The following is a 240,670-nucleotide window of genomic DNA, read 5'->3' on the forward strand; positions in this document are numbered from 1 at the left end:
AGTACAATATATACCTCTAGAAGTCTGTCGAACAAGCTGCGTACAGTGTAATATGTGTATGTTTGTGCTTTGTTATCCTTTAGTGACGTTGCAAGTGTCAAGATTCGGATTCAGACTTTCTTGGTTGAAGCACTCAAAACAGGCTTTACCATTGTAATTTTCTTAAAGCGCAAAAGTGTAAATGATGTATATTTGAACATAATTATAGTATAGTTTAATAAAATATAATCATAGTATTATGAAATAGGTGACATGGGCTTTAAAGAGACATAGTACTTAATTTTTTGTTAGGTATACAAATGGCAAAGTTTTTATCCTTGGAAATGTCCTTTAGAATCAGCCTAGAATGAGCCAGCCAAAAATAATACTTGTGGCTTTTAGTAGTACAGCTGCAAATTGGCTGCTGCCTGAGGAAATGGTACGTTTGGCGTCTGCTAAACACTGTGGTTTTGGCAGAAAGCCAGGCTCCGGGTCAGGTTATTATGAATGGAGCTTGCATGTGGTTGAGGAGGAGTTAAAATGATTCATGACTTGGTTCACATAGAGAGCAAAGTGGTTGGGATTGGTAGGTTTTTTTTGTCGTGGTATTACACTAAATACAAAATTCCCTGCCAAAACGTGGGTTTTTTTTTAGTTATTTTAAATCAACATTAAGAACATTCAAACTGTGCTTGTTCTTGCACTGAGTAAATGTGGGTTTAAATAGCAATGACAGATGACTCTTTTTAGAAACCTAACCTGTGAATGTTTCTTTTACAGATGGAGTCTGGGGAAGAGGTGGAAGTCGAGGAATTTTACGTCAAATTTAAACATTTGTGAGTAAAGCACAGGCTTCGTGAGCAATGTCATTTTTCAACATGGGAATGAAGGATTAGATAAGGGAATTATGTTGGATTATAATTAAATGTAAAAGTTACTACAGAAAGACTCTGTTCTATGAACACTAGGATTTGTGAATTACATAATTAGGAATTGATATTTGGGGCCTGATTATTAAGACATGGTAATGTTAATACTGCGACCAGTTACGAGAATGTGAATTCTTGTTTCATTGTATTTATTTTTTCAGAATGGCATCTTTTGTTACAGGTCAGCATTCTTGTCAAGTTGAAATAACTGTGTTAACTTTAACTGGATTACTTTAATAGTATTTAAAGAATGACCATGTTGTATAAAACTGACCACCTTGTAATTTTAGCTCCTACCTTCATTGTCGATGGGCTGATTTGGAAGAGCTGGAGAAAGACAAAAGAATCCATCAGAAGATCAAAAGATTCAGAGCTAAGCAGACCCTCAAGTTCCTCAGTGAGGTTGGCACACTATTTAAATATATATACTTTTTTGCACTGCCTTTAATTACGGATGTCTGCTTTGTTCATAATGTTTCTTTTCTTTTGAATGTCATACTGAAAGGGGCAAATACAGTCATGGTGACAAGTACCATATTACTTTGCGTTAACGCCATGGCGTTTATTTTAAATTGCTAAACAGCTGAGGCGCTTATTCAAGGGTGGCAGTATTTGGAAGTACTATGGTTTTCGAAAAAGCATAATTTTTTTATTGCATTTTATGGTATTTGAGCGAGGCGTTTGTTTCTGCGGATACAACTTGATCAGGATGGCGAAGAAGTCCTACAATTTTAAACTGAAAGCTGTTGAGCTTGCAGATCAGATCAGTGTTTGACTAGGTGATGTCACATACCAGTGTAGTGTAGAGAGGGAAATAATGAGAGAATTGCCAATTCAACACTGAGGAGGTAGGTTTATTTTCCCTTTCTTTTCTTGCAGCAGTTTCTAAGAGTTGCAGGGCTGAACTCTTTAATATACAGTGCATTTCTTTCTCTTCAACCAGCAAGACAACTAAACACTCTAATCTCAGTCTCCTGATCCAGGCAGGGCTTCGGTGAGGAAGATAAGTTGATCCCATGGCTACACTTGCTTTTGCTCCCCATTGACCCCCCCCCCCTCCGAACTTCCTGTCTGGATCAGGATTCTGCAGCATCTCATTAGCCAAAATACTGTGCATACAACCAAAACAGAAATGCATTTAAGAAAGTTAAATAATCATACAGCTCATGCATTACAACTAAGATTATTGTTTTCTTGCCAGTTTATATATTACACACACATTTATATATGTAATTTATTTATTTTAGTGCTGCTGTATTTACTCTCCTACATCAGTATCAGCACATGGTGCTGTGTACCTACAGTACTCTTTTTTTTTGTTTGTTTTGGTTCCATAAAAATAACAGTATGCTCCAGTGTGTAATTGTACTCTTTTAAATAGATTGTATTGAAGTTTATTCATTTCATTTTGTTTCTATTTGTAATGTTTTGCCATACTGTGTTTTAAGTGCTTCATTTATTTGAGCTGGGGTAGGGAAAAAGTGTACATGTTTCATTATTGAGAGTTTATTCGAGGATGGCATCTATTACAAATCTGATATCTTAGGGTGGTGGTAATTCAAAGTAATATGGTATATGTTGTCACACTTAAATTTACCAACTGTCATACAACACATTTAGTTCCTATTTGTGACCTACTTTTCTTCTACTAACACATGATTTAAACAAGCTATTAAAGGTTTTATCTTGAACTGCCTGTTTCAAATGGGAAGTGGTTATATTTAAATTCAGCTGGTGGGGGGAGAATGTATTCATCTAACAGGCTTACTTTGTCCGTGTGCCTGATCAAGCTGCTTCCAGTCTGTTGTAACATAGTACCAAACTAATTTAATTGTATTGTAAGGCTGTGCTTTTCTTGGATCAGAAGTCCAGTGGTCATGGACTTGCCTACTGAAGAAAAATTGTTTATTTTCGGTTTTACCTTTTTATAGCTTTTAAGTATACTTGCATTCTGAAAGGCTGTGTTTAACATAAGTGCTTGGGGTATGAGCAATAGTGCGGTTTAAAATAGTTACACGCTGTCATTTTCTAGAAATAAGATTTATTGCTTGGCTCATGTAAACCACTGCTGACTTGTATGTAGGCAGATCACCTTAACATTCCATTAGATCTGATTGTCCAAAATTCTACATGCAATCCTTGCTAATTTACAGTGCACATTGTACTTTGAGAAATACCAAGCAGCTGAAGTGGATTGTGTTTTGGAAAGCCCTTTTTAGTGCTCGTTAGTGGATTGTAATTTCACGCTTCATTTAAAATATTCTTAAACATTCTCTCACTGTATAAGGCTTTACACAGTAATTGAGGTCCAGTTCATGAAGCCTGAAGAATCCTTCCTCATGGGGACTAATTCTTCAGAATTGTAGCACTTTAATCTGGGTTTTACTGTCATAAATTGACTCTTTGACATTTTGGTTTTCTTTATTTTCAGATGGAAGATGAGCATTTCAATCCGGACTATGTAGAAGTGGATAGAATACTGGATGTATCTCAAAGCACTGATGATAATGAAGAGGTAGCTCCTCAAACTTACGTTTATTACTAGACGCATGTCAAGTTGTCTCTTTTTTCTTGAGTGGAGTGTTCATGTAATTTGACTATCCCTTCCCAGGGAGTTGAAACCTGCTGTAAATCACAAGCGCCCCAGTCTAACACAAGATGACTAATTGCGAGTAAAGCATTACTACATCTGGCGGTGAGATGGTGTAACCTTTGTTTCCTGTTTTCTCCCTCCCCCACAGACTGTCTCTCACTATTTGGTGAAGTGGTGTTCACTTCCTTATGAAGACAGCACTTGGGAACTGAAGCAAGACATTGACCAGGCTAAGATTGAGGAATTTGAGAAACGGATGGCCACAGAACCTAAACAGACACGTGTGGTAAGAATTGGCACTGCACAGAGCTTTTTTTAAAATATGTAAAAGGCCATGTTGCGGTCACTGGAATACCACTAATGGGAATTGTTTAATTTAAAACAGGAGCGACCTCCTGCTAATGACTGGCAGAAATCCGAGAGTTCCAGGGAATATAAAAATGGTAACGTACTCAGGGAATACCAGCTGGAAGGAGTCAACTGGCTGCTCTTCAATTGGTACAACACGTATGTATACTTTTTTTTTTTTTTTTTTTTTTTTTTTTTTTTTTTTTAACTACTACTCAACATTTTTCTATTTTAGATAAACTGCTACTAACTTTTTGTATAAATTTCTTCATTTAAAGATATTCAATATATGTGTTTACCTACATTAAAAATGTGTCTAAATGAATAGCAATATAATCGTTTGTAAAGTAGCCCTGTTGTCTTGGATATTTCTTTTTCTATTTCTTGAATTCTTATCCTTGTTTACGTTTTTTAGACGTAACTGCATTTTGGCAGATGAAATGGGTTTGGGAAAAACAATCCAGTCCATCACATTTCTACATGAGATATTTCTGAAGGGAATTCACAGCCCTTTCCTGATTATTGCACCGCTGTCCACCATTCCTAACTGGGAGAGGGAATTTCATACGTGGACAGAATTGAATGTGATAGTCTACCATGGCAGCCAAGCTAGCAGACAGATGATACAAACTTATGAAATGAACTTCAGGGATTCACAGGTAATGAGCGATGTTCAGTGCTACTTAGTTTGGCACCCCAGGAGTGGTTACTGAAACTGGGCTGCATTGCAGACAATCTGATAATGTTTAGCTGTGAATATTTATTTACCTAATGTGCAAATTTTGGTCCCCTATGAACTCTGTCTCTTGTATAGTAATTTTAAAGTATACTCTTCAAAGGCAGATATCAATTAGGAACAAATTGATCTTCCTGTAAGCTGTGCTAGATTTCTTTATTTAAAAATGTTCTCTTCAGGGTCGTGTGATAAAGGGAGCCTACAAATTCCATGCTGTCATCACCACTTTTGAAATGATACTGACTGACTGCCCAGAACTGCGGAACATTCAGTGGCGCTGTGTCGTCATTGATGAGGCTCACAGATTAAAGAACAGGAATTGCAAGCTGCTAGAGGGGCTGAAAATGATGGACATGGTTTGTATTTACACTTAGGAAACTGTTCACCCAGTTGCTTCCCTTCTAGCTGCTGAAATACTCACTCATATTTTCTCTTGTTTTATGTAGGAGCACAAGGTTTTGCTGACTGGGACTCCTTTACAGAACACTGTGGAAGAGCTCTTCAGCCTGCTGAATTTCTTAGAGCCTGAACGATTCCCTTCAGAAACCACTTTCATGCAAGAGTTTGGAGATTTGAAAACTGAGGAGCAGGTACTTGAAGTTTTGCTTCATCCTGCCTGCTTCAGTGTGTTTAAGTGGAAAGTTTTTAATGAAGAGCTGGTGTGTAGTATTCCTTTGTAGGACGAGAGAGGAATCCAACATAGCAGTAACATTAGATGTAAGAAGTGAAGATTAGAACATGAGATGCTTTTGATATCAAGTGTTCAATGCACTTTCAAATGGAGATTCAGCTCTCAAGGAGTGAGTTGTCTGTCACGTGACGTCAATAAGTTTAATACAGTTGTGAGCCAAGTTATACTGCATGTATAATATGCAGACTGATGTGCTCAGTTGGTAATCCAGGGCTAATCACCAATGTTATGGAAGCATTGGTAGTGAAACTTGTTCAATCACCATTTTTCAAAATATGCTATTATATTTTTATTTAATTTACAAAATTTTACACTTGAATTTCATCAGTGTGTTTTAATTTGTGCAAGAGAGAGGAAGAGTGTATGTATGTATGTATGTATGTGTGTGTGTATATATATATATATATATATATATATATATATATATATATATATATATATATATATACACAGGAGGTGGTAGGAATTTCTACGCAGCCAATCATAAAGGTATATGTAGTTGTACACTAAGCAGTTCATAAGCATTTAGTGAAGGATGAAGTCAAAGCAATGTTAAAAGGACAGCACAGTTATTAAAGAATAATATAATGACTTCTGTTTAGATGTAGGAGATAATGTGTGTAAACTCTGTCCTTTCTGGTAGTTTTGGTTACTGTCTTTTGGTGATGTACTAGATTAGAGACCAGTGAATGACTTTTTTTTTTTTTTTTTTTTTTTTTTAGGTGCAAAAACTCCAGGCTATTTTAAAACCAATGATGTTGAGACGCCTAAAGGAGGACGTGGAGAAGAACTTGGCACCAAAGGAAGAAACAATCATAGAGGTGGAGCTGACTAACATTCAGAAGAAATACTACCGTGCCATTCTGGAGAAGAATTTTGCCTTCCTTTCAAAAGGGGGACCTGGTGGTGGTGGTAGCGGTGGTAGTGGGAATGCTAACATACCTAACCTTTTAAACACTATGATGGAACTTAGGAAGTGCTGTAACCACCCTTACCTTATTAAAGGTATGTGTCTATTTTTGTTTTGTTTTTAATCTTGTGAGTCTTAAGACTGCTGCAGTTTTTTGTCAGTTTTTGTTTATTTGTTATATTGTGTAATGCTATAAACTTTAGTTTACCAGTTTAACTATCAGTGGTTGGTTTTAATATGTGCCAGTAATTGAGATGGGTTCTCGTAGTGCTTTTAAAGGTAGAAGATAATAGACGGCATAAGAACAAAACTTCTCATTTAAATGTCACTTTTAAAAATGGGGGTAATTTTTGTATTTAGAAATACTGAAAAGATACAATTTAGTGTCAATACTGGATGATTTGTCAATCTGAATGACTTCATATTTATGAATGGTATAGGTGTGTGTCGCACATTTTCTGTCAAGTTATAACTAAATTATGCCTAAGATTTTTTTGGTTGTTGTGGACTTACTAGCACTGTTGTAGCCTTTATGATTACATCTTGATGTGAAATCGTAGTAAGAGCTACCGAGGAGATGTTGTTCAGTTTTGTGCCTGTTTAATGTATGGGTGAAGCCACAAGGCCTATTTTTGGTTGTACTGTTAATGGGCATGTATTTTGAAGGTGGATGAAAAATGGTTTATCTAAAAAAATCTGCAAACATTGCTATTGCAGGTGCTGAAGAGAAAATTCTGGATGAGTTCAGGGAGACTCATCATTTCGACTATCCAGATTTTCACCTGCAGGCAATGGTCCAGGCTGCTGGAAAGCTAGTATTGATTGACAAACTGTTGCCAAAATTGAAGGCCGGTGGCCACAGGGTGCTTGTCTTCTCCCAGATGGTGCGCTGCCTGGACATTTTGGAGGACTACCTCATTCAGAGAAGGTATGACTTAGCAGCATGCAGCCACTCCACACATGCACAAGAAAGCACGATGCTTTGGTTGACTTGGCACATCTGCCATTGAGCATATACCGACTTGGAATATTAATTATGTTCCGTACAGACAAACAGTCTTTCAGTTCAGCTTCATTTTGCATCATGGGATTTGGTGCATTCTAATGCCAAGGAACATTTTATTTGAATAACCTTAGAGAAGCTGATAATTCCAGTACAGCCATTTATTTTTCTCCTACCAACTGGACACGCTTTGAAATTATATATTGCAAGTTAATTGTAGTTTACAGTAGGTAAGGTTTCTTGGCTTTTATGATTAATGCCACAGTTTTATATAGTTTGTTCTATTAAACTGTATTGAATGTAGTTTTTGTCTTTGTCTTCATTTTTAATCTGTCATTTATTTTTAGGTACCCGTATGAGCGCATTGACGGTCGGGTGAGGGGTAACCTTCGACAGGCAGCTATAGACAGGTTTTCCAAACCAGATTCTGACAGATTTGTCTTCCTGTTGTGTACAAGAGCAGGAGGTTTGGGTATTAACTTAACTGCTGCAGATACCTGCATTATCTTTGATTCAGACTGGAATCCTCAAAACGACTTGCAGGTATGATTTTTGCACTTTGTTCAGTACAGTTGGTTAAGAAATGTAATTTGTTTGTTTTATTTGGTGTAACAAAACTATGCCTAACCCCCACCTCCCTTTGCCTCCAGGCTCAGGCACGATGCCACAGAATCGGACAGAGGAAAGCTGTAAAGATATATCGTTTGATAACCAGGAATTCCTATGAAAGGGAAATGTTTGACAAGGCCAGTTTAAAACTGGGTCTGGATAAAGCTGTACTCCAGTCCATGAGTGGGAGAGAGAATTCTGCTAATGGGGTATGTACACTTAGTTTTAAAAAGACTATTACTTTTAAAAATAAACACAATCTTGTTGGTCATCTGTGGATGTACATTTCACATTCATGTCATCTTAACCTTGCGCCTCCTGGTTTTAAAAAGATAACTGTCTGATGCCCTTGCACATTCAGCATCCTCTCTGCAAAGTGTGGAATCAGTAGCTGTTTGACATTAATGCAATTGGGAAAAGCCTTGCATTCATACTCCTTTCTTTAAAGGAAATGAAATGGCATCTTCAACAGATTGTTCTAGATGTGATGTAGATCAGAGGCTGCACATTGACCCATTTGTTGGCAGGATTGAGTGGGACCCTTTTTATAAACAAAAAAAATGCACATACATTTTCAGATGCAACAGCTTTCGAAAAAGGAGATAGAAGATCTTCTTCGCAAAGGAGCCTATGGTGCCTTGATGGATGAGGAGGATGAAGGATCCAAATTCTGTGAAGAAGACATTGATCAGATCCTGAAGAGGCGAACACAGACCATTACTATAGAGTCTGAGGGAAAAGGATCCACTTTTGCAAAGGTAAATCATTATGAAGCATAAGAAATGGCATGACTGTTAGTGATCAATACATTGAATGCGACTTCATGTCCCTAATTGGCTGTGATCAACAGCGGGCGGCAGTTACAGAAGAAGTCTTCTGTAAATATGTTGTTAGGTAGCTATCATTAACTAAAGCATTTGTAATGCTTGTACTAATTGTATACATTCCCTCAAATCCCTTAGGCCAGCTTTGTAGCAGCTGGAAACCGAACAGATATTTCTTTAGAAGATCCTGACTTCTGGCAAAAATGGGCCAAAAAGGCAGAGTTGGATATGGAAGCAATACATGGAAGGGTAAGTGTTAAATCCCTAAAAATAAATGCACTTGGGAACTTTAAGCATCATCTCAAGTCCCAATATAGGTGTTTTCCTATACTAATATATATATAATTTAAATACTGGTATAAGAAATATTGCTCCATTCTGTATTCCCTTTAACTTCACATGATGCAGGCGGACTACATACTGTACATTCCCCCTTGGGTTTCCTCGTTCTTATAACAAGTTCTTATAACGGCGTGAGAAGTAAAACAAGTACTTTTTGATAAAGCATGTTTTTAATCTCACATTTTTGGCTTCAGAACAACCTGGTGATAGATACACCCAGAATCAGAAAACAAACCAGACACTTTAGTTCGATCAAGGAGGAGGATATGATGGAATTTTCAGAACTGGAGAGCGACTCTGAGGAAAAGCCCAGTTTGAAACCACGTCGACCTCAGGACAAATCCCAGGGTTACCCGAGGAGTGAGTGTTTCAGGGTAGAGAAGAACCTGCTTGTATATGGGTGAGTGTGGTCATGTTTTTTGGTTCAGTTGTAATATGGTACAAAAACATATTTTGCTAAACTGATTATTCAGAAAGAATAATGCCTGTGCCTTTTTAATTGTATACTTATTTTTTTCTGCCTAGTGGGTTAAGTAGAAATGTTGATGGACCATTTTCATTTTAGGTAAATGCAGAATTTAAATTCTTGTATATTCTAATTTTAAGCAAGGTAAATTAGATAGTAAAACCAATTTTTTGTAGCATTAGAAACCAAAATGGTTAAGCTATCTAGATTAGCCTTTGGAACTTCCTTTTTAAAAGCTGAAACGTAAGTCCTTCATTTTCTCCCCTTCTAGCTGGGGAAGATGGATTGACATCCTGTCTCATGGGCGGTTTAAACGGCAGTTGACTGAGCAAGATGTAGAAACCATCTGCCGTGCTGTCCTTGTGTACTGCCTTAATCATTACAAGGGAGATGAAAACATCAAAAGCTTCATTTGGGACCTGATCACCCCTACTGAAGATGGGCAGACCAGAGCACTCCAGAACCACTCAGGTACGCCTGAACACAATTAGCATTGTGCCGCACATGCCAGAACACAGAAAATTAGCATTGCGCAGGCATCATGCTGCACACGGCATACAATGTCTCAAAGATGTTTCTTGAGCTCTCTGCAATAATTTAAGAGTTCTTATGTACTTCGAATAGTCACAGTTGTGTATTTTCAGTGTAATATTTGCAGATGCACCACCTGTTTTCATAAGGTTAGAGATTTGATCTCACTTTGATCGTAATAGTGCAAATAAAGGGTGTAGATGGTAGCAATTTAATGTTGTGTACACTTGATCCACTGCATAATGTAATTGTATTTTATTGCACATAAACCAGAGTCTTACTTTTTTCATTACATAAACTATAACTAGCCATTGCACTTGTGTGTTGCCTCAAGTCGTAAGAGGAACCAAGGTACCAACAGTAGCTCTTAAATCATAAGCCACATTTGATGCAGAAAAATAAATTATGGCTGTCGCGCAATAAAAAAAACAGCTTGATTGGCTAATTTATGGGCATTAGATTAATCTGTGCACATTTTTAATAAAGGTAACGATTTTTTGCTGACTTTGCTAGACATCCTATATTGCTGTAGCCAGTGCTGTTCCATATCGCCTTTTCTGTACAGAACAAATAGTTCAAGAAATATACTTTAATTGACAGCTACTGGTAAGCTACAGATACCTTTAATTGGAGTTTTGGAAGTGGCAAGTATATCCCTTCCCTTCCTGTGTCAGTTTGGGTATTTGTGGTGTATTTTTTGAAAATTCGGTTCGTAACCAAATCGGCTGATGTCTCCATTGTCTTATTATTAATATTATTATTATTATTGTAATTTAATTTGTAAAAAGCAAGTCAAATATTACTTGAAGCTTAGCAATCAATACCCCTAACCCTAGCATTTATGCCCCGTCTCTGCTCACTAATGATTGGAGATTTGCAAAACCAGGGCAGATCTTTGACTCTACCATTGGTTAAACCTACTAAAGACTTTCAACTGTGTGTCCTGTATCTGCTCACTTATGATTGGACTGCCGTAGGGAAAGATCTGTTTTATTTTATATAAAAAAAAAAAATTCTGCACAGTTTATTTTGTAAACAAAAAATGCCATCTTTTTAGATTAATCTGTGCTATTTAATTTTAATAGGAGCAGCCCTAATATAGATAAGAGATAGAGAGGTTGTAGGTATGTTTTCATTAACTCCTGTAGCAGTGGTAGTTTGTGGGGTGTGATTGGGACACTATTTCACAAGGTGAATGTTTTAATGTCTGATACTTTCAAATTCACTCTCCGTAAATTACTCGACTTACAGGACTGTCTGCTCCAGTGCCCAGAGGCCGCAAAGGAAAGAAGGTTAAAACCCAATCCGCTCAACCTGTCCTACAGAAGGCAGGTTGGCTGGCAAACTGTAATCCTGACTCGCTCTTCCAGGAGGATAGTTACAAGAAGCACCTGAAACACCACTGTAACAAGTATGTTTTTTTATCTTTTTGTTTTTTTCCCCAGACTTTTTAAACTGGAAGATCAGTGCTTTGCTGTGCTGAGAATGTCTTGATACTTGTTCTTAGCACAACTTAAAATGTATGGCTTTGGCTAATATAGTAATATTTTAAAAGGTATTCCCTAGTTCAGTATTAGTTTCATTACACATGAAGATCCCAGAGGAGTGTCTGAAAGTAAATATTCTCTTGTATGAGTGGGCGATAGTTCACGCTACATAAGAAACTTTTGCTTTTGACACTATTTACAGAGACAACCATTTAATTGTTTTTGTTTGTATGTTTAGTGTGTTTAGAGCTCATAGTAGAATTAGTGCTTATGAAAAGGACTTGTGGCTCTTCCTATCCATGCATGTTATAGGGGGATGTAATAGGAGTTTCCTCAAATGATGTAAAATTCTTTCCACAAATCTCACCTTGAAGGACCACCCCAGCTATTCAGTTGTTCGATGATTATTTTTTAGCAGACACTTTTATCCAAATAGACTAATGAGGTGAGTTATGCATCAATAACTGCTGCTGCAGAGTGACTTACAATAGGAACACCGAAGGACAGAGCACAAGGGTTAAGTTACTTGCTCAGGGTCGCACACAGTGAGCCAGTAACTGAGGTGGGATTTGAACAGAGAACCTCCTGGTATTTTATGTTTGCTAATATTTTCCAAAACATCTTGTCTTTAGACATTGTTGGGTAAATGTGGGGTTAAAAAGATTAACATATATATATATATATATATATATATATATATATATATCTATATATATATATAAATTTCGTTAGAGAGGCTATCCGATAAAAAATAATAGATCTGACGTATAGTTTTTTTTTTTTTTTTTTTTTTTTTTTTTTTTTTTTTTTTTCTGATGTGTTTCCAAAAATGGAATTGGGCAACAGCTGAGGAAATGTTACGAGATAATGAAGTAGAACACTTGCTGCCAGCCATCTGTTTGCTTGTTTACAAACTTGCCTCTGTACTTTAGAGGTGCTGGCAGGACGTGTCCAAACTTCACAAACTGCATTAGGTGGAAATAAATTAAATGCGCTTGGGCTCTGCTCGCTTCCGCTCTGTGCAGTGCAAACTGGTTGCCAGGCAGACCTGTTGGAAGCCAGCACAAAGCACCACACAGAGGTGATTATGTGCCACCATCTGTCATGCTTCAAGCCTACCATACAGCATGGCTAATCAGTCTTGGCAGGATGATGGATGAACTGCAGCAGATGCCAAAAGCTACTGTTGGCAAACAGACCCAAAGTTAAGAACTTTCTCTCCCCCCACCCCTTCCCCAGAGTCCTGCTGCGAGTCCGCATGCTGTACTATCTCATGCAAGAAGTTATCGGTGACCAAGCAGACAGTATCTTAGAGGGCACAGATTCAAGGTTGGTGGATTCATTGTGTTTCCCCCCCTCCTCTCTAAACTTATGAATATAAAACAAAAAAGCATGGCTTTGTTTCATTAGATGACTGGACATTTTCATTTTGTACACAAATTTATAATTTTATAATCCTGTGTAAAAAATAAAAAAAACTTAAGCTTTATATACGCATACATACACACAGTTGCAGACAAAAGTAATGGCACCCTATGCTTATTATACCATTATTCAAGATAACAGACTAACATTTAGTAACCACTTTTTAATAAAACAAAGCAAAATATTTAAAAGTAATTAACAAATCTCTTTATTAAAAAAATATTTCATTAAGTATTTGTTCATGACAAAAGTATTTGCACCGCTGCTTTAGTATTTCATGAGTCCTCCTTTTTGCTTTTATTGCAGCTTTCAGACATTTTGTAATTAACCAGAATGTTACATCTTGGTGAAATCTGTCAGGTTGTAGTTTGCTTTGATACATGGCTGCATTCATTTAATCTTTAATCACATTGTCCCCAGTCCCTGAACTGCTAAAACACCCCCATATCATGATCAAACCACCTCTGTGTTCAACTGTAGGTACAAGGTTTTCTTAGTTTGAAGGCTTTTCTTTTAAACAGTGTGGTCCATATTTGGGGGGACCATTAATCTCACTGGACCAGAGAATTTAGTTGAATGCTTCAGATTCCTGTCTCCATATTTCTTTGTGAATACTTTAAAATTGGTTTGCAGCAAGGTCTATGTACATGCAACTCTTCTGTGTTCAGGTGTCTTTCTACAGTTTAGTGCACTGTCATACCTGATGTTTTTTAAATCTTTCTTTTCACTCCCTTGGCTATTGATCTGTTGTTATTATTATTATTTTTTTAAGCTGTTCGATTCTCCTACCTGCTGTACTCGTAATTTGATAGTCTACTTTTTCTAGCATTTTCAGTTGAATTTGTTCTGTGGTGGTACTTGATAAATTTGCACTGATAGAAGATTTGGGTATTCCATATTTCTTCTGATACTGCACTGTAGCCATTTCCTATGCTGCGGTTTGTTATAGATACTTGACCGTGAATCGGTATCCTTTGTCTTGACCATCATCTGCTCTTATTTTCTTATTTATTTACTAATTCAGCTTAATTACTGTGTAATGGTTTTTCAATCCTATGAATATATTTAATTGGTTATATTACATTTTTACAGACTTGATGTAAATGTGCCAATACTTTGTCCATTCATTATCTGCAACTGCTTAATCCTATAGAGGGTCGTGATAAGCTGGAGCCTAACCCAGCAGACATAGGGTGCAAGGCGGGACTACACCCTGGATGGGATGCCAGTCCATTACAGGGCCCAGTACTTTGTCAAGAATACATTTTTAAATTGCTTTTTTGTTTATTAGGTTGTTTTGTAAACTTAGAAATTGGGTATTTTGATCTGTCATATTGGTGGCTAAATGTTCACTAAGTACTTGTATTTTAAATGCTTTCTTGAATTCTTCTTGTGTAGGGTGCCAATACTTTTGTCTGCAACCTGTGTTATGTATAATAAAGGCATTGCTAGTTTGTTTTATAATCGAGACACTAGAGATATGGGCAGCAAATGAAGTGATCTGTCTTTTTGATTGTTGTTATTGATTTTGGCTTCAGTGAAATAGACATTTGGATTCCTCAGCCGTTCCATGCTGAACTGCCTGCTGATTGGTGGGATAAAGAAGCGGATAAATCTCTCCTCATTGGAGTCTTTAAGCATGGTAAGTGAAAACTATTTTATATTCAAGGTATATGTTTTGTTTAGAATAATATATATATATTATATATATATATATATATATATATAATATATATATATATATATATATACCTTATTATATATATATCACACCTGTGGATTTTTAGTGTAAGATTTTCAGTTAAACTAGATATGCAATAGTCAATGATCCAAAATATTGTGTTCACCAAAGGTTTTTACCAAAAAAAAGTGTTTTGGTCGCATATTTGTCAGAAGTCTTTGCTCATGCTCTCCTGCTTCTAGCCTTTGTGCACTTGCTACCTTTCTTGCCAACTTGTGTTGGAGTGGATAGTAGTTTTAACCTCTGCTATTAATCTGTACAAGTGCCTCGTGGGCTTTCTTCCAAGCACTATTTCACAAAATGTCAGCACTGAGACCTCCCCATTCCCCGGAGTGGGAAGCTGCCTTGTTAACTTTGAAGGGCTGCGATGTGTAGCAGCCATGATATATACAGCAAGCCGCTCCTAATCATAATCCCATTTCACTGGAGGTCATGGAGGAATTCTCAGCGGCACGGCCCGACTACAGGAAAGAGTGATAGCTTATAAACCCTTTCATGATTACAGTTTGGCTTCAGGCTCAACAGCGGTTATAAACAATGTGTCACAGTATAAATCCTAATTGAAATGTGATGTTCTGGGGGGGAGAGGGGGGAATTGAGGGCCTGACTGCTCATGGGCGCAGCTGAAGTGGGTCCAGTCTGGCAATCATTTTCCTGCAGTGCGCTGTTGCGATCTGCCATTTTAAATCTGTTCTACTTGGCCAGTTCAGAATTTTTATTTATTTTTTTTAAAAAGAATGTCGACTGTATTGATCAGTGTTGGAGGGGTTACAAATCATGCAGTAAAATGTGTTATATTTTGAATAAAAACATTGGTCTTGGCTTTTGAAAGGAATGTTTGTTTTGAGAATATTTATAGGCTAAACTGATTTTGGAATACAGTACCATCATATAAGTAATTTAAGAAATCTTTGCAGTCCCATGGATGACCTTTTAAAATCTCCTATACTTCACAGCTCATCTATTTTAAGCTCTGTTTACACTTTTCGTCCCTTCAAGTGAGCAGTCAAGGTTGTGCTCTCAGCTATTGAGGTTTATGGAACAGCCAATGGCTGACCTGAATGACAGCATCTGGTTTAATTGTAAATGTTGCTACGATTGTAAGATGTCAGAGTAAATGTAAAGTGATGTAGACATAATCCCCTAAGGCTTTTTGTCCAAAAATACGTTTGTCACCAATCATATGCAACATATAAGTTAACAACAAAGGGGTGAAAAAAAGAAGTTTCTTTCCATAATCACAACCTTCAATCATTTATATCATTGCAGGTAGAGGATTTGTAGTATACAAATATTTACATGTGCTTTTATTTATTTGTTACAATATACAATGATTTACAAAGTGCAGTCAGTGATTTTCTCCTTTTTGCTCTTTGCCAGGGTATGAAAAGTACAACTCTATGCGGGCCGACCCAGCGCTCTCTTTTTTGGAGAGAGTTGGGATGCCTGATGCCAAGGCAATCGCTGCAGAACAGAGAGGAGCCGACATGATGGCCGATGGTGCTGATGGGTAAGCAAGTGCCACAATGCACTCATTCATTGAATTCTGTTTGCAAGCTTTGTCTGTTCAGTGTGTAATTTTGTGGTTTTAAAAATGATTAGGGGAGACTTTGACCGAGAAGACGAGGATCCAGAGTACAAGCCAGCCAGAATGCCCTTTAAGGATGAACTGGATGTAAGTGTAGCAAATTCTGAAACTACATATGAAAAACTCGTCGTCCCTGTCCCCCCCCCCCCCCCCCCCCCGTCTGTCCGTCTCCGTCACCCCAAGCACCATATGGGAGCTTCTATTCATCCATGTTTCTTTGTTTTTGTTTTTTTGTAGGAGTTTGCAAATTCTCCTTTGGATGATAAAGAGGAAAGCATGGATGCTGAAAATGCAGGTGAGTGTGGGGGAAATAACATTGATGTGTGTCATGGTGAGCAATTATTCAAAGCCTGTTGACAGCTGAATAATCCAGGAAGTTTCGGAGGAAGTTCATTTCTATCTTGAACTATCAATCTCAAAGTAAGTCAAGTAAATGCAGGTTTGGCTGATTTTTAAATACTTTATTTAAATTGGTGGTTTTAATTTATTTTTATTACCTATTTTGTAGTTTCTCAAGGAAGATGAGGGTGTTTTTTAAAAGCCTTTTTTATTAACACACAAACATATTAAACTCTTACTTCTGTGAACTAGTGTGCACTTAAGTTTATATTAAGGCCAAATTTAAATTTAAGGACTTATAGTTCTTAAGTTAAAGTGAACACACGTTGTCTAGTTTTGTAGGTTACGGCAGTCTACTAAGGATCATCCAGTAACCTATTTACTTAAACAGAAAATAAATTCATTTTAGAAATTATTTTAACAAATATAATGCTTCATGATAGTGCACCTGAGATTTATTTAATGAAATGCTTTCAATTGATCTTTTATCATTATATTTGTATTATGTCTGAAATTGGTTGTACCTGTCAGAGATGTTAGTAAAAAGGACTTATAAATATCTATATTGGGCATCGGTTAGTAGATACTAATTTTCTCTGCGAGTAACAGCCTCTCTGATAATGTACCATAGTTACTTTAAAATTATGCACTACATTCCAACTTATTTTTGTGTTCTAAAATTAATATAATTACAAGTTTTAATTGGTACCTCCCAGTTTCAGGTGATATCTGACTGACTAAAATGTTTTTTTTAAAGGGGAGAATATTTGGAAATCCCCTTAAACTGCTGGCAGCCTCAACCACACCAACCACCTCAGATTTAACAAACCATATATATTACAAGTAATAAATTGGTGAATAACATTGAAAACTTAACAGACTGGTAAAGGATGTATCGTTCGGGGTGTAAAAAGCAAGACTCCGCTATAGGGAATTTTCACTCTTGCACACATTAAAATGTGGTTAACATGATGCAAGAATGATGTAATAATGGCTGCGATGAAACTCCAGAAAGGCAAACATAGTTCACATTTAGAGGATGCCACAATGATAAATTTAATAAGCTCTATGTGTTAATCTAAGGCTTTATTGGTCATTTTGGTTTGGTAAGTAACTGTTCGCAAACCCCACTTGCAACATCTTCCGAATATTACACTTGCAGTATTTGGCGTTAGAGCTAAGACACAATATCTTCCATAATTTGAAAAATCTAAAAATATATATTAAATAAAAAATCTGATTATTTAAGTAAAAGAAACTGTTAATCCTGAGAACTGTATTTTGCTAATTGTGAGCAACAGAAAATCGTAATTATTTTTCATCCAGGAAACTTACTTGCCAAGTACAGCAGTACAGTGTAGTTCACAAAATACAAAGTCTATTGAGAGAGAGAGAGAGAGAGAGAGAGAGAAAAAATACTAACCAGGATGCCATGAGGTCAGTACATAAACTGCATATCTTTTACAGATTAAACAAGCACTTAGAACAGTCTAATGGCAGCATTAAGTAAACAACTGGTGTTCCTGTATTTAACTTGGTTGGTTGTTTGGGAGTATTCATTTTAATGTTCTGTGTGGTGGTTCCTAACAAACCCAAAGATTGCTTACCCGATTTCTATTGTATCCCCAGGCAATTCAGTGAGGCAATTGTCAACTTTGGGGGATTTGTAATAAATGCTAGGGTGGTACTTCCCTTGGATAATATCTGTCAATACTATTAAGTCAGCAGTTCCAATGTGCATTGAACAAAGGGTACCTCTTACTGAGGTGATAATACTATAGCTTTACTGGTAGCATTGTTTTAAATTAATATGAAAAGATTAAACTAATGGTCTGCAAGGACAATGATACAGGGGACCTTATTGGGGAGTCTCTTACTAATTTTTGGAAATGTATTTTGAATAGGAAAATCAGGTGAAAATGCTGAATTTGGTAAATTGTACTGGCCCAGTGCTTCAGCCCTGACAACTAGACTGAGACGCCTCATCACAGCTTATCAGCGGAGCTACAAGAGGGAGCAGATGAGACAGGAAGCCATGACTAAGACTGACCGGCGGAGACGTCGCCCCAGGGAGGAAGTGAGAGCCTTGGAAGCGGAGAGAGAAGCCATTATAACAGAGAGGCGTCAAAAGTAAGAAACCCTCCATTGTGGGAGAAAGTCTGTAAGTTCAGTCCTGAAATTCTGTGGGAGTGTGTTTCATTATTTAACATTCTGTTGCAAAGTACTAGGGCATAGTTAAGAGGACAACCCCCCCCCCCCCCCCCCAGTATTACAATGTTGACTTTTTTTACATTTGTTTACTAAGCTTGTGTTTGATAAATTATGCAAAAACTACATGTGGCTAGATGTTGACTGTTTCCAGTGAGCACCATTTGTAACTCCTTTTATTTCTTTATTTCAGGTGGACCAGGAGAGAGGAAGCGGATTTCTATCGTGTGGTGTCAACATTTGGTGTTATGTATGATGCCAACAAGCAGCAGTTTGACTGGAACCAGTTCCGAGCCTTTGCTCGACTGGATAAGAAGACCGATGACAGTTTGGAGAAGTACTTCTACTCCTTTGTGGCTATGTGCAGAAGGGTGTGTCGTATGGCCCTGAAATCGGATGAAGGCAAGTTTCGTGGACTGTAAATGTTACACATCACCCCCACTGCTTTTTCTTTTTAAATATTTGCCATTAAACAAAGTTACATTTTTAGAATTGATCTGCATTCTTTGTTAAATGTAAACAACTGAAGATGCATTATGAAAAAAATTGAAAGGAGACTGTATCAACTGATTAATTTAACTAGGTGAATTATTACATTAGTCTGTTTTCATAAAGCTTATGCAGGTGGGTGGGGGGTTAATATGTCAATTTCTGAAAAACTAATGCTGACCAGTGAAATATTAAAGTATTTAAAGTATGCTTTTTGTCTTTCGCCTCATTTTGTAGAGCCACCAGATCCCACAATTATCATTGAGCCTATCACAGAGGAGCGTGCCTCCAGGACTCTGTACCGCATTGAGCTCATGAGAAAGATCCGAGAGCAGGTCCTTCCCCACCCGGAGCTGGAAGAGCGTCTCAAGTTGTGCCAGGTCAGCCTCGACCTTCCCGAGTGGTGGGAGAGTGGCCGCCACGACAAGGACTTGCTGATTGGTGCCTGCAAGCATGGAGTAAGCAGAACAGACTACCATATCCTGAATGACCCTGAGCTTTCCTTCCTGGAGGCCCACAAAAACTTTGCTCAGAACAAAAGCAGTAGCCAGTTTAGCGGCACTCCCCTACTCAGCCAGACCCCTTTGCTGGCTCCATCTACACCAGTTTCCCAGAGCAAAAAAGATGACCAGACCATAAAGCCAGAGGGGGCTGAGGTGCTGGAACTGGATGAGAACAAAACTGAAGTAGGATTTCCAAAGGCAAAGGAGGAAGAGGAGAAGGGAGGTGAAGAAAAAGCAAGTAATAGTGAGGGTGTGTTTGCTGAAGATTCAAAATCTGCTCCAGAGAGAATGACTTTTGAAACAGAGACCACCCCGGAGGGCCCAGAAGTACTTGCAGAGTTGGGGCCAAAATCGATCTCTGAGAAGGGCTCTGAGGAAGATGAGGATAAGATGGATGATGATAAATCTGAGGAATCCTCCCAAGCTGAAGGTATTTCAAATGACTTGGTTTCAATATTGGATGAAACAAAAGCCCTGTCCCTTTTTCCTGCCAAAATAGTGGGTTATGGGAATTGTACTGGTTTTGATATTTAAGTTATGGTTTCTTTTGCAGCTGGTGTGGCTTCCCAGGGTAAGAACTTTGATGAAGAGAGCAATGCATCCCTTAGCACAGCTCGCGATGAGACTCGAGATGGTTTCTACGCAGAGGATGGGGAAACTTCAATGGCTCAAATTCAAGAAAGATCTTACTCCTTTTCCTTCTGGCCTAAGGTTAGTACTGTATTCACTGTTTTGGACCCACAAACTGGAAAGCAACCGTATCACCTATGAAATAGAATCTTAAACTTGCACATATTTGTGTAATGTAACTTTACCTGGAATGGGTTTCCCCATTAAATAATGCAAATTTTTGTAGAACATGCTATACACACATTTTATCTTGATTTGCTTGTAATTTATTTTTCTTTTGAGTACAGACTAAACAACTAAAGGAGTTGCAAATAGAACATTTATCTTGGGATTTGAAAATGCATGAGTGTACTATTGTTGCACTACTGGGTGTGTGAGGAAATTGTTCATTAGGGATCCCCTTGGTGGAGGCCATTTTTAGACTGTTAGACAATGCAGGAAGTCAGCAGTGCAGCTACAGTAAGTGCAATGACCAAGTTAAGTTTCAGCAGCAAGTGTAACTGAATATATTGTCCAAAATATTTTTCAAATACTAGTGCAAAATTGATTACTCTAGTGCTTTTGGACAAAGTAGCCTTAAAGGCCATGTACATAAATACTTCTAATTTACTCACTGGCTGTAATCTGAAGGCTTTAGACGGAAGTGTTTTAACCTAGTTATGTTATAATGCTCAGTAGTCTGTGCAGTGACGCAAGACTGGAAACCAAGAGCACCATGTTTTTTGTTTTTTTTAAATGCCCCAGTACAGTCATTGACCTGGGGGTAAGTCACATTACCTCTTACTAAGCCATAACATTGGGTTTAGTGGGACCCCCTTGTGAAAGATGGTTTCCCAGTTGTGCTTTCCAGAGGAAATGATATCTTGGAACAAGACAGATTTGCATTTTGGTGAAATATTCCCGGCACTCATTTATCAACCATCGGGAGATGTTCCACTGCTCATTACTGAAAATGATTTCTAATTTTTCCTCCTCTGCTGTACAGGACCGGGTAATGATCAATCGGTTGGATAATGTCTGTGAGACAGTGGTGAAGGGGAAGTGGCCTGTTAACAGGCGTCAGCTGTTTGACTTCCCAGGCCTGCTCCCTGGCTACACTCCCTTGGCTGTGGACAGCCCTTTGCAGAGGAGGAGCTTTGCTGAGCTCTCCATGGTGGGCCAGGCCAGTTACAGTGGCAGTGAGGACATTGCACAGTCTCCACAGATTTCAAAGGCAAGACTGAAATGCCCTGCTGTACAAAAATGTTACCAAACAAGGTTTTGAGCCGAGTATAGCAATGTTAATACTTGGTTTAATTTATTTTCAGAGTAATAATAGGAATACATTTACTTGCTTAATATTACGTTGTTGTTTAAATGAAATGATGCATTGTATAGTCAGGATTTGAATGATTTGTTGTTTTTATTAATTTAGCAGGAAGATGCACTGAGCATGCCAGTTCCCCGGCAGCGCAGGCGGCGAAGGAGGAAGATTGAAATCGAGGCCGAGCGGGCTGTCAAAAGGAGGAATCTGATGGAGATGGTGGCCCAGCTACGAGAGTCCCACGTGGCCTCAGACAGCCATGACAAAGCTGTGGACTTATCACAGGCATTCCGTGAGGCAACTGGTTCTACCTCAAATCTGTCTGCTGTTGCTTCCAAGTTTCTGTTGCCCAATGCCTCCACCCCTACTCCTGATGCCTTTAAAACTCAATTGGAGTTGCTGCAAGCCGGCTTTTCAGGCACACCCACCAGACACCTGATGAATGGCTCCATGCGGGACGGGGACCTACCAATGAAGAGGAGGAGAGGCCGGAGAAAAAATGTTGAGGGTCTTGATCTACTTTTCCTGGCCAACAAGAGGGCATCATTAAGTGCTGTAAGTATAGTAAACAAGGGCAAATGTATTGAATCCACACACATAGACGACAGAGCATTCCTGTGGAATGTGATGAGGCTAAATACGTGTGTGTGTGTTGGTATATATATATACATACATACACCCACACACACACACAATATAAAACCAAGTTTCCTATCTGTCAAAGACAGAAGTATTGGCACACTATGCTTATTATACCACAATTTAAGGTAACAGGTTAAGGACAAACATTTGGTAAACTTTAACCAGTTCCCTTTCAAGTACTAAATGTATTCCATTACACATGGGTTAACCTATTACACCCGATTCCACTGAACACTTCTACCAAAGCTGTGTCTACACCCGTGAAGTCAGCACGCCTGTCTCCACCCCCACAAGACGAGCTTTTTCAGCCTTTTCCACAACAGAGCTCAGCATGAGAGTGAAACATCGCTATCTCTGGCCAGCAGCAGTCAGGATAAGCCTGTTTTTATTTTTATTTCTGCTTGTTTTGTCCCTCTGGGATAAGTCGCTGAAGCAAAAAAATTGTTTTGTGTGTTTTTTACCGCAAGTCTCTTCGCAGCCTTCTGCCTTGCAGCAGCAGTGGACTTGCCTGCCCTGCATTCGCAGATCGGTAACATGGTATTATTTACATTAATATCTCTTCTACCTTAACTCCCGTTTTGGAGTTTTATTAGTGTTTTTTTTTTTTTTTACCAAGCATATTGTAATTTTCAACTACATTGTTAAATATATTGCAGTTAATTGTTGTATTTGTGTTTTTCCCCTTTTATTCCAGGTACTGTGCGCACAGCTTACTGCTTATTGCTTACAAGCCTGTGCTCCTGGACAGGCACTGTTAGCTCTCAGGCTGCACAGACTAACTTGCGGGCTGTAGCCCAACAGTTAGTTTTGCTCTACTGTCCATGCCACATAGCGGGCAGCTTTGGCACAGTTTTGTGAAGGCTTGTCAATGGGAGAAAAACTGTAAGCAAGTGCTCTCAGGGTCTTGTCTTGCATTGCATCCCTGTGTTGCTGCCTTGGTCACATGCAGTATGCTTTTAGTCCTGCCAGTACCAGCCATGCATCTGTGTACCATACCGTGCTCCTTCACCAGGTTGGTCTGTGCTTTTTAGTGTACCGCACTACACTGTGCACTGTAGCATTGTACTGTGTTTTTTTCACCATGCTTGTTAGTATCCATGCGCATTACTACAGTCTTGCTGTATCAATGCCTGGCTTCCATGCTTGCACAACTTGCAAGAAGCCTATCCCGTCAGAGGATAAGCATAAGGAATGTGTGCGGTGTCTTGGTGCTGAGCATGTCCAGCAGGCTTTACAGAATCACTCCACGTGCGAGTTCTGTATACTGCTTTCCAGACAATCGGTCGAGCGCCGGAGCAAATGTTTTGCAGAACCTGCTCCCCCGATCTCCTCCGAGATGTTTTCCTCACCGTGGTGGCAGCAGGGAAACGACCGCACAGAAGCAGAAGCCCCCCATAAGAAGGCTAGCCGCTGCCATTCCCCCCTGAGTGATCCAGCTATTAGGCCCAAATGGATTGCATGTGGGAAGCCATCTGGCTCTGGGCTGAGATGTTAAAAGCACTGACGGAGGTGCGCCCGGGCCTGCCCGCCCCTGCTCCCCCTATGGTGCAAGCAGCTGTTGCAGCGCTAGAGTGTGGGCAGGATGACTTTTTTGTTCCTTGCTGTCTCGGACTCCCGAGGAGCTTGAGGAGGATGAGCCGCTAGCACCTCTCCCCTTCTCTGCAGAGCTCACAGCCTTATTGAAAAGAACCACCACAGCACTAGGTGTGCCGTGGCCTGAGGAGTCTGAACCCAAGCACTTCATTTTTGACAGCCCCTCTGCTGACCCCGCCCCCCAAAAGGAGCTCTGCCTCCTGTCCACCCGCAGTTTCTGCATGAGGTCCAAACAACTTGGACATCTGCAACAGCTCCGGCTGTCCCCAGGGCTGCTGACCTGTTATCGGTTACACGACACAGAAGGGTTGGGGCTTGGCCATTTTCTTCCTGTTGCAGCATCCTTTGCCTACCTGGTACAGGGCACACATCTGGTGGTTCCTTCCAAGGATGAGTCTTGCCCAAACAAGCAGTGCAAAGTCAGAGACAATGTTAAAAAGGTCTATGCAGCACAAGCTCTAGCTACCTGGCTGGGTAACTACACAAGGATCCTGGTGGCTAACGAGTCAACGCTAGTACGGAACTTGTCAGCGAATCACAGGGCTCCCCCGAGTTAAACCTGGTCACTGACCATCTGCTACAGCTTTGGCTCTCCCAGACACGAGTGCCTGATGGGGACAAGGCCTTTCTTTTGGATGCCCCTGTCACGCCGGGCCATACGTTTGGTCCAGCAGTGGATGACTTTTTGTTGAGCTCCCAAAAGGCGTGCAAATCCACCAAAGAGCTAGTTCGCTTGCTGCCCAGGAAGGCTCCTCAAGCCAGGAAGCAGGGCTCAGCTGCCCCAGACTCGGAGGGTTACAGTGCCTGCAGGTCGGGGGGCTCCCCACCAAAAGGGCGTGCACACATACAGGGGGCACCGCCGCCACCAACACCGCAGACCACCTTTTGTACAAGGAGCAACGGCGAACTCACGGGCGGCTCAACAGCAGCCCTAGGAGGTTGCTGCCACAGGTCCAGGGCCCTTTTATTCAAGGAGCCACCTGGATTACTGGTGATCAAGCACCACAGACAGCTGGGTGCTCAATACAATCCCGTCTCCATCTGTTAGCCAACAGAATCTTGTTGTGGGCTTACGAGCACCTGCTCTCCCTGCCAGGAGCAGAAAACCATGCCGCAGACCTCCTATCAAGGGGAGTTCCCTGCGGCTCATAGTGGAGGCTTCACCCATAGATGATGAGCCCGATTTGGAACCGGCTTCGGGAGAGAAGAGGTTGATCTCTGTGCCTCCCTGGAATCCACCTATTGTCCCTTCTGGTTCTCCGTTCTGGGGATCGGAGATCTGTTAAGAGTCGACGCTCTCATACACAAGTTTTTGCAGGACCGCTTTGAGGGTAAGACCCCCTCAACTCACTAAGGTTTACTTGGCAGCCATCTCTGCTTGCCATGTTAAAATTGGCTCTGCTTTCCCAGGGGCTCATTTTCTGGCTGGTCAGTTTCTAAAAGGAGCAGGGCAGCTTCAGCCTCCTTTGCAGAACAAAGTGTCTCATTGGCTGTTAAATGTGGTGCTGCATGCACTCGCGAAACCACCCTTTGAACCTCTGCATTCTGCAGGGCTTAAATACCTGTCTTTTGAAGGCAGCATTTTTACTCGCTATTACATCTGCTAGACATGTTGGTGAGATGCAAGCTTTTTCAGTGGCAGGACTAAGGTCACGCTCCGTACAAATGCAGCTCTTCTTCCTAAATGTTTAGCTAAGAACCAAGGTCAAGCAATATCAAAACAGAGGCTGCCCAATTGGATAGTTGAGACAGTTAAGATTGCTTATGAGCAAGCTAACTTGCCTCCTCCAGAGAAGGTAACTGGTCATTCCACCAGGGGTCTTGCTACCTCCTGGGCATTTTTTCAGGGTGCATCGGTCTCTGACATCTGCCATGCACTGGTGTGGGCCACTCCTCACACCTTCACAAGGTTCTACAGGCTTAATGTCCTGGATCCTTATAACCCTGCTTTTGGAGTGCTGACAGCGGCGTCTCAGCTGCATTAAGAAGCACATTCATGAGGTGATTATGCATTCTGTAGACATTACTGTGTCTTATCAGTATGGCAAGCCATCGGTCTTGCAAAATTGCCTGTTCTGCAGATCATGTCCTTGCGATGGCCTTAGGTATACGTGCCCATATGTAAAGGAAAACATTTCATACTTGAAAGGGAACATAAGGCTATTATCATAACCCTGGTTCCCTGAAATAAATGTATCCATTACAATTCTTTGGTCGCTGCGTACATTCTATGTAGTAGGCTGAAGAAAGTTTTATCTGGAAAAGGCTGAAAAAGAAATGGCGCTGGGCGCCGTTTTGCACATAGCTTGTCTCCTGTGGGGGTGAAGACAGGCATGCTGACGTCGCGGGTGTAGACCTGTTCTGTCTTGCGTATTTATTTCCTTCAGCTCAGATTGGATACAGTTTTTTTTTTTTTTTTTTTTTTTTTTTCAGATCATTCCAGAACAGAATTCCATTATCTTTGTTTTCTTTAAGAATTCTGTTAGTCCTGTACCTTTTCAGAGGAATGCCTTTCTCCCCTACACGCACAAGAAGTGAAACTGGCTGAACACAGATTCTGTGAATTAACATAATTACAAAACGTACTACAAAAGAAAGATGCTCCAAACGTTAAAATGGTGATTTAAAATGTCACTGTTTCCTAGTAAATGTCTTTTAGAACTTTATAAGAGTCAGCCATAAATGGATAAAAAGATCTATAAAGTTCATGGATTGATTGGTTGGAAAATGCTTGTGTAACATTTTGTCTCCTTTCAATGATCTCGTTACTACGGAACCCCTAAAGGGACATGGTGTAAGTTAAAATGGGAGGCTACTCTTACTATCTGGGATTACTGTGCTGCACATACATCAGATGTATTTTCCAGCATATCAAACACCTGCTTGTTTCCTTCAGGAACAAAACCGAAATAAAAAAAACAAATGCTGAAATGGTTATATATCACCTAAAAAGGGGAGGTATTGATTTTTAAAAACTTGTATTTACAAGATGAGAGACTCAGCTTTTACATTAATCTTCAATGTGTGTTTTCAGTACCAGTTCTTGATAATGGGAAAAGCGTCTTCTAATAATCCTGAAATATGATTTCTCTTAGTTTTAAGGACACTAATTGCTGTAGGGCAGAATTTAAGTGGTGCATTATCAGTCTACTAACCTAAGCCTAGTATGGATCATCTCTTTAGACAGGTACAACCAATTTCAGACAATAAGTGTAAGACTAATTGAAAGCATTTTCTTAATATATGCAAAGCTACATGAATAAATCTCACATTGACCTGTGGCATTTTTTTATAAAATAATTTGTAAAACTAAATATCAGACTTTATTTTTTGTATAAATAAATATACAGCAGACGGGGGGGTAACATACAAAACTGGACAACGTGTATTCACTTTTTAATTACTTGATAAGAGAACTAAGTGTTTAATTTAAATTAGGCCTTTATAAACGTCGGTGCACATTTTAGTTTATGGACAGTAAGAGTAAGGTGGGTGTGTTTTAATAAGGTTTTTTAAAACATGCTTTTCATGTCTTCCTTGAGCAAATACATAAAAGGTAGTGGAAGAAAATTATTTAAATCAGTGATTGTAAAGAAAAAAAAATTAACTGCCAAAAATCTGCCAAACCTGTACTTGACACCTAGTTATTAAAGCAGTACAAATACATGAATATAATAAGGCTTAAAAGCATTTGTTGGGAAATTAGGAAGTACTTGTAGGAGGAGCAATAAGGGGTTGGGCAAGAATGTATCACAAATTAAGGAAATGTGTCTCGGTCATCTCCTCCTGGATGCACTTGGATCATCTTAAATTCAACCTCTCCAGACCAGACCCTCCTAATCTCTTCCTCCTTGAATCCACCCTCTCTCCCTCTTCACCCGTCAAAAACCTCGGTGTCACCCTCAACCCCTCCTGCACATCTAGTGGCACACTCCTGTCGCTGCTTCCTCGGCAACATATGCAGAATTTGCTCCTTTCTCACCAACTACACGCAGCTCTTAGTTCAGGCCCTGGTTCTGTCCTGCCTTGACGACTACTGCAACTGCCTCCTGGCCAGCCTCTGCTATCCATCTGCTCGAGCTAATCCAAAACTCCTCTGCCTTCTCTTCCCTTCCTCATTTCTCCCATGCTGTTCGCATCCAAGTCAAAACTCTTGTACTTGCCAATCACTGCCTCGACCTTTCTGCTCCCTCCTGTCTTCAGACTATTTTCTCCCTACACCCCCTCTCGCCTCCTCCACTACCGGCGGATTAGCTGTACCTCCCCTCCGCTTCCAGAGCCTGCTGCTTCTCCACCCTTGCCCCTCAGTGGTGGAACAACCTTCCCACGGATATCAGGACTGTTCAGTCCGACTACCTTCCAAGCACCTCCTCAAGACCTGTTCAGAGAACATCTATAAACCTCAACTGTCAACTATAATGGACCGTCACCCAATTGTACCAGTACTTGCATCATCTTGTACATGCACTAAACTGCTCCATATTTTGCCATATTGTACTATTGATCTGTAATGCGATACTTTGCAATGTTGTATTTTGTAACAACTGCAAGTCACTCTGGATAAGGGCGTCTGCTAAGAAATAAATAGATAAGAGGATTTAGGGGGAGTAAGGACCGGACAAAATGAGATTAGAAGAGTGCAGCAAGAGGGGCTTGATACAAAGAGGTCTTGAATGGTAGCACAAGGAGACGGGGCATTAGAGGGAGGTAAAGTAATACAAATAAACCAAGCAATTTTATTTCCTGTTTTGTAGGAGGATGTAGTAGTGACCAAAGCTTTTGAGGAAAGAGTGCAGACCCCACCACAACCACTGAGAAACATTCCATCCCCTGGCCAATTGGACCCAAATACTCATATACCAGTCATTAACTTGGAAGATGGGACCAGGCTGGTGGGAGAAGATGCTCCCCAAAACAAGGACTTGGTAGAATGGCTAAAGCAGCATCCCACTTACACTGTTGACATGCCGAGTTATTTACCAGTAAGTAAACTAAAAAGCATCTGCATTTCTAATGTTTAATTAAAACTGTTTGGATGGTGAACATCTGACCAAAAATCTATTCTGCTGCAGTTTAAAACTTTCCACTTGTGGTTTTTAAAGCCAACTTTATTTTAAACCTTTTGCCTATTCCAGAAGAATGAAGATCTACTTCTGTCTCCGTTTCAAAAGCCGAAGCAGAAGAGACATCGGTGTCGAAACCCCAATAAGATAGATATTAACACCCTGACTGGAGAGGAGAGGGTGCCTGTAGTAAACCGCAGGAATGGAAAAAAGGTATGTAGTGACTGGTCACCTGAAGTTTGGCTGTAGTTTAGAATTGTTGCCCTAAAAAGCCATGAACTACATATACCCTTACTCAGGGTAAATGAGTGATTTAATTTGAGATGCTGGGAGACTAACATTTTTGTTTGCTGCTTTTTTTTTTGTAGATGGGTGGAGCCATGGCACCTCCAATGAAGGACCTGCCAAGATGGCTTGAAGAAAATCCAGAATTTGTAATTGCTCCTGACTGGACAGATATCGTAAAGCAGTCGGTGTGTATACATAGGAGTAGATTCACAGATCCTTAACACTAATCTTGAGCTATCTTTCCTAAAGTGGTGTTAGGTAATCCAAGATAAGTGTTAATTGGGTTCAGTGAAACTAACAGTGTGCTGATGTTACCATGTTTGAATGTGCCAGTTACTCTTGTATGCTTTATTTTATGTTGTATTTGAAGTTCTCAAACATTTCCAATAATGTGGTGGCTTTTTTTGTTTGTTTGTTTTTTAAACAGATGCTTGTCTATAGAGTTATTCTTGAAAAGGAAGGTTCAGGATGATTTATCCACTATTGGCTGTACATTTTAAATGTGTTTTCTCCTTTTCACAGGGCTTCCTTCCAGAGTCCATGTTTGACCGCCTCCTTACTGGACCTGTGATGCGAGAGGAAGGAACAGGTCGCCGAGGAAGGCGGCCAAAGAGTGAAATTGCCAAGGCAGCAGCACATGCTGCTGCGGCTGCAGCTGCCACAGCCTCCTCTTCTGGCATCAACCCCCTGCTGATGAACAGTCTGTTTGCAGGGATGGACCTCACCAGTTTTCAGAACCTTCAAAACCTGCAGAACCTGCAGCTGGCTGGTCTCATGGGATTCCCACCTGGCCTGGCCACAGCCTCTGTGGGAGGGGCAGGTGATGCTAAGCATGCAGCTGCCATGCTCCCATTGATGCTACCTGGCATGGCAGGGCTACCCAACATGTTTGGACTGGGTGGTCTCTTCAACAACAACCTGGCTGCTGCAGCAGTAGCTGCTTCCAGCACTGCCTCCACTGCAGGGCAGGGGGAGACCGAGGACGGGACATCTAAGATTGAAGAGAAGAAGGATGAAGACCGTGAAGAATCTGAAAAATCACGTCAGGTCTCTAGTGAAACAAACAGCGACAGCTCTGCTAATGCAGCTAGTGTTGCTGCGGCAGCAGCCACCGCTGCAGCTGCTGCGATGTCCACCAACCCTCTAGCCTTTAACCCATTCCTGCTGTCCACCATGGCCCCTGGTCTCTTCTACCCCTCAATGTTTCTTCCCCCCAGCTTGGGAGGGCTCTCCCTCCATGGGTTCTCACAGGCCACACTGGCTGGACTGCAGAATGCTATGGGCGGCAGTGGTAGAAGCGAGGATAAAGAAACAGACACAGATGTCAATCATGGTACCAAGGAGGAAGATGGGGTAAATGCCCTGGAAGACAGTGACACTGATGAGAGCCAGAACAAAACTGTGGATTCCTCGGTGCTGGAGGATGAGCTGGGCCCCGGCGAGGAGCTGGATTCGTTTGACGGTGCAGAGGAGGTGGAAGAGGATGTAAACGATTAATAAAAAAAAAAAAAAAAAGCACCTGAGCTTCTCACTCCTGCTTCACTGTTTAAAGAAGTGTTTTAAACTTTGACAATTGGTTAGTCCTACTGTTTACATGCCAATTAAATGGCCAAACTTTTATATTTTGGCTTTTATTGGCATTTTTTTTTTAAAGCAAAAAACAAACAGAAAAGCTGTCTAACATGTGTAGCAAAACAAGAAGTCATGCTGCATAGATGTTAAAGTTGTTTTGTGGTCCTTAAGTATTGTGCAGTGCATTATTTGTCATCCTAGGAGAGTAATGAAATTTAAAATCTTTTAGGAAATGAAATGTCATAATGCTCTGTTTTTTTCCCCTTACCATTGGTATTATGTTGATGAGCAGCAATTTAATCCTGTGGTGTACAGTTTAACGGCATTATAGTAACTGCTGCTGAAAAGGAAAATGAAGATGTATATTTAACTTTTTTTTTTTTAACAATTTCTTTAAGATCAGGATGAAATTCATACATATCATGCCTGCAGACTCTGACATTGAGTTTCACACACTGACAATCTAAACAGTAGTGTGAAGGTCTCGACCTGGAGACGCAGCAGTAACCAAGGCAGCTGTTGAATGTTAGATTGTTCTCCAAATAACACACCTGAAGGGTGACCACAAGATAAAAACTACAGTCAATTTATCTCATGGTTAATGCACTGGTTTAAAAAAAAAAAAAAATAATCAGGTACATTTCTCCTAATGAAAGGACTTTGTTACTTTAGCCACAAAGCTAAACAGCATTACCTCAATTCTAACTAGCCTTGAAGTTTACAGACATGACTTAGTAAATGTTTTTTCTTTTTCTTTGTTGTGATGTTTTTTTGTTGCTATCATGTATGATAAGATGTAAATTGCTGTAAACTGTAGTAATGATGCTTTTAATAAAAGTGACTTGATATTCGTCTAGGAAACCAAATCAGAATGTATGGTCTTTATATAGGTTTCTTTTCTTAGAAACTCATTCAGCGATCTAGCCTCTTGTAGTGTTTTGTTAAAAGCATCTCCTGATCCCTCCCATGTATGTACGAGACGTGAAGAAAATAAAGGTTTCACACCACAGGCAGGGGAATAATCATTTTCATAAGAGCAATATATTACTGGTTATTCATATTGCTTTGAGCATCAGGCTAGTAAATGTTTTTTTTTTTTCTTTTCCTGTGTAATACTAAATACCTTAAGGAAATAGATTTCTTTTGTACTATAATGTTACTGAAAAAATAGTTTTTGAAATAGTTTTTTTTTGTTTTGTTTTTTTCTTCAGATATCCCAAAGTCTTGAACCATGCCATATGCTTGTAGTGTAAGCTTTTGGATTTCTTTAACAGAAGTGAAGTTTCTGCACTGAAGCCACTATTGATGCAATCTCTGTATGTAAAGATAATAAAGGGAAGTTTTGCATAACTCCCTGCCCACAAACGTTTTGCAGTACTTGAGTCTAGGAGCATTGGACACTCCTGCAGGTTTGTGAATCAGTATGTGGCTGCATGTGTGATGTAAATATGTAAAACAGGCTTACCTGCACACAGAATAAAGTGCTTGGAGAATAAACTTTTTTGGCTTTCATTTTTACTGTTCTTGTCCTGAACCTGTTTTTAAATGGATTTTGGAGACATCTTGTTTTGCAAAACTGTTTTGGGGTGTGTAATTCTAAAACTTTCCTTACTACAGTCCTAGGTATTTGAAATTGAACATCTTCTTTGTGCTATTTTAATTAGTTTGAATAATTTGTTTTGTAAAGCCTTGTTTTCTGCTGACCTAATTTTCTAATTACCACGTTTACTTAATATATGGCTAAGAGGTTTTCCTGAAGCAGACTTGCCAGCAAGATTTTGGTGATGACCAGTGGTGTCCGTACCTCTATGCTCCATACATCTCCAACAAAGCAAGGCATGGAAGTCACTTGAGTAAACAAAAACTTCCAAGGATTGTAGAAAACCTTCAATCCAAGAAAGGCAACGTGTACTTCATGTCTACTGTATAGTTCTTCATTTAAGCTTTCTTTGAAACAAAGGTTTCATGCCAAAATACTCTTGTCAAACCTATATATATATATTTTTTTTTTTTCTTCAGATATCCTGAAGTCTTGAACCATGCCATATGCTTGTAGTGTAAGCTTTTGGATTTCATTAATAGAAAGGACTTCTTGCCATATAAAATAACGCTTTAGGAGCATTGCCTGTGCTCCCCTTCCTGGGAATGCTTATTTTTCTTTGGCAATGGGAGCCTTTTAAAGTTGCCTTGATTAATTGTCTTTAAAGAATTGTACATGACTGCAAGAAAGGTCACCTTTTTAATGCATTTTGTGGCACTTTGCTCTGCTTGTGTGTCTGAACCTTGCTACTTTCAGACAGCAGTAATAAACGGCTTTTAACCTTGTAAGTCATGATAGACCAGCGGGCATAAGTGATGAGCACCAGCCCTTTTCAAGCAAAAGGAAGGATTTTGTTTTTTGGCTGGAATCTGTCAAGTGCTGTCAAGACTTGGAACTGATGTTCACCATGATTCTTTCTTGACACACCTCTGTCACTAACTGTCAATAACCCAGTCATGCATTATTGCACAACATTTCAAACTTGCAATTTTCCATTACAAATTTAACAACAAATCAGATTAGTATTGGCACTCTACACACCACAATTAAATAATAAATGCAATGTTTGTTGTGTGTAACATCAGTGTCCCAGAACAATTTAGCTTAAAATGTTGTCATGTTGAACCTGTAATGGAAAGGGGTTTCCATCCTTATTTTTTATTTATCTACCCCCAAAATACCAGCAGGACATTTTACATTTCTTTTCTGTAGAACTAAAATGGAAATACCAGAATAAATCCAGATATATCTATTTTTTGCAGTAAATTATATTGCTTACATTATTTTCTGGCTTTTAAAGAAAACAATCATTGGTGTCCTTTTTTTAAATTTGGAATCTTCAGTTTGGAAAGAGGCAAAGTTGAACATGCATGTCCTCAAACATCAGCCATTCACTTTTCACTCTGCAGGCCTGCCATGCAGCCACCTGAGAGCTACAGCGTTGGAGGATCACGCAGCTTGCAGGCAGGCCTGCAGGTGCCCTGCTAGTCTACAAGGGTTGCTGGGGCATGGTGAGCAGAGGTCCCCCTGGCCGATCTAGGGAATTAATTGTGGGAAACATCCATCCACGGTTGGTAGTGGAATAGCCTGGATTCGAACGGCGACCTCCAGGCCATAGGGCGCATCCTGTACTTTAGCGAAAGTGCCACACAGGAGCCCCCCCCCCCTCCTCCTGGAAAAGCTGGGTGAAAAAATCCTATTAATAGTTGGGTTAGAGATGTGATGATACTCATTATGTAATGGGAGGGATGGCCTTATGTCTTCATGCTGCTGTGGCATTGGCCTTTAACCTTATAATTCAGTTTCTTAATGATGTTTTAATTGCAGGTACCTCAGCTTCAAAAATTGTATTAAAACCAAATGTTGACAAATGCAGAGACTGATCCGGCCAAACTTACATTTTGCAAGCTCCAGTAAAAAGTTAAGGGTGTCTGTGGGATCAGTGAATGATTTTTTTTTTTTTTTTTTCCCCTCCCCCAGTCATAATTTTTCATTCATCATCTGTCAGGCCTCACCCAGGAACTGGTCTGGTTTCTATTACTTAATTATTCGGTTTCAAATTGCATATTCAGCGTTGGGGCCATTAGTCTTATTGTGCTATCAGCAGTGAACCCAGACATGAGAGGTTTGGATTTCAATAGCTTGACCTTACATAAAAAAAAAAAGAGATTGACAGAAGTCAGGCCCTTTACATCACAGGCGGGATGCAACACCAGGGGCTCAATAATTGATCATGCTTTCGCTTTGATTTACAGCACTGTGGCTTCTATTTGTAGAAACCGCCTAGATTTCTCTTTCCTTTATTCCCACATGGGCAAATAAATGTTATTCCAGGGATACATCTATTGAACAGCGTTGTGACCCAAGTGATCTAAAAAGTTTTGAAATATTCAGGAAGGTTGTGGATTTATTCCTGAAAATATCATTTCATCTACAATATGTGTCTATGTAAAATGTTTTCAATATAACAAAACAATCCCCTGTAACGTTTGTTTAGCTTCCTAGGCAGATTTCAGTGATGTAAGAAACATTGTTTCCCTGCTGCTAAAACCTTTGGAAAATGCTCTGCTTACAAAGTGGTTGTTCTGAAGGATACGATTATATGTTAAAGAAGCATCAAGGTGTTATATTTTGATGTACTAAAGCAGTTGGCTTTCAACCCCAGTCCTGGGGACCCACTGTCTGCTGGATTTCATTCCAACAGCTCTGTTACTTACCTAGACCCTTAATTGAAATAATAATTTGCTTATTAGACCTTTTTTTAATTGTTTTCAGCTCTTAAACCGTTGCAGAGTTAGTTACTTATAAAATATTACTTATAGCTGCAAATGTTTTAATAGCTGAAAACAGGGAGGATTTCATAGTACTCCAAATGTGGATTTTGGTTCAGAAAGCTTTCCTGTTGGTTGATCTGCTGGATGGAGGAATGTCATCCTCTGTGTGCCGCTATTGCTCATACTGCCAGTGAGCTGTTGATCTTATTACACCGTTCTTCATGATAATGCCGAGCATCGTATGTGGAGCTGATTAGGAAGCTGATTCTCCATTTCCATTGTCCACAGGTCTCACCAGCCAGTCTTGGCCTTTCCTCTCCTGCTTTTGCACTTCAGTGACTACCAACTTTCTCCTTTCAGCTGGAGCTGCTTTGTGCCTTCTCAGGGGTGCCGAACTGAGACCAAGGCCGCCTTTTCCCTAATGTACTTGCCCCATGATATCATTGTCCTTCGCTGCCCACTTTCTCCCAGTCCTCACTACGGGTGCTAACTCCCTCACACGCTCGTCACGCGATTCCACCAGTGTTATTTACAACCAAATCTTTGCACACTTTAATTTCTCAGTTAAAGCTGAGACTTGCAGCTGGTTTCCCTTTACCATAGAGTGCTACCCTGCTGAGGCATTGTGAAGCTCCAAGACATTTCCTAATGTATGAACTAATCCAGGATTCCAGTCTCTCTACTATTGACAGGGAAATCGCATACATGGTAAGCGACCACAGCAACCCGCAGACTTTAAGCTTGTCTGGCAGTGTACTACTGTTGATATTCTTCAACCCTTGCCCTGCCTGCTGTCTCCACTCTTACCACCGTCCAAGACTCTACGGGCTTTTCCAGCACTGTTGGAATGACTTTGCCATCAATACATAAAACCTTATCCACTACTTTGCTTTTGATGATGGAAGATGCTTCTCGACTTGGCATGTTTGAACTGAATGCGTGCCTATCTGATGTTAACATCAGTTGCCAAGTAACCAGTTGGTGCAGTCTACTGTAAGCCCGAGGTTTCACTAACCAGTGTTATGGTACTGGATATGCTGAAGAACTTCTACTTTGACCAAATGTGCTTATGTAGCACAGAGCCATATGCATCAGTTAAATCCAGGAATGTGACATGGCAGTTTTCTGAATCTGTTGCCAGATCATACAGACATGCTCCAAACATCTCAAAGCCTGGGATACCAGTTTTCTGCATGGAGGTGTCGATCATGCTCTTCTTCAGTAGATAACTTTACAACCTTTGTGCCACAATGCTGAAGAATATCTTCACCCTCCACATTTAACAGGGACGTTGGATGGAATTGGCAGATGCTGGTAGATTCTCTTTCTCTGGGGATATAGACCCCTCCTGCTCTGCTCAATACCCTTGGGACAACCTATTTTTCTCACGCTGCTTTTATCAATCTCCACAAGGTTTTTAGAATCCCAGGTGCACTCTTGTAAACTCGCTATGATGCAGCATAGGGCCCAGTCAAAGTACTTGCCTTGTTCATGGCTATCTCCACCTCATTCCACATAGGAGCAGAGTCCTCCATTTGGTATTGTGATGGAATATCAGAGGGAATCAATATAGATTCCCCTCTTCTTGGATCAGTGTGTGTCTCTTCAAGATACCTCCGGCTTAGTAAGTATGCCATTCTTTTTAATGGTGAAGAAGTTCTTAACAAATTTGAAGGGGTCTTTCTAAAAGCTGGTCCTTGCTTTTTATAGTGATTTCAGACTTCCTTCAGCCCTTCTCCACTGCTAACCAGGCATTCAATCTCCAGCAGCCAAATAGACTTTCCCGGAATCGTAGTTATTCATAGGCAATTCTTTCCAACATCTGTTGAACTTTTGGCAATGCCGCAGATGATGGTCAAGACAAAGGAGTTGGATTCATGTTTGAGGCACTTGTAGCAAACTACAACAAAGGACATGGCTACAGAACACTCTCAAAGAAATGTAGAATACCAAAATCCACAATCAGAGCAATAATCAAGAAGTACCACAGAACAAATTCAACTACAACACTTGAAAGTGGAAGTCCAAAGAGAATTATGGGTTACCAGATCTTAATCCAATACTAAATGCTTGTGCTTAGTCTCTTACCTTGAATTTTGGCATAATAAACATAGGGTGCTAATACTTTTGTCTGTGCCTGTATATTGGACATTTCTAGAAACTAGTTTCTAAGTTGGGGTTGGGAATTCTGGGCCTTGAGTGCCATTCTATTTTAAGTTTAACATATAATTTAAATGACTAAGTGGTCAGTCAGGTCAAGGGTGTAATAGGTTAATTAAATAATTAAGGGCACAGAATAAAGAGCATTGAGTTAAACATGATTCTGAGCATATAGATGCTTGCATTTAAATATTGCAGTATTTCATTAACTAGCACAGTACTAAGCAGAAACATAGCTATATGTAACGTTAGTTAGGTGTGTGGATAGTCATTGGAAAATATTGACTGACACTGGCACTGGTGCTGATACGCTGCCCAGGCATGCAGATTTAATTTCAACATAAAGCTGACACTAGGGTACCAACAATGGTAACCCCAGTATCACATTTAACCACTTCACCACCATGACGTACTCGCCTACGTCAAATGAAAACCAATGTGTGTGTCAAGTTTCCCATTCTATTCTGTGATCGGTTTCTCAATCTACCATTTCAGGTTCATTCTCCAAGGCAGTGCTAGTACAGTGGAATGGGCAATGAAAGTCGGGGGAGGGTCAGGTGACATTTGTATCCAATCGCATGTCATGTAGCGATTCTACCTGTGGGCGTTTAGAAGACATATTGCAGGAAGCCATTCAACTTTTACGAGTGTGTGTGTGTGTGTGAGTATATATTTTAAATTATTTTTTTGTTTGTTTTATTATTAGTTTTACTTGTTTAGTTGTAGTTTATATCATTTCTAGGTTTTTATTAGTGATCCCTACCATGATGCCAGTCCTAATCACTTATCTTTGTGACTGTAGAAACAAAAGGGCATACAGCTACAAGTAAGGCAGCTGCAAACAGGAAGCTGTTTGGTTTGAAAGGGCAGAACTGTGACGAAATACTATCAAAACAAGACAATAAAGCAGGCATCTGCAGCAGCCAGATCCATCACAATGCCTGTGCAAAGTAGCCCTGTACATGCATTTGTGACTATCCCTCCAACACAAGGGAAGCAGAGACTGCAAAAAAGGTGCAGGGTCTGCTCCGAAAATGAAAACAAAAGAAAGGACACAGGAAAAATGTGCAGTGGTTGCGAAGGCAATCCCGGGTTCTGTTGTATTGAACATTTCAATAAATGGTACAGAGCAAGTTGATAATGGCACACATTTTGATGATGTTTGACTTATTTGATAATTACTGTTTACTCATTATTAGCAATGTATACAAATATACAAGATTAGGGTGTGTGAACTATGAGTCACTTACAACGTCTCACCCGAAAGATTGAGCATAAGGAGAGTAAGTTGCTAAGGGTCACACAATGAGTCAGTGGCTGAGCTGGAATTTGAACCGGGGCTCATCTGGTTACAAGCCTGCTTGTAGAGACAGTGGACAACCATCACAAAGTGCTTTACAAGATGCAGTAACAACAAGAAAATCCATAATACTTCAAATATAGCCAAATGCAAGAATACATTATACAGTGGAAAGTGTATATTACATGATAGCAACATCATACATGAAATAGTACATTAAATACAGTGGAAAGTGCATAATATGTGAAATAGTAGCAGCAACTAACAGCAGATATCAGGCATAAAGAGCATGAAAATCGAGAGAACAGGTGGGTCTTGACAGTTGATTTAAAGTGAGCGACGGTGGGAGCATCACGCACCAAAGCTGGAAGAGAGTTCCAAAGAGTCAGAGCCATGAAGTTAAATGAGCGTTGTCCAAGTGTGGTGCTCTTTTGCTTGGGGATAACAAGCAAAACGGAGGACCTCAATATGAATTTCAGAATTATTTTAAAATCAGTGCTTATCAATTTAACTTGCCATATCATTCATTTATATCCTGTCTCATTTATGTTACTGTAAAATTTCTGTTCTGTTGGTATAAAACACGTCATTGTTCAATGCAGGCAAATCGGAGCTTTAATTAATTTTAGTCTTTCTTAACATGTTCTTATTTCAGGATATCTTTATTGTTTTCTTAATTCCTATGGTCTTTCGTTACTTATTTTGTTTGAAATCTTAGAATTTTCCTAACTATATTTTCCCATTACTTTTGTCTTACCAGACCCCACGGGACCCGAGTGGCCAGCGAGTCTGGACCACTATCAGGTTGGCCCTCCTTTGAAGTAAAGATGTTAAGTCTTACTGCTTGTTTAGTTCCTGAATAAATTATCTTGCTTATGGAACCTTTGTTAGGAAACTAGCCAGAGTGTCTCTGAATTTGTAGTCTTAAAGTAATTTCATAGATTGCGTATCTGTATTGTTAAAATAAGGTAACATGGCCTACATGAATGATTATACAATTTTTTTATATTTCAGGCTGCTACACAAACGCAATGTAATTTTTCACTGGGCGACAAGATACTTTCGCAGCGACATGACCACACACCAGCAGCGACACACAGGCGATGAGACAAGTTTCAAAACTGCCATATCTATAAAACTATAATCAAGGCTGGTAAGTATTCATCAACATCTATGGTAATGAATCATAAACAGTGCCTTCAAACTGGATTTCCCATATATTACTTTCAAATCAGTCTCTTTATAATTGCAATGCTCTTTGTCCTAAAACTCTGGGTATTTTTTCCACAGCAAGTATTACTTTTTCCTCAGTTATTTTGGATACTGCTTTACCCTGCTGCGTCACATCCATTGAAGCTGTACATGATTGCTCAATTCCCTAATTGTCGCACAACAAATCGCAAAAAATAGGATTCAATCCTATTTATGTCATTCCAGTATCACCCCCGCCTCCCCTGTCGTGCAAAAGATATAGGTTCTATCCATTTTGTGGCATCGCTTGTCGCATTGCATCTGCTGGGTAGCAACCTTTATTCCCACATTTCTATATTTTTAGTTTTCAAAGCCCTAGCATTTCTATTATAACCTGTTAACTGCTTCCCAAGGGTTTGATGTCTGCAGGTATGAAACACAGTGATACTGCTCACCACTAGTCTACAGCAGTTTAGCAGATGCTCCTCTAATGGTCACCAGTAGCCTATTACCTGCCTTTTTAAAATAGCTAACACTCAAATTACTCTGTTCATCCCACTAGGGCTTAGTTCTGTTTAGGTCATGCTGCCAATATTGAACTGTGCTTATTGAGTAGGTCAGCTGCTTTTAAGGTCAGGCTGCAGTTGTGGTTTACAGCCGTCCAAGCGAGGCAGAAACTACAGAGGGAGTGTTAAATCTGTCACTGTGGTAATTGTAGGCTGTGGTTACTCACTTTGTGAAAGAGCAGTTTTGCAGGAACAGCAAGTGCATTGAGTTAGGGACAGTAGGAAGAATTCGCTCAAGGCTTTAATATCTGATCCAGAACATAAGTAATAATTAGTCTTCTGGAGTGGTCTTGTATAGCTCCTTATTCTGAACCTACCCAAGCTCCTTGGTCAGCCTGGGAAAATAAATCTCAAGGACCGAGATAAGGTATCTAAATAAAAGATACTTGTTTTATTAGTGCTCTTGTTTTTGACAGTCCTCAACCATGAAAGGTGAATAATATATATGAAGTTAATATATCAATGTTTTCATTGACAATACTTATACGATTGTAAGTTGCCCTGGCTAAGGGCGACTGCTAAGAAATAAATAATAAATTAGAAGAAAAGAACTTTTAGGAACAAGGAGTCCATTCGACCTACCATATCTCAAACCTTTGTCAAGTTGGGTCTTGAACATGACTCATTCTATACCTTCACCACTCTCTGTAAGAAGTAGTGTCTACTTCCCTCCAGTCTTAAGTTTATCTACACCTAATTTTCAGCTGTGTCCTCTGGTCCTGGTTTCTGTGTTGCACTTAAAGTATGGTTAGGGTTAACCTTGTCAAGTACTCCCCCAGTGAAACGGTTAAAGATTGGAGGTGGTCTTTTCACCTTTCCCAACTTCTCTGTAGCTGGTGGCCCCATCTTCTTGTCCTCCGACCACAGATTTTCCAGCAGCAAAATTACTGCCTGTAGTAATAATAAATCCCTGAGCCGTGACAGTCACACTGGGTGTCAGCTCCTCCTTCACGACCATTAGGGACACTACTTCCAGTATTAGGAGCTCCACCTGTCCTCTGTCCGACTCACACTGTCCACACCATCTTGTTGAACTGTCATCCAGACAGTCCTTCCAATGGTGACTGGGATCACCACAATGCTTGCAGTAGAGCCAGCAAGTTGGTGCTGAGAGCAGGTCAGGGTGGTGAGACAGGCTGTCAAGCTTGCCATCAAGCCCCAATTGTTTGGTTGCCTGATCTTGGCCTGCTTGTGGAGTGGCAGATGGTAAACTCCAACATGCACTCCAGCGCCTCAGCAGCAGGTAGTCCACAATGGCACCAGTCAGTTTCTTTTTCTTTTTCTTGGAAATTATTATTATTTTTTTTAACTACAGTCCCCTCTGAGTCTCTCTGCGGTGTTTGAATCCCATTGTGACACCACATGTACAAACCAGGGTGTGCTTGACACATGCAGGACCGTCTTCACTTGTCTTTGTGTTAAAGGAGCAGGTAGGTTTTTAAACAGGGCAGGCCTGTATGTTTATTTTAAACACAAAACAAAACCAAAAACCTAACTCCTTCCAGGAGTGCTAACTAAACTTTTTCGTTCTAAACTATTCCGGACAGCTAAGCTGTTTACAAGTAGCTCAAAACACTGTAATGACTAAATGTAAATATATAGGTGCCATCTAATCAACAGGGATTAAAAAAATATACTGTAGCAAGGTAGCATTGGCGGACTTTCACTCAAAACACAAATCTGCAAATCAGAGCCAACAGATGCAGAGTGAGCGCTCTGGATAGGTCAGTGTTAAGGTCATGTGATTGCTTTGCTGGCAGATGTGACACTAAACAACGGATGGTAAAAATGCAGTATTTAAAAAAAGTCATGCTGTGGGGATATTCATTTGTTCAATGTGTTCACATTGAATGCATTGCACTGTGGGCTAATTTTTCAGATGCAGATGTGTTTTTTTATAGAAATGTTTTTATACTAACTTTTGTACTTGATAACATAAATTTAAAAATTCAGTTGATGCCTATGATTAATACGTTTTGTGACTAATTTGAAGCTACTAATATGTTTCAATATTAACTAAGTCAAGTTATTAATCAACTTGATTCATCTTATTGCATAATTGATTTATTAAAATGTGTGGATCTGTCAAGGTTTCCTCATACTGTTAATTCCAGGCAAGTATAATCATCTTCATAATCTTTTACCCACAGGTTGTTTTGGACTTCAAACTGACCACCCAGACCTTGCCAATGCGTTTACAGAAAGCACACAAAACAAAATTAGGATTTCTTTAGTGCAGGAAATAAAATAAAACATTTGATAAGAATTTGCAAACTCCCCCCTTTCTAAACCACCTAGCACATTGTTTCGATACAAAATATATTCTAAAATAAACACCTAAAGCTGTGCACTAATAAAACCTTCCATAAAATATTTTAACAAGCTACTTCAGGGGGCTATTAGTATTACAATTATTCCACTCCACACAATATCTTATCACAACACAGTCCTGAACAATATAATCAGTAGTTTGGTGAAACAATAGTTCCAGTGTATTCACCTGGGCCTCAAAAGGCCTAGAAAAGTCAGGTCCTGTACTTAATCCCAGTAGAAACAGCAACAAGGAAAGGTAAAGTTGAAAGTGACCGATCAAAGAATCCCCTAATCCATTGGTTTGTCTCGGTGTAAAGCTTGTATTTAGCTCCCTTCAGGCTCAGCCCACCCCCCACCCCCCTTGACAGCACAATGACACAGGATCCTGCAACGGAAGAACGAACAGCATTTGATCGTCGCACTCCCTCTGTGTCCCTGGTCATTCGTCATGTACATCCCGATCTCGGCCCCCCTACTCTGGTTCGGTACTCTGACCCGGCCCCTGTTATTTTACTTAGGTAGGGTAGGACCTTACGTCTCGGGTGTGTACAGGGAGCTGGCCATTCATCCATTGGCTGGTGCCTGTTTGCTCTTCTGGGGCGTTGGTCATGGAGGGGGGTACTTTGAAAGGAAGCAATACAACACCTTGTTAAACCACCATTAATACTGGCAATCTAAAGATTTCAGCCAAGTGTCTTTACTTCTGAAGCATTTGTCAAAGACCACACGGTCCTCTGTGTAATATTAACAGTCCTCTTTTAATCCAAAATTCAAGGACAAATACTTAGCCTTGCTATCAGTTTCTGACCGGTCCTTCCTTCCACTGGGCTGCCATGTCTTTATCTTTCTGTATTTTCTTTAAAGGTCCAAACAATCATTATTGTTACCATCCAGGTCTGTCTGTCAAAACCAACTTCCTGTTTTCTCCATTCATTTCCCCCTGGAACCACATCCTCTCCTTCCTGTACTTTTGGTTCCTTTTTTATAATGGACTGTCAATGATAGTTAATTGGTGCAAATGGAAAACACCTGGCCCCATTCTGAACTGGGGAGTGGGACTCATTTCTCTTTCCATTCACCTGTGTTGTTGTACAAATAATGTCACACACATAACAAATACATAATACAAAAATACAAAGTAAGCAACAAAGGTACATACCACTAGCATCAGGCATTGGAGGAAAAGTCGATAGTTGGCTGCGATGGAGGGGTGTTAGGATCCCATGCAGTAAGTCCCATAAATGAAGACTGATTATTAGCACAGGTCATTGGGAAAATATATATAATTCAATTTAAATTTGATATAAAATTAACTTGAGGTAATAATGTATTACAACTTGCAATCACTGGGGACAGGAGATCTGCTCTTATATCGGGAGTCTCCTGACGAAATTGATAAACATTCGAGAGGAAAACCTGTATTGTTAAACAGTTCAGGGAGAATGAAGTTTGAACCGTTTTGAATTATTTAAAGTTCTGAACTTTCTAAGTATTCAAAGAAGAATATGCATGGTAAAGTAAATGGGAGAGTAAAGTGAAGTGGCATTAAGTTGGCTGAGAAGCACTGTAAAATTAAAGAGTCAAATAATGCAGCCTTTTCAAGTAACCCACACTTTTTAGCTGAAATATTGCTGCCTTATGCTATATAATTCTGAGACTGCAGCTGTCGTCTTCTGATTCGTCCTGTGCGGCTCATCCAGTGTAAAGCATTACTGCATGAGGAAAATCAGATGGGCTTAGTTCACCTCAGCACTTCACCAACCATACTGGTTGGGCAATAGAAATGTGCATTTCTTAGGTTATGTACTACTATTATGACTTCCGCTAGCCTTTTGCAATATCATTACATGATGTTAAAATATATAAATTATGTTCATTTTATATATATATATATATATATATATATATATATATATATATATATATATATATATATATATATATATATATATATATTTTATCTATTTATTTATTTTAATTATGTCTGAATCCTACAATTCTAGGGTTTAGTCATAGCTGTAGATCCAGCGAACTGAACAAATAGTAATCAAACACAATAAAAATGAGGCAAGTAAGATTGCTGTATTCATACTGGACCAAATGACATGCTGATTAGCAGGGTGGTTGTCATGGTGCTTTTGCTTTAAGGCCAAGTCTTTTAATCATCTATCTTTTTTTTTTTTTTTTTTTTTTTTCAAAAGCCCTTCAAACTAATTTCCTATGCGGCTCTTATACGATCATTACATCTTGGGTCACAGTAAAATTTTAACCTATAGGCTTTCTGATTTATTACCTTGCATAATAGGAACTGCAGTTCCTTGGGCGTTAACTTTTCATTTTTTGATGATAGGTCTTGCATCAATATCCAGCTTGTTGAATGTAATGTTATACTGTACTTATCTATGTAAGGTGCAATATATATTATCTACCTGTATATTGTATTGCATTAATGAAGAACTGAGACCACTTTCTCTTGGTACATGTATATTGCTGCCAGAATTTTCACTGGCCATTCAGAATCTGTACTTGATAAGATTTTAATCTTTTTAAACATTTTTATTTTCTCCAAAAACTCACCCAAAAAAAAAAATTATATATTTTCACTAATGTGTTCTGATGACCTTACTGTACATGGCCTATGGCAGGATGTGCTTGTAATTCATTTGTCATGTAGCATCCTTCACAATCTTTTAAAACTCAGTGTTAATCTAAATAAATGCACTGTGTTTGTTTATGTATTTGTTTATTTATTTATGTATTTACTTATTTGAATGTAAATTGTGATTACTTAAATTGAAAATGTGATTGCATTGCAGAATTGTTTTGACTTATATTCATAAATCCATGTGACATGCCATAGCAGGCAGCTGCAAATATATGCACCACTTCATTGAAAGGCTTCTTGACGTAACCCCGCTCCACTTTGCCTCACAACTATTTTAATTAACTAGCTGCTTAATTCTAACTTGTACCTTGGTAAGACATGCAGAATGCTAAGCTACCGGGGTAGAGTTTATTGACAGCAGCACGTAAGCAATGCTAATGAGATTTACAGCAAATATTGCACAGCATTCTGGACAGGGTTAGATGATCAGGGGCAACAGCAAAGCAGAGTCATTCAGACAAACAAACTCTGTCGCATTGTTCATTTGTTAAATATAACAAGTTTAGCATTTTATATATTGCTATTGTCATCTTATATGTACGGTGTTCTTACCGAGGTAGGGAAAAGAATATTCATATGGATTAAGGAAAAACTGCATCATAAGATAAGGGTGCGCTCTCTGCTGATTTACTGTCATTTTAAAGGACAGGAAGTTTAACCCAATAACCTCAGCCTGGAAATTTAATTTGCAGGGTGTACCAGCCCTGCCCTCTGTCTCCATCATTTTTATGCAGCTCATGAATCTTTGGGAATACACTATTTTGATCTCAATAAAACATATGCATCATAATCTTTAAAACATGTTGCACTTGTGCAAAAAACCAGAGCAAGCAAGACACGTTACCCTTAGGACACAACCAAACTTAAATGTGTGTGTTTTCACTGCACTGAGAAAAGGTTGCTAAGGTAACTGCGTCTCATCACATTGCCTTCATTTAGGCTCCAGGTGGAGCTGCTGTTGGTGAGGTTAATGGCACTGCTGTTTGTAGTAGTTTTTGAACAAGCCTCCCAAAGAAGCTGCTGTAACAGAGAGAGGCACTCAAAATGAATTTACAGCTGTTTACTATTTATTAACAGCAATTTTGTTGACCTATCAGAAGGATAATTGGGGTTAAATGGTAGCTAATTCATAGGTGGTCTTCATTATAAATGCTATCGCTAAAAATTTAGGGGCTAAAATAGTAAGCGCCATGTGTTTCAATCGTGAGGCAGTGGCTTATTTTGCTGCTTTATTAATCTAATCTCGAACATGAAGTATACTCTGTATGCCAAGAGCTAAAGAATTGTTTCACTTGTTGAGTATGTCATTTGTCAGACTCGCGCTAAGCTTTTTTGGAAAACCAGTTTCCTCCTTAAGAGGAAGGACTCGCACAGAGTGTGCATTCTTATAATCTCTGCTCTATTTTTATCGCTGGGATTCAAATGTCTTGATCCCCCAGTAATATTGCTATTAAAACAAACAGCAAGGGCCAAATCAGTGCAATGTTTTGTTGTAACAAAGTGAAGGAATATGGAGAAATACTTACCATATTTTTTATCAATTAAGGCATGGATTCATATTTTTGGCTTGCTAAAATAATAAATGAATTTGGCCCTTGTAGAGAACACAGGAATGATTTCTTAGCTGGCAACAATTTCCAGTTATTACTGTTAATAATTATTAGATTAAGATTAGGATTGAAAATAAAGGCTAATTATAGTAAAATTCAATAATATTAAATTACACAGCAATATCCTATAATCAGGGCAATTACTGCTAATTGTTGCCTGGATAATAAAAAGCGTTCCAATTTATTAATTAAAATTGTCCCCAGATAGATACATGATAGTGGATGAACCATGTTACAACTGGATGAAATGATCTAACCAAATCTGTGACGATAAGTTTTTATTTCTACCACAATCTGAAAAAAACACATTTCTCTTTGGGGAACTTGTTTTTAATAATGATAGGCTTGTTCAGTGATAAGGGACGAGTCCTGGTGAGACCGCTTATGGGGAGCTGCCTGGGTGCATGATGTAACATTGAAAGCAGCTGGCTATGTGGCTGTTTTGTTTCACCAGTTGGCTGTGTGCGCTCTGCCTACCGAATGTAGCTACTGCGGAAGTTGTTAAATTATAATTCCAGTAACACATCCAGCACAATTCCAGCACATTTTTAGGCCACCTTCCTCAAGACAGATCAAGTTTGGTTTGGGAATAACAAGGGGGGTGTGACAAACCAGGGTGCGCTTGCCACATGCAGGACCGTCTTCACTTGTCTTTTTATGTAAAAGGAACAGCACTCCAACAGCACAGGTAGGTCTTTAAACAGGGCAGGCCTGTATGTTTATTTTAAACACATAACAAAATAAACAAAACCAGCTCCCTGGTAGTCTCTCGCTAATGAAGCGTAGGGGAATCCTTGTATAGGATGTGGCTGCCCCCAATTATCACCAATTATTCCATTTGGGAGCAGCCATATTCTCACATGTTTTTGGCAGGGACAGGAATTAACCCCATCCCTGCCAACCACCATTAAAACACATACAAAACACCCAGAGTATTTACAGGCAGGGCTCTTACTCAGCCACAGAGGGTCTAGAAGCTTATAAGCTCCAGCAATATTTGTCACTTCTTTGGTTATTTGATTGTATTTTATACATCAATATGTGCAATAGCTCAGTTTCTTTCCAGTGGTCTACAATCTGGCACACCATGGAAGAAATAATTAGATTTGTTATCTACAATGTTGTACAATTTGCTTCCCTGTTTAGAGCTTTGTATATCTTTATACAGTAGATGTGGTTTTCATTGTCTTACCATTCACTATATTCTAAGGTATGGTACAAAAGTATAATAAGTTAAGTAAATATACATTTTTTTAATGTTGGGTCTCTGAATATCTAGTTAAGCTTGATGTTTTGAAACCCATTTTTTGTTTCACTGTTTGGATGTAGTTAAGTGAAACCCAACTGCTTTTGAGCATTCACAGGGAGACTAGACATTTGTATGATATTGTTTTTCTGTGGTTTACTATGCTGAACCATGACTAATCATGGATACCTTTGACAAAGAGAAAAGCCTTTCAGACATCAGCAGTCGCAGGCATGATCTCCTTTCCTACCTGCAGGAATGTAAAACTGTCAGATGTTACCTTGCCTCATATTTCCCAAGAGACTGATGTGCTGTGTGTGACATTGAGGGCGAAAGATGCAGCATAAATTCAGAGCCTGTCTGAAGAATGCTAGGAATTCCAACCTGCTTCTACAGGAAATCTGAAATAATGAATAACAGTTGTCTTGTAAAGAAGCTCATATTCTTGAAACACAATCGAGTTAACATGTAAGCAATATGTGGTTTAACTAAACCTTCCTGTTTTTTTGTGTTACACATGTTTTGGTTTAGCTTTTAGAAGTTGTTTTTATAAAACAAGTACAGATGATAATAACAATAATGTGTTTTTTTGCACGTGATGTTAAATTGACAAGGTCTGTACAGAAACTTCTGAAAACCTGTTCCGTTCCAAGTATGAAATGTAACCATTGCCGAATGGGATATATCTCTGATAGCCCGGATTACCTGAGCACTTATATCAAAGCTGCTCCTTTAAGAGCCCCGTATGAGTCAAGCGTCGTCTCCACCCCCAGGAGATAAATACGAGTCATATAAAGCCTAGGACACACATGAGCAGTGAGGGGCGATACCGCAAAATTGGTGGACACACAACAGTGTATGCGACGGCTGGTTTCCAAAGTAAATCATGCCCCTACCAATACAAGCAAAATGGCCACAAATGATGGACACACAATCCTCCCTGACCTATGAACCTCGACCTTGTGGAATTGTATATTGTTTGCAGGCATGTGCTTAAATGGCAATAAAACCTGTGCTGTTTAAATTTTATTTCTAAAATGAGGCCTGCATTAATAAATCATGTAATGTAAGTGATAAATACCTGACATTACTACAGCCGGTGATACTGCAGCCCAGCTGTTGTTTTTCCTCTCAGTGTCAAGTACCTGTTCTTTGGATCAAACAAAGTATCTGTGTGATGCGAAACTTCAATTACAAGTGGTTCATCCATGCTGATGGATATTCTGCAGTTTTCATCCAGATTGACGTATCATGCAATCCCAAACCTCCCATCTGATTGGTTAGAGCTAGACCTGCCGCTGCAGTAAAATGTCTCAGCTGCAAAATATTGCTGCTGTAGCGATATTTTGCCATTCTGAAATTCTGCTACTGCAATACTTTTACGCTACGGTATTTTTTCGTCAATGCGAGTTCAGTCTCGTCAAAATAAATGGTGAGCGATATGTGCGGCAAAATGCTGCTTTTTCCGCGCCACATCACTCAAGTGTGCACCAGGCTTGAAATTCCCTCCGCGGCCGTGTGCCCTGTGTGAAGCCACCAGCGCTCCCCGCCTATCAGGACCTTGTTGCGGCTAAGTTAATGCTCTCTCCCTTGCTGCTCAGCTCTTCATGAGTCAATATTAAAATTCTTGCTAGCGCCTTTTCTATATATATATATATATATATATATATATATATATATATATATATATATATATATATATATATATATATATATATATACAGTCACCTCCAAAATTATTGGCACCCTTCAAAAAGATCAGCAAAAAAGCCTGTATAAAATAAACAACACAGGTAATGAGCTATATTTTATGCTCAAAAATATGGGAAAACTATATTTTTTTATACTAATATAATTGCTCAGAGAAAACGTTTATTTTTAACAAGTAACAATTTATTTTCGCAAAAAGATATATTTAGCAAGTGTCTTATTCATTTTTAGAAGGTGTCTAATTATTTCCTGTTTTTCTTTCAGAAACCCGGCGTGCGAGTAGGCTGTCTCTCTGTACTAGAGTCCGCCTCTGTACACAGACAGTATGCTTCACTAGCCTCCCTTTTTCCAGTCAGCTTTTCGCGCTACAGAGCCACTGCCAGTGTTAACAGCGTTTTAGCTACGCTGTGCTGTCGAATTGGTAGGTGCCTTTTCGACCGAAGAATATTCCATTTACCTCTATCTATGCCATTGCTGTATTTGCTTTGCTGCCCTGCCAACAAAGGCTACTAGATTTTTTCCAGTTTGCAGGCCCCTGTCTGTTTTACAGTGCATGCTTGCAGTTTGCCAGTGGCTTTTACAAGTCTTTACCTGCACGTTACTTGTCCTGGTACATCTCTTTGCGACCCAGGAGTCCACCTGTTGTCCCCACTGGTATTCCCTAATGAGAGTGGTCACCCTCTCTGCATAGATGCACTGGCCCAGAGATGGATCAAGACTCTGATCTATGTTTTTCCAATGTTGCTACTACTTCCACTGTGCATGGAGAAGATCAGGCAAGACCAGGCTCAGGTGCTCTTAGTAGTCCTGAAGTGGCCCAGGAGGACCTGGTTTTGGTACTGGCCCAGGTCCTATACGGTCAGCTGTGGGAGTTGCCGGCCCACCCGACCTGCTGAGTCAGGAGCAGGGCACTCTGTGGCATCCAGACCCAACAGTTCTGCAACTCTGGGTCTGGCCCCTGAGCGGAGACATTTCAGTCACTTCGGTTATCTGACAGAGTCATTGTCACCCTGCCAGGGCAGTGTCTACCCACTCTCAATATGGCAAATGGTGTGTCTTCCAGACGTGGTGTCAGTCACATGTACTGGACCCCACGACTTGCCCCATAACAGATATACTGCAATTTTGCAGGAGCTGTTTGATGAAGGGAAATCTTCCTCCACACTTAAGGTCTACCTGGCAGCTATTTTGGCTTTCTATATTTAAATTGACTCAGTCTCCCGAGGAGTACACTTTTGACAGATACTCGGAGGTTAAGACCCCCCCTACACAAGACCTTGTCCCTCGCTGGCGGTTCAGTGTAGTGCTGGACGCATTAACAAGACCGCCATTCAAGCCCCTTCAATCAGCAGAGCTGAAATTCCTGTCCTTACAGACAGCTTTACTGCTTCCTATTACCTCCGCCAAGCTGGCAGGTGAAATACAAGCATTCTCTATGCACTAATCCTGCTTTTCTCCCTAAAGCATTTCTGCTTTCCATATCAACTAGTCACTGGAATTGGAGGCCTTCCATCCACCTCCTTTCCAGTCTGACATGGAGAGAAAGTTCCATACACTCTGTCCGGTTAGAGCATTGGAGTATTATGTTGACCGCACCCAGAGTTGGCGGCAACCCAAACAAAAGCTCCATGGACAAGCCCTGTCTAAACAGTAGCTGTCGAGGTGGATTGCAGACACGATCAGGATTGCATATGATCTACTCATCCTGCACCCACTAGAAAAGGCCACTGGTCACTCCACAAGAGGCCTTGCAACCTCCTGGGCATTATTCCAAGGCACTGTTGCAGTATGAACCACACCTTGTATTTTTACCAGAACCCTGAGTGTTAAGAGCAGCCACTCATTCTGTTTTTTAACACATTGTTCCACTTTAAGTCCTGAGGTAGTTAGCCATGCACCCTTTTTTGGGCTTCTGGGTTTAAAGGCTGAAGTTACTCAGTGTAACCTTGCAGCATATACAATGCATGAGAGTTCTTCCTCACTGTACTGGGGACTATATGCCATGGACCCTTATCAGTCCTCAGCCAGAATGTCAAAGGCAGTTTGTCTTCCTTTTGAGCACATCTGCCAATGCTGCAATCCTTCACTTGCGACGGCTTAGGTATTGCATTCCATTCGGTAACGGTTACATTTCGTACTTGAAAGGGAACGTTAGGTTATTATCATAACCCTGGTTCCCTGAAATAGAAATGTAAGCATCAACCTTCAAGGTCGCTGCGTTCACTCCAATGCAACAGGCCTGAAGAAAGAATGGCGCTGAGCCTTATCATCACTCGTGTTTATCTCCTGGGGGTGGAGACGACATCTGACGCATACAGGGCTCTTAAAGGAGCAGCTTTGATATAAGTGCTCAGGTAATTCAGACTAGAAGAGATATATCCCATTCAGTAATGGTTACATTTCTATTGCAGGGAACCAGGGTTATGATAATAACCTAACGTTTTATTAACAGTCACAGCAATGCCTGAGGTTTGGTCCTCTTTATATTACAGTCTCTGTGATTTTCTCTAACAAGCCTGCTACGCTGTCTAGATAACATCATACACATGTTTTACCTTTGCAAATGTCTTTAGAAAAAGAGACATTTTTTTTAAATGGAGTACAGCAAAATTTGGATCTATAACCTATTCTCAAAATAAAAAATATTTTTTCACAAGTAAATTCAACAATTCTAATTAAGTAAAGGTAATACATGTCTGATTGTACATACGTTTTTATTTCCACATATACAATTTGAAGAAGCATGGCTTGTTAACCCTGCACCAATATATTATCAAATATATAAAATGAAATACAGGTTAGCAACTGATACTAAATGTTCATTAGACATTAAAGAGTGGGTGGGCATTTTAGCTTTTGAGATAAGCTTTCTTCCTGCCCAACATGCAGCCAGATAACCATTGAAAACAGTAACAAAGCCTTTCTTACTTTTTCGCTACAGTTGTGTTTCACAAATTAATAGAATTCCTACAATATCATTAAATATTATACTGCTGAGGCTCTTTTAGGCAATTAGAGATCGCATGTTCTGACTGTTGCAGTGCTGAGTGCTACTCTCAATATTGGTACAGCTGACATAATTGGCTTTACAAAACCTGAAGCACCTCTCAGAATTTCATTCAAGTGCAAAGTCAGTTGAAAATGGTGACATAGCACTTGGTCACTCAGCCACTTAACAGTATTCTCTTCATCAACCTTTTACCATGAAAATGGTCTAAAAAGGTTAATCATGAAAATGAAACAAATAATGTTGTTTGTAATAATAAAGCAGTAGCAGTGTTGAATTTAAATCAAGGGAAGTAATGTTAAAACTGTACAATGCATTAGTAAGACCTCATCTTGAATATTGTGTGCAGTTCTGGTCACCTTGCTGCAAAAAGGATATTGCTGCTCTAGAAAGAGTGCAAAGAAGAGCGACCAGAATTATTCTGGGTTTAAAAGGCATGTCATATGCAGACAGGCTAAAATAATTTCATCTATTCAGTCTTGAACAAAGAAGATTACGTGGCTACCTGATTCAAGCATTCAAAATTCTAACAGGTATTGACAATGTTGACCCAAGGGACTGTTTTGACCTGAAAAATGAAACAAGGACCAGGGGTCACAAATGGAGTTTAGACAAAGGGGCATTCAGAACAGAAAATAGGAGACACTTTTTTTTACCAAGAGAATAGTGAGGGTCTGGAATCAACTCCCCAGTAATGTTGTTGAAGCTGACACCCTGGGATCGTACAAGAAGCTGCTTGATGAGATTCGGGGATCAATAAGCTACTAACAACCAAACAAGCAAGATGGGCCAAATGTAAATGTAAACTTTCTTATGTGTTATAGGACTGTGAGTGTCTGTATGTTGACACTTATAGTGCGTAAAGACACCTCTGTTTTCAGCCTTGGTTTGTTCACTTCCACTTGTAGAGATATTTTCTCATACACTAACATTGGCTGTCCCATAACCCTATATTATACCATTTGGAACCTTGCATTCATATCCCTAGTCCCCAAGCTTGCAACCTTGCAATATTTAAGGGTTCATATAAATCTTGGTCATATTTTCTGTGCTGTATAGCACCACGGACAGATTCAAACCCCTTTTGCTATCTTTGTTCATAATTAGCCAATTGTTAGATTACCTTTTCTGTCATTTTGTACTTTCTCGCTATTCTACCTGCAATTGCTGTGCTAATCTTATTGTGAAAAAAAATCTATTGAACTACACTGTCCAACTAGCAGAGCCTTAAACCCTATAGAGCTGCAATTCCAGTGCCTCTCTTACATGTACCATTGTATTATGATTTCACTGAGCTGCAATTTCAATGTACAACGCTGACCACTAATAACAATTTGTTTAAAATAAATGAAATAAAAATACAACGCTGACCACCTTGATAAGGGGTTTAAAAACTTGATCTAAAAGATGTGGCTGTGATCCCCACTGGATTGGGTTTTAGTGGAGGTTTTCCTAAAAATGGAAAAGGAACAAATGCTGTACAGTACTTATTGGATATATGAGAACATTTGTGTTGCTCATATTATAGCAGTGGCTGTATTGAAGAGGGCAGATGCTTTCCCTAAAATATTTTATTGATTTATACTTGGAATATGCAGATGGTCAATTGCTGGGCTCCTGAAAGATACTTTCATTGCAACAAAGAAAAAAAAATATGCAGAAAAAGTTGGAGAACAATTCTGTAGGGGCTTCCCATTGTGGGCCCATTTCCTGTGATGTACATGAAAAAGCATTAGGCTCCATACGGCAACATCTTCCTTTCAGTATCCAGCATAACAGATGTAGAGGATGTTGATGGCAGAGGCCTTATCTGAAAGAGATTGTGTCTGTTTTATATATTTGAAATATTTGTGACTGTTTGCCTTTCCAGGAGCATTATCTAGCCCCAGTGATTACAAGGTGTCAGAATTTGGAGCATGGTTTATTTTTGTAGAGACTGGATATTATTGCAGATATAAAAATCTATTTTCTGTCAATAGATTCAGGTAAAACTGAACCCTAGACAGTGATCATTTTTGGAATTTAGAATTTTTGTCAATGAATCTTACGTGTTGTATTCTGCACCTTTGTACTGTATTTTTATCCTCGATGGATGACTTTACTTAGGCACATAACTTGTTATTAATACCACCTGGAATCCAGAAGGCCATTGAACATCCATTCAATCAAAACTATGTCACAAAGCACTGTAAAATATAGATAAATACTCAAGTTATATTTTTGTGGTAGTAATTTTTTTTTTTTTGTAATCTATTAGTTGCACTAGATTGCCTGAGTTCCATTATCACTTGTTGATTTTGTCTTGATTATTATGTAATTTCCCCAGTAAATTAATGTATTTTTGTTCAGATTTTCTCCATTGGTCTAATTGACCTACATCACAATGTAGTGATTAGGTACCAGGGTGGAATCTATTGCGCTGTTTAGCACAACAAATGGTCATTTTTGCTAATTGTATTAAGACAAATCAATAAACACCAAAGTACAATTTCCACATAATAACAGTACAGCTACTCAATTACATACTGCACCCCAGAGCCAGACTGCCATTCTCACAAAATGGAGATGTGGCCTCATGTGAGTCGAATCACTGAATAATTCATTGAAATGGCAACATGAGCTGACCAGAATGATGCAACAATTTCCAGTATGTTATTTAGCATCAGGAACTGTACTGCAAAAAATGTAAACATTTTGTGAGATGTGGCTGTTGGGCCCTGAATGCAATACAGCATTGATGGTAGTGAACAGCAAATCACAAACTAGAAACTGCAAACTGCAACAAGACAGCAGCGCACACACACACACACACACACACACACAGCTGCTGCCTGTGGATAACTGTTCTCCTTGTCCTTCCAGGAACTCATTATGTCTTGCACACCCATCCCCCACTCCAGGCTGTGACGGGTGGGATAGGGTGTCTATGAGCTGTGCTGCTGGTAATCCCTGTAAATTAACAAGCAGGGTTACTCCTGAACAGTCTTTGCAATTCTCCCATTTCCCATAAACACACACGCACACTCACACGCATGCACGCACGCACCTATTATCATGCCTGACATCTAGAAACGCATTGTATCACTGCTTGCATGTACGCATTTTATAGCCTGCTGGGACTGGGACTCAGGAAGGTCAGGTGACTGACATTCGGATCACACAGTAAACCAATGGCTGGAATGAAATTCGACCCTGATATCTCCATGTACCCAGCCCTCACCTTCTATCTAGTATGTCTTAAAGTATTTTAAAGGTATTATTTACCAACACCTACAAACTATTGAACTATTGAAAACTGTAATATGTTCCTTGGGGGGGAAAATGGGAATAAAGCACTGCCTTTAGTAGCTTGCTAGATAGCTATGAAAAGATCCAACAGATATTTTATTCTCTAATGTTCTTTTACATTAGTACTGACTTGTGGTTATTCCGGTATTTTTCAGTTGGAACAATAAACAGGTTTATAATGTTGGATGAGCTGGTGTTTTTAAGTCTGTTTTTATTTGTATTCTCATGCTTATCTTCAATGGATGTGAAGGCGCTGTCAAACCTGTATTTCCTCAATGCTGGATTTCATTTGATTATACTCTGTTCAGGCTTGTCCTCAGGAGAATGATATAAATATTTCAGTGGGCTACACTTTGTCTTAAATACTGCATATTATACTAACATATCAGAAGTGAAACTTCACATGCAAATTGTCAGGAAGTATTATAAAGCAGGGCAATAGTGCCTTACTCCTCTCCAGTTAGCTTTAAAGTTAATGATGCGTTAAAAGGGGTCATGAAGGTGTAAAAATATGCTATTAAACTGTTATCCAGTATAAAAAAGGGTCAAATCTAAGTTACTAATGTTGAATAGTAAACATGTATTGGTTGTCTGGAGGCAATTGTGGGTATTTTGTAAATAGTTGAGCTAAGCTTGGAGACTTGAGTCCCTTGTAAAGCAATGGCTTTTCATGGGTTTCATTGTTCAATGCCTGCTAAGCCATAGACAACAGCAGGGTATTGTGAGTATGCTTGTTAAGAGCTACAATCTAATGTTAGTCTGTTTTCTATCACAAAGTTGGATCACCCTGTGGAGAAGACAGGAACTGCTAACTGGATCTTAATATTTATTCATATATATATATATATATATATATATATATATATATATATATATATATATATATATATATATATATATACACACACACACACACACACAGTGCCTTGCAAAAGTATTCAGACCCCTGACCAATTCTTTCATATTACCGAATTACAAATGGTACATAAAATGAATATGTCTTCTTTCTATAGTAATTTCAGACAGTCAATAAATCTCTACAGATGGTGTTTTTCAGAAAGGCTCTGCTAAATGATGAGTAGAGAGGGAGAGGGGGGAGCAACCTCTCATCTCCCTGTAGGAATAGAAGCAGGTAAAGGGATGGGAAGTCAGGGTCTGTACCACATAGCTATTGCCCCTGCAGTCAATATAAATATACTAATATCAGGAGAATTTGGAATATTTTGCATTCTATAGCATTTTAGTCACATTAGGCCCTATTCACAAGTATTTGTCAAATGGATGTTTTCATTTAATAATAAACATATCTAGATTTTGAAACTACTCTAAACTGCTGTTGGGTCTCATTTGTAAAACTGATAGTAAGGGCTTCTCTGTTCTTACCATATTCAACTCTCTTTTCAGATTTGAAGTAGATTTAACTGAGGTTTGCAATGATTATAATAAAACCGTGGCATAACAAACAAAAATAATAAAACCGTGGCATAATAGTGTCAATAAGGCATTACACCTCCCCAGGCAGCCAGGGTCACACTGGTTTGACTTAAAATGTCATCTTCAAGGTGTTTAAATTGTTACAATGTGATGCATGGCCACTTCTAAATTATTACTATCACTAAATCTTAAATCTGGGTCTCTGTCATGTCAAGTCCTGCACACCGGAACTGTTAATTACAGAGTTACTCCATTGTTATACAGTATATAGTCTTAGTCATATGAAGGCCCAACTCATTTACACCATAGTGTGTGTGTTACAGAATTGTTTTTCCATTTTATTTGCAGCCCTGTTCAGCAAAAAATCTTTCTATTGTACTGTTTCATTTTAACCCTTTCATCCTAGGTGGTGAGAATACCCCCTTGATAATTAGCTACAATAACTAAAAAAAAAAACAAAACAATTGGATATGTGATTCACATTCTTAGCAACTTCATCTTCATCATCTACATCATCAACAAGCTCTTCTTAATAATGGTCGTATAATCAGGGCATTATTTACCAATCCCAGGGGAAGATTTTAGTAGTATTTATCATTGGTTTTGATGCTATACCTACAGTATGTTCTAGTAATCAATTTCATTAATTACAAACACATGAGATATGAAGTCAGTTTCTTATACAGTAGTGACTGGAGATTTGTGTTGAATATCCACAAGTGACTGGATCACAAAGTAAATGCAAAGATGGAGATTTACAAAAAATGTACTTAGGTGTCAAAGGGATACTTTTTTTACTCTAAATGTATTCTATACATTTTTGCCCCCAACAGAAATAAAAATACATACAATATAGTGCAAAGGCCTGTATTAAATAGACCACACAGCCATGTATTCATAGGAAAGTAATGGAGTTTACCATAAAGTAACCAGTGGGTGATACAACATGGACTCCCCTATGAGGGTTAATAGACTGGCCCTTGCAGTGAGAGCTTAGTTGATGTGTAAGTGGCAGATCAAAGCTAAAGAACATACAGCTATATGGGGCCTAGCAGCATTTTATCAAACTGTTGAAAAACCAACTCTCCCCTTCTCCGGTCCCCCAGAGTCAAACTGACATAGTCTTCCAGGACTTGTGCCTTAATTGATTACAGTTTGGTTGCAATTAACACCTGTCTCAGGGAACCATGTGACAGATAGCACCATTGCCATCACTGGGGCCTGGTGCTTTATCCACCTCGGTGATCCCCCCCGAGGCCATCACCGCTTTAACCAGACTGTAAGTAAGGTGACACTGGTGCGTAGATAATGATCATTTAATAGCAGTCACTAATTTAAGTATATTATCCTCATATGCCGAAAACGATTGGTTGTATTTTTGCCAGCAAAGGCTGTAGTGTGTTAAGAGTGTATGCCTCTCTCTGCATGTCTGTGACTGTGCCAGCAAGTCTGTACCATGTCTGTCATTACTGAAGACGGTTCCCAACTCACCAAGAACCTGGCTTGCAATACAAAAAGGACAGTGTTGTTTGAACAACTGTGGCCCTCAGCTAATCAATAATGACTCCAACAATCCCCTTACACACAAACAGACATGTGCGCTTTATATATATATATAAATTTGGATTCACTTTTAAACTTTTGCTTTGCTAACACACGTCTATAAAGACAAAAATCAAATCTGATTAGAAACACTGATGAAACAGCCCACATTTTCATATTAAGAGTGCGTGTTACGTGTGTTAAAAGCTTGTCAACAGTGTGCAAACTCTGATACATATTTAAACAGCAGGATCAGCTTGATCCAATATGTCTTGTATAATTTATTGTTTCACTGTTTTATTTGGCTTTCTGAATGTGTGAACTAAGTATCTTGGAATGTGTGCTGCACGCTTACAGAACCTCTTGCTTTCCAAACAGAAGCATTTTACTACATGTGGTTTTCATTTAGGGTCACATGATATGCTTGGTACTATGAGCCAACACTTCAGCCTCAAAGTGGAAACATTTAGAACAATAAGTTCTGAACTGCAGCAGTTTGCCAAGTCTGAGCTACCTTAAATACACAGAAGCGCAAGGGCGCGCTTAAGCAATAAGCATGTGGCATCTAGGCAGCCGCAGTGAGGAACTTTGGCTACATAAGCCTTTTTTTTTTAGCGTAGTGTCCCAGAATCTTCAATTTTACAGAAATATATATTATTCCTACATTCTTCCATAGTCTTTTGTACATTTTCTGTAGTTTATCAGAAAAACTTGTTTGTTTACATTCAGTGATGTAGTTCCACTGGGATTGTTGCGCTAGTATCGTCTAGATTCAAGTCTCATGAGACAGACTTTGGCCACCGTCCTGGCTCAGCTCAATCCCCAGATCTAAATCTGTGGAATAGATTTACATGTTTTCCCAATTTAAAAATAAAAGGTTTATATATATATATATATATATATATATATATATATATATATATATATATATATATATATATATATATATATATATATATAATATTAGACATTTAATTTAGACATTTAATTTTTCCTAAATATCGGGTACAATTAAAATTAATTTAAAATGTTTGCATTTAAGATTGTGACACAAGAAACTGTGTAATTGAATGGTGCCACCTAGTGGCCTCTTAGGGAACACATTGCAATGTCCAGCAGATAATAGCAGTCAATGAGGACAGGTTCCTGATAATATCTCTTTGGTTATTGTCACACTCCGGTTAATATTAATCACTTTTTTAAGTCAAATTCTTCACTGAATATCACTTTGGAAAGTTTGTATATAAGTTTCTGACATTAAAGAATACAGAACAACCTTCATATATTTATAATTCTTCTAATGTGCTGTACATGTACAACAGACTGTACTTACTGATATTTTTTATTAATGAACACTACTGTAAGTATGTTGTACTATATTTGAAGTTCCAATGAAAAATAAGCACATTTGCTGTATGATCACCAACGTCTTCTGTGTTTTACTGCTCATGTTGCCAGATTAAATGTAAAATGCTCTCTAAAAATCCAGCTGTGGTTAAACCCAGCAGAGTAAAGGCTGATCAAATCAAATCGGCCCATTTCCCTTGGATAAGCAGCCACCTGCCTTAGGCATCGAGAAATGTTCAGTCCCTTTGGGAACCAGTTTTTATGTACTGCGTAGGGTTTGTATTCTGAAGAAAAGGATTGAACAATGTGGACCTGAGCAATACAAGCTTTTATGATACAAACCACCAGATGCACATGGTGTTAACATTACTAGCATTACGTTAAAAATAATGAAGTAAAGCTATAGGGCCCAGACTACTGATTACAGCTATTAGAGCGCCTCGTTGTGAAGGTATTACAATAAATCTTTTAATGAATTCCAAAGCTGCCAGTGCCCATCATCTCACTGCCATTATTCTTCCACTGCAATGGGAATCAACAGTAAAGAATGCATTGCTTGCCACCACAGTAATCATGGACTCACTTACATTATAAACAGTGTATCTAATATGATTTTTTTAAATTAGTTGATAATCAGTTTTTTTTTTTTTTTCTGTGCGGCATTTGTGTTTTCTAGCACATGCTTTACTTTAGAGAGTACTCTATAGACAGTACAACATATATTTGTAGTATTGGCTAAAACATGTATTTGTTCTGTTGAATTACATGACCTATGACAATATATTGTGTGAATCATCTATAAACATACAGTATATATACCAATAAAATATATGGTTGTTCAATATGAGGCAGCAAAATGATTATTGCTGTTAGCTTCTTAATATCATCCTCGCCTTTTCATTTCAATAACTAATAGGCATAAATCTGGTCCTACCAACATGGACAATATCAGATATGAAGCTATGCAGAGTTGGGTCAGGTTAAATATCGCGGGCTGTAGGATTTTTTTTTTTGTTTTGTTTTTGTCTTAGCTCAATTTGTTTTTATTTGTTTATAAATGGCATAGAATTTACATGCACATCTGGACCATGGCCATGGATTAAACAATCCATTCAATTATACTTATGCCTTACTAACAAGGTCTGTCCTTACAGATAAATCACGTTCTTTTCACCTTGATAAGCATTTCGAAGCAGACGTCATCTCGGCAGTTTGTACATGTGATGACAGGCTGCTAGGCCCCTCCCTCAGCTGGGAGCCCTCTGCTTCCAGGTTTATTTAGCATAATGTGTCGATCTGACAATAAATACATTTGCTTTTCAGATGTATTATGAAGACTCTTCCAAATGGAAAGGAGATGTAACTAATTGAGAAATACAGATGGAGATATTTTCCATTGCAGTCTTGGTGTATCAAATACAGACTGACAAGCAAGCTATCATTGAGAGGTGGGCTTGTGATGAAGACCACCAGTCAATAGGAACAAAACGAGTATTCCGTCTGACATCACCAGAATGGGTTATCCCGGCCTTCATAGACTCAAACACTCATAACTGATCACCCACGTTTAATCCTGTAAATCATACCACACACAGCCAAACGAAATGACGTGGTCACTAAAAAACACTTACCTCCAGTAATCTGACAAACTAAAAGTGAGCTGGCAGAGCTGTAATGCTCCTCTGTTTAATATCCTGATGTGTGTGTTCTCTGTCCAACTCTAGTATTGTTTCTGAATAGGGCTGCAGAGGGAGCAGAAACTACAGTTGCACACCTCACTTCCCCTGTAAAACTTTACCACAGCAAAGGTGCATAATACACGTGCACAAAACGTAGATGGGTACAGCGGTCACAAATAATGTTTTTATTATTGTTTGTTCTAGTATCACTGACTTCTTACCAAAGTAAAAATTTACTTTTCTATAACATTTGTTTCCTTCAAAAGCACCCATACAAAACCTATATGGTGAACAAAGGTGCATGACAGATAAGATTCATGAAATTATTTTCTTAGCTACAACTACTTTAAATTTTGGATTGCTGTGGGGTAATACCGAGATAGGATATGATTTCAGTTGGAATATCATTTAATAAAAACATACAGCCATTAAAATAGCAAAGTACAACTTGAAAATGGCACTGTAGCAGGGTACTGTTGCAGTGAAGGCTGGTCAACAACCGGAGAGCAAGCCCAGAGTCAGGAAGCTGCAGTTTTAAGTGCAATGCACACTTTTGTAAACAAAACAGAATAAACAAAGAACCGAAGCACATGGGCCAAAAAAGAAAGGTTCAAACAAAACAAGTCAAGCAACAGAAACGCAAACTCTGCCACCAGACTGGGCCAATCCCCCATTCACTGATGGCTTTCTCCTTAAACTCTGCCACCAAACAAAAGAGTTTTCCTCCCTTTTATGCCATGTGCCTGGACTTGATTGATGATCAATTATTCAATCAAGACCCAGACACATTGTACAAGTGTATTCAACAGGGATGAAATTAACCCAATCCCTGCCAAACTCCCCAGAATATTTACACTGGCATAGCTTTCACCTGCCATAGGCACCTTTTTTTAAAATGTTTGTGCTCTTAACAGATAATTTTCTCAAATAAATATTGCATTTGGTCCTCTTGCCATAATGAATTCATGTCTTACTCAGTCAGTCATAATTTCTTTGCTATGCTTTGTAACTTAATTGGTAACTTGAGATCCCAACATGTTTCCATCCATGTTTCTAGGGTTTAAGCTCTGGGCATGCTCTAAAAGCACACATTTTAAATACAGTTTGGTCTAATTGGCAAGGACACCACTTATGACTCACTTTTCTATTTGTCTCAGTTCTCCATGTGTGCTTATTTGCTTTGCACTTTTTTCAAAGAAGCATGCTCCATGAACAGCAAATAAAAGCACAACTGAAGCCAGTGCTTTGATGACTCATTAACAGCTACCATGGAGAGTAATCACTGAAGATGCTCTGGGAGTGAACTTCAATGTGAGATCGCATCAATAAAAGATCTTGGTCCCTCACGGTGTATCTATGAATTTGTTCTAAACGAAGAGGTTACCGCCCATGAATATTAAACTCACCATGGAGTGCATGTTTGCAAAAGATCTAAAGGGTAGCTGGGGGGCTTGATGTTGTCATGATTCATTTATTGATAAAGCAGGATTTTTAATAAGTCTTTTGCCTAATGAGAAGCCAGAAAAAAGGGGGACAGAACTAGAGGGATGCATTTGTATTTTCTGGTCGTACTAGGCAGTGATTAAACAGCCTTGCTGAAACATTTCTCCCTGCTTATAGGATTCAAAGAGTTGAGTCTGAAACACATTCATTACAGTAATTTATATCAGATGAAAAATATATCTATATGTATGTAACACTCTCATTACCTAACAAGGATATAAATCAAAAATGTCAGTACAGTGAAAATGTAGGCCACTGTGGTCTACCTCTACAGCATGTTTTTAGCAATATCTTATGAGAAATATCCATGCAAAGTTTCAGTAGATTTGGATGAGATTTTTTTAATGGCTTACACTGTTTTCAAACCACACAATTCACTTCTGCCTCCTAAGTTGTAATTCAATATTATAGACTAGGCAATGTACAAGTTCTCCTTGTTCTCTTGACTACTGTTTGTAGCTGCTGTATTTGAGTTACACACTAAATTAATTAGCTTTGTGCATTTGCCTGAATATATCTGTACGAGAGGCTACTCCTGGCCTGGTTAGAGTTACAAGTCATATCTAAATGAGCGGTTGTCATAGATGCAGCCTAGAAGTATTGTGTAGAAGGCCTGGGGCGTAGCCATGGTCTGTGATGGTGCAACAATCTGTGCATTACATAGACAGTATGACATGTTTGGCTCATTTTGCATGTGTGGGAAACGAATGGAGCAAAAATGCCTTTCCATGGCTGCTTGTGAGTCAGCTCCCAGGCCTTCTCTTTCGACAGTGTAAAACTGAAAGGCTCCAGAATGTCCGTGCCCCTGGGAAGCAGCCAGTCACCCATCACTAAGTTAAATGCCATTCCTTTCCACCCCGCTGTGCGTGATCTAGATCTGAAAATACTAAGCAATGCCACAGTGATCTCAGCTTGGGTGCAAGCGTGTGATTAACTATTGATGAAGCTGATCAGCACAATACCAGCAGATTGTGTGAGGGATATGTATATTACATAAAGTATCCAATTAACATTATCTTTTTCTTTTAGAAAAATTTGGATTCAACAGACTATATCTTACAGGTTCGGTCAGGTGCAACACCAGGGATTTCAGGGTGATGACAAGGGAAGATCTTGACTAAAAATGTACAAATTCCCATATCAATACTGAGACCCATACAAATCTATATATCCGTCTGTATACGATAGACAGAAAAATATGTTTATATTCATGGGCAACATTTAGTTAGTTACATTAAATTCATAATCACATCAAAAGACACCTCACTCTGAATCTTCATTGTTTACTCTTCTTGGTAACTGTAATGAGACATCAAAACGCTGAAATGAATTGTTTATTTAATCATGTTCACAGATTGTGCTGTAAAATGGGTTTGTGTGATTGTATTTGTTGCCTTTGACTTTTATATATATATATATATATATATATATATATATATATATATATATATATATATATATATATATATCATATATATATATATACAATAATTTCTAAACACACGTTAAAACACAGACCCGTTTACATCCCATGTACCAATGCCTATACACAACATTTAACACACCACACGCAACATATAACAGACAATATACATAGGGGCTGGCACTTTGTCACAGTTATATTATTAGAAGGGTTTGTTATGTATTTCAGTTGCCTAAAGTATTTAGGTCTATGTTTATTGTTTTTATTGAAGCATTTGCTGTGAACCAAGTAGTGTTTTAGGTTTTTGTTCCTCCTGTAGGCTCTGGCTGGAGAGCTGGAATACAAAAAGAGAACGCCCATCTACAGACACAGTAAAAGAAAGGCTGCCTGTGCACGGTAAAGCAGCAGGTGGTCATAGAGAATAAGTAAAGGCAGTGAAGATAGCTGAAGAAGAAAGCCACTCAATTTGGTTTTGTTTACCTACCCATACTGGAAGAGTAGAGTCCCTGGCACATGAATTGTGTTAGCTCAGTGGGAATCTGGACAAACCCTTTAAAGTGGTGAGGGAATAGGAGACTCACTAAAACCTTGTGCCTCGCAGATTAGCGGAAGTAGTGAGACCCTGCTTATAGCAGCACTTTTATTTGGAGTGTTTTATTTCGCCTTTTGTTATTGACTATTATTTTGTAGCACCAGTGCATGCGTTAAGAACTGTGAAACCCCAAATACCATTGTTGGTAAAACCCCTTTGAACAGTGAACAGAAGCATATTTACCAGTCGGTATTGCAGCCATGGCCCAAGGGTTCCCCCTTGTGGAGAAATAAAGCCTGTGTGCCTGTGTGCCTGTGCAGCGTTTTCAAAGAAATCATCTGACTCCTGTGCCTCTCAGTGAAACTACCCACACACATGACAATAGCAGGCCAATGGCCCCAGACACAGTGGGCTAGCTACCTCCTGTCGCAGTTAACATGGGAGGCACAGGCTGCAACAAGAACCCTGTCCCCCACAGCCATGATGGACTACCCCACTCTCAAGGTGGCCATCCTAAATAAAGTGGGGGCCATGACAAGGGGCTACCAAAAAAAGTTTCAGGAGGAAGTCTTCTCGGACATGAAACATCTCCAGGTAATTGTGCATAGACTCCAGGACTACGTGGTGGGTTGGCTAAACCTGGACGCAATGACCAAGGACAGGATGGTGGCGGTCATCATGGAGCGGTTCCTGGAATGCTTGGCTCCAGGACCTCATCTGTGGGTTCAGCACTAGGAACCCGAAACTCTGGACCGAGTGATATAGTTGGCTGAGCAATACTGGACAACCTGGTACTCCAGCATCAACCCCGTGAGCTGATGGCGAAGGGACTGGGGGGAAAGGGAAACCAGGAATTTGCATGGAGCATGGCAGAGGGAGCTCCTGGCCTGAGTACCAGGGCAGGGTGGGGCTACCCACAGGCTGCTGCAGTGTCAGACCAATGTCTTGCATGGCCACCCTACTGTCGAGCTCCGCCGATGGCTCTGGTGTTCAAACCTCCATTGGAAGCTTCATGGCGAAAACCAGGTCCACTGAAGCCAGGAGGTGGGCCACATTGATCGGGATTGCACCACTATGAAATGTGACCTCATCCGTCCAAATAAGAATGTTCAATTACCTCAGTCACTCCAGCAGACAAGTTTTTTCCTTCCTGTGACAGTTGATGGCACCCAAACCCAGGATCTCTTGCATACAGGATGTGGTCAGTCCCTAATACAAGAAGGGTTAATCTCACCGAGGCATAAACAATTAACTGGACGGGTTAGCTTCACTGTTAATTCTACCAGTTGAATAAGGGGTGCTGATCCAGACCACAAGAGAATATCAGGTTGAAGGTTAGTAGTGGCAATCTCAGGTGGGAAAATAAGTCGTTGTCCAACATCTGCCAGCATCTCCCAGTCTCTAGCAGCTTCCAGTTGTCCTAGACAAGTTTTGGTTTTAATACCTTTTCTTGGTGGCTGCTTCCCTGGATGGAGGAATGTTGTTCTTCGTGCATCATATATTTCTGGAATTGGTGGCAACCTGTTTGTCATGCTACACTTGTCTTCCAATGCTAATGTCAAACATTGCAGCACCTGGTCATGACGCCAAATAAACCGTCCTTGGCTGAGACCTGCCTTACATCCTGTCAAAATTTGTCTTAATGTTGCTGGTGATGAACATAAAGGACACCACAGATCCTCTCCTACCCATAGATTAAGGTTCTTTGGTGATGGGAGAATCATCATATGTTGACCTGATGAGGAAACTGATTCCGCTCTGTGCCATTGTCCATTGATCTTGACAACCGATTTTGCATTGTTCCACTCGCTACCATCTCGTCCATCCACCCTGCTTGGCCTGGGAAACTGCCTTCATGCACCTCATCCTCTCCTCCTGCTTTTGCCTCTGTTTTGTCATTTTGTGTTTACTTTTTTCTAAATAATAAAATCTGCACGGAAATACCATTCTTGTCTCTGGTGTCAGAATTCGCACAAACTCTTTTTATTGATATATATGCTCTGAGCACACTCTTAAACCCAGGGGAGACTTACTCCTGTAAGTGGTTTTGTTTGTGAACTGGATGTGCTATATGTCCAGACAACTTTTTAATATTCAAGAAAATCACACAGACTCATTTAATTTGAAATATTAATGAATCAGAGCAGTAGTAGTGCTCTTTCGGTTTATTAAATGCTTTAAAATTGGATTGGTTGGTTGCGCAGACCATCATAAATCCCAAGTAATAAGCAGTCGAGGCAATCTGGTGCCTTTACAGGTTTAACAACATTAGTATTTCAATACAGTAATACAGGTATGGTTATCATATGCTTAGCTTTCAGGCTATAAAATGCAAAAAGCTAAAGCACCCACCGCTACGTTCTAAAACGTTAAATATATCACTCTCTACAGCTAAAATAAAAATCCTATACCTTATAGCAATGCATCCCAATATAAAAGAGATATTAAATTAAAATGTATGCTTCCCTTCCAGTATATGGAAGAGTAGTGTAGGATATATGAAAAATAAGAACTGTCTTCAAAAGGCAAAGACTTCTGAACAGCAGTCAGTTTTTCGGAGGCCCTCAGAGCATGCATCACATCAGCTTGCAAGATCAGGAGTAATGGTATTGAATGGGGTCTTGCTCTAGGGTTATATAGGATTTTCCCTCCATTGAATACATCAGGAGTCCCTATTAAATCTGATCATCAATCTGCCTTGATAGTACCTATGTTTGAGTTAGTGATATATTCTAGAAGGATCCGGTCAACTCCTTTTAAAACTAATTGGAGACTTCTTTCCAAAATATTGGAAACTGATTTGTCTCTCTTTTTCCTAACTCCTCCTTTCTCTAAAAAGGCAGGTGAAACAAAGTTCACAGGATCCCAAAGATCCCAAAAGAGATGCTGTTTTTATATATTTAACATCAACTTTCTGTATGATTATATTAACCTGGGCCTATTATATTCCTTCTGAGTAACATATATCATCACCTTTTCAGTTTGGTTTACTTTCATATACAGATATATAAACAAAATGTGGAATGAAAAGACTGTAGGGGTTTATGACAAGCCTTTGAACAAGCATATAGTGGCTAGTTCAATTATTTCCATTTAAATATAAGCTATAAAAAACCTGTTAAATAAAATAGCTTTATATTAACTTGTACCATGCTTGGACTAAAACTGACCTCTTTGTTTCTAAAAGTTGCCTACAAAAGCAGATTTCCACACACCTTGTTTACTTGCCAAGCCTAGTGTTTTAATTAAATGAAAACACTATTCCACTGAAATTCCACTGTAAGCACCTTTCCAAATTCCTTGTATGAAGTAATTTTTGATAAAATCACTACCTATCTGATAAGCACTGATAGTGTAGATGACATTTCTGTTTTAATCAAATGCTCATTCGGCTGCCAAGTGCTCGCTAATTTCTATGATATCACAAAGAGAATTAATTTGGGAAAGACCTTCAATCAAAACTGCTGACGACCAGTGAATCTTGCTTTTAACCGAGCCAACACAGAATCCTGCTTTGAGGTGCCAAAGACCAAGCCTTATCATTTGAAGATCTAATGCCCTTCCAGAATTATACTGTGTGTCTGAGACAAACATTTACAGAAAAACTGCAGACCATTTATTTCACTTTCAAGCTCTACAGCTTTCTTTGCAAATAAGTACCTCTGTTTATTACTGCAGTAAAATCTTTATATAAACTTAACAGGTGTATTCTTTGATAATGTTCAACCAAACAAAAAGTCTTTTAGACATTCCAGTATTTCAAATGTTGGTTTAATTGATATTCTAATATCCAAAAGACCACACATTACAGTTTAAACAAACCTGCACTTGCAAACCAGATACAGTATTATCTATACAACTCCTTTAAACAAATAATACACAGTCCAAAAAATATGAGTGCATTTTGAAAAGTAAGCATTCATCTTGGTTTACAGCTTTTGAGTCATTGAGACCCCCTCCCCCTAAAATAAACAGCCAAACCCTCCAGTACAGATTGGTCTGATTGTAGTGCAAGTTTCATAAACCCTGGGTTGGCATTTAAGAAAAATAAAGCAATAATAATTCCGTTAAATCTTACATCCAAACCAAATTAACTACAACATTACCAAACGCATTACCTTAACACAATGCCATTCATTCAAAAGCACAGTAGTAACATTTGTTAACAGAAACCCTCCTTGTACACAGTTTTGGTCTCCCATGTTTTAACATTGAACATTCAATAGGAACATGGATTTAAGCTCAAAGATTCTACTCGGGTCAAGACAAAACCATTTGTTTTGTTCTCTTAGGGAGTGAAAATGCAGCTACTATGAAATTCAAACTGCTCCACTGATGGAGCATCTGTTAAAAATGCCATATAGTGCCTAGCTAGATATAAAATTGCCAAAGTAACTGGCTGTAGATTGGCAACCATGTGTGGCAAAGTGGCTGCTGATTGTGAACAGGTGCAGAGGTGAGGCAGTGCAGGAATAATCAAAAACGTTTGTAATCCGGTTTGGAAAGGTTTATTTTCTCTTTTTAATCCGGGTCTGGTGACCAAAAGAATAACCCCTGGCAATACACACCAATGTGTAATGCGCAGAGCAGTAACAACGGGTTTACAGTCCAAATAATAATGCTTATCCTCCCCACAATACTAAACACGGTCACCAGTCCGGGGTGTGTGTATTAGTGCTCGTGATGGGTGATAACAGGTATATTCTGTGACTGTGGTGTAGTGCTGTTCCAGCTTTTTGCTGGCCCAAAGCGATAGTGCCAGATACGTGTTAGCTGTCTGGTGATTAACAAACAAGACAATTACTAACATGTGGAAGGGCCCGTAGATTGTTTGCCCGGATACTGATGATGTCAGGGCAGAAAGAAATCAGATTGGCTATTCCTGAGAGGGTAACGCCTGTGCTGTCCAGGTTCACCTGATTCAGCTTCATTGGGCAGAGGTATTTCAGACCTGAAAACATTATAAAGAAAAACTTATAGCTATGAACCGCTATGTTCATTCATTCTTATCACCCACAGCCCCCCTCAATCCCGGTACCTCATCTTTGCCAGTGATGCGGGTGTGGCTCAGGTTGATCTTCAGCAGCTGTTTACAGTGGACCAGCCCCAGCGTAACCACATTATCTCCCACCTGTGTACTGTCCAGGCCCAGCACCTAACAAACACAAACACGGTCAGTCAGACTCTTACAAACATAAGCAGTGTTGAGAATTAGGAGAGACTGATTAGTCCCACACCTCCATGTACTGCCTGTCTGTCTCTGTTAACTGATTGCAATTTGTAGGGTTTTTGTTTGTGCATGCATCAACTACATAGCCATTCACAAAAATACAAATATAAACAAAAAGCGGTGTGACTAATGTCAGACTGGGCAGTTGTTGCCTTCACTGATCCTTTCTCTTTTGTTTTAGTTTAGTTTTCCTCTCTCGCTGCCGTTCTGTCCTCTAGAACACCCACCAGAGTGCAGAGTGCAGTGAGCTGCAGGTTTTTATGCAGGTGACCATGTTCATGTTCTTTAGCATCTAGTTGAATAGACACAGATTATGTATTGTGACAATATCAATAGCATGGCTTCAGTTCGCTTACTTGTAAACACACAATATAAGTTTGATACTTATTCTGTTGGTGCAATGTTTAAAACAAAGTCTTCTTAACCCGGTTGTCCTCTCTGCAGAAGATAGCTTTGCAGCAGCGCAGTATCTTCTTGAAGTCTGTAGGCAAAAGCTTTTGTCATTCCGGAGGGAGCCCATCTTCTCCGGGACAGCTTTGAAGATTACATCATTGCGTCTTCGTTGAAGAACTTCGGAGTTTGATAAGTTGAGAGCGATGAGATTGAAGATCGAATCCAGAGATATGAAAATCCTGGTTTTTAGTTTAAATAACACGATGTATAGGGATTCCCTTGTACTGTAAACAAGTCCTTGGCAGTCCTTCCATTGGTTCACAATATTTGATAGACAGTTGCATGTCACACAACAATGGTATGTTAGAAATGGAATGTATCCAACTATTTCATTATCAAAGGATTTTACATTTATCATTTAAACCTCCTATTCAATATAACTTTAGTTACATTCATTAGAGAAGCATATAAATTTTAGTTTCATTCACTATACAAAATTATGATTACAAGCATATAAAACACATCATAATACAGTCAAAGGATAATATTCATAAATAGTTACTATTTTATAATATTCATTTGAAACACAATAAACCATTCAGGTTTATTGGGAAACTTACTTAGAATAACTATTACACTTGTGTCTACAAGTTACGTAATTAAAAATGATTCTTAAAGCATTTTAACTAACTTTTAACAAAAAAAAAAATGGTACAACTGCATAGTCACTATAGCTTGGCTTGGTAAGTTTTATGACACCTTAGGAGACTAGACAATCAGACAGCATTTTGGAAGGTGAGCTTCAAAGAGTTAACACAGTTCGGCCTGTGCCTTGGTCAAATCAACAAGCTTTGAAGTAGATCTGGTTAAGAATGTTCTGGAATCAGTGTTGACAACCCAATCACCACAGCATGTCACACAGACAATAGTTTGAATTAAATATCTGAGAAATGCTTATTATATAATTTCCTTGACAGTTCCCCTCTTCATCTTCAGAGTTTCTGCTCCTAATTGGTACACAAACATACATGAAACAAAGAATTAATTTTGTTGTGCAGCACTTCCAGTAGTAGTAGTAGAAGAGGTCTTCATGCTTACCCCAGCAGTGAGACTGCACTGACAGCAGATGCCAGCCACTGTGTATTCCAGCATTCACTAAGGCCACCTCCAGAAGGGGGAATGGCAGAGGAGGGGACTGGGGTGGTGAAGGTGGTGGCTCCTCTGCCTACTCCTAATTAGTACCTTCTTCTGGCTCGCTCCCTGCCCCAGTGCCGATCAGCAACTCCACTCACCCCCAACTGTGGCTTATGGCACGGGGACAAGAGGGTCCGGGGGGGGGAGTCTTCAGGCTCGTCTGGGCTGCTGACTGCGGGTGTGACTGTGGGGGTCTCTGCTGGTTCCAGGGGAGTGTCCTGGATGCACAGGGCCACATTGGGGGTCAGCCCCAGGGCCCGAAGGGAACAAGCCAGCTCAGCCTCTCCGAACCACTTCCTTAGGAAGCCCTGCACCATGGAGAAGCTGGACAGTGAGGGGTAGTGCGTCACAATCCTCAGTGAGGCTTCAGCTGGGAAGTTTTCCCTCATTGACTCTCCTGACAGCAGGTGGAGCCGAGAGGAAGGAAGTAACATTCAGAACCATTAAAATGCTTCATTCACTAAGATTCTAGATTAATCCCATGAAATACCAGATAATTTTTGGGCACTTTTTTTCTGGCAACCTATGAAGCCAGGGGGTGACATTTTTAACCATCCCCTTTAAATATACATATACACCCACAGCGAGAGATAATAAGACCTTCAACATTAGAAATACCAAACTAAACCATCTGGGGTTTTTACAGTGTCTGAAACCAACCTCCATTGTAGTTTTATCCAGCTTCAGTGTGTGGAGCTAGGCATCACAGGGCCCTGTGTATCAATCTGTCCTATGAGGCTCACCATGAAGGTGCAGTGGTTGTCTATGGAAATATGGACCTTGCCACCTAACCTCTGCTAACCAGAAGTATCAGAATGCCTGCTGGGCTGAGATTTCACCTGCAAGCTTTTACGATCATTTAAAAGCTCGTACTCCTGGAAGAAACAACAGAACAAAGCAATCCAGAACACAGTTGTGCAACCCAGGGGTAAGCTAGCAGTAGGATGTACAGCTCTTTGTTTCAGAAGGGGTACTAGAGCTGCAGATTAGTTCACAGCTTTTAATTGACCTCAACACCAATCTGCTGCTTCCTGTGCCTGTGGTGAGATCACTCAAGTGAGTTTGTGCTACAGGCGTCTAAGGTGGGTAAATGGAGCATAAAATGACATGCCCCCATGCATTCTGTATTGGTTATAACTGGCTACACTTTGGGGTTCTGCTACTCGTGGGGTACGGCTTGCTCATTAAAATCTTTAGTGTTTTTTTCAAAGAAGGTGTGATATCCTATCTAGGGATACCTCGATATTTAGTGAGCAAGGTGTATAATGGGGGTAAATTGGGCTTCAAAAGATGTGCCCCCATGCGTTCTGTATTGGTTATAATGGGCTATATTTTGGGGTGCTGCTGTTCATGGGGACGGTTTGCTCACTAAAATCTTTAGTGTTTTAACAAAGGGGGTAAATGGGGCAAACAAGCAGGTAATATAACGTACCACTATGCTATAACGTACCACTAACGTACACTATTTTACTAATATTTTCTTTTTTCTTTTAAAGAAGGAGCGATTATTTTTTAAATAGTAGCAATATATTAATTGAGCAAGAGGTGTAGTGAGTTAAAACACACAAAAAAGGACACGCTGCTTTGTCAACTACACCTCACCCATTTGAGGGAAGTGTAGCAATGAGATCTTCTGCGTTTTGGCGTCCAAATTAAATGTTCATTCTTCATTAGTTTGTAATCCACAAGGGAAAGATAGGCATGGCAATGCAGGTACACAGCGGCAGTGTAGTGAATCATAAAAACATGTTTAGTGAAACAGAGCGAATCCGTTCTCTGTGAACTAAGTTAACCTGATCTTAACCAAACTTTCTTTCTTTTCATGCACTAATACAAACAAACAAACAAGCAGCAGTCCCTCCCAGCAGACCTGCAGGTGCCAGGCGAAGTACTGTATGTGAACTTGCCTCACTCACTGAATGCATGCCTGCACACGTCTCCCCTGGGTCCTAAATCCTGGTCGGTACAGACAAGAAGTAGTACATAGTAACCCCCCCCCCCCTTCATTATTGTGTTTTGGGTTTAAATGTATTGATTTATACTCAAGCAAATATGTGTATGCATATACAATTGTTCCCTCAGCTGGTCATAAAGGCCTTTCTTATTCTGCTTGATCCTGGAACCCAACGGTGGAGGCTTTGAGGAGGAAGAGGGCTGATCGGTGCCTAGAAACAACACAGCGAGGGGTTACATACAACGGACTCTCAGAGACTTCCTGGATCACGCCTCAAAACAAATAACGTCAGTCAATCGCAATAAGAGCCCCGCCCCCTATCTTAAAGGTATAATGTGTCATTTTTAGTTACATGGGACTTTGTATGAAGTCTAGCTGCACAACATAATATTCATAAGAAAACAGTAAAAATTGCCAAATTAGAAACCAAGTGCTCCAGTTGCTTAGGGTTTTAAATTAGGAGTATGCTGCTACTCACACTGATACTTGTAACTGCGATTAAGAAGTATTTATCAGCAAGTATTAGTAAATCCATTCATTAATTGACTTTAAAAGAAGAGAAGCTTTACAACTTAATAGCAATCAGTGGCAATTAAGCTGATTGGAAGTGTATTGACATGTTTACTGCTGTATATACTGAGGCTGTAAACTGACCATGAAAATATTTTGCAGAAGTTAATTGCCACTGATTGGTACTGAGTTGTAAAGGTAAGGAAAGAACAGATTTTCTTGTTTTGAAATCAACACGTTAATGAATTGATTTATTTAATACCTACCGATAAATACTATGCTAAATTAAAGGCAACTGGGTAGTAGCACACCTCTATTTTAAATTCTTGTTATGTGATATTGGTACACTAACTTCCTCATATGCCCGAGACCTATTTTACACTAATAATTATTCTTGCAACATAATAATTTATTATTTTACACATATACAGTAAAATACAATTTTGTGTACCATACAATATTAAAAATAAATATCTTAAAATATATAATTTTTCTATTCAGGGGTTGTGACCATATTTTCCCTGCATAATTGTGGCTCTTGGTTGGACATTATATTTTATAAACAAGCAGCAGTCCCTCCCAGCAGACCTGCAGGTGCGAGGTGAAGTACGGTATGTGAACTTGCCTCGCTCATATTTGAGCTAATATATCGATTTGTTATTATATATATTATATATATCTATATATATATATATATATATATATATATATATATATATATATATAGTCAAACACACACAATGTAATATTAGCTTTATTTGGAAGATGTAAATATTATTTTTCATGGTCTCTCTCTTTTTTTTTAATTTTAGTGTGTCCAATTATTATTTTCTCCCTATTTGGAATGCTCAATCTCTTTCCTCCTCATCGCAGCAGCAATTCCCCGCACAGCTCAGGAGATCCAAAGGTTCAGTGGCCGTCCTCCGGTCCCACGACCAAGCCAGCTTCCTTTTTTAGCCAGGAACTTGAGAGTGGATGTCAGCGAGCTACCGACCTCTGGAGGACAAAGGCCAGCCCTGCAGGACACTGAGCACACTGGGCGTCTGGCTAGCCTGGTTTTACCTCCCTAACTCACAGGAGTGCCTGAGCCAATGTGACACTCCCTTCGGAGCCACCAGCAAAGATTGGACTACTTTGCACAGCCAGGACGCAAACCTGCACTGTATGACACCCTGCACACCAAGCGGCCTCGCTTCTACCAAAAACACAAGACAAGTTTCAAGAAATCATTAGGACAACCTTGCCCAGCACAAAGCAAATAGACACAACTGTAAAACTGATGGGGGCCAATATTGCCCCAATTGTTTCTTTTAACTTGCATCAAAAACACAAGCTAAGTTAAAAGAAACAATTGGGACAAAGGGGTGGGGGTCAAGGTTGTCCCAATCGTTTTTATTAACGGCATGTTTTTTTAATGCAAGTTCAATCCACTTTAATTGTGATGGAAAACACAAACCACACATTACGGGAATAGCAAAATTGTTCAAGCCATATTGAGGCAATGTATTGCCGTTTGAATAGGGTAAACGTAAATAATAGCCTAGTGTTGAAAGGGTTCAGATGTGAATTTGTGTAGCATAGCGGTTATGTAGTTGAAGTGAAAGTATGACTAGTTAGGGTTCAAATCCTGCCTATATATATATATATATATATATATATATATATATATATATATATATATATATATATATATATATATATATATCCTGGATTTGGCTAATGCATATGGTTCAGTGCCACATGAACTTCTTTGGGCAGCATTTGATTTTTCAGCATACCGATGACAATAACATATTTTGTGAAAGATTACTTTGGATATTTGTAATTTAGTTTTTCAACTTCAGAATATAGCATTACATGGCAATGCCTAGAAGTTGGATTAATGGCAGGATGTAGCATTTCTCCACTGGCTTTTACCATGGCAATGGAAGTAATTATAAGGGCATCAAAATGGGTAGTCAGAGGAGAGCGCTTGGCTTCTGGAATACAACTACCACCAATTCAAGCATACATGGATGACATGACAACAATGACTACAACCGGAGCCTGCACTAATTGGTTATTGGGCAAATTAACCAATAACATTGAATGGGCACGAATACAATTCAAGCCCACTAAATCAAGTAGCATCTCTATAATTAAAGGTAAAGTAGTAGATAAAAGGTTCTACATTAATGGTGAGGCAATACCAACAGTGTCCGAGAAGCCAGTGAAAAGTCTTGGGAGATGGTACGATGGGGATCTAAAGGACACAGTTTGTGTGAGAGAAGTTAGACAACAAGCAGTGGAAGGGTTGAAGAGCATAGACAGCAGCGCTTTACCAGGCAAACTGAAACTCTGGTGCTTTCAGTTTGGTCTACTGCTGTGGCCAATGACTGTGTACAAGGTTTCCTTGGCAACAGTTGAGAAGCTGGAAACTTTAATCAGTTCATAAGTCAGGAAAGGGTTGGGAGTTCCATGCTGCCTCAGCAGAGTGGGACTTTATGGTAAAGGAATACTGCAGCTACCAATCTCTGCTCTAACCGAGAAGTTTAATTGCGCCAAAGTCCGACTGGAAATGACATTAGTAGATTCACGTGACAAATGCATAAGGGAGGCAGCACCTGTGTTGAAAACTGAAAGAAAATGGACGGCAAAGAAAGCTGTGGAAGATAAGAACATAAGAACATAAGAAAGTTTACAAACGAGAGGAGGCCATTCGGCCCATCTTGCTCGTTTGGTTGTTAGTAGCTTATTGATCCCAAAATCTCATCAAGCAGCTTCTTGAAGGATCCCAGGGTGTCAGCTTCAACAACATTACTGGGGAGTTGATTCCAGACCCTCACAATTCTCTGTGTAAAAAAGTGTCTCCTATTTTCTGTTCTGAATGCCCCTTTTTCTAAACTCCATTTGTGACCCCTGGTCCTTGTTTCTTTTTTCAGGCTGAAAAAGTCCCTTGGGTCGACACTGTCAATACCTTTTAGAATTTTGAATGCTTGAATTAGGTCGCCACGTAGTCTTCTTTGTTCAAGACTGAACAGATTCAATTCTTTTAGCCTGTCTGCATATGACATGCCTTTTAAGCCCGGAATAATTCTGGTCGCTCTTCTTTGCACTCTTTCTAGAGCAGCAATATCTTTTTTATAGCGAGGTGACCAGAACTGCACACAATATTCAAGATGAGGTCTTACAAGTGCATTGTACAGTTTTAACATTACTTCCCTTGATTTAAATTCAACACTTTTCACAATGTATCCGAGCATCTTGTTAGCCTTTTTTATAGCTTCCCCACATTGCCTAGATGAAGACATTTCTGAGTCAACAAAAACTCCTAGGTCTTTTTCATAGATTCCTTCTCCAATTTCAATATCTCCCATATGATATTTATAATGTACATTTTTATTTCCTGCGTGCAGTACCTTACACTTTTCTCTATTAAATGTCATTTGCCATGTGTCTGCCCAGTTCTGAATCTTGTCTAGATCATTTTGAATGACCTTTGCTGCTGCAACAGTGTTTGCCACTCCTCCTACTTTTGTGTCGTCTGCAAATTTAACAAGTTTGCTTACTATACCAGAATCTAAATCATTAATGTAGATTAGGAATAGCAGAGGACCTAATACTGATCCCTGTGGTACACCGCTGGTTACCACACTCCATTCTGAGGTTTTTCCTCTAATCAGTACTTTCTGTTTTCTACATGTTAACCACTCCCTAATCCATGTACATGTGTTTCCTTGAATCCCAACTGCGTTCAGTTTGAGAATTAATCTTTTGTGCGGGACTTTGTCAAAAGCTTTCTGGAAATCTAAATAAACCATGTCATATGCTTTGCAATTATCCATTATGGATGTTGCATCCTCAAAAAAATCAAGCAAGTTAGTTAGGCACGATCTCCCTTTCCTAAAACCATGTTGACTGTCTCCCAGTACCCTGTTACCATATAGGTAATTTTCCATTTTGGATCTTATTATAGTTTCCATAAGTTTGCATATAATAGAAGTCAGGCTTACTGGTCTGTAGTTACCTGGTTCAGTTTTGTTTCCCTTTTTGTGGATCGGTATTACGTTTGCAATTTTCCAGTCTGTCGGTACCACCCCTGTGTCAAGAGACTGCTGCATGATCTTGGTTAGCGGTTTGTAAATTACTTCTTTCATTTCTTTGAGTACTACTGGGAGGATCTCGTCCGGCCCAGGGGATTTGTTTATTTTATGAGTTCCTAGTCCCTTTAACATTTCTGCCTCAGTTATGCTAAAGTTATTTAAAACTGGATAGGAACTGGATGACATGTGGGGCATGTTGTCAGTATCTTCCTTTGTAAAAACTTGTGAAAAGTAATCATTTAACATATTTGCTATTTTTTTTTCTTCCTCTACGATTTTGCCATTTGTATCTCTTAAACATTTAATCTCCTCTTTGAATGTTCTCTTGCTGTTGTAATATTGGAAAAACATTTTGGAATTGGTTTTAGCTCCCTTAGCAATGTTCATTTCTATTTCTCTCTTGGCCTTTCTAACTTCCTTTTTGACTTGCGTTTGCAGTTCCGTGTACTCTTTCTGCGTACTTTCTTTTCGGTCCTTTTTTAATGCTCTGTAAAGTGCCTTTTTTCGCTTTTTTCGCTAAGGCTGCCCTTCGAATTTGAGATATTATGGGGCGAGTTCAGCATGGAAAAGGAGGTTTTGGTCTCTGTTCAGCTCCTCCTACGTGGCACAAGGCAACCCCAGCTCAAAAGAGGAAGCTGGTAGTCAATGAGATGCAAAAGCAGGAGGAGAGGATCAGGTGTGTAAAGGCCGTTTCCCAGGCCAAGCAGGGAGAATGGATGAGATGGGAGAGAGTGGAACAAAGCAAGATCGGCTGGCAAGACCTATGGACAATAGAACAGAGCAGGATCAGTTTCCTTATCAGATCAACATATCATGTTCTCCCATCACCACAGAACCTAAACCTCTAGGTGGGTGAGGATCCCTCATGTCCTTTGTGTTCATTGCCTGCAACATTAAGGCACATTTTGACAGGATGTAAGGTGGGTCTTAGTCAGGGACGGCTTACTTGGTGCCATGACCAGGTGCTGCGATGTTTGGCCTTAGCATTGGAAGACAAGCGTAACCTGACCAATAAGTTGCCACCAGTTCCATCAAAGCATTGCACACAAAAGACAATATTCCTCCATCCAGGAGAGCAACCACCAAGAAAAGGTGTTAAAACCAAGCCTCACTCAGGACAACTGGAAGCTGCTAGAGACTGGAAGATGGTGGGAGATGTTGGTCAATGGCTTATTTTTCCACCTGAGATTGCTACCACTAACTTTCGACGAGACATTGTCTTGTGGTCTGGAGCAGCACGTCTTGTTCATCTGGTAGAGTTAACAGTGCCGTGGGAAGATGCTGTGGATGAGGCGTATGAGAGGAAGAAACTTCAGTATGCTCAACTAGCTGCTGAAGCGGAACAGCGAGGATGGAGAGACCGAGTTTACCCAGTGGAGGTGGGTTGTCAAGGATTTGTGGCACACTCTACAACTCGGTTTCTCAGAGACATCGGGTTCACTGGCCAAGAGTTGTGTCGCACAGTGAAAAACTTATCTGAAGTAGCAGAAAGGAGCAGCAACTGGCTGTGGTTGAGACGGAAAGATTCTGGATGGGGATCTCAAGCACAATAGAAAGCAAACAACGCTGATGTACAGGTAAGTAAGCTGGGCTAAGCTGAGTGGGGGATGGAGGGAGGTGATGCTGGAATGCCAGAATCACTGTTGAGCCCTCTTGAGGTGTTGTGGGCTAGTCAACGAAACACAGAGGATGGAAGGTGCCCACTTGAAGACTTAGCGCAATCCAGATGGTTGTCATGCTGATGAGCTGGGGAGACCGAACTGTGGTTGATCCCCGGAGCCAGCATCGCAGCCGTTGTGTGTGCTGTTGCGCTGGGGAGGCAAAATGAGCTGATCCCTGGAGCCAGCATTACACTTCAGCAGTCAACACAAGACAGAAGGATATCTACATCATCAGATGGAAAACAACGCAAATGGATGGAGATGCAGATGGATCACATTAGTTTACTACAAAGCTTCATCTTAGTTGGTGCTTATCTTGGCGAGAGCCGAGTTCAAATCAGCATGAAGTTCAACATCTACTCTCATGTAATGGAAATCAAATCTTATATATATATATATTGTGACAAGGCAGAGAGGGGGTTAATATCCTCCCTGCCAGAAATGTATATTTGTTTGTTTGTTCAATTATTGTGTCTGTGTGATTACGTCATCCACTAGCCCTGTTGCTCCCATGCACGCTACAGTATTTTTCAATGAAAGTGTCAACTACATAAAATACATATGCGTGGATAAAAGTGCCTGGGGTCTGCAAAAAAATACTGGGAGAAAAAGGAGAAGGACATTTTTACATTACTTTGGTGACTTATTTCTCTTACTGTATGACAGGTATTGACTTTTTAAAAAACATTTCACCTAAGAGTGTTGAGAAGTACAAATTAAAAGTGAAGTGGTGCTTTCGGCTGATTTACTTTTGCTGCGCCAATACCCTGAAAACATATAAACTATCCTTGCTGTATAGAGAGTCTGGCAGTTCTCGCTGATAACTACTGTTCCTCTCAATTTAGACCTGCCAAAGTTAAGGACTTTATAATGGTCCCCTATAATGCTAATATGTTATTACTTAAAACATACTGTACTCATTTGTTTATGTAATGGCATATTATACTGAATTAACCAAAAAAGTTGAGACAGTTGGAGAAAACCACAGCTGGGAAAGCACAACTCACAAGCGAGGTAAGACTAAATGAGAGCACATGTTTAATGTACTGTGACAAACAACAGATGTGTGACAGTGGCCCAAAATCACAAAAAACATCAACACTGGACAAGAGGCACCTGTTTGTGCACCGGGAGCTACTCATTGTGTGATATTAAATTATATGCATATTTTTGAGCTGTCAGTATATTTTTGAAAGAAAAAAAAATACATTATTATTATTTTTTAATTGCAGCAGATAAGTAGACAAATATGTTAGTTCAGTCTTGGTACTTTACATAAGCCCCCAGGCAATACAGTCAATACAGTGTGACACTGGTAAATATTGTACCAGTATGTCAAACTTAGTGGCATGTTCCAAACTATTCCAGAAAAAAACAGTATATTACACGACATTCCAGAACAATTCTTACTGAAGGCAAAATCACTTTCTCATTGACATCTAGTGTTAAACATTGTTATTGCAGGTATGTTGCATTCAATAGCTCCTACAGCGTACAGAAAAAAAAGTGCATTAACACTAACACCAGCAATAGCTCCAAACGTTTAAAACGAAATCCTACACTTACAGTCTTTCGCAACCCCTAATGTTAACATTGCAGGTATTTGGTGAGTTCATCAGCTCTGTACTTGCACTATGTTATTAGGAGCTGGTAGAAAAATCCCAAGAGATTAAAGTGTTAGTACCTAACTATATTAATATTATTTATTTATTAACAAATACATATTTATTGGGAGTACATCGCACCCCCTGTTGTTGTTTAAAATTCTTTAACGATTTCAATGGGGGGGGGTTTAAACATTTTTGTTACTGTTAATTGAAACAAATGCTCTGTGTGGTCTCAATACGAACACACACATTATTATCCCTGATTATTCTCATAGTAGGGGAAACCACATGGACAGTCCCAACTTGTTTGCCTGTACATTTGAGCTCAGCTGAGCTAATCCTGCAATGACACTGAAGTACTCCACATTTATTAAAGGCTCTAGTATGATTCAAGTCACTCTATAATATTCTTTTGCACAAGACATGTTCACAGCAGGGTCATTAGACATTTGAAGGCTTTATTTGAGCCGTGCATCACCTGTGCAACGGCTAGCTGTCTTAAAATGTATAACATTTATAAACCTGATTTTTCCTCGTTTCATTGTTTCAAATAATTGCTTGAAAATCTCTCTTGAAGTGTAACATCTACTTTAAAGAGTAGTTGCTCAACTGCTTGACCTTCTTGTTCTGTGTTTTTCTATGTCATGCAGAGCCCTCAATTTAGCCCCAGTCACTTATTACAGGATTTCTGAAATTAAAAAATATGATATGGGCACAGAGAAGAAGTGCTGGCAAGCTGAAGAAATTATATTTTATAAAGTGTTCTTAGAAATGTCTGGGATTGGAAGTAAATTAGTGTTTTGCTATTTGATGTGTTCTAGTACACGAATCTCAAACCAAAGATCTAATTAGGAGAAAATGTTTTATTACAGTATATAAAAAAGAAAGTTTTACGCTGGCAGTTGATAAAATCTGAACTTGAAGCAGGACTGTGACAGGATGGGGTGTGTGGTGACGTCAGGCCAGATTCAGGAAACAAAACATACACAGGTACTGCAGTTCAAAAGGATGCATGGTGCGCCGTTTATTTGAATACAAAAATAAATCAAATATTTAAACAGAAAAAACACTTGCTCACAGAGCACAAAAGAAAAGGTGTAAAATAAAACAAATCACGAACACAAAATGTAACAGGTCAGGCTGGGCAGATTGCTGTCACTGTTCCTATTCTTTTGCTCCGTTTAAATTCAATTTCTCTCTCCTCTCACTCTCCTCTCACTCTCCCGTTCCTCCTCTGAACACCCGTCCAGAGTGCAGAGAGCTGCAGGTATTTATGCAGGTGACCATCTCCCGATTAGCAACAAATTAATCACTTAATTAATTCGGGAGATGGCCACCTTCTGCACAAGGTTTTTTAAATTACACTGGCAGAGGACGAGCTGCCAAAACACACTCAAGGCTCTCGCCATCATTTAAATAAATAATAAATAATAATAAATAAATACAAAATAACACAGGGGTGGAGGGGTAGACTCTGTTCTAAAAATAAACAAATAATACATTTGTTTTTAAATAACAAAACTTAACTAAACAAATACATTTATGGCAGGGCTTTGCCCTGCCCCCTTCTCATGTGAAGGGCTCCTCACCCTGTCACAAGGACCAAAAAAGTTAAATAACAACAGAAACAGAAGGGAATAAACACTCCAGAAAAGTATATGAAACAGACACAAGTTTTTACAGGTTTTCAATTTCTTTATTATGGGGGAAGTGCACGTATTTTGCACAAATATGGTGAGTAGAGTTTGGACAGGCTTCATGCCAGTCTGTACCATCACTACACATAATAGGAGCCACTCGCCTTGCTGCAGGCCTTCACTTATTCAGTTTTCAGTTTTTTTTAACGTGTCACATAAAGAGAGAGAGAAGTATCTTTAATTCTGTCAACAGGATTTAAAAAAATAAATAATAATTAAATAAATATTTTATTTATAGGGACAGATTCTCAAAACTTTTACTAAGTACTGTAGTTTCAAATTTCATGGTTAACACATGATTGAGTTTTACATTTTTTGGCCCTATTCACAAAGCTTCAGCTCATTAGCATCTTTTTATATTTTTCAGTATCTGTTTTTTTTTATAAATGAAATACAGTTTGGTATTTTTTAAATTGTTCTAGACTGCCATTGCCTCTCGAATTAGGCCTAATGTTTGTGACGTATGAAGTAGCCTAGTGTCTCCTTGCAACACACAACCTGCTGCCAGTGACCTGGACCTGTTCAAAGATAAACATTTCTCTCAGTTTTTTTGCTTATTATATTTCCTATATAAAACTACAACCCTGTGGTGTGCATGGTGAGCCTGGGAGCACGATTTTATGCCCTGGCTGTGCAAATTCGCCGATCTTCACTGGAAGATCCCACAGGGAGAGTTATATTGGCTCTGACACTCCTGCAGGTTAGAGAGACAAAATTGTGATGGGCTGAATCACATCCTCAAGGGCATGCTTACAGGGATCCACAACCTCTCTTGAGCACTTGGGTGTGAAGAGGTCGAAAGTCTGAGTTGATTAAAACAAAGGATTAAAACAAAGGATTAAACAAAGGAGACAAAGGATTAAAACAGCTCCCATAATTATATTTAATTATATATCATCTATATTTTCCTAATACAGTAGTTAATTTCTCACATGTTTAATATTCTATTATGAATGACGATCTATAGTTGCTTAGATTGTGTTTATTAAATACTTCAGCAAAATTAAATGATTATAAAAAGACGGCCGATGAAGGCTGATGTGAGGTGAAAAAAGCACTCAGTGAACAACACTGCTTCCCAACCGGGATTATTTATGGATACCAGGAACTGGAACTGAGTAGCACTAACTCTCCTCAAAGGTCTCATCTCTCTGTTTTTAAACTGATTTCCGGTCTTTGTATTTCCCTCACATAATCCCCTTTCCTGTCTTTTGACATGGATGTTGTGCGATACAACGTCCAGCAGGTGGGGGTATAGAGAAATGTGAGATGGGCCTGTCTTCAGGGGTGTAGCGGGGAAGAGTACCCTTGATGTATGTAAATATCTAACCTAATATAATTCACATGCACAAAAACAGTCAGACTATAATCTAGAGACCAGCTATATGTGATATGTACGCAAGGAGCTAAGTTATAAAAACTAGCTTGCATCCCCAAAGGTCTGGGAAACAAAACTATTAACATTAAAAACTGGTGTGAGAATGCTTGTATGCTAATGAGAGGTGAGAAAGGATTTGAAAAGCTGCTTTATAATTACAGTGATACCTGTACAATTACGTTTAATAGTGTACAGTGTCCGCTATGCCATAGATAAAGGTGTAGTGGGGATTCCGTCTCAATTTGTTACTTAAGCAGGAAGGAATATTCCTAAACATTTTATCCAAAGCACTAGTAAAGCGTGAGTAATTTACAAAGGCATATTCTAGTCATTCTTAGACAAAGACTATCAAAACATTTTACAATTTATTTACTTTTTTGTAATCCTACATGCGTTTTAGTTCACTTGTTCTTAATAAGTAGTCCAAACCTTGTACTGTTTGAAAAGGGTACATATTATCCCATGTACTTTAATAATAAACCTTGCAAACAATTTCTGGAAATTTGGTTTGACAATCCTTGACTGCAGCAGAGCGCGAATCCGCCCTTCCTACGCGGGACCGCGCCTTGCGGGAGAGCTCTGAGCTCACAGGCTGTACCTCGCAACACGTGGTAAGGTACGCGCACGTAGTTGGGTTTTTTTTTGGGGGGGGAGGGGGGGGTTGGTTTGTCTGAACCATTTCCAAAGAGCGGGAGAGAGAAGATTTTTAAACGTAAGGTGAGAAACATTAAATGTATTTACTGTAATTATTTAAAAGAATGAATTTAGTAGGGAGGTCTGACAGGGTGACAGCGTCCAACTTGTCTGATGACGTTATGGTTGTGATGTAAAATTTCGGATTGAGCATCTGCGGTACCGCCAGTGTGTAGGAAATCAGAAAGTGACTAACAAAAGTAAAGGGATGAGCCAAGAAAAAAAGGAACTGGACGTATGTGCGGTAACTGAACTTTATATAGAAATTATATCTACAGTTTTAGCTTTCCGTATTTTCATTTGCTAATACCACTGTAGAGCTGTTGTGGGATATGACTTGTTTCCAGTTGTCTAATTTTAAGTACAGGAAACAGCAAACCAGTTATATAAGCTATGTTTTAAAACACGTCCCCACGTCTTCCTTGTTTTTTTTTTTTTTTTTTTTTTCCTGGTCAAACTACCACATATTTGCGAGATTAATGTTACTTCTAGTTATTGTACGTTTTCTCGGGGGGGGGGGGGGTAGTTGATTCATAATACTGGTAAAATTAATTATGATTCGTCGTTACGTAAGTTCTATATTTAGTACATTTCTATCCAGCCCAGGGTGACAGAATTGCCACTTATGATAATAAAACAACTTCAGACCAATGGGAAGCATGTGCTCAACTGCAGGTCTTGGAAGTGACGTCAGTTCGTAGTTCGACAGTTTTCGGCATATGTGAGGAACCACTTTCCAATTGTGATGAAACTTCTAAGGACATTTTTTGTAGACCTGACATCAGAATTTGGGGAAACCGGGAGGTAGATGGAGACCTGTCTTTATGTCCACTATATCTAGAGCAGTGGTCTTCACTGTTTTTAACTGGGGGCCACTTAAAAATAAATACATTAAAAAAAAAAAAAAAAAGTCATTTGAGGGCTGTACACATTCTTTAGCACATTATCATTATAACCTTTTAAAGATAAAATTGTAAATCTACGTTTACCTTAACATCTGGACTAGGGGACTGTGCCAGTTGCTCCTTGACCATCTGCCTGTTGTATTTATAATCAGGCACTGCAGTCCTTGTAAGACTGTCCAAATGTTCATGTGCCATTTTGTTTCTCTGTTTTGATTTCACAGTGTTCATTGTGGAAAAAGTTGACTCGCATGTGTATGTGCTAACAAAACATGATAGTACTTTTGAACACATTGTCTCAAAACTGGATAGCGCAAATTAGAAGCAGTGTTCCAGAAATGTTGAACTCCCTGTTTTGAGTTTAGCTTTCAAAGTGTCATCTGACTGTGAAGTTCAACTATTTCATGTTCCACCTTTGCTTGGTCTGCTCCCAGGACTGTGAAAGCAGGCGACGCTGATGAAACACTTGAGTGGAAAGAGTTCTCAATGAAATTGAAAAGTTCCTTCAGGTCCATGGCATCTTCAAGTCTTGATTGAAATTCCATCTGTAGTTCTTCCAAGAGAATTGCCAAAAAATCTGAATTATAATGTTTCAGTAGGTCTGTGTTTTTCTGACGTGAGTAGCTTGAGAGGTGAGAATGCACAATGGAAGCATGTCTTAAGTCAGAAATGAATGATGTTTTTATCTTGCACTTAAATGCGGTTTATTGCACGGAGCATGTCACTTGGAATTTTTTGTCTGCCTTGTAACTGAAGGTTCAAAACATTGACGGAGCTTGTAATGTCAGCCAAAAATGACAGTTTTATTAGCCAGTCTGGATTCTCCAGTACTTTCTCCTCTTTTCTTTTACTTTTTAAGGAAGTCACGAATCACAAGGAGCAGGCTTAGAAAGTGATCCAACACTCTTACCCGAGACAGTCACCTGACTTCACTGTGTATAACCAGATCGCCATATTCTGTCTTGTAATCGTCAACGAATTCCCTAAACTGCCAATGGTGTAATGCTTTTGCAACACTGAAATTCACAGTCTTGGTGACAATTTGCTTAACTTTTAGCATTTCGTCATTTTTTAGAGCTGAGCTTGAAGTGGAGGCTGAAATGTGTTCTGGGAGTTGTATTTTACCCACTCCTCGCATATGTTTGAAACTACGACAGTACTTTCAATATGTTTTTTTTATCGCCAGTTTAAAGATACAGTACTTTAAAAAACTAAGCATTAATAGAAGTGCCAAACTTAGGGGCTTGGAAGACCACTGATCTAAAGAATAAGATATCTGCTCATCTAATTGGAGTAAAACTTCTTTGCTAAAATAAATATGGGATTTTGCTCGTTGTCACTCAATTTATGAGTTGCAGATTTTAATAACATGATCTGAATGACTATAATTACTGCTTGTGGTTAGTCTCTTGGTTTATGTTGTCGCTGGACATTCTCCACACAGGCTGGTTTATTTTGCTTTATATTTTGCCATCAAGAAATAAATGGTTAGCACCCATATTCCAAAATAAATACCATAAACAGAGATCTGGATTACCATTCAAAAGCCCTTTTCTACTCAAGCAGTTATTAACGTACCATAGATACTGTACTAGTGGTGTTAAAATCAGAACTGTCAAGTCAGCTGACATTTTTTATGAGTGAAACTCCCTGTTTTGCGTTTCAGAGGTGATTTATTGATTCTTATTAATATAACTAAATGTTTTATCCAGAAAAATAACTAGTTTTAGAGCAGCATTCTTATGATTACAGTGTTATTTATTTCAATAAAAATGCATGATAAGTGTTAGTTTATTTGTAAAGACAGTATTCAAATCAGACTAATAACTCCCTCAGAATCAATTCAAATAAAGTATCTTGTTCAACACCTTCCATTTAGTAATTTGTCTGTTCAGAAATTGTCAAAGGACATTTTTTTCAGAGCTTGACTTTTTATATTTTAACCTAATCTCTTACCTTAACTATAAAGATAAGACCGGATCAGGCCTGTGACAGCTGGTATGATAAGTAATGCAGTAAAATGGCATGGATTGTACAACTGAGGGCCCTATTTTCAACAGTGCTGTGTGATAAGACACAACCTATTTAAATTAGTAAGGTTAAAATGTGGACCTATAACATCACTATCTGTAATTACATTTATATTTTATATTTTTCTTTTGCTCTTTTAAAATAATGTGTTTTTCATATTGCACACCCCTTAAACTGGCATAAATAACTTAAAATGAAGAGGCATATACAACACAACTTAATAAAGGGTCTCTTGAGCGTATTCGAACAACTGAACACTTAATAATTTGAGTCCTTTACTAACAATTAGACAAGTGATAACAAGGCTTTAAATCTGTTTTTTTCTTACATCTTACAGTATGTACAGTGCATTACTAGCAGATAGCCTCTGGTGTTGAAGGTTGTGCAATTCATTATGTAAACTTTCACCAGTGACTGAATCTCTTTATTGAAAATGTTGTCACAAGTTTAGTGTCAAGACTCAAAATCTGCAATCCACTGGCTTGCAAAGCTGCTACCCAGGTTGATATATCGGTCAGTATGTCAAATCAGTCACTTCAGGAAGGTTTCTGACCTGACCTCTTACCATTTTGATGCTGTTTGGCAAGGATATTGGTGCCATAGAGACATAAGATTTCCCATGTTTCATGTTTTTATGTGAGAGGTCACCAAATGTTTAACTCGAAGTGGCTCCCAGAACAGACCAATGACATAATGGTACCAATAACTTGTATTTGTAATGGAACAGTAAAAAGTAAAAACTATTGCTGGAAAGCTCTCTTTGTGCTTTATCCAAATATGCCATTTTTCTATTTAACGTCAAACAGTTTGTACCAAAAATCAGCCTGGGATCTTGATGGGATCAGAAGGTATTTTCTCATCAAATTGTGTCATTGTAGTTTCATGGGGGATAAATTTAAGAATCACTTGAAAGTGACTGGCTGTCCATTTATTAGTGAAGAGACTCCTTGCATATCTGAAAACAAAGATTGAAGTGAAATGTCATCTGTTTTATTTCTTGGATGGTGCTACTTCACAGTACAAGAACCAAAACAAAGTCATCAGCATTGCAAGTCACCAGCAAGACTTTGGAATGCCAGCAGAATAGCACTTTTTTGCAGCGAGCCATGGGAAGGGGCCCTGTGTTGGCATTGGTGGAACTGCCAAGCGGCTCGCAGCAAAAGCAAGCCTTCAAAAGCCGAATGATCCAGTCCTTGCTCCAAGAGCCCTTTTTGAATGGGCTAGAGATGCTCTCCCTGGCACTGTGGAGAAAATCTTGCAAGTTCAGCTCAATGAATCAGTGATGATAACAGGAACATACCAGTTCCATTCCTTCTGACCTGATGCTGGAACCCTCTCAAAATTGACTGTGAGGGATTACTCTGCCCAAGATGTGGGCATTAACAGTAAAAAAAAAAGTTATTGGTCTGATCTGGGAGCCATTTCAAATAAAATATTTGGTGACCTTTCACATAAAAACCCTTTGACCTAGAGACGTGAAACTTGGGTAATCTTTTATCTCTGTGTGGTACCAACATCCCTGCCAAACCGCATCAAAACACATGAACCTTTGGTTTCAAGGGTGATTGACCTGAAATGGACTGACTCTAATAACTCTGAATGTGTTGGTTTTGATTTGGTTGCTGTCAATTTCTGTATCAAGTTGATACTCTGAGTGATCCAAAGAAATTACTGTAACTTGATTACAGCGGATGACTGTGTTATGAAGTTGCATCCCGAGGGAGATTGCATGCAGACAGGGGAGTTTATTTGGTGCACTGATACGTTATCAGGATTGAAAAAAAAAGGAAAAGTACATAAGCATGCTTCTGATAAGCATCTTGGAATGCAGTAAACAATGTGACTAGTCAGTCAGAAAATATGAAAATATCATCATTTGAGTAGAAAGTTGAAGTTCACAATTTTGAGAAGCATTTAAAAATTATAAAAGATTTATTACTTCATCTGTTTACCTACTCATGTCCAATACATTTAGTCTGTTTGCATTTTTTTAAGCTTTCAGCAGTATGTAGATGACTACTTTTTGACTTCCATTTAAGATTTTTTGAAACCTGTTATTCACTGCTTCTGTGAGCCAGATAGGAAAGGAATGCTCTTAATTTAATCAGTAGAATGCTGTAAAGGACGCCTTCAAAATTGGTACAACAAAACAGCTGCCAGTCACAGGGTTGAACTGTAATTCTAACCTTGATGTTTTTTGCAGTAAAAAAAAGAAAACGTTCCTGAGTGGCTCAGCTGGTTATGTTTTTGTTTTTTTTTCCAAAATGGCTCAGGATGCAAAATAGCGTGTGTGTGTGTGTGTGTGTGTGTGTATATATATATATATATATATATATATATATATAGAAAATGTGTAGACAGCTCAAAAACTACTGGACAGAATAACACAAAATGGTAGGCAGATTGATTGATATGGACTGGATTGCAGATACGCTATATATAATTTTATGGCAGGATGCTCCAAAAGTGGGTTTAAGTTCATTCAATCTGCCTGCCATTTTGTGTTATTCTGTCCACTTTTAAAGAACGGGTTAAGTTTGATGTCGGGAGAGTGTTTGTTTTTTATTATTCTCCTGTAGGTAAAAAAAACTATTGGACAGTTACTACTGCCATTTGGCAAGTTACTGCATCGAAGTAGTCTTTAGTGCCTTTTGTGGGTGGGGAGGTTTAGAAATGTGTATTTTAATATAAAAAAGTACTTTTAACAACTAATGCTATACATGCGCAGTTGTACAATTTGGTAACCGTTTTTGTGTAGTTCTGACTGGACCTGCAACAATACAATCACTTAGGAATGCTCTCCAGTTTGACCTACAGCTCCCAGAATGCACACCGAACGACTGATCGTAGCTAACATTTCAAGCTTTTCAGATGCGTAACAAAGCATCATATTGTACTGTACAGAGTAAGTAAATAAATAATAATAAAAACTGTGCAAGAGCAGCTATAAGTAATGGCGAAACTTTTCAAGTAGGCCTAAAACGATTATTACATTATATTAGGCTTACAAAAATCAAACACTCGCCCATATAACCAGAAAAGCCATAACTTCCAAAGAAATAATTTTTGTTTATTTCTAACGTAAAACAAATAGCTATGCACTTTGATGCTCTAGTGTAAATAACATGGAATGTATAGAATTAAAAAGAATATCTTGATTAGCTGTCATAAAACAAAACATGGAAATGCTAAATATACAAAACCATTTGAAACACTGTACTGTACAGTCATGATCGTTTAATGCAAATACAGTAGTCAGGACTTCCTCATTAAAAAATACTTAGGACTTAGACATTTTCAGAGATCGAGAATCAGTCAAATTGTTCTTGCAGTTTAACAGTACATTTATACAATCACTTCAATTTAGTAAATAATATAGCAAACTAGGCTACCCTGTGGTTTCATTCACAAGTTGTAAAAATAAAATAAGCAATCGCCAGCAACAGAAAACATTTTGAATAAACTTTATGAACACAAAAAACAGCATAATTATCAAAAACATTAAAAAAAAGTAGCCCAACGTACTGAAATTTAGCTGGCTGCACAAATATGCACTCAAACCCTATTTAAAAAAAAAAGAAAAAAGTTACCGATAACAAACCCTTCACCAAACAGGGTATGAACAGCTGCATGTCAATAGAATATTTAAGTTAAATACGGTACTGTATGAAGTTGCTATTTATGCCACAACTGTAAGTAGACTACATGGTGCACTTGGATTAAACCAGAAGAACCTGAACAGACCATGGATGTTTTCTGAGAAAACCGCATTACCCATGGAACACTGAGGTAAACGCTTAGCAACAAAAACTAGTTTTTGTTTTTGCCGTTAGAACATTTTGCATACAAAAACAAAGCTGGTCTCATTACTGGATTGCTGTAGTGTATGATGAAGTCATTGGCATAGGGTCAGATTTTTTCATAAAGACTAATAAGAAAGTTGACACATTGCAGTAGCTGATCTCACATTTTTACAGTGTTATAGAAAGTCTACAACCCCTTTCAAATTTTTCACCTTTTGTTTCCTTATACCCTGGAATTAAAATGCATTATTTTTTTTTTTTTTCATTTATCTACACATCCTACCCCACAACTTCCATGTGAAAAAAAAAAAAATTATAGAAATTTGTAGAAAATTAATTAAAAATAATAACTCAAATAGCTTGGCTGGATAAGTGTCCAAACCTCTTGTAGCAATCCTAAGTTAGCTCAGGTGTAACCAATCGCCTTTAAAATCACAGCAGTTCCTGTAGATTCCCTCTGCTGGGTAGTGCATTTCAAAGCAAAGACTCAACCATGAGCACCAAGGTGCTTTCAAAAGAACTCCAGGACAAAGTTGTTGAAAGGCACAGATCGGGATGGGTATAAAAAAATATTAAAGGCTTTGAATATCCCTTGGAGCACGGTCAAGATGATTATTAAGAAGTGGAAGGTGTATGGCACCACCAAGACCCAGCCTAGATTAGGCCGTCCATCCAAACTGGATGACCGAGCAAGAAGACTGATCAGAGAGGCTACCAAAAGACCAATGGCAACTTTGGAAGAGCTACAGGCTTTTATGGCAAAGACTGGTCAAAGTGTGCATATGAGAACAATATCCCAAGCACTCCACAAATGTGACCTTTATGGTAGGGTGGCAAGAAGGAAGCTTAGATATGCCAGCATTCATGTCTTTGCTGATGTCATTACTGATGTCATATATGACATAATATCTGATGTGACGCGTGGGCATAATAGCGAGTTACGGTTGCGTGCCTTAACGTCACATTTCCTGACTTTTGTGATTTTGAACTGTAACCTTAACATTTATTTATATTTTTTTTTTCTCAGAGATACGACTATCAGCTTTATGTTTTTTTTTTGTTTTTTTTTTAAACATTCTCATTTTGTTGATCATTAATGAACATTTCTGTACTGTGGTTGTTGTCGAGTGATTGAGAACAAGACATTTTGTGTTTTGAATTGAAAGTGATGGTCTCGAATGGGTCAAAGTTCAGGTATATTTTCCTCTAGCGGAATTATCACTTTTTGACGCCACTACTGTGGTATTATGCCCTTGTTTTCGAATGGCTCAGGATGCAAATATAGCTAGTGGTGGAACAACATGTTTTTTTTTTTTTGTTCGGATATTTGTCCGAGAAATATATTTGGAAATTTTTAGAAAAAGCCATTAAATGAAAAGCATTATTTTAAGTGGAGAGATACTCAGGGAGTATATTTATTATGTATGACGTTTAAACAAAAAAGTCTGAAAAACAACAAAAACACAGCACCAGCATATGCTATTGACAGTATGGCAGTACTGCAGGCCTTTGCATAACTAACAAATACCAACCAATAAAGAAATTTAAAGGTATTAAATTTTGTTTGCAATATTTGTTCAAGTGCCTTTATAGAATTTAAATAAATTCACCCTTGCGTTGTTCACGTTACAGTCCAACAGAAAACAATTAAAAAACAAAATCAGATGGTGTTGTAATGGTGTTACCGCTGCTGAAAGAACCCTCTCTGACAGAGTCGATGTTGCTGGTATGCAGAACATTTCCCTTGCAAATTGGGACGTTGTTGGAAAACGGCAAGGCATGTTGCTTCCACCAAAAGAGCGGGCTTCTGTAACAGTTTGGGTTCTTGCAAAAAAAAATTTTGTACTCAGATCGGTCGTCCACGGTGTCCGGTTCCTAGTCTACATCCCCAAATAAACTGCTGTAGTCGTGTTGCTTTTTGTGTTGGCCACGGCGGGTGTTTTCTGTGGTAATTGCATCAATACGCATTTCTGACAAACAAATATTTTATTTTCATGTATGTGTATATGTACAAGTTCCAGTGTATTCAAAGGTCATTGCAGCTGACCTATAAAATTCCATTAAAACTGGTAAGAAGGCGCAACATTTAGGGTAAAAGACACCATTTTCTTTATTTCTTACATATAAAAAGAGAACTCTGGCGTTTCGGCCAGCTTCAAATACTCCACTTACAAGGAATCTCTTAATTCTTATATATAACAAAATAAAACAGAAATACTTTCCTTGAAGCACTTTTTATAACTAGGCCATATGTTTTACATACAGGGGTATCTTAGAAGTGCCCTAAAAATGTGAGCAAGGAATAAGTTGTGGAAGCTGATTTACACAGTTACTTCAAGAAATGGCTTTAGGAGGTTCTTGCTTGGATCAATAAACAACCAAATCAGCAAAATGAGCCAAATGGATCTCCTCTGGTTTGTAACATTTTTTTATATTCTTAGTCACATACAACATAAAACATGTAACCACAGATTATAATGCTAAACTAGACCATCCTGATTAAACAGTGATGTGTTACATTAGGGAGTACACACAAACGTTGAATACCTTCATTTCAAACACGCAGTGTTCATTTTACAATTTTATAGTGTTAGATATTTTGAAAATCACCACTTCCAAATAATGTAGTACAGTTAGATCAGCAGATAAATAAAAGTATTTCCGGCAAAGAACTGCTTTACTAAAAACTGCAAACATACACGATTCAATAGTGAAAAATTCAAAGTTAAGCATTACAGGTAATGCTACATTTCTAAAACAAACGAGACACTAATGTGGGTGCCTTCCTCTTACATGCTATTAGAACAGAATTCTGTTTAAGTGTAGTCAAGCCAAATATCTCTGTCAAAACAACGCCCCAGTGCACCTTAAATAAGAACAAAAGACCTTTTACTAGCAAGAGGAGGGCATTCGGCCCATCATGCTCGTTTGGTTGTTAAAAATCTTGCAAAGAAAGTAAATTAGACAAAAGACAACAGCTCTGGCTACTAAGTACTTTTTATTGCTTTCATGCTGAACCTGTAGCCGTCTGGTCCTGTGCTTTCTGCTGCAGGTGAAGCGTCACATTGATCCTGTTCGTGAAACTGATATGCTGGCAATGAAGTCTGTATTCATTCTGGTCTTTCCACCACTCATGCATGCTATTCAAAGCACAGGATTTTCACAGCTATCACTTTACATGCAGATAAAATACGGATTAACACAAAATCCAAAGAATATAAAAACATCGCTAACATTTTTGACATGCGGTAGAGTTTTAATAATGTCGGCAAATTTATATAATTTTTGCAGCTTCTAGCAAATGCACTGTAATGACCAAATAAACAAGCATCAATGAACTCCCTTTTGATCAGCTTCTAACACATTCCTGTTTTATGTGTTATCTTTGCTGATACTTTTTTGTAAGTAATATGTACTGGGATTCACTTGAACTAAAATAACGGAATAAACTACAGTAAAAGTAAACTTCGGCAAAAAGATTGTGGTGGCGATCTGAATGATGTTTGGATAAATCAATGGTATTTCCTCGTTTTGTTTTTCACTTATTTAAAACACTCGACATTTTGACTGTCTGCCTTCAACCAGATTGCTGTTGTCATCTGGCAGAAATCCAAAATAGCTCCACAGCAAGCTTCTCTCTCTGGCTTTTGCCTTTATTGCTGGGATACTTAGATATTTTTTATTTTATTGCTTTAAATTCTCATTATCTAACCGTAATATAGCTTTAAATCCCACGAACAAGCCTTCTACTGTAATTGTAGTATCTTTAAGTCTCACAACCAGTCTTCATTAGAAGTGTAGAATTTGCTGCCACTCAGTAGTTGGGGAGAGTTTAAATTATTTAGAATAAATCAATGATATACTACGTTCCCGCTAGCCGCTCACCACCTAGCAACAAGCGAAATGTTTTCACTTGTGGCTCAACTATTTTTCACCAAGTTTGCCACGGTGGCGAAGGCTTTGAAAAATGTAGTTGTGTAAGAGTGCCAGCACGATTACTTTCAATGTGTGCTGGTAGATGAATCAATACAGACTGTTTGTTTAGTTTGATTTTATTTTGCCCAATGAAAGCCTGTTAGCTTGTTCACGTAAAATGTATGCAACAAACGTTGTGTTTGGTGGGAGGACAGAGGTTCTAATTAGAAACAGTCAGTGGACAGCTCTTGTAAAAAAAAAAATAAAAAATTAAAAACATGGCATCCAAACTGAAAAATTCTTGACAAATTATCTGAATCATGTTCCAAAACATGTAGCCCAAGGAATAGCAACCATATACACACAACACAAATATGACAGTGATAGTCACAGGGCGGTGAAGCAGTCACGGTTTCAAAGATACCCTCTGGTCCTAAAAGAACATTCACAGACAGCAAGCCAAAAACACGCAGCTTCAAAAGATTACAGCTAAGTGTGTGTGTGTGTGTGTTTTTTTTTTTTCATTGTTTGCTCTTTAAAATGTGTTGAAATATATTTTGGAAATAGTAACAGAGTGGATTCGACAGAGGAACAATTTAATAAAAAATAAACACATTTATTATTTTAAAAAGGATTTGTTTCACTATGATATATGGAGTTCTATTGTCAGAATCTGTGCAATATTACTGTCAGTAGTCCCAGGTCAAAGAACACTGTAAAAAAAAAAAAAAAAAACACTTTTTTTAAACACAGTAGTGGCTGCTGTACAATTCTACTAATATTATTGATCACATTAGTACAAGCTTGTTTAACTAGAGCTGCGATCGGTCAGGTAAGCATTAATATTAACATACGCTAATAGCACTGTCCTACAGTGGAAAGAAAACCCAAGTCACAGTCAAAATAATGTAAAGCATTATGCAGTACATGAATGAATATCTCTGCAAACCTATTCAGAATTTAGGTAATCTGTAATGACGTTTTTTCATGTGGGACTAAGTTTGGCATTTATTAAATGAGAATCAGAGTTATAGTGCACTTTAAATACTGTTTATGTGTATTGTAAAGGGTAGGTTGTAAAAATACATGTCTTTTTGCCTTGTGAAACAGTATGTTTGACTTACAGTTTACAGTATTGTTAAGTGGCTTAAGTTTTTCCAGTATGGCTACAAAATGTTAAGTTGCTTTAGCCACAGTGGCTGACTAAATGAAAGTCTTGGAGAGAATGTAAACGGGTAAGAACAAGAATGAGTTGGCTTTTTTTAACAGACAATCCAATAACTAAAAACACCATTGTGCATAATAGTTAAACAGAAAGGCACAACTTACGTTCAAATTAGAACACTTCCGATTATAAAAAAAGAATACAAAGGACTTGAGTTATAGCTAAAAAGAATGTGTGCTTCCGCATCAAATATCCCTTTAATATTGTAATAATAATAAGAAATACTATATTTTAACAAGTAATTTCTATCTGAACCTATGTTGTTCATTACTGTGAACGTTGTATTTCTAAAAGCAAAACTTTTGAATTAATCTCACAAATCCTGACAAATTTAACTATTGTACTAATTTCAGCGTATTTCTATACAATATTGCCGTATAATCCAAACACAACATGCTTTGAAACAAAATAAGGTAATCGGTAGATTTAATAGATTTAAAACAAATTAAGCCTTCATTTTTAAATCAAGGAAACGTGACTACAATAGGCCTACTTCTGACTTGGCTTGTCCAGCGCAAAAGTAGTGTGGTCAACATCATCTAAAACAGAACGGCAATTTTTTTTTTTTCAATTTCCAGAAAATAAAATAATCATTTTCTGTTGTTGTATGTGCTGTAGTGGAAGCTATTTAATGTTTTGGTGTAGCATGTGGAGGAACCTGTTATCTTGATCTACTTTTTCATGAAAATTACAGTACACCTCCTAACCAGTTTCCCTTGTGGAGAGGATTTATGCTTTTTTGTTTTTGTGTGAATGGTTTCTTGAACAGGTTCCCAGCCTCTCCTTGGTCATGATCAGGCCACCCACATTAGTCTCCTGTTTGTTCGTCTGTATAAATTGTATGCAACTCTCACAGAGCTATTGTCATCATAACATCTAGACTAGCCTCACTAAATGCTAGAAAGTGGAAAATGAGTGTCTGGTAATACAGTGTTGATTGTTTATTTATGTATTTGTTTGTTTTGACATGAAATATCCAGTGGGATACAATGGCAACATCTACTGTGCAGTTTTGTTCAGCTTAATGCAAGTCTACATGTCTATACAAAACAGTGATTCCACAGCTCACCTACCACTTGAGGTTGGGATGCACCAGTCTATAGCACTCCCATACCCTGAGCCATCTCCTCTAGGTTTCAACTCCAAGTCACCCATCTGGTGCCTGCAGGCTTTGAGGATTATGATGACCTTCAGAATTAACATGATCAAGATTTTGAGTAGTATATCATGGGGAAAATAGATGGTAAAATTAGGGCCACCCTTTTTCTTGTGATTTGAAATGACCATCCACTTGATCGATCTTCTAATAGGCAATATTGCCCCATTTTATGATAGCTTTTTGATTAGCTTCTGTACACTACTTGATATTTTGATTACATTTCATCACATACATTATAAGACCAAGTGTCGTTTGATGTACTTACTCACTAGGCTCCTGTATCTGTCAAAAAAAGAAAGTTTGTTTAACGGTCTATTTGACCTGTGTTATTGAGTGAAAACACAATGTACTCTAATCAGAGTCTTTTTGATTCTGAACTACATCTAATCCAACAATGATAACAAATAAAGTCTATTGCACTGTAAATCAACTACTTAAATACAAGCAGAATTATTCTTGAAATTACTTTGAGTTCTAATCTTCTCAAGCTTTGGGTTGGGAGACTTTTTGTTTATAGTGGTTAATGTTCACTAAATGCTTGTATTTATCATATATTAAGTGTAGGGTGCCAGGACTATAGGTGCTATACTGGATTCAACAACTGGTATACAATATGATGAAGAGTTGATGGCTGCCTATTTTGATCTCATTTTTTTAGTGTGCAGTTCATAACAGCAACCACACAAGAACATCAGCACGTAGGCTGCCCCTCTTTTTACCCCACAACCCTTACCTTTGCACCAGTCAGTGCTCCCTGTCTGTCCCATTCTCCTCAATCCCTTGAATCCCCTGCTGCACTTGGTTGCACCCAATATTCAGCATAGTCATGTAATTCATTTATTTTCACCGGTTGTGGAATTAAATATTTATAACATGTAATATTAGAGTAACATTGTCACAATCAATATTGTGCACGTTTAAAGAAATTACTTTAAACGATGTACTTTTCTTTTATTAAACTAAAAGCCAGTCAAATGAAATGAAACTTATTCTATTGCCTTCATTTATAATACAAGCTTTAAACTGAGTTTCAGATGAGTAGGTTATGTTGCAGTTCTGTATGTTGCAATTGCTGTGCTGGTGACGTTTGTAATTAAAACTAAAGATTGACTTGTGTCAAGCTCTGTACTGGAGAATGTGGACTTCATGGGACTGGGGAATCAACCTGTAATTTTGGCTAGAAAAAGGGCCCTGTCACCCCCCTGTCTTTAACTTATCATTATCGGTAATCAAAACAGTGATTTCCCTTTATCCTGGTGCTATTGAGGGTGCATTATGACGTCAAAAAGTTTCCCATGTTAGCAAAACTTGGGACTATTTCTAGCCCTCTCTTCTTACAACAGACTCACACATAGTGTGAAGGAGTTTACTTCTCACTAACCTTCAAGACTGCCTCAACGTATGCACAGATGGCACCAAGTTGCTAAAGTTGTGTGTTCCTAATGTATTGTGGTACATTAAATGTCTTTAGGGGGAGAAAACAAAATCATCTTGAAAATGGAATTTCAGGTAAGAAAGTGGCATTGCGAATGTTTGACTTTCTTTTTTATTGTCGTCACTTCATGTGGTTTTAGAGATGCGGTATTGAATTGAATTGAATTGGTTTATTGCAAAGTTTGTTTTGTTACGGAACAATTATTGTTCAGTTGAATGAATTGTATTTCGTATTGTACCTGTCCTTTGTACTGTTACACATTTGATATTTTGAATAACATCCTGGTATTCTGTGTGCACATGTTCCTTTACGAAAGAGATTACGAGGTGATAAACTGGTGGGTTGCAGGTAATAAACCTTTATTGTTCACGTGTTTAGTTTTCATAAAACTATGGCATACTGAAATAGCAGAACAAAAAAACCTTTTTCTGCTTTAGATTATGTGTGGTTGTTTTGCAGTAAAAGAAGAACTGGAAGATTAATGCTGTGTGTAAGAAGGACATTATTTATTAAATGGAAACTAACATGTATGGGCAATACACTGTATACTCTGACTGGTTTAATTAAATTTTGCTCCCTGGTAGTAATCCGCGTACCTGCATTAAGTGCTTATCTTTTGTTCCAGGTGATGGCTACTGTATTAGGATGGTACAGTAGATCATGTTTTATATTTTATTAGCGTTCAGTCTTGTGTGAATTGGTGGTAAATTAACATAATTTAAGATTAGGCATCACAATGTTATTGATAAGATTCAAATGTTTAAATTTAGATCCTTTTAAAGGAAGGTCCAGGGATGTACACTAAACTACAGCATGCACATGCAGCTATAGAAACCTCCTGACATTTCCTAGAAGTTAATACCAAGTAAATAGTGTGTGGTGTCTTAATTTTCTATTGTTGAATGCTATTCCAATGAATGGAAGGTAGGGGTGTCATGATATGAACATTTTCTCATATGACTGTTGTGTGTGTTATTATCACGATAATTGCGATTAAACACGATAATTTGCAAAGAACTACAAAAATACAAATTTATAAGGTTTACTATTTATAAAGCTATAATAGGTATGAAATCAATATAGCCTAAACTTTAACAAAACAAATATAGTGCTTGCTTATAATACAATAGATATGTATACAATACTCAATATTTCAAATGCAGAACTCTGTGAAATAAAAAAATAATTTGGAGCATTTCCAAAGTAAATAAAATAAGCCTTACAGAAAGAACTATTTATTTATTTATTTATTTTAACTAAAAAAAATAATTTTCCAGGCTTTTTCAGTGTTTTTCTTGTATTTTCATTTTTTTTCTTTTCTCATTTAAATTGTTCTGTTTTGGTGTCAACATAGTCCAATATATGGGGGGGGTACAACTGACTATAAACCTAAAAACAAAATAGTGGTTAATGACAATACAATAATTGTCAGAATTATCAGAATTATCTTTTTATCATCATATCGCAACACTGGCTGGGTTTACATGCACATATAAATCAACTCTACAGTCATGACTGTGTGATGTAGTCATGCGAATACATCGTGAAATAGTAAAAGGACATCCTTTTGGCAGCGTGACTTTAAGGGCAGGGTCAATCACTTTCTCACAATAAAAACAGCTGTAAAAACCCATGTAAAACTTTCAGCAAGAATCATGCTTCTGGCTCACGAGATTTTAGCAGTCAAGATCCAGTTCTTAACTTAATCTCACGTAATCTCCAGCAGAAAGGCCGTACAAAACACACAGACACACAAAATGTACATTTGTGGACTACTTTATAGGGCTGTGTCTGAAGGTTCGAAGGTTCGTTCGCTAGCCAGGGATTCGAAGATTATTTTAAACCTTCGAAGGTTCGTCAGGCGGGTTCACACACTGTGTTGTTTTTTTTTTTCTTCCTGTTAACAGAAACCGTTTGACAATGTGTGAATACTATCAGTCACATATTAAATGTCACTCACATGCAAAATTCGATCTTTTTGATTTGTATAATGCATATTACGTAAACAAATGTTGTTATTAAAATCTGCTACCCTGTATGGATCAGGATATAGTATCCAAAACAGTGGGCAGTACTTGTTTTTTAATTTCTTTCAGGAAGCTTTTGTTATTCAGCCACTTCCTTTGAGACAGACAGCGATTTTCACTTATTTTAAGTGTTGTTTTTTAAAGTCTTAACTGTTATTTTGTTAACTTTCATTTATTAATATTCTTAAAAACATCTTCCTCTGCTTTTAGATTAATTACTTTAATGTATTTGATCTTTATTTTAAATGCATAATGCTGCATGTAGATTATGCCTAAATGAATACTGTATTATATTCTGTTGCCATGGAAACGGAAGGTTATGCTTTCTACCTTTTCCACCTTTTGTGGAAGATAATTAGAGTTCCGCACAGGTTGCTGACAATTTAAGTTGGGCCGGTAATACATATGAAGGTACATGAAAAAAATATATTCCTGTTCCTACGTCATTTACATGACTCTCCCTGGTCAGCAGCTTCATTTAAAAACAAACTGCCACCATTCAGTGTAGCACAGTACACCAGAGAAGAGCTAATGGTCAAAATGAAGACATGAATATCCAACCAAACAGTGACGAGAACTTGGAAACCATGAGGTTCAGATCAGTAACAAAAGAATATATCGACTTTCATTGAATGTATTAAAGAGGACATATTTATCGAAGGTTAAATGAACTTTCGAAGATCCCCCTTGGTTGTTATTATTATGGTTATTATTATTATTATTATTATTTAGCAGACACTTTTATCTAAGGCGATTTACAGAGACTAGGGTGTGTGAATTATGCATCAGCTGCAGAGTCATTTACAATGTCTCAACCGAAAGACGACGCACAAGGAGGTTAAGCAGCTTGCACAGGGTCACAAAGTGAGTCGGTGAGTGAGCTGGGATTTGAACTGGGCAACTCCTAGTTACAAGCCCTATTCAAGGTGCTGTTTAAATGTAGTAAGAAAGACTGCTGTGGTGGTGGAAGATTTCGTTTTCACCTAAAAGGTGGTGATTTCTATCAGTGAAAAAAGAGATGATTTGAAAAACAAGCTTACTGTATTGATATGTGATGCTTATACAGTAGCAGTATTTGTTAACTAATAGCTGTAGGCAGTATGGTCAGGTATATAAAATATGTTGACCTGAAAGTTTCAATCTAAAAAAAACCATGTGAGCTGCCTAGCAAAAGCATTTCATTAAAGAAAACGTTATTTGTTCAGTAGCTGTTTCAGGTGAAGATTGCTTTAAAAGTGATAGTATCTTATTTAGCATCAATAGTGTTGTTGTTCTCACAGTGAAGGTGCCAGGTTGCTTGAAAGGATGATTGTTTTGTTCAAAATGCAAAGTTGTGAAGTATCGGTTTATTAAAGACACCCCTTCAGAAAATCCCTCCCCAGCTCTCAGAAGTGACAATCACAACACAACAGTAACTCCTTTTAACTTGTGGAAACATACTGTACGGTCTATAGTCCAGTTAGAATGGCTGTAATTACAAACTCTTTTCTGTATTATGAACGTGTCTGTTGTTCTGAGTTGTGTTGCCCTAGAAACAAAGGTTTAAGGACAAATAGTGTTTCATTGTCTTATTACAGTAAAATTAAATTGATCTTTTTTTCTGCAAATGTGATATAGCTGTAGTACCCTAGGTGGAGTGTGAGTCATGTAGTTCATTCAGATGTAAGCGTATGTAATCGCTGGGGAACAAATGAGTTCTGACTTGAATATTTGATTCTTGATGTCATTCTTTTTCTCACAACTTTGATAATCTATTCACTCTAATTCACTACAGCACAGCAATTGCAGTATGACATGATCACACTGTCACAAAACCCTGCTGTCCGCATGGAATTGCCTACTCTATAAACATTATTTTTAAAAGCTCCTTTCTCTTAAAGGTCTTCCTTGTAAAATAGATTTTCGTCAATCCAAATAGGAAAGAGAATAGATTTTTAAAGCTGTATTGCTCATCTTTAAGGGTCCCAGGCCTAAAAAACAAAAAAAAACAAATGAGAAGGGTACCAGACACAGCTACTATACAACTCTTACCACAGGCTTTTAAGGGATTGTTAGCTGTCCCCTGTTCCCTGCTGTATCCAGCATCTGTTGCCTTGAACCCCAGGTGATCAGACCGTTTGTACAGTACAGTAACACTGGCGTGGCTCAAGCATGTGTGTGGTATATTCCAGGCTGTTTTATTTGTATTTCATTATTTTAATTAAAGGGTAGGTTGTTGCTGCCACTGGAGTGTATGTTTCATGTTACAGAAAGGTGTGTTTTCAGTCCAGGCTTTTACTGAAAGTATATTCAGTACAGTACAGTAATTATAATTTTCAGCACTACTTTAGCTACCTTTTGTTACTAATTAGCCAACCTGTTTTTTTTTTTTAAATTGAAAACAACGTTTGCTTTACTTTTTGTAATAAAATCTTAAACTAGTACATCATACAGAATACAGAATACCTCAGATACTGTAGTGACCAGTTTAATTACATTTGTGTAGACTACATATTAGGGAAGAGTTTAAGAAATACAGACATTTAAGTACTTTGATAAATATTTGCTAATCTTGAAATACGTTTCTTACAGTAGCAGCACTTCTTTATGAAATGTATGTGTAAAGCAATTTTCATAGGTCTCACATTTTCCTATATGAAAAATTAAAGTTTTTGAGTACTTGTTTCTATTCAAATTTCCTGTGAGCTCCAAAGCAGACACCTGCAAGGCTGGTCATTGTCCTCCCAGAGGTTCGTAGCTCACTGGCATCCACTGTCGGGTTCCTGGGTGTACAGAGAAAGCTGGCTCAGTCGTGGGATTGGAGGAAGCCCACTGAACCTTCAGGTCTCCTGAAAAAATGATTGGACATTCCAAATTGGAGAGAAAATCGGGGGTAAAATAATTGGGCACACTGAATTAAAAAACAAAAAACAAAGGATTAATGGAGGTTTTGGAGGATGTCATGTGTAGGTATCCGGTAGGGTCACTGTTCAAGTAGCTAACCCCCAAGGAGAACTGTAGGTTATTTACAGACTTCTTCATGAATAATAAAAGCAGCACTCGGACAAAATGAAGATACAGTCTGAAAAACGAAACTACAGGAAGCTGGTACGTTGGTAAGGGATTATTTTGCTATCCTTCTATCGGTTTCATCTCCAGTCTACAATCCAATCTGTTACCAGTCATTTAAATATTGCCTTAATTTCAAAACACAATCTGTAAAACAGAATGTAGGCCTAAGCAGTTTGTACTGGTGATTTGAATGCAAGGTTATGATTGACAATCCCCCTGTCAGTGAAGAGATGCTTGTACATTACATTACAGTACAGTATAGTAAAGCTGAGGACGAGCAGAGACTGTGACAGGAACAGTGTAATCCACTTTAATCCACAAAGCTACAGGTAATGGTTGTGGTTTAAGATTGCAGATTCCTAACATGTTTCTGCAGGTCTTTAGAACAAATATCTTTTTTTTTATTTAATTGAACCTTAAATTAATTCAAACTGATTGTTTTCACTTTGACGGTAATTCCCGTTAGAAGACAAGGCACCCTGTCTTAGAACAGCCTGACAAGATTGTTTGTTTGTTTGTTTATTTATTTATTTTTTTTTTTTTTTGCTGTTGTAAAGTACAAATGTATCCCCCTCAATTTGTTGTGCTGACCAAGTCAGTCTGTGTGTGTGTATGAGTGCGCATCATTGCTGCTGCGCCTTGTCTAGGGAGATGAGGGCTCAGACAGGAAGAGTAATCCTCCTAAGCACCACAGGGAGAATGTTTGAATCAGTAAATGCATCCTTCCTACAGTCCTGTCACTACAAGAGAGTTTCTTCCATGGATGGGTAATGTCCAGTTGACTGGGAAACTCTATTTGATGTACTGTAGTTCTGACCCCTCTTGCTTTGGTTCTAGCTCCGGCCATGCTCAAACTTTCTTCCTGCATTGAATAAATAACCCCTGCCCTGAAGGTACATGATTTCATATTGTACAGTATCACTGTAATTTTCTTCTTTTCCATACTAATAACTTAATATTGATTAGGTTTGTTTTGGGGTTACAGTTCAAAAGCAGGTGCAAAAAAAAAAAAAATATATACACACATACATACATACATACATACATACATACATACACACACACACACACACACACACACACACACACACAGAGATGTACTGTTTGGCCACCAGCCATGAATTTCAAACATAAATTAAGAAATAAAAAGTCTAGCCCTACAGCATGCAGTACAGTATAACTCATCTTCTGTTGCAGGGCTGGTTATTGTCAGGAACCTGATACATCATCTTTAACCACAATAATACTACTAATACTACAGTTCATTACAGGAATCATATGCCAGCTATATTATTTATTTTAAATAACAGTAAAAACATCCCAGTTTTTGATGGCTGCTTAAATTCATTGTGCCTTGAATTAGCACAGACCATCCCTGTTGTGCAGCTGCTGCAGTACCAGTGTGTCTGCTGGGTGAACTCTGAACCCAGCTGGCTAGTATGGTGCCAAATTGTGGTCATTTGATACTGTAAGTTTGGTGAATCAGACACCATGGAACAGACTGATCAAGGTCTTTAGTTCAAAATGCAATTTGCACCATTAAAATACAATCCTAATGATACAGAACGTGTAAGAAAAAAAACACCTAAGGCACACTTGTAACTAACTAATTTTAGCAGTTTCATTTTTAGTTTATAAAACAAAACAAAAAAACATTGTTAAGGAATGTCTTAGTGATGCATAATAAGAAATAAATCAAAGATCTTTCATTAGTTTATATTATAGTTTTATCTCAGTACTTACAATCTCCCACCTGTGCTAGTTTCAAAATACAGTAGACGCTGTTAGTAAAGTTAGATGTAGTATTTCTGGATGACAGTTATCTAGTGATTTTTAGACCAGCTGTTAGAGTTTATCACATGCTGTGAGATTGTTCCAATTAACAGCACACAGCCGACAGGGCATTCAGCTTTGACATCTTGTCTAGAAATATGACGCCTCTGCTATTCAAGCCTTCATACACACACTGTGAGGTGGGGGCGGGGGGGATTTTTTGTGTTGTATCTGGTTGTAGCTGTTGTATTTTTTTTTGAAGTCCAAGGTGCCTCTCCAAAGAATCTCTAAACCTGTTAATCGGGTTTGACCTGCAGTTTTATTAAAACGGGTGAAACTGTCATAATAGCAGAATATTTTTAGATAATTTCCATTTTTGTTATTGTGGTCCTTGATTTTTCTGTGTAGCGATTTTACTTTTTAAAATTGTTTTCCCTGCATTGGAGTGCATTCCTACTCACACCCATAGGAAGTAGAACTTGATTTATATTTTGAAACACTTTTTGATTTCGAAAAGATCCTTGAAGCTGACTTTGAATGACCAAATCTCCCCAAACAGTAATCAGTGATAACATTTCATTATGATTCCACGTTGCATAATGTGCGGTCATGTTAAATATTTTTTTGTTTTTGTTTTTTTACAGAGTTAAATTATGAGGCATAAAGCGTAGCTCATTTAGGGCTACTGATTCTCCATTCTGGGGAATGGCAAATTCCTTTTTTCAAAAATGACAAATTCCGTTTTTTCAGTTTTTCCCACTTTTTGTCAATTTATTGATAATTAAATATGGCATTTGAACATAAATATAATGTTGATCATTAAAATAGATTAGTTAATAAATATTACTACCATTCTCTTTCATAATTTTTATTAAAGCCAAGATTTTCAATCATACTCTTGTTGCTGTAATAGTAGGTAAAGCACCTGAAGACCCTTGCATGTCATAATGTTTATAAACATCGCTTTGCTCATTGCTGGTTTTAGAATAAGCAGGAAAACTTTATATTACAACAGTTCAAAAAACAAATGTCATACTGACATTACAATCATCAGAATAAAATATCAACCACTTTGAGAGAAAAAAAGGTGTGTTGACTGACTCGTAGCTACACAGTTTCAGTGCTGTGTATTACCTGATTGAATCCTCCCAATTGTTTCTTTGCTAATTCTGCCTTGTTTGCAAAATTTAACGAGGTGTGTCTCCAGACAGAATGTCTTTGTGTAGTGTAGTGACTTTATAAAGTGATCAATTTCCTTTAAGGAATGTGTAGCTAGAAAAATAGCTTTGAGCTTGTTTCTTCATTGTCAGATAATATAATTTAATTAATGGTCATGGTTTAACTTTGCTAATTATAGCTTTATTAACTGCAGTTAGAGTGGAAAGTAATAAACTGAACAATAATTAAATCCGCAATTAATTTAGCTAGCTTTCTTTAGGAATGACCTGTCTTGAGCGCAGTACCTTGTGTCCGTCTTAGTTTTTTAGCGTAGAAGAATGCAGTGCTTTGCCATTTTTTTTTGCTGTCTTCTTAAATTTCTTGTTCTCTACGTGTTTACGACTGGAAATATGATTGTTTATGGTATTGACTCGTAATTGATCAATCGATTGTTGCCTATTTGAGAGAGATGATTTAAGCGAAGACAATAGAGTACCTGACAATCTCACAAGATGCTCGAGATGGTCAATCCAGGTGGCTTGGTCAGTTGTGTCAAAAGCTGCACTTAGATCTAAGAGAACAAGGACTGTAGCAAACCCATGTCCACAGACATAAGGACATCGTTCACCACTCTTACTAGAGCAGTTTCAGTGTTGTGTCCCGGGCGGAAACCCGACAGTAATCTCTCACATATGCCATGGGCTGCTAAAAAGGAATTTAATTGGCTACCTACCACTCTCTCTAAGACTTTAGATAGATAGGGGAGATTTGAAATAGGCCTAAAATTGTTCAGTGGGTAGGTTTTTTAAGCAGTGGTCATATTACAGCAACCTTGAAAGACTCGGGAACAGCGCCAGATGAGAGAGAGCTATTAATTATATTTAAGATGGTGTAATTTATTTTAGAAACATCTTTGAGCAATTTAGTAGGAATGGGGTCCAAATCACATGATGTGGTTTTAGTCTTACCAGTTAGGTCAATAAGATCTGGTTGATTTCATTAAAATGAAAGAATCAAAGGTGTGGTCTGATAAAGCAGGACCCAGGCAAGCCATTGTGTCTATTGCTGTTTAAGTTGTCAGTAGTATTAAAAATCTGATTTCTTATATCATTATTGAAATGGTTAATAAAATCATCGCTGCTAGCTGAAGATTGTGCACCCAGAGAGAGTGCTTTCGGTTGATTAGTTAGTTTGGCTATTGTTTTGAATAGAAAACAGGGATTTTCTTTGTTTGTTTCTATTAGGTTTGAGTAATAAGCTGATCTTGCTGAAGACAAGGCTGCCTTGTATTTTAGATTATTATCTTTCCAAGTGAGAAGAAAGACTTGCAGCTTGGTGTCTTTCCATTTACGTTCTGGTTTTCTGCATGTAGGTTTAAGAGCAGTGTAATTTCATTGAACCATGGAGAACATCTTGTAACAATAACTCTTATTTTTAATAGGGGCTATAGTATCAAAAGTAGTGCTCAAAGTGGTATTCAGTAATCCACCAGCATATCCAATGATTACAGAAGCAGTAAGTAGTTTGAAAGATTTATAACCATCAGCATTCTCTAGGTAAAAATCGACTTCCTCACCAGAAATGGTAGCAATGCCACCACCCCAGCCTTGGTTACGTGCCTTCTGGTAGAAGGAGAAGCCGGATGGACATGCCTCTGTTAATTGGACAGTCTCGTCTTGTTTTAGCCATGTCTCAACCAGAGCCAGGATGTCTATTTCCAGAATAAAATCATTAATTTGGATAGATTTATTACCCAGTATTCAGTAATGCCACACAAAAGAGGTTGCTGTTGAATTAATAGCATTTTTACTAGCTGTCAGTTTAATTGTTATTACATTTTTGGAACCCAATCCCTGTAAAGAAGCTGGAGATAAACAACAAGGAAGTGATATTACAGTGACAGGGCAGCCTGTTTGTGGGGTTTGTATGCATGGCTGGGATGTCTCCTGGAAGTGGGTTAAAGGTTTTTAAACAGTTTTGGATATTTTCTGATTGAGCTTCTCTTGGTGCGATGCAGTCCATCTGTCTTAAACACAGGTCTTTCCCAGAAGCTTTCCCAATTATTAACAAGCCCTAGATTCTCAGACGAACACCACCAATCTGCTAGCTTAAAGAGAATAGTCTGCTAAAAGTTTCGTTGCCTCTTCTAATAACAGGTAGGGGGCCAGAAAATATAATATTCTTTCCTATCTCTCTTGCTTCATGACAGAGTTTCAAAATGTTTTTGAAGGGTCTCAGATTCTCTATATCTGACTTCATTTGTACCCACATAAATAATTATAGTTGTAACCTTGCTCTGTTTTTTTTTTTCTTGTTTTTTTTTTTTTTAATTTAGTCGTCGCCAATTTTTTTACCCTGGTTTTTCTCCCTAATTTAGTGTGCCCAATTATTATCTGTATCCTTGGCCCACTGCTAACAACCCCCCCGCCGACTCGGGGAACGGAGGCTGAAGCACACGTCCTCCGAAACGCGCTCCTGCCAATCCATCATTTTACACGCTGCGGATCCACAGCAAGGCCACCAGACCTATAGTGCCGGAGGACAACACAGATCTGGAGGCTCCACTGCAGAATCACAGGCGCCCTATCGGCCACAGAGGTCGCTGCTGCGCGGTGAGCTGTGAATTCCCCTGCCGACCTAAGCGCTCTCTACCCGGGCAGCGCTCGGCCAATTGGCGCTGCCCCCTAGAAACTCCCGGTCACGGTCGGCTGTGACATAGCCTGGACTCGAACCTGCGATCCCCACGCTATAGGGCACATCTGCGTGGAGTACCTTTGCTGGATGCGCCACTTGGGAGCCCCCTTGCTATGTTTTTTGACCAAGTTTTTTTAGTTTGGCTGAAATGCCAAGAACTCTCACACCTGAGATGCTCTCATCAGACACCTTCTTGCTAGTCACAGACAACATGTTCGTATTTCTAACAATAGAGTCTCCAGGTGGGATCACAATTATCTTCTGTGGTGAGGGGGCTAAATCTAATGCAAATATTGATTTTTTTTGAAGACTTAGCTGTGGACGTCACAGCTCTCGACAACTTTTTTTCTTCGATAGACCCATTTGTCTTGAACTTAGAAGTGTGGTGGTAAATGTGCGGGAAGGGAATGAACACCTGTATCCGACATGAAGTCTGCTGGGACATGCTCCACCTCCACTTTTTTGTTTGTAATATTGACAGTCTCATTCTGGGTAGTGTTGGTAAATGAATTATCAATAAACTGTTTAAGTTGAGCAATGTGTTTGAGGCTGAAAATTTGTTCTTCTAGATTTGTTATTTTACCGATGAATTCCTGAATTATATTGCAGTTTGAACATACATAGGTATCCATTACAGCTAACAACAGTAAACAAAGAACATGAAGTACATTACATAGCTTTGTCATTAGGGTTTAAATAAGTCATAGCTCCACACAGTGTTTGCACTCACTCAGATCAGTAAAAACTGCATCTTTTATTGAGGGCAATGCAGTCAGTCAGCGACTGAGGAAAACTTCCTTTCTCCAGTAGAATGGTGCAGTCCTCTGTTGACAAACTGCAGGCTTCTGACAGCTTTCCTGCTGCCTGGAGCCAGGCACCAGGGTGGTGCAGCTCCCTGCTGCTGCTGAATTGGGGTAGAGCCTCAGGAATAGTGCAGGTCTCTGCTGCTGAATTGGGGCAGGGCCTCAGGAATAGTGCAGGTCTCTGCCATTCCCAATGCCTAATTCCACGATTGCGCGATTGCGGAAAATCGGTAGCCCTACTCATTTAAAAGAGTATGGTATACTCCTATTTTAGGATCCACTACCTTGTCCGCATGACTCTGTTCCTGTGGTATCCCCTTCTTTTACAAAGGTTTAGTGCAATTATAAGTACAGCTCCACTCGGTGCAATAAGGCTTTCGACTATCTGGAGTGTGCAGCAGGAATGATCACGTACCGCTTGAAAAACATGTTTCCATGTGTATGCTGGACTTTAGACTGGAGAACAGCAATCCTCACAAACCCAAGCAGCTGTTTCTTCACTTGTTGCACTTGGGATGATAAATTAGCCCAATCAACACCAATGAACCTCACTTATGGAGAGCTTATCTAAATAATCGAATAATCGGTTTGTGCAGCTCTAGTTTAAAAGGCCTTCATCCCTGGAAGGAAGATTGTGGCCAGGCTGTCGCATTTAGGTCTGGAACCATACCATCCAGAGTAAGACTTTGTAGTCAATCCTTGTTGCCAGTGAAGATTATTCAAAACCAGTTACTTTGATTCTATTAAATAGAATTAGAAAATGCCCCAGATATTGTAATTGTCGCCTAAACAGAACCCCTAAAGTGAAATCATAATGTATCCTGAGGGAAAAATGATGACATCCCAGATTATTTCAGTACTCCCGGCATCTCCCAGCATTCCTTGTCTGCTGTGAAGTGATTTATGATAATCCTTGGGAACTGCTTCATTTGATGTGCACTTCAGCTATGCACTGTCCTTCAGCAGCACAATGAAATGTCCTGGAAGTTAAAAAATGCATATTCTCTCTCTCTGTCTCTCAATTTTTATTTGATCTCTAGGTCAGTGGTACTCAACTCTGGCCCTCGAAATGCAATCCAGTCTAGGTTTTTACTTTTAGTTACTTGAAGCTGCTAAGAGGCAATTAACTAATTTAGCACCTCATTGGAATAAAGACCAGAACTGGAATGCATCACGAGAGCCAGAGTTGAGTACCACTAATCTGGGTCAAGACTGAATTTTGGTACTGGATGCCTGCCATATTGAGGTCATGTTTTTCTGGAATAGAGACCAGACCCTTTTAAGTAATTGTCTTAATTGTGTACATATCTGTATTCTGTAATGTTATCAATTAAGTTCCATATAAGCAGTGGAGTAGAAGAGTGGTTAAATCTGTTGTCCCAAATTCACTAGCAACAAAAATTGTTTACGTCCCACCCCTATCACTTCTGATTGGCTAGCTGTGGGGGGAAAAAGCGGATCTCTTATTGGTTACAAAAGAAACCCAGAAATGGCTGCCCTTAGCGCCTCTGACAATGCACAGGCTAATCTTTAAGCTTAAGCTTAATGTTTTTTGTAAATTAAATAAGTGATTGCTGCTTTCTCAATACATGAACCTGCCATATAAATGCAGCAATCTAGTTAAGACAAAAAGGCGTGTTCTTTCTGGGATGTTTAAAAAAAAAATTGTGAATTTTACTGTTTTTTAAGCATTTCAACACAAACTTTCCACCAGCAAAAAAGAAAAAAAAAAAAAAAAATCGGTACACTTTTTATTTTTTTCGATTTGTATTGTTGCTAATCTAGTTTGCCTTTTATCATATTTACATATTTTTTAGATTTAAACGCTATATTAAAAGCCGGTTTTTTTTTAAAACTAGATTTAAACCGAAGCGATATTAGTTTTATTTGTTTGAGTACTCGAGTAATAAATTAGTGGTCGAGTAATTATAATTATTTAAATACTATCTCTAACCCAGTGGTTCCCAACCTTTTTGGGCTGGAGTCCCCATTATTAGTCTCCCCCCCAAGTAGCCTAGGCTATACTGTAAATAGGCTACTGCATGTGTATATACAATGCAGGGGGTGGGGGGGGCGCAGGTTGTACACAGTGTGTATAATTATAATTACTCTAGAACTAATTTATTACTCGTGTTTTCGAAAAAATGTCAATAATATCTCTTCATGAATGCACGCAAGGGCTAACGTATGTTAGTTTCGTTTTAAATAAAAAACTACTTTCATTTTAACAGAATGTATACCTTTTAACACACTAGTTTCTTTTAAAATGTTTTTTTTTTCTATTGTGTATTTAATTTTTTGAAGTAGTGCTTTATATGTGGTTAGTTAGAAGATAAAACCGTTTTATGTTTAATTGTTCATTTAAATACTGCACTGAAAGGAATATTTCCTTAAAGTATGTTATGCATTTGTTGAGGTGAGGTGGGGTCACAGGGAACCTTTTGTGTATCCTTGAAGAACTTAGTGAACCAGTCAAGCTAGATCCACCCCTGTTAATCACTAATTGATTGATTGTGTTCACTGTTAATTAAAACCCAAATCCTTCAGTTTATATTCTACTTTTTTTTGTGTATTTTGTGTGACGGGGAGGGCACAAGTAAACATTTAAGAACAACCAGTAGATTTTTCTAGCATTTTGTCAGTTGGACAGGAAATTTTTTTTTTTTTTTTTTTTTTTTTTTAATCTAGTTCTTACAAGTTCACCACATTTAATATTTGCTGGTATTGAGATGTTCAACTCTGAAATGAGCTCTACATCTTTATTGTTTCCCAATGTGGATGTAAGTCCTCTTACCTTAAATCAATGGGTGCACACATTCCTAAGGCATGTGATTTTCCTGCCCCTGCCTGTCTAACTCCCCCTGCCTTCCCCTCTAACAAATTATTTGGAATCAGCTAGCTAATAGCCAGTGTCTTGTGGGAGCGCTGTAGTGAGAAAGTTAGTCTTGATCAGCAGGCAGACCTGGAGCTGCAATAATCATTCTGCACCCTACCTCCCTGTTCATTATCCAGACTGCTGATTAAATGCGTGCTGCCAGTCTGGTGCAGCATCTCTCTGCGTGCTTGTTGCCTGTGTGTACAGGCAGCTCTTGCTGAGGGATTTCATTTAAGCGTGCGCTTTTTTGCTTGTAAATATTGAGAAACCAATCCAGGGCAGGGTGCAGAAGGACTGGTAGCTGCAGTACTGTATAGTCTTATTGTCAGTATATACTGTAAACTAGTCGTCTTCATTACATGCTGGGCTAGTGGATGTTTTCTCCTGTAAGACATCCAGCAAGGTGTCTTTTTTTTTTTCTGAGACAAACTTGTGGAGTTGGCCCCCCAACATTATGATTCTTCAAGAAAGGTGAGTTACTGCTGTAGTGCACTATTCCATATTATATTATTCTACCGTAGTTGTTTAATTCTCTTATTTAAATAATGTTTAAGGTTCATTACTTTTTTTAGTACTCAAACTCCACATAATATTTTAATGCATCCTTGCAAAATGTTATTGCAGTATACTTAGTGTTCCGCATTTTCGGGTTTTTATCTTTTAAAAAAATTTCTGTGAATTTCAGAATTTATTGTACATATATTAAAATAGGGATATAAAGTAGTTTTTAATTGAAACATTGGTAAAAATCGGGGGGGGGGGGCTATTTGTAGAAGGTTATAGCTGTTTTTCATTCAATTGAAAAAAGAAAGGTTATAGTTTGCCTTTTGAAAACAAGTTTTTGCATGCTCCATAATGATGAATACAGTGTGTTCTCAGTCATAGATTATTAATGGAATCTGTGGGAGCTATTTCCACTTGTTCAGTGATACATTATCACATGTAATTAACAGAAGGGTTCCAAAGTAGGTGATATGTGCATGTGCATAACTCATGTGACATACTGTTTGAAGAGGGTAAAAGGATCATTTTGATGACCTACGTTTTTGTCCATGCGGAGCGTGACTTGGACAGATAATATTAGTATTATTAATCATGTTTTAAATCCAGTGACCTTTACGCATTGGAAGGATCTTTTGAATTCCTTGTACAGTGTCAAAAAATACAAAGGTGGGAGACAAAAAAATGAATCAGTGTTGATTTTAAAAGGCCAGTACTGTTGTACTGAGAAGAAAACAAAACATCATTCTAGACCTTGCTGTGATTGCTTTGCTGCATCAGTGTAGTAATAAAGCATGCCTTTTGATAGTTAGGCTGCGTTCATTCGGGGGATTGGTTCCACACTCAGTACGGTTCACTTGGCAAATTAACCAAACTGAGTCCACCTGAACAAGTAATCTTGGTCCATTTGGCAAATTAACTGAGTTTGGTTCACTTCCTAAACTTCAGTGTGAACAATCGGTTCATTTGCACACAGGGCAATGTATAAAGTTTGGTCAAAAAATGTCAAGGGGAACCATTTTTATTTATTTGATTTATTTATTGCATTTATATTGCGCTGTTTATACAAAGGTATCGCAAAGCACTGTACAGTACATTGCAGAAAAAAAAAGAACAAACCACAATACATTTGTATAGGATGTCACACATACAACTGCCATAATCAGACCATTTAAATAACAGTATACACAATACAAAGCAGCAATTTTAAAGTTACATTAAAACCCACTAAGATGATAAAGCCATTTTATAAAAGTGCATTTTTAGTCTTGAGTTGGAAACTGTAACGGTCCCAGCTTCCCTGACAAACAAAGGCAGAGCGTTCTATAATTTAGGAGCTCTACAAGAAAAAGCCCTCCCTCCTGTTGCTTTTGTTGACCCCAGGAATAACCAGCAGCCCCGCATCCTGTGATCTCAGAGTGCAGTTTGGAAGATATAGGGTCAGTAGCTCCTGCAAATAACTAGCACTAATTCAGGGCCTTGTAAATTAACAGCAAAATCTTAAAATCAATTCTATATTGCACAGGGAGCCAGTGTAAAGAGGCCAAAACAAGGGTAATATGTTCTCTTTTCCTGGTTTTAGTCAGAATTCTAGCGGTGGTATTCTGAACAAGCTGCAAGCAGGATACCACATGTTTTGGGACACCAGAAAAAAGTGCATTAAAATAATCAATTCTAAATTAAACAAAGGCATGCATTAGTCTCTTGGGTATCAGATACAGAAATAATTGTTCTAACTTTGGCTATATTTCTCAAATCGTAAAAAGATATTTTAGTAACTTCCCTCATTTGAGTCTCAAGTGATAGATCAGGGTCAAAGATGACCCCCAAACTCTTAATTTGTAGTTTAAATTTTGATGAGACTGCAAGGGTCGAGCTCCTCTAATCCTACAGTTCCTCTTAGTTGGTTCTGTGATACCACAAATTTTGACATCCGATGCTTGATGCCTGTAATAACACCCAGGCAGAAGAAATTCCTGGTTTTAGGGATAAGTAGAACTGGGTATCATCAGCATAGCAATGGAAGTTCACTCTGTGTCTGCGGATAATGTCACCTAACGGTAGCATATATAATGAAAACAGCAAGGGACCTAGAATGGAGCCCTGTGGAACACCACAGACAACTTCTGATAATGCCAATTTTACCTCCCTGTGGCAAAGTGGTTGGTAAGGGGAACAGGTGTAGCGGTGATGCGGTGTAGGAGTGATGAACAGACAACAGTGATTCAGTGAACAAGGTGTTTTAATTCGTAATCCAGGTCTGGTGACCGATAAATAATAACTCCCCGGCTATACACACCAATGTGTATAGCGCGGAGATAACAAAAACTGGGCACAGTCCCGAACAAAACACAAGACGCGGTCACCAGTCCTGGGTGCGTGCAGACGTGCAGGTGCTCGGTGTAGACACAGGTTTGTGCTGTGTGCAGTGGTGCTCCGTATAGTGCTTTCCTTTCAACAGCTCCGGAGGTGTGCGTTAACTGTCTAATAGTGACAAAAAGACAGACAGTGACTCAGACAAAAATAAACACACAACACGTAAATCCTTTACACTGAGAGCTCCTCTTTCAATCCTTCTCTCTCCCACTGTTTAACCCAAACGAAGGAAAAGATCAGCGTTACCCTGGCCCCTATATGTTATCCTGCATGATATCTAGGTAAACGTTTGCAGCTGCCTTATTACTTGCAGCTGCCTCTCGTTTACCTTTCAAATCAATACGGTCTTACAACAGAGTCTCGCTTCTTTCCAGGCTGACCCACTTCCCTGATCCGGAAACGAACTTTCAGGCCAGCCCTTCCAGATACTTCTCCTCTCGTTCTTTAGCGCCCTCACAGGTCGGGAGGAAGATTCATCACCAGAACTCATATTTCTGTCACGCTCCCCAATAGAGATGATCAGAAAGATAAGATTTGAACCAGGATAGGACCAGGCCAGACAGTCCTACTGTGCTTTCAAGGCGATTCAGTATAATGGAATGGTCTGCAGTATCAAAGGCAGCACTTGGATCAAGAAGAATTAATACTGATGGAAAGCCCGAGTTAGAGCTTATCAGCAGATCATTCACAACTCTGACAAGGGCCATCTCGGTGCTATGTACAGCACGAAACAAGTCTGAAACTTCTCAAATATACTGTTAAGAGTTAGAAATGTTTGTAATTGAATTACAACAACTCTTTCTAGAACCTTATCTAAGAATGTTAGGTTGGAGATTGGCCTATAGTTATTGAGGACTTTAGGATCTAAATTGTGTTTCTTAAGCATAGGCTTTACCACAGCTACCTTAAGAGCTGAGGAAACTATACCACTTATAATTTTTTAAATGTGGATATTAATAACACAAGAACATATTTTAGTTGTTGTGTAGGAATAGGATCAAGAGAGAATGTATTAGCGCTCATATTTCAAACTAGCTCTGTCAGTTCCTGTAAGGTAATCAAAGAAAAAGCCCCCATGGTAGCTTTAATAGGTGTAGTTGGTAAAATTCTGCTGTAGACCTTGAAAGACACTCTTGAGTTTTGATTGGTACTACAATATCTTAAGATACCAGTCAAGGTGGTGTTGTCGGTATTAACCAGCTCATCTACTGGGAAGGACTCAGAGAGTGGTAATGAGCTCAATACATCAGAAAGCTTAACAGCAGTTGAAGAATGAATGACCCGGGATTTAAGTGTACAGTCCACAGTCTTTGTAGATAATGGCAGATTCTCCTCAAAAAGAGTTACAAGATGATCAGAAACAGTAAGATCTAGGGTGATGATATTCTTAACAGCAAAACCACGAGAAATTACCAGATCAAGTATGGCCACGATTATGCATAGGACCTTTGACATGCAGGATATAATCTAAGGAATCCAGTAACCTCAAAAATTCCAAGCAATTAGCATCAGAATCATTGTCAACATGAAGGTTAAAATCACCCATTAAAAGAATCCTATCATATTTGATTGTCAATATAGATAGAAGATCCCCAAATTCAAACAGAAATAGCTGGTTTGACTTAGATCGTTGATAAATAATTACAATATGAACAGGTAATGGACTGTTTAATGCCAAGGTTAAAACTTCAAAAGATGAATAACCTTCAACGATGTCCTGTTTTGATTCTAAGTTCACTGTGGAAAACAGTAGCAAGTCCACCTCCCTGCCCAGTAGAGCGAGCTTTCTGGAAAAAGAATAGTTAGGTGGAGAAGCCTTAATCAGGGAAACATTGTCTTTCGGCCCAAGCCATATTTCAGCTAAAGTGTGAATATCAATATTGTAATCCTGAATAAAACCACTAATTAACGGAGCGTTATTAGACAAAGACCCGTCATTAAATAAAACTAGGCGTGAATTGGTCCAATCAAGAGCATGTGATTGAGAAGGGGTAATAGGAATTTGACTAAGGTTATTGTAGCACACACCTCTGTGTTTACTCAGCGGGTAGCGGTAATGGAAGGATACTTTAATCTGAATTTTACATGTCTCTTTAGAGTCCCTCCCCTCCCCAGTTCCTAGTTTAAATACCTTGTTAGCTGGTGTTCGATGTTGTCACCGAGCCTGCTTGCCCCTGACCTATTTATTTTTCTAAAGCAATCCCAGTTGTTTATAAATCCCAGCCCTTCTTGCACACACCAACCGGCCAGCCAAGTATTTAAGGCCCAGAACATGATTAAGGCCCTATATGATCAGTGAAAGAAATGCAGATTCTTTTAGAAACTAGTTTGGACACTAAAATCTAGAGCAAACCCAACAAAGAGCATGTTCTCCCTCCAGCTCTAGTACAGTAAAGTGTAAATAATTAAAACACATGCTGACAGCAGGCAGAATAATTCCTCAGTCTTTGCCATCACATTCTAAGATGCACTGCAAACAGTGTGTAACAACTTTTTTTTTTTTTTTTTTTGTTCCTGGGTAGTAAGTGTTATTTCCTAATTGCTTATGCCTCAAAAGTATAGAACATGGCTATTATTCCCCACAAACTTTGCTTTTGTGACCAGGACAGTGATATTTCAAAATATCACTATTTCCAATGGGAAAATGAGCAAATGTGTGTCTTCGTTCACATAAAGTCAGAAAAAAACAACATATGAATCAAAATTAACATGTATTTATACTAAAGTAATACAAAGATGACTACAAAAGATTTAGAAGTGAGTAGTTTTTCGAGATTTACAATTATACTGTCCTGGTCACAAAAGCAAAGTTTGTGGGGAATAATAGCCATTTTCTATACTTCCGAGGCATAAGCAATTAGGAAATAACACTTACTACCTAGGAACAAAAATTGTGTTACATAGTGTAATCATAAAAAAAAACAAATAGAGTTCACTTGCAAATTGAATTGTGAACACAAATTAACTCAGTCCTGAAAGAATATGCAAATTAATCACAGACACACACACACAAAATCAATTTCACACCCAAACAAACTCAGTACAGTTGCTTTCAGGTAACTAAACCACAATCAAATTGATTAATTGTTTTAACCAAAGGCACTGAACTGAGTCTGTTTATTGAACCCAATGTGACCAAAGGCACTGAACTGAACTTACATCTTGTAGATTGTTTTTGTAATTGGATAGTCATATCCCATCTCTCTCTCTCTCTCTCTCTCACGCGCTGACTGCAGAATAAGATGGACATGTCATTTCACAAGACTCTTAGTAGATTTGACAAGTTTGTGATGAAATGTTATGGTAGTTTTTATGATGTTGAAATTAGAAAATGACGGGGAAAAAAAAAAGCTTTTTTCAAACAACTTGTCAACAAGTTGGCTTAACTTGTATACTGTTTGTACTGTACAGTACTGTGTTCATAGCACATTGTGAATCTTTTTTCAAAAGGGTCCTGGTATCCAGTAGTTTTCCGTATTTAAAAAAAATTTAGGCATACTGTGAGTTACTCACAAGAGCTGAGTATTTATGAAGAAATGTACTGAGTCGTAATCATAGAAATGATTTGGTTTTCGTACCTTGTATAAAACAGTTCTGAGCTACTGTAGTAAAACAGAAAAGACTCCAGGGGAGATTAAAAAGAGAAAACTATTTACAGGGACCACTCATTCTCTGAGAGAATGGTTTATCCTGTAGCAATTGGCAGCTTTTGTCATGGCTGTGTAGGAAAAAGAAAAAGAACACGGTTCCAGGCACGCCGCTTTAGCAGATGATGATGTCTGTTGTAAAACAGTATGTTTAGACTTGTACTGGTAACATCAGAGTATTGTTGTTCTCCAGTGGAAAGTTACGGTAGAAATAGTTTGTAGGTCACACTGGCGTTAAAGGTGCTCCACCCTTTTTTGAGACTTTAACTTTAGGAAAACCCCTTTTTTGCGTTTTAAAATACTTATTTACAAATGTTTTTTCCTACATGCTCAACACCGATACATAAAGAAAGATACACAATTTTACTTACGCACCAGCGACCCCTGTAGACTGACCGGGCACCTGCAGGCCTGCCTTTAAGCTACCCAGAGCTGCATGGTCCTCCGTCACTGTAGCTCCGAGGTGGTTGCATGCAGAGTGAAAAAAGTGGTCGGCTGACGGCACACGTTTCGGAGAACAGCGTGTGTTCGTGTTCGTGTTCGTCTTCGCCGCTCCCGAGTCAGCGTGGGAGTGGTAGCGGTGAGCTGTTTGCTACGGGTCCCAGGGGCAGGTACAGTCTGAATGTTGACAAATCAATGGCTCGGGAGGGTGGGAGTAAGGAAATTCAGAGACCGACAGCTATTGTATTATCTGTGAAGTAGTATAGCAGTGACGTTTTCGAGAGGAGGGCAATCAAGCATCTGAAAGCTTGCATTTAACATTAAAAATGACTAAGGGTATTGAGAGTAAGAAATTAAAACGTTTAATTAGAATAGTGGTTTTGTGTTTCTACCTAGCAACGTGACCTGAATACCGTAGATCCTTAAAAAATAATTGGGTTGTTGACAGTTAACTTTGTGTGAGCCATAATAACCGTGGCTGTAGTAACCCCATTGTGGTGCAAAGTACAGTAGTTTTAACATTGGACACACCGCCGCATATGTCGCACCGGTGTATTGGTTGCTTCTCGTTTAAGGGCCCCACAAAAATGCCTAGAAAATCGAATTATACATTTTTTATGGTAATTTTTCCAAAGTACACTAAATTGAATTCACGTACATTGTTTTTAATTATAAGGTGCCCTCTTGGCATTACAGTACCAGGTACAGTGCACTTACTGTAGACCTCCTATGTTACATGGTGCTATGTATCCACTGTGTACCAGAGTACAGAGCTGACAGAAGCTGCCCATTCAGTCTGATTCATGGAGTAATACAACTGTTTTATTGTAGGTTGTTTCACAGTTTGGATCTAGGTCAGGAAATTCAGTTTTAAGTTACTGCGCATATGCTGTACTGTATTTAAGAATATAACAGTTCCTTGTTTATTGATTTAGAAAACAGCTATTTTTAAATAGTTCCCACAGTGGAAACAATTTTTAATTTACATTGTGATGAAGTCTGGGAGTCAGTTTTGATTTCCACACACCCCATGACTTGCATAGTCATTGGAGCTTGCTGCCACTTCCAGCATTTCCCTTTAACACTAGCCTTCCGTCAGCTGAGTAGGCTGTAGACTTAGTGACGTGAATAACTGGGTTGGGAATGGAACCTTGGTGGTGGATCATTGTAATTCTGTACCTCTGCTGAGGAAGGAATGAAAACCTGAGACTCTCCGAATCTTTAGTTGTTTCAACAGAGGTGGTAAATAGAAACCTTTGTCAATACTCTTCACAGATATTCCTGACCTACCCCATTTGTAACCTATTACCCTGTTTTTGGTGACATAATGAGTATGTCTTCACTAAATCTTTTTAAACCTGATATTCTGTATGTCCTTTAAAAGCTGTCTGGCACCTTGCTGGCAAACAGTTCTGTCTTATGCTGCACTGTTTGTGTACCAAAGTACATTTTAAAGTGCTGCTAGTTTTAAAACTAGGTTATTAATATAATTAGACCTGTTTTTAATGGATTAGGAGAATCAATCTCAAGCCATCTGTGATTTTGTCCAGCCTTTATTTATTTATTTATTTGTTTATTTATGGGAGGGGCAACTGGGGATTTCACGCAAGGTATAAATGTGTTTACTAATGCCATTGTTCAGTCTGTGTGAGACACTGTTTAAATGTATTGCTGTTGAGTCATATCTCGGGTCACATTGAGGCTTGAGAGAGAGGAAGACATATAATCCAGAAAGGAGGACTTGAGTGATCAATTATTACCGTGAGGGTGGATATGTGTGCAGTACAGTACAGCTCACACTGTATAAACCTGCTCTGTCGTCTTCTTTTTGTTTGCAGTGGATCTTGGCTTTGCACTACGATGCCTGAAGTGGATCTCCTGCAGTAAATAAAAAGGTAAGCAGTGTCTCTTTTTTCTTTTTTTCTAGCACAGCTTTTTTTGTGTGTATTCTCGTCTGTTCAGGTCACCTTTTCCTTCTGAGTCATGCAAGCATACTCAAGCCTTTGCATACTTTGTTATATTTTAAGATTTTTGGTACGTATCACTTTGGTGTACATGAGATACCACACAGTAGTCCCCAAACTGGGGGTTTACAAGGGCATGACAGAGAAGTGCTCTGGTTGCTAGTTTATTGAATGTATGGGCTAAGCTTTGACAGTGTTTTCCGGAATTGTATAATTTCAAACTTTCCTTTGCTGTACATTGTTTTGTTCCAACCAAGTCTTCAATGCACGTTTTTATATCTGTACTGCTTTCCAGTACTGGTTAAGAGCCAACAGACTCTCTTCACTGCATGACCTTGGGAGAAGGGGGATCTTAACCTGTGTTCCCTATTCCCCTATATAATATATATATATATATATCATATAATATATATAGATATATATATATATCTATATATATTGATCTTTGATATCACATATATCATATATTTGCAAACATAATACCTTCTTTTTATAGGTACTGTAAGACTATGGTCAACTGTCAAACAATTTATAACAGTGGGCCAATTATATATTCATTTGAATTTAAGACGCACTTTTTTTAACCATTTTTTGCTTCTCAAAAAATGGCTGCAAAAAAATGTCTTTGTCTTTAATTAGAGCACAGTGTAGTGATGCGTGTATTAAAATCAACAACAGAAGACGCGACTACCCGAGTATACAAACAGCAACGTGACTGACTGCTGAGAAAAGAGGAACCAAAACGTTACTACCCGATCACGAATCATTCATGACGTACAGGCAGCCATCTTCAAAGAAGCTTCATGGGAATTCAAAGAGCTTTTACAATTTCAGCATTTATAACAAACAGTACCAGCTTGGACAGATCGGAAATGCTGATCAGAGCCCCATATTTTTCGACATGCCAAGCAATCAATACCACGGTTCACAAATTGGGAGAAAAACAGGTGTGAGTAATCATGACTGGAAATGAGAAGCAGCACATAACTGTAAAGCCTGGGACATGAGCGGCATTTTGCCTCGCATGTCGCTCATCATTTATTTCTATGAGACTGAACTCACATTGACAAAAAAATAGCATAGTGGAAAAGTACAATTCCTCACGTTTTTGTTTCCTGGTCCGTAAATAACAACAATATTTTCTAATATAATAAAAAGATAAAAAGACTAAAGATTAAAAAACAGCACCAGTTTCCAGAATTAACAGAATCCAAAGTCAGTATTCAAAATTGCAGAATATAGTGCCAGATAAGGCCCTAATGTCACAGTGCAAATGAAAATGCACATAGCAACTATAAAGATCACAGATTTATTTTTTTTTTTTTTAAATGCATTACAATATCTAAACCTAATTAACTTTTACATTACTGTAGCTTGTGTTGTTCGCTTTGTTTTTGCTGCATTTTGTTCATGTGAAATTGGAGGAAGCGCTGTGTAACTGCACAGTAAGGGCAGACTGATTTGGCATGGGAAGAAAAACAAACCTGGGCTGTGACGGATAAACAAGTGCATTGTAACAGTAAAGACATGGGCTTTGTATCACAAAACTGGTGACAGATTCGGAAATCACGTGATGCGTAAGTGCATTAATTTGTTTCATAAGTATAATGGGGATTGATTTTATTCTTAATACAAGGGCCGTAAAACACAACTATAGATACACAGCCTAACTTCACTATAACGAACCATTCTTATAAGGAACACCCGTTTTTAACGATCCCAACAGCAAGAACTGATTTTTCAATGCAAATTAGCCCTATTAGAAGGATCGCGTACAGGATCAACCCGGATACAGCGATCTCGGTACTGACTGACACTGAACTTTCTCCAGTGTGAAGTGTGTTTTTCTCTCGGTGAAAACAAAGACCATGGTTGACTAATTCAAAGGTTACCTATTATAGTACGAATCATGCATGACGAATGCAATCGTGGGCCTGTCAGTCATCTTCACACAAACTGCAACCAGCAACGGGGGCATGCAGAGTAATCTATGCTGGATAGTTTTTTCAAGAGAAAGGACATGTAATTACTGTATTCAGCATGTAACTGTACCTTCTGTCCTTGTTCATTACTTTACTGTTTTCTTTTAAACATACCACAAGTGGGAATTAGTGTTGGTGTAATTTATATGTGGACACAGGTTTGTTTTGTGTGCTTTTTGGAGTTATGTTTGATCAAATGATTGTTTACAGACGGGCACTCGTTTGAAACTTGCTCACTGCCTGTCTTGTATGTGTCCTCTGTGCGTTACCATCATTGGTAGCGTCACATGACCCATTTGTTTACTTTCTGTTTTGTGTTTAATAAATCCTGCGTGACAGTAGTCCTGCCATAGTTAAGGTTGCAGTGTTTTTTCCATTATAAGCCCCTCTTTTGTGTGGGGTTAACCCCAAAGTGGGGTTAAGTTCAATCAATCTGTCTGCCTTTTTGGATTTCAGGTTGGTAGGCTAAATTTTTTTCTGCAACCCTTGTGTTATTCTGGCGAGTAGTTTTTGAGCTACAGCACTTTAAAAACGGGTGGTTCTTCATGTAAGTTTGGTACCGGGAGAGCGTTTTTTTTTTTATTATTCTCCTGTAGGTAAAAAAAACTATTGGACAGTTACTACTGCCATTTGGCAAGTTACTGCATCGAAGTAGTCTTTAGTGCCTTTTGTGGGTGGGGAGGTTTAGAAATTTGTATTTCTACACATGCGCAATTGTACAATTTGGTAACTATTTTTGTATAGTTCTGACTGGACCTGTAACAAAACAATCACTTAGGAACACTCTCCAATTTGAACGAGAGCTCCCAGGATGCACACAAACGGCTGATCGTAGCTAACATTTCAAGCTTTTTAGAAGCATAACAAAGCATCATACCATACTGTACAGAGTAAGTAAATAAATAATAAAAACGTGTCAGTCAGTGGTAGAAGGTGAACAAGTATTTAAAACCTACATGTACACTTAGGCTAAGAGTCTGCGCCAGAGCAGCTATAAATAATGGCAAAACATTTCAAGTAGGTCTGAAATGATTATTACATTATTATACATTATTATTCTTATAAAAATCGAAAACACTCACCCATGTAACCACAAAAACTAGAAGAACTTCCAAAGAAATCATTTTAGTTTATTTCTAACATAAAACAAATAGCTATACACATTGATGCTCTACTAGTGTAAATAACATGGAATGTATAGAATAAAAAAAATATCTCGATTAACCATCATAAAACAGACTTCTGGGGCAGGTTTTATTGTAAGAGAAGTGACTTTTCTTGGCCAATTGGAGATAGCCACTTGGGCATCAGTGGATATAAATATGCTGAAGGTGTCACGAGTGACCCTAAAACCCGTCTTCCCTTGTACAAGGTGCGAGCACCTTTTTTGAATGAAAGGTATAAGCGGCCAAGATGGATGACTCTTTTTGATAGAAACAGCTTAATTTAGTTGAAGTCTTCCCACTAATGATGGGAATGAGAATGTAGAGATCTGAGCCCAGCTAACAAGATTTAAGTTTTTTGCAGGTATCGGGCTTTTAAACCTTGTCACAGCTACAGGAAGCAGGCTGATCTTTGGGGTACAAATTGAACATTTGTGAAACTGCATGCATGTTAAAATGTCGAAACAACTGTACTGTGTTTTAAAGAATGTAAAGTCAGCGGAAATAATAAACAAATTGTTAAAACACACTTCAGAAATAATGTTATAATGTACTCTGTATTAGGGTATGAAAATATTGTAGGAGTCTATATTCCTGTTTATTCTAGTATAACAGTAGAAACATATTATTAGTGAACGTGTAAGGTCTGAAAAGAGAACTCCTTGTATCAAAAGGTCAGGCTGGCCCGCTGAAAGTTCCAAACGTCCCTTATCAGACAAGAGCATCTTTTTAAATTAAACTCAGAGCCTCAAAAATTCAGATCTTCTATGGTGCACAGTTAATATGCCAGAATCAGTTGAACTAAGATAGGTTTGTGGTTCTACTATAGTAAGGAGAAACAAAAGTATTTAAATAAATAAGAAAACTGTAAGATCTTAAAAATAAGAAACTTAATCAAATAACTTTAGTACATGCATGAGGATATTGGTCTGTGTCAAAGTATAGCAGTCCTAAGTTTTAATATTCAAGGTTGCATTTACTACCAGGCAGGTACCTAATTAAAAAATAAAAAGAGAGACAGCTATGTAGATAATCTCATAACTTGTAAAGCGTTTTTTGATGGTGGTCCACTATGAAAGGCGCTATGTAAAAATAAAGATTATTATTGTTACTATTATATTGAAGTATGTGAATTAGAAATACATGTTGTAGAATCATTTAACGTTAAACTGTTAAATAAAATTATTGTTGAAATAACATTACTGTTAAAACTGAGAGTACTAATTGATAATGTCATAATATTGTAATAACTGTACTATGTTTTAAATATTAAACAATCAGTAAAAATACTATTGTAGCAAGTTATGAGCAGAAAACTGAACAAATTTAATTTAACAACATTTAGTTCTTGAAAAACTAGGACTTCATCTTAAATTAAATTAAACAGTATAGCAAAAGAAAAAAGCAACCCTTTTGACATGATTATATTTGAAACTAAAAAATAAACTATTTTAGTTTTATTGTAGCAATTAAAAAGTATAAAGAAAGAAACCCAAGTATCTACTTTGCTTGAGAGTGTTTTCATACTCAAGTTTCTTATTTAGAAAAGCTTGATGAAAGTAGCCTCTAAGCTAAGTACATGTATTAATCTAATATATGTGTAAATGTTTTATTATAACAGGAACTGTTAAGTTTGAATATAAGACAATAGTGTAAACTGGATTTAATAACAGTAGTATACAGTGGACCTAATAAAGAAATATACTTAAATTGGTGTCCTGGCCTTTATCTATTTGTAGCAGAGCGGTCTTGGGCATGGAAAGTGCTTCAGTTTAAATTCAAGGTCTTTCTATAATGAGTGATCTTTTTTAAAATTTAACTGACAAAATACATTTTGGTAACAGAATGAGAGAGTGTATTATGGTTAAGGCCCTGTGAAAATCGCGGAAATTTTCTTTAGAATTCTCGGCAGTGTCACGGGTAAAGTGTTGTATTTCACGGAATGTGCACAGAACTATTTTATAAATTTATGTGTACAGGTTGTTATTTTTTTAAAACATCAATTAGAGATAAATGCACTGACATCAAAATCAACGTCAAAGTTATTCAAGCGCTTTACAATGAAACAGTGTTATAATTAACAGCCTGTAGGCAAAGTGTATCCGCAAGGACAGCTTTCAGTTCTGGTACATCAGATGCACGTTCACCATTTAGGTCTTGCAAAACAAACACAATGTGTGACCCATACTGATCTTGGGTATCGGTCGACTTGTCAGTGACCACTCACAAGCAACCAGACTGTTTTACTAATTCCACCATCTCCTGCTTGTGATACTCAGCAACTTTAGGTAAGTATTCAAGTGTCAGCTGGGCTGATGAAGGAATCGCTCCACGATTGGCTACACTCAGTCTGAAGAATTTATGTAACTTTTGGTTGTCCAGTTTGTTGAGGGATATTTGCGCAAACAAACGCCTCTGTCAGGTCAAAATGTAATGTGTTTCGTGCTTCACTGTTTTCAGTGGACTTTTGGAACATGGAAGTCACCGTTTTGTGTTTCTTTGCAAGTAAAGCAGTCTCAGTACTGCTCTGGATTTCCATCTTTCAACAGCGGCTTCTCGATAGTGATCTACATTAACGTTGCAGGACGTACAGAAGAGCTTATCCTCATCGCTGTGTAAATCTCCTGCTGGACACTGCTTTACGTGATCTACAGGCACATTTTATAGCCTTTTTAGAGACATCCATTTTCTTGTTTACAGTGTGTAGTATTTTAATTTACCACCATGATTCATACAGTCACATGACATAATCACTGCACAGCACTATGTGCATGACTAATAATAGGTACACGCAGACACACAGCAGAGCGGTACAGTTTCCTTAATGTGATTTATTTATTTATTTATTTTTATTTCTTAAGAATATTGTAGAAATCGCGGTATTGGGCCAATTTCATGATTTCTTTGCAGCCCGTGAAATAGTGATTTACAGAGGGCCTTAATTATGGTGTAGTTTCCATTCTCTTTATTATATTATAGAAATTAATGAAAACTTGGCAGCCAAAGTGAGCATTTCATTTAAATTAGAAAGGTTGTCTACAGTATAAGTTCTTATCAGGAAGTTAGCAACTTTAATGGGATGATGTTTGTGAGCCAAAAATACGGCAGCTTTTATATTACAAAAGAAAAATTAACTGTTGGACAGAATTACATTTAAAACTAAAAAAGTTGCACAATGTTGCATTTATTTTTACTGCAGTAATAACAGATGTATTTATTTACAGTTTCCAAGTGAAAGAATTAAGACTGTCTCAGACACACAGTAGAATACTAGAAGGGCATTAGACCTTCAGAGATAAGAATTTGTTTTTGGCACTTCAAATCAGGTTTTTACTGTTGGCTGGATTTGTATTTGCTGTGTATCAACCTTGAATGATAACCAATGGAAGGTACTTTAAGAAAAACAGGAGTATGTACCTCATTATATTAAGAAAAGAATGAGAGCTCAGTTATAAAAATTAGGATGTAAGCTTTTTTCTTACCCGAAAAGATACCCGTCCGGGCGTCTCTTGAATCTGGCCAAAGCATGACTTCATGTGGTGAATTTGGAAAAGCGCTTATAGTAGAGTTTCATATTAATTTAAAAAACTTGGCAGGTAAACATGGTATCTGAAACCTGCTTGCGCAGTGGATTTTTTTTAGAAATAGAGAGAGGTCAGGCTTAGTCTTCAGCTTGGTACACTTAATATGAGACCTGTTTTATATTTAACATGTTCATTATAGCCTGAATTTAAATGAAAATAATAGGATCAAGAATTGCAGACTCTGAGGTTTGTCATGAACCTTTTAACAGTCTTTATCCAATATTAATTTGTTGACGCACATCTGTGCATGAAGCAAATCCAACCTATTGAGGGAAATATATTTTAAACCCAGGTTGGAATGATTAAGCACAGTGGGTGTTGTATATCTGAGAACATCTCTCTATATGTATTCTCTATATCCATATTAGGTTACTGTGACAGGGTGCTCATGTCACAGAGAGACCTGGGAGGTGGAGTTGAAACACAGCAGAGGAAGCGCAGGATTCATTAATGTAAAAGTAAATAAACAAAGGGGTCATGTGACGTTGCCAGCAATGGTAATGCACAGAGGACACATACAGCAAGCTGTACAAAAGGCAAAATAAAACACAGTACAAAAACTACAAATAAAAGGTGCCACACAGGACGAGCGCTAGCCTTATAAAGGAGGTGTTAAGTTCCAGGAACTGGCTACACTATATAACCCTCGCTTTTCATTACTTGGGATCACTATCCCCTGAACTAACCTACTTATGAGCCGGTATTTGTACGACGACACCTGCTGCTTCATGCGGCCTTGGCTGGGCATTGTCTTCACCAGCACCGCTTGCAGTTTCAGGGTTGCGTAGCTGCCCTTCCTGCAGATTGGACACTCTCCTCCTCAGTATACACAGCTCCCCTATGCATCATGGCATTGTACTTGCCCCGAGCGATCTCCACTGGATGTTTTTAAACTGACGGACACTCAGTCGAGACCCGCCCACCTGCTGATTTGTGGACCGGCACAGCTAATCATTCACTGCCCCTCCTCTCAACCAAACCCAGCAGGCAGCAAAGCCTCAATCTAGCTCCTGCCTGTAAACAATCTAGTAATCAAACAAATCAACTCCAAAAAGACACACAATAAACCCATTTCCACATATAAAATTACACCAGCACTAATTCCCACCTGTGCGGGGCAATCACCCTGCCAGTTAAAATTACACCAACGCTAATTCCCACCTGTGCGGGGCAATCACCCTGCCAGTTAAAATTACACCAACGCTAATTCCCACCTGTGCGGGGCAATCACCCTGCCAGTTAAAATTACACCAACGCTAATTCCCACCTGTGCGGGGCAATCACCCTGCCAGTTAAAATTACACCAACGCTAATTCCCACCTGTGCGGGGCAATCACCCTGCCAGTTAAAATTACACCAACGCTAATTCCCACCTGTGCGGGGCAATCACCCTGCCAGTTAAAATTACACCAACGCTAATTCCCACCTGTGCGGGGCAATCACCCTGCCAGTTAAAATTACACCAACGCTAATTCCCACCTGTGCGGGGCAATCACCCTGCCAGTTAAAATTACACCAACGCTAATTCCCACCTGTGCGGGGCAATCACCCTGCCAGTTAAAATTACACCAACGCTAATTCCCACCTGTGCGGGGCAATCACCCTGCCAGTTAAAATTACACCAACGCTAATTCCCACCTGTGCGGGGCAATCACCCTGCCAGTTAAAATTACACCAACGCTAATTCCCACCTGTGCGGGGCAATCACCCTGCCAGTTAAAATTACACCAACGCTAATTCCCACCTGTGCGGGGCAATCACCCTGCCAGTTAAAATTACACCAACGCTAATTCCCACCTGTGCGGGGCAATCACCCTGCCAGTTAAAATTACACCAACGCTAATTCCCACCTGTGCGGGGCAATCACCCTGCCAGTTAAAATTACACCAACGCTAATTCCCACCTGTGCGGGGCAATCACCCTGCCAGTTAAAATTACACCAACGCTAATTCCCACCTGTGCGGGGCAATCACCCTGCCAGTTAAAATTACACCAACGCTAATTCCCACCTGTGCGGGGCAATCACCCTGCCAGTTAAAATTACACCAGCGCTAATTCCCACCTGGACGGCAATTGTTGTAACACCAACTGGGGGATTGCCCGACCACTAGGTGGTGTCACCCTTAATGCACGTGTAATTTTAAAATTGACAGGGCAATCACCCTGGGACAGGTAAATTACACCAGCCAAAATCACCCTGCCAGTTAAAATTACACCAGCACTAATTCCCACCTGTGCAGGGCAATCACCCTGCCAGTTAAAATTACACCAGCACTAATTCCCACCTGTGCAGGGCAATCACCCTGCCAGTTAAAATTACACCAGCACTAATTCCCACCTGTGCAGGGCAATCACCCTGCCAGTTACAAACAAGAGGAGACCATTCGGCCTAGCTTGTTTGGTTGTTTGAAGTTTATTGATCCCAGAATCTCATCAAGCAGCTTCTTGAAGGATCCTAAGGTGTTAGCTTCAACAACATTGCAGTTGGTTCCAAACTCTCACAGTGCTCTGTGTAATAAAGTACCTCCTATTTACTGTTCTGAATGCCCCATTATCTAATCTAGATGACGACATTTCTGAGTCAACATAAACGCCTAGATATTTTTCATAAATTCCTTCTTCAATTTCAGTGTCTCCCACATGGTGTTTATAATGGACATTTTTATTGCCTGCATGCACTTTTCTATATTAAATGTCATTTGCCACATCTGCCCAGTTCTGAATGGTGTCTAGATCATTTTAAATGACCTTTGCTGCTGTGACAGTATTTGCCACTCCTATTTGTGTCATCTACAAATTTAACAACTTTGCTTACTGTATCAGGATCTAAGTCATTAATGTATGTTAGGAAGAGCACAGGACCTAATACTGATCCATGTGGTACTCTATTGCTTACCTTGTTCCATTTTGAGGTTTCTCCTTCCGATTTTTTTGTTGATTTCTCCTCCCTTCCTTTCTAGTTTAACAATTATTATGTCTTTAAAATGTCAATTCCAGTTCTTTCTCAGGAACTGGAATTGGGAATTGATTTTAAAAATGAATTGGAAATGGAATTGGTATAGATTGATAAGAATTGACCCCAACCCTGATTTTGATTAGACTTTGCTTGCTTCCTTAGAAACGCGTCATCTCTGCAGTGAATTCTGGAATTGTAATCCTGAGCCAGGTGTAACCTCTGATTGAACTCGACAAAGAAATACATATCCCAATATGCACAGCAGCAGTTTTTAAGGTAGGGCTCAGGACTATTTGGTGTGGGTTCACAGGCAAGAATGTGGTAGTCACAGTGGGTCGATTGCAGCGTACCAGTGACTTAGTCTGCATCAGGTGAACTAAAATGCAGTCTAGCAAATCCAGCAGCTCTGTACTAAGTTAGTCTTGATTGCAGTTTACCTAAAAGCTAATCCTGCAAATTGGTTTAGCTGACCTGAACAAGTGGAACAGGTCAGACCGATAATGAGGACTAACCATAATAAGCCATTGCAACTGCGGATGGAAATTCACACTTTAAAGTGTAAAGACAAACTCTGACATTGTGTACATTGTTATTACTAGCATTTGATTTAAAAAAAAAACTACAGCGAAGATATTGAACTGGCAAAAAAGTCAGAAATATGAAAAGGTATGAAAAAAGCAAATAAATATATTAATGATAAAATAGTTTATATTGCATTATGTGTAATTCGGGCAAACACATTTAAGTAAAAGCAAAGCACACCTATAATCCTAATATAATTGTAGCCTACTACATGTCTTTTTATGCACATACTGCAGACGGATCACACTTGCATTTTAACTTGCCGTTAGCCTATTGCTGATTGACACTGAACGTGAAGTTCTAAATGTGGTGTTTATATTTAATACACATTTTACACTGACGTTTCAGGTTAAATTGAATACATCAAACGTGCTGATTTTTATTATTTAAATACACAGGAGCTTATTGTGCAGCACTTTAATAAAAGTTTTTACAATATTTTTTTATGAAAAAATGAAACCAATCTCTTCAGAACACTTTGTTCCTCCACTATAATAAATTACACAAAAAGGAAGAGGGTGAAACATTGCTATAGCAGTTTATTTAAACTACTGGAAACATTCGCAGTCTACCTAAGAAAACGAAGAATTGCTTCACATAGTGTATCAACAATATATTAAAAGGTACATAAGGACCTTTTTATTTTATTGTTACATGTTCCCATGTGTTGCTACAACTGTTTACATAAGGTGTGTGATTTTTTTTTTCTTTTTTTGTTTACTTTTTGACCACTTTTTTAAACTTTTAAATTGCATTCCCTGCCCCAAGATGGCTTCACATGTACCTGCATGGACCTCTCAGAACTACATTTCCCACCATCCTTCTGCTCACTGGTAAATCCATCTTAGTTACATATGTGAGCAGGAGGGTGATGGGAAATGTAGTTCTGAGAGGTCCCTGCAGGTAAATTGTATTTAAAAGTTGTCAATGTAAAAAAAAAGATTCAATGTTGTTATAGGCACTGCCAACTCTTTGGGCAGTAAAAAGGCAGTCTATTTATTTATTTATGTATGTATGTATTTGGCAGATGCCTAACATTCTCTTTACAGAAACCCCATGATTCAACATGAACAACATGGCTTAATAATCCTTTCAGTACCCTCACTTTCTGTGTTGCAGGTTATGCTGTCCCAAAGCCATCCACTTCGTCTGAGTGAAAAAGAAAAGGGTTAAAGTTTGACTTAAATTAATTTGCTGTTTGAAGCTGCACCAGAAGCTGAGCCATGAGTGACCCAGAGGCTCAGGATACCGTGGCTTCTGCTGCTCACACTGTAAGTACACTGTGCACTCCAAGTCCAATGGCAAGCTTTGCTGTTGTTGCAACGTGTTTTAAGTCAGTCATTTGTAACGTGTCAGGGAAGTGATGCGCAATCACACACTGTGGTGCTCGTGCACAAGACAAGAGCACGGGGTTAGTGCACATAACAAAAAAAAGAGTAAACAAGAAAAAAACACACTTTCCTGAGGAGAAGTTGTTAAACTAGTTTCTCATAGCGAAAATTATTAGAATGTAAATAATAGGATCGTAAAACACAGTTGAATCAAAGAAGTGTTGTCTGTCGCTTTATTTATTAAAGGTGTAGAACTGCTGTTGAGTTTATAGGTAGTGAATGTGATGTTACTTCACACTTGGGATGTGCCAGGCCTTATGTTTCACACACAACATTTTTTGCGAGTTTGTTACTTTTCTCTTGGGCTTTGTATGTTCCCGGCTTTATTTTTACTTTGACTGTAAAAATTTTACAGTTTCCTGACACAACATTATAAAGGTTACTGTTGCTGATAGGGACCCCCACTTGAGCCTTTGTCTCGTGTTTTGTGCATACTGCACATAATGAGCTGGGACAGTGTTGCCTGTAACACTGGAAATAAACTGGTGGATGAAAACACAAGCTTCAATCAAACCTAGATGAACTGCATAACAAGGCAGATGTGAGACTGTTATGTAAAATGCTGCTATCACAGCTTTTTAAGGGTTACTTGGTTCAGATGTCACAACAAATATGATTGATTTTTTTCTTGCTTATCTGTGTGTTTGAGGCCAGGACAGGCCACTGTATTGAAATCAAAGAAAATTATGTTTGATAATTAGGATCTGTAAGGATGAGACCTTAACTGCATTATTCAAATGCATGTTATTGTGTTTATTATTGTGATTATTGTTCTGCTGGCGATAAAACCGTGGTTTTATTATGTATCGTGCATGCTGTTGATCATGTGTATGTGATATATGATGGTGTATTGCTCTATTTAGATTAGGGCGCTTCCCTTAATGAAGTTATACATGTGGGACAAAGGTTTGTTGTGGTCATATGTTTGGTAATCTTTCAAGAGAAGAGGTAATGCTAATGTTCAGTCTTTACTGGTAATAGTTAGGGATTAGATCATAATAATGACAGTAATAATAACAACTAAACAATATTATAGTTTAACAATTGTGTTTGTAAAGTAAAAACGGTGTTCATGCAGGTTAAACAGATATGTATAAACGAGAAGAAACATGTAATGTAAAATATATTAATGTTTATTGTAAATGAAATGAATGTTAAATAATAGCTTATTTTTGTATAAAATCATTCCAGGTGTAACTCTTTATTGAATAATTGATCCTTTTAGGAGTAGGTGGGGCTGGGGCTTATTTAATGCCATGTCTTTCCTTATGAGGGGGGGTTAAGGTCATTCATGAGCTTGTCTTGTAAATATCAGTCATTGTATGTAGGCTACAACCTGGGCTAGTCAGTTGTAATTTGTGTGCAGTATCCAGTGCCACAATAAATGTTTATACCGGTGAACACTACCAAGTGACTGTGTTTTAAAACACTGTGTTTTAAAAACCTCTGTGTTCCTGAGAAAATAATGTGCTTGTGGGTGGGGGCAAGCTTGTACATCACCCCGTTATAAGACCTGTTTAAACATGATGTTGAACAGTTCACTAAATTGATATATTTTGCGGTTAGCAGATTGACCCAGGTTTTTTTTTTTAATAACACGTTTTCTTTCTCCAGTTGCTTTAAACTGCCTAGACTGAATGCAATGCTGTCAGAATTTAAGTAAGTTTTGTGTAGTTCCTGATCTCCACAACTTTTGTTTCTGTAAAGAGTAACTTTACATAACCAGCATCATTACATAATTGGTGGGTGGAGTTGGTTCCTGGAATTAGAAATAGAGAGATGCTTGCTAGGAAGGCACGTTGCCAACAGACCTCTTTCACCAATGTGCCCGGGTTTACAGTTAGTGTTTTGAAAGTGTTTTAATCGGCAAACTTTCAGTACTTGTTTATCTGTGGTTCTCTTGCGTCTGATTTTACATAATAGTGAATTTTAAAAGTAATTAACAGATGGTAACTGATAAGGGTGCAACAAAGGGTACATTTTGACCTTCGAAGGTTTGGAACACATTACTACTTGTTTACATTTGATAGAAAATCCTATTATTTTACAGGTAATCCATATAAATGTAATAAAACATTCACATGTAGTTTAGAGATATGTTATCTAGAACAGTAATCATGTTTTTACAATTTAAATAAAAATAAACATACACATTATTTATTTACACGTAATTGATACTATACCCTGCTCCATACATGACAGCAGCGTCATATAAAGTTGCTATATATAACGATTTGGTATAATATACATTATACAAATCAAAAGATCAAATTTTTGCATATTTTGTATAGTATATTATAAATTTATAGTATTCACACATTCTCAAACGAGTGTGTGTATGAACCTAACGAACCTTCAAAGGTTTAAAACTGCTGTTGAATTCCTGGCTAGCGAACGAACCTTTGAACACAACCCTAGTAACTGACCTGCTGGTTATCTATCCCTGAACTCTTCAAGTATTTATAATAAACAAGCCATCTAATTGGAGCAGCAGTACCCCAAAATGTTACCCATTTCCTACGATTCACGAATGACTGAGGGCAGGACACTTATTGACCCTTAACCCCACTCAAACATTTTTTACTACTTATCTAGGTATCCCTGAGTAGATCATTGTCCCCTAATCAAAAATAGACAAATTATTTTATTACACAAAGGCATTCCAGTGTAGCGACACTGCAATGCATCGCCAATGCAGAATCACTGGGTGGGAAATTTTGTTCTTCATTTATCCCAAATGGGTTTCTGAAATGGTGACTTCTAAGAACGGTTGCCATTTTTCCTGCACCATGAAGACAGTTATTAATGACTAGTGCACCTGTGTCATTTAAAAAAAAAACTTGAAACCAGCCATGCTACACGGCTTGACACAAAATGTGAATTTGTTCAAAATGGGGTGTTACACATTTAACACCTATGTTTTGCTAGAATAACTGAACCCTTTAAGTATCCCTGCTTACAGCTGTTTTCCCTTTCTAAAATAAAGCTGAAGGAATACATCAGATCAGGTTTCTAAATGACGTTCCCCAAAAGTTAATTTCTATGTGATATAAACATAGCTCTTTTCTAAGTGAAATCTGGTGCAGAATTAAGAGCTCTGTCAGAATAGTAGCTTGCTAGTACTAAGATGCAGCAGCTGTAGTACTGGTGAGCAGCATGTGATGGAAGCCACGCAATCCTTGAGAGATTTATTAAAAACAGCTTTGACTTAACATTTTTTGTCGGATTTTTTTTTATTTACATGTTTTGATCCTTTAGCTTAACACCAGAATTATTGCAGACCTGTGAAACAAAGGGCATTAAGTTCCCACTAAGGCTGCTTGTCAGCATGATGCCTCTGTCTTTTATTTTAACACTAGGGAGCTAATAGTTATGCAGTGAAAGAAGCCTTGGGACCTGGACTTCCCCTTGATTTCAGTTAGGTGGCGGTACACGTCTCTGTTCAGTAAAAGCAGGGGACCGGGTGGTTTCTGTGAGCTGGCAGGGTCCATTGAACCTGTTCCCCTCTACAGCTGCAATTCCCAGAATGCCAACATGGAATCCATTTGCTGAGCATGCCGTGATTGTCCTTGCCTCTGGCTTCAGTGGGAATTCAAAAACAACGATTGTGACTTGTTAAGCTCCCTTTCATCACTCACAAATGGCCATATAAATCAAGGTTTGTTCCTTGAGCAGATCATTGCTCTTGACAGTTATAGAAGTTTCAATATTGCAAAGGAGATGTAATAGAAATCGGGAGGTTTAGTGGTTTCTAGGGTAACATCTCAAGCAAAGAAAGTTAATAAAACCATTATGTAAGTTAAGAATTAAACAGTGTTTCTGAAGTAATTTAGTAGTAAGCAGTACATAATTTTTTTGTGTTATTTTCTGTACAGCACAGGGTCATGTCTGATGCTTATTGCATTGTGGAGGCTTTAGTTCGGTAGCAGAGACCCCCAAAGCAAGATGTAGAGCGAAACAACAAGTATGGGAAGTCTTTGAGGCAAAACAACTCTGGGCTGCTTAAAATTTGCTTGAGAACATGGTGTCAGACTTTTAGTTTATAAGTAGTACTGTGGCAGGCTGGCGAGTGGATAGAGGCCCAGAGACAGACTGCAGTTCAAAAAAATAACTATTTTATTATAAATAAACAAAAATAAAGTACGTTAAACAGAAATGTTTGTATACATGGTCAAAAATCAATCACTTTTGGAAATGAAATTACATGTGATGCTAAACTGTTGTCCAGCATAGACACACAATCTTCTTGAATGTAAGGAATAATGCAAGCCTATGCTCTGGCTGTTAACTTTTGGGCTTATTGTTCTAGTAATTGTATCGTGTTTTACATTATGGCTGTTCTGAGCTTTAGATACAGTGTAGTAGGGTAATGCTACAGTTGGTTTATTAAACCCAATAAAGATAGCAGTAGTTTACGACCATTCTTAACGGACGTCTGCTCGAGTTTCTAGCTTTGGCTATACTTCACAGTTAATCATTAACCCTTTGCTAGTTTGTGTGGAAGCTGGCAATCAGTAAGCCGGTTTGGATGTTTTCTGATAGGCAATATTCTCTCTTCGTGTTGCCAAGCTGATCTGGTCATGTAACCGTTGACACAGTGCCTGCTTTTTCAGTCTGAACTTTAACACAAAACTCGGGAGACCTATAGCACAAACCTCGGAGAGTGTCTGGAGTGTTCTACTGTATGGACTTCCTCTTGAACTCCAAGGTAAGCAACGCTAAAGTTTGGGGAAGGGCTGCTTTGTTGTGTTTTGTTCTCTGTTGGTCTTCTGAGAAAGCCACATCAGTCGGGCCTTTTCGTGTGTATAAAATATAGTCTCCATTGAGATACTGTAGATCCATGTGGCAGAGAGATAGGACAGATGTGTTCAGCTATTTCCTTTTCAGAACAACAAAACCTTCATAACGTTTGTAGATAAATAAAAGAGCTGCCAGGTGCTTTCTCACCACCCCCATACTCCTGCCTACTCCTAATGCCACAGTTTGGCAAAAAAAATTCTAAACAGTGGAGTAGATACAACTGGATTCATCATCTTCTACCATCCTGAATCTGACTCACTTCCCAAATTAGAAGCAGCACCTGCATCTTAGGGTAGAGATCACTACAGTATTTAGCAGCTTGGGTTGCATGTGAATCTTAATCTGGACTCTGTTTATTTGTTCAAAAAAAAAAAAAGTCGAGTAGCTGTGTTGCTGAAGACAATGTTTATATATATATATAATATATAGATATATATAATATATATATATATATATATATATATATATATATTATATATGTGTAATCCCACACAACAGACAAAGCTTTTTCCACTTGAAATTTTAGAAAGTGTTATGCAGATTCTGGCAAGGTGGTACTGTAAGTCAGTGCTAGGGGATACTACTTTTTAATTTATATCAACTATACAATTTCTGACAGATATGGACATGTTTTTTTCCATTTGAATTGTGTCAAGGAATGTTCATTTGAATATTCAGGTTTGTCCCAGCACTGCAAGCATATTTTGCTTTCAGTGAAGGTTAATGAGTTTGTTTCTGACACTGGGTACACCAGGTCACCTCTGTGCATCCTTGCTGTTGTTTTCATCCAGCTAATCAGCACTTAACAATCGCCTTCAGGGCTTCTTTCAACTCTGCAGATCTTGGCCAAGGTCCAGTTACTACTGCAAGCCTCACCACTGATGTGGAAGCTGTTTGGTTGGATGGAATATTCGGGCTGAATTGTGTTTAAGTGACCATATAACACAGGGAAACACAGGGGCTTCTTTTAATAGTGCAGGGAAGGAATCTTAAATGTCAGGAAGTTTGCACTGATGCACAAAAGAAACGCAATACTCGGGTCTAATGGATTTAATCAAAAATGTTAAACATAAATATCAAACAAAATCACAGAAAATGTGAACAAAAATACACAAGTTTTCAGTAAGAAACGTGGCATACTCTCAAAATGAAAACATTACAAAGTTAGTATCCGGTATGACCTCACTGAGCATTAACAGAATCCTGCAGCGTTGACGCATAGACCTGATCAGCCTCTGGATAGACTGCTGTGGGATGTTCCACCACTCTTCCTGTGCAGCTGCAGCCAGCTGGAGAAGGTTGCCTGGTCGTAGTTGTCTCCTGTGGGTGGCAGTGGCAATTTGGTCCCACAAATGTTCTATTGGACTCGGGTCAGGAGAAAAAGCTGGTCATGGCAAGACCTCGATATTGTTTTCTTGAAGATATGTGAGACCTTGACATTGTTTTCTTGAAGTTGTGTAATTGTAATCCTAGCACTGTGTGGTTTTGCATTGTCCTGCTGGAAAATCGAGACTTCCAGATTGGATTGCAGGAACGGAAAAAACTGTTGCCTCAAGGGCTTCGTCAGTTTATCGCTGAGTAGTAAAGTTGCACTCAATTCCACTGCCCCCCCGGTTGGCTTGAACAACGCAACAGTCAGCATAATGGGACACAACGTGACGGTCTGCTTTACTAACCTGTTTCTCTGTGCGTTCTCCAGTGAGGGGTGACATTCTTCCAAAGACTAACTGTACTCACCTGTTCAACTTGCCATTCTCCAGCGAGACTCCAGGGTGCTTCAGGACCGGAGTTACCTACTTGGTGGTGGCCAGTTTCCTGGAAAAATGAAGCAAAGAATTACACACCCAGATTAAGGTTTAATTCATGCAAAGATATTTCACTTTCCCAGAAGGAAATAGGTAGCAGTGGGGCACTGTGAACTGAAATACTCCGGGACTTGTAATGCTTTCTTTTGTTATTTGTTCTCTGTATTTGCCTTTAACTTTAGCCTAGAGAGGGGGATAAGAAGTGAATTATTTAGTGCTCAGACCGGTTCAGTTTTTGATTACTTTTCGCTATTGGTGAAAAAGTTTCTTATTGGTTTTGAATTGTTTGCACTTCCGTCTCCAGGTCACGTCTGTCCTACATCGGGGAAAATCCTCACAAAACTGGACCTTGAACTCACAATTTTTATATATATAGATATATAGATAGGTGTGTGTGTGTGTGTGTGTGTGTGTATATATGTGTGTGTGTGTATATATATATATATATACACACACACACACACACACACACACACACACACACACACAGTGCCTATAGAAAGTCTACACCCCCTTTCAAAACCTTTTGTTGCCTTATAGCCTGGAATTAAAATGCAATAAAATATTTTATTTTTCATTTATCTACACATCCTACCCCACAACTTCTAAGTGAAAAAAAAATATTCTAGAATTAATTCAAAATAAAAACAGATAGCTTGGTTGGATAAGTGTCCACCCCACTTGTAATAGCAATACTAAATTAGCTCAGGTGTAACCAATCGTCTTCAAAATCACACACCAAGTTAAGTGGCCTCCATGTGTTCCCTCTGCTGGGTAGTGCTTTTCAAAGCAAAGACTCAACCATGAGCACCAAGGCTCTTTCAAAAGGACAAAGGCACAGATCAGTGGATGGGTATAAAAAAAAAAAAATATATCAAAGGTCTTGAATATCCCTTGGAGCATGGTCAAGACGATTGTTAAGAAGTGTATGGCACCACCAAGACCCTTCCTAGATCAGGTCGTCCCTCCAAACTGGATGACCGAGCAAGAAGGAGACTGATCAGAGAGGCTACCAAGAGGCCAATGGCAAGTTTGCAAGAGGTACAGGCTTTTATGGCCAAAACTGGTCAAAGTGTGCATGTGACAACAATATCCCAAGAACTCCACAAATCTGGCCTGTATGGTAGGGTGGTAAGAAGGAAGCCATTACTCAAGAAAGCCCACCTTGAATCCTGTTTGAAGTATGCCAAAAAACAGTCGGAGGATTCTGTAGCATGTGACAAACAGTTTTGTGGTCTGACGAAACTAAAATTGAACTTTTTGGCCTAAATGCAAAGCGTAATGTTTGACACAAACCCAACACAGCGCATCACCCGAAGAACACCATCCCTATTGTGAAGCATGGTGATGGCAGCATCATGTTATGGGGATGTTTCTCATCGGCAGGGACTGGGGCACTTGTCAGGATAGAAGGGAAAATGAATGGAGCAAAGTACAGAGAAGTCCTTGAGGAAAACCTGCTGCCCTCTGCAAGAAAGCTGAAACTGGGAGGGAAGTTCACATTTCAGCATGTCAACGACCCAAAGCACACAGCCAAAGCTATACTGGAGTGGCTAAGGAACAAAAAGGTAAACGTCCTCGAGTGGCCCAGTCAGAGCCCTGACCTAAATCCAATCAAAAATTTGTGGCATGAGTTGAAGATTGCTGTCCATCCACGCTCCCCAAGGAACTTGACAGAGCTTGAACAGTTTTGTAAAGAAGAATGGTCAAATATTGCCAAATCTAGGTGTGCAAAGTTGGTAGAGACCTATCCCAACACACTCACAGCTGTAATTGCTGCCAAAGGTGCTTCCACCAAGTATTAACTCAAATGGGTGGAGACTTATCCAATTATGATCTTTCAGTTTTGTTCACTATAATATGACGCAGAAGGATTGGGTCAAGGTGTAATGACCCTTTTGATTGTTTCAGATAATATTTCTGAGAGTTGGGACCAGTATTAGTAGTAGATTAATTTGTTACTCTCTCTTGCCTTCTACCATGGAGTTATTGTTTTGGTGGTTTCAAATTTGAACATTAGACCTGTTCATGTTATTGTACCTACACCTTTATTATTAAATTCACAAGAAATGTGTATGTACATACTATTTGAATGCTGCAGAAACCCTGAAGCACTGTGGAGCGTACTGTACACCATAGATGATCTGTTCAGTACTTATCATTGTATTATGTGTTCAGTGTATTTTTGCATTGCAAACCTCACTCGTCCTCCCAGGATGTCTAAACTGGGTTTCTAGGGGTTGCCATTCGTCAGCAATAAATTGCTGCGCTTGATCTCCTAAGGAGTTTTTTTTTCTTTTCCCTGTATCTGTTCGAGTGCACAGCTTGTTTTTTTTTTTTTAATTGAAAATACAGCTGTCAAGCCAACAGTCAAGAATTCTCAACAAGAATTCTGCTGATTTCTAGCTCTGTTGACCTTGGCTTCTGGAAGCAAAAGTTCCTGTGAATTTAAAAGCAAGACCTTGCAGGAGGCTTTACAGATTGATGATGCTTCATACAGTTATGGCTAAATTACTCTTTTGAAATATGGAACACATACATGCTGCATCTAGGTTGTGTTGGGTGCATGGGTTGGATGGGTTCATAACACAACAGAAATGTAAATATCAAATGTCAGGAAGATAAATAAAGTATACATGTGCCTTTTCTGTACTGACCATTTAGATGTATATATAAAACATGAGCCAGTGTCCAATCAGTGGGCGCACACTGTACTGTAGGTTTACTGTAATAAGTAAATAAATAAATAAATAAATAAATCCTTTGTCAATATATAGAATGGGAAACATTTACGTTGCAGTGGATCAAAGAGAGCCATTGTTTTAAAAGTCCATTTGAAGACTGTGTCCTACAGAATTGTCCTTTAACAAACTGTACTTTTTTTTTTTTTTTTTCCTAATTGCCATTGAGATAGTTTCATTAACACATGAGAACTGAGATATGCACTGATTTAAGGCATCACGGGACCTAGGGTGGAGAATGCTCTGTTTGGTGTAGTAATTCTGAGGGTGGCTTGAGTTCTGTGACACGCTGACCTTGTTGTAATTCAAACAAACACACAAATCAGTGTTTTCTGAGTGAGTCACACACTAATTGTTACAACAATTAAATATAGATCACTCTTTCCATTGTAAAAATTAAATGGTATAAAAAAAATACAATTTAAAAACAACATTAAACTTTCATAATGAAAAAATACAAGTGGTAATTTGGCAAAAAATATTGGTATTTGGTATTTTTTACTAAACTCGGTCACTCACCACTGATTAATATGTAGATTAGATTAGAGGCTTAGATACTGACTTGGTGATACAACAGCACTATAAGCGATGTCAGTGAAGGGAAAGTTATAGATTTTCAGGCAAACTGGCTGAAGATATACCCATGGCTGGAGTTTAATAACAATAGTGGTCAAGTGAGTTGTTCGGTCTGCAGTGTCTGTGCAACTGTAAGTCGCAGCGACTTACGGGGTCATTTTCAAAGGAGATACGATGGTGCAGCGGGACTTGCGTGGCTTTTTTGTTATGCGTGGACGGAGTTGCAACTGCGTCCGATTGTCAATATCAGAGTTGCACTGAAAACAAGCCTTGCATATGATTCTGGTTTTGGTGAAACTTTGTGGACGTTTCAGGCCATTCCCTGTGTTTTTTTTTACCCACCTCCCAGTTAACTTGCAATTTTCAAACGGCAGAATAATCGCGTCTCACGGAGTTGCGTCTCTTTTACTTAGAACCGCTTTGAGCAGTTCTAAAGTGATGCGCAGTTGTTGCTACGACGCGGAAAAGCTTTGAATTCTAAATAGCTGAGTTTATTGAGTTTGTAATTAATTACAACAATGTGCGAGCAGACATACCAGCTTGCAATACAGGTTAATGGGGCAATAATAATAATAACATTTAATGAGGTTACCAAATTAATGTTTGTAGGTTTGTTTTAAATTTTATTATTCAGTACGACCATTGTGGAATAATTGTGAATTAAGTGTGCCAAATAAGGGAACACAGTCGTGCGAACTATGTAGGCCTAATCATTCTAATAGATCTTGTGAATGTAACAGTTTGTACTTCAACACAAACGTTCACAAATACTGCTGGAGCTGTTTACAATTGTGACAAAACACGGAATTACGGGTTCTACAGTTCAGAATGCTTGAGGAAAGAAGGGTTAGGAGTAGAAGGACATGGCCTGGCAATAGAATATGTAGGACCAGAGTGACTCTTTTTGACGAATCAGATGTAGATGTTGTGTTCTGAGTTGAAGACTGATTTACAGAATCCTGCTGCCAGGAGTTGTGCCATACCAGTACATGTCAAGATTACAACGGCCTTGACGTTTTACGCAGCTGGCTCTTTCCAAACACCAGCTGGGGATATTTCTTGTATCTGTCAACCATGTGGAAATGCATTAGACAGGAAATGTCTGTTTTGGTTGAAAGAGCAAATCCATACATTGTTTTTTCTATGACCCTGTACAGCAAATTGAGGTGAAATGTGAGTTTTGAGTTATCATCATTTCTGAATGTACTCAGAGCCATCGATTGCTCGCACATTCGTATTTGTGCACCTTCAGAGACTGAAGACATTGACTGTAATAGAAAGTGTTTCCACTCCATGAACGTGATGCAAGTTGTCTCATCACCTATATACAGCTTTAAGTGAGATATCTCAAATAAATTGAGATCCCAAATTCAATTTGAGATATTTCAAAATGACTTCCTGTCCAGTTTGAGATATCTTGCATTGAATTTGAGATATCTCGAATTGACTTCCTGTCTAGTTTGAGATATCTTCAAATGGGCTGGAAATCCATTCAAAACATAGAGCATTTTCACAGGAAGTTAATTTGAGATATCTCAAACTAGACAGGAAGTCAATTTGAGTCAATTTGAGATATCTCATTCAATTAGAGAACTGCTATGTGAACTGCAATGTTTAGTTTCCATTGTTTATTTTATTTCCAGTGGGAAAACCTTTTTAGGATTAGTTTTGTTTAACCTAAGATTTTCATTTCAACCACAGATTGATGTAAACAGTGCGCTTGAAATGGGAATGTTTGGAGTAGGAAATGCAGTGAAGTTATTAATATTACAAATAAACGCATCACAACATATATTTAAATAGTTTATGTAACAATTACATTTATATTTTGGAAGAGCCCTTCTGTTTTTGACTCTCAAAAAGGGTGTGCTTGCAAGTCCTACATTTCAACAAGATACTCTTAGAGTTTATATATGAGAATAAGTGTTAACCCTTTGAGTCCTGGCGGAACCTCAAGGTCCCTCCTTATCCTAGCACCTTATGTTAACTCTTCGGTTCCATTATGAGGTAGTGTAGAAATATATTATAACAAATAAATACATTTGTCCTGTTCTAATGTATACTCAATAAAGGAGTTCCTTTTTTTAAATATTTCACTTATGTCACATTCTTCAGCTCAACAAAAATAATTCAGGACTGAAAGGGTTAAATCAACTACCACCATGTGAAATTTCTCAAATGTTATATTGCTTTGGTTATTCTAACAGTTTAGAAAATTATAGCCTAGCAAATTTATGTGCTAACATCTAGGATCATCTTCATTGATTACCAAGGTAAGAAATATCCAGGTACCCAGAACTACCTTCCTAAGATAGAGCAAAATCCTCCTAATGTGATCATGTTGGTATACCTTAATTTTAATTGCATAGTGGTTCATTCAGTAAACCAGAACATTTAGAACTGATTGATCAACAAAGGAATGCAATTGTGCTGTTGAATTAACCAGTGGTTGAGTTGAGCAGTAACCTGCTAAATCTGCTCTGACCTTTACTATAGCTGCCTGAACAAACCCCAAGAGGTATCTAATAAATGAACTACAGACTGACTTCATTGCAGCTCACATGATACATTAAGTGAAGTTTAGATCTGATCATTTAAGTAATATGCTACTTATCCTTGGAATGTGTATTGCCCCTGTTAATTTCTTCTAGTTTCGTTATTTATTTTTATTTTTTTTTGTCTGTTTGTTTGCAGTGCCTTTTAAATGCTTGTGATATTGCGTAATCACATGCAAATCTCACTTCAAAGGGTCTGTTTTTTACCTGTGAGTCATCCCCATGCTTGCAAAAGAAACTGATTAGAAAGCAGCACATTTTTTTAGAAGGAAACCAGGCATCACTTTCTAGCAGACCTGCACACATCTTTGTAAAAGTAGGCATCTTCTGTTTAAGTAAAGCAGCATGTGGATATTCCGCTCACCTATACAAAATGTCACATTCATACTGCATGTATGTCTTAAGTGGGATTGTGACATCAGTGTGTGAAAATGACCAGCTTTCTCATATTGGTTTAGTGTGTTTTTCATACACCGCTGTCTACTTTGTAATCTGCACATTGAGAATAAATAGCTATTCCTTCATATCAGTATTTGCTTTAGTCAATGGCCATTCTTTATTGTATCTGTATCTCCGTTGTACTGTTTAAGAATACTGATGGTGAACTGCACAGATTAGTAAAAATAACAAATATTGGAAAACCCTTCCAAGCATTGTTTTGGTCATGTGTTTGGACATGATGACATTAATTTTTCTTTTTTATCAACCTGGGTTTTGTGATGTCATTAAGAACAGCTGCAGGGTTTCCCAGAAATGCTGTGAACTGTAGAGCAAAAGTATAGAGGCAATTGTGGTTTACAGATTGCTGAAATACAGATTGTAAGATGAATGTATGAAGGTGTTCCTGAGTGGTGAGTTTGACATCATAGGACACGTTTGTCTTCAATCGCATTTTTTAAATGTATTGATCTTCTGCTGTTCAACCCATTGAAACACAAGTCGATTGCAGACTTTTTCTAGCCACTTCTGAAGCTACAAGTTGTTTTAATTTTTTTTTTTTTTTTTTTTAAGCTACTCAAATTCAAACTCTTTTGACATTGTAGTTTAAACTCTTGACATGGGAAAGCTTGCTGGAAAATGTCTCTTACAAATATAAAAGGTATAGGTTTAAATTTGTATTTGTATGCGTTTATTTGAAAAGTATACACTTGTGTACTCCTTGATTGTACAAGAAACACATGAAATCAAGTGGATTTTGCTTCTGCTTTTAATTAGTAAGGCTGATGATAAATGATAAATGGGTGTGCTAAGTTTGCAAGCAAATCCTTAATGTAAGTGGTGCAACAAGGAGGAAATCATTGTGATAGGATGCATTATGTAGAGAAATACATCGTGTAAGTAAAACCAAGTTACATCCCAAGTAAGACCTTCTTTAAATATGTATTGACTGATTTTAAAACTGTATGGGGAACTGCTACTTGAACATTGTTTAATTTACAGGCCCCACATCCTCCATCCTTATAATTACAGTACCTTTTAAAGTACCTTCATTTACCTAGCCTGAAGGAGCGGAACTACAGTAACTGTGTGGAACAGGAGCTGGTAGTTAAACTAAAGAATTATCACGCAACGCATTACCTTTACCTCCAAATCTGTGTTCAGTGTGTTAGGGTTTTGACTTCTCTTACACTGTAACTTCTTGTTGTCCTATGATATACCCTAATTACCAGTCTATAATATTTGGATAATTTTTTTGTTCGATAAATGTGTTTCGACTTGACACTGTTTGAAACAAACCGGGTTTGCATGGAAATTAGCACTTTTTTTTTTTTTTAAACCAATTTCCTTGTGCTATAAAAGCTATGGTATGCTTTGTTTTTTGTTTTTTTAATACCAATTGTTCAGCTAAAACATGTCATTAGTAAACCTGATCCTGCTACTCCTGGCAGCATCAAGCATTCTGTCAAAGAGGTTCGTTTGATTAACCGATACCCTGCTAGGATGTGCTACCCCTGGATTTTATCAACGCATTGTACAGCACCAGAGAATCCTTACGGGTTGCACCAGCTACCTACTGTTAAGGTTAATCCCAGGATAAGCATTACTAGGTAGTTGATGCAATCCAGGGTGATCTTCTCCAGGTGTTTCAATACAATCCAGCCTTTGCTGGTCTTTGCAGGGTACAGATTGATCAAATCATCCACAAACAATCTAAAATTAAAAAAAATAACCTGTTTAAAATAAATATATTTAAAGATTTTTAACCAATCAGAAACCAATCCCCTTATGTGAATACGTTCAATAGAGTGCTGGAATGGCTTATTTTTTAAATAAGCAATTTGTTTACTTACTACATACTAAAATATATGACTACATGTAGGAAAATACTTAAAAATAAACTGTACACATCCTTCTCTCTCTCTCTCTCTCTCTATATATATATATATATATATATATATATATATATATATATATATATATATATATATACACACACACACACATTTTTGACAATTGTTTGAAACATTTTGGCAAAATATGACTAACATTTGAAAAGTTTACCTCGCAGCTCTGTCCAAACAAATGTATTAGAACAGTCAATATTGCAATGTAGTCCTTTTGTATGTTCCTAGTAATATCTGGCAAAAAGTGGGAATGGTTCTAAATATGATTGAGCTGTATGCTTTGTGTTCTGTGATTTGTTGTTATTATCTATTTTTTTTCTGTAGTGGTATACTATATGCTTTGAAGTAGCAGTGATTTGTTTTACTAAGTATTTGGGCAACACCAAAAAATAATACTTTTCTCTACACATTTGTTTCAGGGACATTAAGCACCTGCTTTTGTTACACATGACTTGATCAGAGAGGGTAGGAGAGATACAGTAGCTACAGAGCAAGAAAAAGTCTTAGCTAGTGATTTTCAAAAGTGGGTCTGACTTGCTCCTCCAGATCCCCTGAACTTGATTACTACACAGCAGCCCTGCACTAGCCAGATAGTACAGTTCAGGGGCTTTTTGTGCATTGTACCTTTAGTAAGAGGAATTATCTACAGTCTGGTTATATACAGTACTACTACCTTGGCTGTCAGACAGCTTTGAAAACTATACCCAGCGGGAAAGTGTTTTTGTTAGGGTTGTTTTTGTTTCAGTTATAGTTAAGCATAAAAAACACAGTTTATAGGTATTCTCAAGTCCCAGTTATGGGTTTGATCTCTCCTGGTATCTGTAAATAGGTCAAGGTAAAATACCTGCACTGAAACTATTTGGTGAGTTGATTTTTTATTACATTTCTGTTAATTCCATGTAATGTACAAGGAGAAGCTTGATTTGTAATGATTTGTTTTTGTTTCCTAGTGGGTGTTGAGGCTAAAGGCTACATTTATACATAGAGCTTTTTCACAAAGCATTTACCATGTACGAAGTTTGCACCATTTTCTTTGTAAATTGAAAATCAAGCTGCTAATGTTCCAGAACTAGGTAGAAACAACAAAGGCGGAACTAGGAGCTCTTTTTAATTAACTTTTCAGAAAAAGGGTATTAACTTAGCACAGTGGCCCATTGTAATACATCTAAATGAATCCCGGCTAAGATGTTTACAGACTGCCACAGTACAACTGTTTACTGCATTTCCTATATTTATACAGGGGTGTGCAATTCGTATCACCCGACGCCCGGGACAACATGATTCATGGGATTAACAACAAGTTTTACCGTTTTATAACTTGCCCGTCGAAGTAGTTTTTATTTATTTATTTTCCCTATGTTCGTTCTGTTGTTAGAAATGCACTCTGTGTATATTTGTAGAGAGCCACACAAGTTTCTGAAAACTGAATTGCTGAAGTCTAACACATGCACAAACATTTCAAGAAGTATTTTACACCTCAACCCTATTACTTCTGATTGGCCAGCTCTTCTGTTAGTTACAAAGAAACACGGAAATGGCTGCCTGAGACTAGCGAGAGCCTCTGTTAAGACACAGGCTAATCTTTTAAATTTAAGGTATTATTTACATTTTTTGTAAATGAGCAAATGAGTTGGACTGTTTTCTTAATACATGAACCTGACATTTAAAATCAAGTAAAGTTACAAAAATAATAATAGTCACCCATGTACACAAAACTAAAATATGACATGATAATCACAGGGGGGTGAACAGTCATGGTTTCAAACATACCCTCTAGTCCCAAAAGAACATTTTCACAGATGGCAAGCCAGAAACACGCAGCTTCAAGATCACAGCTAGGTTTTTTATAGTTCTCGTTGTTTGCTATTTCTTTGAAATGTACTGAAATATATTTTGGAAATAGCAACAGTGGATTCGAAAGAGGAACAATTTTAATAAAAGAACAAACACATTTGTTATTTAAAAAAAAAAAAAAAGTCTCACTTAATATTATTATTTATTTCTTAGCAGATGCAGTTATCCAGAGTGACCTTACAATTGTTACAAAGTATCACATTACATTGAGAGTGGTGTGTACTGTAGCTAAAGCTATGCAGGAGATACAATTACAATAGCTAAATTTGTAAGAAATTTACAAGAAGTAAAAATGTACAACGCATAAGAGTACTTGGTCATTATTTAGTCAAGTGGATAATCAATCAGACTGTAATAAAATAAAAGTATTTTGGCATTGAAAATCCATACTAGATTTTGACCAGGTAAAACTTTTAAAATGCACCCTGCTGTAAAGTGTGTCCACTGGAATTGGTTTCTCCTAGTTAGACCAGACTGGATGCTTGTGGATTACGAATTTAAATGAAACGCAGAGGGTTTTTATGTCATGAATGTAGATGAAACGCAGAAGGTTTTATACCATGTACTGTCAGTGACCGTAGCTGCTGATGAAGTTGTTTTACCATTTGGTGGATTGGACAGCAAGCGGACAATCCTGACAAACCGGTCTGTGGGTGAGCAAGCAGGCAGGCTGGTGTTATGAAGACCTGCACTGATTTTGCTCATTCATTTGCTAGTTAGGAGTGGTGCATGCGGCCATTACTCTTGCTATGACCCCCTCCACTGGTTAAGGGAAAGATCTGGACTTACCTTTGTGTTAAAGGAATCATCAACCATGTTGAAGCATCCCGTGTATTTCAGGTTCTTGGTATGGTATCTTTCTAGGCAATGCGAGGAGGTAAAGTTGTTTAAATCTTTAGAGACTGTATAGTACCTGCAAATAGGGTTGTGATTTGGCGTTGCATAATAGGCACTTCTCACACTACCCTTTATTTGACGGTGTATGAAGGGCTTGGCAGCAGTTGCCGCACTAACAAGGTTTTGTCTCCATTCACAAACCTTAGCATTGTAACTGCAGTCTTCAAGGCACTGGGTTGCGAGAGGATTCTCGCACAGTATACAGCACACCTGGCACTCTGTTCTTTTCATTTCTATAATAGCCTGGAACTTTCAGATCTTTGTCGTCTACGTTTTTGTTCAGAATAATTGGATAAAAAACTGAACTTTTTTATAGTTTTGCACAGAGAGCATCCCTCACAATATAACAGTTTATTCTTCTTGAAATACGTGAGTGCAATATCAAGTTAATTAAGGACGTTCTGCAAAATTAACAGCCTACAGCAAACTTAAAGAACATGTGTTTTAAATTGGAATTTTTGCTATGGCTTGCCTACCCTTCTATTTTGTTATTTGCTAAAATAAATTAATAAATAAAAGTAATAAGCCTCCCGCAAAGCATTAAAAGATTACTGCACAATTACACTTTAATGTCTTAATTTGTTTTGTACCTTGTGCAGCACTTGACAGTTTAAAAACAAGTGTGTACATTGGCAAAGAACAAATCAAATATTCTGTAGATGAGCTACAGTAAAATGCAAAAATGTGGAAAGCATAGATGATGTCAGTTTACCAAAACAATGTGGATTTGGATAAGTGTGCAGGACAAGAACTTGTCATTTACAGATGGCTGTGACGCTGAACATTCAGGTATACTGTTCCTGATTCCTTGTGTGTGCATGGTCTTTGTTAGAATTTAAGAATTGATTTGTCTCCACCTTGCTGTTGGTAACTGGTAATGCAACACATGCAGTAAGACGAGTGCTTTGGGGTTCAGTACAAAGGCAGAAGTGATTTGAATGTAATGTGTGTCTACTTGCATTTCAAATGACTGCAGTTACACCCATGTCAAAAAATTGAGCTGGCATTGAGACATGCAAGTGGCAAGATTTACTGTAAAAATGTCACACTGAATTAATGAATGAATGATCAATTTAAAATGCCTGACAAATACAGTGGAATGGTCTCCCACACACATTTATGGGTGCAAAGTTCGGTTGAGCGAGGCTCCAGTGTGTTAATGGTTTCCCTCATCTCTCTTTTCTCCTCAGCCTGACCAGGAAGCCTTGTCCCCAAGGAGCACAAGGCCAGCGCAGGAGGAAGATGATCTGAACAAGGCACTGGGTGTGGAGCGGTTCGAGGAGATCCTGCATGAGTCCAACTCTCGCAGCGGCGGTGACGACCTCCGACGCAACTACAACGAAGAGGACTTTGAATGTGAGTCCACCAAGGGGGAGTTGGGGTTTTTAAACATGGTGGTGTGCTCTTTAGGCTTTGTAATAGTTTAGAGTTTAAACTAACCATCTGTTGTTTTTATGTAAACAATTATTTTAAAAAATAACTTGTGTCTTCCATGCTTCTGAATAACATTAAAATATTTCTCACTGCAGTAAACATGGTACATGTTTACTGGCCAAAATGAATACTGTGAAGGTTTTTATTTTATTTTTTCAGAGTAATTGAATACAAAACAGCATTTTTTGGACTTTTTGCACAGCTGTCACCTCTCGTTGCTTGAATAAAACCCTCCCAATCTAAGTGCTTCTTGAAACATGATGGTAATTCTGATTGGTGTCGGAGATTCCCAATATGTTAAACAAGCCAATAAAACAAGCTTTGAAGAGATTTTTAGCCACATTTATGTCTTTGACATGAGGACATTAGCCAAAAATTGATGTAGTTTCTTAGAATTGATAATGGAGTGATTTTGGTTATGGTTGGTTAAAGACTCACTTTTGTTCCCCTTTGAAATTTGAAATTACTGGTTATTTTTAAATATGTGTATTTAAAAAGTGTACATTTAAATAAATAATCAAAGCAAGATTATTCATGTGTTGTATAAACCCTGATGCAGATTGTAGTATAGTCTGCCACAAAACATGCATCTCTAAAGCACCGGGAACAAAAAAAAAGCTTTTCATAAAACGCAATTAGTCCAATTTTAAGATTATTCAATTTGAATTGTTGATTTTAAAGCGAACTTTGGTTATTCATTGATTCAAAAGTTCAAGACAAAAATTTGTTTTGTTTCTTTTCAAAGATCATCGCCACTCCTCGCACCACATCCACCACCCTCTGTCCACACACCTGCTCTCTGATGGGCGCAAGAAGAAAAACTCCAAGAAGAAGGGCGGTGGGGGAGGCAAGAAGAAGCCTAGGGCCTCCTCCCCAGGGGGCAGCGCTCCTCCTATTGAGGAAGGGGAGGAGGAGAGGGAGGATGAGGAGACAGAGGAGTCCACCAGCCCCCAGGAGAAAGTCTCCACTGCACCCACCACTTCCCAGGATGTGCAGGTATACTGATGTAGTAAAGTTAACAAATGCGGCATTGAAACAGAGTGGTCCTGAATTTTGAGGTGCACATCTGTGATGATATCGAGATGGGGGGGCGGTCCATTCTGCTAGTCAAGCACTTTAGCTACTTTTAACCTGTCTACTGGTTTGAGCATTTGTGATCTATGTTACTGCCCCAGAAAGCCCAATCAACACCACTGCCCATCACCTGGATGTCAGCACCTGCTCATAGAACAAGAGCAGGAAATTATTTAGTTGCACATTTTATGTATTTATTTTTGTATGTGTAGTTCTTTCTTTCGGATGATGATGCTGTGGACGCGGACTCTGCACCATTAAAGGGAGGCAGCAAGACGCCGCCCAGGAAGCTGGAGGTTGTGCCAGTCTCTGCTCTCGATGCAGATGAGAAGACCAGGAATGCTGCTGATTCATCCACCACAGAGTGAGTACTGCCACTGCACTGAGCCTGGGATCACCTATTTCAAGTGGAGCGCTGTGCTTTGGAAAGCAGCCTGTCTAAACCATGCAACCCCACATAAAAACTCACTTCATCCTGGACTCGGAACTGGTTGGAGTGAGCTGTGAGGTTTCCACTGGTTGCCAGTTTTAGCGGTCACTCTCCGACAGGTTGACACCAGCTAAGCCAATAATTAATTTAAAAAGAGACTACACAAACTTTGGACAATTTGTTTTCTCTATTTTATTTCTAGTTTCATCACCCAAAAAAAAAGGAAACTTTGAGTACAAAAGCAAATTGGTATTGCATGGTTTTACAGACCACGATTAGCACAAATCTTGTACTACCTAATGTTACCTTAGGTAATTATTAGTGCTAATCTGGGTCTGTGAAACCAGATGTATATTTCTAAACCCCCTATGTGCAAGTGTTAAATATAAGTATGCAAGCATAGTGGTTGTGGAAGAAAACAACAACTGAACAATCTTTCACTTATGATTGCTTTAGTTTCTTTCGTGTTCCAATAGTAGTGTCTTTGTGTGCTGTGGAGGAGTGTTGTAATGTTACTGCAGGATTACCACTTTAGCATCTTATCTCGGGGCAGCAATTAAAAGGAGCTGCATTCTGAAGTCACTTGTGAATGTTTAACTCGATTAATCTGCAGTGGCATTTCAATTAAGCCCAATTCTGTACATTCCATGTTCAACTTCCCTGAGCTGTTCCCCTAACCGAACACTCCGTTCAGTTCTCACCATGACTGTCACTATTAACTTTGAAGAGTACTGTAAGTAGTTTCAAATGTAATTTCCATGTGTTCTGTTTTGTTCATTTCCCTTGACTATTCTAGAGTGTTTGCAATAATTCTGACTGGTACTGAGTAGCGCCAGTTGAGTTGGTATAATGTGAGTTGTTATAAGTCTTTCTGGAGAACCGTAAGTGTATTGGACTGAACCATGTGACAGTGTGACCTTTCAACTACATTTTATGTCGACAGTGGGAGATGGGGCTGGGCCGAAAGGGTTGATGTGATTGGAGTGAGGATGGCTGCTCAGTTCAGACACTAAGGGTCCTCCAGACAAGCACAAAACAAGTTAAAAAACCAGCTAGGTAAAGGCTGATTTTAAGAAAGATGATAAATACTCAGATTGCAAACACTGTAAAATAAAAGGGACAAAAAGAAGCAATTTAAATTACATTTAAAGCTACTTATTCTTTAGCACCTTTTGAATGAGCACTAAAAACGCTGCAGGTTGATTGTATCAACTTCGTAGACTTGGCCAAAGTTAGAGGAGCATGTTTGACTGCAATCCTGGCAAGGGGCTGAATTTTTCTTTGTTTTGCAGCAACCAAAAAAAGTGAATGTATTTTTTAGAGAACTTTGTCATGGCCAGATAGTTCTACTATCTGAAACACAGTCAGACATTACAGCAGCGTAACCATTGAAGGGACAGTTAAGAGGTACTGATGTAAAAAATAGCAATGTTGTTTAAGCCATTACGGGGTGAAGTAAAACAGGCTGCTTCCCCTAGATTTAGCAAAGGAAGAAAATCAACAGCTTAATACAGCAGCTTAATAGCGACAGTGTGCCGTGAATTGCCTGATCCAGAATTGCCACTTCAGTGGTTTGGTTGCTTCTATTTTTATACTGAGCTTTTTTCTTTATCCCTTGCTATGAAAATAGTCACGTAAACAAACCTGCCAGACACATTCCTCTGCAGTTTTTGTGAGGGCTCAAAACCGCTTAAGTTTTGGAATCAGTTATTGGTGAAAACCCCACAAAATCAGTTGAAGATCGTGACCAGTCTACTGGACAAAAGCTTGAATTATTAATGTATTAAAAGACGAACATAGAGGGTGGTTATAAAAGTCATGACCTGCTATAGGAGTACTTTTATATTATTTACACTGGAACACTTTCTCACTGTTTCAGGGAAGGAGGGCGTGGGGTGTTAAATTACTGGTGCCCACTTCAGGTAGTCATTTTTATGTTAGCCTTATTACAGAAATTCCAATTTAGAGGTTATAAAGTATTCCTTAAAGATGTACTAGTAATGTAGATAGTAATAGGCAAGTCATTGGTAAGGAGTGTGAACTGTGGAAATGTGCTTGTAGTTCATACAGTAGATGGCATAAGGTAAACAGCAGGCAAGCATATAAAAAAGATTGAAATGCAATTCACACTAGAATATTACAAATAAACTTTAAAGTAATAATAAATGTACACAAAGTACAACATGTCCAAAGCATGTATATAAGAAGAGTTAAAGTAATTTAGAATTAAGATCTGGTAGCACTGTAGGTAGGCAGGTGTAGGTTCTAATTAGCGAAGGAGACATTCATCTCATTCCTTGTGACCGGTTCTCCACAAACACCTTTCTACTGGTCCTTTCAATTCAGAGAAAATCTGAACATTTCCTTCTGGACTGGCTCTCTGCTCAAATGTTGTTGTTTTTTTTTTATATGGTCTGTAGCAGAATGATTCCACAGTAGTAAGCATGGTAAGTAAGACGTTAACAAAGCGAATGAAAGCTACTGATTTCAGGTCTTGCTGTTCTGGCACAGTTTTTGAGAAGGTAGAGGGCAATTAAAGTAGCCAGCTGACTGACTGACTTGCACAGGGGCTGACCCAATCTGTGGGGATGACCTCAGGGGGCCTGACGACAGGGTAATAGCAGGTTTAGAGCTTCTACCCCCGGGCAGTGCATATCTGAGCCTCTGTATTTATTCTGCACAGGGAGAATGATGCTACAGCAGAAAGAGCAGGAGGCAGCAGCAGCCCTGGAACATCCGCTCATCCCACAGGGAACAGCAGCACTCCCAGCCGCCTCCACACCAAATCCCAGCCAGCCCTCCGCAACTACAACCTGCGAGAGCGCCGGCGCATCGGCAGCATGACCGCAGTGGAGGACGCCATGTACCAGAAGATCCCCACGGACGAGAGCGAGGCTCTGACCCTGGCAACTGCAGACCTCGATGGCATGAAGAGTGAGTATACCTCCAGTGGGGTGTGAGGACTGCAGGGGACTGTGCTTGCAGTTTATTCAAAGTTGAAAGGTGAAAAAGATTGTGTGTATGAGTGTTTAGATGCGAAGAGGGTTTATTGGGAATATTGAGCAACAGAAGTGAATGCCCCTGGTTTTTTTTTGTTTTGTTTTTTTTAAGATCTCTATGGAATGCACAAGGGAGTTAGACAGTCAGTCCTATGGTTAGTTTGTGTTGTGTCTGAGAAAAATTCTGTACTGTAGTGTTTAGCAATTGTAGTTGCAGAACATTGATGCAAGTGGGTTAAAATTAAGAAAAAATACAGCCGGCAGAACAATACAGGCAGGCAGGGTTTCCTTTATAAACTGAAGGGATCCAGTTTGCAGGATACATCGGATTGTAGCTGATTAGACGCTGAAGCTGAATTACCAAATGTATTCTACTCTTAACGCTCATTGAAATTATTCCTCTAGAACAAAGCTGTAACGTACATATTCTTCAGTTATGATAATTAAGTTACCAGTAACCCTGTATTACTGTCTTGATGTTAATACAAATGTTGCTATATAATAAAATGTAAATAAACTGTACTATTAATATACATACTAGTATGTGTACAGTTTTAAAGTAATATATTTTTCTAAAGTAATGTTGTAGTGCATCAGAAAAAAATAAATGGCATTTTTGGTTCAGCAGTTCCGTTTTTGCGCAGAAACATTTTTATAGTAAATCAGCTAAGATCAGTACACTACAGTAGTTGCTTCAGTAACAACTGTACACTTTTATGAGTGTTTCATCCTTGCTACTTGAAGTTACTGGCAGTTTTTCAGCCTAAAGTTCCCTCACACATTAGTTTGCAGCTTTTATTAAAAAGCAAACAAACAAAAAAAAACATTTTATAACTGCAATGCCTTTTTAAATTAATATTTTTAATGAACAAACAGAAAAGGTAATTAAAACTAACATCCATACATAAAGTACTGCTGGAAGTTGTGGATTGTGATTATACTGTAGATACCATTATGAAGTTGCAGACGGGAAATATTCATGACCTTTTCATTAGTTTTTTTTTTTTTTTTTTTTTAAGGCATTTTACAACAGCAATGATCTTATGTAATTAGGTTTAATTAGTTCTAACTTAGTAAGCTGGTATAAATAGCTTGTTTTTTTCGGTTGGTTTTCTTTTAAAAAAAAAAAAAAAAAAAAAGTTTTCTTAAGAAATATTAAGTTTGTGAATTAACTGGGATCTTTGTCTATACAGTTTGTAGTAAACAAAAAAAACATTTTAAACAATTGTTTTAAACTGAATCCAGGGACTTGTTTCAGAAGATTACTACCTCTGAGCTGTGGTAAGCTTCTCTGGGTAACTGGCACTGACATTTTCTGTGTGGTGTTCCAGGAGCACACTACCCAGCAGCACAGTGGACAGCTACCTCCTAGTTCGACCTGGCCTTACCAGTTGTACAGACTAGCTTTACAATTTACAAGTTTAAGGCTTTTGACACAGCCACAACCCAGAATACTCATCTTATTTGGCTAGATTGTGACTGATTATCCCTTTTTAATGCATGATTTAATATAATGTCCGTACATTGTGTTTGTATGTTTAAGTATGTAAGGCTGAGTAATCTTTGCCAATTGGAGGAGCATTCCACAGAAATCGTTTTTTTTTTTTTTTTTCTGTTTTTTTTTTTTTTTTTTGCCTTTTTTGTTCTCTTTGGCAGAGGATAATCACATCTGTATATTCCGTATCTGCAATTTGGCACTGGTCTATGGAAAAACTTCAAGCGGGTTGTGTTTACCAGTAAAACACTATTGAAATCCTTTCCAGATACTGGTAGAGGTAAAAGGGAGTGACTGGCCAGTCAGTCAGTTACCAACCTTGTCTGAGTCCAGAGGCAGCATCTCTTATGCAGTGCTGGTATCAAGCCATGTAGTGCAGGTAGGCCTCCAGTTTGGAGACTGAATTGATGCATCTGCTGTATTTTGTAATGGGCCTGTGTGTGTGTGTATGCAGGGTTTGAAACATTCAGTAGCCTTGCACGCAATCCTGGATTTCAGAACTACCTTCAGTAGGGATATTAATGGTAAACAAATGTGTTTCACCATTATAATTGCATGTACAACTCCTGATTGGAAACCTTTGTCAGGTGTGCTTTATTCTTGCTGTGGTTAGTGCAATCAATTCAGAGCAGAGTTACCAGGGGCCCGATTGTTCAAACTTGTTTCAGTCATATACCTAAACGCTGTAAAACACAGGACTGGGTGCAGTTTCAAGCTCTGTGTGTGTGCTCAGTGTGGACTGTGGATAGAAGAAAAGACTATTTCACCGAGTAGTATATATACTGAGCAGTATATTGCACACCATGCTTTCCTAACTGTTGGTCACTGAGCTACACTATACCATTCCTACTCATGTCCATGAATTTCAGTGGACTAACATGGTAACTTGACCATACAAGGACTTAACAAAACGAACAAAAAGATAGCTACTTGGTGCCATGACTTCATCGTGCCATTTCCATGCATGTTTTTAATGACTAAACCAAATAAAATCAATACAATGTCAAAGCCCCCTGAATCTACTGCACCAAGGCTTGCATATATTGGAAACGGGAGATTCCTAAACTTAGTGGGACTAGCTGGAGATCTCCATTCTCCAGACTGCTTCTCACTGACACACTGTTCATTCGGCTGGTTCCCTCTCCCCTTCCTCGCAGGTCACCGCTTTGAGGATGTCCCTGGCTTCAGAAGGCACTTGGTCAGGAAGAGCACTAAAGGTCAAGTTATCCACATCAGCAAGGACCACAAGGAGCCCACAGCCCGGGCCAAGAAGAATGACCGCACCCCACACGAGGTAGGGACAGAGGGAAGCGTGCTTTTATGTGGAATGTGGATTCATTTGACAAGTTAATTCAGCAAACTGAAACAAAAACAAAAGAAAAACATTAAAAATCTAATGTAAAAAAAGCAAATCTTTTCGATTCATCTTTTATAGATTGTACCTTAATACTATATTGTACATGAAAGTAATGTAAAAATTGAAATAGGTTTTTAAATAGTGGACAGCCGTTTTCAAATTCGCTTCAGATGTTACAAATCATTATAGATGTACAGAAGAGCATAGAGGAGCTGCTTTGTTACAGTATTAGTGATTGATTGGAATATTACCGGTATTGATTGAAAAGTTCAGCACAAGGATCTGATTTACAACTTGATAATAGGCCGCAATCCAGAAACAAACAAACTCTATTATAATTAAACCAAGTTTCACATGGGCTAGAAGCTCAAATTGCCCAGGTAAGGATTTTAGCATGGTAAATTAAGTGAAACATTGAGGTCTGTTTTAATGTTCTAAACTATTCTGCATCTTTATACTGCTGCTTTTGAAACCTAATAATCCGGCTGCTGCTTCCCCACCAGGGTTTATTGACACTCTTATTAGTCTCACAAAATAAGCCTCTGTTTTATTAAATAGACCCACATTGAATACGTTCAATTCAGGTGTATACTAGGGACATGCTGTACCTGGCTAATAAAACATCTATTATTTGTATTCAATTTATGAATATCACATTCCCTATCTCTGTGGGCATCTGTGCCCCAACATCCACACACACATACATAGGGTTGATCTCAATTAAAAATGAATGGAGTCCTTTCCTTTCATAAAAAAAACCTGTTTTGGTAACGTGACACCCAGGATGACAAAGTCCCTATCAGCGGCTAATGTTTTATTAAAACACAAAGCCATTAAAAGCAGGTAATCAGACTAGGCCTGTTTCCTGGGAGCTAGCTCCCTTTTCACTGGGGATTGGAGCCGAGCCGCTGTCTTCAATCCACCCAGCACCATCCAGTATGGTCCTGCTGGACTTCACCGGGGGTCTCTTCCAGCACCAGAAGGTGAGACTCGGACCCTTTCTAGGCTGTCATAGGTTTGCAATTAGAGCTTATTTGGCAGTCGATTTTGCTGATGAATTTATCATTAACAATTAAAAGCTTCAAAATAAATTTCCTTCATTTTAACTTCCCCCTTACCTTTTTTTATAATATGTGTAACCATCCTTAGTGGTTCTTATTGCAATTACTCAAATGTTTTATATTTTGTTTGTTGTTTTTTATTTTTTCATTTGTTGCTAAGTCTTTGTTAATGTGCTTTGACTATAAATAAGGAACTGCTTTTCAGTTCTAGTTGCCTCATGTAATGTAGGCTAGATCAGCAAAATGTTCTTCTATGAGTAAGCATCAGCAACATCTCGAACACAACAGTGTATTGCCAGCAAAACTGAAGGAAACTTGTTTGGCAAATCACGGGATGGACTGGTTCTTACTTTTCTGAAGACACTGTCTATATCAGGCAGCTAGAACCGAAGTGCAGTTCCTGCAGTTTCACTCAGGTGAAATCACCTTAACACAGACTTAGCAAAAGTAAAGAAACTTTGTTTGAGTAAATACAATTATTGTCACTCGGAATGATTACAAACATCATGAAAAGGTAAATGGGGGGTTGGGGGGGGTTCTGCAAAGAAAGTGAAATTTGAAGCTACTTAATAAAAACACTCATCATGCTTTATTTATTTATTTATTTATTCATTCATTCATTCATTCATTTATTTATTTATTTAGTTTAAATTTGGAATCTGCAATTATTTTTTTTTATTTTCTCCCCGATTTGGAAAGCCCAATTATTTTAATTTCAACCTGGCTCACCGCTGCCACCCCCACGCTGACTCGGGAGAGACGAAGACGGACACATGCGTCCTCCGAAACGTGTGCCATCAGTTGCCCGCTTCTTTTCACTCTGCAAGCCCACCATGCAGCTACCTCGGAGCTACAACGTCAGAGGACCACGTAGCTCTGGGCAAAATACAGACAGACCCCCAGGTGGCTGGCCAATCTACAGGGGTCGCTAGTGTACAGTGAGCTGAGGATACCCTGGCCGACCTAAGCCCTCCCCACCCAGGCGGCGCTTGGCCAATTGTGCGCCACCCCCTGGGAACTCCCGTCCACGGTTGGCAGTGGAATAGCCTTGACTCGAAACGGCGACCTCCAGATTATAGGGCGCGTAGCGAGCACTCAACGCAGAGTGCCTTTACCACCTTTACCGGATGCGCCACTCAGGAGACCCCCCACACATCATGATCTTTTAAAGGGTTATTTATAGATGATATAAACATCTTTAAGATATCTACCCCACCCTCCTCAGTTGGAAAAACAACTTGAAACGCTTTGCTGAAACCAGTATATACTGGATATACTGTCCCTCACAATGTTTTGAAAATATAAACACGACTCAGCTGTGACGGTAATTGATTTCAAACCAACTGCTTCCAAATTTGATTGTTCTATAATGTACTGATGCACAGTTGAGGGATTATGCACCTTACAGTACAGTAGTCTCCGACTAACAGAACACCTCTCAGGAAGCAAGCAAAGTGTTCTCTAAGACAGAGTTGACTACCAGACACAATATGAATCAATCAATAAATAAATATGTATAACTTGTCATATGAAATGAACCAAATAAGAGAAAAGCAAAAGGGCAAGTGTATGTTAATAAACTATAATAATAAAGTAACAGACCAACTAACGTTAATAAAGTACAGTCAGCACTCGTTTATCCGACCCTGTAAAATTTAGACTTCACTGATTCTTAAAAGAGTGTGAAGCATATCTGATTGTTTCATTTTGGCCCACTCCAACCATTGTCCATTTGGGAACACAAAAAAGAGGCAATGTCAAAAATACATAGCTGAAAGGACACTTTTAAAATAAGTAGGCTTCCATTTAAATGTACTGTAGTTGGTTTTGTTGGTACAGTACTATATTTTTAAGTCAAAATTGCAGAATATAGTGCTCAATAAGGCCGTAATGTCACAGTTCACTTGCAAAAAAATGCATCACAGTATCTAGAACTGTTTAATGATTAACTTTTACATTACCGTAGCTTGTCTCGTTCTCTTTGTTTTTGCTGCATTTTCATAATGTGAAATTGGAGGAAGTGCTGTGTAACTGTGTAACTGCACATTCAAGACAGACTGATTTACCATGCGAGAAAAAAAGAAAAAAAAACGTGGGCTGTGATGGATAAACAAGTACATTGTAATATTGAAGAGATGGGCTTTGTATCAGAAAACTGGCGTTTATATATAACTGATGTGTATCTGGGTAACAGATATCAGAGTGCTGACTGTTAATGTCAAAATAAATGAACACAGACCTTGCACACGTTAGAAAATGCAGCAGCAGCTCTAGATTAATTATGAATACATGTACAGGAGTAATATTCAAGACATTATTTAACAGAATGGTGAAGTAACTCACCAGAACGGGAAACACAAATTGCTCAGCGACTTGTGTCTGATTCAGGTTTTTTTTCAAGAGCTCAAACAATTTCCAATTTCTGAGAAACAGTGGCGGGTTTGGACGTTTTGTTTACATGCCAATTGAAACGTGTGAAAATATGACGACAGTTCTTGAAGTGAAGTTCCTGTTCTTAGCTGGAGCATTTACAATGGCAAACAGCTGTTTCACAATAAGGGTGTTCTCTTAGGTTAAGTGTTCTCTTAGGAGGTGTTCCTATACGCAGCGACTAATGTATATACAATTAATTTTTTTAACATTGTTGCTACAGTAGATGACGCTTATTAACAACCTCTCAGTTCCCAGCAAAAAGTTGTCATTAACTGAAAGTTGGAGTGCAGGATGCGCCTTATAGCCTGGACGTCGCCGGTTCGAGTCCAGATTATTCCTTTGCAGACCAAGGACGGGAGCTCCCAGTGGGTGGCGCACAATTGGCCGAGCTGGGAGGAAGGGCTAGGTCCTCTGCACACCAGCGACCCCTGTGGTCTGGTCAGGAGCCTGCAGGCTTTCCTGTAAGCTGCCTTGGGCTGCGTTGTCCTCCAAAGCTGTAGCTCTGGGTGGCTGCATGGTGAGTGTGCAGTGTGTATAAAAACAGGCGGCTAACGGCACACGCTTCGGAGGACATGACTGTGGACTAATTTACCCAGAATATTTACCCAGAATCTGCCTTATCTGCAGGTTGATCCATGTTAGTGTTGGGTACACAATGATGCATGTGAAAAACAGAAACATAATGCATGCTGGATTTGTGTAATACAAAGGGTAGTTTCTTATAGTAAAATATGCCTGCATAATTTTAATAATAATAAGCCATGCAGATAAAGCAAGGATCAAGCCCATTTTTGTATTGAGAATTCATATTTATAAATAAAACAGACATTGCGTCTGTTATTGAGTTCATTATACAAAACAAGTTTTCTAATGGTCTCATGCTTGTCCTGTCTCTTCTCGCTCAGGTGTTTGTGGAGCTGAATGAGCTCATTCTGGATAAGAACCAGGAGATGCAGTGGCGGGAGACGGCGCGCTGGATCAAGTTTGAGGAGGATGTGGAGGAGGAGACAGACCGCTGGGGCAAACCCCATGTGGCCTCGCTCAGTTTCCGCAGTCTGCTGGAGCTCCGCAAGACCATTGCACAAGGTGGGGACCCGAGGGGGGGGTCATATTGCGTCAGTCATTTACTAACATTAATCTTCATTTATAAGAAGGTGGATTTGTTTTATACCATCCCCTTACCATTTTATGGAAAATCTAACAAACCCTTCACTTTGACCTGTGACCTAAAATGGCTGCCATATTGGGGTCATGTGACTTTTGTTCCCCTGCTGTTTGCTAACAAAAGAAGAGGTGGGTTTTGGAGCAGGTAAAACACAGATGCCTGCTAAAGACATGAAACAAACTAAGTGCAGGGTTGTCCAGTTCTGAAATATTTAATGGTGTCAGTAGATCTGCAAGCTTTTAAAAGTCCAAGCACAGTGTATTCCTTTTTTTTAGCAGGGGATTACTAGTGTATCCAAGATATTGATTGCATTCATCCCATTCAAGGGTACATACCAACTGTTTTAGCGGATGCCTTTATCCAAGGTGACTTAAAGACTAGGATGTGTGAACTGTGCAGAGTCACTTCAAACAACGTGTCACCCGAAAGACGGAGCACAGGGAGGTTAAGTGACTTGCTCAATGTCACACAACCAGAAGCTGAGCCGGGATTTGAACCGGGGACCTCGGACAAGCCCCTTTCTTTAACCACCAGACCACACAGCCTCCTGTGCACCCTCTATCAGAAACTTCTTCTATCATGGGGTCTATATTTGTTTACAGTACATAAGATTTCTATTTAAATATATGTTTTTAACATTGCATAGACACAAGGACTGTGGGTTGTTTCAGCACTGGTTCTGCACTTTTAGTGGTTATGTGCCAAAAATGAAAATGGTTGTTTTTTCCTTTTACTAAAATTTTTTAAATATATCTGTAAGATGTAGTACTTTTTGTGATGTTATACCTGATGTGTGTTCTATATTTGGTGATGGAAGGGTGAATTTATTATTTCAAAGAACAAAAAAGTGACAGGTCCCTACAGAGATTTGATATCACATTTCTAAACAGCTTGACAGTCCAGTTCTGGCAGAGAACTTTGTGCTAGAGATCATAGTTGTAGGATATAATAGAGTAAATCAGATGGTGATCTTGTCATCAGTGATCTTCAGTTCAGCAACTCATCAGGCACAGTATCCCAAAGGTACTATAGTCTATATGCAGCTTAGATTATGCTTGATACTTGAGACCAGGCATTTTCACAGAGGGATGGGATGGAGGTGGGGAATGAGTAGAGTAAAGAGGTAAGTTCAGTTTCCCACAGGAGCAGGTTCCTGACAGTGTTTTGTTGGGTCTCAGGTGCAGTCCTGCTGGATCTGGATCAGAAGTCCCTCCCCGGTATTGCTCACCAGGTGGTGGAGCATATGATCATCTCGGACCAGATCAAAGCTGAGGACAGAGCCAACGTCCTGAGGGCCCTGCTGTTAAAGCACAGGTGAGGAGAGGCACAAATGAGGAGGGGTAGAGGGCAAGTGAGGTCACTTCTTTAATCTTCAATTCTCATGAGTTCCAGTAGTGCAGTGACATTCTAATTGGGAATTTTGAAATCCCAAATATACAAAGAAGCAAAATGTTCCAACCTTTCACTGTAATTGCAATTTGCAGCATGTGGTTACATATTATTATTATTATTATTATTAGATTAATAGTAAGTTAATCAAAAACTAGAATGAGGAGGTCTCAGACTCCTTTTTGGAGTGTAATAGGAACAGTTGCAGTTGCATGGTTCACCTGAATAATGTAACATGGTTTTCCATATCGGATTTATAGTTTAAAGTATCTTAAAATATTGATTTATATCAATAACCCTTTTTATGTTCTATTTGTAAATCAAAAATCCTAAGAAGATACACCTACCCCTCGTTATATCGCCCCTCTCTATACTGCGGATTTGGATATAACGCGGTCCTGGAGTTGGCGCCCCATTTTTACTGTCTTTAACTGCGTATGTTTTAGCTGCAATATACATAGGCACTTAGAATTACGGTTCGTTTTATTTCGTACTGCACATTACAAACAACAATATACAGAACAATTAAAGACAAAGCATTAATATTGTACTGTTATCATATACACACACATTGCATAATAACACAAAGAAAATTAAATATGTATTTGCTGAAGTGGTTTTATTTTAGCCAGCGAGGTGTTCACGTGTGGCAGCAGCAGCAGTGCACTAGCAAAAGCCACAAGGCAGTGATGTCCGCTCCCTAGCAACAAGCCTGCTATGTTGGGAATGGATTATTTCAATGCAGCAGGTTTGTGCATTTGAGAAAGGAGAGGAAAACTCATGAAATTAATTGGAGACTGAAGTTGATAAGAAGCAATTACCCTCCGCTGTATGAATTGAAACGGTGTGCTGCTTTGGTTCTTTGCGCAGTGGTTCTCAACCCTGGTCCTGGGGGAACACTGCCCTGCTGGTTTTTGTTCCAACCAAGCACTCAATTACATAATTGAACCCTTAATTGAACTAATAATTTGCCTAATCTGAGCTTTATTAGTTCAATTAAGGGTTCAATTATGTAACTGAGTGCTTGGTTGGAACAAAGACCAGCAGAGCAGTGTTCCCCCAGGACCAAGGTTGAGAACCACTGACGTGGAGGATTTATACTGGACCCTGACACCCACGATAAAGCAAGTGGGTGGTGTAATTGTTTTGTTGGTTTTCTTCCTGCCCCTGCAGCCACCCGAGTGATGAGAAAGAGTTCAGCTTCCCCAGGAACATTTCCACAGCCAGCCTGGGCTCCCTGCTGCCGCACCACCACAGCACCAACCACATCACGCAGGCCTCCGAGCCCTCCGTCACCGACCCACTCATGGGGGGCAGCAGTCCCAAGGCCGAGCATGATACCCGCATTAATATTGACAAACTGGAGGTCAGCACTGGCCACTCCCAAACTGTTTTTATCACTTCACTGCTCAAATACCAGATGCTTCCTACCTTTGATATGATATATAAACTATGTTGAGCAAGTATATTGAAGCGTTGTAATCACAACAGGCAGTCTTGATGTTGTATTTTATAACTCCAACTGTAAGAAATTATATAATAGGGTACTGCTTAGTAACAAAAAATCTTAATAACAGTAACACTTTTTACTGCATCACTGGGTGTACAAATTGACTCAGCAGTGAAATGCTAACAAAGTGCATATTTTTAGAATCCATTTTCCATTAACATTATTTCCGGTCCTCCTCTTTCTGTGCTGAAAATCTTTTGGTCCTTTTACTTGTTTTTCTGGATGTACAGATTTTTCAACCCATTCAAAAACATTTCTTCATGGTATATCACTTCCTGTGCAGCAAAACACATGCTGTGATAGCAGCTCTACCATTGGATTAAATCTGAGCTTCAGCACAGGAAATATTTTAGGCGCCAGAAAGCAACAGCAAGTTGTACTTCTATAACGCTGCCTATAAAATATCTGCTTAATCCAATCTGAAGTATACAGTACAAACAAAGAACCAAATGATCTTCAGCACAACAAAAATGGGACCAGTAGTAGTTTTGCTACAGCTAACAGGAGGTAGGGGGGTGGGGGGTGGAGAGAGAATTACAAGCTGTTATCTACTACAAGGAAAATAAATCCATATAGGGGCTTAGCTAAACCAAACCTAAACCCTGTTTGAGGCACTCTACTCACTGCTCAATTTCTGATTATAAATCTACTGAAATATTTGCCCACCAGTTTGAAGACCTCAAAGTAATGCAGTTGTCTTGTTCAGTAGTAGATGACAGGCTAGACAGTAGTCCTTCTTAGCTCCATATCGCCAGGTCGGGAGAGGAAGAGCAGAGAGGCAGCAACTCGTGAAACTAGCATTGCTCCATCCGTTCTCTAATAGACATGTTAGACCTTTGTTATATGAAACAGGAGAGGTGCTGTATGAATGATAACAATGAAGTCTTCTCTGCAAGTGTGACCGGTGGTGTTTCTTCTCCTGCAGAAGGATGGTGCTCCATCGCTTGGGATACAAAAGTCCAAGTCCAAGCATGAGATGAAACTGCTGGAGAAGATCCCGGAGAATGCAGAAGCCACCGTCGTACTCGTTGGTAAGGATCTCCTGTCTATATGCTCTTCCATGTACAGAACATCATTGTAGTGCCTGTTTGATACTGTGAGGGAATAGCAAATTATGTTCACAGTTTACTAAATAGGCTACAGGAAGGATGCTTATCAGGACAGGACCTGCCAGTCCAATTGCTGCTCCTACAGCTTCCCAAATGTTGACCTTCATCTCAGCATCCTTGTAGGAAATATGGGATGGATCAAACGCTTCAGGGTGCTTGGACATCTCTGTAGACAACAGTTTATCATACATAATTGTTCAGCGACACTGCGGTAATCTGGTATTATATTGCTGTAGTCTGTGCAACAGCATTTAGTAACATTGTAGGCAATATATTGCCGATGACATCGCACAACGTATATGTGTCCCGGCTTTAAAGCAGGGATAGTAGCTCGGCATTTATTTATTTGTTGTTATTTATTTATTTATTTTTATTTACTGTGCCCAATTATTTTTTCTCCAATTTGGAATGTCCAATAATTTATTCCCCTCACCGCAGTCGTTCCCCACACAGCTCAGTGAACTGAAGGTTCAGTGGGTGTCCTCCGATCCCACGACGAGCCAGCTTCCTCTTTTACTCCCAGGAATTCCAGAGCGGATGTCAACAAGCTACCGGCCTGTCCAGCAGTGTTCGCTGTAGCGCGATGAAGAGAAACAGTCGTTGCCGATTTTGCCTCCTGAACACATGGGAGCACCAGAGATAATGGGCCGCTCCCTTCAGAATCCTCAGTGGCTAAGCATTTCTGTCCCATCCCCAGGCAGCGTGGAGTTCCTGGAGCAGCCCACCATGGCGTTCGTCCGGCTGCACGAAGCTGTGGAACTGGAGTCTGTGCTGGAGGTGCCTGTCCCAGTCCGGTTCCTCTTCGTCTTGCTTGGGCCCAGCAGCACCAACATAGACTACCACGAGATTGGCCGCTCCATTTCCACACTCATGTCTGACAAAGTAAGAGGCCTCAGGGGCTGGGGGAGAGGTAGTCTCTCTTTGTATATGTGTGTGTCTATCTCTCTTTCTTTTTTCCTTCCTTTACCCCTTTTTTTTGTATCACTTACTGTATCTTTATCAGTCTTTGTGTCTCTCTCCTTGTATCACTTGCTGTGGGTTTATTTGTGTGTGTGTGTGTGTGTGTGTGTGTGTCAATTTCAGATTAAGCAAGCATTGACGCATCATTGTCAGCTCCGTATATATTCATTCTCTGCTGCAAAGAAAAAATTGTGAATAAAGCTTTACTGAGAGATTGTTTTTTTTTTTTTATTTATTCCCATGTATATCACCTTGTGTAACCTGGACCCCAAGGTGCTTTACACAAAGTTAAAAATGAATCCATTGTAATAAAACAGTTAAATACAAAATTTGGTAACCCAGCCAGTTCATATAAAATGAATAAAAACAACATAGTAGGAACATTAATAACATTTGAAATTGGAAAGGACAGCTAAAAAGCAGCTATGTTGTATAATAAAAAACTACGGTAAAAAGGCTAGTTTTGTAAAAATGCGTTTTCAGTCTTGATTTAGAGGCAGTAAGAGTTCTAGCTTCTCTGACAAGGTGGAGTTCCATAGTGTTGGAGCCTTACTAGAATCGGCCCTTCCTCCCATACTATTTGTATTAACCCTCGGAACAGCCAACAACCCCGCATCCTGTGATCTAAAAGTGTGACTGGGAGTGCACAGGGTCAACAGCTCCTGTGAATAACTGGGTGCTAATCCATTGAGGGCTTTGTAAGTGAAAAGCAAAGTCTTAATGTGTTCTAAACTACACATGGAGCCAGTGCAAAGATGCCAAGATAGGGGTAACATGTTCACTTTTTCTGGTTTTAGTTAGTATTCTTGCGTCAGCATTTTGGACGAGCTGTAAGGGAGATACCAAACGTTTAGGAATCCCAGAAAAAAAGTGCATTACAATAGTCAATTCTCGATGAAACAAAGGCATGCATTAGCCTCTCAGCATCAGGTACAGAAATAATAGGTCTTAAGTTTAGCTATATTTCTCAATTGATAACGAAGATAATCTGTTTATTAGGGTGTGTTCATTTGTTGGTCCAGTGGTTAAAAAAAGGGGCTTGTTACTAGGAGTTTCCAGGTTCAATCGTCAGCCACTGACTCACTGTGTGTGACCCTGAACAAGTCACTTAACCTCCTTGTGTTCCATCGTTTGGATGGGATGTAAAACCGAGATCCTATTGTAAGTGACTCTACAGCAACAATTGTGATGCATAGTTCACCCCCAAGTCTCTAAGTCGCAAGATAAAAGTGTCTGCTAAATGGCAAAATAATAATATTACAGTGCTAACAAACCGTAATCCCTTCTGGTTTTCCCTGGCAGCACTTTCACGAAGCAGCGTACCTGGCTGACGACCGGCAGGACCTCCTGAATGCTATCAACGAGTTCCTGGACTGCAGCATCGTGATCCCACCGTCTGAGGTGGGGGGGGAGGAGCTGCTGAGCTCCTTGGCGCGCTTTCAGAAGGAGATGCTGAAGAAGAGGGAGGAGCAGGAGCTGCTCACCAAGGAGCCCAAGACCCCTGACGATAAAGGTAATCCTTTGTGGTTCTGTGGGGGTTTTATTATTATTATTATTAAAGTTAACATAATACATCATCAAACTTTATTTAATTTCTTTAAAGTTTGACTGGTTGTGATGATATATTTTGCAATTTTGAATAAAAACAGTAACATGACCTACCTTTTTTTTTTTTTTTTTTAATGATTAGAAATAGCTGAGAAATAGATATTTTTATTACATAACTGCATCTTAATGTAAAATCGAATACATTGGGCGATCATAAGACAGTGAAATAAAAAATGCTAAATACTTTTTGACTAGCAATGTTAGAGAAAAAGTCTTAGAGAACAGCTGTGTGATATATAAAAAGTACAATCTTTAAAATCAACGATATTGTGTTTTGAATTCGGCAACATATCAAGTCCACTACTACCATAGCAATTTATTAACCCTTTCCAAATATATTAATGATATTTTACTTGGTTTCAAATACAATAATAAAATAGTCAGTATAAAGCTTTATTTTTCATAAAATACTAAATACAAAATATACGTTCAACCAGAAATCTGAAGCCGTGCAGGGAAAGAGATGACAAAGGGAGGAAGACGTTGCATTAAAAATGAATTAATAATCTAGCCCTACTATTCATTTTAAAGGAGGTTTTTTTTGTAAAACTATTTTTCTTTTTTTTTTAAATATTTCATTTCACAACATGTAAAAATCCCTAAAGTGCCCCATAGTGTTTTTTAGACTTTGAACTTGATCTGCTTTTTCTTGTGCCAAGGCAGAGTTTAGCACTGTGGTAGAAGGTTTGCTCTCTAGCCAGGAATTCGAAGGTTCGTCAAGTTGCATTCACGCACTGTATGATTTTTTTTCTTCTGTTAACAGAAACAGTTTGACAATGTGTGAGTGCTATAAAGCACACATTAAATGTCACTTGCATGCAAAATTCGATCTTTTGATTTGTGTAATGCATATTATGTAAATAAAAGTTGTATTACAATCCACTACAAAATCGTTAAATGTAGCAACTATATGGCATCGCTGCCGTGTATGGAGCAGGGTATATTATGTCAAAGCACTGGGGTGGTACCTATAGTGATTGTAGTGCTTCAGTAAAATATGTATTGAATACCTAGTGTACCATACAGTGCAAGAGAAGTGCTATGGTAGACTATGTTTGAAACATACAAAATATACACTAACACTAATAATTTTGAAAACTGAGCACCGTCTGCCCCTCTCCGCTCCAGCTTGTGTTATCCAGAGGCAAACCTTTCATTTCTTAATTCGCCATCTCGACAGCAAAGCGCTGTATAGCGTAAGCTGCATTGAAAGAAATGTCTTGAAACCCCTTTGCTGTTTGAGATTTTTTTGTTAAATGCCGAGACGACCAAAAAACAAAGTTGAATACAACTGTGCAAACGACTCGTATCATGAAGGCTTAACCAATCTCTGGGGTCGCTTTGACAAGAATAAGTTCATTTTAATATTATTATTATTATTAATATTTTTAGTAGTAGTAAAATATAACTGCAACAGATAACCTGCTTGGAGCAGTGACTGCTAAGTAAGGCTTTGTTTTGCAGTTGGTGCTGCTGCAGTGCAAGCTTACTGTATATCGCAAGCAGCATCAATTACATGTAAATAAACAATGTGTATTTTTATTTTTATTTAAATTATAAAAACGTGATTACTGTTTTATATGACGTATTTTTAAACTACATGTCAATGTTTTATTACATTTATATGGATTACCTGTAAAATAAGTCATTAAGTTATGGAAATTAGTATTATTGAAGGTACGAACCTTCAATCGGTAATGTGTTCCGAACCTTTGAAGGTCAAAATGTACCCTTCGTTACAGCCCTAGTAGAGTTAGCAGCCTACTGTATACTGCTTGTTGTAAAGTGAAGTATGCAGAGGAATGTAGTGTTAAGAACTAATGCCGGGGCTGTGAAAAAGGTGCATGTTATTCATAGGTGCGTGTAATAAAAAAAAGAATTACAAGAATGACAAAAAGTGCGTGGAATGCATTGAAGCTTGTTTTGCACCTGTGTGCAGCTCTTTCCAAAAATTACAGTAAAAATGTATCTGTATTCCCCACCCCCCTCTCCATCTCACAGGGGCCCTGCTAACTATCCAAGCGGTTGAGGGGGGTGATGATGACCCACTGCAGAGGACGGGCCGACCCTTCGGGGGGATGATCCGCGATGCGCGCAGGCGGTACCCCAAGTACCTGAGCGACTTCAAGGATGCCCTCAACCCGCAGTGCATGGCTGCCATCATCTTCATCTACTTCGCTGCCCTCTCCCCCGCCATCACCTTTGGAGGCCTGCTCGGTAAACAACTCGCTCCTCTCTCGGGAGTGCAGACTGCTGGCTCAGCTACTCAAGTTACCTCATTTTGTTGATCAATTGAATGTCTGTTCAGTTATTTTCTTTCTCCGTTGTGTCGCTTTCCTGTTATTTCGCTACTTGTTTATGTATTCAGTTGTTTACTCAAGTTTTCTACCCATTTGGTTGCTACAGTTTATTTATCTTGGATATTGATATTTATTACCCCACTGCGATGGGGATATAGTGTAGGCACCTATATGTCTGTTTTTAGGTAACCTACATTTTGAAAAACAGAGGTGATAAAACTTTATATTGGAATTCTCAAGCTTGGGAGGTTCATAGTAAGCTTGAAATACATTTGCTTCCTGGTGTATTTCAATTCCTACTCGGGTACTTACTTGGTTATCTACTTCATTCTAACTAAGGTAGATATTGGTTCAGTCTAGTTCCTTACTTATTCCTCAAATGTACCAGTAGGCGGGTGCATGTTTTACCCTCTGTGCATATGCAACACTGTCCCTGTAGTTCCCAGCATGGTCAGGTGTCCGGGAGGCAGACAGAGTGCCCCCATAGTGACCAGCCCTGTGTTTTCCAGGTGAGAAGACAGAGGGTCTGATGGGTGTGTCAGAGCTCATCATCTCCACAGCGCTCCACGGCGTGGTGTTCTGCCTGCTCGGGGCCCAGCCCCTGCTCGTGGTTGGTTTCTCTGGGCCCTTGCTAGTCTTTGAAGAAGCTTTTTATTCTGTGAGTGCCCAGTTATGACTCTAAAGACTTGTGGGTTGTGGGGGGTCAGTGATCAGGGGTTGTTGTATATCAAAAAAAAAAGTTTTATATTTATCAATATGTATGAAGTACGACTGCTTTAGGACCAAGATGTCACGATCAAGCTCTGATGAGTAGACCGCTTTAAATACCATTTGAATGATTGTAAACTAATATAATGATAAAACATTAAATGCTCAGGCTGGCCATGTAGAGTAGCTGTAGGCTGTGCTGCAGTAGAGTACTGTGTCTCGAGTGACTGTCCGCCCCCTCTCAGTTCTGCAAGGCCAATGACATGGAGTACCTGACGGGTCGGGTGTGGATCGGGTTCTGGCTCATCCTCATCGTGCTCATCATGGTGGCGTTCGAGGGCAGTTTCCTGGTGCGCTATGTCTCGCGCTTCACCCAGGAGATCTTCGCCTTCCTCATCTCCCTCATCTTCATCTATGAGACCTTCGCCAAGCTAGTCAAGGTAAGTTCAAAAACCAGAATCGGGGAGAGTGTCTGTATACTGGGGCAAGCATGTCAACATTGCATTACGCACGGGCGTTTTCCTGTTTTGTGTTGCTGAAAGAATTATTTATTATTAGTGCTGGGATGAACACAGGATTATCATGTTCGGATATTCGCGCATAATTTAAATATTTATTCAGATATTCGTTTGTTTTTTCAAAAAGTAATAAAAGCCATTATATTGCTCTGAACGCAGGCAGAGACAACACAGCAGCAGGGGCAGGAGGCATGGCCGTGGCCCCTGTGTGTGTGCCTTTATTTTACAGCAAGACCATACAATATATAAAAATATCCCAGGAGTAAAGAATAAATTGTGTAGGCACTACTTTACCCCAGTGAATTAACTACAAAACAAAGAATAATAAATAGCAGTTCACGTTATTTTGTTTATTCCCGAAATAAATAGTACATAAAGTTGACAACGCATTTTATCTTTTTTTATTAATTTTTTTTCATTCCTTGCCATTGCCGTTTCTTCACAGTAAACCATGGCCATAGACATGTTTTCATAAAGTAATAACATGAGATCTACTTGTGCCTTTTTGTAGCTGAACAATCAAATGAAAACTGAAATTTAACTTTAAACACTTCAGTGGCGTTGTAAAGTGAAGGGGATAACTCACCAATTCGTTTCTCGTTTATTACATTCCACAGTCGCAACAATATATGTATATATAGTCTATATAAAAATGACTACACAACATTTTCAGGAAGGTGGATATTGTTTAAGCAAGGCATTTCAGAATGCTTGCTTTTTTTCTGTCCCATGAGATTCTGGCTCCCTCAAGCAGCACAACATATATATATATAAAAATATAATCTCACGTATCACACAGAGCTGTTCTGGTGAGATGGTAAAAAAAGTGCAAGGTATTTTTGTCATTTTGTAGAAAATACAAACTTCTGATTTTTGTATCCGAATTCATGTCAAAAAATATTTGTTCGAATATTTGGATATTTGTCCAAGCACTATTTATTATAGAGCACAAATAGCACAGTCTTGATGTTTATTCAATAATCATAATATATTATAATTATATCACATCTTATCAGTCAATGAAATGAAGTAATATTATTTCTTTAGCAGAAATTGTTGAATATTAGAATCAAGGGCTGTGCCTAGCTGTACGTTTGTCGCAGTTGATATACAGTTATGGCCAAAAGTTTTACATCACCTGGAATGTTAGGATTAAGACATCATTTAAAAAATGATATATATTAACATAATTTTTATATTTTATTTAACATCATGTAATCAAAGAAACTACAAAATAATATCGCAAAAGCCTACCGGAAGCCATAACAGCAGTACAGTATTTCATGTTAGATTTCAAAATGTCACATTTTTACATTTGTGTCAGTTGTTTAAGTATATGGAAAACTACAAAGGGATATGTATTTGAATATGTTAACATAACATTATTCAGCAGGTTTCATTCAACTTTATGACGCAAAATGAGTTAATTCTATAGGTTGATGCAAAACCTTTGGCCATAGCTGTTGAAGTAACTTTATGGTAGTGTTTAACCATGTTGTTTCACAGTTACACTGGCATCCTTGTAGAGGGTTTTACCAAGGGTATGACTTTGCAGTTCTGACTGACTACATTTTATTAAAATTAAACATCAGAGAGAGGGGGTGGAGGGAGGGTTATCTGTTGTATTATATGATCTGTTGTATTCTACCTCCTGCCTCCTGCCTCTCCCACTCCCACTCCCCCTCTGCAGATATTCCAAGAGCACCCCCTGCAACCCTGCTCCCTGGACAACGGGACATTGAGCAATTGGACAGAGCCTCTGTTGAGCAATGTGTCCCTGAGGACGGGGGGTAGCATCACCTCCATGGCAGGGAAAGAGATTGTGACGGGGAAGCCCAACACAGCCCTGCTCTCCCTCGTCCTCATGGCCGGGACTTTCTTCATCGCTTTCTACCTGCGCAAGTTCAAGAACAGCGCCTTCTTCCCTGGCAGGGTGCGTCTCAGCCTTGCCTGCTTTATCTCTCTCAGCACTGGTGATTACTTTCACACACCCCGATTTAGAGCTAATTTTGGACTACCATACCTAAGATTTAGTGGCAAGTGGTGGCCAGAGAAAATGGGGAGGCAGAAAAAAGGCAGAGGCTTGGGATCACCTTAAGACCCCAGCAGCAGTAAAATTGTATTATTGTATTTTGACTGAACACTTTTCATGTTGTTGTTGTTGTTGTTGTTGTTGTTGTTGTTGTTGTTGTTGTTATTAATAATAATTTATTTGACAGATGCCTTTATCCAAGGTGACTTACAGGTGTTACAAGGCAGTACTGTACAGGGTTACAATGCAAGGTTAATGTTTAAATACAGTATAGTCTATAGTAAGTGCAAATAATACTACTAAAATATGAGCTAGGATGCAACAAGTTAGGATTACAAGAAGTTACATCTACATTTACATATTAGTAGTGCAAGGGGTGCTTAGGTCAGGTAAGTCCAGTGCATTGGGTTAGATCAAGAGATCTAGTGCAGTCTATATAGGTCTTATCCGAATTTGGCTGTTAAAACGCATTTTCTCCACTATCCAACAGAGTAAAGAAAACAGTAGCCCATCATTCTATTATATTTAACTGTTACACACAGCAGCGTATGTTTAAAAATGCACTGTATACAACATAAATATGTAGCATTTAGATTTCAAGACCACGTCATTAACATACTTTGCATACAATTTTTCTAAACAAAGTTGAAAGGAAGTGGTATCATAATATGCAACTTTGAAAAATATATCTCACTTTACTGACGCTGCCGTTGTCACAATGCAACGAGCATACCGGCGCACAGTGTCTTCTGTGAATAGCAGTTGATCTGGTACCTGCTGAAACGTGTTTCCCATCAGCAGAAATGCAGAGGAAAACTTACATTAAATCTATGTCTTCAAAGACATGGAAAGACTTGGAGTCGAAATGCTTACAGTTTTGAAATTCAGCAATACTGAGTGTAATAGTTATGAAGGATATATTAGTGCTAATTGTGGTCTGTGAATCCAGTCTTTGAGAACTTTACACACAGGATAATTATTTGTCTAGTTTACTGTATTCATAAAATGTCTATCTTTAACCTGAGAGATAATATAATAAAACATAACAAAATAAACCAAGAGGCAGTGTTTAACATGTACAATTTTCAGTTTTTGCTCTTCACATGTTTTGCAGTAGTCTCATATGCCAAATTTTCCTGCAGATTCGGAGGCTAATTGGAGACTTTGGGGTGCCCATTGCCATTCTCATCATGGTGCTGGTGAACTACAGCATCACGGACACCTATATACAGGTCTGTGTGAGAAGGGCATAATTGATGTTTCCTTATTAATGAGAACTTGATCATAATGAAAAGGCATTGTAATGCAGTAGTTGTGACTTGCTCCATACCTGAATCTGTATGTTGTCTCCCAGAGCTTCATGGTCTCTGTCACATGTTTGATAACCGTGTGCTCTTTCTCTGTTTGCAGAAATTGAGCGTGCCCAGTGGGTTCTCAGTGACTAGCCCTCATTTGCGAGGCTGGGTGATTAACCCATTGGGTGACAAAAAGGAATTCCCCATCTGGATGATGGTGGCCAGCATCCTCCCAGCCATCCTGGTCTTCATCCTCATCTTCATGGAGACCCAGATCACATCGTGAGGCTCTTTTTTTTTCCCTCTCTTGTGTAACCGCAGTGTCTGTCTTTAATTTTTTCAGTCATGTTACACTCTTTTTTTGTTTTTAGGTTGTTTATGACAACTTTACCAACTATGACAAAAGTTGCTATAGACAGTAGTTGATATTGACCACTGCATTTTTGTGCTTTTGCGGGTGCTATATTGCATGGTTTTGAATAAATCATGCATGTATATTTGCTGCAGGAAGTTATTCCACATGCTGTGGTTGGTGTCTGTGGATGCATACTCTGGCAACTTGTTTATAGTGGAGCTGTTTTCCTGTGCTCTCCCCTTCAATGTGTCACCTCTCCTTCCCCTCATATCCCAGGCTCATCGTCACTAAGAAGGAGAGGATGCTTGTGAAGGGATCAGGTTTCCACCTGGACCTGCTTATCATTGTGGTCCTGGGGGGAGTTTGCGCCCTGTTTGGACTTCCCTGGCTGGCTGCAGCCACTGTCCGTTCTGTCACACACGCTAATGCACTGACCGTCATGAGCAAGGCTGTGGCACCCGGAGACAAACCCAAGGTCCAAGAGGTCAAAGAGCAGAGAGTGACCGGGCTGCTGGTGGCCATCTTTGTAGGTAGGTCTGCTTTTCTCATTGATTGACTCTGAAATGAGCTTCTCTTTCCAGGTAATTAATTTTACAAATTTAAACAAGCAAAAAAGCTGCCTTGGCATCAGAACTCCCTTGAGATCTATCCTAAAGGAATACTCTGTGCCCTTGGAATTTTCACAACTCTTTATTATCACATTATCCATGTTCTTAGTCTTCATTTATTTACCAGCATATATGGAAGTAAGCCTTAGCAAGTAGGAATGCTGAAGTAAAAATAATAATGACCACTAGAACTGTGCACCGGTAATTTTCTCCATCCTCCCTCCTCAGTGTGAGTGTTACAGGTGCACACCCCTAGCACTCTCATAGTTGTCATTTTTATACTGGCTTTAAAACCTTGCTTAGGCTTGCTCAGAGACTGTGGACCAAAGCAGAAATATACTGCTGACTTTATTAAACATAACAAATATCTATGAGTGCAGAAACAGTAATAAGTGATGAATATAAAAATCAATTAATCTGCATTATAATGGTAAAAATGTCATTTACCACAATTACCAATCTAGCAGATGGAGAGTAGGACAAATGGGTTTGTAATATAGAAGTACACTATGTGCCTGCCTGCTGCCCCAAGGTTTGTCCATTGTGATCGGCGATCTCCTGCGGCAGATCCCCCTGGCTGTCCTCTTCGGGATCTTCCTCTACATGGGGGTGACGTCTCTCAATGGCATCCAGCTGTACGAGCGCATGATGCTGCTGCTCATGCCCCCCAAGTACCATCCTGACAAGACCTACGTCAGAAAGGTGAGGGCCACATCTACTTACACTTACAGCAATTTGGAGAATTTACAAAATCAAGTCTAGGCTTACAAAGGCTGGTAATTGTCAGATATTGGGTTTGGGTCGGTCAAGGTGTCCTCGGCTCACCGCTATAGTCTGCCTGCGGGCTTGCCTGTAAGCTGCCCAGAACTGTGTTGTCCTCTAAATCTGTAGCTCTGAGATGGCTGCACGGTGAGTCTGCAGTGTGGGGGGAAAAAAAAAAAAAAGTCAGCTGACGGCACACGCTTCGGAGGACAGCGTGTGCTCGTCTTCTCTGCTCCCAAGTCAGCGCAGGGGTGGTAGCGATGAGCTGAGCATAAAAATAATTAGATATATCAAATTGGGGGAAAAAAATATCTGAAATTGATTCTGCCCATTACAAAGCACAACAGTCTATTTTTTAAAATCTGAATTTATGTAATTGGTCACTGAAAAATGAAAAGGGCATTTTATACTGCTGGTTAGCTTGAATGCATATTGTGAAACCAATTAATATACTGAAAATATAAGTTTACTTTTGCTAGAAAATAATAATAATAATAATAATAATAATAATAATATTTATGATTGGCAGAATATTTCCAGGTCAGTTCACATCAGTGCATGTTACACGTTACAGGCTGTGTGTCTAATGGGATAGACTCTGTAACAGTCTTGTTGTCTCTCCCTGGCAGGTGCGCACTCTGCGGATGCACCTGTTCACGGGGCTGCAGCTGGTGTGCCTGGCTGCGCTGTGGGCAGTCATGTCCACAGTGGCCTCGTTGGCATTCCCCTTTGTTCTCATCATGACCGTCCCCCTTAAGATGTTCCTGCTGACCCGCATCTTCACCGAGCGCGAGATGAAATCTGTAAGTACATTGGGCTGTCTGTTAGCATCTTGTTCAATTCGTCTGTTTGTTTTTTTTGCATTAAAGTGCTTAAAGTACATATAAACTAACAAAATAATTATGTTTCAAGGATCTTGCATTTTCTTAAATGAAAAGGACACTCATGTTTTTATTTTTTCATAACATTTGTAAACAGTAAAACTGGCGAACGTATCTTTCACTCTGCATCCAACACACGAGTTGCATCTGGGAGTTTGTTCTGTAGGAAAAACAATTGTGAACATTTAGCTTTTTTAGACAATGTCACTTTCTGAGCAATTTATTATATATATTCTAAATGTTTGCCCTTTATTTTCTTTACAAGAGCTCAAACTCCCAGAAGTTAGACACATTAGCTCACACTTGAGTTGCAGTCGTTGTTTTTCCTGTGACTTTACATAGTTTTCTCTAACAGCTAAATAAATCACCATTAAAAAAAAGTCACCTTTACCATAATGTGTGCATTTTTCACATAGGAAAATTTGAGACCTAAAAAATGATGCGTTGGGTAAGATTTACTGGAATTACTTTGTTAGCACCACGTACTTTAATATGTTGCCTAACTGTCTGCTTATGATGCATTTATTATGACAGAGATCTTGTCTTAATCAGTTTTACTACAGCTGTATTGGGCGTGACACAAAGGATAATAAATTGGGTTGATATCTGGGAGGAAAAGAAACTGCTACTGACTGGAATACAACTTGAGAAAGCATTGAAATGCCATTAAATTTCAAGCAACACAATGCTTTAGTGAGCTATTTAAATGATATAGTGCTACAGTGGAGGTACAGTTAACACAATGCTTTAGTGTGCTATTTAAATGATATAGTGCTACAGTGGAGGTACAGTTAACACAATGCTTTAGTGTGCTATTTAAATGATATAGTGCTACAGTGGAGGTACAGTTAACACAATGCTTTAGTGTGCTATTTAAATGATATAGTGCTACAGTGGAGGCACAATTACGGTATTCCTTATACTTAGAGAGACCTGTTTATTCAGTTGTGATAACGAATGAATGGGACATTCGAATACGCTTCAAAATACAGGTACATTTAGTTACTAATATTGACTACATGCACGAAGCACAATTCTGTAATTGCGAGGATGGAACGCCACAATATATAATTGACTAAGACAATCTTTGTTTATAAATCTCTTGATGTGTCCTGCTCCCCCCCGCCCCCCAGTTGGATGGAGATGATGCAGAGCCTACTTCTTTCGATAAGGAGGGTCAGGATGAGTATGACGAGATGCCCATGCCTGTATGAGCTGCCCATCCTCCACCTGCCACCCACCCATTGGACCGGACAATCAGCCACGCCAGCCTACCAGCCAATCAGGGTGCCAGGGCCGCCGAGGAGGGAACCAGCCCTCCTCCTCCACCATGCATTCATAAATGTGGAACGCTGTTTGTGGGTCTTTCAGAAAAAACAAAACAAGTTGCTAAAACTACGAGAGGTGCTGAAGTACTTTATAATATGGGTGACTCATGAACCTGATGCCACACTAAAAACAAATACCAAAACCACTTTTTTTTTTTTTTTTTTTTTTTTTTATTATTTTCCCCACAAAGTAAATATTTTTAGTACATTTCAATAGGGATTGATTAACAGATTTTCTAATCACATATGTGCCAGGCTTTTTTGTCCCATGGAGCTAAATGACAAAGCTAGCTCAGGCTATGTAAGCGCCACACACAGTAAATAAGAGCTACTCATTTTCATTATACCATGGGCAGAAACTTAATGAAAATATAAACTGAGTGTGAAACCCAAAAGAAAGCCATACTTCAGTTTACATAGTCTCAGCTGCTCTTGCAATCGCTATGAAAGAATTCTATGTGCAATGTATTTATTTTGTATTGCATTATTCACCACTACCAGTGAACGATACCTTTCTTTTCTGCCCATCTACCCCCACCCCCCACCAATATAAAAGTAGGGGTTCACGTTATGATTAGTATTTGTGACTGGTGGTAGCCACAGAAATAAGGCTGCAGTGTCTTAAACTGGAGAAATATTTAAAAATTCAGGCAACAAGGGTGGTTATTTAGGGATCACAGCTGCACGTCTCTGTATTCTAAGAGTAATCCAGTGCTTGTCCTTTATTCCCCAACACAAAACCTTAAACACTTGTAATCATGAAGCCAGACCAATCTGAGCTTAACGCTCTTCTGTGGTTCCAGCTGATAGTCACTGTCCCACTCACTCTCACAAACACACGCTTTCACACAACAGCTCAACTCATTCCAGTTTCTCAAGAGACCAAGCTTTTTTTATTATTTTTTATATCATTGGAACAGGGGCAGAGGGTAGATTTTTAATTTAATTAAAGAAGTAGCACCAGCATGCACATTTGGATGATAGTGCAGCTAAATGTTTTTTTAAGTTTCTTTGAGTCAGAGTAAGCTCTAGGTTGACATGCATTGAAGTGGCTAGATGGCCAAGCTATACAAAGGAAAGGGGTTTGTGTTTTGTTCATCGTTGTTGGTGTCGATGTACTTAAATGTATTACACTGCGCAAATGTTTGCCTTCTTTAAAAAAATGTTTTAGAATACAAAGATCTATTTTAGACAATTTTATGAATAAGTGGAAAACATTAAATTATATAGTTGTTTTATACTACTGTGGCGTGTGTATGTCACACACACACAAACATACATACATTAACTGCATAAAATAAACGTGATTCTATTGTGGCCTTAATGTACACATGCCGAGTAAATGTTGAACATGCTTAAAAATGATATATAGAATTTTGAATTGGAAGATAGTGGCTAGAATGTAGGGATCTTCTCCCTGTCACTAGGTCAGAGCTTCCTCTTATACTGTATGTTTATCTTTTTCCATCTGTTAATGGAAAGTATAGGATTTGTGTGTGTGTGTGAATGATTTTTTTTTCTGTGGTTTAGGGAGTTTATTTATATATTGAATGGCATTTGAACAATATAGACTTGTTTCTTTTTATATGGTATACTGCATTCAACACTGTTATCTAACTACGTTGTGTGTTAAGAGAGCTTATACAAACATGATCTTCTGGTTTTAGTCTTTTCAAACAATAATATACCGAATTTATTTAACCCTGTGATATTTAATCCAGGATAATCATGTGGGGTGTACAGACCCTTTACCAACGTAATTGAGTCCTGGTGTGGCACTGAAGAAGCATTCAGTGCGGCAGTTTTAACAGTTTCAACATAAAATATTGAGATGATTAATGCTTTGGCTTCAGTGCATTGGGGAATTTTAGAAAACTACTCAGACAGAACTCTGCTGCACATTCTTTAGCAAATTATGCATTGTTTAATTCAAGTTTTGGGACTTTTTTTGTATTTTATTTTTTATTCACATTGCAGTGGCGATTAGATGTGTTGTTTTTTTTGTTTTTGTTTTTCAAAATTCTCACTACTACTTCAGGCATGTAACACATAATAGCCTACCAGCTGAAGCAGGAAATTAGAAATATATTGTATAATGGGAATTAGTGGTCTCAGTAAAAGCAGTGCTTTGTTAGTTCTTTCAAGAAATGCAGTATAGCCATACTTATGTAGCATATTTTCACACAGTAGGCAACTGCATGTACACTTGTAACAAATGGGCATCTAAGCCCATTTAATTGAATGGGAAGGCATGTAAAAGCTGGATGCGAACTGCAAACTACAGTTCAAAGGTGACCGTCTCACTGTTTAACTGAAGAACAAGCTCCTGTAGTGAGAGTTGAGTAGGGGTCTTATGCTGAGGTCAGTATTGTTAACTCTACAGCCACTATTCATTACGTTCTCTCCCTCCTTAATCAAAGCTCATCCTTGAGCGGAAACACAAGTGCACATGCAGCTAGGCTCAGGGGAGTGTCAGTGTCGGACTCGTAACCCCTACCACTGGCTGTGCCCCAGGATTCGGAGCAGTTTTAGAATCGCGTGTTTCACAAGCCAGCATGCATGCGATAGCTGTAATGGAAAGAACACAGACAGTAAATTGGCCTGTTTCAGCCACACTGATCTGAATTTGCCCCTCGTTGGGTGTCACAGTAATGGATTGGAATCCCAGCCCATTTAATTGAAAGGAAAGACAATAGCTGGACAGGAATCACAAACCATATGGCTAACGTTGAGTTAAGTACAGGTCTTGTGCTCATGTTAGTATTATTAACTCACCAGCCACTAGGAGGATATGCATTGCACTTGGTAAACTGCATACAAACACTAACTGGACATTATTTAATACAGCACCTATTTGTATAGCAGTTGAAACCTTTCCGGTCCATTACAGACATAACAAAAAACAAACATTTTAATATTAATAGTTTTTACAAGTTTTATTAAGTTTCAATCGGGTGCAGTGTGGTAAAACCCAGTTTTCCATATGAAACGTAAATATATCTCCCCCCAAAAAAAATGTTTTGGCTGCTTTTGATATATTTATAATGCATTCTAAATATAGCAGAATAAAATACATTCCAATTGCATATGAAATATACTGCAAATGTATTTGATCTTATTTCTGATATATTGATATGTGGGCTTATCTGGGAGTCACAGCACTATGTGACTGACACACAAAACATGCTATTAAATTTTACAAATAAAGAATAAGTTGAAAGAAAATGATCTAGTGTTTCATGTCCATTTGGTGATACTGTATTGTATGTAGGCTTCATTGTTTGAAAGGCTGATGGACATTTTTATTATACATTCTGGGGGGGGGGGGGTTAATCGGCATTCTTGAATGATTCTTGAACCCAACACTGATCTGTCCACGTGCCTTAACTCTGCCCCAAAGAAAGAGTGCTGTTTTCTGTTATGAGAAGGCAGTCCATTCTCCATGCCAATAAAGTTCTTAACCTGTCTGTTACATGTCACTTGTTGTTGCAAGATAAATAAATAATTATACTGTAATGGGCGTAGTGTGGTGGATGATGTAGTTTGAATCAGATTGTTAGATTTGTCAATTGCTACAAGCTGTACATAGTTCTAGATCTAGTTTTAAAAAAAATAATAAATGCAAATTTTCTATAAGTGTACTGCTGTCATGGTTTTTTGTTTATCAAATTGCATTGTTTCAATTTGTGAAGGTTTAACTATGATCATGTGTCATCTAAAATTAATTACAGAATGGTGATATAGCAGTTTCAAGTCCCCAATACAAATAGTAACAGAGCTAACAGCACATTCCACACAAATGTATTTAACCATGCACCTGAGAGACCACTGTAGGTGAGAGTAATCCAACACCCATGCCAGTCCACTAGTGTCCAGTCCCTCAAAGAAAGTGACAGAGATATGGGGGGGGGGGGGGGGAGCTGAATCCAATTTCAACACTGAATGTATAGTACAGGTGGGTTTTAAAACAATGCAGTTCACTAATTTCTACACTGGAACAAAAACTCTTCAGTTGGAATTCAACACAATAACGACTGGTTTAGAATAAGAAGATACAAGGCTCTTTTTTTTTTTATATATATAATTTAGCAGTCACCAATTGATTTTTATCCTGTTTTTCTCCCAGTTTGAAAATAGCCAGTTATTTTAGGCTCATTTCACCGCTCCCACCCCCATGCTGGCTCGGGAGTGGTGAAGACGAACGTGCGCTGTCCTCTGAAGCGTGTGCCATTATCAACAGCTTCTTTTCACGCTGCAGGCCCAACATGCAGCCATCTCGGAGCTACAGCATCGGAAAACAAGCAAGGGAAGCCTGCAGATACCCGGCCAGCCTACAGGGGTTGCTGGGCAACGCTCGGCCAATTGTGCGCCACCCCTTGGGAGCTCTCGTCCATGGTTGGCAGTGGAATAGCCTGGACTCGAACCGGTGACGTCCAGGCTATAAGGCACATCCTGTGCTCCACACAGAGCGCTTTGGCGGATGCGCCACTCTGGGAATATTTCTAATACATATCACACCTTTCACACAGAGTAAACAGGACCTTTGCTATCCAGGGTTTTCCCCTACTTCAGATTATAAATTCAACAAAGATCAAATTTGATAATTTTGCTAATTGCTGTAAGAGATGACAGTTAATGGATATATAGCAAGTCGAGGATAGGGTCAGATCTCATATGAGTGTTGATAATGTGAAAGTGCTACGGGGGGGGGGGTGACTTTGTGAAAGAAACGACTTTACAATTCATTACCACCAGATGGCAGTATGGAGTTATAGTTGGCAGACCCTGATGGCTAAGTGGTTATGTAGAAAAGTCTAGTATTCAAACCTTATTTCCTATCTGATGTTTAAATGAGGCTGTGTGGAAGTGTTTAAGGAAAATATGCTGAATAGTTCATGTATGGAGACACAGTTCAGTTCAGAATACACTTAGCAGTAGTGCATAATAATAGACACATACAAAACCATGGCCTTTGAGAAATGTAGGACATTTTATTGTTATTTTTTCAATGCCTTAAATATCTTAGTAGTTGACTGATGTTGTAACTGCCACGTTTTCATGTCACATCAAAATTTGGAAAAACAAATTCTAAATAACTAAGTTAAAGCTTTGCAATATGGTTCATGAAAACATGTATTATCCTTTAAAAAAAAAAAAAATTAATCTGGTTCTGTGTCTTAATATTCTACAGAATGATACATCAACAATTTGTGCAGCTGTCCTGGAAACTATTTTGCAATGGTGCATTTTCCCATTACAGAACATCACCCCACAAATACATGTCCGGGATTTCAGTTGCACAAGATTGTAAAGATTGCACGTGTTTCTAATTAGGTGTCCAGTCACTCCACTGAACACCACACATGCACAAGACACATGGTGGTGGATTACAGTAGAGGGTTTCAACCCTGGTCCTGGGGATCCAGGTTGTGTCTGCTGGTTTTCATTCCAACTGAGCTCTCAGTTACTTAACCAGACTCTTAATTGAACAGATAATTTGCTTAATTAGACATTTCTAATTATTTCCAGCTCTTAAACAGTTACAGATTTCAGACTAGGGTTGAACACCACTGGATTACTGTATCTATCTGTCCTGGCTCCTCATTTCTCCACAACCATTGGACAGTTTCCGCTAGCAAAAATCCTTCGGCAACAGGACAATAAAACATGCAAATTCACTTTGTAAGAAGACTCAAGTCACACAAGGGTCACAGACAAGCCTCTATTGTAAACCTGGTGTGTGACAGACAAAGTCATGCCTGATTTGTTATTAAATGAACACGCTGAAAGACACACCAGACTAAACAAACAATTGTGAACCAATAACAAGGTATGGCGGATCAACAAACGAACGTCTTAATATTGAGTAACGTTTTTTAAAGACGTAGTAATAGGCATTATACTTTGAAAATACTCAAACTCACATGCAACTTCAGTTCAATTTGCACTGCCTGATAGATTTCTATTATTAACCTACAACCACCCGACTGCTACAACAACCACCAACAAAAACACGCCGAGTAGAAACCAGACTTCAACGGGAGAGGAAATAAAAGCTTCCGGACACACACAAAACAAACTGGCCTTCTGATTAATTAGAGCTCAGTGTGTTGAAACTGCAACTTTCATTATCAGCAGACATCCGCATTAGGTTCAGATGCAATAACACAAATAAAAAAATAAAATATAATATAATAAATCACTGCACATGAAAGTTAAACCAACTATGTATTTGTATCCGTGTGTTATTGTTGTCTTGCGGTTGTGGGCACCTAGGTATCCAGCTTGATCGAAAAATGTACAATAAAATAACCCTAAATAGTACTGTCGCCCCCATAAGAAGTGCAGAGTTACAGCGGGAGCATGTCGGATACGGCACTGGAAGGAGTGCGCATCCCGGGGGCGCAAGGATGCCTGAACTCCCAAGCCGACGATGTAGGTGGGTATAAGCATTTTCATGCCTCGGGTTGCGTTGAACACACCACAAGTGTCTCATGTAAGAATAAATTCATAAAACTCCCTATTAATAAAGCTGGCTTTTGGTATAGCTTGTATATTGTTTTATGTATATAATTGTGCAAATTACATGATAGCATAATGTGTGTCTTTGCTTGCTAATGTAACTGGTTATTAAATGTATCATGAAAAATAAAAATAAATGTTTATCAGATACATCAGTCACCTGAAATATCCACAGCCTTTACATTTGTCCCAAGTTTTTCTCGCTTGTTTTCCTCCGGAGTTCCTCCCCCTGCGGCGCTGGGCGGAGTTTCATACCGGACTAGACGCTCCTGTTGTCGGATCCGTTTCGTCCTGACTCCCCGGGGTTTACAGCCGAAAAAAATATCCAAGAAAAGCAAAAATTACAATATCACGACTCGTTTTTTTAATCGAACGATTGGTCATTTCTATACAGTCGGCAAAGGTAAGTAATTTTTCGTATTTTGACTGCGTTTGCAAGCGATTTTTGTTGTTTTCTTCCCGACTCTTTGTGGCATTCATGGCGGCGCTGCAGTGAGGGATTTGGGGCGAGGGCTTTCAGAGCCGCCCGCTCTATTTTTTTTCAAACCCAGCCACTCCAATTATTAATAAAGCTGTAATTGAATTTAATTACATTTGCACATTTTAAACATATTTTCATGCATTATATCGCGCTTGCCCGGAAAAAAATATATATATATATATATATATATTATATATATATATATATTATATATATATATATATATATATATTATATATATATATTATTTTATTTAAAAAAACATTTATTTTACGTGTGAAGCAGAAGCAGTGTGTTTATTTTCTGGCGGGTGCACTCCGTTAGCAGTTTAGTTTGACAATTTTTAAAAGAAAAACAAAACCCAGAAAACCGCCTCTTTTCTCCGAGCCCCGTTGCTTATTTCAGCGGAAGCTGTTTGGTGACTCCTGCCGGACCGCAGACGCCATTACGCGGGTAGCATACACACTGCGGGTCGGTGTCTCAACAAAATCATAAAATAGCTTAAAATGTAACTTTTTTTCAAATCACCAAAAGGTCACGTACATTGTGGTGTTATAGAAACGGATAAATTGATATTTCTGTGTAGGTAGTGAGTTCTAGACATTTTATGGAGCTTTAATAAATATGCATTCGGCAACACTAGATGTTGGTGTTTTGACCTTGCATGCGGGCTGGGATGACTCTTTGACCGGGGAAGAACTGTGACTTGTGTGCAGCTGCGCCACCGCTGAGGAGACTGACTGAGACAGGCGCTCGGCTGCTAGTGGAGTGGAGTGGAGGGGAGGGGAGGGGAGGGGTGATTCCGCGGCTCACACTGCAATAATGTATCCCCCCAGTTAAACTGCACAGTACTGCCGCTAGTAATGCAAACCGGTAAACTAGATGCACAGTGTATTCGGGTTTTAGATTAATGTTTTCAGTTTGACTTGTCGAACACTTACCGCATCCTTTAGATTTGCCAGGTCAAAATGTTTAAATTGTTAGGAATATTGTTAATATTTTTTAGTTTGTGATTACATCAAGTATTATTATTATTATTATTATTATTATTATTATTATTATTATTATTATTATTATTATAATTATTATTATTATTATTTAGCCGTAGTTCCTTTAAAAAGGAAAAAGGCAATTTTGCTTTACTGCCTTCTTATCATATTATATTTCGAGTTCTGTAATTAATTATCCCATGTACAATGATTTAGATTCCTGCAGTAAAAAGCATTTATTTCACTAGTAGAATCATCAGACTATACTACTAGTTCAGAGCAAACTTGATGATAAATATTTTCTTCATTTTCCATCAGTAGATACTGCCGAACGATGCTTTCGACTAGGGGAGACAGTAGGTGGTATATGTTAATAGGCTGAATTCAGTTGCGCTGCAGCGTTCTTGAAACAGTTGGTAATCCCAGCAACATTCTGTTTCTGCCTGATGAAGGCAGTAAAGCCCCTTTCACTCTGGCACTCTTACCCGGGTCACATCGTGTGAAACCACATACCTGGGTCGCACTACCCCACCACAGGATGTGGGTCCACATGCTTTGACCCTGGTTAAGCAAGTAAGCCAAACTGCCCCTGCATGAAGGAACATTTCTGTTTAACCTTATTTTGTCTTTTGACATGTTTACCAGTATTACCATTGTCTGTTCATCCAGGAATGCTTATAGGATACTGTAACCATTCCAGATCAACTTGCAAAAGTGTAACCAGAAAAATAATTCTACTGGTGCCAATAGACATGTTTAATTTGTTTTTTTATTCCTTAGCGATCATAGATGATGATAGTTTCTCATTGGGTCTGGACTACTCGAATGACCCACCCAGATTCATCCACATACACATGAGAGAAGGTTTGTGTCATGTGGGAAAGTGCTAGCAAACATGTCGCAGCTCACTTTTACACAGCTATCAATTAAATCTTTGTTCGGCAAGTCAAAAAGCTACGTGGCAATTAATAGACTCTACATTGTAAAATAATGTTTCGTGTTCGCAAGCCTCTTGATTTTGTCGCGAAGGTTAAGCTTTGCTAGTTTATAAACACATTTTGTTGACTTTAAAAAAAGTCATGCTTTGGTTAGATACATATAATCAGGATTTATGTTAAAACCAAACCAAAAAGCAAGTTGTTGCAGCTAATGTAAATCTAATGGATTAATACAAAGCTGGATTTACAAGCTATTGTTTCATTAATATGTCAAGCTTTGGGCTATTCTGTCTGCATTCTTTGGTTTCTTAATATTGTTGCGTTTCACACGTGGCAGAAAACAGAGAGACGCTGATTGCTTGTTCAAATCCTTTGTCTTTATCTATTTCACTGGACGCTCTGTCTAAACCCAGACCAGAGACCCCCCAGCTCTGATGGCAACACATTCATATTCACATACATAAACACAGTAACCATGGCAACCAGCACAACAACAGCCAGAACAGTCAAGAGCAGAGCATGATGCATGTAGGGATAGTTCAGAGTGCCAGCTCTTTTCTACCCATCTCACCAGTCGTGATGTTTGAAGAGGCAGGACCTACTAATCTGAGGCAAAGCAGAGACACATACTTGAGGCTAGCATTCTCCTGTAATACAAGAACTGGTACCAACTAAGCACTAGTTACACACAATCATAATAATAAAACAACCTTTATTTATAAATGTTAGAGAATAAGAAAATTAAAAACAATTAAAGCAAAAAGAGACAAATAACATAATGGAGATATATGTAAAGTAAATACGTTTGAGATAATTAATGAATAGAATAAAGATTACAAAAAATAGATGTGTATTAAGAAACTAAGACAATGGTTAATATATAATGCAGTTCTTTCTCAGGGGAGTAGCGGTTATGAATCCGGGGGGGGGGCTGCTTTACCTCCTGGATCATATTAGTGATTTGAGGGGTTGTTGATTGCCTGGGAGATGTACTTTTTACTCAGGATCAACAATCTCTCGTTCACGGTTAGGAGTCCAGTCATGTGATGCAGGTACTCTGTGCTGGTATACCTGGGCACTCTGCCACTCGGATTGTAAGGTTTTGAATAATTTGCAATTTTCTCTTCTGATAGAGGCTGACATTCAGCCAGGCTGGCGCAGCGTATTCAAACAGCGGTATAATATGTCTCTTGAAGACTTTCAGTACTGTGTTTGGCGAGGCACCATTCTTTCTCCCACTTTTAGATAAAGTCTTTTCCTGGCCCAGGTTTCAGTGTCATCTATGTGTTTTGTCCAAGTCGTTGGAACGTCACCCCCAAAAATTTGGCAATTGGCTCTAGTTTCAAATCATCGCCATATAGCTGTAATTTAACTGGTTGTTCCAATAAATGTTCTTTTTTTCCTTTCTGAAGAGCACACATTGAGTTTTTAGTGGGTTTAATTTGACACTCCAGATTGGCCCAATCTTCCAGGGCATTTATACAGACCTGAAGTCATTTTGCCTCAATTTGTGGTCTTTTTGGAAGATGTCTGGTAGGCGAGGTCATCAGTAAACTGGGAAACCCATACCTCCTGTGCCCCTGGATAGTAAATATCACTGATGTAGAGGAGGGCAGCAATGGGCTGAGCACTGAGCCTTGTGGTACTCTCTTCAGGGAGGGAAGTCATGTGAAAACGATGACCCACCACTTTGATGGGCCAGTTATTCGAGCTATGGATAATTCTAAAGGAGTTATGGCACCTTGTCCCACGAGTGCGAACCCCATGTAGTCTGCTTGATATGATAGATTACCCTCGGGTGATGTTCAGGAAGCCAACATTTTGAATGCATCCTTTGCCGTTACCAGACTCAAAATAATGTGCCACCTTGCTGTTTGTTGTAGGAAATGCGATGGATATCTCGGAAGTGGGTAATCTAGTAGTCTGTCTGACATGTTCACCAGACGATGGGAGGCGGGGGCAGCGTTTTTGGGTCTGATAGCAAATGTAGGGAGTGGCGGGTTTGTATGAGTCAGCAAGCAGTGAATATGTTAATAATGCTACAGGACATGGTTTTATTACAGAACGATTTGGTTAGGAATAATATTTCCAGTTCCGTAGTTAAATCATTAGAAACATTTGCTCTCTGGAAATATGTAACAAACACTACATAGAAAATGTATTTTGTTAAATGGTATTTCCATATAAGCAGCTTAAAGAATAGTTTAGCCTTCTGTATGCTCAACTTTGTCAGAAAGCTATTGTTTATTGTCCATTGTGTTTACATCCCCAGATATGGCACATCTTTATTATTTGTTTATTTAGCAGATGCCTTTATCCAAGGTGACTTAGAGACTAGGGTGTGTGAACTATGCATCAGCTGCAGTCACTCGCAACAACGTCTCGCCCAAAAGACAGAGCGCAAGGAGGTTAAGTAATGTCCTCACTGAGCAGGGACGTGAACCGGGGACGTCCTGGTTACAAGCCCTTTCCTTTAACCACTGGACCACACAGCCTCCTACAACCGACACTTCTACAAATTCATATCACACTAATTCTCCATTGTGGACAGTATCTCATTGAATACCTGTAGACAAGCATATGATCATGTGATGTAACTATTTAGACATAGTTTCACAATAATAATAAAAAAATACAAATAAAAAAATCACAGAAAACAATATCATCTGTGTATTTTCAGCGGCAAATGTCTTTATTATGTGATGCTGTGCAACATGCTGGTAGATCAGTGACCTGCTTCAATGATATTGATGCCTGTGCTGCACTTTGCCTGGGAGGAGGTGTGCTTCAGAGTCTTTGACAGGGGACATGTGCAACCAGAAGTGGCAGAAAGTCTTCACCAAGATGCACTATTCAATGCAAAAATAATTCCTCTATTTTGAGGGGGTTTACCTAAAACGTTTCCCCAAAAAAGGTTTCCAAAAAAATATTAAAATTCGAAGAAATGTGGCGTGTTTCCTGGCGTATGCTGGGCTTTCCCAACTGTCCTGACAAACCTGGTTTATTTTACAGAGCTGCCCGACCTTGACTCAGTAGAGGAGGGGGAACTGTTGAGATACTTCACAAGCATGAATGGAAACAGCAGCCTCTCCAGCGTCGCCCATGCTGGGCGTATCAAGTGTGAGCCAGGTATGGCAGGGTTCCTATAGAGCTGTACCTAGCGAAACATCCACTATCTCAGTCTGCTGGCACTTTGTAAGGACATTGCCCAGCTCGAAGATCAGGCTTTATTGTTGTAGCACAAGGGATTCAGATGTGATTAAGATGTTAAGAAAACACATTAGAAATGTTGTCATAATGGAGCAATTAAAAGGATACTGAAACTATACTTGTGTAGTTTCCCACATGGCTTAAAAAAAAAAAAATCTATAACTTTTAATTGTATTGTGTTACGTTGTACACTTCAAAAAGGAATTAAACTGGCATTTCTATACATATCAGTTTAATTCCTTCAGAATAATGTTGTTATTAGCTAAAATGAACAGCTTAAGTTGGATCAATCCTTACCATACCAAACCTTAATGCCCAAATGAACAACATTGAAAAAGTTTGCTTGAAAATTTGATGAGCGTACATACTAAAGTGTTTTGTCACATTCACTGAATGTGGTGAATTTCTTAAACAAGTCTTCTCCCTTTTTATCCATTGAAGTGGGTGCAGGACAGTCCAGTAAAAGGCAAGTGCCTGCTTCCTGCTCGCTCTGACTTTACTTTGGGTGGCTGGAAGGATAGTCGATCATGATATTGTCTAATTTGTTTGGTCTTAATCATTCATTGTATTGAAGAATTGTTGATAATTGTGTTATTTGTCAGTAATAACATTTCTAACAGTCGTCTAAGCTAAAAAGCATCGGCAGCACTTAACTCAGATCCTGTTGCGAGCAGTTAGTCTATAAAGAGATGAAACTGGGCATCATTAATTTAGCCAGCAACCCCCCCCACCTTCCCGATAATTTCAGATAATAGTGATTATTGCTCAACCCTAAACCTGTGTTTGACAGGTTTGGAAGAGTGGAGTAAGGAGGACTGTCTGACCCTCTTAGACCGGATCCGCACCCTGCTGCCTAACGTGGATGCCATGAAGTACAAGACCACCGAGTCACACTTCGACTGGGAGAAGGTCTGCTTCGGGCCCTTCACTGGGGACATGTGCAAGCAGAAATGGCAGAAGGTCTCTTCCGAGGTGAGCCAAGGGAGGTGGAGGTGCAGGTGGGGATGTTGATGGGGGCGGTGTGGAAGCTTTTGATAATTCAAGTCCCTGAGTAACTACATCTGTGTGTGTGTTTGGTTTTGTTGTTTTTTCTGAAAAAAAAAAATGCATTGCTCTGTGTACCATGGCACCAAATATTATTCTATTTCCGTAATATTTATCTTCCGTACAGTAGTTGTTGAAGTTAGTGTTGTGCAATAGTGAAAAAAAATGGAATTGAACAGAAGTGTTGCCAGTAAAGCAGTACCTGACTCTAATTATAACGGTAAGTTTTGAAACAATCAGAGAACATAAATAAGCAAGTGTATTCATTGCTTATCTGTCTGTCTCCTCAGGTGAGGAAGTACCGAACCATGACCGAACTCCTTATCGACGCCATGGAGTATGTGAAGAACCCCTATAAAGGCAAGAAGCTCAAGGTACTGTCTCCATAGCTTTAGAAACTGCACGAAGCTCAAGGTACTGTCTCCATAACTTTAGAAACTGCAGGAAGCTCAGGCATTATGAGTGCTTAGAAGTAGGAATACGACTTCATTATTTATCAATTTTTGTGTCACTAGGAGTTTGTTTGGGATTTAGACAGCGTTGGATTTTCCAAGAAGTTGCTTTTCAGTGTAGACAAGCAAATAAATTTGTGGTTTTTAAATTGTAAACTGTTCTGAGAGAACCTGGCTTTTTTCTTTGTAGTTATGAGACAAATATACTCTACTAAAAAAATAAAAAAGGAGCAAACATTTAATATAGCAACAAAAAACAAAAAAAACACACAGTCAAAAGTTGTTGAGACAATCGCCAGGTAGGCCTTTTATGTCTTTTATGTCAAGAAGACCTAGTTGTATGGTGTTCCTGTTCAGTTTATTGAAGCCATCTCTGCTGCTGGTTATTGTTCAGACCCATCCAGACTTCCCCAAGAAGCCTCTGACGCCGTACTTTCGGTTTTTCATGGAGAAACGAGCAAAGTATGCAAAGATCCATCCAGAGATGAGCAACCTGGACCTCACCAAGATCCTGTCCAAGAAGTACAAGGAGCTGCCTGAGAAGAAGAAGGTGAGCGCAGCAGCAGCAGCAGCAGCAGCAGCAGCAGCAGCAGAGCAGCAGCAGCAGAGTTAGAGCTGAAGGCAGGCTGTGTGCAGGGGGATTTCACCTGAAAATGGTGTCAAGAAATGTAATTATTAACCAAGGAAAACCCTTTATTAATGTTGTGTAGCCATTGTAAATCTTGGATACTTTCTTAAACAGTCATTTTATTAATGAGAAGTTGGATTCAAAAACTGTTTGTTTAAAAATAAATAAATAAATAAAACAAAATTATCAGAACCCCTACTTAAGATTTAAACAAGCATTGTTTTCCTGTTCACATATACAGCACTTGCAGACAAAAAAAGAGAGGCACAACTGGAAGTGGAAAATCATGATTTTAGTCACTGTATGTTTGTTCTCTCCTCGCAGTTGAAGTACATTCAGGAGTTTCAGAGGGAGAAGGAGTCATTTGAAAAGAACATGGCCAGATTCAAGTAAGACCAACATTTTGGTGTGGACATCACTATAGTTGTAATTAAAACCTTGTGTAGTGCAGTCCTGTGGTCGTGCTGGCAAACGTTTTCATGGTACTGACGGCTCTGGCGTCCGGGGTGTGTGTTCCTAACAGTTGTTTTTTTGTGTTTGTTTCCTAATGTTTTTTCCTTTCAGGGATACTTACCCTGATCTGATTGAGGAGAGGAAGACGTCTGATGTCCCGGAGAAGCCCAAGACACCACAGCAGCTCTGGTACAACCATGAGAAGAAGACCTACCTGAAGCTGCACCCCGATGTAAGGCCAACGGCATTATAGAGGGGGTCGCCAGGGCTTTAATCTACTTTAATCCATTCTAGCTTTTCTGAAATGAAACTAGCACCATTTAAATATTATATCACACCCCAGTGTAAAAGACTTTTCAGTAAGACCAATACAGTTGCTTGGTTTCATAGAACTAAACCAGGGAGTGTGGTTCTGTATATCTTGTGCCGACTGTATTCATACAGAAAAAATGGTTTGCTGAAAGGGGTCTGAGAGACCTGTATTGATGTACAGTAGTAACCACTCTGGCGTCAGAAGCACATGTTTTCTTGTACCGGCTCTTGTAACTGTTTTAGTGTACAGAACATGGTTGAATGGTGCACTGTAAATCTGAGATGCTTGTTGTTTGCCTACTCAGGTAAGCCCGAAGGAGCTGAAGGACGCTCTGAGGCGGCAGTGGTCTCAGCTCTCCGATAAGAAGCGACTCAAGTGGATCAGCAAGGCGCTGGAGCTGCAGAAGGACTTTGAGGTCAGTACCTGGGGAGATGTGTGGGGGAGTGGGGGATTATAATTGAGCTTGATTCAAAATTACTTTTTGTACATTCAAATTGTCAAAATATGTTTCAGAGAAGCTACTTAGAATCAACAGACCTCCATTATTTTAGTATGATTGCAATACAAGATTTGTATATTGGTTTCGGCTTTTTAGTTCATGGTCATATATTACAAGAAAACTATATATAAGTACTGATTTATCCAATTAAAATATTAGACAAAATTGAGTTTAAACCTCAACGGATCCATTACACTACACAGCCTGCCATGGGTAGTACATGACTAGATTTGCAGGAAAGAAGTGATACCCCCAGAACATGAGTTTGTGCATGAATTCATCCAGTAATAACTGTTCCAAGGGCATGCATTCTATGGATAGCATCTGTTGCATAAATAATAGCTGGCTGATCCTAGGGCAGGCAAATAGACAGTGTGCAGGTACTCGGCTTCATGTGTGCTTGTGTTGTTGTTCCAGGCGACTATGAGGGAGTACCACGAGGCTCACCCCGAGACCAACCAGGACGAGCACGTCAAGTCTGTCCTGACCAAGGCAGAGCGGCAGCTCAAAGACAAGTTTGACGGCCGGCCAACTAAACCTCCTCCGTACGACACTCCCCTTACTGTCTATATTATCTAACAGAGGGGTTCTGGGCTCGTTGAAGGGCCCCCAAGCATTGCTCTCCAGAAGTACTCAGTGGAGCCCATAAGTATCGATTGGTAATCCGTAATTTAGCTCTGTCAGTGCACTGCTACTAGTTAAGTACACAAGCCATTAACTGTTAAATTACAAAATATATTTACATTAGTCAGTAATAAAATTTAAAGAAAATGCTTCATCCGAAGCACCAACACCCATTCAGTGTATCTTTCATACAAATTCATTATGAGCTTCTTGTCATTGCATGCATAAGGATTTAGCACAAGTCTGGATATGTTTTGTCACTCTACCTTGTCTTCTTTTGACTAACCTCTTCATCAAATCAATCCAGCAATGCTCGATTGGATTCAGAACTGGGAATAGATAGACTGGGCTATGGGGATGGGAGGGGATAACAACATATGAATGAATTAAGAGTGGGATACTTATGGGAACACTCAATTGATTTACTCACTGCAACTTGTCCTGAAATCCACAAGCTCTAATAAGGTAATGAAACCAGGCTGTGTGAAAGATTGTTTGTAGTAGTTTGTTCCTTTCCTCCCTCCCTCGTAGGAATGGGTACTCCTTGTACTGTGCTGAGCTCATGATCACAATGAAAGATGTCCCCAGCACGGAGCGCATGGTGCTCTGCAGCAAGCAATGGAAGATCATGACTCAGAAAGAGAAGGACATGTTCCAGAAGCGGTGTGAGCAGGTGAGAAAAATAAAGCATGCATTCCTTGTAGAAAAATCTAATCGCAATGATTTCCCCCAAATTGATTCTGCCCTCCATGAAGTCCAATATTTCTTGTTCGCTGTCCAACTTCCTCATGCAAGAGGTTCAGAATGAAAGGAATGGGCCCCTGTTGGGTTCTGCACCACCACACTGCTGGGAAGCTCTCATGTCTTTGCACTAACAATGTTAATTTATTGGATTTGATGCTTGACACAATCAATTTTGTGGTATGCATTTCTTAAGAACAAAAATTAAAAGGTAGTTGCATTCCTTCAGAAGCAGATTTCTATATTATTGGTGGAATGCTGCTGTTTTCTGTGGTGGGTGCAGTTTGAGAAATGTGATGTTGCAGCTATAGCATCAACATTGAGACCAAAGATACTAGGCAGCAGTAAGGGGAAAGCATGTTTCCTGCTGGAGTTATTCTGTCTTAGAGTTTTATATGCTGGCATTTAACATAATGTTTGGTTTACGGTACATAAAATCTGTTAAATGTTTTTAGCAATTTTCAACTTGGCTTGCACTTCATATTAGTGATTATTTAAGCTCACTGTAGTCTCCCTCAGTATTGATGTTATGAAAGATACTTCCGACCGTAGAAGTCAATCACACTTTGGACGTATCGCAGAGTCTGTCTAGGCACTAGGACTCTGATAGTAATATCTTTCTTTTCATTTCAGAAAAAGAAACAGTATGAAATCGACCTGCAGAGATTCCTGGAGGTATGGGCATTGTTGTGTTTAGTGTCTGGATCAGTCATATTGCATGGATACAGTATGCGTGTGAGAGTGTGATTGTTTGAGGCCTGTATTCTGGAGAAAGATCCTACCGGTTAGCTGCTGTGAGGTTTGTGTGTTTCTCCAATTCCCTATTTCTATTGGGCTTCTTTGCTAGTAACTCTCTTTTCCCTGTCCTGTGCTCAGAGCCTGCCAGAGGAGGAGAGGGACCGGGTGCTGACGGAAGAAAAGCTGGGGGGCTCCAGAATGTTGCTTGGAAACTCTGCCAGCCCCCTGCGAGGCAAATCCACAACTACCAAGGTCAGCGCTCCTTATTTATTGTAACTCAAACAATTGGATTGTGCAATGTTTATGATCTCGTACACCAAAAACAACCCCTGTAATAGCCTCAGGAATCATATCCCACAGCGCCAGGAATGTATTTCTTCCACTTTTGGCATGGTATGGGCATTCATTAACACAAGTACTTTATGAGCACCTCCCGCTGATAGTGAACCACTTGTCTGATTCAGATGAAGTTGAGCGATGTGGACCGGACACGTGCAGACCAGGAGCAGAGGGCGCAGAGCCTCCTGAAGGAGAAGCGTGACAGCAAGAGGAAGGTGCGCCTACCCGAGACCCCCAAGACCGCCGATGAGATGTGGCAGCAGAGCGTCATTGGGGACTACCTGGCCAAGTACCGGGTAAGGAAGCTAGGCATCAATTTAGCTGTTTAAAAAACACTGTACTGTGTCTAAACCTTTCGAAGATTTCAGGATATTTTATCACACGCTATTTCGTTTTCTGGGCTTTACATTTATTTATTTATGTCTTTATCATGGAGCCCTCCACCTATTTCAAGCCCTGCTTTTACAACCTCTTGGAACAAGAAGGGGAAGGGAGGAAGGTGCTAAAGTCTGGGTGGGCTTGGAAGGCTGAACTCTTGTTTCCCTCCCCCAGAACGATCGGAAGAAGGCTCAGTCTGCCATGGAATCTGCCTGGAAAGCCATGGAGAAGAAGGAGAAAATTCCCTGGATTAAAAAGGCAGCCGAGGACCAGAAGAGATATGAGGTAAAGAGAGGGACTGAACTTTTGTCTGGCTTTTTTTTTTTTTTTTTTTTTTTTTTTTTTTTTTTAAATATGTAAAAGATGTGCTTTCTGAGAGAAACTTAGCAGGTAAGAATACTTTCATGCTAGCTTTACCCTTAAAATGATTTTATTCCTCTGAAAATTCTCCTTTGTGTTTGTGTCAAAAAAGGGCCCACTTCAAGTAAAATAAAGTAGAGCCTTTGAAATTCTCATGTGTGCTTGTGACCAGAACCTACACAGGGTCAGGCTGGATATATGTTACAGGACACTATGCAGTGCAATTGTAAAAAAAAAAAAAAAAAAAAACAACAAAAAATATGATGCGATAATACTGTAGTCAACCCTTAACTGCTGAATACAAACATTAATTATGTCTCCATTAGAAACAGCAGAATACAACCTTGTTACATGGAACATGCAAGACTAAAAGGATTTTATGAACTGCCCTGTAAACAAAGCACAGTGTTCTAGGCAGCCTGGTTTGAGGGTCAGGGAGGGTCAGAGCTGACTCGTGGTTGAAGAACAGCAGGTTTTGTCTCACTGTTTGGTTTTGTTTCTGTTGCAGAGAGAGCTGATGGAGGTAATGACACCACTGTCGGCCCAAACCCAGAGGAAACCCAAATTCGACGGAGAGCCAAAGAAACCCCCCGTGTGAGTAAACCAAAAGGAGACACCCCCCCCCCCCCCCATTTATTTATTTATTTATTTATTCATTCTAATAATTCGGTATAAATAAAAAAAAAAAGTAGGTTAAGAAGCCAGACATTGTAATGCTGATTAAGGCATTTCTAGTTTACTTAATTTACAGATACAATCAACTTTTACACATCCATAATTTTAACACAATAATAAATACACTGATAAAGACTTCTCGTCAAAACATGAATCAGAGATTTTAAGGGTACCAGATTAAGTGCAAACTGTAAAAAATAAACAACAAGGCTGTTTTTAAAAGAGCAGATCCAATAAGGCCCAATAATTACGGTGTGGAATCCACCAATAACTTAAAATCCCATTTGTAATTTAATATCTTATATATTTACACGTCTGTACTTTAATACCGTATGTGGACGTGAATATACAATTTCATATAAATAGAAAATTTACTAGGTTGTTTGCCTTTGTCACAGAATTGAAGTGCCCTCTCGTTCGTTCTTTCTTCTCTCTCACTCTCAGGAGCGGCTACCAGATGTTCTCTCAGGAGCTGCTGACTAACGGGGAGCTGAACCACTTCAACCTGAAGGAGCGCATGGTGGAGATCGGCAAGCGCTGGCACAAACTCAACCAGAACCAGAAAGACAAGTACAAGAAGCTGGTGGAAGAGCAGCAGATAGAGTACAAGGCTGAACTTGAGGCCTGGGTCAAGGTAGGGCTAGCTGCAGCCGGTACTCTGCCTCCTGCCCATCAAGGAGTGCACTTTCCTGGCCACACTCTGTCTTCATGTCTTGTAGGGGTGTCAGAAATATATATTGACAGTAGTGAGCTCAATGCAAGTGAATGAACCTGGCATGGGGCTGTTGGAAAATAGGAAATGCAGCGCTGTCATTCCCTCACAGTCTGAGGAACACCCTGGTCATAAAAAACCAACCTTATTTCTTGTAAAATATATTATCAATGTAGTTTTTTGGGGAGTGTGTTTTAATTTCTGTTTTAATTCTTATGGCGGAGTTTTGCACCTCCATTACCTGTTTGTTTTGGTGTCCTGTTTCTGGTCTGACGTCGCCCACTGTAGCCATCACTATCACAGGTCTATTTTAATAATCTAGAAAATTGAGGATCTAAGTATTGCTGCTTAAAATGTAATATACAGTGCAGTGAAAAAATATTTGCCCCCTGTCAGATTTTCTGCATTTTTGCACATTTTTCACATTGAATTTGGTCAGACCTTTGTGGGTTGTAGTAGTATATAGAGGGAGTCTGAGAGAAAAATTGACACCAAAGTTTTGGTGTTCATTTGTTTGGTGTGCAAGGTAATCAAACATGCAATCTTCAGGTGTGAAAAAACACTGCATTCCACTGTAAGAACCTCATACTAACGGTCAAGTATGGTGGGGGTAGCGTCATGATTTGGGGATGCTTTGCTGCATCAGGACCTGGACGACTTGCCATCATTGAAGGAACCATGAGTTCTGCTCTGTATCAGAGAATTCTACAGGAGAATGTCGGGCCATCCATCCGTGAGCTGAAGCACAGCTGGGTTATGCAGCAAGACAATGATCCAAAACACACAAGCAAGTCTACATCAGAATGGTTGAAGAACAAGAAATTTAAAGTTTTGGAATGACCTAATCAAAGTCCAGACCTAAACCCCATTGAGATGTTGTGGCAGGACCTGAAACGAGCAGTTTATGCTCGAAAACCCACAAATGTCACTGAGTTGAAGCAGTTTTGCATGAAGGAGTGGGCCAAAATACTTCAACTAAGCTGTGAGAGACTGATCAATAACTACAGGAAGTGTTTGGTTGCAGTTATTGCTGCTAAAGGTGGCGTAACCAGTTATTGAGTCCAAGGGGGCGATTACTCTGTCACACCGGGGTATTGGGTGTTGCATAAGTTTCTTTAATTAAATGAAATAAGTATCAAAATGTTGTTTTATTTGTTCACTCTGGGCCCATTTGTTTGAAGATCTGATAACATTCAGTGTCAAAAATATACAAAAATGCAAGAAATCAGACGGGGCAAATACTTTTTCACGGTACTTTATCTATCTTGTAGTCGAGTCCTGCGCAAGTAATAAATAAATAAATAAATATGCAAGACCCAAAGTATTGCATATTATAAACGCGCCAGCAAGTGCAGTGTCAGAGTGCATACCTAAAAATAACACTACGCCTGTAAGAAGTTGAGGTGTGACACAGGCCCGGTTTTTGGGAATGGAACTGTATAATTCTCGCGTTTTGATTGGTCCATGTCTGTCACATGAATATGTCGTCACACGAGTGAAAAAACTTGCAGGCATTTTTAACATTAGGATCGAAAGAGAGCGAGAAATCTGCTTTATACAACCTTTCAATTTAAATATTGCGTGGTATTTTTCTGTATTAATACAACAAAACTATGGGTTATTACTTTATATTAATTATCATGTTATGCACGAATGTAAGAATTGTTTTGTTTTTTTTCCTGTAGTGGTGTACTCTTTTCTTTTAAACCGCATATATCTATAATCGTTTTCGCGATGTATTTGTAAAGTATTTTATTAGTTTATCTCTAATGTAATCACAGTTTTAAATATACTGCCCCTGTTTTCATTTACGTCCCAAATTCTGGGCCGATTTGGTTTTGCAGCTAACGTCCCAAATTCTCGGCCGCTTTGGTTTTTCGATTTACGTCGCAAATTCTGGGCCACTATAATTTTCAGATAACGTCCCAAATAATGGACTGCTCTGGTTTTTAGAGAACGTTATTTCCACAATCTCGGACATGCTCGGTGTCCGAACCGGAGTACTGCCGTGGTCGCCCTGACTTAGTCAAGCGTTTTTGTTTTATGCATGTCAACATTTTTTTTTTTTTTTTTTAAGAATTGATTTGCTCTTAACAATGACTGATATGAGCAATGGATTCAAAACGAAACCTAAGCTGTGAACATTGTCACATGATGAGGGGCTTAACTTTTTATTTCCTGCTAGGAGTACCGCCTACATACAGTTAATACGTCATTGGAAAGCCCCGGGTCTGTACTGTTAAACAAGCCCAGTGTGTCGGGAACGAGTGGAGAGTAGAAGCAAAGTACAGGATGTTTAATCACACAGTGACTTTGTATGATTATAACTTATATGATTTCTACTTTTTTTCATTCCTTTTTGTTTTCAGTAAACTCCAAATTATTAAGGAGACTCGGGGAGCTCACTCAAATAAAGTTCAGTAAAATCCAATTACGTATTTTTCTATACATATATTATTTATGTACTTATTCATAATATGTTACTCTACATTTCTACATTAACTGAAAAAAGTGAAACTAAATGTTACTGCTTTTTAACTCAATATTAATAGCCCCACTTATTAACATTTACTTCAGACAATAAAAATGCAGTGAATTGAGTTTTCACCAAAAAATCAGGTATTTCAAGTTTAGGGCGATGGTATTAAGATCTTATGAATCTTGTCAAATCAGTTTATTGTTCTTGCAGTTTCACTCTGTCCATGTATTTTCAGGAGGGAATCAAAGATGGGTTTTTGTTTTTTTCTTTCAGTCTCTTTCACCTCAAGAACGGGCCATTTACAAGGAATTCTCTGCAGTGGTAAGTAAAAATAAAAATAAATCCTAATTTTCAAAACATGGGCTTAATACGGTGCTCCCCAGTTTTAACATGGCAGCCAAAAGCCGAAGTTGAGTGTGCTGTTTGGGTTTTGAAAATGCAAAGTGATCATGTCAAAGTGGTTGTCGCTAACAAAATAATTTCATAAATCTCACCTGTCCTAGGACTCAAATGTGCAATTGCGAAACACATATTAAAGCAATTGTAATTTCATTTTAAAATATGACATGTGGTACTACACTAGGCTCAAAAAAGTGTTTTCAGTTTGCTTGAAAAGATGAGGACAATTTCACTCTCCAGATGAAATCACCCAGGAAATGCAGCAGTCTGAAAGCATGGCTTGCAAATAGATATTTCTTTAACCTTGTGTAGTACCAGATACCGTGCTTTAAAATGAAAATGCATGCTTGCTAACAGGTGTTTCTTTCAAAACTGTACATTTGAGTCTTATACAGTCAATGGATGTGCGTAGCTGTGAAAATGTATATAACTATTTTGTTAACTATAATCACGCTAATGGAGGAGGATGGTGGATAGCAGCCACCTCCACACCCACACCTCCACCCTATAGCCATTTCATATACTGTATTTCACCAGAGGGGGCCAGCTGAGAAAAGGTTCTCATTTGCACTGGTTACCTAGGATGAGAGAAATGTTGGTGCCTTTTTAGAATTAGTCAGGGTACGAGGGAATGTATTCAGGCCCTGAGTCTGATATAAAAAGGAATGTATTCCTTTCTCTCGCTGTTTTGACCTCTAATGAAAACACTGCTGTGTATGGTCACTCTTGTCTCTGTGTCTCTCTCTCTCTCTCTCTCTCTCTCACCCCTACAGAAGCGACGGAACTCCTCCAAGGCAGGCGGGCCAGCTGCCAAAGTGCTGGTGACTGGGAGGGGCAAGGCGGTAGTCGGAGCCAGAGCTCCAGGACTGGGGACTGGAGAGGGCAAGAAAGCGGTAGCATACAGGGCACAGGTAAAACCCACTCACATTGTCGGTCAGGGATTGAAATCCCAACCCATCCAGACTCCTTCACCTGGAAAACTAACGGATTGGAGTGTGCTGTTTTCTGTTGCCAGGATACGTCTGACTCGGAGGAAGAGGAAGAAGAGAAATCTAACACTTCTGATTCTGAGGAGGAAGAGGACTCAACCGGCAGCTCAGACAGCGATGAGGAGGAAGACGAGGTGTCTAGAAATTGCCCACATCATTTCATTTGTTATGTAGGAAATGTGCAAACCTAAAGAACAAACACACTGGATAGCATGCCTTAGAAATTACTGATTTAGTTTAACATGTTAGTCCAAGACTACCTCATTCCTTCAAAATTTAAGACGCCCTTGAATTTAAGATGCAGCCCAAATTTACCACCTTCAATATGAGGAAAAAATCTAACATCAAATAAATATGCATTTACAAAGATACAACCTCAGTTATGTTGTTATTGTACAAAACTGACACAAAACAGTGTTGTTGTAGATTAACCACAGAGCTCATTTATTGTGCTGCGCACTGTATAATGCTTAAGATGGCGTCTGTCGTACACATACCACCACTCACTTACGACATCACACATCCTGGCAACAGCACAAGCACGACAACACTCCATGGCATCGGGCAACATGTAACCCAGCAACCACAACAGCATTGAAGGTTGCTTGGCATGTTGAAAAATATGGGGATCTGATCAGCATTTCCGATCTATCTAAGCCAGTATTGATTGTTAGAAATGCTGAAATTGTAACTGTTTCTCTTGGAATTCTTCAGGAAGCTTGGTTTGTTTTTTCTCAGCAGTCAGTCATGTTGATGTTTGGGTACTCTGGTAGTCACGTCTTTTGTTGCTGATTTTTTAATACACGCATTACTTGATTTTAAGACACAGGCTTTTGAGAAGCAAAAAATTGTTATAAAAAAAAAAAAGAAAAAACATGTCTTAATTTTGAAGTAATACAGTAGTTCTGTGAAACATACCGTAAAAGGGCAAGTCCCTAAGATCTGAAAAATCCTTGCTTTTATGTTTGCAGTGGAATTTTTTTTTGGGGGGGGGGGGGGGGGGGGGGGGTTATTTCATTTTTGAATAAGTTGGAATAACACTACAGCAATGTTGGCAAGCAGCAGAGGGGTACAATCTAGTGTTGTAGTTTCATAGATTTCAAATTTATGAAAAATGATAAGAAATTAAGTTACTCTAAACGAGACGGCCATTGAAATAAGAAGTGAGAAGAAGGGAATTGTTTTTTTTTTTGTTTTCCTATTTAACTACACCATAACAACCCATAGCTAATTCAATTCACAAACAGTTGTGTAAAAATTGTTCTGTTCCTACTCAAACTCCTTTCTGTGATTCCCTTGATTTGTTAATCGGTGTTATCTGTACTGTTCTCTTCAGAACGATGAAGACGATGAGGAGGAAGATGATGACAATGAGGATGAAGGCGACCAATCAGAAGCCAGCAGTAGCTCATCTTCAGAGGACAGCTCAGACTCGGATTCTGATTAACCCCTGGTGTTCCGCAGAGCGCGGGGGACTGTGCAGGACACATTGGGAACCCCGCCTCCCCCCTGCCAGAGACGCTGTTACTGCCTGGCTCCCTGGGGGTGGTGGTGTTGTAACCTGACTCTCGTTGCCCTCTTTACCCTTGCCCCCTTTTTGGACTGTTAGTGTTTGGCCGCGGGCCGGCGGGGGCCCCAGGGCACGGGTTTTGAAGACTTTGTTTTCTTCAATTTCTGTTTTAAGGACACGTTTGTGTGTTTTGTTGTTTTTTTTGTTGTTTTTTTTGTATTAACTTCTTAGATGTGCTTTATGGAAACTTAAAAGAAACCAGCCATTGATGACCAGTTCTAGCTACTTCCTGTTTTTTTTTTCCCCACAAATGTTAATATTTTATGCTGGGAAATTTAAGGATGAATGAAAGACCCAAGGGGTAATTCCGGCCTATTTGGTGTGTTTGTTTTGTTAATAGTTTTAATAAAGTGCAGCCTATACCCATCTGTTTTGTCTGGCCACAGCTCCATGCACCCTTTAACATAATATAAATTCATATCAACCCTGTGGAAAGAGATTGCCATATGATCACTTAAAGCAAAGTACATGTAGGCTATAGTGCATGTTTTTATTTTACCATCTAACAGCAACTGCTTTAAAATTATATATAACAGTATACAAGCACATTGTTTTACTGTTATCTGGCCCACAAATGAAATATCAAATGCCCTTTTGAGATTGACACCCCTAGATGTAAATCCAAAGTGTTCAAATGTTAGTTTAAGTTATTTTGAAAACTGCAGTATAAAGCAAAGTCCAATTTTGGGTAGCTCTGTGAAAAGCAGAATACATCTTTCTACTTTCCATTAAAATACATTTTTATGTAATTTCTACTGATAGCTTTTTTTTATTCTTGCAGTCGTTCTGCGTAGTAACTTCTTTGGTTTTAATGCCAAGTTACGAGCAATTAGCGTTGATTTCCTCATTGGAAAAACGCTGTGATCTTTTAAGTTCTGTTTAAGAAGATTTTAAAAATGTAACGTTAAGATGTGCACAGTTCTGAATAATGGGTTTTGTTAATGGATAACGACTTTAACATAATTTGAAGCAGCTGAATAATAGCTGCTTAATTTAACCAAAAACTTAATTTGAGGTTTATTTAATAACACACACACACTTGTCAGTTGATCTCAAATCACAATTCTGCAGTTGACATGCCAGTTTGAAGGACTTACTGTGTATGGGGTCCATGTATTACATTTAGGCTGAAATAAATTAACAGATGTAAGCTTTCAGGTTGCCAATATCTCAAACATAATTTAATTTAATCTCTTGAAGCATAAAGTGTCAAAACAAAATTATAATTCTAAAATTTTATTTCACTTTGTAAGGTTGAGGTTGGCACTAACTTAGTGGGTGGACCTAAGAGAGATTTGTGACTCGGTTTAAGATTATTTAAGATTATGTGGTTTCAATCTATGACATTTGCTGTCTTTCATTCCTTTTTCAACAAATGTACCATTATACACCATATATTATAGCATTAAAACATCTGTATTGCACAGTATACAGTTGAATTAGCAGCTATAAATGGTCATGGCAAAATAAGTGAAAATATTGGCAAGTGAAAAAACAAGATTGTAGAAATGTCAAGAATGTCTCCAGATCACAGGATTTTATTAATTGAGGGGTTGTATTCTTTCTTCCCCAAAAGTTGTACATGTTTTTTTTTTTTTTTTCACACCATTAAATCAATTTTATTTTTTTTTTTTTTAGATCCTCTAATTTGTTTAGTGCCCTACAAGTCCCCTTTCTTCTGCTGCTCATGTCACTTTCCTAAATAAGATGTGAATTGTTCATTTCAAGTGGCTCTTGTTATTAGGTTATGGTAGGTGGGTGTCAACAATCTGACTGTGTTGGCAATTAAGACATTTTGTCAGTAGGGATATGCAGATGCTCTGGAAAATCAGCAATTCCCATTTAACATGTTTTAAATTGTTGGATTGAATAAAAAGTCTTAAAATGTTTATCACACAGAACAAAGCTTCCTCCGTTTGCCAGACTGCACAACTGTTGAGTGCCAATCAACAACAGAGAAAGGCAAAATGATTTAATACAGAACCTGTCCTGATCAAAATAACTGAAACAGCTGCTTTTTATCTGCGTTTACTTGTCTTTTATCTTTGATCTAAAATCATTTCACTCCCTGATTTTTCACTTTGTTTGTTTCCACAGAAACGGGTCAATGTCCAAATGTATGCAACACTTCTGCAATTAATTGTGGGATTTTAGTCCTGGTCAAGATTAAACCTTAGATGTATTTTTTTTGTCCAGTTGAAATCAATCAGTATATACACCACTGATAACTCACTAACTGATAAGGTAGAGCAAAGGAAGTCGCATGTACATGATGAATCGGTAATTTCGGTACTTTTGGTTTGTAAGTGGTTTTGAAAATATGAAATGTACTGTCAGTTTTCAAGGTGATTGATAACAATTGATTACCGGGGATTCGTTAACCGACTGATCCACTGTCCTAGCTTACATCACAAATACAGTTTTCAGTTGAATTAAATTAATCAAAAGATCAAATGGTGATGTCAATTTTTTTTTTAATATAATCTGAAAATATTTACTGACTGTAACCTTTTTACCATCAAAATGTGGACATTTGTTTGACATGACTGGGTTAAACAAAGAAGCATGCCACTCATAGACCTTGTTATACTGCCATCTTGTAATTGACAGTAGCTATGAACTGAAGACTTCTGAAAAGTAACGGTCTAATAACTCAGAAAATGTACCTTGTAAATATCTGACATCTCAAATTTGAATACTAGAGTAATATCCACGTTGGTGCACTGCTACGTGTATGTTAGGTAAACTAGACTAAGCCACAACCTGCCCAATTCAAGTCTTCCAAGGCTTTATTCCTTAAAAATGGGTGCATCCCTCAATACTGAGGTTGAATTTGAGTGAATTCAATTCAATTGGGGTACAAACACTGGCAGAGAGAGAGAGAGAGAGAGAGAGAGAGAGAGAGAGAGAGAGAGAGAGAGAGAGAGAGAGAGAGGAGAGAGAGAGAGAGAGAGAGAGAGAGAGAGAGAGAGAGAGAGAGAGAGAGAGAGAGAGAGAGAGAGAGAGAGAGAGAGAGAGAGAGAGAGAGAGAGAGAGAGAGAGAGAGAGAGAGAGAGAGAGAGAGAGACACCATTGCAAATGTAAAACTGTGATTTATTTGGAACACGTACCTCCACACCCTGACTGGGACTAGCACTTCACCATGCAATTAATTACATGCTAAACAGTTCGAGTTCGGTCTGGGGTACTAACTGCTCCTTCAAACAATTTTATTTATATATATAATTTTTTTTTATGTATTATATAAAGCAAGCATCTCTACCCACCCAACCTCCTTACAGACCTCCCCCCAAACGTCGGTTATAGCTATATTAAATTATTTCCTCCTCCACAAGTAACTAAAATAGGAAACTCCATCTACAGTGCAAAGCTAACGCACACAGCAAGCATCATCGTGAACGTGGTTTATGGAATAAAAAGTTGGCAGTAAGAAAAATAAGATTTCAATAATAAATTTGAAAGGGGGAAGGAAAAAAAAAAAGAGAAAACAACATTTTTGTTAAAGCTTAATACAATCCCATTATCCCCTGCTGGGTACATCACTGACTGTTGGTTCTCTTCAGGTCATAAATTATTATTACTACAATATGAAATGATCCTGCATGTTCACGACCCCACTGTTTTCCATGCAGTCACACCAAGTTATAAAATAATGTGAAGTCCACCATTACACCCCAACCGTCTCCCACATAGTTATTTCTGATTATTGAGATGCCAGTTTAACAGTCATTACCTTTTAAATCAAGTTAAATCACTCTGCCAATGCTAGTTCTAAAAGACCCCTGTCCAAAAAGGGTTTGCAGTAGAAACCGTCGTTCAGTGCAACTGCAATGGGTCCAGAATATAAAAAAAAAAAAAAGTAGTGCGCTACACCAATATCCCTGACCTTGCCACTCCTCCCCCCACCACACAAGCACACAGACATCTTCAGGGGGGAAAAAAAAAAAAAAAAAAAAAAAAAAAAAAAAAAAAAAAACTGCCTTCCCCCTCCCCCATGCTCAGATATCTGACACCCCTTGGTTCCCTGTGCCTAGCAGTCTGTCAGATCATTTTTAGCAGTAGTAGTAGCAGTTGTACGGAGGTGAGCAGCTGGACTCTCTTGCTACGCTCAGCCCTCTGTGTGTCATAAGGGCATCTCCAGGAGTTTTTTGTGCAAGTACTGCTTTACCTCCTCAATCCCATTCAGCTTCTCCAGCTCATGATAAGGCAACTGGACAGAGACAGAGAAAAGAATACATCATGAAGAGATCAAACTTCACTTATCTGGGCTGCAGTGTGAAATAGTGAGCCTGATAAGTTTTGTAGTTGGGGACAACGCTGGGCTGCAGTGTGGAAGGTACTGGGTTGAGTATCTCAGTTGTTAGAACGCTGGGCTGCAGTGCGGAAGGTACTGGGTTGAGTATCTCAGTTGTTAGAACGCTGGGCTGCAGTGTGGAAGGTACTGGGTTGAGTATCTCAGTTGTTAGAACGCTGGGCTGCAGTGTGGAAGGTACTGGGTTGAGTGAATCACAGTGGTAATAAAAAGCTGGCTTGCAGTGTGTAAGGAAGTGTGTTTGAGTAGCTACAGACTACAGGGTAAAGGACTATATGAATAGCTACGAGCCCAATAAAGAGAAAGACTTATTAAAAGGTCCCTACTATAAACAAAGGCAGGATTACCTGGAGAAGGACGTAGCCCAGCAGTTGAAGGTGTCTGTCCCGCATGGCTCGAGAGCCCACCAGCACATCAGAATTGTGGCAGTAGTGCCACTTATCATTCACCGACATCACCACCCTGGAAGGAGGAAGCAAAGCAGCAGCATGAACCAGCACTGAGGAGCAGAGACAGGACCCTACTCAGATTAATGATGTGATCATAATTTGTACCACCTGTTGTCTAGTCTTTATTTTATGTTTGTCATATTCCTACTTCATGGAAAAATAGCCATTCAAATAAATACTAAGACATCTGTTAATGTTCTAGATACTGAAATATAAGTTTATACATACAGCTGCATCAGCATGTATTTCATAGTATAGTTTGGATTGGTTTCAGAGGTTAGTTCCAACTACAGGTGTTCCGTTTAGAAAAAGCCAACTGTACACAACTTAAAAGGTTAACATACACTGCGCCATCCTATGCTACTGAAACCTGGAAATAATGGTAAATATTTCCTCCAAAATCAATGGGGTACTACGGCCAAGCAGTGAGCCACTCTGCTCTAATTGTTAACCCTCTGAAAATTTAAAACTATTTTGGGACTAAACAATGAAAAGAAGGGGGTCAGTAAAGGTTCCTTTAGCCCAAAAAAGGATTCCAAAGTTGGACAGATGTTCATTTCACGCTAATCATATGCTGACAGTGGGGAAGCCTGGAAGGTACTTTTCATGTCCCAGTTAGCTGACTAATTCACTCACCTCCTGACCTCGTCCCACTGCTCCACAGGCCTGTGCTCCTTGTCTGCTTGCCTTCCCCCTGGGCTGTGGAGCTGCAGAGGGGAGGTCGGGCTCAGTATCTCCATGCCCCCCTTCTCTCCTGAAGCTCCTTCCCCTCCATCGGGGTATGACACGCTCTCGTAGAAGCTGGGCAACTCTCGCTCCTGTCCAGCTGCCACCTCCTCTTCCAGGATCTTCCCAATGGGGAACTGGAAGAGGGTGGTGGAGGAGAGGCACGGGGAGCACTCTGCCAGCCCTCCAGCCTGTGCCAGGCAGTCCGTGGGGCTGCTGAGGGTGGAGCTGTCCTGGCTCTCCAGAGACTGCTCCTTGGTCAGGCTGCTGTAGTAATCAGAGGGCAGTTGGTAGTAGGGGCTGTATTCTGCTCCTCCCCGCTGCCCCAAGGTGCCCCCTGGAGGATGGGGGCGCATGTGGTGTGAGAGGAAGGCTACCTCAGGAACCAGGTCCTCCCCACCACACTTCTCAAGCCCATCCTCCAGGGGGGAGGAAAAGGGGGAGAATTTGTGGAAGTCTGAGGTCAGGACAGACACTGCAGATTGGGGATCCGGCGCATTGGGGGGCCGCGACACCAGTGAAAGGCCTGTCGGTGTGGCTCCTGAGACGACTCCACTGTTCCCTTTGATCTGTAGCACACTACCAGAGCTGTTGGTCCACAGCAGGAAATCTGGAACAAAAAGAGCAAAAGGCAAAACTGAAGATCAGTCAACGGGCTGTCTGTGTGTCACATGATGTATATCCTCCTTTGCCTTAACCCTCTGCAGATGGCCCGTTACAATTTGATTGAATTGGATCAATAATGCAATTGCCTACAAAACAGAACTTGTTAATTCCTGTTGAATTATTATTACTTACTTCATACCAGAAACCCTTACCCAGTGCGACTTAACTCTTACAGTTTTCACAAAAAATACACATTTCAAGAATCACAGAATGCCAGCATTGTGCTCAACTTTTAGTTGGAATTGTAATTGTAGGAAATTGTACCCAGGATTTAGATTTGAACAGAACAAGATATGCTTACCTCGGTATTGCAATTTGTGTTTTGAACTATGAAACTACCACTGAAAAATGGCTGGATTTCAAATAAGATGAGCTGTTGTTGAATGAGGTTCTGAAATGACTGGACTTGCAAGTCTTTTTTTTTTCACACAACACTAGATTTTTTATTTGATGTAAAACCGACAGCGAGTCTGAGATTGTGTAAATTTATAAATGTAGCTTGTGTGAGCGGGGGGTATTTATTAAGGACTCGGATGCATCGTTAATCAATGAAATCCGTTTTATTTAACCCAAAATAAAGTCTACCGTCCCATGCAACAAAAGTTCAACCTTGTTTACATTTCCATCTTGTATGTGTCTCCAGTCTAGACCACAGAAAAACAGCAATGCAGAAAAGAACGTCCTGTCAAATAAAGCAGCAAGTAAACAATTTTACTTTCTAGACTAAGTCCCCCTAGCAAAAGCAACAAGGCTTACGCAGTATTACAAAAATAAGTTACCGATTCTCTTAAATTTTACAAATAAAACATGATAAATGCAGTTACCTATTACCATAAACGTGCGTTGCTGCTATACGTTGTTCAGCTTTATATTTCTGCTTACACTAGGATAAACAACTGATAAGTCTATTATTTTTTATTACAGGTTTGTAGTTTATTATTTTGTTTTTTAATGCAGCCCTTGCTTTGTAAAAGGTACTGTGTAGCTGGTGTCTGGCCTGCAGTTACACACTTTGGATCACTCCTCAGCTCAGCTCAGACATAAGTTAAAAAGAGAATCAATGGGCGACCGAATGTTCTAACATTTGACCAAAGTGCGCAGGCATATTTTCATAGTTATGAAAAAACTAACCAAGCATGCGTGAAGAAAAGCCCAAATATCTCGGTGATTACCTGATCGATTTTGTTGGTTCCACAAAAAGGCACTCCTCGTTACCAACCTACCAAAGGAGGTATTTAAACTAGCAGCCGGTTTTTAGTTATTTGAGCGCAAAAGACTGTCTGAATAATTTGTGTTGTTACTTTTTTTTTTATATATTAGCCAAGTGTGCTAGTTTTTGATGATTGTAGTAAAGCATCTGAAGTAGATGGGCCTGCGCACCCATCAAACTAAAAATAAAACCAGAGCTGTGGAACCACTGATAATTACGCAGTTTTTAGCTAGATTTCTAAATTACACTTATGAGAACATTTCCAAAGAAAACACGGAAATTTCAGTGAATTTAAACACTTTTTTCTTTGCATTCAAACTGGGTCATTGTAGAGTATACTTCATCACAGAATACTCTGCTTTTAGAAAGTATAATGCTGAATACTTCAGATGGATATTTACACTGAGACAAGCCCTAAAGTCAAGTCACGTCAGTCGGATTTCAAACTGTTAGAACTGTCACAGTCTGCAAAGGGTTAAAGACCTCTACCGCAGCAACAGCCATCACACTAAACTAAAAAAAAAAATACAAAGTTCCCTTTTGGAAGAGTCTAAAGGACACTATATACAGTATTCAGTCCTAGTTTAGTTTAACATATTTAGTTATTTATTTCCTTTCATTAAAATGTAGAATAATTAACTAGAGTTATTACCTGTGTAATATCCAGGAGCCAACACCTCGTCCTGTTTGTAAGACTGCTCCCCAACCAGCTGTCTCAGAGCCTCTGCAACTAGACCCTTATAGCTGCAACAGGAAGAACACATGGGTCAGAAACAGGCACCAACACACAACAGAAACATCTGCACTGAAATGCTAAAACAGGGGTGTGCAATTTTTGAAAAAGTGACAAAATGCTACAAAAATCTACTTTTCCCTTCCCCGTTGCACAAAACACACACACACAAAATAGAACATAACTTGTAGGATTTGGTTTTAATTAACAGTGCACACAATCAATCAGTTAGTGATTAACAGGGGTAGATCTAGAATTGTAGCTTGACTGGTTCACTAAGTTCTTCAAGGATACACAAAAGGTTCCCTGTGACCCCACCTCACCTCAACAAATGCATAACATACTTCAAGGAAATGTTCCTTTCAGTGCAGTTTGCAACACATTTGCTAGTAAATTTTAGTAACAGACTAAGAGAACAACTACAATAAGCAATACTATAAAAATGGCTTCTACCTGTTTTTTTCCACTCTTTCTCAATAAGCTGAATCCAACTCCTGATGTACAGGTGTTTAGTTTGTTGCATCACAGATACAACATCATTGCCAACTATTACTGCTGCTTTGTGGAAATCTGATTTTTCTTGACATTTTTTCAGTTTTGTAACTGCTGAACCCCAGACTTTTGAAGGACTTGAATATAACCTAATTTTATTCTATACTGTTTTCTACTAAAATGCACACAGTATTTACAGTAGACTCCATCAGATTGTACAAAGACAAAATATGTTTTTTCTTTTTGTTTAGTTCTGTTATATTCTTAGTTTTGTTTAAACAATGTACAGCGTTTTACATCTATTTCTCCTCCTCTCACACCTTGTCCCATGATGGCTAACTGGAACATTCCTGCAGCAGGGGGGTCCTGGTTTCGTACCTCGATGGCTTTTTTTTTTCTTTTTTTGGGGGGGGGGGGGGGGGGGGGGGGGGGGATTATGACAACATTCTTTCGCTGCACTACTCTCACTGAAAAATAAACAAAATGAACGAATACATAAACACTGCCATGAGATTTACAGGCTGTATTTTATTTTAAAATAATAAAATATTGTACAGATACTTTCATATAGCATTTCATTTCTATCATTAGAAACATATTTGTCAATCTTCATGTTTTAATAGTTTCACAAAATGATGGATTGTGCATATCCAATAAATAACTAATATTTCTGTTTAAATCTAGTAAAAATTAATTTAGTTTTTTTTTTTGATATATAGCATTTAAATATGTAAATATGGCAAACTAGAGTAGCAGCACTACAATTGAAAGAAAACAAATGAATTACATTTTTTGTCAGGGAAGGTTTGTCTTGAAATTAATCTAAACAGTATCTCAACAAGTATTGTACATGCATGACCACAAAGAAATAATTTTGTAAATTACACAACATGATTTTTTTTAATCTGCCAATACCTTAGCGACTCTGTTTTTTTTTGTTGTTGTTGTAACTTTACTAGACTGTTGCATTTAAATGTCAGGTTCCTGCCTTAAGAAAGCAGCATCACTAGTCAGTGCATTGCCAGAGGCTTTCTTGGCAGCCATTTCTAGGTTTCTTTGTAACCACCAGAAGATCAGCTTTTCTGATCAGCCAATCAGAAGTGATCTTGGTGTGTGATGTAGGCACAAGGGGTGACATTTTAGGTTTTTTTTTGTTTTTTTTTGCATAAGAGTGAAAACACTTTTGCATGACTATGGTTAGTGAGACAACAAGGCAGATTCATATATAATGTCGTCATGAAGAGTGCTATATAAAGCAGATTCTGTGGAAGGTTGAGCACTGCATTTCCTTTATTACAAGGCTTTTACTGCTGTGTGCAAATGCCGTATCATTTAAGAGCAGCTTGACTTGGCGTGTTGTAGTTTTGGCAGTGATATTAATCGCATATCAAGTTTCTCTCCCCGTTAAATTTTTTCTCTGTCTCTCTCAGCACACTGACCTGTACTTGCGGTTGACCTCATCTGCAGTCAGTGCATGGTCAAACATGAGCACCTTGTGCACCTCCTCGAGCCTCGGCCCTGTGTAGTCCCTGTACTCCAACTCAACTGCAGTGTCCAGCAGAGACAGATAACGGCGCACAATGAGACCGTATGGGCTGTCTGCGGTAGAGGAAATGATTCTTCAATGTTGTAATACTGCAGTAGCAAATGTTACCCTCCATATAGTGTTTTCCCTATATAGGGTGTAGTGTTTTTACAGATCTACAGAGACAACTGCATAGAAAAATGTGCTTTAGTGGTCCTTGATGCCACTGGCACAAACTTTATTGTTGCTTTATAATGTTTTAAGTTACAGATTAAACACTCACCACCCGTTTATCTGTAAATTTAAAAACACAATTGTTCCAGAGGTAAAACTAGAACAAACCTCTTATCGTCATGCCCCCCCCCCCCCCATGCCTCCTCCATTGCACTTACTGGTGACGTTGCTGATGAAGGTGCTGGAGAAGACGCAGTGCAGGATGAGTCTGGGGAAGTGGCCCAGCTGGAACAAAGACATGATTATGTTGACAGTGGCGAGTGGGGAGTTCATGGCTTTCTCCTCCAGCACCGACTCCAGCTTCTCGAAGAACTGCGTCTCGTTGGAAGGTCGGTAACTCATCCTGCTGAACGGGAACACCAGCTTCTGGATCAACTGCAGAGGAGAGGTTCAAGGATGGCTTTCCATCACACTTTTATATACATAGAAGCTTGAGTATGACATTAGAAAAGGAAAGAATTGCAGTACACTTTTAGAAGGGGATTAGTGGGGATAGACAGGGATTTATTTATATAGCGCGTTTCATGCCGAGGCATGCTAAAGCACTCCATGAGCTGCTGGTGGTAAAGGGCTACCGTGACAGAGATAGAATGGTTCTTGGTGATAAATCTCCCTCCTGACCTGTGAGGGCGCTGTGTAAAGGGAACAGAGTGCCATGCACTGGATGGCCAGACAATTCATTCCCAGGGTTAGGCAGAAGTCGGCCATCTGGAAAGGGGGAGGAGCTACAGTACACTAAATCATTGACGCGGAAGGAAAACGATGTGGCAGCCGCGGATTGGAGTAGTCTTTGCAATCGTTAACCAAGGGGGCGCGATTGATTGTATATAAGGGGACGTAGCGAGGTGATCTGTTCTTTTGTTATGGTTAACGCTAAAACCGGAAGGATTGTAATCGTGAGTGTTTTGTTTGTTTTGTCTAAAAACTGTTTGTTGTTATAATTAGATGGCTAACACGATCTGAAGCTGTCGGTAAAGGCCAGCACCAAACACAGACAACACTGTACTTGTGTCACGATTAAACTGTATTTGCAGCACGAGCACTATAGCACAACTTGTGATCGTGTTTGTGTTAACTGTGGGTATTAAATACTGGGACTATTATTTTGGAGCCAACCCATGGATTAAACAGAGCAACACACAAACCATTGTGTATTGTCGGTTAACATTATTGTTTACTGTTTTGTCACCAGACTTTGGATTACATAAATAAACCTCCATTTCACCAGTACTTTGCTGTCTGTCATTGTCTTGAGCACTGCGTCACCTCTACACCTGCACACTGCAACCACTTTGCCTACTTAACTATTTAGTATATAATATTAGAATATACGTTATATATTTCTGCCATTTGCGATTAGGCCTGTAAAAGAATGATGCTGGCGAGGCATTATACCTTGCTGTCGAGATATTCCCCCTTTTTGACCAGAAACTCTGCAATGGTGTCCAGCAGTTTGGTTTCCCGCAGTCGATGTCTGGCAATGTATTTTGCAATCAGAGCCATCGTATAAGGAGTGATGCTGTCTACCTTCTTAGGAAGCTCCTCTGAAACACATGTATAAAGACATTTCAGTACACAGGCACCAGGAACACTGCATCTTGCTATTGCTGGCGGAAATGTATTATTTCTCGTCAAACTAAATGGCATAGCTATGTTGCGTTGTGGTTGCTTCCCGAAACGGCTACAACCAGCTTTGATTGATTATGGAAAAGCAAGTCTAAATAAAGGGTCAAATTGGGCTGCAGGGAAAATATAAAAACAAAAAGGCTGAATAAGGTACCTCCGAGGCTGCTGATGAACTTCTCTTGGCGGTTCTCGTAGAAGAGCTGGGAGCTGAAGATGATCTCCAATGACTTGTTGCTGGCCTCACGGGCGCATGCAGACAGCATCTCGTCGAGCAACGTCATCTCGTGGTCACGCACATTGCTGACGCTGACCAGCGTGTGCTTGACCAAGCGCAGGATCTTGCGGTTGGCCAGGAGCTGCTCTGGCGTGTATCCGTCAGCCTGCAGGGCCCGCCACTTCAGGCGGTAATAGGAGAGCAGCAGGAAGAGCGTCTGGGGGTGGCGCTCCCGCTCGATGTTCTTCTCTAGCCCCGACAGGCAAGACTCGATCAGCGGGTGCTGGCTGGACGGGTGCAGCTTCATGCTGCTGCTGAACACCATGGAGATGTCTTTCTGGTTGAAGTGGGAGAGGCGACTGCGAGACTCCTCCTCCAGCACCTGCACAATCTGGGAGTCACTGGGCAGACCTAGAGAGAGAAAGGGAGAGAGAGAGAGAGAGAGAGAGAGAGAGAGAGAGAGAGAGAGAGAGAGAGAAATAATTCAACATGGAAAGCAACTATACATTATACATATTGTTCTACATTTCTGGTTTAATCCAAGTTTTTTTTTTTTTTTTTTTAAACTTAACCTCGGTTTTTACTGATTGATACCTGATTTTTTGTCTACCATTTCCCAGTTCTATTTTTTAGGAAATAAACAATATTTTGATTAAAATGCTGTTTTATTTGGACTCCCACAGTGTAATAAGCAGCTCTATTATTAATTATTGCATCATCTAGGGTAAAAACAATGTGGCACTAAACTGGACACCCCCTATAATGGAATATTATTGACAGAATCATAGAAACGCATATGGTCTGTATCACTGATATGGCCAGAGTTTAAAATAATTTAATACATTTAGCATGAAGGGTTTATAGAATATAACCCTGCAAGTCACTACCTGAAATAGTTTCTGACGCCGCTACAACCCCCCCGGGTGTCTCAACAGGGAGTGGATGTTTAAATAAGGAAGCAGAAGCAACTTCATACAAGTTCATAAATTCACAGGTAGCCTAGAGCAAGTCAAACCTGTTGTGTTTTCAGGTTTACACCCCACCAAAAAAGAATCACATACTATAAGCTAAATGTCATTCTTGAAATGCTACAATTTCTCCAATTCCCCAACAAGTTGATTACAATTAAAATACCAGGGACTACAGTGTACTTCACTTTTGAGGGCAACACAACACTAACCTGGGCAGCACATAAACATCAGCTTAGTGAATACAGCCATATACCAATCAAGAAGACAATGTCTCGAAGTGTTCTCATAATTTTCATCATCCAGAAAGCAGAGTAACATGAGCCCAAAATGGCAGCCACATTAGGTCACAGGTCAAAGTGAAGGGTTATGTTTGCTTTTGGCAGAAAATGTTCAGTCTGGTCTAAAACGAGATATCAGCAGATGAAGATGTGGAAGCACCAGATTAATAAAAACACACACTTCCCTCACAGAGGATTCTTAATAATGGATCAGTTATTGACCCTTTAAGAACTGCCAAATAGGTTTAAACCATTAAGGTATATGTGTGTACATATACACACATTAAGGTACATATAAACAGAATTAATAATATGCAAATGTACAATAGTATACTACAGTATATGTAGCGCTTAACGTTTGTCTACAAAACAGCACTGCAAACCATATCACTTGCATAGCTCAAGGTGACAGGCACTTTTTACTAGGGATGCACAGATTCTGTTTTTTGGGGCTGATTCTGATTACCAACATTCATATCAATAAATGGCAGATTTGTTTTCCATCATTCATAATAAAATTGTAAACCATCATTTGAAATTTTACTTGCTTTAAACTGAACACATCACAGATTTTACATATTGTTAGGCTTGGAAGGATTTGATTTGCAGCTGTAAGTGTCAGTAAACGTTGATTTCACTGTGCACACACAAACCAACAAATATTTCCATTGATAATAATTTAAATTTGCAGATAGGCAAACTAATAAGTCCTCAAGCCCCATTTTTCTTAAGGAGTCCACCATAATGTGTATAAACGTGTTGTAACGAATGCTGCAAAAAGCACCCATTTACAGCTCTGCTCCAGCGTTAGTGGATTGGAGCTGCAGATAATTTATGCAGCATTTACTACATTGGGGTCAAAGTTGAGGAACAGCATAAACGCAATTATGCTTGTGGCGGCCGGCTCAACACACCGTAGTCATGGGGGCAACATTTGACATTTATTTCAATAATGGGTGGCAAAAGAAAATCACTAGAATACAGAGAATACCGACCTCAAATGTAAAACAGTAAAGAAGCCTGGAAATGGAGACGAGGACATCATGCACGGAGAAACTTGTAAACCAGAAATCACTCAACAGACAAATTGTACTGCTGAACATTTGAACAGTAAATCTAATTGAAACTGAAATAAAGTCAAGCAAAGATAACCCAAGCTTCAATGGAAGCCTGCCAGGGAAGAATGATACAAAAAAAAAAAAAGAAAAGCCTGCAGACGTTTCACACAACCTGGTACGCACGTTGTACTACCACATGCAGTATTTGCAACTGACTATTGAAATGCCGGGAACCAAGCTGCTCTGCGTATTCTTTACACATTCAATTTAAATATTAAGCGTAATCTATATTTTTCAATACGTAAAACACACAGTACGCCACAAATCTGGAGTACTCACAAGAAGAAATAGGTGATAATGACAGTGAAACACAGATTACAGATGATGGTACTTTGTTAATAATCAGCGTCGATTCCAATCCAATGGTCAGTGCATCACTAGTTTTAACAGCGAGTTTTGCTGCACATCGTCCACTTGACAAAAAAACAACAAAACTTGCACAGTAAATATTTGTATTCAGGTCACTTGACTTGATTTTCAAAAGCAAATAAATGTAAAACAGGCTGAACTATTACAATTCATTCCATGACGACAAAATAAAACTGCCACTTAGATGTACAGTTGTGCTTCCACATCCCATTTAATAGTACTGCACTCAGCTGACAAACTTCAACTTGATTGGTAAGACATTAGAGGTATGTTATTACAGTATGAGAAGTGTCATTCTTTGGTTCCCAGCATCGCTGTGATCGTTAGCTTACCACTGCAGAAATGCCGGCACACACCTAAAGGAAGCGTCAGTTTTTATTATACAAGACGCTGTCAACATATATTTATGAAGCACTTGTCCTACAGACCACTGAATATGTTGGAAGCACTTGTCCATACAAATTTTAGACACTGTCGGGCAAACAGGCCTTAAAACACTATCAGACAGACCTTAAAATGGAACCCTGGTTTCTATGCATTTTTCAAAGAATGAGTAGAACCAGACTAGAACCATTACAACTTTTATGACTAGTTCGAAAGAAACAGATGAGGTCTCTGAAGACTGGAAGCTTACAAATGTGTCACTATTTATAAATGGGGCCAAGACAGACCCAGGTAATTAGACCTATTAGTTTAACTTCCCTAAAATGCAAAATGATGGATATTATTAAGCGGTAAGCTTGAAGACTATTTATAGAACGACAATATAAGTGATAGCTAGCATGGGTTCAGAATAGGGAGTTAATTTATGTTGATTTTACAAAAGCCTTTGATAAAGACTTATAATTACATTTAAATGAGCAGGAATACAGATCCGGACATTAACTGGATATAGAATATTTGGGGGGGGGGGGGGGGGGGTTACTTACTTAGTGGGGTACCTCAAGGGTCTGGACTCAAGTATATAAATGACTTGGACCACACATTGCAAGACTGTTAAATTAGCAGAAGATACCAAGCTTGGGGGAGAAGTGGACTCCACTAACTCAAAGGGATTTGGGCCTTCTCTGTAACTGGGTAAACTTGTGACAAATGAATTTTAATGTTAAGAAATGTATTGAATATTGGGTGTAATAAGTAGGCGAAACCGTGTGTGATAGGCATTACAAACACTGAACATTTAGGAGTTTTCCAAACTGTGGTTAGAAACTATGCCAGAACCTTTCTGTACAGTATATGAGGCTTCTTGCCAGCTATGTGGTAATTAGTTGACTGTGAAAGATGTTGCACTAAACCAAAATTAAAGATGAGTGCTTTTTAAAGTTGACATTTACACTTGGCCAATAAGAGAGCAACTACCTCTCCACATTCAACATGGGCATGCATTTCAAAATTATTGACTCCAATTAAAATTAACATAACCTTCCAAAAAGACTTCAGGTCTTTTTCAATGATATTAGCAGTTTAAATCACAGCCATTATATTGTGAGTTTAGATTACTTCAGAGAATGGTTCCCAAAAAAAATAACCACAGTACTTGTTAATCTCTGGAACCAACAGACCACGCACTATGTCCATTGTGCTAATCGTGATTCTTTTCAGTGTACACAAATCTCACAACTTTACAAGGTCTTGTCTTTTATGCATCGGTAATTTGGACAATAAAGCTGAAGTGCTTGGTACTCAAGTCACCACAAATACTCCTGATACTGGTTCTGATAGTTGAGCACTTTCAACACCACTAAACAAATCAAATATTGTTCCAAGCGAATGGACATGAATCATGAAGTTAATTTTGCTAGACTTTGAGTAGCAGACAGCGTCAGGACCCCTTTCTAGCCTGTGTTTGGTTGACTCTGATGAGGGAATAAAAATTACATTTACATTATCTATCACTTGTTCTGCACACTCTGCACTGTTGACCATAGCTTTCATTGCCAAAACTGCAGTCCACACACTGTTCTTAACACAGCTCCCAACCCCATCAACTGCAGTGTTTCCGTGATTGCTTGCACGAAGTTCCAGCCCCGGTGTTCAAGCCCACACTCATCCTTGATTAATGTTATGTTTGCAAAATAACATTTTTGCTTAAATTTTGATGTTGCACTATTGGAAAAAATGCTTCAGTGTTTGTTCTCAATGTTTGTTTTCTTGGGACATCCACTTCTTTCAAGCGTTTCAGTTGAATTTGTTCTGCGGTTCTTCTTGATTATAGCTTTGATATTGTTCTGTAGCCATTTGCTTTGTTGTAGTTTGCTACAAGTGCTTTTCTCAAACTTGAATCCAACTCCTTTGTCTTAGTCATCACCCGTTGAAGAATCTTCTTCAACAGATGTTGCAAATAATTTCCTCTTTTTCTGGCTATTGGGTTTATAATGCAGCTTAGTTACTATGTAATAGTTTTCAATCAATTAATACATTTTTTAATTAGTTCTATTATATTTTCATAGAATTAACGTACAGGTGCCAATACGAACAAATATCTGTTTTTTATTTATTTATTTTTTTAATTAAAATGTTTTGTTAAAAACTACAAGACATTGTATATGTTGTTCTTTGTCATACTAAATTAGTGGCTATTTCCATTTTTAGCTTCACCAGCCTAGACAGATATAGCCAGGACACTGTATTCAGTTACAGTTAGGGTTAGGGTTAGGGTTAGGTCCTGTGTAGCAGGGCTTTTCCTCCCACGGGGTGTTTTTTTGTTTTTTGATCCAAATAAAAAAATTAGTATTTAATTTCAATTTATAATTCAACCACTTATTTTTAATAGGGGGATAGACTGTGCAAATAGGAACAGTATGTGGCATTGCATGTCAACTAATATTGTAAATTGAAACCCGACATTGACATTGATTAACGTGCAAATTCTAACAATGACTATCAATCTTTATCAAGTTAAAATGCTTTAAATATAGCACTCTCCAATTCTCATATTCCTGCCATCACTCGCTTTGCCTTGCTGTGTAAAATCTGACACATTTCTATTGTAAACATTAAAGGTAAATTAAGAAAAAAAAAAAAAGAGCCTCCACTTTCCAAAGGAGAAAAAAAAAAAAACAAGGTTTGAAAACTACATTAACTTTATGACCTATTCACATGGAAATAATTAGATATTTTTTTTTTGCTGTTGGTTACAATTTATGAATTATGTGGCCCAGCTTCTGCTAGCGAAAGCAGCAGTCCCTTCCAGTGTGCCTCGGCTGCAGATATGCATTTCACTTTTTGAATCAAAACTTTACATGACTTTGCATAGCCACTTAAATTTGCATTATCTTCAGTGAATACAACGATATCGTCATTTTTCCAAACAATCAGAGGTAGCCTACCCTTTCCTGCAATGGAAACTGTCTATTTTGTGTACTTTCACCCTGCACTTAAATCAAATTAAGTTATGTGTATCGGTTCAGATTCCTGATGTGATTAGCTTGCTTCAATTTCAAAAAGAAAACTGGACAGGATTTATTGATTGACACTTAACAGCCGCCAATAACCACTCTGGGCTCCTCCTCATTGATTGGTAGATATGGGCCCCTGGGGCGGGTTTAGTATCTTAGGAGATCTCAAAAGATATTGTTAAGCAAGCGAACAATTTGTGAGTTTCCAAAATTAATTTTTAAAAATCTACACTAATTATTGCAGCGGATTGTATACAATAATTTTGCATTCTACTGGTGGCAAACTATTTGGTATAACCTGCAATGTTTCATTGGATCACACAGCTACAGTTGAGACTGATTTAAAACAAAATATGTATAAAATACATTAAAGCAGGTTACTCTTGATCTCTGCATCATCATCCTGTATTTGTTCTCAGATGCATATTCTCAGTAAATTTTAGAAGCAACAACACAGACTTCGTTCTTGACAGTAATTTACAAGACATGGTTTTTAATTTCATGGAATATTCAATTTCACTAAAATATTATCGATTTGTTATCGTGGGGTCCCAAACAATAAATAATTTGGTTATTATCGTTATCGTTACAAGCCTAATGTCAACATTCTCAAAATGTTCAACATCCAATATTTTAACTGAAAAATAGTTTTACCTTACTTCAATGTTCACTAAATGCTTGTATTTACCATGTTTTCTTAAATGATCTTATATTTAGTGTAGGGTGCCAATAATTTTGTCTGCGACTGCAGCTTTTATCTTGTAAGCACAGTATGAAAACTGTTCTTCAAGAAAAACGTGCAAACACCACAATCCGCTCACCCAGAGCTGCTACAGCGTAGAGGCAGTTGACGATGCTGAAGTTGTCAAACTTGGCGCAGTCACTGACAATAGCGTCACACAGCGTCTGGAAGTCATGCTGCTCTGAGATCTGCCGATAGTGGCTCTCCCCCACAGCAGCCCCCATTGCTAGGCCTCCCACCCCTCCCCCCTGCTGCTGTAGAAGCTGCCCAATCTTCTGCAGGGCGATGGGGTAGTGGTTGTAGGAGATCTTTCCCGGGTTTTGGGTGACCCAGCGCAGCACTTCATCCACAGTACGTGACCGGTCTATCAGGCGCTTCATGGTGAAGAAGGTGTCATAGCTCATCTTCTCGTGGATAAAATTCCAGGTCTTCTTCTTGCTGTGGTGGTGGTGGTAGTGGCTGCGGTGCACGTCTGGCCTCCCCTGGTTGACATGGGGCTGGTAGTTTTGCGGGTGAGGGTGAGACTGAGGGAGGTGGTGGTTGTCCAGCACTGGAAGCCCTCCTCCCCCGATGCCAGCCCTCCTGCCTGGCTTACCCCCACCGCTGCTGTAGAAGCGAGTGGCATACATCATTGCGGGACGGGCGAGGAAGCCGGTGGTCGCAACCAGAGGGAATGCGTTGGTGCTGCTGCCTGGCCGGCTGTGCAGTCCCTCTGCGAAGCGAAAGCTGGCTGTCCCGCGCGTTAGTGGACCAAGCCAGCAGAGTAGCCGGAGCATGGTATAGAAAGGTAGCCGGAAGGGGCTGAGGACAGCACACTAAACCTGCAAATTAAAGAAAAATAAAAGGGGCTTTAGAAACATCCTTACATTAATCTTGACACATCGTCCTGTCTACCAGAGCATCCAGCTAGCTGGTTTATGACCAGACAGATTGAAACATGTCATTTAATGCGTCAGCTTGACAAGTCAGTCCAAAAGCTTATTTGTCTGATCTTAACAGCATCTAACAGCCCGATAAAATTAACTTTACAAAACTTGAGGTAATAATTATAGCACTGATTAGCATATAATTCAGCCTTAGTGAGCTAACTGAATTGAAAAGCAGGAGGCAGTGGTTCAATTTATCTATCCCTGTCGAGCAGTAAATCAAGCAATTTTTTAAATTTTATTTTGAACTACCTACCAACAACAGGAATAAAAATAAGAATTTACAAAACAAACTGCTGCTTCTGTCAAGTATTACTGTCACTACAAAAAACTTAAGATTCCTTTACTATCCATTCCTACACTTGTTACACTGAGTAAACCATCAACATTTCAGATGCATGGCAAAAGCAAGACTTTATAATGTTCACCATCACCATATAAATATCATAAATAAAATTGTAACAAAAAAACTTACATTTTTTAGGGTATAACCCTTTAAGGCTGGCCAAGGACACCAACACTTAACTACATTTCAGAACAGAGTGTTGTATACAGTACATAAAAGGGAATTCCCTTTTTAGCTTCACCAGCCCAGACAGATATAGCCAGGACACTGTGTTCAGTTACACTTATTTCAAGGTCCTGTGTAGCAGGGCTTTTTTTTCCCTCCACGCAGTGTTTTTTTTGTTTTTCACCCCAAATAAAAAATAAAAGTATTTCATTTTAATTGTATTCAATTTATAATTCAAACACCTGTTTTAAATAGGGAGATAGAATATACAAATATGAACAGTTTGTGGCATTCCATGTGGAGTCAGCATTCACAAAATGTTCAACATCCAATATTCTAACTGAAAAATAGTTTTACCTTACTTCAATTACTTGGAAAATAATGATTACCTAAGTGTATGATTTTGACCCTGTATATCTTGATATCACATGTATCTGTGTGTTTGTCGACTACTGTACATGTTTACAGCATGTTTTTTATGGAAAAGACACATCTAATAAGAAATACAATGACCAGCACTATACTTCTAAGCAAACATTAAACATGAACACCCCTACTTGAAATATTTAAGCATCAAACACTGGACTGAAAACTTGTGGTTTGTGGTCTGAATGACCTAGCATGATGACATACAGTTGTTCTTAAAAAAGTGAAGGGTTTGTAGGGCCATATGTGGCTAGTTCCTGGATGTTTAACTTATTTTCCTTCCTTTTCAAAATTAAAAACAAAGTAATTAAGCAAGAAAGGTCTGAATGCCTCCGATTCACAATGACCTTGGGGGAAGTCACTTGACAGTGACCTGTTTGTATTCACTGCCCTGTTCTTGCTAGTTCATGATGTGAACACGTTTCACCTTTCTGGACGCTGCTTAAGGATAACTAACTAATACAACGCAAGCTATTCATTACAGCTTGCAATTCTGTGCGGAGAAATCGTTTGTACAGGTGTTGAAACGTTTGCTGCCTGCCTGGGAGCAGATACTGGGTTCACAGAAGGACAAGAAAATGTTCTTAATCATTGAATCACTCGTTTGATCATTCTGGGAGCTGGGGTGGGAGCACAGCAAAGTAGCCAAGACTGAAAATGTATGGTGCCCAGTGAAGCAAGGCAAACATTTTTAGAAGTTTATATTTTAACACTAGTTGCAGGTAGCTTATACACTACAAATACAAAGCAAATATGCATATACAACCTACAGAAACAAAACACTGTACACAATAATTGCACAAACCGTTTCATTTTACAAAACAAAGTACAAACAGAAAATGAAAAAAAAAAAACTGTGCTGCTTGTTTCTTAGCTTATTGTAATAACTTGTTACCTCTAACTCGCCCTGCATAAGGGCGTCTGTCAAGCAAATGCAAAGAAAAATAATTGCTCCTGCTGCCTTCAAACCAAAACTAAAAGCTTATTACTGTGCTGAGAATACCTCGTTTCTGGATAAATATGGATGCTCGTTTCCACTGCATTTTCTCAGGAACAGCTTACCAAAGATATTCTATTTATTTCAATTCTATTAAACAGAATATCTCGGAGCTAATTTCGGAAAAATCTGCGTTACGTCAAAGGTCAAACGACATTCCAACACTGAAACTATAGTCGCTACTGAAACAATCTTTAAAAATGTATCAATGTTCTATAAATGTGTTGGCGGCAAAAAAAAAAAAAAAAACGTAAACAGACAAAAATAGATTTTTTTTAAAAACAACTTTGAGTGACAAATTCAGCGACATTGTCAAGTTTTGTAAACCTTTTAAAATTATGTTGACACACTATTGAAAAAAAAAAGCAATTTACATATTTTGCTGCCTTTAAATTTTTTATTATTATTTTTCTTTAAATTTCTAATACTACATAGAAATAATTATTAAGTTTTAAAACCACAGATACATTCAAATTATTAGTAAATTGTAACATCATATGTCACTGACTCGCTAGGTCAATGTACAGACAGACTATTACAAGTATAACTCGTACATCAATCAAGAAGTCGGTATTTGAGTGACCCCGTTGTCATAGTAACCAAATGCAAGTCTCTGATAAAAGTATGACTTTACAATGTAATACTGTAAGGAAAATAACATGCATATTTTTCACGGTAAATTGCAAGAAGCTGAAAACAACTTTTCGTTTTTGCTTACGAAATCAGCTTTGGGCTCGCCAACATTACTACAGTGCACATTCCAAACACACTCATTTTTCACATTTCACAAAATATTTTTAAGACAGAAAATCGTCTATAGACGGAACACTCCCACCCATGTGGTAGCTGTCAAACACATCAATAGTATGTGGGCAACTCATCTGATCTTATGCCCCTAGTCAGTCAAACCACCTGCAAAACTGAGTACAACACAGAAGGATGGGAGAATGCCAGGCCATGTTTTGCTATGAGCTTTACTCTCACACCAGGTTCATTATTTGAAAGTGTTGAAGCTTGTGTCAACAGCTGACAAGGTGAGGATTCTTAAAGTATCTTGGTTGTTTCAGTTGTTCATACTGCAGTGAAAAGAAGACTTAATTTTCACTGCAGCTTGGCTGGACATTTTTTCTTTCTATGGTTTGCCTGATGGAGTCACAAAAAAGATGGTTAAAACTTCTAAAGCACAGGAAGAGTTCATAACTCTGTGTTTAATTAGTTTTAAAAATTACAGGCAGTCCATCAGCAAATTTAAATGTATGTATTTTATTTTTCATGCACCTGTGGTTTATTCTCCCCAGGGACACTGACTGCAGTTTCAATCTTTTTCTCCAGGGAATAAGTGGGATTTTGCAACAGTAAAATGTAATATTTTATAAATCCAGACATACAAGCCAGTTCAGGTGGTGCTGGTCATGTGTACAAAACAGAATATTACATTTGGTGCCCGCCTACCTTTCACAGGAATTCACCGTATATGGGACCTCTGAGCGGTACAACGGCACACCATCAGCAGTCTGGTACATAGTTCTTGGTTTGAAAAAGGACTCCGCACTACTTATGTAAACATTTCACTATACATGTCAGTCGAGAAGGGCTAGCAACACAGAAATTGCCGTTTTACGGATTTCTGAGTAAATCAGCAAAATAATACTGAGTACATTTAGAAGATATTGTCGAGCATCCCCCGACACCTTCATGAGCCGCCACCGTACATAACTACCTTGTAACAACACGGTTTCTCCCCCCAAAAAATGAAGCCACTGGTAAAAAATGCCAAGTCTTTGTACAGTGGCTGTAGACATAAAATAAAACTGTACAATTTCCAGCTTCGTCTCCACCCAAAGGTGGCATTTGGTGTATTATTATTATTATTATTATTATTATTATTAACTATAAAGTGTGCTAATTTCACACACTGTACAGTTTGATTTCAAAAAGACAAAACCAGTGTAAAATACTACCAGAAATCGGCTTATTGTTGATATGCAAAACACTGTTGGTTGCAAGTGACATTTTTCAAGATTTTCAACACTGATCAAATTCTCTTAGTATGTTTTTATTTCCCAACATTTATACAAAAATAAAACTAGCTGCGTGTGATGTTGTCTAACAGTTATGTGACAGATTATACAGTAAGAGTTTATACAGAAATTAATTTTCTTAGTTCACTTACATGTTTGTCTGCAAGCTGGCTGAGTGCGCAGGTACGACTAGTAGGGTTTCTTCAATCCATTTTCTAATGCAGAACACACGCCCCCAAAAAACTAAAAAAACGGTAATACTTTAAAAATCCGCTCTCTCCTTCTGGATCAATAAATAAAAATATATTATCCCAGCTGTTCTGTTTCTATTGATTTGTGTTAAAAAGTCATCTCTGGTGAAAATAAAAATCAAAGATGTAATATAAAAAGTAATTTCTGCTAAACTCCTGGATTCAGAAACTGAGTGAACATTTAAAAAAACATTAAAATCCGTATGCATCCAAGCCGAATATGTTGCCAGGGAAGATCTGTATATTTGTATGTTTTATTTTCCTAACCGATACCAAACTAATTGTTAGCAGAGACTATTTGCAATAAACATACCGCAAGAATCGGGTATCGGCGATTTTGTGCCCTCATTACCCCCGATATCAGTATCGGTTTCTCCCCTCCCCAATTCTCAATCATCACCCTCTGCGCCGGTCGCCGCCATTTTCCCGGTAACCATCGGCCACCGCCTCCCTCACCCCTTTGAATCCAATCAGCGAGTGTACCAATCTACGAACCAATGAGCGAGTGGTACTGCTGCCAAGGGTCCAATCATATTTGATCTTAGCCTCAAGGGAAACCCTTGAAAAAAATAACCACTGCAGCTACAGCAGCCAATCGAAAATGAATAGAGCGCACCCTGTAAAAGGATAGGACCATAGATAGGACAATCAATCGTACTATTCCGTGGATAATGCCTGCAATCACTACAGGCGCCATTATTGGAGCCCACTCAGCGGTGAAAGGTAATGTACAAACATTGAACAGACAGCAGAATAAATTAACTTTTCTGTAATTTGTAAGAGAATTTAAGAACCAGTCTATGATTATGTGACAGTTCAAAATAATTTGTAATTCCTTCGTGTTTTATATATATATATATATATATATATATATATATATATATATATATATATATATATATATATATATATATATATACATACTGTAGCGTGGACGGGGGGAAGGCAGCAGCAGGGCTGGTTGGTGACGTAATCACACACAGAGACATAAGCCCAATATATGTTCCTTGCAAAGGAGCCGGCTCTTTTGTACAGCGGTATCAGCGCTGTGCTGGAGTGCGAGAGGTCCTGGGTTCGTGCCCGCCCTCCATCTGTGTGTGGATTGCCTCGCCCTGTGTGTTGCGCCTGTCTGCGGGAACCGAGATCGCTACATTGGTGTTAGTAGTGGGATGCAGGTACCCCGGCACGCACTCGTCGAACTGTAGCCTGGTGAGCAAGTCCGGGGTGGACTTGAGGCTGGCAGGGGAGAGTGTAGCGTGCACGGGGGAAGGCAGCAGCAGTGCTGGTAGGTGACGTAATCACATACAGAGACATGAGCCTGATATACACTCCTTGCAAAGAAGCCGGCTCTTTTGTACAGCGGTATCTGCGCTATGTTTCAGTGCGAGAGACCCAGGGTTCGCGCCCGCTCTCCGCCTGTGTGTGGATTGCCTCGCCCTGTGTGATGCGCCTGTCTGCGTTAACCTAGACCGCATGGATGAAGGCAATATTTACATCCTGAGCCATTTGGGAAAAAAAGGCACAATATCGCAGTAATGACATCAAAAAATGATCATTCCTCTAGGAAAAAACTCTGGAGTTGTTCACCAGGGTACAGTCCGACGAGTGCGTGCCGGGGTACCTGCCTCCAATCTGACACAAATGTAGAGATCTCGGCTCCCGCAGGCAGGCGCATAACACAGGGTGAGGCAATCGACACACAGGCTGAGGGCAGACGTGAACCCGGGACCTCTCGCACTAAAGCATAGCGCTGATACTGCTGTACAAAAGAGCCAGCTCCTTTGCAAGGAGTGTATATCAGGCTTATGTCTTTGTATGTGATTATGTCACCTACCAGCCCTGCTGCTGCTGCTGCCTTCCCCCGTGCACGCTACTATATATATATATATATATATATATATATATATATATATATATATATATAGTGTTTCTTGACTTTTGTTACATTGCTTACCTCTTTATATATCAAATAAAAGTTGTATGTACTAATAATCACATGTCTGAATTTAGGCAGATACTTTATGCACTTTAAGTATCTATGAAGAATTACAACTTATTTTTAATGCAATGTGTATTTTTTCCTTCTTTCTATTATTTGTATTTTTGAAAGTTAATTTTGTATGGTTTTGTGCTTTTGTATACATCAGTCTAACTGGGGTCCATTTATAGCAGTTGTTATTTATTTATAATTATCTGCAATTGTATATATTTGTGTGATTCTTGGTTGGAAGTGTCTGATGAAGTTGTAAATGCACTGAAACGTCTGTTTTAAATTTTTTTTTTTAAATATATAGAATAAAATGAAATTATAACAACTGAACTTAGTTTCATCCATATGGAGTTGCCGATGTTTCTGTACATGTGGAATACTCTGGTGTGATACATACATTTTACTTGACTACATGTTATGTTCTTTGTTTTGAAATGTTTAAAAATGTTGTACTGACTATTGAGAATCACAGCAATGTTGCTGCAGCCTTTCTTCTAACTTGGCTGGACTCTAGTAGTTACTGCAACTATTCAAAATTTGAACAAAATCTGGGCTCCAGGCACTCGACCCGTCTTAGCTCCTCCCATCTATGACATCATTGTCCTATCCTTCTTTTTACTATCTTTGAGTAACATGGTGAGGGGGATGCACAGCCAATAATGATAAACTCGTAGACAGACTATCATAGAGGTGATGATATGTGGTCCTGCCTCCAGAGGGTTAAAAATCGGGTACGTCCAATAGGCAGACCGCAAAGTGGTGCTTTGAATCGAATAATCTGCACGCAGGGAGCGCTTCCTAACAGCTAACATTCTAAGGCGCTTATTCGGTGGGCGTTTCAAAGTGGCGAAGGTACAATAACAGTGTGGCAACTGTGGTGTAATTTCCCAACATATCTGTGTGCGTTATTTTTCGTAGCGAAAATGTTGTGGTTTATTTAAATTAACAGCCTGATTCATTGACAATTTCCTTTTAAACGAGGTGAATCTGCCGCGTGGCCTGCAACATATGAAACGCTCGGTTTGTTACTGTTTGTTCGGTCGGCCTTGCCTTAAGGAATGTTTTCTTAAAGGCATTTAAAAAGAAATAATAAACGAACAACGGTGTGTTAAAGGTGAGCTATGAACGTGTGTGTGTATGTGTTTATGTGTACTAAAACATGCAATATGCAACAATCAACAGTACTGAGGAACAATGCTCTCAATGTAGTTTTCAATCTGTACAGGACTCTTGCATGTATTTGAATTCAGTGGTGTTGGCTCTCGATGCAGGTGCAATAGAGCCATTAATCAGCAGATTTTTCTGCTCAAACCTTCCATAAATAAAGCCAAAAACAGCGTTAGTGCTGTGTTTTCCACTATCTGGAAAGTTCTCTCTCCGTAACACACTGTTATAAGAGCTAACGTATGTCACGTAAAGCCACGGCATAGTGCTCTGCTTATTGAACGCAGCACTGGGTTTGATTGGAAAGTCTTACACGTCAAAAAAAAAAAAAAGAGCATAGTAATATTGTTTTGCTTTTTGTCAGGGTACGACCTGCAACTGCGTTGATGACGTAGGTAGGAGTGGGACCATGAGGACGACACTCAAGTTCATTCTAGAAATGCCCAATTGAACCCTTAAAATCACAGACAACGTTGCAAACATTAATATTAACTGACTTCTAGCTCTGCGCGGTTTAATCCATCATAGTGTATCCCAGGGGTTCTCAAACTGGGTCCTGGGGACCCCCTGTGTCTGCTGGTTTTCATTCCAGCCGAGCTCTGTTACTTAACTGTACTCCTAATTGAACTAATAATTTGCTTAGTTAGACCTTTTTGCATGTTTTCAACTATTAACACTTGCAGTTTAAGTTACTTATAAATAAAACGTTATAGCTAACTTGAAATCTGCGAATCTACAGTTGCGAAACAGTTACTTGAACGAAACTAAAGACAGGCAAAAGTCAATTATACTACAGCACCAACATTTGAAAATTGACGTGAAAATTTAAACACCTATAAGAGTAAGTAAGAGTTGAAGTCAAGGTAAACAACAAGATGCACTTTCCTCCAGAGAAGTAAAAAAAACAACATGGCTAAAATAAACAGTGCCATGCAGTTTCAGGAGATCTGCTTCTCGTTCAAGGGCATATTCTCTTTTTTGTAAATCAGTTTGTACCTCAGTTTCGCAACAGTGCCAAGCCTGTGACACAGTGTTTCTGAATATCAAAGCTTTTCCGACCTTCAGGAGGGCTTTTGTGGCGGGGTTTTTACTTTTTCATGTTCCGAGCAAAAATCCAAAATGGGCAGGAAGGATGAGAACAGTCGCAAAACTCTGATTCCGACAGTATGAGGAATGTTATGCAAAATTAATTGGGTACCTAATTAACATACCCCCATGCAAAAATCAAAAGGGTTGATGTGGTCTTGATTGAGTATTTTCCGTCTGAAGTGGTTCCGCCGGTTTCAAAAAGACCTAATGGAGATGGAAACCTATTTTAAACAGGCTCTGTCTAACAAAGGCTCTGCTGTGGGTGCAGTGACTCTGACCACTGTGCTGATGGAGCCCAACGTGTTGGTAAAGATTGCTATGATTTTAGAGGATGAAAGGGATAATGTAGCTGCTATGCAAAAATTAAAAATAAATACATAAATACATATTTATATCTATTTATTAATTGATGTATTCATTTATGTATTTATTTTTACTGAGCTGTGTTGAACATGCCCTGTAATGGTGAGGATGTGATGGTCAGAATAACTGATGCAGATCACATTAGAATAATCTTGAAGCCTTTTTAAGGGCTTTCAGACTACAAAAGAATATATTCCTCTAGATTTGCCAAATAGACTTAATACATGATTTTGATCCACTTGCATGGACAAATATTAATACCATTCATTTTTCCAGTTGCAGCATAACAGAAATTAATTGGCTTACTGGGGTGGCCAGTTAAACTAGATCAGATTTAGTGCAGCAGGAAAAAGATCCACGTTTATTTCTGGTTTTACAGATGTATCACTGACATTGGACTACCTTGCCTGAAGTAACATTAGATATTGCAAGTATAGTGTTTATCAGGGTCTGTGAAACCAGCCTAAATTAGTCCTATTAAGTGAGATTACATTAGCCTGCTTTATATAATTTGTCCCTTTTATTTCTAGAGATTTGCTTGCAAATCTGTTTACCACGAGTTACACACATGAACAAATTCATGTATTACATCAGCCAGGACATAATATTGCACTTATGTTTCTATTACAAACTTGAAATTTCCATGCTAATACTTTCGCATTCTTTTTCAATGCTGATAAGGTGCATTTACAGTTTTTTTTGTAATTATTATTGTTCTGGTTGTGGATTTGGGTATTCCATATTCCTTTGATACTGTTCTGTAACCATTTTCTTTGTTGCAGTATGTTTCTCAATGTGAATCCAACTCCTTGTCATGAACATCATCTTGCTGTGTTGCCAAAATGTTCTTTTTCAACAGATGTTGGGAATACTTCCCCTTTTTCTGACTACAGGGTAATGGTTTTCAATCAATGAAATTTTTTTTTTAAATTAGTTGTATCAATTTTTTGCCAATACTTAAAGGTGATAAACAGATGTTTTTTTTTTTTTGTTGTTGTTGTTGTTTTTTTTTTTTTTTTTTTTTTTTTTTTTTTTTTTTTTTTAAATATAGAAAGATTGCTTGAATTGTGTGATTTTTGGTCTTTATGATATTAATTACTGGCTAATGTTCTCTAAATGTTTTTATTTAACATGTTTTCTTGGATTATATCATATTAAGTGAAGGGTGCCAGTACATCTGTACAGTTGCAGACAAAAGTATGTCACACATCACACATTTTGGAAAACCACTTTTCCAGTTGTGAAACTTGGTAGTAGCATAATTATTAGCAAGTTATTGAGAAATCGCATGGTGGACATTCAGGGAGGTGTCAGTATGTCCGTTAATCCATCTGTAAGTCACACTTTGCATGTACTGCATTTGCAGGCAGAGTGAGACTATTTTACAGAATACACTTTTGCTGTCATTCTGAGAAATTTCTGAAAATGAGTGTGTCATTTATTAACACATCTTTTTCAATCTTGCCACAAGAGGTCTCCAGAGGTTTAAAAAAACAAACACACAAACAAACCTTTGCCTTTATTTTCAAGTTTATATGGTGTAGCTTTGAAAATGATAATTTTATAAACAAGAAAGAGTAGCTTCAAATTTCTGAGACCACACCAGGCCCCAACATCTGCTCGTAGGCTGACCCAAAGCATATGGCTATGTCAACTGTGGAATTGAAGAAAATAAAGATACAAACTCTGGAACAGCCTTCAAAATTCCCAGATCTCAATCCAATGGAAATGCTTTGGAATTATCTGAAAAAAAATTTGCAGCCAAGCATTGTGTTTCCAGTATGTGTGAAGTGATGCAAATGTGCAAGACAGAATGCGCCCAGATTTCACCAACAAGATGTAACACACTGGTTAAGAATTATCATAAACATCTGAGAGCCATAATAAAAGCAAAAGGAGGACATAAGAACATAAGAAAGGTTTACAAACGAGTGGAGACCATTCGGCCCATCTTGCTTGTTTGGTTGCTAGTAGCTTATTGATCCCAGAATCTCATCAAGCAGCTTCTTGAAGGATCCCAGGGTGTCAGCTTCAACAACATTACTGGGGAGTTGGTTCTAGACCCACACAATTCTCTGTGTAAAAAAGTGCATCCTCTTTTCTGTTCTGAATGCCCCTTTGTCTAATCTCCATTTGTGACCCCTGGTCCTTGTTTCTTTTTTCAGGTTGAAAAAGTCCCTTGGGTCGACATTGTCAATACCTTTTAGAATTTGAATGCTTGAATAATTTCGCTGCGTAGTCTTCTTTTTTTCAAGACTAAAATGAAACGAGGATGTGATTCTTTTTTTGTAATTGTTTTAAACTGTTTGTATCATATGCCGTTCTCAACTATCACTCAGTCTATCTGTTTTATATAGCACCTTTCATAGTGGACCACCATCACAAAGCGCTTTACAAGATACAGTAAAAAAACAATGCATAATACATTAAATACAGTGAAAAAACAATGAATA

General features: G+C 38.9%; 4 protein-coding genes across 12 annotated transcripts in view; 3 read left to right on the top strand and 1 right to left on the bottom strand.

Moving 5' to 3' along the window:
- LOC121313453 (chromodomain-helicase-DNA-binding protein 7-like) overlaps positions 1-31,698 on the top strand; it is a 67,499-nt gene extending 35,801 nt beyond the window's left edge. Inside the window, exons 7-38 of one of the 2 annotated variants that reach the window (XM_041245986.1) lie at positions 760-815; positions 1,199-1,310; positions 3,340-3,423; positions 3,650-3,787; positions 3,887-4,008; positions 4,265-4,508; positions 4,765-4,941; positions 5,032-5,175; positions 5,999-6,281; positions 6,904-7,114; positions 7,537-7,732; positions 7,840-8,007; positions 8,377-8,556; positions 8,761-8,871; positions 9,159-9,364; positions 9,702-9,901; positions 11,213-11,372; positions 12,688-12,777; positions 14,412-14,515; positions 15,995-16,124; positions 16,217-16,289; positions 16,440-16,497; positions 18,446-18,671; positions 18,943-19,151; positions 19,476-20,171; positions 20,295-20,452; positions 21,357-21,584; positions 21,786-22,229; positions 28,664-28,891; positions 29,045-29,185; positions 29,341-29,445; positions 29,783-31,698. In XM_041245986.1, coding sequence (XP_041101920.1) covers positions 760-815; positions 1,199-1,310; positions 3,340-3,423; positions 3,650-3,787; positions 3,887-4,008; positions 4,265-4,508; positions 4,765-4,941; positions 5,032-5,175; positions 5,999-6,281; positions 6,904-7,114; positions 7,537-7,732; positions 7,840-8,007; positions 8,377-8,556; positions 8,761-8,871; positions 9,159-9,364; positions 9,702-9,901; positions 11,213-11,372; positions 12,688-12,777; positions 14,412-14,515; positions 15,995-16,124; positions 16,217-16,289; positions 16,440-16,497; positions 18,446-18,671; positions 18,943-19,151; positions 19,476-20,171; positions 20,295-20,452; positions 21,357-21,584; positions 21,786-22,229; positions 28,664-28,891; positions 29,045-29,185; positions 29,341-29,445; positions 29,783-30,757 — 6,657 coding nt within the window. In that variant the 3' untranslated portion in view covers positions 30,758-31,698. Of the gene's footprint in view, positions 1-759; positions 816-1,198; positions 1,311-3,339; positions 3,424-3,649; positions 3,788-3,886; positions 4,009-4,264; positions 4,509-4,764; positions 4,942-5,031; positions 5,176-5,998; positions 6,282-6,903; positions 7,115-7,536; positions 7,733-7,839; positions 8,008-8,376; positions 8,557-8,760; positions 8,872-9,158; positions 9,365-9,701; positions 9,902-11,212; positions 11,373-12,687; positions 12,778-14,411; positions 14,516-15,994; positions 16,125-16,216; positions 16,290-16,439; positions 16,498-18,445; positions 18,672-18,942; positions 19,152-19,475; positions 20,172-20,294; positions 20,453-21,356; positions 21,585-21,785; positions 22,230-26,342; positions 26,523-28,663; positions 28,892-29,044; positions 29,186-29,340; positions 29,446-29,782 lie in introns of those variants that run through there. The other variant, XM_041245988.1, reaches the window with a different exon arrangement.
- A 54,323-nt stretch (positions 31,699-86,021) lies between these two features.
- LOC121313454 (anion exchange protein 2-like) lies at positions 86,022-187,519 on the top strand. 6 transcript variants are annotated; one of them, XM_041245990.1, is made up of 25 exons: positions 86,022-86,085; positions 123,716-123,772; positions 133,689-133,802; positions 135,228-135,379; positions 154,263-154,428; positions 155,252-155,502; positions 155,793-155,944; positions 158,694-158,944; positions 161,662-161,798; positions 166,261-166,441; positions 167,699-167,834; positions 169,083-169,275; positions 170,345-170,450; positions 171,226-171,410; positions 172,791-173,001; positions 175,098-175,313; positions 175,906-176,054; positions 176,350-176,544; positions 178,313-178,555; positions 179,797-179,886; positions 180,065-180,231; positions 180,581-180,834; positions 181,445-181,614; positions 182,304-182,477; positions 183,689-187,519. In XM_041245990.1, the coding sequence occupies exons 4-25, from the start codon at positions 135,332-135,334 to the stop codon at positions 183,767-183,769; spliced, it is 3,756 nt and encodes a 1,251-aa protein (XP_041101924.1). In that variant the 5' UTR covers positions 86,022-86,085; positions 123,716-123,772; positions 133,689-133,802; positions 135,228-135,331; the 3' UTR covers positions 183,770-187,519. The 6 variants fall into 6 exon arrangements, with proteins under 6 accessions (XP_041101924.1, XP_041101927.1, XP_041101928.1 ...); XM_041245991.1 differs by having other exon boundaries at positions 86,051-86,080; XM_041245989.1 differs by lacking the exon at positions 86,022-86,085 and adding an exon at positions 114,957-115,383.
- Positions 187,520-189,397: 1,878 nt separating this feature from the next.
- LOC121313455 (nucleolar transcription factor 1-A-like) lies at positions 189,398-209,782 on the top strand. 2 transcript variants are annotated; one of them, XM_041245995.1, is made up of 20 exons: positions 189,398-190,322; positions 195,826-195,942; positions 196,814-196,995; positions 197,358-197,441; positions 197,914-198,069; positions 198,472-198,536; positions 198,712-198,832; positions 199,218-199,328; positions 199,830-199,957; positions 200,568-200,709; positions 201,411-201,452; positions 201,654-201,767; positions 201,980-202,150; positions 202,407-202,517; positions 203,101-203,186; positions 203,712-203,901; positions 206,732-206,779; positions 207,631-207,768; positions 207,873-207,980; positions 209,183-209,782. In XM_041245995.1, exons 1-20 carry the CDS (start codon positions 190,247-190,249, stop codon positions 209,291-209,293), a joined length of 2,301 nt encoding a protein of 766 aa, XP_041101929.1. In that variant the 5' UTR covers positions 189,398-190,246; the 3' UTR covers positions 209,294-209,782. The 2 variants fall into 2 exon arrangements, with proteins under 2 accessions (XP_041101929.1, XP_041101930.1); XM_041245996.1 differs by lacking the exon at positions 189,398-190,322 and adding an exon at positions 190,606-190,808.
- Positions 209,783-212,488: 2,706 nt separating this feature from the next.
- LOC121313456 lies at positions 212,489-234,039 on the bottom strand. Of its 2 annotated transcripts, none has more exons than XM_041245997.1 (10): positions 233,513-234,039; positions 228,559-229,300; positions 221,544-222,014; positions 221,159-221,307; positions 219,922-220,138; positions 219,444-219,603; positions 217,432-217,523; positions 214,814-215,513; positions 214,076-214,190; positions 212,489-213,626 (listed from the first exon to the last, which is right to left on the bottom strand). In XM_041245997.1, exons 2-10 carry the CDS (start codon positions 229,253-229,255, stop codon positions 213,540-213,542), a joined length of 2,688 nt encoding a protein of 895 aa, XP_041101931.1. In that variant the 5' UTR covers positions 229,256-229,300; positions 233,513-234,039; the 3' UTR covers positions 212,489-213,539. The 2 variants fall into 2 exon arrangements, with proteins under 2 accessions (XP_041101931.1, XP_041101932.1); XM_041245998.1 differs by lacking the exon at positions 233,513-234,039 and adding an exon at positions 229,881-229,953.
- Between the last annotated feature and the right edge of the window lie 6,631 nt (positions 234,040-240,670).

Source organism: Polyodon spathula, chromosome 3, assembly GCF_017654505.1.
Source record: "Polyodon spathula isolate WHYD16114869_AA chromosome 3, ASM1765450v1, whole genome shotgun sequence".
NCBI lineage: Eukaryota > Metazoa > Chordata > Actinopteri > Acipenseriformes > Polyodontidae > Polyodon > Polyodon spathula.

Excerpts from the sequence above, each read along its gene's own strand:
- LOC121313456 (XM_041245997.1), bottom strand. The coding sequence starts at position 229,255 with ATGCTCCGGCTACTCTGCTGGCTTGGTCCACTAACGCGCGGGACAGCC. Across the intron at positions 219,604-219,921 it reads CTTCATCAGCAACGTCACCA|ACAGCCCATACGGTCTCATT; the intron begins GTAAGTGCAATG and ends CCTCTACCGCAG. Across the intron at positions 213,627-214,075 it reads TGGGCTACGTCCTTCTCCAG|TTGCCTTATCATGAGCTGGA; the intron begins GTAATCCTGCCT and ends GTCTCTGTCCAG.
- LOC121313455 (XM_041245995.1), top strand. The coding sequence starts at position 190,247 with ATGTCGGATACGGCACTGGAAGGAGTGCGCATCCCGGGGGCGCAAGGA. Across the intron at positions 200,710-201,410 it reads TCCAGAAGCGGTGTGAGCAG|AAAAAGAAACAGTATGAAAT; the intron begins GTGAGAAAAATA and ends TTTTCATTTCAG. Across the intron at positions 203,902-206,731 it reads AACTTGAGGCCTGGGTCAAG|TCTCTTTCACCTCAAGAACG; the intron begins GTAGGGCTAGCT and ends TTTTTCTTTCAG.
- LOC121313454 (XM_041245990.1), top strand. The coding sequence starts at position 135,332 with ATGAGTGACCCAGAGGCTCAGGATACCGTGGCTTCTGCTGCTCACACT. Across the intron at positions 169,276-170,344 it reads TTAATATTGACAAACTGGAG|AAGGATGGTGCTCCATCGCT; the intron begins GTCAGCACTGGC and ends CTTCTCCTGCAG. Across the intron at positions 180,835-181,444 it reads GCTGGTGGCCATCTTTGTAG|GTTTGTCCATTGTGATCGGC; the intron begins GTAGGTCTGCTT and ends TGCTGCCCCAAG.